Genomic DNA, 240,970 nt, shown 5'->3' with positions numbered 1-240,970 from the left:
TGCTTTTTGTTCTAAGCTGAAAAGCTTCTTCCTTTTGGAAGCTAGATAAAATGACCATGTGTTTTCTTAATCTTTATTTTATAGAGAAAAAAAAAATAGTTCTGATGCCACTCCCCATATGTCTGTATGGATTTTTCTCTGCATTAATGAGTTCACATTCTGGAATTAGGCATCCCAAATATCTGGTCAGACTTTGCAGTTTCAGTTCTGTTAGGCCCATCTAAAAATCAACTATTAGCAATTCTTCCCCCATCTTTTATTCTGTCTCCCCAGTAAGTAGCTAACAAAGATTTCTGATGTGTTTTTATAAGTAATAAAGGTCAGTTTCAAATAATAAAGATTTCTGATGTGTTTTTAAAGTAAAAAAGGCCAATTTCAGACAAATATGTTGCAAAGGTTAAAAAATGCCCTTAGAAAATAAGTAACTGCAGAATATGGATGCAATTTGCTTTAAAATAGTCTACTGGCAGCAGTTATCCTCTGCTTGGACTGAGGGGGATTCAGGGGAAGTGCTATTTTGGGTATTTATGTTGTACCATATGTTCCTTCATTGATTAATGCCTGTCTAATAATACAACTAGAATAAGATTGAATAAGTATCTTGTAGCTGCAGCTTAACTTCAGTAATTCCCAATGGAGACTTCTGATGCTGACACACACAAGCCTAGTTTATAAACATAGGAACATATTTTGAGATCATTATTCTTAGGACTTCACTACAAAACATTTGAAGGCAAACTATTTAATGTTTAATTCTTTGCTGGTGAGTTTTACAGCTGATCTTGATTGCATTAATGCTCTTGGAAGCTTAGTTATGAAACACTGAGCTCACATCTAGGTTAGATTATGTATGTTTATAAGTGGCCTAAGCACTGTCAGAGTTGGAGCACAGCCTAAGTGGTTAAATGGAGTTAGGCATTGTAAATTGGGTTTTCAGATCAATTCACTCATCCTTTTTAATCTACAGGTAACTGCTGATACCAGTTCTGAACAGTTACTTGCTCTATATGTAGAACTGCAAACTCAACTTCCATAACAAAGACTTACAAATCAATATATTAAATCAAGTAGAGTTAGATTTTTTTTTTTTTGCAGTAGTTGCACAGTATTTTAGAAATATTTTGTCAGAGATTTTCAAGGTAACATTTTTGCATTGATGTTTTAATGGAGCTGGCTCTGTTAAACTACTGCTCTTGAAAAGGCTATTAAGCACAACTGAGAGTAGCATACCCATTACAGAGGCCAGGCAGGTTTTGGGGATGACTGGCTAAAAGTTTTGTCAGTTTCTATTACCATAAAAGGTTTTGCACATCAGATACTTTAGTTTGATGTAAGGAGTGCCACATTTTCTGTAGTGAAGTGCATTCCTCTGTTTATAAGGTAAAGACTTGTATGTGTCAGCATTTTTGATAGGGAATTAATACTGTTAAGCAGCAGCTGTAAGATAATAAATCATTCTTATTCTAGTAGAATTAAAGAGGTAGTAACCAATGAAGGAATGTAAATACCCAGTAAGCACAGATTGCAAACAGATGATTTAAGGAAACAAAAGCCTGTTTAAGGGTTTAGTGAGGGAAGAATCTGTATTTTCTATATGTATAAAGGAAAATGTCAATATATGTTATCTTATTGCTTCTCCTTAGCCAAAGAATGCATGAACATGAAAAAAAATAACTCTTAGAAAGACTGGAATACTTTTGTGGAATTAATTAAGAAGAAAATACAAGTTTTTATTGCTAGGGTTTCTTTCTGTGCATAGAATATATTGTAGAATTTCCTGGATGATATTCACCTGTCTGATAAAGTAATTGTATTCAGACACACATACAATTGAAATGAACAGGTAAATGGTATTGGAGGAAGAGATACATAATGACATTTCTGAGGAAAGACATTTGGTGTATGTTTTCTCACTTCTGTTTACAAGGGCCAAATGTGGTATGCTGACCTGAAAGAGAAGATGATGTACTCCCATGTTGCTCTGGCTTTCTCAGTTATTGTTTTGAAAGGTTTTGCATCCTCTGCTCTAGAGCCACATTTCACTAAGCAGGACACTGTGAGCTGACCTAATTTGATGGAGTAGGCTGCACTTCTAACAAACTCACAAACATAAGCTGACCTAATTTAGGTCCTCATGCATTACTGTGGTTAAAAGGTCCCTACATTAAATTGATTGTCATGTTTATTTAAAAGTGAAGGGCTTTGCAAACTTTTCAGATAGACAAAACAAATGAAATTACTGTCTCACTAATTGCTGTAGCAGCAGCAACTCAGATATAATCATTTACATATATGAGTTTAACCCGTGTTTTAAACATTGAAACAGTGAATATCATCAGGAAACTCCATATCAGGTCAGTTTTCTTCCTCCTATCTGAATAGATAGCAAAGATACACATTGTCAGAGCAGTGCAGCACTGGAGGATTTTTTCATCCTCCTTGTCAAAGTCTTGTGTGGTTTTTAAACTGCAGAATCAATAGCATTAATTAGTAACTTTCCTCCTTTTTTTTTTTTTTTTGCATAGATTCTTGTCTTTGTGTAGTCAGAAAGGACAAGTATGTCTCTGCCTCTTTAGAGGGTCTGTGACTGTTAAGGATTAGAGAGGACATGAAGTTGGTCCAGTTAACCTCTTCTGTTAAAAAGGTTTTTTTAGAAGTGGTGGTGGCATTGTAGTGGGAAGCTATGATTTTTTTCCTCTTTAGTTCTGGAGAAGGGCAAGGAAGGATTAAGGAAGGCCAGGGAAGGGTTAAGGAATGGAATGGGAAGGGTTAAGGAAAGGAAGGGAAAGGCTAAGAAAGGGACAGGAAGAGAAGGGTTAAGCAAGGGAAAGGAAAGGTTAGGGAAGGGGAAGGGAGAAGGACTGTGCCTCTTGCCATTAGATTTTTCTATTATCACCTGTGAGAAGTAAAGCTTCTTCAAAAGACAGAGATTTTCTTATGCAATTAAGTAACTGCAGAGTGCTGATCTATGAGAAACATGCAGACCACAATCATTCATTCTCAACATGTACAGCCAGCAGCAGGTTGCTTGCACGCTAGTGGCTCATTAGATAAAACAGCTCTAGCACATAGACCACAGGCAAAAGTGTCACGTCGCACCCACACCTATATGAACCACTTCTGCTTCTTTAGGGTAAATAAAAAAATATGGCTAGGCAAATGTTTCTTTTCAGAAATACTTTTGTTTATTTTTACACAACAAAACAGTCTATTAGGTAAAGTGTTTAAATGAAGACATGGAACAAAACATGCTAACAAGAGTTTCTGTATCTCTTTCAGGATGGGAAACCTAGTAAGAGATTTGAGTTTAGTTAGGGTAACACTCTGGAGCTCACTGTCTAAAATAGCAGTCACAGACTGTCCTTTCAAATGTAATAAATTCTTGCAGCAGATTTGAAGGCACTAGATTTTTGTGGTTTTATAGTAGATGGAAGGCTTTCAGAGTAAATTGCATGACAAGCATCATTAGCAGAGCTGTCAAATTCATCACTGTTTGTAGCTATTGAAATTATTATTTTCAAATATTTTTTGGAAAAAAAACAACACTTAGCTCCTTTCATCTTTGCCAGGCATTCATAAACTGATTCAGAGATGTGGCAATGTACTCATGACTCATAAACCTAATTTAGGTTTTCAAAGATGAATTTTAAGTTTGCATGTATCAGTCCTACATATTTTTAGTAATTTGCATGGATAATGCAGTTGTTTGTAGCAACAAAATTAGACATAAATTTTCAAGTGGTTATATAAAAATAATATTCCTCCTAACAGTATTTGTTAATAGTAGATGAAGACAGGTAGAAAGCTCCATGGATTAGGTGCTGGAAGCTATCTTTGCCTTACTGGTGTCTATGATAAAACCCCTTGCACAGGAAGTCACCCCCTTGCTGCCATGTTCCACTACCTCTGAGCACAGGAAGCAACATTTATGTACCTGGATCAACAACAAATCAGATATCAAGTGTGGTTCTCTTTCCAAAATCTCTGTTATGTAGACTTCCAGCCCAACTAAATAATGAGTTCAAACCAGACAAATTTGTTTCACTCTCCACAGTCCTCAGTGCTGGTATGTTTTCAGTTCCAAGCTGATGTCGAACCCTCTGTTTCATCAGCTGCCTAGTCTTACCTTGGAACAGAAAAATTCAGTGCACATGAAGGGTTGGTAATTTTTATATTAGTAAAAACATTACAATAGTATTCAGGACTATAATAAACTTTTCAAGCTCTAAGTATTGGTCCCACTACATAAACAGGAAAGCATAGTTTTTAATAACTTCCTATCTGAACACCATTTTCTTGTTCGTATGTGCATATGCGTCAATTGTCAGGAAACTTCTAGATTCTGCATTTGTTTTTAAAATACCACTTCTGTGACAGCGTAAACCTCTGTTAGATACGAAAGGTGCCTGGGGCAAATAGAGTGCACCTATATAGGACCCAAAGCTGCATATTTGTGGCAGAGAAAGAATATGGCTATGTGCTGTTCTGATTCAAGGTATAATTTCCACTCTACATCGCCTGTTGCTGGGCTTGGCTGGGGAGTGAAATCCAGAGTTCTCATCATTATTTTACTTGTGTGAGTAATTTCAGAGAAAATAAAGTGAAACTGATGTAAAAGTGCAAATGAAAACTTCTCATGATCAAGAAAGCACTTTTTTTTTGGTATGGTCTTTTTGTGGTTTCAGAAAGGAGCAGAAGAAAGGATTTCTTATTGTTATTACTTTCTAAGTAATGCTGTTTGACAGCTACCATGACTTCACTGGAAATGCATATTCATTCATGTAGTGAATGTAACTAATTACTGTTAACAAGATTGTCATCATTAAGTCTCCATAGCACAGGAGTACAAAGTATTCCAAACCATGTGGTTCTGTTTAAATGTTGGTGCCTTTTCCAATCTGCTTGCCTAACCAACAATGCCCTATTCCTCTTTAAAATTTCTCATCCTTTTCAGGTACATGAATTTCATGGACAAGTAGACAAAAAAAAAAAAAAAAAAAAAAAAAAGAAAAGGTTGCTAGAAGATCAGGATGCTGTCAGGATTCACATGCAGTGTGTTTCCTCTCTGTAAAATGAATTTTGTGTTTACTTATCTCAAAAACTAAGATTTTGTGGGGTTTGTTATCAATAGCTCCAAATCACTGTGCTGTAAGTAGCTTGATTCCACTCTGTTTTTAAAATGCATGCTTGTGATGGTGTCTACATCCTCTTTGCTGTCAGGCTGAAAGTAAATGCATCAGACTGCAGAAAGAAATCAGTACTCCTTGTGCATAGTCTAAACCATGAGTGAGTCAACATAAAATCACTCCCAATTCTGGGCATTTCTCAAAAATATTTTACATACATTTTCCCTTAACTGCTGAATGATAGTCCACAGTAATCAATATAACTGCTCCCTGTGGCCCCACAGTTCGGCAACAGGGCTGTGAAATACAAAGAACATTAGTCTGTGTAAGAAACCATGAACAGTCCTTCTCAAAATAGTTCCTAAAATTCAGGAACAGAAATCCATTTCTAGTTAATCAAATACATGGTCAACTACTTAGAGGTAGTTACTAATTTGTAACAGATAAATGTAAGATGTTGATCAGCTGTGAAAATCAAGATAAAACTTTTGGTAACAAAACATTTATCATGGGAGTTTTGAAAGCTTCCAAGTGAAAGCACAAATCCCACTGAAATTGCTTTTCCCCCTCTCTTTTATTACTTTGAAAATATTTTACTTGAGCAGGAGTTAAACTGGATAATACCATTTGGAACTTTTTCCCTGTAATAATCAGAAAGCTGAGAAATGTAAATGTAACAGCTGAGAAAGTGTGAAGGTGTGATTCCAGTCCCTTTGCAACTTCCTTTTCCCTGCAAATTTCACTTCATATAAGCATTCACAAATGATGAGTGTTTTAGCATGCAAAAAACGGTATTGATGGAAGAAACAGTGGCAAGCACTAAAAATTTCCACTGGAAAGTGAAATGGAGTTTCTATAGAGAATTACAACATTGTAGACATTAACAAATGATGTATCTGTGGTGGTGGAGGACCTCACTATACACTCCTGATTCTCAGTTCTTAGAGCAGCCAGTAGTTAAAATTTCTGGTTTTTCTCAAAGTGTGGTTGAGTCCATGGGGGACAGTTTATTAAAATTTACTGGATCTGAAGCATTTAAGGAAGGAATGCAAATGCTGAAGTTGACCTCAGTTTGCTCAAGTGAAGGTCTGGTCACCCTGCACAGTTTCTTGGAAGGAGGGTTGGCATTTTTCATGATGTATGCCTGGAGGTATTTAAGAGATGTAGATGTGGCTCATAGGAATATGGTTTTGTGGTGGGCTTGGCAGTGCTGCACTAGTGGTTGCACTCAATCTTAGAGGCCTTCTCAAAACATAAGTTTTCTGGAATTCTGTAATTCTGTGGTTCTGTGACATGGGGAAATGTTTGAACACTGATACTGCTCTCTAGTTAGTGAGTTTAGTGTATTGCTACCAGAGCAGGTTGCAAGCCATGAGGCACTCTATCACCCTGCCTTCTGGTTTGCCTTGGGGCAGGTAGCAATGCAGGGTGAAAGGGCCCTTAGTCTCTGTGTCCCTGTGTCTCACCTGGCTTTTCCTACTCCTCACAGGAGCAGGAACCTGGTCTCTTCTATGCCCAGATGCAGACGGCTTCCTTCACTGCGGCAGCTTGGCTCCTCCAGCCAGCCGAGCTGTGGAGAGTTGAGACCCCAAAGCATCAACTTCTCAACCCTTTCACAGTTCTCATCACTGTGTCCTTGAGAAAAGAGGTATACACTTCATCATATCCTTTTCTACTTGATCACAGGAAGAAACAGAGGATATTAACAGTACCACTGCCCCATCCCTGAGTCAATGGTCAGGGCCAGCCTTTCCTACTGTACCTGCACTTAGTACCTCACTGATCACTTGAATCTTGGGTTCTAACAAGTGTGTATTCCAGTAGCTGCTGGCTGTTGTGGCTTGGTTTTTGTCTTTAGCTGCTCAATATTAGAAATTTTACTTCACTCCCTCAATTTTTTTCCCTTTTTTTTCCCTTTACAAGGTGAGCTGATTAGGCACAGGCTTAGTTCAGCAGAAGAACATTTTGGCCATGAACAGAGAGACACCTTAACCTCATGGCTCCCATGGCAGTCACGCTTCAGCTGCTCTGAGGCTAGGCTTGTGTTCTTCTTCAAAAGTGAAAGCAGGGGAGGTAGATGTGTTTCCATGTTCAAACAAACAAACCTCAGGCCAAGGTCACCAAAAGGTTGAGCAGGCTGCATAACCTGCAAGCAATCCATGTTTATTGCTTTTACCAACATTGCTTCCTTTTCATGAGGGAACAGGCTTATATGACTGATCAATTTCTGACTTAGTTTTGACACTTTCCTTTACTTTTAAGGCATTGAAACCACTGTAGAGTGAAAACTAAGCTAAAAACTGTGTCACGTACAAAACTCAGTGTCATTCCTGCAAGGCAGACAGCAGTATCTGATTTTAATTCATGCCATGGTAGACAGTAAGAATCAGCATATATTTTTGGTTTTTTTGTATGCATTATTGTGGAGAGAAAACAGCTTTGTGTAGTGATAGAAAATTCTGGCTAATACTGTGAGAGTACATGCTAGGATGGAAGGGGAACTGCCCGGCCCCTCTGCATGTGGCTTGCTCCTTCTGCAGCACGTGCACCTCTGCTGACTGCAAAGAGATCTTGCCAGCAAAGTTAATATTTGCATCCAGCTATTGGGCAGTCATTAGTGAGGCTTCCCAAGGCTCAGTACTGGGCCCAGTCCTATTCAGTATCTTTATCAAATGAGGGGATCAAGAACGCCCTCAGCCAGTTTGCAGATGGCACCAAGCTGGATGTGAGTGTTGATCTGCTGGAGGGCAGGGAGGCTCTGCAGAGGGATCTGCACAGGCTGGATCCATGGGCCAGGGCCAGTTGTGTGAAGTTCAGCAAGACCAAGTGCTGGGTCCTGCCCTTGGGCCACAGCAACCCCTTGCAGCTCCAGGCTGAGACAGCGTGGCTGGAAAGCTGCCCAATGGGAAAGGACCTGGGGGTGCTGGTCAACAGTGGCTGGACATGGACTGGAGTGTGCCCAGGTGGCCAAGAACATCCTGAATGTATCAGCATCCTGGCCAGCAGGACCAGGGCAGTGACTGTGCCCCTGTTCTGGGTACTGGTGAGGCCACACCTTGAACACAATGTCCAGTTGAGCCCCTCACAGCAAGGAAGACACTGAGGTGCTGGGGAAAGGTCTGGAGCACATGTCCTGTGAGGAGCAGCTGAGGGAGTTCGGGGTGTTTATCCTGGAGAAAAGGAGTCTCAGGGGAGACCTTATCACTCTCTAGAACTCCCTGAGCCCCAGGCAACTAGAGAAAATGGCCTTGAGCTGCGCTGGGAGAGGCTCAGGTTGGGTGTCAGGAAGAATTTTTTCATGCAAAGGGTGGTTAAGCATTGGAATGGGCTGTCCAGGGCGGTGGTGGAGTCAGCATCACTGGAGGTGTTCAAGAAACAAATCAACCTGGTACTTGGTGCTGTGGTTTAGTTGACATGAGGGTGGTTCAGCCAAAGATTGGGCTCAGTGATCTTGGAAGGTCTTTTCCAACCTTAATGATTCTGTGATTCTAGACTCAGTAAGGTGAACAGCAAACAAAAAGCTCCTTCTTGGCCTACATTCTACCCACAGCACGAAATAAGCCCTGTAATGCTGCAGGTAGGATCATCTCTTAATTTACAAGAAACCGTAGCTTCAGGGCTGGTATGTTCTGCACCATGCCTGTGTGCAGAGACCCAAAAACTGGTCAGGCCTTTTGTCATCCTTCTCTCTGGGACACATGCTCTGATTCCTGTGATGCTGATACTGCACAGCTCCTGACAGACCTCTCCACAAACATCATGATGGTCACTCAGAAGTTGTAAGATGGGTAGGACATCCCACAGCACTGAGCTGTTTTACACTACATTTTTAAAATCTCCTTTCAATTTTGTTCTACTCTCTCTACATAGGCAAGATATCTCTTAAACTACAGTGCTGGAATTATAATGACCCTTTCTTTGCTCATTACCCAGAGTAGTTCTGGGCAATGTGTTCCCTAATTACACAATTTTTAACTGTGGTCATGTCTGTTCAGCCCATGCTGGACACCCCAGATAGGCAGACCAAGCAGCTGGAAGGTTGATTGCAGCTTGTAGGGAAGGTATGTGAGCAAGGCAATAACAGCCCCATGAAATTAAGCAATTAGTGTCCTGAATGGACCTGACTAAAATAGGTGTGCTATGCAGCAGCCTCACATTCCCAGAAGTCAGATTTTGTAGGTCATCTGATCAATGTCTGCACTCTCTCAGCCCTTTTATTAGATAAAGCTCTGAATTCATGGGGCTATGGTTCCAAAATGAAGTTAGGAAAGGCTTTGGACACGTAATTTAGCAGGTGTTACCAGTAAATGCAGAATGAGTATACAAGCACTAGAACGTGGAGAACTGCAATGGCAACAATATCCCTCCATACAAGGATTAGTGAAACTCTTTCTGAGAGTATTGTGTCTGGCTCTGGGCACTTCAGCAAAAAGCTGAAGGAAAATCTGGTGTCAGGAGGACCTGCTTTACTGAGTGAGAAATTTAAAGCCTTACAGTTTAGTTTACGTGTTCAAAAACATGATAAAATGATAACTTGATTGTTGACTGCAATTAGCTGTGTGAGTAGGAATTTCTGACGATTTATTTTTATAAAGCAAAATAGGCAAGGTCTGCTGTCTGAAAGTTGTTTAGACAAATTTACAGGTGTGCAATAATACCTCTTTCACTTCAGATCTTGAGAAGAAGCAATGTAATAACTCAGGTATCACAATTGGAACTGATAAAGAGAGGGTGATATTCTTTGGACAACATTGTACTGCAGGGCAGACCACATCAGGGCAGTCTGTTCTACCTCAAACAGCTTCAGGTTACATTCACAGCACCCAGTGGAGCACATCTTGTCTGGATCCAAGGAATGAACAGCAGTGGTGATGCAGCTGTGCTGACACAGTGTTCTGAGTCCACCTCTCAGCACAATAAATTAGGGGCATCAGAGCTGTGTGTTAATAATGCACCAGCAATGAGCTTTCATGTGTAAAGGTGTACAGAACCTGAGGTGGTGTCTGTACCACCAATCTTCCCTGGACTAAGAATATTGCTGGGCCAGTTTACATATTGCATTGAAATCTCAGCATGTCTGGGAGGAGGTTTTTTGGTTTTACCATTCACTCAGCTCTTCCATTCAGATAATATGAAATTCTCACTGAATCAGATTATATTCTTTCTTACTTTTTCTACATTCCTGTTGTGAAATTCCTCGCATGTCTTTCAACATTTTTCTGATATACTTTACTGTGAAGCAAAGGGGAGCTGGAAAGGCTTGTTAGCCCCATATGACTACACAGTAGAGTCTCACTGTCACAGCAATCACTCTTAAAGAATTGCCATGTAAATGATAATAATAATAATAATAATGAGAATAATGTTAAGAATGATGATGATGACAATTATGATGATGACTTTATTATTATTATTAATAATAATAATGATAATAATGATGATGATGATGATAATAATAATAATAATAAAAGAAGAAGAAGAAGAAGAAGAAGAAGAAGAAGAAGAAGAAGAAGAAGAAGAAGAAGAAGAAGAAGAAGAAGAAGAAGAAGAAGAAGAAGAAGAAGAAGAAGAAGAAGAAGAAGAAGTCAAACAGTGCTCTGCTGTGCTATGTAGACCTGCTGGACCCCACAGCTGAAGATCTCTGTTGAGCAGACACTGTGCTCTAGATTTCAGTCCTAGGTCATTTTTTATTTTTTTTACATCATTAACATTGGCCAGTTTTATCCCCTAGAGAAAGAAAGACTAATCATCCTTGGTTTGGGGGTTTTGCCTGCTTTGATCCACATGGGGGAGGAGACAGTTAAAAATGAAACAAGAAATATTAAGCAATTAAGAATGTGTCCCTTGGGATTAGGGAGGTATCCAGCAGGTCTACATTTCCCCTGTGGCTAATCACTTTTTTTCAGTGGCTGAATAAAATTCTTTGTTCCCTGCCCTGGCAGAAGCAGGGCAAAGCATTGCTGGCCTTGTGTTGGTGGTTGTGACACCCTGCCTTGGGGGGCGTGAGAAGAGCAGTTTTGTCCCTGAGCTTGACTGAAGAGAAATGTGGAGCATGAGGAGCAGGGAGGGATGGGAGGAGTGGGAGTGAGCCAGCAAATGGGTATTTTGCAGCAGGAATACAGACAGCCAAAAGTAGCCAGGAGAGGCTTTAACATAGACTAAGAGAAAGAGGCTTCCCAAAGGGCAGGGATGGAAGAGTGGAGGCTGTTGCTGGGCTGAGAGCCAGCTTGGAGAATGATTCCTGTGTCATCCTGGCTAGCACTGAAATCTGATGGAGTTTGTGCATTTCCAAACATGAAACCATCTCTGTGCAGTTTTTGAATGCTCTCTGTTATGACAGGATGACAACAGATCCTCATGCCAGCTCTGCCAGATGGGGTCCTGTCACAGCCCTCTGAAATCAATGCCTTTTCTGCATATTTCTTCTTCTCCTTGCTAATCTGGCATTGTAAATGGGGAGAAAATGTGTAATTATATTTCCCTGTTATGGAGATTTCCCTATCCCCACATTCATGTTTTAAAAGGAGGATAATCCTTCAGGCAGATCACATATATTTTCCCGTGGTTTACAGACATCAATCTAACACTATCTCAAACATTACTGCTATATAATTGGTACAACATAGATGTAATTAATTTTGAACATCTAAATATCTCAGTGCATAAAACTTCGGCCAAACCAAGTCACATTAAATACATACCTTTTTATTACCTTTTATAATTGTTTGCAATCAGTTGTGATTTCATTTTCTTGTCTGATTTTCTCAGTTCCTCTACTTTTAAGTTGGTTTTATACCAGGGAAGAGATTTTTAAACATATTCAAATGTAAAAGCATTTGAATTATTGCCCTCCCCTGTGACCTTTTGTTATCTAGTGCTCATAAGGTAAATGTTTTATAAAAAAAATTCTTCAGAATATTTTAGTGACTCCAGCCTTACCAATAAGGCTACATTAAATCATGGTATATTTAACCTGTAAATTCTGTTATCCCTGTGGCTAACAGTGAGCATGGCTGTAGCTGCCTCTTCAGTGCTGCTTGCTGAGCCACTGGAAGACTGGGATGTGCTGAGATGGGCAAGGAGAAGCAAAGGGAACCTATGGAGATATTCAAGGTTGCCTTTGGTAGCATGATCCACACAAGTTGCTAACCAAGTCCATATTCACCTAAACAGCACAAACCTTGGTTTAGAAACCCATCATCCTCCTCAGCCCATCCCTGGAGAACTTGCCTCTCCCTGAGGGCTCTCTGGGAGCAGGGATGAGGACCAGGACATGCTGGGGTTGGCACCTGAGGGCTGCAGCACAAAATCCATGGAAATGGTGCAAGGGAACAAACATAGGCAGGGTCATCCTCTCATCAGGGCACCCAGCTTATAGCCATTGTCCTTCCTATCCCACATGTCCCCAGCTCCCTGGGGGCCACGGGCATCCTGCCTTTGTCACAACACCTGCACTTGACCCCAGCTGTTTTCCCTGAAAACTGCTGTTCCTGCTGTTGTTCACCTCCATAACTGCAGGAGCCACGCTCTGGGCCAGGCCAGGCAGATCCTGCACCTGCCCAGGTGGGGAAGGGGAGCAGTGAGAGTGGCAGTGCCTCCAGTGCACAATAAACATAAACATGCAAACACTATTTCAGGTTTGTCTGGCTCTTTCACACATGCCACCAGCCTCAGCTTCCTCAAGATTTTTTCTGTCCATCTGTTCTGCTTTACAGGGACACGCCTCTGTTTGCTCCTTCCCTTTTTCCTCTTTTCTGAGGTCTCCACCTGTTTTTCATCTGAAGCTTACAAAAGACTTCAGCTCTGAGTCATGTACTAGTCATATATTGGATTTGTGCCTCCTACCTTCTCTTGGCTTTTATTTCTGGAATGGAGTTTGCATTCAGGATGGCAATAGTGAGATATTAAATATACAAAAGCAGCCACAGCTGATGTGAACAGATTCTTAAAGAATGTATTCAGATGAAACCAAATCAGTTTTTAGTAATTCACATTTTGAAACTAAAGGCAATTTTAAAACCAAATTAATTAAAAGGAATGAAAATATAAAACTTTAAAAGTTGCAGGGGTCAGAATGAAGCATTTTGCAGAATTAAGATATATTCAAAAAAATGCCTCATTGTCACCAAAATGACAGGGTTTTGGCCCAACATTGTGTCTGAAAAATGTATATGAGCATGTACAGGCGGTCTCCTACCAGATATCAAAAGTGAGTAATAATATATTTTGTAGATGTTCTTTTAGACCTAAAACAAAGAGCGTGTAAGCAATTTAAGCTTTCGTGTCTTTATGTTTAACTCTGGCTATTGTAGAGTTCTGAGACTTCGAAACTAGCAAGCAAATAAAAGAAGTACAGACCTATTAATATGACTGTTCTTGTTTCTGCTGTTGCTATATCTGTTACATAAGGAGAGGAGAAAAAAGTTCACTTTTTTCAGCCTATTCTGGTTTTTTTTAGTCTGATCTCAGAAGATTTATGTGCCTGACTAAAATGCACATCAGTTCCTCCTTCTTTACACTTTAACCAGCAGTGTTTTTTCCAGCTTATCTATATTTCTCTCTCAGTATAACAGTTCTCCATGTTATTATGGTACCAATTTATGAGTCCTGAGGAAGTTCAAAGGAATTGTAAATGGCAAAACCTCAAAGACAGTTCAGAAAAAGTTTCAAAATTTTCTTCTCTTTGTCACACAAGAATCCATTCTTCAGGAACATATGGTGACAAACTGTGTATCTTCCACCCTGCATTGCTCTCACACTCTGCAGACCAAAATATTTTGGTGATAAATGAAACACGTCTTGTAGAGTAAATCCATTTAATCTCAGGGTTTTGTTTTTCACCCAAGGCTTCAATTATGCTCATTACTATGTTGCCTTAAGCAAGACTGGCTCCCACATGCTCCTGCTCTTGGGCCAGCAGAACATTTCTTAGAGCAGCCCAAGGCTAATCACAGACCTTAAGCTGAGGAATTGTTGAGAGATGTCTCCACCAGGGAGAAGATACATGAAACAAGATTTATGAAGCAGGTAAGGGCAAAAATTGTCAGGAAGCAACAACAACAAAACAGAAGATTCTAGACCTTTTTTTTTTTTTTTTTTTTTTTTTGTATAAGTCCTCCTCTTTACATCTGAAGCTGGCTGGAATATTTCTGGTTCCTGGCGTATCTGGTTAGAAAAATAAAAGTCAAAGAATGAAGTCTGTTTGAGCATTTACATAATACAAGTTCTAATGAGACTCTGTGATATAATGAAATAGTTCATTAACAGCCAAGGGAACAAAGGAGGCTCCTTGCCTTAGAGACAGCCAAGAAGCCCAACAGCTTCTGCCAACTATGACCAACTTGAGAAAAGTTCTCCCGGCACCCAGTCCCAAGCTGGACCATGGATACCCATGGTACCCAACCAGGACACACCACTGAGCTCCTCAAACACAGGGTTGTTGGTATTCTTTATCCATAAGTGTACACATGTCCTGTCTCCAATGCTGCACACTGGGATGTGTCTGGAGGATCCACTCTACTCATCTCTCAAAGAGGTTCTGGGAATTCCCTCAACTGGAGCCTTTGGAAAGTGTTGTTGATAGAAGGATGGGATTTATTCACTTCATCTTTCTAAACAGATAATCATAGTAGATTTAAATTTAGCATGTGTGCAGAAACCTTCTGCAATTTTTGGAGCCAAAGCAGAATCAAAAAATACTTTTTGTGTCCTAAGGAGGACAAAAAACCAAACATGAGCGAACAAACAGTATAAGAAGCAAAGATGGATGCTAACTTGCAGACTCACCTGGTTAGTAAGCAGCTGTAACAAAAGTGATAACCCAAGAAAGCACTAGAGGATATGAGGGGTCAGCAGAAAGTGCTGAGGAGCTGATACATGGTATGGGCAGCCCACACTTATGCACCACAAGGCGCTGAAAAACTTCCTTCTCATAGTTACAGAGGTTGTAACCCGGACTTCATTAATGGCTAAAAATGTAAGAGGGCATACAATGCCTCAGAAGCCCCAAAACAGACTGTTGAGACCCAAAGAGAGCTGGCATACCAATGAAGCACAGGTACATTTTTACTGGACCTTCAAAAGTTACCTGTTTAAACTGGAGGGGGTTTTTGTTGTGAGTTGGTTTTGTTGGAGGTAATATGTTGGGGTTTTTTGAGGAATCTTCAGTGAGGAGGCAGAAGCAGTGTAAATTTATTGCAAGTGAAAAGTAATCCATCTTTCTTTTAGCCTCTTCTGGGTACTAACCCTTGAGCTGTCCTAAGATTTAGACTCACAGATTTCATTTCCTATGTCCCAGACATTAGAGAAAAGCAACAAGGTGAGACAGATAGACTCAAATATCTTCTAGAAATGAAACAGCTTCTGAAGCAGAGCTGCAGAACTAAAACAAAATGTACTTTTGTTTCAGGGTATTCTCAATACTAGTTTTTTGTTTGTTTGGGTTGGTTTTGTTTTTGTTTTTGTTTTGTGTGTGTGGTTTTTTTTTTTTTTTTCTTTTCATTATGGTCCCTCATTTCCCCACCCAGACAAAATGCAGCCATGACAACATGGAAATCCCCTGAGCAGCACATCTCTGATAATAAGATTATTCATGTTCAACAAAAATATTATGTCTGAGAAGAATTTTTCTTTTAGTTTGCTCAAACTGAAACAGGAAAAAAGAAAAAAAAAAGATCAAATTGATAGCCCACTTAATTATAAACAAGACAAATTTAAAGTGAGAAGGTGTCATTTCTGCATAGTGACCAATTTGCACATGAGAGCCTTTCTTTAATGACATTTCTGGCAGAAAATGAGATAGAAATTACCTTGAGGGGTTTTAGAATAATATGAAGATTATTAAGAAAAGTGTTGAAATTCTCAACTAGTCTTTTCCAAAGCCAGCAAGGGCTAGGCCTTAGGTATGAGAAATCACCAGGACTCAGTCTCACTAATTCAAGTTTGGCTGCAATGTACTTTGGTCGAGCACAGAAAACTTGAGCATGAGAGATGAGTACAAGGATCTGCTGAAGTCCCCTCAGCTGGCTCTGAGAGAGGGAATTGATTGAAGGGACACCGTGCCAATTTAGCAGTAACAGAAACAGTTTTGAAAAAGAAGTCAAGCTCTTGAGTAAGGGTGAATCAGCTCATGGTGGTGCCACCTCCAGTGGCTCTGTGGCCCCTGAACCATGTCCACCTCCTGCCTTGTGTGGGTGGCCCGGTAGGTCCCTCTCCTGCTGGTGGGTGGGAGGTATTGCAGAGGTCTGCCCACCAGATATCTACCCTGCCTCACCCTGGGCTCTCTCTTAATTCAGTGGAGAGAAATAAATGCATTTAGGGGTTTATATTTCATCTTTTTAATGTCTGTGTTAGGAAGAGATGAATCATGCTCTTCCCTGGCCAGACAGAAGTGAAGCAAGGAGAGTCCTGAGACAGCAAGACACAGGGTAAATGCTGGCCAAGGAGCCCAACCCACCCTTCTGTACCTACACAGGCTCAGTGCACCTGCAGGGAATGCTTTGGTGAGGAGCCCCAGGGAGGTTCCATAAGGCAGGGCTGGATACAGATTTTGGAGATCTTTCAGTCAGCCTTGCTGAACTCTTGTGGAAAGGGAGGCATTTCTTCCTCTTAAAACTGGGCAAGGGAGTCCAGAAACTGTGCCTTGGCTACCCAGTGCCCCTTGCCTAGGGCAGCAAGAGACACTGCAGGACAGTCCTTGATATCCTGGAAAGAAGGAATCTTTTCTAGCTATGAGACCTGAGCTTTCTTCACTTTGATGAGCATTTTCAATTATTTCCTTGCAAACAAAAAAGCTGATGTGGTTTCCATGTTAAGCCTCCTTATTATAATGTCATTATTTTTTCTGTTTGTTTGGGCATTTTTACAAACTTTGCCCTCAGTTTCCTTTACACCTCCAACCTGAAGCTTTTTTTGCTGCAGCCAGGGCTCTGCCAGAGTTTGCTCTTCTGTTTCAGGCCCTCAGCTCACCTGTAGTTAGCCACATCAGTCAGACCTGTGCACGGCCCTGCTTTACACTCTAGTGTGCGTCGGTGTTTTCAGCCACAGAAAGGGTGCAAAGGAAATAGCTAACACCTCTTTATCTTTCGTTTTCCACCACTGCTTTGTCCAAAGCCTGAAAAAATGTGAGATGTGCCACTTTGCTCTCAGGAGCCAGGTTTTGCAGAATTAGCCTTTTAAAGGACAGGTTTTTCTGGGTCAACATTGCATTATGCAGGACTTCATAGAATCACAGAAGGTTTGTGATTGAAAGGGAGCTTTGAGATTCCCTTGTTCCAACCCCCCTGCCATGTACAGGTCCACCTTCCACTAGCCACCTTACTCAAAGCTGGCCTTGAACACTTCCAGTGATGGGGTAGACACAGCTTCTCTGGGCAACCTGTGCCACAGCTTCACCACCTTCACGGAGAAGAATTTCTTCTGTATGCCCAATCTAAATCTGCCCTCTTTTATTTTAAAAACATTGCCCCATGTCCTCTCACTACAGGCCTTGGTAAATAATTTCTCCCCATCCTTCTTATAAGCATCCTTCACATCCTGAAAGGCCATGATAAAATCTTCCTGAAGCCTTCTGTTCTGTGGGATGAACAACCCCAACTCTTTCAGCCTGTCTGTGCAGCAGGTATGTTCCAGCCCTCTCCTCATCTTGCTATCTTCCCCTGACCTTGATTCAACATGTCTGTGTCCTTCTTATGCTGGGGCTGAATGCAGTGTTCCAGATAGGGTCTCACAAGAGTAAAGAATCACCTGCTGGCAGTGCTGCTTTTGACCCTGGCAGTTAAAGAATAAACAAAAGCAATCACACCTAATGTTTCATACCTGGAAGATTTTTCTCCCTTGGACCTATGCACCTTTCTTGGGAGCAAAGTGGATGCCAGGACTAAACCATGCTCTTAGGGAAACCAGCAGCACAAGTCCCACCAGCCAAGTCAGGAGCACTGTCAGTGAAACATGCTCCCTTTCCCACTGGGCTTTACCATGTTTGCCCAATCGAGTCGGTGGGCCAGATTCAGAAGGTGCTCAGTCCAGAAGCAGGAAACTGTTTCACAGTAAAAGCTCAGCAGTTATCTTTACTTTGGCTTCCTGCCCACTGCCACCAGCCTGGCTGTGCGTAGGCATGTTTACATTTCCCCTGGTGAGGTACGCTGGCAGGCTGCTGGGCGCTGGGGCTGGCTATAAAGGAGCAGCGTGGGGCTTGCACACACAAACCCCCACTGCACACATGCAGTGTGCTCAGGATGACACAGCCCACTACTGTGCTGAGCATTTTCGCCATGTTCCTTCACACCACTTTTGGGGAAAGTGGTTGCACTTCAGCAGACGGTGATGGTGAGTCATTTCATCTTCATCTTTCCACTCACGTATGATCTTGAAATACCTCAATTAAGAGATCCAGAATGCAACCGTGTGATTAAATACATTCGTGTTTTAACTTCCAATCTCTCTTTAGTGCCAGTGCCTGAGGGGGAGCTGGAGGATACCTATTTAATTTAATCACCAAATCTGCTGTCCTTCAACATTCAAATCCACATGAAATAAGGGAGGCCATAGCTGTATGCACAGGGCATGCAGTGCCAGACCTGTTAAATCCTTGTTGTAGCTAGTGCTCATGTGGGGACTTAAGGCCTGGGAACAGGGATAACCTCACCCCTCTGCAGCCCATGGTCACTCTGAGCTGCTGTTAGGGAGGGGTGAGGTTCTGGCTTCTTTTGCTCTTGCCAGTCTCCTCCAAATAAAATGTTTTGATGTAAATCAAACTTGGCCCAAAATATTCCACTTCAAAAGCCAAAGTTTTACATTTTCTTTGAGCAGTTTCATCAGCTGTATCTGGGATATAGTCCCAGTTTCCCTTGTAGCATAGCTGATGCAGCAACTCAGCCAGGGAGTTCTCACAGCACATCACCAACAGCATTTATGCCCTACTCAGCAAATAATTATAAATTAAAAGCACTTTAAATTCAGCCTCATTGTAGATTTTATGATCTCATTTAGGGAAGTGAAAATTATTTAGCAGTATGAAGATGAAGAACATAAATAAGCAGAATATAAAAACAAAATAAGCAGAAATAAAACCACTGTTTCAGGCTGCTATTTGTTTTCTCAACAGGGAGATGAAAAATTTGATTTAGAGATCCAGTCCTGATCTGCTAAATTCTTATTTGTCTGATACTAAACAAACAGTAATGACAAGAGTTTGTGCACTATGCCTGAAGAACACGGGCCATCACTCAGCTATTTGTAGGTTAGAGCTCCGCTGGGGACAAAAGAGTTTTTGGTTTTAGGAAAATGGTTGTGGTTTTATGCTATCTCTCTGTTAGAGAATCTCATTTTTCCCTGGGTGTTATGTATTTTAACATACGTATCTAGACAGTTGTACATACATACATGTGTACATGGACAGGATATGCATGGTAAGTTTTTTCATTTCAAGAAAACAGGGACTGGCTCAGAACTGCATCTAACCACCCTGGGGGTTTTATTTGCCATTTATTCATATAACTGGCAGCTGTTTAGAGACAGCTTTGGAAAACAGCTGTAGTGATGAATGTTCAATGCTAGTGATTTATTATTGGTTTCACTGAAATCTTCAGGGCTTCCCAAAATCAGATATGATCAGACCTTTGCTTGTTTTGTCGCTGACATGAATAAATCATTATTTCCTTATACTTGAAGACAGATTCATAATATCCCCACTGAGCAATTAGAAGCTTTTATGACTTCTTTATTAATCTCCAGTGTTTGGCCAACAACCTAAGTAATCCAGGGTAAAATCACTCATGACAAATATTTGACTCTTTGCCTTTCTGATTTGTGCTGCCTTCTTACAAAGTGCCAGTAGCCAACTCAGGCATGAAGTTGTCCTTATGGGCAGTCTTACTGGCAGAGGAAGGAAGAGCTAATTGCAGCATTTGCCTCCATCTCCTCCTCTCTTCTGAGCCTCAGGCTGCCTCCCAGCTGTTGTCCCCCAGCCAGGAAGAAGTGGTATAGATCCTCAAAAGGCCTCAGAGAGTTACAAGCAGAGCTAAGGAGGGGCAGGCAGGGAGGGTGCAGGTGGCACAGGAGGCTTATAGGCAGGGCACCCTCAGTGATCCTCCTAAACACTTGTAGGGTTTGTCCAAGCTATCTAAATTGTTGTGACTAAAACAGGTTCTGCCTGAATCACATCAGTGCTAGAGATGTCACATTGTTCTGTCCATGCAGACAGCCAGTGCTTAGCTGTGTCTCTGGTGTCACATGTTGCTGTTAGTCCTGGCAGCTCTAGAGCATAAAGCTGAAGCATGTCCTTAGCCTCTGCTAACACCCTTCACTTCCTAAGGGCTCCTGAGATTCCTGCTGGTTTGGACTATCCTGCTGGATGCTGTCCAAACCCAAGAGAGAACCATTTCTGTGAAGGACCTGCCATGACTGTAGCTATGAGAGCAGTTTTTATCCCAGTTTAGAATTGCTCCTTCCCAAGCCTTGCCTTGATTTCAGCAGAGCCAGGTTCATGGCTCTGCCTGGTCTGCACTTTTCAAGGCAAACATTACAACAGTCTTGTAAATTTTTAATTGAGTGAAGAGTCCTTAGCAGCATGAGTCATGTCAGACTCACCAAAACCATTCACGTAGCAAACACATTTGTGCGTGGTGGTTCTGAGGTTTAGGGCAGAAGTGAGGCTGAGACTATGTGCATATTTATGTCAGACAAAAAAATTAGTCAGCCCATGGAAGAATCATAGCAAAAATAGCGTTTCAGGTTGCTTACTTAACACTGTTCCTGAGGTTTAATTATCATATATTCTGTGGTTATTATGTTATTTCCATTAATAAGGAACCACATAATCACAATGTGAATGTTCACTGTCTAAGTGGTAAAGTCAGCTTTCCTTCCAGTGAGGCACCAAAGCTTCACTGTGTTGGTTAAACCTTGAATGCCTGTTTGAGCTGCAAGATTAAACCTTTTCTTCTCTTCATTTTGCAAACAAACTGATAGAGAATTAATCTAAATTTCTGTAACTTATCAGCAAATCAGTAGAGAATAGTTGAAATTTTTTTATAAGCCATTTATTAATAAGATTATTGTCAGGTTTTTGAGTTGGTGCAGAATCTGGTGCATATAGTTTGCATATACAGAGATCACCAAGCAGTTATATAGAAAGGGAGATTAGTCATCCTAGCCTTTAAGTTTTAATATTGCCTTGAGTATAAAGCAAATCTCCTGGCAGTTGCAAGTAAAATCTTGAGAGGCTTAGAACGTGACATATCTATGCATGTCAGCTTTGGGTGTATATATCTGTATAAAATGTGGTGCGTTGTTTTCCATTTTAGACAGATTAATTTCAACTTACTTGGTATCCCCGAGATTTTGAATACATATATTTTCATGTACACACTTTTGCCCACAAATACGCAACTGTATGTGGTACATATTCCTGCACAAGCATGTCTGCCCTTATGGCACAGGGCTGCACTGGACAAACTCTCACCTCTGTGAAACTGCTGCAGAACTTGTTCCAAAGTTGGGCTGATCTCTGTGTCTCTGTCTTGAATGTGATTGTTAAATGCAGCAGCTGTATTTCTGCATCTCTCTGTGTCTGTGTCTGTGTCTGTGTCTGTGTCTGTGTCTGTGTCTGTGTCTGTGTCTGTGTCTGTGTTTCTGTCTCTGACTCTGTCTTGGTCCTACACAGGTTCTCCCCTCAAAGCAGCAACACTGGTAGAGGACACTGCATTTGTTGTCCTCCAGGGAGATCTGGGCTCCCCGAGCTGTGCTGAGAAGACCAATAATAATTTCTTAGCACCAGCTGCTCATGGTGACAAATGGCCACTAAATATTAGCTAGCTCAGGGGCGAGAGATCTCTGTGTGGGTTCTGGATTAGTGCAGCATCAGATGCTCCCATCCCATCCCAGGCACTGGTGGCAGCAGTCCCCTTCCTAGCCTTTGCCTGCACTGCTTTTGTGTGTTTCTCTACATTTCTAGAGTTCTCTTATCAAAGTCTGACTGCAGATGCAAGAGTTGACCATAATTTTCTCTGGGAGGGATTCTTCATTGGAAATTTTTCAGCAGGTATTTCCCCACTCTGTTTCTGAGTCTGAGTCACTGATACCACACAGCAGATAGCAATAGGACAAGGATGAAGAGTTTTAGACTGTCAGAAGAGAGATTTAGATTAGATGATAGAAAGAAACTCTATACATAGAGGGCAGTGAAGCTCTGGAACAAGCTGCCCCAAGAAGTTGTGGATGCCCAATCCCTGGAAGGGTTCAAAACTAGTTTGGATGGGCCCCTGAGCAATCTGATCCAGTGGGTGTCATTCCTGGCCATGGTGGCTGAAACCAAATGATCTTTAAGATCCTTTCCAACCCAAACATTTCTTCGATTCTGTGATTCTTTTTCTCACTGTATCAGGTGCCCCACATGGCAAGGATCTGTCTGGGCAGCAGAGGATGGAGCAGGGGATCAAGCATAATCCCTTGACTCAGGAAAGAGGTTTATGTATTGTGACAGCCATCCTTAACCATTGTTGAAAGAAGTCAGAAGCATTCCTGCCCCTAGGATCAATTCAAAGGGTGAAAACAATAACCCTTTGGCTATAGTGGGTGAGATTTTTATGAAATGAGGCTAAACTGGCATTTTCTGCCAGAGAGGACTTCTCTTAGAAGTGTTATTTTTTGCATCGCTGGCCTCATATATGCCAAGTGTAGGATTTTAGAATTATGCTTTTCGTCAAACCATGATTGTGTTATTAGTCATTGAAGCAAATTTGCAGAAAGCCATGCATTCTGGTAGAAAGTCTAAGATTTCCCTCCTGAGCCCAGATTTGTGACATTTCAGAAAGCCTTCCAGTACAATCAAAATGTGGCTTAGCTGCCTCCATGGCACCAAAATATTCTTGCATGTGGGTGGACTTGGCTGGCATGAAGGGAGAGCAACCTTGAGAGGTGCAAATGGCTTTTAACTTTGTTTTGGACAAGGTTTCTCTGCTTCTTACAAAACAGGTGGGTTGAGCCTGTTTCTTTCAGGCAACCACATGAAGAAACAACCTCCTATACAATGGAGCTGCAAATCAAAAACACTGACAGGTTTACTTCAGTAACATCTTGTGAATATCTCCTTAGGGACTCTTGGGGATGATGAACCAGACAATTTTGACATTGATTGCTTCAGCCAGCTGGAAATCAAGGACTCCTTTAGCAGCCTAACCTGCAATTTCACTGAGCTGTCTCCTTACAACACTAACTACACCCTGTCTCTGTGGTAAGTGCTGTCAGTCTCTCCCTTGGTTGACAACATGCAGGGAAACAGGGAAGCTAGACAAAATCCTATTTTGCCAAGTTTAAGTACTGTATTCAGCAAAGAAGAGGAGTTCATTGAAGCAGAACATAACTCCTTAATGAGAAAGAGCTGGAGGGGTCTCTAAAGGGGATTATAATGTCTCCAATAGTTCTGATCTTGCCTCTGTTGCTCTGGAATGCCTGTAATATGGATGTAGCCCAGCATGAACTGAGAGTTTTTTACTTTAATTTAAATGGTATTTAAAAAAATGTTTTTGAAGACACAAATCCTTACCACAGAAAATTCTTTAGAAGAAGGTTAATTTTCCACATCCAAGCAAATGCCTTCATCTAGGTTAAGACAAAAACTCAACTATTGTCTTTGCACACAGAGACATACAAGAAATACACTAGAACAAGCACACAAACCTCCAGCGGTTATCAAACACATCAGTCATCTCCACTTCCTATCGAGGCCTTGAAACTCTTTCCACCCTTTTTTTCACTGTTGTGCCAAGCTGAAGATCATATTTTGTTTCTTGAGCATACAGATCTGTTTTTCCCATTTTCTGTTCTTCCTGAAACTGAAAGTTGTGTGGCAGCTGAAAAAAGAAGTGGATATTTTTTGTAAATCTCTATATACTGGTCACTAATTATTTCTTTTTTTTTTACCTCATAGTTTATTAGAATTTTTCAATTTTCATGGGACTTATGGGTTTTGACTGAAGTTTTATGGCAATTCTCAAACAGAATTTCTACATAAATGGAAAAAAAAGTTCTAAAACCACCATGTGATTCCTTCAAGGAGAGGCTGACTCTTGACCCTCTACCTAAGTCAATAAGAAATTTCTCTATATCTCCAGAGAGCATCAAAACATATTGCCCTATATTTAAAAATATAAGTGGTAAGGTAATTTTTGAAGATGCAAATGTTTTAACACATGCACCTCCAATTAAATAATTGCACTTTTTTCTCAAGAGCTCCATGACGCTTTACTATTGTGCTCAAAGACCACAGGGAAAAGCACTATCAATCTCACAACCTCCTTATTTGCATTGCATTATTTCTTATTTCACATGGAGTCTCACTTCAGTGAGATAAGTGAAAGGAGCAAGCAGGATTCATCCCCTATCGTAAGTAGCTAAGTCATATTAACACTGAGAAGAAATGATTGTTGTGTCACTTTGGCCAACAGTACCAAGGAGGACAACAATTACGCCTGCTCCAACATGAAGAAACAGGAAGATGTATTCTTCTTACAGTTTATTGATATACTCTCAAACAGAGATGTTTGCATGTACTCTGAGATGAAGAGAAGGGTCTGCAGGAGTCTGGTTGTAACTGACATTGGTGAGACACTTAACATTTTGGACGTTTTTAAAGTTATAGGGCTTACTGGGGAGAAAATAGCCTAGCACAAAACCTAAGGGTCAATCTGGATGACATTAAGGCAGCATAAAATAGCATCTTAGCAGGGCATGTAGCCTGGATTGGGGTGTTATCAGAGTGTAGTGTTTCCCCTGCTTCAAAGCCAGACATTATTAACCTACATTCAAGATATGTAACTGAATTCAGGTTGATTGTGACACTGCCCAGACCTGGACATAGACTGAATCTCATCCATGGCTGAAGCAGCTGTTCCTGAGTGTGGATGAACTGCCAAGCAGGGACATTTTGTTCATCTCTGACTAGGGATTATGCAGTTTAGGGACTGGCTACCACACAGATAGCATGAGCCCAGTATCACAGGGAACACAAGGTTGCAAGATGTCACTTTACATTGTGGCGTATCCTGTAGCCTGAACAAGGTGCATCCTGCACTGGTAACTGTGAACAGACTAAGACACACCAGGGACCTGCCTGAGCCAAGAAATAGGAAACTCAAGGGGAGGAGGGGATACACAGAATTTACTGTTCTTGGTAACCAGCATCATTCAAGGGCGGCAGAGAAGCCTGTGTAGGGCAGATTCTTCTCTGCTCTTCTCTGGTGCCACATTGCTTTGTCTCCAGTTGGCAGCAGGCACTGCAACATCCCTCTCTTATGAAACATTTCTGCCACAGTACAATAGTTTTGTAATAATCTTACATTACCTCTTAGTTTTATGGGGCAACCTGGACCATCTCTGGCAGTCCCTAAAAACTGTGGAAGATCTAAGTATCTGGGGGTTGTAGAAGGAGTGAGAACAATTTATGGCTATATGTGTTTTCCTGAGAGGAGAGAGGTGTGGGCTCGTGTTGCTGTGAGAGCTGATGTACTTAACAAGGTGAATTGAGGAAGCCTCAGTGCCACAGCCACAAGTCCCTGCAGGTCTCGAGCCCATCCAGCTCAGGCTCAGCTCAGAGAGAGCCCTGAGGGCCACAGTTTGGACTTGATGTATTTGCATGGATGGTCTTTGGCACAGTCTCCTTCAGCCCAGGTCAGATGTGGGTTCATAGCAAGGGTCTGGAGCCACAGCCCCCTCTGGTCCATCTAACACTGTCAGACTTTGTAGCTCTCTCTGTCCCACTGCCCTGACAGACAGCCACAGTGGTACCTGAGCACAGGTTTGTTCCCCAGTGCCTCCTCCCAGCTGGGTTTTGCCAGGGGGCCTCCATCTCAGAGCACTGGCTAGAGGGACTGAATTTCAGGCCTCCAAGCTAACACATGGGTGGGCATGCTCAGGAATTGCTTTTCAAGACTAAATGTCATATCCCTCACAAACACCTCCCCTGCTGGTCAGACTACTTCTCTAGCAGGTCAAAACCAAGCCCTTCTCAGAATCAGGATGAGCTGGGGCTCAGCATGAGCATTGCCTAACTCAGGACAGCTCTTCCTCAAGATAGGTCACCCTGCAGGGCTGTAACCTGAAGTGGACATTTTTTTACATTTCAAACCCTTTTTATTTTCTAGTAACATTATTCTGCTCCTGGTTTGTTGTCATTTGCAGTTAAGCCTGAAGTACCATTCGCTATAAACATCACATATGAAAGGGAGGCAAATGAATATCTTATTCGTTACTGTACACCACACTCAAGGAAGAAATACTTAAAGGACAAATTAGTGCACCAAGTAGCCTATCGGCAGAAAGAAGGTTCTTGGAAGGTAAGTGGTGATATATTGGTGTGCTTACAGTAATTTCCAAAATTAAACATTATCATAATTACCTGTACTATGTAAAAATGATCAAATCTGCATTTCTGCAGATCTCCATCTGAAAATTTGGAAAGGTGCAATATTTGGCACTTGGAAATGTCATCAGTCAAAAGAGGTTTCATTCCTTTGGGCTTTGCAGTGGGAATAGAAGACATAATGTGTTGAACCATTCTGTTTGCTCTTTGCTGTGGTGGTTTTGCTGTTATTTTCTGTGCTCATCAGTCATAAGACTTCTGACCTCTTTACTTATTTCGCAAGTTTCTTCACACCTCCTTTTCCATTGAATGCCTTCCAAGGCAGCCCTGCAGCTCTCCCACCCTCGGGCTGTCTGAGGCTGCAGCTGCTGTGAACTGGGTCTGACTGGGGCTGCCCAGCTGCAGGGATCTATCTCTGTGTCCCCTGTCACCAGGGCAGCCATGCAAAAGCTAGTCACAATGTTTGAAAGCATGGACTGCACCTGGGTTTTACAGAGGGAACACAGTGTTGTCCACCAAAATCAGATTTGTTACCTGGAGTGCAACAAGGCAGTAATTAGACACTTGAGAGAGACAATGACTGTTCCAGTTGCACAAGCCTGGGTGCTCAGTGGTATTCCACAAAGCAAGCACACCAACTACGAAAACGTTTTACTATTTATACATATTAGCAAAAAAACTAATTAATGTTTCTTGGCCATAAGTTACATAGTTCTCTTTTTAATTAGTGTGCCATCTTCTATCGGCTAATGATTCTCTCACATCTCAAGCTAATTAGCCCACAGGCTCAGTCTTTGTCTTCTCTTGCGTTGGTGGCTCTCTTGTCCAGGTGGGCCATGAATCAGCAGTCATGATCTGCTCCTGCCAGAATTACCTCCTAGCCAGTTCAGAGCTGATTCAGCACAGTCACTGAGTTGTCTTTATTAGTTCATTCCTTATCTTGGAGGTTCTGCCAAATGTCCCCTATTACGGCCCAAAAATTCTGCACTCTTTGTGTCCATTACCATCACTACATCCTTCTTCCCAAGCTTTGTTAACCTCCCCCCAGGTCTCACATCATCGAAGCATGTCAAGACCCAAACCTTAACAAGGCAATTCTACCCACACAAAATTTGTTTTTCTAACACCTGGACATAATTTAGAGCTTGCTTATTAACTGCTCTCTGTTTCACAGATTAAATCTCCCTCGTTGTTGTTTAGGCTTGAAAATATATAAAGATCAAACATCAAAGAATTTAAGGGAAAAAGAAAATTGATTCAGGCAGCAAAATACATTTAAATTGAGAGCATCACAGTTGCACTGCAGGATTTCAGCTTCTTCCCTGTAACTGCCCTCTCAGACTTTGTCTTTTTATGCTGCAAAAATGTATTTTTTCTCAATCTCTCCTCTGTGCCTTTTCATGGAAGCATATATTTCCTACAGCAGTGTCAGCTGCCCCAAGGCACAATTAATACTCGCTGGGTAAAAAGCTTTTACCCAGCATTTGTCTCTCTCTTCTCAATGCTATCTGGACTATGCTCCTGTTTAACTAGGCTGATGTCCTGATAAGCACCTGTGTAATAGCTAGGCAGATGGAGTAAACAACACAGTATTTCAGGGATGCACCTGATCTCACATATTTTGCTGAACTCGAGGATAATTCTCCACTGTCTGCTGGAAAAATAATTGTATTTTTGTGTGTGTGTTTAGACAATAGAGTCACCATACCTTCAGATAAAATTGCTGGGGAAAAACCTTGAAAATGAAGCATCATATGAGGTGAAAGTACGTTCTCAGCCCAATGGAGATTATTTTAAGGGCATATGGAGTGAATGGAGCACTTCCAAGAGCTTCTGGACAGCAAGAGAGCAGCACTCCACAGAAAGCTGTAAGGCCTGAATACACTTTGGTTCTCCTGGAGGAAAGCAGAGCTGGGGGGTCTGGGCTCTCTGGCCAGCCTCAGCAGCAGCAGGGATGAGAGAATGGGGAGGGAAGAGGTCAGGGCCACAGCAGGGTCAGCCCTCATAGACACAGGCACTCCAAGGAGGTGAGTCACAGAGCAGCTGGATCGCTCTGGTCTGGGGCTGGCTTTCCATGAAGACTTAAATCTCACTCAAGGGCAATAAGGTCAAAGAGACCTGAGAGCATGAGGGTGTGGGTGCAGAGGGAGATGAAGGCTGACTCAGTGCTTGCTGCTGGCTGGCTTGCCAGGGGAAGGAAGAGCTTCAGGCATTTTGGGTAAGGTACAAAGAGCTGTGAAACACTACCCATTTTAGGACCCTGGGCTTGAGTGTGAACATGACACTTGAAACACAAATGCAACACAGGACAAAATCTCATCACTGCACATGAATAATCTTTGTGGTCCTTGGGTCTCTTCAGTCCCCCGGGGCACCTCGGCATTACAGGTGTTAGAAGTCATCTCTGTGCTGCTGTGAGGACACAGTGAGTGCTGATTTCAATGCACAGGAGGTGACAGCACACTTCAAGCTGCTTTAATCCAGTCTGTGAATTCAGCTCAAAGCTCAGCCAAGTGCTGATGCTCTGGCAGCATATCATTCACCTCCTTCACGGAGGCAGGAGAAATGAACCCAGGCCAGTGACAGAAAAGTGCAATGCTTGGTGTTAATCCCTAATTTATCATCTGAAAAGACATCACTGTTACAGTGGCTTGACAGTGAAACATTTACATGCACTGGCTGATGTTCTTTGTTTTCCTGCAGATAGCAGTGTGGTCATGGTTATATTCTCTATCCTGGGATTCATGCTGTCCATTGTTATGATTGCACTGATCGTAGTTTTTTGGGAAAACAGGTAATCTCTTTGTATCAGAAAAGGTTTTGGAACCCAATCCTGTTCTGACAGTCTTATTGCTTTCCCTGTTATACTTGTGAACTATTCTCTCTCCATCTCTGGAACTCTGTATCAAGCTGATGGCAAGCAAAGAGTAGAAATGAGCAATACCAGAGACAGTGTTAGCAGGCAGAAGATGACCTGCCACTTGGACCAGATTGCAGTCCTGAGCTCACAACACTGGGACCTTTGGCAAGCCAAAGTCACCAGAAAACACTTACAGACTCAGAGTCCCACTGGAGGCAAATTTGACTCATAAACTTCAAGCAAAATCCAGAAAAGAAAGGAACCTGCAGGTTTTAGTAAACTCCTAAGAAGTGTGGAAACAGCATGCCAGAGTGATGAGCTCTTTCCCTTTCACAGGATGAGTCAGAGGGGTGTTTGCTCTGCAGTGCTTTCAGAAGCAGTGGGGCAGAGCCCTCTGCAATAGGGACTTGATGGTGTCAGACACCAGCCTGGCCAAATCCTCTTCCAGCCAGCCATGAGGCGAGATCAGCCCAAAGTGGGACTAAGGATATTGCCCAAGCAGTCCTTGGTCTGCAGTAGGGTTTTTTCATATATCTACTACACAGCAGGAGATGGACGACTGTAGATATGTTTTTAATGACATGGCTCACTAGAGCTGACAAGCTGAAGAAAATGAACAGATATGTAGATAATGTTTATGCAACTAGAATCTGGAGGGATAAAATCCAAGTTTATCTGTAGAAGATGAAATCCTTGCAAGACAGAAAGCCCAGGACTCTTCAACAACATTCAGAGCAGTCTGGATATGACACCCATCTCAAGAGAGGTAACAGTGTGAGCTGCTTTTTGGGACAACGCTTGGGCTGTGCTAACTCCAGAGGAACACATGGGGATCACTGGCCAATGCTAGTTGGCCTCAGCCATACCAGGCCACAAAGAATTTTAATAATTAAACATTTTAGACACTGGAGCTATCTTCCCTAGTGCTACTTTATTCACAAGTGTAGACGTAGCTTGAGATTTCTCATTCTTGCATTTTACTGTTGCTGGGAACCTGCAGTTATCTAACTTTGCTACAGGTCTTGCTTACATAAAACTGCAGCAGAAACAGGTGACACTTTTTGATCCCAGATATTTCAATTTTAGAAAGAAGCGGGTTTTATACATGTGCATATATACAGCCACACAGACACATAAATAAAATTAAATATATATTCATATATATGTATAATTATAACACTGCAATGATTGAATATCAGTTGGACAACATTCTCTAGATGCATCATAGCTGACAGTATCAAGCAGAACAACATGAGAACTTTGCTAATTAAGGCAGTAAAAATGAAACTTTTGGAACAAGGCTACAGAACAAATGTGTGAAGCTCAAATTGCTGGCCAAGGAATGGGATACTATGCCTTCTTTGAATTAACTGTACATACAGAAGCAAGTATCAGCAAATTTCCACTTTAACCACAGCATCTTCTTGCACTTAGAGAAAACAGTTTCACCACACAGAACCCTGTTCACACAGCTAGATGAAAACAAGCAACAAACTCTTTGCCAGCATAATTTGCTGCATTTCCAGTACTTAGTGAAGTGTTTTCTTTTAACTGTGACAATTTGTACACTCCAAAGAACAATGACTTTTTAGTGACATTTACAATTCCTCTTCTCTTGTCTAATTTATTCTGAGACTTCTCTGTCTTTATTCTGGATAATGCCAGCCAGCCCTAAGGCTTTGTGAGAACTAGTACAAATGATGCAATATGAACCTCTGATACCTCAGCATAGCCTTCTTATGCTGCTTTTTGTCTACTGTTGCTGTTTCAGGATCAAGCCTGCTGTATGGCCAAACCTTCCTGACCATAAAAAAACACTGGAGCAACTATGCAAGAAGCCAAAAAATGTATGTTCTTCCACTGTTCTTTCCATCTGAGTATAGACTCTTGGGGACACAAGAGTCTCATGAGAGACAGTATGTGCATTTGCTGCATGAATTAGGACATCTTTCAGAAATTACTTCTACATTTCACTGAAGAGAGCCCACATTTGCTCATGCAGATATCAGCCAAGGGTATGGAAATAACACACAACTGACCTAGTGCCAGAGGTTTGACTTGTGCAAAGTAACTACAGAGGTCTTGGGAAGTTCTTGTATGAAGAAAGGCTGAAGGAATTAAGTTTATGTATAGAAGAAAAGGAAGCTTGGTGTGGGAATACTACTTACAACCTACCTAAGGTATATGTAGAGAGATGGGAAAGATGCTCTCACCACAGGGCTTTGTGGAGACAGGAAACACATGCCTCTGATAACAGATGCAACAAGCATATATTGCTTCAGGGCCAACTTATTCCAGATACAAGCAAAAAATCTTTCAAGTGAAAAGAATTAAACACTATGTAGCCTGTCCAAAGACAAGATAGGTTCCCCTCAGGTAATATGTTTAAGGGTTCGCTTGATAGGGCTCTGAATAGCCTAGTCCTGCTTCTCGCCAAAAGTTGGAGTCCACATCTCCTTTCCAACCAAGATGCTTTGTTGATTCTACGAAACTGTGATGATGGGGCTGGATGGGGACCTTTTGCAAAGATCCCTGGTGGTGTCCATGAACCCTGACATGGCCAGCAGCATTGCTCATACATCATGCAGCATAGGAACTGCTTTGCCAGTTAAAAGCCAGATGGACAAGTAAGTCATTAGTGCTATTTATTCCAGGTATTATTAGCATGTTCTTAATTTCATAGGAGGCCTAACACAGCTCCCCCAGCCCCTGTGCTCCCCAGTTCAGGGATTCCTAACGTTTTTCAGGAAGTCGTGGCAAATTTTTACTTCCCTTGCTGCTAAATTAGGAAGGTAAAACTGAAAGAATCCAGCTGGGTGGGCACACTCCTTCCTGTGAAATGGCAGGCAGGTGATAAATGTGAGTCTCAGAAAAGTCTCTAAAACACTGTATAGACCATAAAACACTCTCTAGGAATACTGCCCAGAGGAGTACACCAGACAAATGAAGTTAATAGGGAAAGGGATTTTCAGCCATGTGATAGCTTATTCTGTGCTAACCTATTGTTCAGCCTGCTCAGGGTTACATCTGAAGTTAAAGATAATAAATACCCTTCTAAAATAAATTATTAAAGTATTTTTTATCTTAAGCTACCACCCATTGTTGACTAACTGTGCTGTTCCCTTTGCCACACAGAATTTTGATATAAGCTTTAACCCAGAGAGTTTTGGTTATGTTCATATCCATAAAGTGGATGGCCTTTGGGCAAAAGCTGAACTGGAAAATTTTCTGCAGCCACCAACTGCTCCAGAGACAAGCCTTCCAGAAAAATTCAGGAGTGGATCAGACATGAAGGTGATCCCTGCAATGGCAGGGAAAACCAACCTAAACCTGCCTGTGTCTTATGAAGGAGTCTGGCCAGCTGAAGCCCTGCGCAGGTTCCTGGGCCCCAGCCAGTTTGCAGTCACCGAGGACAGCTGCGGCTCCAGCAAGTATGAGGTTTGCCATGGCAACAGGGTGCCCCTGCACAGCGCTGGTGTCAACCTTTCCTCCACGTGTCCCCTGGGTCCTTCGGGCCAGCACCATCCAGAGCCCCTGAATGACGACACCGGATCCCAGATGCTGCCTAATGGTGACATGAGATCACCAAACAATGAGGAAGCCTACGTCACAATGTCCAACTTCTACAAAATTCAGTAAATCTCACAAGAATTACAGCATGCCATTTTTTCTCTAACACACACAGGATACTGAATCTTTCTGGTTTTGTTTTCCTGTATCCTGTGAGTTCCCACCTCCCTCGTGCACTCTGCTCACGGTGCAATGCTGTACCTGCAGGGAAGGGGTTTCTTCTACACTCCAGTGAGAAGTAGACTATCTCAGCATTCAGTATGCTGCTAGCAGCCTTAACTGCAGGAGAAATTAAATTTAATTCAACCTGATTCTGATCTTCAAATCTGATTAATCCAGAGCAGTGACAATGCAGTCCCAGCTGAGGATCACAGCATGTCTTGCAGAAATTAATGAATGCTTTTATTACCCTCTTGGTTACAAACTTAAGCTCTTATTAATGCCTTAGCAAGAAATATGGCAATAAATTCCTTTTAAATAGAACCCAATCTCTTTAAGGACTGGTGGGTCAAGACTAACTCCCCCCAGTCAGCAAAAAGACAGGAAAAAGACAGAAAGACAGGAAATTAGAGTTACTATCAAGTATTAGATGCCTGGCAATTCAGGAGCTTGAGCACCACAATGAGAGTTAGCTGAGTGCCCAGCAAAAATGTTACATGGGCCCACCTGAGGGAAATGTTTTCTGAGATGGATTTAGTTTTTGGTTTGTCTTTTTTTTTTTTTTGGTAGTTTGTTGGGGGTTTTTTGAGACGCAAATTAAAACAAAGCAAACCCTGAATGCCACTCCTTTTTGCTATTGGCAAAGATCTGCCCTTAAGCCAATTACAGGATGCACAGGTACTTCTACTAATACTTTTGAGGTCTTCAACATTTCATGTACCAACTGTGAGAAGCAAAGTCCTTTCTCTTCCTAGAAGCTGCATTAGGTCTGTAAATTGCATGATGCTGTCCTTTTCTGCAGCTCTTATGCAATTATTAGTGTAGCATAAGTGCTTTCCATTCCAGAGACTGGGCTGACCATGTTGGTTTACTAGCATTATCCCCAATGGCTGTGACTGCACACAAGTACTATGAATTTGGACAGGCAATGTTCTCATGCAACATCTGACATAGGAAGATGGATGGAATCTTGTGGATCCTTGCCAGTGATCACAAAAAGTAATTTGTTTTTTTTTTTAAATATCTTATAGTTTGCTAGGAGATGTGTTTTGTTTGTTGGTATTCTTTTGTTTTTGTGGGTTTTTTTTCATTGTGACTTTTTTTCTTTATAGTATAACTTTTTTTTTTTTTTTAACATTATGGCTGAGCCACTTCACAGTCCTCCTTGGATGCTGCACATTCTGGAGCACACACTTGGAGATAAAGCTGCTACAGCCACATGGTTGCATGACAGCAAAGCAGTGTGGCCATGGGACATCCAAGCTGCTTTCTTGCACTCTGGACTTGGGGTTCACCTCACTATGCAGTCTCAGTTCCTCTAGCTCTTTGAAATTCTCTTTTACCTAGTTATATTCTAGAGTCTAAGGGTGAAAAGAGTCCTCTCTTATCCTCAGAGGATGAGATGCTCATTTGTTCTGACTCGTAATAGTCATGAAGATGTCGCAAAACCTCAGCTGCTGCCATCTGCCTCTGCCAAGACAGCTTTGTGCCAGGAGAGCAGCAGAATGAATCCAATCACTGAAAATCTCTTGTGGCCTTGTTTCAAGAATATATGGCAGAGAGTGAGGCTTGCATTAAATTCAGTTGCTTGAATTAGAATTTAATGCTGTAGGAGACAGTACAAATCAAACAGCAATTCTGGACCACATCAAGCCAAAACCAGCCTTCCCAAGACAGCACTCCACCTCCTCCACCTTCATCCAGTGCAAGGGAAACTTTCGAGTGGGGAGAGCTTAACAGCTACTGTGTGTAAAGAGGCCTCAGATTTGGCTCAAGGCATTCCAGTGACATTTTACAGAATGATTTTTATTGCTGTTTACCGCCATATGAAGCAATAATTGATGCAGAAGAAAAAGACCAAAGCCCTGGGCATTCATTTGTTTTATAGTGCTTGCATTGCCTTTCAAACAGAGCTGCTGATAATGCTTATACTGTGAGAATTTGCACGGTGTGATTGTATATACAGACAGACTATACCAGAATGATACCTTCTTCCAGTGACACAGTGACAAACAAAAAGGGGATAGAGGAAGAAGCAAGAGCACATCAGGAAAATCTTCTGCAGTATGTGCTATGCTTCCTTCAATTTTTGTAATTCTGTAGTTCTGTAACACATTTGTTGGATGTATGCAGATATAACCACTTTCAGCTTTGTTTAGGGAAAAAGAAAAAAATAAAGCCAAATATGCACCAAAGCCAGAAACACCACAAGCATTTCCTGTCTATGGCCAAGTTATATATAGTCCATATATGAGGATAGAGACATGGCTATGTCTGGACAATCTGTCAAGTAGTCTCCTTATTCTACATGACAATTTCTCCAGAGCTGTCCACAAATTCCCATCTGCCTCAGTAATCACATACGAGTTTTGCTCATCTTTCACATACTCCATGCACTTCCTTTAGCTCAGCACAACTTTCCTTCTTCCCCTTCTGCCTCCAGTGCTCTTACTCAGCTGTACACCCTGACCCAGCTTGCTGGCACTGGTTTCTCTGCTTTATGACACAGTGCCTGGAGCTGCCTGCTCCTGCCTGCTATGTGCCCGCTGGGCTCCAGCCCCTCTGCTGCAGTCGTGGTGCCACACAGATGCCCTCCCATCTTTGCTTCTCCTCTCGTCTGTGTGCAGCTCGTGCAAACACCTCCTAGCAGTATAAGCACTCCTTCCTGCACTATGCAAATGTCTCTTAGCTGTACACAAACAAACTTAGACTATTGTCAGTTATAACCATGAGTCATGGTCTAATTCTAATGATGCTGGAAAATGCTAATTACATCTCAAGGCAATAGTCATCCCTGGCTTAAAGCGTTAGCTTGTTTACCACATCTCCTCCCCCTTGTGCACATTCATTAGACGGGTTGAAAAAATACACACAAATGCTGGCAGCAGATGACCAGCTAGCTACGTGTGGGGAGGCAGGAGGAGTGCTTCTGCCAGTATGCAGGGGTGGCTAAATGCCTGTGATGTGCAGTGAAATCTGGGCTATGAAATAAATGTTGGAAGGGTGGCCTGACAAGCACTGCTGCAGGGACATGTGGCTGAGTCCAGGGCAATTTTTGGCAGGCAGAAGCTGACTATGAAACCATTTCTTCTGGCAGCAAGTGACGTGGTGATGCTGGCAAGGTATTTCTGTAGGGCAGGAATAGATCCCCTTCTCAGCTTCTTAGCAGTAGTGTTTATTGATTTGAAGGCCTGTATTTGTACAGCAATACAGCAGTGCTGCATCCTGGGGAGAGAAGCAGTTGGATTTTAGTCAATACACTTTTAAATCAAGCTAGTTATCTCTGTGATTGTAGGGTTTCTGAAGCTATCATTTAAAAACAGATAAAATGTGATATAAAGAAGACTTACTACCTCTGTGAAGAATTATTGTAGAGTCAAACACCTCCCCATTACTGTGATCATGAAGCCACCCAAATTAGCACTCCTCTGTGTCACAGAGCATCGGCAAAACAAATCTAATGTACAGACACACAAGAAAACAACTGATAATGCCAGAAAATGCAATTGCTAAATTATACCGACTGTATCATCCATTGCACACGCGACAGCTCCAAGGTTTCCCGTCAGAATGCTTTTTCCTTGGCTTCTAAGCGCCACCTGCTGAAACACGAAGCCACGTGTCAGAGCCCAGCACTTGGACACTTGCTGATGCCAGCACATCGTGCTCCAAAAAGTGGTGCTCAGATGGGACCTGCGGGAAAAATCAAGCCTACAACAAACTAAGCAGTATTTCACTTATTTGTGAAGTTTGGGCAAATAAAAGCAAAAGACAGAGTTTCTAGGATTTCTTCATCTTTAAAATGAAGTAGGCATCAATGCCCACAGAAGAACTAACTCCATAGCAGTAACTCAGAAATTTATCTTTTATAACCTAAGAATGAGAAAAACAGTGTTTACAAGTGTGCAAGGGTGATGGCTATATACTGTGGCTCAACAGACTCTATATTTTGCAAAAAACAAGCTCCTACACAGAATTTAGTTAAATTACTCTAAAGCAAATGGATTGAGATTCTTTCATTGGGAAACAGAGCTGCTGCTGTGGGCTAAAAAAAAAAAAATTAAAAAAAAAAAAGAAATTAAAAAAAAAAGCTTTTCCAGTTATTGTTAAATGTTGACGGCATAACTTACATGTCACAGCAAAATTAGATTAGACCAACATCAGGACCATCAGTGAATTAATATAAAAAGCCCAAAGGTTTGTCAAACAACAGAAAAAATGAGACACAAAGCAGAAATCATTGATGAAAATGTCTAAAGGAATAAATCTATGCCACAAAGTTGGAGCTTCTCCAACACAGTCTGACAATGGTTTTTCCAGAAAATGTACATAAACTTAAAAAAAAACCTCCAACTTTTGACAGCTAAAAAAAAAATAGGGAGAGAGAGAGAGAGAGAGAAACCTGCAGCTCTGCTTTTCCACTGAAAAGCAGACTTGATTCAGCTATCACAAAACCTTGTGGTTCCTTTCTTTCCAAGATATTCAGCAAAGGCTGGATCCTGTCCCCAGTCTCCAGCTGCAGCTCCTGTTGGGATCAGCAGCAGTGCTGTGAGCTGCAGGGGAAGCCTGGGTCCAGGTTTTGTGGAGGTGAGGCTGCTCTACCTGGGGTGGCTGCAAACCTCCAGGCATGAGCGTGGAAGCGGTGCTAGAGGCAAAACCAAGCTCGCTTTGAAACCACAGGGGTTTCAGACTCTGCTGAGGCACACCAGTATGACCAGGGGGCTGCTGCAAACAGAGAGGCATCTTTTAGTCACCTGAGGACTTGGTGTTAAGCACAGGCTACTGGGAATCCTGCTTTCTGCTTCCCCTACAAGAGAGGAAAGCTAAAGAAAGAGGGTGAGCTATAATCACAGTGATAATAGACAGTAGGCAGCTGCTGGCAGTGCCAGGTTGCTCTTGGCATTACCTCTTTTACTGGGAAGCCTCAGTGTGCTGCTGCTGCTGCTGCTCCCAGGGTGGAGGATAGGAGCTGCAAGACAAAAATCAGCAAAATCACTGGTCTTGCTCCTTCTGCCAGTGACAACTCTCTGATGGCAAAGCGGTGCTCTGCCCACACAGCTGCAGAGGTCTGAGGTAGCACTGTGTATAAGGAATTACATAAAGGCAAGTTGGCTTTTATACAGCAATGTCCACAGGTGATTTCATCTGCAAGACTTCTGCTGCTGCCATCTGCCTCTACCAAGACAGCTTTCTGTCAGAAGAGTAGCAGAATTAATCAGATCACTGAAAATCTCTTGTGGTCTAGTTTCAAGAATATATGGCAGAGAGTAGGGCTTGCATTAAACTCAGGTGAATTAGAATTTTGTTCCGCAGGAGACAGTATAAAACAAAAAACATTTCTGTATCACATCAAGCCAAAAATTTCCTCTCCTAGACAGAAACATGAAGCCACAGGGAGGCCAGAATGAAAATATAGTGAAGGAAGCTGCTGAAGTGCCACCATTCCCAGAGGAACACACCAGAGGAAAAGGCTGTCCCACACCTCTTTTTCCCTGTACTTCGTACTCTTTTGAGGTAGAGGGGTAGCATCACCAAAGTGTTCTGATGGCTCATGCAGAGGCAAGAAGTGGGAGTAGAGGTTTGGAAAAGTTATAGGGAGCCTTTTCACTCTTTCCCACAGGGCTCTACCAACATTTTTGGAGCAAACTTCAGTGCAGGTTGTTGGGGAGGGTAGACCTTATTCCTTACAAGACACTGTGCCTGGCAGCAGGCAAAAACTCCACCTCTGGGACTGCCCCCTGCCCTGCAGACTCAGATGTTCCTGTGGTTTGTGCCATCCTGTTCAGCAACTGTTGCACAATCAGAATGAAGAAATAGTGCTTTGAACATGAAGCACCGACCAAGATCTCCCATCTTGATGCTAGCACCAGATACAATGGTGTGCATTTTGTGCATATCTCACAAAATCTGCTGTGTGTGCTGTGAAGCCACAGGTGGCAGGACAGCATCACCACTGATCTCCTGCATCTAGCAGGTCTGTAACCAGCACACTGCAGCTGCAGCTGAGCAGGGGCCTTTCAGCTTCATTTTTGGGTCTCCCAGATCACAGAGAGGGAGAGGGAAGTTCTGAAGGGAGGCTCTGAGTACTTGGTGTTAGTCTTGAAAATCTCTCTTGTCTGGTTCAAATCCCTTTAACTTTCCTTTAATCCCTGAGGCTCAGCTAAGGCTCCCAGAAGCCAGTGACAAAACTTCCACTGGTTCCCAAAAAAGTACAGTTGCTTTCAGTACCAATCCTCTCTTCTGAAAATGTATATTGGTTTGGGATTTAATAAAATTGGAAGGTATTATTACCAAAGACAAACTGGCTGCAATTACTCTGATTAAAAATACTACTTCCCTTGAACAAATATCAGCCTGTCAGATCACTGCAGGGTGTGAAGATATGAGATAGCAAGCCAAAAGGAAATGTTTCTTTCATTTTGTGATTCTCACAATCCATCCACATTACTTTCTTTCTGTTTCAAAGAGAAGACAGATAGCATGACACCATTTTGTGAAATCAATTAATAAAAGAGAACTGAATGGATTCTATTCAAGCTGCCAGACCACATGCAGCCCCTATTTGATAGTAAGTCTATTTTTCATATATATTGGCATTTCAGTGGCATTGCAGTAAGTAAAGGCTCCTCTTACGATGGCTGGCAATCGTAAAGAGTTTCTCCACCAGTTTCCAGTGTCAACCAGTACACAATTTTCCAGCACTTTTTCTCACTGGTCAAGAAACTAATAGAGTTTGCACAACCTTCACCAAGGAATTGCAAGCAGCTATTGCTCATACTGAGATCATTGCTGGACAAAAGAAATATAAGGTTTGCAGAGCATCAGTGCAGCAAGCACTCAGGACTTCAGTATTATAACAGTTAGCAACCCAGGCTAAAAGCTTTGACTTCATCAGAAAGGCTGTTTTGAAGTCCATTCTATAACCCTGTACTGCTTTTAGCTGGCTGCCAGCTTGAAATGTAGCAAATGCTGCCATGCACAATGCATTTACCCTCTGCTACAGCAGCAGCTTCTCAGTCTGGGAGAGCAGCAAAATTATGAGAGAGAAGCAGAAAGTAGAAGAAAAAAAGAAAAAGGTATCAAAGCAGGAAAAATTAGACACTACACACTCGCACACTAGGTTTTTTCAGGATTTTCTTTTTTTTGCAATTTCTTTTGTGTACCATTTCCCCCTGTCTCTATGGAGAAAGGACAAAAGATGATCAGAGACAGCCTCACTGATGGGACAAGAAGGGTAGATTCCCTGTTTTTATTCTACATCAGAAATATAAGACAAGAAGATAAGAAAGTTACAAGTTCTTAATTTAACATTAATGTAAATAAGTATTAACAATTTTCAGTGTAAGTATGCACAGATAACAGCTACTAGACCAGCAAACATTCCAAGAACAGAGAGAAAAAAATACTGTAACACATGTATCCCCTTTGAAGAAAAATATAAGTAAAATGATCTTACAGTACAGAAGTAAAGGAATCAAAGTAGGAGGATGGGAATGAAATCTGTAAGAAGCTGCAGAGAAGGTTCAAACATGGTATGCACAGGAAAGTTGTCTGTATGTCTAGTTGTGAGCCAGGGAATAAAACAGGGCTTTAAAAAGCATTTTGCATTTATCCTGATCCATGCCTCCCCATCTTCGATTGCCCCTCCAGCCTCCCAGTACTGGGAACTCACATGTTCCCAGCAGCAAGTGTTGTATTGTGTTTTTATATCTCTGTAACAGTTCTGTAATGTTTTGCCCCTTTACCCCCCATTTTCTCCCAATGGTTCTACCCTGAGCTTTCCCGCCGTTCCCTCAATGCCAATCTCCCTGAAAATGCTCAGTCATTCCCTTGTCCCCTCCCTGGCACCCTGTCCATCACTCGGCTCCATCCCACTCTCCCAGAATCGTCCACCTCGGGCATCGAGTGAGTGGACAAGGGCCAGGGCTCCCTTGTCTCCCCATTGGTTTGTGTGTCTGTCTGTCCCCCTGCCTTCCACTCCCCCGAATTCCCCCATAGGGTGGTGGGCATCCCTTCCCTCTGGTTACTGCCCCGGTACTTAAGACAATTGCGAGAGCCACGAGGCCACTTTTGGCCACCGGGACAATGGCACTCAGAGCTCCCCAGAGCTTGCATTAAACCTGAGACTTTTTCCCCGGCCTTGAGTCGACTCCCTCATTACCTCCTCGGACGCCGCCTCTCCTCCTTACAAGGCAAACAGTGAAGTGGAAGCGCTCTGTCTTAGCCGCTCCCCGAATCTCCTCAAGAAACAGGGGAGTGTCCCCTGCTGCTGACCGTGCCTCGGCCAGGCAGGCGAAGCCAGGGAGCTTCAGAGCAGGCACGGCGGCAAGCAAGATCAGCAGTTGCTGTATCACACTAGTGAGACCCACAAAGCCAAGAGATACTGCTGTGCTACAGGTGATAGGTCTACATGACTTTCTTGGGACAGACTTCCCTCCATTTATAGCCTGTCTATAACAGCCTCTCCAAGACCACCACACTTTAGAATATTTTGGTTTCCATCTCTTGCATCCTCTGCAAAACAGAGCTGTATCTAACATTGCAATGGGATATTCAGGAGCCACAGCAACCTACTGCAGATGTCAGAAAAGAAAAGAGCAGCTCATTTCAGAAAAGAAAAGACATACCAGGGATGGAAAGAGAAAAAGGACAGATGTGTGGGGTGGCCAAATGCCAGATCTCTGATTATGCTCTGATCCCCTGAGGCTGAGCCTACTGAAGCATCTGGGAATTAATTCTGCAGATTGAAATTAATTGGCACAGTTACTGGAAACTGTTGTAATGGAACAGGAGGGTGTTGCTGTGCATACACTTAATCAGAGGAACCTATAAAAGGTGAAAGAAAAGTCATGCTTCTTTAATTATATGATTAGAGTTTCCAAGCATTCTTCATCATGATGATAAAGTAGACGTCTGTGTCTATTGAAGCGCTGACTCCGGCATAGTAGTTCATGAATTCTTCTGTTGTGACCTGAGACAGAGAAATTAAAAATAGGAAAATGAACCTTTGCTTTTATTTAGTGCTGTAAGTCAAAACCACACATTGAGAAGAACCTTTAATGAAACTGAACATCTGCTATTTCATACTGTAGCTAATAAAAAGGAATCCAACAGAAGGAATTAAGACATTTATAATTTCCTGAATTTCACTTTGCTAGAAACATGAGCTCTTGTCCTCCACAACACTTGGATGGAGATGAAACACGTGAAGTTTAGCTAACCTTACCAGGAACTGAAGTTAAAATCACTGCTGTCTAAGAAGACAAATATTTAACATAATTTTTTCCAGGGATGCTATAATCTGGTTCTTTCCATGATTATTAATAAAGTGGGTGAGATTTCTGATGCAATTCAGAGACAGCTTGGAACTTTATATCCCCCCCTAGAGAGAAAATACCATTGCTCTAAAGAAATCTCCCTTAATGAAGCAGATATTCTTTGAAATACCTAAGAGTTTTGAATAGCTTTCATGGGTATTTTGAGGTTTAAAAATGACCATTAAAAAAAAAAAATCAAATTAACTAAGAGAAAAATTGTGCAGGTCTCTTGTGATGCCTTAAGTCTTGAATTGTGTAGGTCATTTTTTGACTAAACAAAGAAAAATTTGAAAAAATACAACACAATACTAAAAAGACATGTAGCTATTAGAGAGTGTCCAAGAGAGGGCTGGGAAGATGGTGAAAGGTCTAAAGGAGAAGCTGTATGATTCTGTGATTCTGTGTCTTGGTCTATTCAAGCTGGAGGAGACTGAGAGGAGACCTCACTGCAGCTACAACTCCCTCATGAGGGAAAGAGGCGCAGGCACTGACCTCTGCTCTGTGGTAACAGTGACACGAACTGAGGGAACAGCCTGAAATTCTGTCAGGGGAGATGTAGGCTGGATATCAGAAAAAAGTTCTTCCCCAGAGGGTGGTTGGGTACTGGAATGGGATCTCCAGGGCAGTGGTCACAGCACCAGCATGACAGAGGTCGAGAAGTCTTTGGACAATTCTCTCAGGCTCATGGTGTGATTTCTGGGTGTGCTGTGCAGGACCAGGAGTTGGACCTGATGATCCTGATGGGTTTTTTCTAACTCAGCATATTCTGTGATTCCATTATATTTGCTCTGATTGCATTGTGTGTTTGAGAACTTAGAAAAACCTGGCAATAGGGAGAAGGAACTACTTCAGACTGTCCTACCATCACAAGATGATTACAAACCTCACTAAAACTGCCTATTTCAGAGACACACCGCGGTGAAGAGGGCCTTTCTAGCAAATACTCATCCTTGAGGCATTTCTGCTAAAAACATTTTAGGTATTCAGTATCATTAGAGTCTTCTGATTCAGGAAAGCCACAATCTGTTCTCAGAAGAAACAGTGATCAGGTGAGCTAACATCAGGATTGCTGACCAAGTGGTGGATGCTCAGAGTAACCAGGCACTGAACTCATCAAGGATCAGTTTGGGAACTCATTTAATGTGTTCATTCATGTATGACCTCAGCACAAAAAGCAGAAACATTTTGCCTGAAATTTGTTAGATATCACCACTGCTGTGGAGGTGGAAGGGGATAGTTGGCTCTGAAGTGGTATCTCTGAGGATAACACTGCAGCAGAAAGTATGAAATTCAGCTCTACTAAGTGCAAAGTCATGCCTAAAGCATATATTGCATCAGGGGAAATATAGGTTGGATATTAGGAAGAAGTTTTTCACAGAAAGGGTGATAAAATATTGGCATGGCCTGCCTGGGGAGGTGGCATCCCTGGATGTGTTCAAAAAAAGACTGGATGTGGCACTTGGTGCTATGGTTTAGTTAAGGTATTTAGGGCATGGGTTGGACTTGATGATCTTGAAGGTTTCTTCCAACCTAGTCATTCTGTAATTCTGTGATTCTGTAAAGTAGATAAAACCCATCATCTCTCTACAACAGAGCCTGAGTGGTGGAAACAAAGCAAGTGAAGGATTCAGATGGAGCATTAGACAGGTAGGAGTCACCAGTGCAATGCCACCCAGAAAACCCAGGTGCAGCCTGGAGAGTGGGAAGTGTTAAAGACATTCCACAAAACAATGATAAAAACTTAACAGCCTAGTTTGTTATTATTATTAACTGCTCAGATTGAGAATAGCACCAAGTGAACCATAAAGATACAAGAGTGTTCTGAGCAGGTCAACAGATGTAAGTTCAGACCAAAGAAGTTTGCAGACACATAACAAGGAGAAAGAGAGCATGCTTGGCTCAGAGATGGTTGAACAGCAGTTGTATAAGAAGTCCATCACAAAAGGTGCCCAGGCTTTGCACCTGAGCCAGAGAGTTGAGCCAGAGTGCAGGAAGGGCTTCCATCTCTGTCCCAGCTCATGGCTCCTCAGGGTACATGCCCATGCCAGTAGCCCCAGCCCTATTCTCCCTCCAACTCTCTGTAGATAAATCTGTCTCTATTACGGACTGATTTGCAAGTCATGTGTCTCAGTAATTACACTGGAGAAGAACTAACTGTAAGATATTTGACAAAGCAGGGAGCCTGCTTTTGAACTGGATCCTAATATTTATTCTCCTAAAAAGTGAAAAATCCCCCAATTTATGTGGATCATGAAATTCAGCAATTTTGTGGGGTAGTCTCAACATGTACTTAGTGTAATCTATGAAAATCGATTATTAAGGCTACAAGCTTTAATGCAATCTCACAACCACCCTTGTACCTTCTGCAGAGCCCCTTTGCCTCAGAATGTACAAGCTAGCTGTATCAGGAGTGCTGTGCACAGGTTATGCATCTACTTTGATTTCCATATAAATATGTTGCAAATGGATGTTTGGTACTGCAATTATTCCCCAACTTAATAACCTAAGTCAAATTCTGAGTCAGATGGTGATTTCATGGCTTGTAATCAGGTGCTTCACTTACCTTCCCATCTTTTTCATAGGGTGAATCAAAACTATCCAGAAAGGCTCTAAAAACTTGATCTTCTGTCCAGTCTCCATTTAGGTATTTGGGATGATGTTTTACATTATACATCCCACGTAAATCTTCAATTGTTATGACACCATCTCCAGTCTTGTCTAACTTCTGAAATGTCTGCATGACAATCTCTTTTCTTGCACTGGACATGGGAGGCTGTAAAGAAATATTAACAGAATAATTGTATTTTTGCCAACTACTTGTCCAGTTCCAAATTCAAGTACTTGTTATTCCTAGCAGCAAAACTTTCAAGGTAGATGGGACATTATACTGGTGATAGTCTACACTGTCCAGGAGCTAGAAAGGGCAATATATCCTCAAAAGAGCAATATGATTAAGACTATTCAGTGTCTACCCATACAATAGCAAATGGACAATAAGAGAGAAAATACTACCTAGAACACTTTTCTGATCTGGCCATTTTAAATATTTCCAACAAGAAATTGCTAATTACCCAAAGTACTAATATTTTCTATCTTAATTGTTTAGGCTTCAGCAGAGCAGAGATACTTCGGACAAAATCAATCACTGTGGTGGACTGGAGAAAGTAACCCTGAATAAGTTCATGTTATAAAGAGATGTATCACAAAATGGCCAACAAAGAAGTGAGATTGATGGGCTGAACCGCACAGGTACCCAGACTGCAGTACAGGAACTTCAGTATCTAAATCAAGGCCACAATTAATTGAAAAAAAATCACAACTGTGTATTTGCAAATATTCTATTCTACTTTGTTCTGTTCTGTTCTATTTTAATCCATTTAATGCAGTAACAGCATAAATTCCCAGACTTACTCTCAGTGTAATAAGAAATTCATCAAAATCAATTGTTCCATTGCCATCTTTATCAAATATCCGGAAAATCTCTTGTGCTTCTTCCTTATTGATCATCACAGCATAATGACGTAGTCCTCTCAGAAACTCATTGAAATCAAGGGTTCTGCTATTGTTACCATCAATAATCCTAAATACTCTGTGGAAAACATGAAATTTGAGGAAAATGCATAGGAAAACATGGAGAATGCTACAGTGGTTTAGTACAGTACTGGAGTAGAGAGTCACCTTACTTTCCTCCTTGTTCTGTATTCTGAGGGGGAAAAAAAAAGAAATAAAAAACCCCAACCAACAAACCCCCTACATTTATTGGCAGTAGAGATGACTTGTTTAGATAGGGTGCATGAATATTACACATCTGAAGTTAAATGAGGGAAAGGCTGCCATAGTACTCCTGTTCATTATAGCCCTCTGCCCCCTGCAAGTTGCACATTTAGATGAAGTTCCAAATATAGATGAAGTTCTAGTTGTTCACCATCTGAATCCAATCTGTCAAAAGGTGATCAGGTCAGTCCTGTGTCCCAAAACACATGAGCCCCTCTGTGGGTTTTGGCATTTGCACTGAAATGAGAAAACTCAAGAAAACTTGAAAATTCAAGTTCTGGTCCCTGTTTAGGGTGTAAGCCTCTTGCAGCTAAAATTATTAGGCTGAATAATGGGTTTAACGTCTTGCATACTCACCTGCCGAGTCCTTTGATGCCTGCAGATCCCCTTGCTAAGCACTGCAGGCGAAGTCTTTCTAGAGGGTTAGTGATTTTGGGCAGGCTTTTTTTTGCATTGATTGCCATCTCTTGGTCATGCCTTGCTGTGCCCATCTGAAAGACCAAAACACTGGTGTGGTGTGGATTCACATTCAGACACAGTACTGAAACCTGCCTTAAAGCATCCCAAATTCCTAACTTGCAAACTGCTGGTAGTAACTCTATCATGTCATTGTCACCCTCTAGTTCCTTTTCCTTATATCCTTCTATCAGAAAGGGAAATTGCCAATATAGGCCACCGACCATGAAAGGAAGGCTCAGCCAACCACCTTGTGATTAATCCACATGCAGACAGGAAATTGCGTATAATAAATTTCTGCCTACAATGTGAGAACACTGTGACAACTGATGGGTGCACTCAGGAGTGTGTGACTCCCTCTGTGTCCACAGCATCCTTGCTAAGCCTCTTCCACCTGGCCAGGTTTACAGCTATCATTTGAACTAAGTAAGATAAAAATTACCCTGGCTGAGGACCTTTACCTTTGATTCACTTTTGTTCCACTGAGGCCCTGATTCTGCAGAGCAGAGATTTCAGCCATTGCATATCTGAGCAACAGCAGTCACCTACACGACACCTACTGCTTTTTAAACACAACTGCAGAACAAATTAATACCTTAAAATTTCACAGTATTTAGCACCCTAGGATTTCACATGCTGACAACAAAGGCCTTCCAGCTACCCTCAGAGGAAAACAGTGGAATAAAAATATGGAAAACCAGCTTGAGACTCTGCAGTGCTGCAACAGTACCATCAAGAGCAGCATGCCCAGGCTGGCAGAGACCCACTGCCTCTGCCACAGGGATTATTTGTGCCTAGTGCTAAGAAAAGTGCGACTGCCCATGCCCATACTGATATTTTAGGGTCACAATGAATCCTGGTCACATGCTCAGTGCAAAGACTGCTGTTCCATAGCCTGGCTGATGAATCTGCAGCAGACCATGAAGACTCCCAAAATATTTTCCAGCCTTTCAAGCATCATGGGATAAGGGCACACAAGAATCACAGAAGTTACAGCAGAGCTCTAGACTCAGAGGGTGACTGGTGCTCTGCTGAGGCCATGCTGGGATGAGGAGGTGAAGTTGAGGAGCCCAGTGGGGCACTGTCAGTGCACGTGACAGTTCCAATCCCTTTGTCATTCCATGTGCAGAAGTGTGAATCGAAATGATCAGACAAAACTTCTAAGAAACATGGAGTTAAACTGTTTCATCTTAACTGTTCATCCACTCCTGTTTACAGAGCATTGGCTATGGCTGCTGGTAATGCCAAATATGCTGAATTTTCTAACCACTTCAGATTACTCCAGCTGGGCTTGGAAAAACAGAAAAATAAAATGGTTTTGTACTCCCCAAATGTTTTCAGTATTAGCTTAATGTAGAAGTCTAGAGAAGTAAAATATAGAGCATTTTGGCCTTTGCTTCAGACAGAGCAAGCAAAGTTCTTCTGGGAACTCATTAACCAGTGACCAGGAAGATCTCACAGCTGTGTGACATCAGCAGCCAAAAATGTATTTTACAAATAATGACCTGTCCTTAAGGGGAAACGTTTAGCTGGAAAGACTTTAAAATACAGCGAGGTCACATAAATACAGTGCAAACTATATTTACATTATATAATAATGTACTATTGCTTATATATAATATATAGGAACTATATATCTATATAGAGAATACATGATGCAAGTGTATCATTGTGCAGTGTGAGTCTTTCTACACTATGTTATGTCTTTTATGGAGTTCTATAAATACTGAGACCTACAAGGACATAATTAATTTCTACTGCACACTGCAAAAATCAACACAAGCACACATGCCGTGAAAAGAGCGTGGCATCTCCTTGCCTCAGGTTCAGTGGAGTAATTTGCAGAATAGTGCAATATGCATCAAATAATCATTGCAGTAATACTCATGAATTGAGGCTACGGAGGGATAATCTGATTTGCTATCTGTTATGATCTCTTGAACCTCAGTAGAGGCCGCTGAAATTGGCCAATCCTCTGTAATTTCTACAGTAAGAATAAAGTTTGCTTCTACATGTATAAGCATTTCTGCCTCAGAATTCACCATCTCTAGGCTAAGTTGTTCCAGCATTGAATAATTTTTCTTTTAATAGATGCTGTTTCTAGTCAGAATTTCTACCATATTAGATGCTGTTTTACTCTGTTTTACAAGATTAAAGAGCTACCTATTAAAAATGTGTCCAGGTGTAAGTACTTGAAGGTCCCTTTTAAACTCACTTTGGCTTAGAAATTAGGCATAGCTCAGGACTCCTAGTACAAAATGAATTTCCAGATGTCAGATAATTCTACTATTGCTCTTGAATTTTTCATTTTTTCCCAGTGTTCTTTCTGAAGTGGGTCAGAGCACTCCAATAATCTCACTAATACCATAGGCAAAGATATTCCCACTTATTTTCCCCCCAGTTATCATGGTTAAAAATACTAATAATAAATATTTCTGCTCTTTGCAAATCTGCATTCTCTATACTGTTCACTAACTAAATCACCAACAACATGTTTCTATACAAAACTCAGCAATTAAAGTCTGTTTGTAAAGTAATTGAGTTTTCACATCACACTAAAGCCTCTCAAACAGGACCTGGCTTCCTGTGCCACATGGCAGTAAGCATTTGAGAACCCTTTTTATACATCCAGAATATACAGAAAACCAGTTAAGTCTAAAACCTGCTACATGCAAGCCTGGTCCATAGTGACACTTTTATCACTGTCCTATTTCTGTTGGCTGCAGACTGAAGTTAGAGGTAAACCCTTCCTAGGCTATATTGTAAGAAAAGAGATTCCAAATCAGTGCAAGGAGGGAGGAATCACAATAATTCACATGCTCTTTCCTCCCCTTTCATTTTGCTCTTGCTCCTTTTTGGAAAATGTGAAGTCATTAGAGATGCAGTCAGGGTTTGTTGAATATAACCATTCTCTGCATAGTGTACAAATGTGTAACATCTTAATACCATTAATAAAACAAGAACAGGTCATAAAAGTAATTCCAAATGGTTTTAATTTGTGTATCTCATCCAAGACTATCAGATGTCTCCCTCAGTGAAATTAACCAGCAATGTTTATTTTAATTTTGAATGCTAGAGAGTTTTGTTTTGTTTAACAGCCTAGGCTATGAACAATTACCCCACGCTGTGAGGATTGTTTGTATCTATAGGTGATGTTGTGTTGTGCAAGCCAAACAGAAATGATTGCAATTATTCCTAACAAATACAAAACCTTAAATTTTGGGTTGGATTTTTCCAGAAGAATCTTAGGCTGTTCAGCAACCAGGTCCCTTTACATTCCTCTGTGCCTTGCACACATTTTGTTTACTTCTTATAATTTCATTGAATTACTAAAAGCACAAAAACTGCAGGAAACAACCATCTAAACACCTCCTTAAAAATTTGGCTTCTCGCTGACCCCTCTACAGCAGGCTCCCCTGTCTCTCTCCATCATGACCAGCATCATTCAGCTTCAACCTTCTGACAGGTGGACATTACTGCGATTGCTCTTTTGTATATATATATATATATATATATATATATATATATATATATATATGCAATACATACATACATACACACATACATATATACATACAAAAATATGTGTATATATATTTATATATCTAAATAAAAAATCATATTTTTAAAAAACTAGATTTAGAAAATCAGATTTAAAAATTAGATTTAATTGAAATTAATTAAACTACTCTTGGCTGATCAGAGAAACTCACTGAGAGGTTGCAAACAGGAAAAAAAAAAACCTTTACCTCTAATACTCTTCTGAACTTGGGGTTTTCACTCCAGACTGGAAAGTGTTTGGGAGGCTTGGATAGTGTTGTGCCTCCAGGCTCAGGCAACAAGTTCAGGTGATAATGGGCCGCCAGGCTCACTGCAAAGCTTACTTATCCATCTCGTTTTACCTATTTACAAACACGGCTGCCTTGGCCCCCCTTTTTTGGGAGGTTGGAGTTTACCAGCTGGTCTCCAAGGTGACACTGTAGGCTGTGGCTGGCCCAACCTGCAATTACGTTGCTTCCCTGGACAATTGCTCTGGCGTTTCGAGAGCCGTATAATTTTATTTCTCTTTAAAATAATGTATTTTCTTCTCATCTTTGCCCACATGGGCTGGAGAAGTGGGAGGGCAGAGTGGGAGACACCTTGTGCTGCCCCTTGCTGGGGGGATCCCTCAGTCCTATCCCTGAGCAATAGGACTGAGAGAAAATGGCTCTGGAAAAGTGCTGCATTGCACAGCTGTGTTTTTAAAACAAGTTTCTCTGCTTTCATAGTTGATAGGGCTGAAAAAACTCTCTGGTTCAATTGTTTACTGAAAACACAGCAGAAACATGCAAGTAAAAAAGACTGTCAGTTGTAGTTCACAAAGAAAAAAACCCTCACCAGCGTATATTTTTTTCCTGATGATTAATTGCCACTTTGAAGACCTGCTGGTGGTTAGAACCTCTGGGGAGATGCTGAGCTTGTGTTCATTTGCAGCAAGAAGAAAGCTGAAAAGGTTAAACACCCATATGATGAGGAGAAATTGCTCTCTGCCTAGACACAGCTATTACCAACTTGGCCTGCAGAAGGTCACAAACATTGTCAGTAAGATAATGTACCACTTTGGTAGGGAATCAGGATGTTGATAGATTCCTTAGGGGTAGGAAATAGTGAGTGTTCCCTAGCCCTCTGGGGCAGCAGCAAGGTGAACATGTAAGATCAAGGTCGATAGCAAAGGCAGTGTGTAGAAGTCAGTGTGAGAGCATGTGGGAAATGAAGGGAGAGCCCTGTTCTGGCCATGGATGAAACACTGAGCAAGAATGAAAACTGCATCGTTTCCTGGCAAAAGCAGAAAATTATTTTAGGCAATTGCTAGACTAATACCACTTGCATCCTGGTAGGCTGCTTATCTCTCATTGACAGGTACTTCCTGATACTAAACCAAAGTTTGTGCACGACTTACAATATTCTTTTATATCTCTCATGTGCCAGCTGATTGCACATTAATGCACAAGAAGGGAACAAGGCTTATTTAATCATTTACTGATTCAGAAATACTGCCTTTGTGAATATGTAACATCTTTCCATCCACTATCTTTGTTTTGTGAATTGATCTCCAGAGACCTCCTGGGAATGCAGAAGAGATAAAGGGCTATGAATATTATCTGGGCTGCTGCCTGTTCATGCACTCTGCAAAGAAAAAAAAAAGGCACGGAGGGCTAGAAAAATGGTTTTCACTGAACAAGTTGGTCTGTGGAATTCCGCCTTGCACCTGAATAAAGAAATTCTTCAAATGCAGAATTTGCATTGACTTTCAGAAGGTTGCAGCAGACTGAAACAACAGGGATGGGCTCTTGAAAGCAAAAAAATAATTTAATATCTGGATATTCAGCTGCATTCTGCTGTCTTTTCTCCCCTCTGCCCAGGCACACACACAGACACACATGGATGTTTACTCTACACTCCTCTGGAAACTGGACTGTGCTGTTTCTGAGATGGTTAATGAGTTACCAATTTGAAAATTATTAACGGGCCTTCAGATGTCTCAGATTACATCAGAGTGTGATGAAATTTATTTGGTTGAACCTGCTCTGTTACTGTGCACAGAGCTGTAAGGAGAGTCCAGTGAATTCAGAATTTATCAAAAAGAATATAGAGATTTCATCAGAACTCTGAAATTTTTCCTCATCATTTTCTAACTAGCATTGAATACATGCATACCTACTTGATTGTTAGTTTTTTTCTCAAGAGCCTGGACTGTCTGCTCAGTTTATAATTCAGCACTGGACTGATTTAACTAAGAAAAGTATACTATGAGGCTTAACGATCTATAAACTCATGACAGAGTCAATTTAAGTCAATTGAAGTTTCTAAAAATTCAGATTTTGTGTTGAATTTAGGCAAGGGGGAAGGTATAAGAAATGCCTTAAAAACTTTATAAGAAGTATCTCCTGGTTGTTTTGTAGTTTAGTTTACAAGTTCTAGCACTGTTTCTTAATGTGCCACCTTTGACCATTGTTGTGGAGAAGCTCTTCAGCTATGAGAAGAACAGATATGAGCATATCTGCTTGTCCTTGGTAGAGAAATCATCAGGGTTGTTTGTGTGGAATACAGATTTTAAAAAATAGCATGTAGCAAAGAAGATTAATTTTACAGGATAAACCTTTGTGGTTTTTTTCCTGCCATTAAAATTAAGAAAGTTTCACATACACTAAAAAAGAAAACCTTGTGGTAAGTACATTGTCAAGGGAAAAGTATTCTGATTTTAAAACAAGATGTAATCCAGTTAAATTACAGAATCACAGAATGGTTTGTGTTGGAAGGGACCTTATAGATCATCTAGTTCCAAACACAACTGAACTCTGACTCTAAATAAAATGCTTTTATATCCAAAAATGATGTCTCCCTGTGTGGTTTGTAGTTATCCAGCTGAAATTGTCTGCTCTCCAGAGCAGACACCAGCTGGCATAAGAAGATTGTGCTCATGCTACTGAGCCAATTCCTAAGAGAGTGGTCACCACCAACCTGCCTGCTGGGTGCCAGCCCCAGACCTGCTTTGTAACAGAGCCCCAGCCCAGTCCCCACGTAGGTCTGACCCCACACCAGTGACCCTCATCTCGTCCCTCTGCACTAAGGAGCATTTCCAGCCCGAAGGGTGCACACTGCCAGCAGCGCCTGTGTGATGGATTGCTCTGCCTGGCTACACAACTACAGCATATCTAACCTTTACCTTTACTTGCCTTTTTCCCTTGCTCTTGGGAAGCACAGATTTTGTTTTTCTAATGCTATGTCAGCTGCTAAATGCACTTGACAAGTTTTTTTGAAGGTGATTTGAGACCAGGAGCATTCCAGAAAAAGTGGCAAGTATCTTTAAAATTTTTCTTTTCTTGAAAATCTACCACAAATCTGTTTTCAGTTGGAGAATGGAAAATGAAAACACTAGATATTTCAGTTTTTAAGAAGTTAAGCAACTAATGTTTACTAGAAATTGATTATTTTTATCTTGTGCCTTGAAATAATGGCAATTTAAATTCTTGAATATTTTAGGCCAAATAGAAAAAACAATGCTGTGGGGTGTTAGGGGCTTTTTTATTCTACTGCATTTCTCAAAAATATTGGCAATTTTCTGTCAACCACAGTGAAACAATGTGATGGAGGTCTGACATGCATGAGAAACTTCTGTGCATAACCCTCTCTCTTTTGTCCACAGAAGAAAACAGTTAAATTGGCCCAGCATTTATTAGGCTTAAATACCTTTTGATGCTGAAAAGCTGTCTTTAATCATTGCAAAGTGGGGGAAGTAGCGAAGAATAGAAAAGAACAGTCTGCAGCTTGCTTCAATAACAACCAAAACAATCTGTCCTCACTGAAGGAGGCAAAGAGGAGGGAGCCAAAACCAGAGAGGAGAAGGTTTCAGCAAGCTGTTCCTCAGAGAGGCCTCCCTAAAGATGGTCACCAAGTGCTGGAATGTCCTGGGGAAAGAAGAGTGCTTGTGAAGTCTGCTCTTGGCAAAGGCATATGTCAACAGGGGAGTCTTGATCATTTTTTTACAACCCTGCCAGTCCTCTGAAATGTGGATTTTTACAGTTATCTGGGATCATGCAAGCACCATTAGGCAGAAGAGGAAAAGGTGGCGGGAAATGATGTCAGTAGTTATATAGGAGAGGGCAGAGACAGGCCAGATACTACTGCTGCAGGAGTATCTGGAGGGGACGGTGAGGTGGGGAGCTGTATTGGCTGCCAGGGCAGGGACTCTACACTTGCCAGTCCATGGAGCCAAAGTGACTTCAGATATGACTTCAGCCTGTGTGGTGTCATTTCTTAAACAACCAAAATGGGATGTATTCTTTTCTTGTTATTCACTGGAGCTTCCTCTCCAAATTATCAGGAACTGTTTTGGTTCCTGACTCCAGAAATATACTGGTGGTATGTGAGCTGAATGCTTTTCCCAACCAGGAACAAGGGCACGCTTGACATGGCAGCACAATTCAGCACACAGCATGCTGGGGATACTCATCAGCATGGCTGGTGATACACAATCACTCTAGAAGGCTTTGTGATGTCCCAGAGCCCCTTCTCTCCATGGCCTCTGAATTTCAGAACTGATTTCTGTCATCCAGAGCATGAGCTATTGCCAGGCTCCTCTGCACAGCAGGCCTGTACCAGGCTGCCACCTTGGCACAGGAGCTGCTGTTGCCTCAGTGAAGTCTCTTTGCTTTGTCTGTGAATAAGAGACTCAGGGATGAGTCAGCAGACAGAATAGACAGGCAGGTCTCAAAAGAGATGAATGCATCCTTACTCATAAATAAGGGCTGGAAGGAAAGAGGTGATGCAGTTCTGAAAATCCCACAAGAGTGTCTCTGCCAACAGGCTTGCCAACTTTGTGATGGGAGCTTTAATGCAGATTTGCTGGGACACATGACCAAAGCCTGAGAAGGAGGAGAGGTATGGGGGGGACCTAATATTTTCCACCACTGGAAACAGCACTGCTGGCAACCAGGTCAAGTGCCTGCATAGCACAGATGCACATGCACAAGAAGAATAAGAGACAAAAGTCTAAGCATGTGACAGAATCACACAATCATCCAGGTTGGAGGAGGCCTTCAAGATCATTAAGTCCAGCTGTCAACCCAGCAACACAATAATCATCTCTCAAACGTATTCCCAAATGCCACATCCAGATGCCTCCTGAACACTTCCAGACAAGATGACTCCACCACCTCTCTGGGCAATTTATTCCAATGCCTGACCACTCTTTCAGAGAAAAATATTTTTACTAATGTTTAGTATGAACCTTCCCTGGCATAACTTAACACTATTTCTTCTCATCCTTTGGCTTGAGACGTGGCAGAAGAGACTGACTCCCACCTGGCTACATCATTCTTTAAGGGAATTCCAGAGAGTGATATGGTCTGCCTTGACCCTCCTTTTCTGTAAGCTAAACACACCCAGATCCCTCTTCTGTTCCCCATCAGATTTGTGCTCCAGACCCTTCTCAAGTTCTGTTTCCCTTCCCGAACTCTCTCCAGCACCTCAATGTCCTTTTTGAAATGAGTGTCCCAGAACTGAAGCCAGGATTCAAAGTATGGTGCCCAGCACAGAAGAACAGTCACTACCCTGATCTTGCTGGCCACACTATTGCTGATCCAGGCCAGGATGCCATTGGCTTTCTTGGCCACCTAGGCACACACTGGCAAACTCCTCGTTTCTTCCCATTTGCGCTGGTAGAGAAGTCAGATTTAAAGATTTGTAATTCCAGGCTAGGTCATTAGGCTTTCTGAGCATGCTAATTTTAGCCTTGGTGGAATTAAAATTTCTTAGCACCCCTTCCAGTTTCATAAGTCTCTAAAATTTAGATCTCTGGGTAAGTGTCTCTCTTAAAATAAGTGTATCCGGTCCCTACCTGAACAGTGGACATGTGTAGGTGTCTTTGGCACATTCCAGCCAAGCCCAAGGGAGTTTGGGGTCAACCTCCCCCAAAGCTTCCAAGGGAGCAAATGTCTCCCACAGGCATTCACAAAGCCCAGCAGAGGGGTGGGGGACCTGTCATCATAGCATGGGGTACTGACGTGAGCCCACTGTTCTCATGGGGCATGCATATGGGATAAAGATGAAGACAGGCCCCTTCTCCACTATCTCTGGCTCTGTATAGTTTTGCTTGTGGATTGTTTTTTCCAGTTTCAACCTCCAGTATCCAGTCTGGGCATGCTCTTCATAGATGAAGCAGACCACTGAGCCAGGAGACTCCAGCTAGAACTCGTGAACTGTGGCTTTGTCAGTGCTGACTAGGAGAAATGGCCAAATCCCCACACTGCAGTTTTGGAAATCCAATTAGAGATGTCTTTCTGTACTGTTCTGTCTCTTTCTACTACAATGACTTTAAAGGCTCCAGCAAAACAGATCTCACTATAAAAGTCTTTTTTTAAAAAGAATTCACATGAATGGGTGAATGTAAACTAGTTCCATCTGCTTACTACCCCCTGTGTATTGCAAACCACTGAAATGAAAAAAAAAATCCAAGTGCTGAGGGAATTATCTGACAAGTAAGATTTTCTCATGTTTTTGACATAAACTTTTGATTCCAGTTAGGTAGCACAGTATTAGTGGTAGGAAAGATCCTGAAATGTGTGTTTGTGCACTAAAGGCTTAATTTGGAAATTAAAAATTAAAAAGAACAGTTCCTTGCTCTACTGTTTCATTCACACCTATTGATCTCTAAAACTTCCAAAATTTGGATAATCTTTTTCATCAGTGAACATTCAACTACATATAGACATATGGACCGTGACTGGATGTACTATTTCTACTACTTAAAAATTTAAAGACTTTCTCCACATGACAGCTTGCCCAGTTTGCTGATAGGGCGGGCAAAAAGTGCAGCAGGGTAGTCCTGCACTAGCACTGCCATTGATAGAAACAAGCACCATGCTTCTGCAGAGCTTCAGGACAAGGGCCTGCAGGCTTGCTCTGCCTGAGCTTTTCTTGATCTGCCCACAGATTTGTTTTACTTTCTGTGACAGCAATTTCTCTAAGTGATGAGTGGTAATTATTTTAATTTTAGCATTTTTTTGTATGGTCCAGATTTATATAGGTAGAAATAACAATTAGTACTTCTATGAGTAATGGAGATATTTACACCTAATACAATACCATGATGGAGACACAGTATGAAGCTTAGAGCAGTACAGGGCATGAAATGATGAAATCTGGGGCACAGGTTTGGCAGTGGAATCCTTGCAGCTCCTCAGCAGTGGTCAGTGCAGAGAAATACGGACTTGGAGCTGGAGAAAGGTGGGTTTAGGAGTAACAAAGAGAACAAAAAAGAGGCTTTAGTGTATGTGGAGTAAACCATATACAGTAAATTCAGCTGTAAAATGTAGCTGCAGACCTGTGGGGGAAAAAAGGGTGTAATGTAATTGCATCTTAGGAAACACTGACAAATTACCTCGATCAGATCCTAGAGCATCAATGTGATAGTTTTTCAAGAAAGAACATCAGAAGCTGAAGATTCACAGTTTTAAGTCTGCAGGCTGAAGATTCTGACTTCATGCATTCTTTAATGCATTCTTTGTCTATGTCTTCAGCATGCATGATGGACCAAAGGGTCTCATGGCTTCATGAGGGGAAAGTCCTCCTTGTGGAACCTCTTTTCCTTCTACAACAAGGTAGCCCACCTAGCTTATCAAGGGAAGCCAATTTATATAACCTTTTCAGATTTCAGCAAAGCTTTTAATACTGTCTCTCACAGGATCTGTCTGGACAAAATGTCCAGCCCACAATTGGATAAACACATCCTGTGAGGTGTGAGCAGCTGGCCATGGGTGGGGCACAAAGAGTTACGGGGTGACTGATGTGACTGGGGTGACATCAGGCTGGTGACTTGTCACTAGTGGGGTTCCACAGGGCTCCATCCTCTGCCATGTGTTCTTCAACATCTTTACAAATTATTTGGAAAAAGGACTGGAATGGATGCTAAGCAAGTTCACAGATGATGCAAAACTGGGAGGAGCTGTTGGCTCCCTTGAGGGCAGGGAGGCCCTGGACAAATGAGACGACTGGGCAATCACCAACTGCATGAAGCTCAACAAGGGGAAGTGCTGGACCCTGCAGCTGAGCCAGGACAACTCTGGATGAAAATACAGACTGGGGAAGGAAATGCTGGGAAAGCAGTGCCATGGAAAGGGACCTAGGGCTCCTGGTCAATGGTGAGTTGAACATGAGTCAGCAGTGCCCTGGCAGCCAGGAGGGCCAACCCTGTCCTGGGGGCATCAGGCACAGCATCAACAGCCAGGCAAGGGAGGGGATTGTCCTGCTCTGCTCTGCACTGGGGCGACCTCATCTCGAATGCTGGGATTCGAGAGTTTTGGATGCCACAGTGTAAGAAAGACATTGAGTGTCCAAAGGAGGGTAATGAGGATGGTGAAGGGTCTGGAGGGGAAGCCATGCGAGGAGTGGCTGAGGTCTTTTGGGCTGTTCAGCCTGGAGGAGACTGAGGGGAGACTGAGAGGAGACCTCACTGCAGTTACAACTCCCTCATGAGGGGAAGAGGAGGGGCAGGCACTGATCTCTGCTCTGTGGTGACAGTGACAGGAACTGAGGGAACAGCCTGAATTTCTGTCAGGGGAGGTTTAGGCTGGATATCAGGAAAAAATGTTTTTACCCAGAGGGTGGCTGGGCACTGGAACGGCTCCCCAGGACAGTGCTTACAGCACCAGCCTGACAGAGGTCAAGAAGTCTTTGGACAATTCTCTCAGGCCCATGGTGTGACTCTTGGGATGTCCTGTACAGGACTAGGAGCTGGACTTGATGATCCTGATAGGTCCCTTCCAACTCATTGTGTTCTGTTCTATGCTTGTATGACTTTAAGACATAGAAGAGCAATGGAAAGATAAGCATAATCCTAAAAAAAAGGACAAAAGTAAGCATATTGTAATTGTATTATTAATATGACTATTGACACTTTTAACCATATTGCAGTTTTAACTGCCTTGTTATTCTTTATTTTTCTCTATCAGATTTGGATTAGAGATAACATACTCTGCAGATCTCAATTAACAATAAAATCTTGGCTTTACTTGTATGTAGGGTGTTCTCTCGTTTTGCCCATAAACAAGACCTTGAACATAACACAACAGAGGAGAGAGGAATATGAGGGCCTCTTCAAACTCAGCTCCTAGCAGGGGGCCAAAAGGCATTCTGTAGCATTTCTCCTGCTCTTTCTGAGGTAGGTGACACATTTTGCCAACTGTTAACTGCTTTAATGGGAAGTTAGACTGTTATGTTGTGTGTCATTATTTTCACACCCGCAGAGCTGAGGTCTGTCTCAGCAGTGAGATTGCTTTGCCCCTCCCTGTTACCGTTTCCCTTGAAATGGGATGGTGGTTTTCTTCTTAGCTGGGAAGTTAGGCAGGTGATATCTCTCTCTCTATGGGCTGCAGGGTAATGATGTCTTTATGTAGGCCACTTACTTGACCCTGTATAGCAGATAAACAAGAATGACTTTAAATAGAGATGATAATATGTCCTGGTGATACCCAGAAGATTTTGACATTGGTTATTTGGATCATCCACCGCAGACCCTCCTGTCCAGCCTGTGAGGGAACATGCCCTATCTGTGACTTACTCTTTCTTGCACACCAGCCAGAAAGCTTCTGTCTGATCTGTAGTTTAGCAAGTGCTAGGAACAACAAAACATATGTTAAATTCCCCAAAAGCACCCAAGGCTTTCTTTTATAAACCAGGTGCTCTTGTCTAGCAACAGGTTGGGTGGGAGCCACCAGGAGCAGGAAAGCATTGTTCCCAGGCCATCATTCATGGCCCCATCTCGTACAGTGCAGTAGAATTCTGTGTGGCTTGTGTGGGAAGGGACCAAGGAGAATTCAGCAGTGGCACAGTGGCACATTCTATAGGGACATGCTGCAGAGGGCATCAAACAGGGAAATGCAGAGAAGTAGGCACACTCCATGCTGCAGAAATAGTAGCAGGATTCCTCAAATATTTCAAACTCCATTTGTACAATTACAACATATTACAGACCCTGCTGTAGTTCAAGATCTTTTCCACTACTCAAATCATAACTTTACTCCGTAGCAAAGTTCCTGGTGATTTTAGAAGTAGCATCTAACCTGTATGTTTAGGCCTGAGTCAACAGAAATGAAGTGCCTGATATCTGTATTGCTCCCTAAAGTTAGTCACCCAGTCCCTAGCGCTTCTTGCTCTGTGTCTTGTTGTGCATCTCCATTACAGACACTGATGTTGATGGGGATCCTGCCACAGCACAAACCACTATCAGCTACCAGGACACAATTATTGTAGGATACTGCTAAAAGTTAAGTGTTTGCAAACTACTTTCTCTGTCTGAAGGCTTATCCTTTTTAAAAACAAATGAGTTCATATTGTCTCAAATGGATTCATGCTAGTGAAAAATTTAGTTCAGACATGTGAACAAGAAACCAGACTACAACTACTGCCATGTTTCTGATACACCATTCCTGCATTTGAAGCCAGATAATGCTATCAAGAACTTGCTAACATTATCTACCCAGAAACTGCATAATCTAGTACATTTGTTATCTGCAGGGGCAAGTCACTATCTTCTGATGGATGAAACCTCACAATTTTCTGTACAAACAGTCATACCACCCGGATGCCACCAGAGATGGCTGTTTCGATGATGCCAAGAAGAAAAAAAACTAACTAAAAAACCCACCCAAAACCAAAAAAACAGCTCACAAAAAGTAGCAAAACATTTCTTAGAATAGAATATTACAAGACAAATGTTCATTCTAATTATACTATAAATATTATGTAAGCTCTAAGAGTGGCACATTCAGTCCACCACCAGTTGTCTCTGCCAAGGACAGAGGCTGCAGTGTTGTGCTGCAGTCCATGACATGCAGCTTCCTGGAGTGCAAGAGGTATCTCCGAGCAGAAACTCCAGTGTGGGAGTCCAGCTTTTCTGCTGACATGGCTCCCTGCCTACACTGACATGTCACAGCCCTGTCCTGCCATCATCAAAAAGGCATTCAGCATCAAGAAAGAAGGTGGCTTTGGCTACTCTCAGCAGTGCTTTGGCACAAATGTCAAGTAAATACTCCTAACTGCACTGTCACACTAGTCCCTCATTGCCTATAAGAAACCAGACCTTGTCTAAAGAAAAACAGAGGGCTCTGGATGTTTGGAAAATTTGGAGCTCCAACCATATCTTGGCAGATTTGTCATTACATGATATAAAACTGTGCTTGTTTCTTAGTTAGGGACAAAGGGTGAAGTGGGAGGAGGAGGACCCAGCGGCTTGCCCCCAGGCAGGGGGTCTTTCTGAGAGGTTTGGTGCCCGATCTCTTCTCCTACAGACATTGTCCTAAATGTGATTCAAATCACAACAAACTGTGGACTATTTGCTTCCTTTTACCCCAAAGTGGTGGGAAAGCATGTGTTATCTATTCCTTGCTTGTGAAGAAAAGATTCATTTTAGCTTCTGAAAAATCCACAGGAAAAAGAAACGAAGGCTGAGTTAAAGGCAGTATACGAAAATGTCTCCCACTTGAAAATACTGGAATTATCATGTGTAGGCCGCCCTGGCATCCAGTCCAGCAGGGTGGCCCACAGCTGGCTAATCCGCAGGTGCCCAGATAGTTATGGATAGTTCCACCAGAGAAACAGGAGGACGCTCAGGCTGCTGTGTTCCAAGAGGGTTTTATTGTAGGAGAGGCAGAGGGCGAGGGAGGTGGGAGAGGTACAGGAAGGCAACCATTCCGAAGGGAAGCAGATTCTGAGAGCCCCAAGGAAAGGCAGGGCTAGGGTATATAATAGCGGAGGGGTAGGCGTGGTTGGGGTACAAACGAGCCAATAGGGAAAAGGCTAAGGGGAGGAACAAGGATGGGGTGACATGCACAGAACCAATGGAGAAAGGGGAAAGGAGTGGCTTTACAGAAAGAACCAATAGGGGTAACAAGAACAATGAACTTTCTGGAACAGGGGAGTAGAACAGCTGTTGATTGACATGGACTGGGGAGGGTACAGCATCTGATGGACAAGTCCCCTTATACTTGTGTAGCTTCCCATGGCAGCTCAGGGGCCCCTCCCACAATCATGTCTGGCATTCACATTCTCTGGACAGAGAGACATAATACACTGAGAAGGAAAAACAATGTATCTCTGCTCCTTTGTTTTCTCCATGTGGAATTCGGTATGGAGATTGTTTACCTGAAGTGATTGCTTGTTGGATTCTGGTGAAGGTTGTTTGGGTTCAATGACCAATTGGATCCAGCTGTGTCTCAGACTCTCGGCAGGCAGTCACAAGTTAGTTTTTAGATAGGTAAGTAAGAAGTAAGTATATAGAATAGGATAGGCTCTCTTTAAATAGTATATTAATGTAATATACTACAGTTTTAATAAATCTATCCTTCAGCCTTCTGACCTGGAGCCAGACATGATCATTTATTTCCTGAGTTGGGGTCGCCTTTTTTACAATAATCATGGGAGTTGAAATGGGAGTAGTTGAGTCCCTGGCAAGGTACCAACTACTCTGATGGCCAGCACTGTGCTGCTGTATATAAAAAAGGGTTTGCCAGCAGCACTGACAGGTTTGCGGAGGGCAGGTATACTGTCTTTGTCATTACTGTGTCCAGTTCTTTCTTGGGTTATCTGCAAAGCCTATCTCCATTCCTCACAGTTCCAGACAGTGGCTTTTTAAATAACAGGCTTCAAATAATGAAGTAAGGCTGCACAAGTCATTAAATGGAAGTTATCTCTTCCTTCCTCATGCATGTCTAGTTCTTTACCATGTTATTCCTAGTCAAAGCTAATGCAGCCAGATAAAACAGATTTTAGATAAACACATTCAGGGGGTTAAGACACGCAGTTTCAAGTCCAGATATATCCCTGGTGGATCTTGTACTTTGAATAAAATACAAAACATTTCTAGGTGTGAAATCCAGGTTAGTGTAGTTTTTTATCTATCATCAACATTTCAGTTTACACCTGCTACCCAAACTGAGGCATGTGGAAAGAAAAGGAAGCACAAAAAGCAATACATCTCTTCCTTAGGTAGTGTAACATTTTCTCTCAAGGTTTTGGATTTTTGCTTGGCATATCCCTCGTCATCAGGGTGAGAAATCTTCTGTAGGTTGAATGGATAAGGCATCAGTCCCCTGCCTTAATGTTTTAACTCAGAAGCCAGGGAACACACTGGAGGGAACCCTTGGAGGGTACAAGATTGCTTTTGCAAAGTTTACAAAGCACTTAATTCATGGAATGTCTAGCCTAGGGACTTTCATAGAAGTTTCCTGGAAAGGGATAATGTGTTAAGGGCTCCTGACATGGTAATTGTGAAATGTCACAGCTCAAATCCAAACCCACTGAACTCCTTCTCCCCATGCCAAGAGTTCAGCTCTTCACTGTTGCAAGGGCGGGGAGGGAGGTCCTCTTGAACAATTCTGCTCTAGACGGCTCCCATTCTTGTGGAGACTGTTCTGAAAAGGGGTTCTTAAATCGATCAGGAAGATGAAAGGATCGCTACACTGAGCTCAGGGGTTTAGTGAGTCTTTTAGAATATTCAACAAGTTTCTCATTGAGCACCTGGTGTCGACAGCTAGCTAGCTGTACACATAGACAGAGATTTAAATAGATCTTAATCATCGGCACAATCTGTTGTGTAGAGTTTTTGAAGGCTGTCCATGGTTTTCTGGAAGGCAGAACTTTGCCTCATGTGAATACCAAGGTTATTTCAAATACAGTGATATTTACCTTGACTGAGGTCTGTTGGAAAGCAGCCCACAGTTTCCTGTTGCAAGGAAAGCAGGAAGCAGTCCAGAAGAGTGTGTGGTGGTGTGGGATGGGAAGTGGCAGTATTTGGGTGGGACAATCACACATGCAGCTGACAAAGAGGCTGCTGATACAAGGTATGTGTTCCTGCTCTAAGCAGACATGCTCTGAAAGAAATTTAATCTTACAAGTATGCAATGAAGTGGTAACAGGAATAAAGGATATTTTCTATTCTTCAAGAATATTTTTTATTCTTTTCAAAAGGATTAATTGAGGAGTTAGCTAACTTCACTAACTTCTAAACTATCAAAATTTAAAGAATTCACAATTTATTGATTTGACAAGGAAGTAGCAATTAAAATGTACAAAAGCAATAAAACCCAAGAGTCTTGCTTTTTTTTCCATTACAGAAGTTCAGCACTTACCTGAGTTTTATCAATCAACTGGCATACCACTATTATGCACAAAGACCTCAGTTCCTTGAAGGAGAATTTTGGCATAACATGGGTGATGTTTTTAAATTCTTCCTGCTCTGCTGTAGAAAATTAAGGTGTGTGCTGTTGCAGAGTGCCCTACTGCAAGCAAACCACAAGCTGGGATGTACACTCCTGTGTCTCTGTAGTTCATCCCTACTTAGCTGGGGAGTTCTCAAGCCATGTGAAGAAAAGTTTTTTGCATCTTTCTAGGATAATTTTCTGTCACCAGAAAGTCAGGAACACAGCAAATTTGAAAATGTTGCCAAAGAAAGAAAAATCAAATCCAACAGAAACTTGACTCGGCATAGGTTAAGAGTTGCTATGGTGCTCTTCCTGATTTTGTGGCAGAAGCCGAGGTGGAAGATAGCAGAGAGTGTTGGATTTCTTGATTTTAAAGTAACATAGAAATGAAAAGTATCTTGAGTGTAAGCATCCAAGGAAACAACTTTTGAATCTAATACTATACTGTTGGAACCCAAGAATAATTTTGCAGACTGCGATATTTTATTGTTCTCTGCAAGTGTCAGAAGATTTCTGAGCAAAAAACAAAAGCTCAGATTTCTTCATTGTGACATTGGGACAATTATTCTCAGTCTTGTTCCTGAGCATACTTCTCTGGAGGGATACTGGTTTAGTATTTATCAGCATATCTACTCCAAAGTAAATGAAGTGTCATCTTGCCCTGTGGTGGATAAACTCAAATTGCCACACTGAACATTACAGCTTGGATCCCTTTGAAGGATCAACAAGCTATGGGCTCCAATGGATAGAATCTATAGCTAATCTAATGACTGGTTTAATAAATGTTCTTTGTTCAAATATACTAATGAGCTCAGTCAAGCCCATTAAGTGTTCCCAGGGAAATAACCACCTAAGACATAGTTTGCTACTGCTGCTGACAAAGGCCTTCATTTCAATGAGAGTAGAATCAAGCTTGTTAATCCTTATAGCTCATTAGTAATTATGGCTCCTGGCAATTCCTAGAGCTCATTAAGTGTTATTGTTCCCAGTAAATTGTGATTGAATATCTGATTATATTTCAACAGCCTTTCAACAGGAAACAAGTTCATCCCATTTTCTGGAAGTGTTTTAAAGGTTTTTATTTATTTCTAGCTCTAAATTAATTCCAAATCATTCAGAACCAACAAAAGGGGTACACTCACCATAACTAATGCTGTCATCCCCTCTAGCAGAGGGCTTCCACCTCTGTGGGTACCTGGGAGAGACCCTGCCCAGCCATTTGCTGCCCTGAACCTGCAAATCCCAGTCCTTCTACAAGCTGTTCTACACTTGCTTGGCTACTGCTTTACACTCCATGACTGTTCTTTCTTTAACTACAGTCTCTGCAATGTTTATTGCACAGAGAAAACAAGTTTCTGGTGATCTGTAAAGCCCTTCTAAGCATTAAGTCAGAAGGCATGACTCCCAGTGTCTATGTCTTCCCAACCCACCAATGAATTGTCTGAGAGGCAAACCCACAAGTATTTTATTCTGGTGCAATTGCACGATTGCTCACACTCTCTCCCAAATCACCTCGTCAATTTCCCTGTGTCAGGAAATCCCTAACTTCAAGCCATGAACTGTGCTTTGATTTAATACCAGAAATGTAAGGCAAAAGCTACAAGGTGGTGGCACAGTACTAAGCCCAACACAGGCTTTTGTCACTCCTCTGCAGACAAAGCTACATATTCTTAGGCCTTAGGGGCCAGCCATCAGCACGTTGCTATCAGATTTCCTATAGAAAATAAATGGTGAGGCTGGGAGCAGCAAAAGGTGATAAACTCACCCCAGGAGCCAGCAGAACTCAACCTCCCTTCCCACCACTGCTCAAACACTCCAGACATTTCACTTTGCCTCTCAACTTCCTTTGAGTGCTTCAAAGGAAGCAAGCACTCTTTGCTTCCTTTGTTCTCTCTCTGCCTAGGTTGGCTTAGCCTCATTCCTTTCCACACACAAGCTGTTTCTGAAGGGAGTGAAGCTATGCCACACTGGCTGCCACAGGCCTCATAGTTATTTGTGGAACCTGGGCTTGAAAGCTGTTGCTTGCTCACTGAAATGTGTTGGGAGTCATACACCACTTTCATGTTATCTTCATGATTCCCACAGATTTTTGTGATGGTGCACCCCCCACCATTCCTTTCCAGGTTGCAGTGTGATATGAGAAATGCTTCTTAGGCCTTTCCTTGGAAACGACCACCTGGCTCAGCTCTTTCTGAGCTTATTGGAAACACTGTCTGTTCCCAGGAACTCCTAACAAGTGTTATGTGTAATAGGTATAATTCACACCTATAAAGTAATATATGAGTACGAGTTTTCTTTTAATATGATTAAAATATAGACACGAAGCAAGCGGACCAGGGCAAGGGGGGCTGCCTCATGTATGTCTAAACCATTGTAGACAAGGCTTCATTTACAAGTTAATGCATGTGGCTCGCTTGGAGATGGGCCATTTCTTGAGATAATCTAAGAACGCACAAGCGATGATCCTCCCGACAACCACCCTGAGATTGGGATCGCTGGAACCTCCAGAGGATGCATCTCAATGCCGGGTTCCCGGGTTCCCGTAACTCCATCATCGATGTACATTGCTTCCCGGACCTCGGATTGTTCAACCCGGGGGAGAGAAAAGAGACTTTATGAATATGTGGGACTTTGAATAGGAAGAAAAGGCTTATCACTGAAATCCTGGCCTCGAGCAAAATAAACTGTATAAAAACTGCTCGCCCAGGACTGGTGGCGTGAAGCATAGGAGAGACCCTCTGCCAGAGTGGTCAGACCTGTGTCTTACCCAGCGCTGATCCCGGGCTCGGCTCTGTCCTTTTCTTTCTGGCTGGCTCAGATAGATTTTGATCTTTATAATAAAAATTATTTTTTCCTTTTTAATTTGGCTGGGTCAATTTTTACCCATAACACAAGCTTGTTTTTCTCATGACCAGCCTTGGAAAATATCTCTCTGGCCTGAATAGCATAACATTCCTATTCCCACACTTTCAAAGAAAGTGCTGACCCAACTGTGGCCAGGATGAAACATTGTTATGACTAAGGCCTTCTCTTTTGCAACCCTATAAACAGCAGTCTGAGATGAGTCCATTGAGCTCTCCTGGACCGCAGCAAGCCTGCGATCAGCAATGTCCCTTTGAGGGGGACACCTCCCAGAGCCAGCAAACCCTAATGTTTGCTATACCTGGAGGATCACTGAACCATGACATGTCCTGGGGTGATACCCTCACTCCTCGAGGCCCAATCTTTCGCCCATCAGGAGATGCAAAAGCAAGTATTTTCACTGAGCTCTGAGGGACATTTTTCCTCAGCTACCTTCTCTTGCACTGACTGTGTCTGCCTCCATACCCCTCTGCGCATATGCTATAGCAAATATGGAAGTTAGGTTAAGTTACAATTATAATTTAGGCTAAATGCTCTTAAGTGATATCTGTTAGATTGTTAAGCTATAAATTAAGGTGTAAATTAAGCTAAAGCACTGTTGAGTTTGTGTTGTTCAACTTTAGGCCACATTAGTTTTCATCCTTGTTTACATTGTCTTTACATACACACATGTACACACATCCCCCTCGGTAGTTTTCAATTCATTTCTGTTTTGATTGCCTGGATTTTATTTGGTTTTGTTGTTGCTTGCTTTCCCTTGTTGTGCCTCAGTTGTCCTTTTTAAGTAGAGTGAATCTTACCAATGCTTTCTAAAAAGCATTCATTGTGCTTTTTAGTTTATATTAAATCTGACTTTTGCTCATACCCTTGTTGGTGAGTTTTTGGACAATCTCAAGCACGTTCTTTCAGGACAGATTTGAAACCAGCAAAATCTTCCAAAATAAAAAGTATAAGTACAAATGCTTATGGAAGGAGCAGCCTCTGGGGGAAAAGATGACCAGAGAATACACAAGGAAAATTCCCACCAGCATCCGGTCTTTATGAAGTTTACTTAGAATAGATGACCTTTCCTAAACTCCGAAAATTATTTTTTTGACTGCGGATTATTTAACTATAAGCATTCACTTGGTTTTCAAAGGCTTAACAGGCTTCCACAGACATGTCTAGGCACTGGCTCAGTTACAGCACAACATCTTGCTGAGCAACTCAAAACACACACTTTTAACTACACATTTCTACAGGAGGATCCTGAGAGCTTTTCTTGTGTTTCTGTGCAGCCCACATGTCGCCTTTTTTGTCCCCACCCGGCTTCCATTCTTCCCAGGCGCCAGCCAGAGGTTCACCGTCGCGGGGGGGTGGGGGGATGGGAGTTGCTAGGCAACACACGCCGCTGCTCCTGGGTCTCTGCCGAGATTCCAGGCAGCAGTTGGTTCGTGCGATACGGGCTGCACTGTTCTAAGGACGCTACTAGGACCGAGACAAAGAGACCAGAGAGGACACCTGTGTGCAGTTCGAAGAAAGTTGTATTGCTCGAACGCCGCAGGGACAAGTGACCCTGGGCAGGGGTTGGGTTACAGCTTTTATAGGGAGTATAGGTGATAAGGTAAAACCAATAGAAACAGTGTCCAGTCTGAATACATTACAGGTCAAGTCCAATGGGAATAGCTCCAGGGGGAGGGATGAATATACAGAAAAATACAGAAACGAAACTCTAACTTCAGATTCACAAAGCTTTTTGCCCTTTTGTGTAGCTACGCACCACCACACCCACATTCATAAATCACTCCAATACCTGACCTCTGTTCATGAGCTGAATCTCTCTTTGCAGTCCAGGTCACGCTGCCCGTGAAGTGAAATTGTCTTCTCTCTCAGCTGGGCCCTGACTAACTTTAGCTTTTTGATAAAGCTCTCTAAAAATCCCAAAGGCAATGGCATGTAATGAACCAATGCAGAACAAGATGCGAAAGACGGGATGTTTATGGAGAGAAAGGGTAAAGATATTTATCACAGCACGCAGAGCAGAGACTAGGATGAACAAGCACCACGGCCCTCTGCAGGTGCAGCTGCAGAGGGAAGACTACAGTTAATTCAGAAGCCTGGTACTTTCACAGTCAGGCAGATGGTATTTCAGAAGATGTAAAATCCACTGAACACTCAGTGTAGTTTCATTAGCAACTGCTAACAACTAAACACCAGAATTTATATTGTTCTCTGAGCAAATAAACATCTGACAAGAAATAACTGAAAGTTAGTATTGAATAAGGACAATTCCCATCAACTGAATTGCATAGACAGTAGATTGGTAGACTTAAGAGTAGTAACTTATCACATTAAATCTGGAGGAAGAGTGTGGCTGCTTAACTATCTGGAGAATGATTCACTTCCCTATTCAAACCACCTCTAATACACAGATCACTCACAGAATCACAGAATAGTTTGGGTTGGAAGAATGTAAAAGTCCTCTAGTTCCAACCTCACTGCAAAGAATGTGAACACCTTCAGCTAGATCAAGGTGCTCAGAGCACCCTCCAGCCTGATCTTGGAAGTTACAAGAGATGGGACATACACCACCTCTCAGGGCAACTTGTGTCAATGTCTCACCACTCTCATGTAAAATACTTCCTTATATTTTATTTCAATCCACCCTCTTTTAGTTTAAAACCATTATCCCTTGTGGGTCCCATCTTAGTTGTAAACCCTCCAGAAGTATTGAAAGCTGCAGTGAGATCTCCCAGAAGCCTCCTCCTCCTCCAGGCTGAACAAACTCAACACAGCCTTTTTTTACAGGGGAGGTGCTCCAGATCCCTTGACCATCTTTGCATCTCTCCTCTGGACTTGCTCCAAGAGATCCACAGCCTTCTTACACTGGGGACCACAGAGCTGGATGCAGCAGCAGTGGGTCTCACCAGAGCAGAACAGAAGGGCAGAATCACCTCCCTCAACTTACAGAGAAAGTAAAATATTTAAATAAAAAAAAAAATCTTCTTCTTTTACTTTTTTTTTTCTATAGGGAAGATAAAAGCAATAAACATGTAAGCATTAGACAGATGAGATGGAGTCAATATCTTTACCTCAAAGCTGCAGTGAATCAGTCTCTTGCCTTTATTCTCACCAGTGGCCTGGATGAACTAGAAGGAATTATGTCCTAGTTTGAGTTCTCACAGAAAAGAAGAAGAGAAGTAGGGATCCTACCTTTCATCCCACCTTATGCCCCACAGAAATACTCAGTGCCAAGTCAGTCCCCGGAGTACACAGGGTTCTCACATGTTTCCCTGACAACATCAGGTATGCAATATTCTTCTCTATTTCCCTTCTTAATCTGCCTTCAAGAAGATTCAAAATGATAATCAAAACAAGATTGGATTATCTTCTAAAGTATGAATATACTTTTAATAAAAATATAACTTCCACCTGGAAAAAAGAAATAGGTCAAGTTTCTCTAAAAGACTACTTTCAAAAACACCTCAGAGAAGTATGAATATCTAAAATACACCAAGGAAAATGTATTGCAGAAATTATTTATTTCATGCCAATTTAAGTATTTGACTATATATATTGTAACACACATTTCAAAAATATAATCCAGTACAACAGTAATTCAGAACACTACAGAGAAAAATGTTTAACTCTGTGAATTTCAAAACAAGGTATTTATGCATACATACTTGTATCATAAGGCAAAAGAAGATAGTCTATCCATAAGCAGCACTCCTACAGCCTATCTTGATATACACTGGAGAATGGAGGTCTACTACTAAAACCATACTTACAAATGAATTCCCTTATCTTCCAGATAGCTCTACAGAAGTACAATGTATTTCTATAGAAAATAATTAATTTCTACAGTGACAGCTAAGGTATCACTCTGAAACTACTAATTCACAGGAATATGTCAAATATAACAACATTATCCTGAGGAAATAACGGAAGCTGCATACTTAAAACAACACACATGCACACAAAAGCATGCTGAGGACTTTGTTCCAATGCATTCTAAGAGAAACAAAGAATAAAGCTGATTTGGCTTACCATATGACCCAGAGGGTACCAAATATAATGTAATAAAATTAACAACAGCAATTAATGTATTTTAAAGGGATCTAGTTCAACGTGCCTTTTTTTCTTTTTTGCTAGGAATGCTGAATTTCTGTTAACATAATCAAATGGTGTAGGAGTGTCTCAGCTTCAGATTAGACTACTTAATTTGAGGCACAGCTAGTATTAGGTGAAGCAGTACATATTCCTGCAGAGCCCATCAGGGAAAAGGAATGTAAAAGTTTCAGAAAGTTTACAAGATTCACAACCAAGTTGCTCTGAAAAAAGTAACAATTGTTTGAATTTCAAAGAAAAATTAAAAAGCTAAGACATGATATATCCCCTTAGTAGTGTTATTGTTAATAATGAAGATGCACCTATATATCTGTAATGAACCAGTCAGATCTTTTTAAGAAGCTTCATAAAAAGTTTTCCTTCATAAAGTGTTCTCTATTTGGTATTATGAATGCCCCTCAGATTTCAAGTAATTAAAGCAATAATAAAAACTGAAAGTAAATGTAGTATTTTTCACACAATATTTACAGTATTCCAAGAGAAATTTAATAAAATACAAATTACCATAATTATAGAAAATAATAGTAATCATTTTTTAATACTTCCTATGTAAAAAATCATTGTTCATGTTATATTTTAAAATAGCATGAATAAATATTGAAAAGACAGCAGCTTTCCACTATTCCTGTTAATACTGTTAATGACTACTGTCATTACAAGTGCTTGATTGCAAAATAAAGTCAGATTGCATACCATGATTTTTCCAGTAGATTAATTTATAGAAGCATAAAGTTTTTTTTTTTCTTAACACTTTGCTGTAGTTAAATAAGAAGCTATGTCATCGTTTGCCCAAAGCAGACTATCACTACGAGCACAGATTAGAAGTTATATATCTTTTACCTTCCCTCATAAAAACACTGCCTCACTTCACAGCTGAGAGATGCACCACTCCTTAGGTAAGTAGGCCACATATTTCCCAGTATACATATCAAAATATGTATTAAGGAAAAGAGAACTACAAATCTAGTAGGAGTAATATGTCTGAGTACAGCTTTTTGCCTATCCACACTTTTTAAGAACTCCAACACTGATTAGGCACTGTTTTCACACTGCTTTTTGGAGCTCATTGTGACTTGCTCACATTATTTTTCACTTATTTAAATCTTTGACAGGAAGACATTCAAACATTTGTACTTAACTTGGGTGGGATTTTTGGCTTTTTTTGGTGTTCACGGATGGAGAGAAAACTGCAGAAATGATGGCAAGATGTGTACACTAACTGCTCACTAATTCAGGAAGTGAAATAATAAAGAAATATGTAATTGACATTCTTTAGCAGCAAATAAGTATGACTCTATATATACACTGACAGAAAAATACATTAACACTCAGTTCCCAAAAGCATAGTTTGCAAGGGAATTGTATTTAAAATCACCTAATCTGGAGGATCAGAAGTGATGCAGGAACATTTGTTAGTCTAGAGTACAGTCACTGCTTAAACATATCAAAGCTAGTTTTAACTTCATTTAGCTGTAGGGCTGCTGGGACTGGAGCTGTAGCAGGAAAGAACCCATCAAGAGTTGTCACAATCTGGCTGAGAAGCACCATGGAGTCCCAGAATGGTTTGGGTTGGAAGGGATCTGTAAAGGCCACCTAGTCCAACCCTCCTGCAACCAGCCAGTACATCTTCAACTAGATCTGGGTGCTCAGAGCAATGTCCAGTCTGGGCTTGAACATTTCCAGGGATAGGGCATCCACAGCTCTCTGGAGTGGGCTAAATCCTTAGGCACACAGCCCCCAGCCAACTTCTGCATTATTTGTACTAGCAGTAACCAAACTTCTTTGAAACTAGCTCAAGTGAACAGCAAATATTATTCTTCTATAGTTATACACCATATTTCTTTATTGAAAGTATTCCAGATTCAGTCATATGAACCCATAACGAGTTTTCCAAACATGCTTGAAATTAGCCAATAAATTACATGTAATTAGAGCCCGGATAACTCCTGGTCAGAAATACACACTACAGAGGAAACCTGCCTTCACTTACCAACTCCTTGTTTAATCAAACAGTATCCAGGGAGGATGTGACACCAGGCACTGCCAAGCATGATACAGAGAATTCTTTAAAGCTTTTCAGAGCTCCAAAAGCAGCTATTGGTTCTCCCTTACTTCACTGCAACAACAAAAATGTTCAGCTCAGAATGTCTATGTTAGAATCTGAAATCCCACTGCCATTAATTTATACAGTCAACTCTTCAAATTACTGTATTCCAATAAAATCTGCACTAGGGACTAGTAACCTGTTATACATAAAATCCTGACCATCTTTCCCCTGAAAATTCTGTTTGCAGCGATTTCACTGAGAAGGGAAAAAACAAGCCCCAAGAAGGCTCAATCCCATTGTCTGGTCACCAGGGACTAGGTTAGGGTTATATCACAGATTTTCAGAAAACAGACGCTCCTTCTAATAGCTTTTCTACTGGCCCTGAATTAGATCCCTTTGAAGTGACATCTCAAGAGTTAAACAAAGAGTTTGAATTTTATTTCTGCCAAAGATTTTTATAAATAAACCACTGATACAAATTTTTAAAACAAAAATATAGAGTCTATGAACATTCATGTGGATAGATGCCCAAGAACATATACACCTCTCATATAAGGATGAATTCAGGATAGCACTACTAAGTAGTTCAAAAATAAATTAAATAGGTGCTACCATAGAATTCCTAAAGAAATATCTGAATAAAGAGAAACTCATTTTCTCAACTTGCAGTCCCTGGTAAGATTCAAGCCTAAGACATGGAACAAGCTTTTACAAACATAAAGTACTCAAACTAAAAAGTGACCTCATATGAGTAGTCTGGAAATTGCATGAGCTTGAATGCCTGTGGGCATGGCTGACCTTCACTGTATTCACCTAAGAACAAAACTGACAATTATTGTATGTCTGCCAATTTATTAATATAATTATTTCTATACAAATAAAGATTTTTTTTCTCCTTCACAGTAACAATTCAGTGTTTCAAAACAGGCAGATCAATGTATTACAAATACCACTACTGTTACAACACATGTACTAAAATCACAGGAGGTAGAGTTAGATCCCCATTAACAATTACTTGAGAAAACACAGACTATTTTAAAAATTACTAGAATATGTCATTCATGAAAATTTACTTTTTAGAATAACTCATTCCTAGCTGATTTAAGCATGATAAAGAATGTATGATAAAAACATGTTCTCTTTTAGTTTTCAACATAACTTTGCAATAAGAACATAAGAAAGCTCCCAAGTGGTAAAGATTTCAGACAAACTGGAAAAAAGCAACATTTTAAATTATTCAAATTATCAAAGTTATATTGAATTTGACCACATCTTTTACCTTATGATTATATTTGAAAATTCATACAACTACCTATGGTTTAAAAATATGCCTACACTAATGAAATTAATGTGAAGCTTTTTTACACTGTTAATAATTGGCATTTTTGAATGGCAAAGTATTATTCTTTTTGCAACAACCTACTGCAAAATACAGGCACCTTAAAAACTGATACATAATGCAACCAGAGTATTTAGGATATTAAAAGTGTTTACCATTACCTAGTCATGCTATGTATTTCCCTTCTTTTAAAGAAATACTCTACAGTTTGAAGCCGTGCCTGAGGTGCGTGCAAATTATCATGTTTCAGTCTATAACTCCATCTTCATACTATGTTTCTTTTACAGTTACAAAAACACTAGAGTGCCATGATTTTGAATCATTAAATCTGTAAAGATCTTAAGCAGACATTGTATCTTCAATAATGTATTCTTGCTATTGCACATATGCTCATATGACAGTGACACTCAGGTTCATATTAAATTTCAAGAATTTACACATGCTAAAATCATGTATCTGCATTTAATGTTGGAAAAAAAAAATACAGCCTTTTTTGACCAACACACATCACTCCAAAATTTATATAAAAAAAATTTCATGGAATCAGAGTACCAGGATGGAAGGAACCTCAAGGGCTATCTGTTGATACCAAGCTGGTGCTGGTTGATATTGGAGGGAAGGGAAGCCATCCAGAAGAACCTGGACAGGCTTGAGAGGTGGGTGTGTGCAAAGCAAGGGTAAGGTCTTATACCTGGGTCACTGCAATCCCAGGCACACCTTACACACTACAGGTTGGGCAGAGAACAAATTGAGAGCAGCCCTGCCCAGAAGGGCTTGTGGGTGCTGGTGGGTGAGAGGCTGCACATGCCCTGGCCACGGCACTCAGAGCCCAGAGAGCCAAATGTGTCCTGGGCTGCATCCAGAGCCCCGTGGACAGCAGGGGAGGGAGGGGATTCTGCCCCTCTGCTCTGCTGAGACTCACCTGGAGCACTGCATCCAGCTCTAGGCTCCCACCACAGGGAGAGAACAGGGGCTTGCTGGAGTGAGTCCAGAGAAGGCCACCAGGTTGGTGAGAGGACTGCAGCACCTCCCTCAGTGAAGACCAGTTGAAAAAGTTGGGGCTGTTCAGCCTTGTGAAGAGAAGGCTGTATGGAGATCTCAAAGGAACCTTCCAGTGTCTGAAGGTGCCTAAAGGGAAGCTGCAGAGGGACTCTATATCAGGAGATGTAGTGATAGGACAAGGGGAAATGGGTGAAAATTGGAAGAGGAGAGATTTAGATTAGATATGGTAAGAAATTCTTTACTGTATTGGGTGGTGAGGTTGCCACACAAAACTTGTGGATGCCCCATCCCTGGGTGTGTTCAAGATCAGGCTGGATGGAGGGCTGAGCAACACTAGAAGGTGTCCCTGCCCATGGCAGAGTGGCTTGAAATTAGTCGATCTTTAAGGTTCCTTCCAACCCAAACCATTCTGTGACTATGATTTTACAGTCCAACCATTCTCGGCAAAAGCATAGTGTAGACAAGATGACCCAGCACCTTGTCCAGCCAAATTTTGAAAGTGTTCAATGTCAGGGAAATCTACAACTTCTTTGGAGACATTATTCCAATGGCTGATTTTTCTAATTGTATAAAAATTTCCAATTGTATCCAACTGGAACCTAACCAGGAGGAACTTGTGCCCACGACATCTTGTATTTTCCATGTGACTCCTTGTAAAAAAGGATAAACCATCTCTTTTATACCCCTCTAAATACTGGAACTTGTATATTCTGATTTTATGATGAAAAAGCCTGCTGTTCAGGCTTTCTCCTTATATGGGGTCTGATTCAAATACCACTGAAGCCAGAAGAAGCCTTATTTCTCTTCATCAGGTTTTGGACTAGGCATGACGTCCAAATAGAAAAATTACAGAAAAGTGTTTATTATAGTTGATGCCTCACGTTTCAGTTTTTATATTTTTCAGATTCTGTACTGCTTTAGTGTGTAGTTCCAACCTTCATATTAAATGTTAGTAAGCTCTCTTCACAAAGTAGTCAAAACAATTCCTTCTCTAGCTGGGGACCAAGGACAATGATCCAAATTTCAGGCCCAAAAGCATAAACAACATGGACTGAAGAGAGAAAAACAAAAAGGATGGGACTTCATAACCTAAAGCCATAATTGGACAATTAACTCCAATATGCAAATGGACCAGAACTTTTAAAAGAGAGAGACCTCGTGACCGGTTGTGCATTTTGTGACCATTTTGGGTTCATCTTGGGTTCAGCCCTGGCTGGGCTCTTGTGCTGCCCAAGGTGTAACCATTGAGACCTTCTAATAAATACCTACTTTGTTCTTTAGTTCTGTCTAGTCTCTGTTCAAGGTCAGCCTTCACAAGGCATCATAGTAATTGATATAACTGCACTTTGGATGCATCAATATACTCTCACAGCATTGGTTAAAATACAAAATAAAAAATTCCAAAAAATCTCTTCCCCAAACTTAGACTGTTACAGTTCAAGTTGAGCCCCAGGTGTATTTATGAGTTTACTTTAAATTAATAAATTTACCTTAATAACTTTAATTTTTTTTCTTTTTTGGTCATGACACAAAAGCCCACACTGATGCACAACAGTATCTACAACAGCAGAAGCATATTCTTATCACAAGTGGTGAAGTTATACATGTGCATGTCCAAAAGAGTTGTTCCTTCATGGTTTTTTTAAGAGTCTTTGATGGTTCAGTGATATATCGCAAATACAATTTTCCAAGCAATGAGTAGGAGCTAGATTTCCACTGAATCTTCTTTAGCTTTGATGAGCTTAGACATCATCAAATATTTTGCTTCGAGACATTGACAGGTATCTCCCACCAGGCTGGTACCTGCAGAATCAATTTTAAAAGTGAAAAAGTGTCACAGGAAATAGAAAAATGAAGACCCATTAAATCATCTAACTCTCATTGCAATCTTATTGCTTAACTCTGATGAATGATGAACTTGATGTTCTACTGAATTAATTTCCATGAGAATTTGAAAGACAGTCATTAAATTAAACCTCATGTCACCAAGAGAAACAGTTATATGTCTTAAAAGAACTACGTTTCCTAAAACAAAGAAGTTGGATGTTTTGGTTGAACAGGACCTTTTTTAAAAAGGTCCCAACCACACCAACAACTAAACAAACAAACAAACACACACCTGAAACACAATAAACCCAAACAATGGCACCCATAAAGTAGCTGCGGGTCCTTAACAATATATTTCATGGACTATTCTTAGAAGAAATACAGTATCAAAGATAATGACTGCATCAAACAAATGCCTGCATACTTATTGGTAAAAGAGAAACTTCACAAAATGTTGATCCAATATAATTTAGAAATACTTTAAAAGCACAAATAAGGTCCAACAGAGGCACAATGAAGCTCCTTGCTGTAGTATTTAGCAAAATCTGAATGAACACAAAGCCAGAACCTGGTGTCCTAACTGCCCTCATGGTCCAAAAATGTTCTATTTACTGTAGGAGCTCTGGTTTTGAAAACCAATGTTACATAAGCTACTTCTAAATTAACAGAAATTCCATATGTAATTACTCTTTTTTATTACCTCCGTGAAATGAAGGTTACTATGTGAAGCTCAACTAAGCTTTGAAGGTCCTGATTTTCTTTTTAAAGAAGTTTAGAATGTTCCACTTAGCAAAGCATGTACAGATTCCTGGAGACATCTGACACACTGTGCTTGAAAAGTATTTGCTCCAGAATAATTACATTTGCGTACTCCTGTTTTTAGTAGACAATCCCTTTGATACTGCATGGAAGCCAACTGCTGACAGAAATTCTAGGGTAGTTCCTCTTTAAACTCTTGTGTTTAAAAACCCCCAAGTGTTCAAATGTGGTGACATGAGACTAAACTAGTTGTCTGGCAATACCATTTCACAGCATTCTTTGCATGTTTCTGTGCTGGCATTTGTTTATTGACATTACAGAGAGAAGTCCACTGAAACAATGACTATCTGTGACTCTTTTTGATGGGGTAAAATAGTTATAGCTGAAAAACAGCAAATTATACGTTTTTATATGTGAATTTTAAATTATTTGTCATTTCTACAATATAACCACCCCCCCAAAAAATAGCACCCATACAATGTATTGCTTGTTTCTTAAATATAAGCAGAGCTTAGCAGTTACATAAGGTACTCTGACTAAGGAAATTTGGTGTTCTAGTCACAACCACAGAATCACAAAATTCTCTACTACAGACAGAGCTACACAGTGCAGTCTGGTACTCTCTGTTCAGGAAGGTCAGATTTTAATTTACTTTTGTAGTTCCAAGATCTGATATCCAGCTGTATTCCTGCAGCAGATCCTGTAACATTCAGTTTTCTTTCCTGCAGCCTTTTCATCATGGATTTTATACTGGGAAATCAAGTGAGCTTTCTCCAGCTGAGCTTTGTAGGAAATCAGGGTAAACCTTACACTGTACACTTACACTGTCTATAGAGGCATACATCTAGACCTGGTAGCTGAGTATGCAGCTTCAGGTTATGCCCTGATGTCAGGAAATGGGAGCCCCCAGCAAGGTGCCATGAACAACTAACAAAGCGCCCAGGGACCTTTGGCCGAGCCAGTGGACTGGACACTCTGAGACCGTGCAGGAGCAAACATCTCAGCTGGAAGAGCCTGGATTACAGTGCACATGGGCTGTGAGGGTGTAAAAGCTCAGGGATTCTTTTGTTTGGGGTTCCTCCCTAGAGGCACCAATTTGAGCTGTTATGCTGTCACTGCACCATGATTAAAGGAACCAGATATCTGGGACTCTGCTATAGGAAACCTGCAGTCAAGCTGGAAAGGGAAAATTTTCTGACTGTCAGAGTGGTGTGAGTAGGGAGGGAAAGGGGGACTTGGTCCCTCTGGTCCGTGGGTCACTGGAGCTACCTGTGGTGAAGGGGCTTCAGTCCCAGCAGTGGAAGTCTGGGGTGGCACAATTGTGACCCCCAGACTGCACCATGAATGGTTACACTGGGATGTTTCCTAAACATGCATGTCATTTGCTAATTTCATATGCAGTGTTTTTCAAATTATTCCATATATAATGTTATATCCAGCTCAAATCTTACTCTGACATTTCTAAAAAATCTAGAACACCTTCAGGTTTTAAAAAGTTATAAAATTACAAAACTCTTATTATGAAACATTTGATACAGCTGTCATAGGTCAGAAACAGAAGACAGTAGAAACTTTTAACTGGAAATTACAGACAATATTCCTCACCTTCCTGAGTCCGATTCCAGGGGGTCATCATTAACAGAGTCTGCATTAAAATCCAAAGGTTCTGCATCCTGGAGGAGTTCTACTCTATCTCTTTCAGTCCTACCATTTGAACGGGTATACTTTGATAGTGCTGAATAAGTAAAAGGAGTGAAAGACACTTATTTGCTTTGTGAACAGCCTGGAGGGTATGGAGACATGAAATTTAAAAAACCATAAAGAATAACAAACCAATCTCATCCAAAGCAAAAGTGCAATGATTTAGAGTAGATTTAATATTAAACCAAACTTGCAGTATTTTGATTTTGTATCTCCACAGAAATTAAACTACAACTTTCACCCCTCCAACAGATTGAGATCTACCTTGCAAAGAATCAAGGAAAATAAGAAAATACTGGTGAGCATTACTTTTAAATCATCCATTCATCCTCACAGCTGCATGCTTTACCTAAGCTCTTCAGACCTTTTTTTGCTTGCTTTTGTTTATTTTTTAAAAAATCAATGTCACGAATTGTTTTGCAGTTCACTCTGTGACCTTCACTAGGTCAGTACCTGTATCTTATTTTAGAGCTGAAATGCTACATAATCACATGATGAACATTAGAATGCAATTTCAATTGGTCTGTCACTAAAAATCTGGGTTTACAACTTTGTAGAGAGGAGAGGGAAATCTACCAGTGTTTTCTTAAAAGCATATTCAAAGCTTCCCTCCTCCTCCCCTTTTTCCTCCTTTTTCTTCAGTTTCATTTTACTTGTTGTTAGCTTACAAGAGCATAAAAAATACAGAAAAAAACATTCACATTCTGACAAACTTTTTGGAAGTTTAAAGCATCCACAAAAATAGGACTTTGCTAATAGACATTATTAAATTAAGGTATATATACTTTTGTGATGTTACGTTTGTTGGTCATCTGATTGCTCCATTATTCCAGTCTGAGATAGCTCACTTGCAAGCAGAAGAGGTAAATTTTAAGATTTACAACACCCAACTTCAAGATGTGTCATGAAGTTTCATTGTTGACAACTGCTACTCTAATGGCAATTATATATCCCATAAGACCAAGTAATTGGTCTGAAGAATAGTAAGAATCTCCAATGCCAACTAGTTGGAGATGGAAAGAAATACAGTACTCTTTGAGTGCCTTAAATGGCAAGGCAACACCGAGCCACAGAAGGGAACACTATCAGCATAGTGTCTAAGGCAAAAAGAATATTTGAAACTACTTTCACAGCCAGTGTTATGAAGAAAATGTACTGAAACAAAACAAAATTAACTTCCCCTCCAACCCACAAAGCTTACGTCTATTGGTGTTGGTCTCTGAGAAGCTGGATTCTTTCTGGTCTGTGTGGACAGCTCTGCTTCTGGTGGAATCATCTCTATTTCCATATCGCTCCTTCCATTCCTGGAAAAAGGAACACCATGAAAAATGTAAATTGGGAGGAAAAAGCAACACAGTAACTGTTCAGTATCTAAATACAGGAAGAATTTTTGTTTCATTTAAAACTCAAAATGTGTTCCTTCACTAAACCAGTTATCATAATTGTTTTTAAGAAAAATACTTTTGTAAAAGAAATTGCATCTCAAATCTGCTCTCAAAGTTCAGCCAACTGCTCTAAGTTATGGTAGGAACTGCTGCTTTTATTGATCCCTACTTCCACCTAGTGGCAAAATGGAAAAATAACAAGACGCATATAGCACAGAAAAATTTGTAACTTAATGTCAGGTCATTTCACTGTATATTAAATGTATCACACATTTGCTATTTTGCTTCCCAACAAGTCCAAGTTTTAAAACTACAAGATGGAGGGAAAAGATCAAAAGAAACGTCTATGAAGTACTGGCTGTCATCTAGGATTAAATTATACCTGATCTTGGAAAACCAAGAGGTTTTAGTCCCAGTACTGTCTTGCACGCATCCTTTCTCTCATCTATCTTTTATTGTGACTTTCTATACTAGATTTTGTTATAAACTGGTGATAAACAAATCTTTCAATGCAATATACGCAGAAAGTATGACTTGAATCAAACATTCTGTTTGTTATTTAGTGGAAATTATTAATTCTGTCTTAAATGTAATTTCCTCCTCTGGCAAAAAATAAAATAGAACCTGTGCCTATGACTTTCCAGTGAGCATACAAAACAAAAAATTTGGGAGGCGTCCACATTTCAGTATGACTCTGAAACTGCAGTTATTTCAAGCAGAGCAGTATCAGTATAAGAGACTGGTAATATGCCATTTTAGATTATTCTGTATCCTAGTAATCAGGACCCTTTTTAATGCTTGTACCTATTGGCATACACCACACCACACCACACTAACAACAGTGTCCAAGCAGTGTTATTAAAATTGTCCTCCAACCTTCTATAAATAACCCCCAGTGAAGACTATTCAGCAAGATTAAACTCATTCCATCAATTACTTGGGACTCTTTTTTTTATGAAATAGATAATTCTGAATTAAATATCTATGATAAATCCTATCAGATATTGCAGTATAATGTTATAATTAGCCAAACAAATCTCATACCCTTCTTCTGTTTTCACCTTCTTCCTGCCTTTGTCGTTTTCTTTTTTCTGAAAATAAAAAAAAATTTTGTCTGAGCTCTACATATGGAAAATCATTAACATTTTTAAAAATGAACAATGAAAATCTACAGTTAACTAACAAAGATTTTTATTGAAATACATGACTTTAAAAATGAAACAAAGACAAAACAAAAAGCTGCTTGTCTATCATTATGGAGTTTCCCATCAAAATTATTTGGATACCAGCTGGCAAAAAAAAACAAAAACCAAAAAAACAAACAAACAAACAAAAAACCCCCCAAAACAAACAAACAAACAAAAACACCAAACAACTAAAATCAAACAAACCCTTAGAAATAACTGGGAAAGTATAATATTCAGAAAAAGAAATTAAGAAAAAACTTCAGCATTTTTGAATCAAGATCTTCATGAAGTTCTGTGAGGCCCAACCTGTGACCCAATTACTTTGTGTCCTATCTGTTATAAGCTGAAAGTATAACATTACAGTATCAATGTCATCATAACCTCTTATTTAGGGGAATGAAACTTTGATCTTCCTCAAAAAAAAAAAAAAAAAAAAAAAAAAAGAAAAAGAAAAAGAAATACTACTACTCTAAGTAAACCCAGGTTTTGTTTTTCATCAACTATAGGAATAAAAGTATTCCATAATATAACACTGTATCCAGAAATTTTAATTTCTAAATATTAACTCAAAAATTACAATGGTTTTTCACAACTTTTAAGAAATACTTTCAGTAAAAATTAATGTAAAATAAAAAGCTCTCCATACCAGCAAATAATTCCAGTTCTACATAAAAAACATGCTTTCTCTAATTAAACACTGCTAGTTGACTGAATTTGTGCAGCTCAATCAACACACAAAAAAAGCTTAGTTTGTTGATGTTAAAGACAATGTAAATGTTAACCATCTTTTATGACCAATCACACAAGCACCTGCTAAGGTATTATTTGTTCAGTAATACACTGTAAAATATTTAGAAATATCTAAAATTCAGATACTGGATGGTGTCTGAATGATACTTCATTTAAGGTGTCAATGATGTCCATCAGTGGACTTTACATAGGGACCACAGCGCTCTAAGTTTATTGCAGTTTGTGCTGTGGCATTCCCCAGTACAGCTTTCAAAATACTGACAGACAGTATGCTTTTTTTTTCTGCAACATTTCAGACAAATGCAATCCAAAAACATACTATATGATGAGAAAAAGATTGAGGTACTTAATGCATGTTTTGCTTCAGTCTTTAAGACTGAGACCAGTTGTTGTCTGAGTACCAGGTTCCCTGAGCTGGAAGGCAGGGATGGGGAACAGAATAAAGTCCCTAAAATCCAAGGGAATATGATCAGTGATCTGCCTCACTCCATGGACAGACACATGTCTGTGGGGCCAGATGGGATTGACCCAAAAGGACAAAGGGAGCTGGTTGAAATGCTCACCAAACCACTATCCTTTAAATTTTCAACTGGGTCACAACAACTCTGCACAATGCTAAAGGCTTGGAGCAGAGCAGTTGGAAAGCAGCCTGTTGGAAAAAGACTTGGGAATGAGTGCTGGCTGACACTGGCTGAGCATAACCCAGGGTGTGCCCAAGTGGCCAAGAAAGCCAATGGCACCTGGCTTGTATCAGCAATAGTGTGGCCAGCAGGACCCGGGCAGTGATCGGCCCTCTGTGCTGGGTACTGGAGAGGCCACATCTCAAATCCTGTGTCTAGTTCTGGGCCCCTCAATTCAGGAAAGATACTGAGGTTGCTGGAGTGAGTCCAGAGAAGGGGAATGGAGCTGGGGAAGGGTCTGGAGCACAGGTCTGATGAGGAACAGCTGAAGGATGTGGGGGTGTTTAGCCTGGAAAAGAGCAGGTTCAGGGGAGACCTTATCACTTAACAACTCCCTGACAAGAGGGCGTAGTGAGGTAGGGGTTGGTCTCCCAAGTAACAAACAGCAAGACAATAGGAAATGGCCTGAAGTTGTGCTAGGGAAGTTTGGATATTAGGAAAAAATACTTCACTGAAAGGGTTGTCAGACATTGAAATAAGCTGCTCAGGGAAGTCTGATATATCACCATCCCTGGAGATATTTAAAAGATGCGCAGGTGTGGCATTTGTGGACATGGTTCAGTGGTGAACTTGTCACTACTGGATTAAGGCTTGTACTCTATATCAGAGGTCTTTCCAGCCTTGATGATTCTATGGCAGTATGATTTTACAGGGAGACTATGACAGAAGACCTAATTTACCTCTTCTAATTAGCTCTTTTCCTTCATCAATCAAATCAGAGGTCATTTCGCTATCACCCATGAACTGCTGGAATCCCAAAAGATTCAAACAACGAGTTCCTAAACTGGTAAAAGAAGAAGCAATTTCCTTTGTTAATTTACAATTAGTAGTTTAGACATGTTACAGAACAAAACTGTTCAGAACTGTATGAACAATCCAAGTAAAAAGAAAAAACAAAGAAGAGAAGATGGACTATTACACCTGAGAAAACAGAAAATTCAGAACTCAGAACAATAACTGGTGACCCAAAGCAGTAGGGTGACCAAGGTGACCCAAAACAGTAACACAATAAATACAATTGGAAGTGACAGAATAACCCTATTCAAACAGAGATTAAAATGCATATAGTCTGACAGTAGTGCAAATGACACTTGGTTTAAATGCGTCTAACATTGCTTTAAATGTTCTCAGATGTAACAGAATTTGTACCTATGTCATCAACTCTTCTTTGCCAGAAGACAATTACTATAAAAACTCTCCTTATTCTATTTTCTCTGTTTTTGAAACAGTAATAACATGGGAAATCCACTTTCACTTCAGGGTTTAACTCAGGAGAATGTGTACTGCATACTTTTAAGCTGTAAGGATGCTGGCTGCCCTTTTGGATAGCCACTGGCAGCAGTCAGATAGCAAGCTTGCTCCACCTTTTTTAAGCCAGTCCTGGAACTACATAGCATAACTTCACACCAGAAAACACAACTGCTGTTTCTGTACTGCTTTCCTTCCTCCAAACTGGAGTATTGATATATTTTTCCTTACAGTACCTTAAAACTCCTGGATTAAGCACAGGATTAAGACTGCTGGATTAAGCACAGCTTTCCTCAACAGATTTTAATTCAACCCTTGTTCTTGCACGTATCTTTATTAGCAGAGGTCATTAAAGCAACCCTCTCTCCTTTAATTTCTATTCTTCCTTTTCACTTTGGCATTCAAGGCCCAGCATGATCATCATGGACAAGAGGTTAAACTTCTCTTGTCATTTGCTTTCCTGTTGTTTGTTTTGCTTTGTTTGATCTGTTTTGTGTGATTTTTAAGCTCCACCACCACTTTTGTCACTTAACTTTAAGGTAAGCAGGGAGAACTCACAACTAGATACTTGTTACTTACTATCTATAGATACGCATACAATATTAATGGATATCCAAGGCATTTCACTACATTGTACTTGACTAAAAACACAGAAATTGCTTCTGACTGAATGGTAATGCAAAATTGAAGATACTAACATAAATGTATTTCAGCAAAATCTAAAAGTATCTCATCCCTTACAGTGTTCAAAAGCAGACATTTCAAAATTATAAAGCAAGAATGTAACAATGTTTTCTGCAATTACCCTTGCAGCCTCCAGCAAACTGTGGCTTAGGAAAACAAGATTAAATTACTTAAACCAGTATGCATTACCAGAAGTCGCGTAACACATCAGAAACTTGGTATGAGTCTGTTAGAAAGTTCAATACCTAAACTTGCTGCTAGTGGTCCTTAATTTATTAGAAAACTTTACTGAAAACAGCTTTCTCATGATAATTTTAATCTCAAAAGCACAATCTACATGCCCCTAGGCTCCAAAGTTTGAACAAATCATCCCTTAAAATCTAGGAATGAAGTTTAAATTAACTCAGTTATGAGTGAATACAATCTGTATTTTTAAAATGTACACATTTCACCTATATAAATAGCAATCTATGGATTTAGGTTTTGCATTTTTATTAGAATGACACAACTCAACTCGTGGAAAAGGAGTACTGAATCTCTTCCTGAATTGGATGAAACTAGTTTTATTAATGTAAAGAAGCAAGGAGGAGCTATCTTGCAAATCACTCACCTGAAGTACGTAGCAATACAAAGAATGACAACAAGCATTGGGTAGTATATATAGAATCCATCTGCAATGAAGGACAGCACTCTCATGGATCCCATTATCTAGGAAAAGAAAATCCACAAGAAAAAGCTCTAATTAGCCATATTCTACATAAACCCATGAAGATCGTGCCTTCTCACATAAATACACAATCCTTTACAGCAACTGACACAAAGACAATATTATCAGAGACCTGTGAAAATAAGCAGATGTAAAGGTCACCTCCAGCACTCTTGAGATTTCTTAAATGCTAAATTTTGTAGTCTCAGCCACTCTAGAACAAGGGCAAATCTGGTGGATCTTTTTCATCTGCTGTGAAAAGAGTCTCTAGACAACACAAAGAATCTATTTACTAACAACAAAGACATGACATATAACTTGCCACAGAAACCAGGTCTTCAATAAAACCAAACTCACTAGTTTTCAGTAGGAAGTTAGGATTGCTCCCAATATATAAGGAGCATCATCTATAGGGATGCCCTACATGCTAAAGCCACTGAAAGCTAAAACTAACAGGAATTGATATTAGGAAATGAAAAACACGCTGAACTCTAAAGTATAATACTTTACTTTCTTAAGATAAAGAGGGGAAAAAAAAAGCTATTGATGACTTCTAGAAATCATTACCAAACTCCTTGCCTATAACCAAATATTTTTTACCCTGTTGGAAAGATTGAAAAGATTTTAATATCTGAATCTTACTATAAGATGTATTTAAAAATACTCTGTCTATTCTCCAAGCCATATTGAAAGCTCAAACCCATATTTTCTTACTTACAGATGTATAAGCAGTTGGCTGAGTATTTTTGTGAGAGATTGTTGCATCCATATGGGTCAAGCCCAGAAAGTTCAAGCACAATGGTGGAGTAAGACGGCAAAATAACCTGCACAAATGCAAGAGGCAACAGCATTTAGAAGAGTTTCTTACATAACCTATAAAGTCGTAACTGGATCTATCACAGAACAACAATGTAGAGCTCATTAGAAATTACACAAATTAAAGAATGCAAATGGAAGTTTCATGGACATTTTCAATTCAGTTTTTGATAGAACACCTGTAAAACGTATACCAAATACTCACATGCCACTGAAAAGGAGACTGTATGCATCTGTCTGATGATGTGAAGCTAAGTAATAATAGTTAAATACACGGATCCTGAAGACAGTAGAGTAAACACAGATACTTAAGAAAAAGATGGTAAGAAAACAGGCCATCTAGGGGGAAAAAAAAAGTGTTGTTAGGTTGCTTAAATGTACAACTCTATTAAAGGTTTTAATGTGTTCAGCAGATAGCCTGTCACATTGTTATGGTTTGACACTGGCGCAATGCTAGCGCCCCCATGAAAATACATTTTCTTAAATAAATGCTGTGAGATGTTATCAGGAACAGAGCAGAGCAGGTTTAAGCTTAATAACAAAGGGAAAAAACTTTATTAAACTACTACCACAACTAAAAGACACACACACTAAATCTAGGATGAAGACCCTCTAAAAAACCCTTCCTCTTCTCAATTTCTAAAACAACTACCATGAAACATCACCTGGGATTTCTGATCAAATTACCACTCTTCAGATAATCAATACTTAGTCTATCAAGGGAGAGAGAAGTCTCTCTTGCACCACAGACTTTCCAGGAAACACAGTTGCCACCTCCTGTGTTTCCATGTCACACATGGCAACTGCCTGGAGAAAATCTGCCAGTGTGACACTCTCCATTCCATGTCACAGTGCTCTCACCACCATGCATGGACAGACTGCTCATAGGGCTCTTTTAAGGATGCTTTGCCACGGACCCAAAGATACAACAGTTCAGCTTCTCATCTTGGGACTACAGTCCCCCCCCATTTTCTCCTGGGGCCAAGGGTCTAGGAACAGAGATTATCTTCTTCTTGAAGACAGAGGGTATCACCATTCCCTTCTCAGCTTTGTTCTGTTCTTGCTATTCCTGTGCTGATGGTTGTTGAAGCAGGTCTCCTTGGGTCACTACTGCATCCTCCTAAAATGCATCTCTATTGCAGGAGAATTTGGTTCAGTTTATAGTTAACAAGAAAAGTCCAGCTAAAAGCTACTCCATCATCTCCTCCTACTTAAAAATTTCTTCTTCTAACATCTCAGGTCCCGGACTGTCTCTCTTCCACTATAAATCGAGGAGGAGTAATATTTTACAAAGCCCTCATTTCTTAAGAAAGGATTAAAAGTTCAGACTCCCTGGACAGCTGAAATCTCTGCCCAGCATTCTCGACTCCCACACTGGGCATCATCCCCCCACTTTCTCCTTCTCCTCTGCCGGCAAATTTCTAGGTGCCGTCAGCCTCTCTGTCTCTTTCTTTCTGAGGGGGGGAATGAAGGCATCTCCGCTTCTTTCCACCCTTCCGTCTGCAGGAGCTGGCTCAGTTTTAGGCCTTCAACCCCCTCAGCCTACTTAGACAAAGCTGCATGGCTTCACCTCCCCACCCAGCCTGAGGCTGGGCAAGGGAGAGTCTGCACTCTCTGATGACCAGAACCAAACAGACAGTTCCTCTAAGAGTTCTTGCTTTTAACCCCCTGTGTTCTCAGAAGCGTGACCATACTTTCAGTGGTCACTCTAAGTGCCAATATCCAAACTTAACTACTAATTAGTTTGACCCAACTTCCTGAAAAAAAATTCACTTCCATGTCAAACCACGACACTCATGCCTTTATTTTTCATTTTGAGAACACCACCAGCTCTGAGAAGAGTTTTGGGAGTTTTTCAGAACAATTTAAACTGGAAATTATAGTTATAATATTCTGCATATAAGCTAACACAGTTGACCCTAGAAACATTCTACTACTTCTTGTCAATACAAATAAAATTGCTGTAATTGCCTCAATAATTACCATGACTGATCTGGCATTTATTTCCACAAAAAAGAGGCATAAGCCCAAGCATTTTCAAATCAACCTTTGCTAAGTATACTGGAGTTTTTCAGCTCAGTATCTTTACTGATAAATTTGTGCACACATATGCTAGCCACACCTTTGACTGGATTTCTGGTCATTCGCAAATTCCTGTTTAGAAACTGAGGTCACACACATGGCTGTTTAGACAGAAAGTCTGATTAACACCTATGTTTCAACCTAGTGTTTCAGAAATTACTCTATACATGATATTCAGGCCAGCTGGGTCATGCCTTCACCTGTATTTGAGAGTTTTAACAAGTGGCAAAAGGCAGACTTCCTCCACATAAACGAAGTTTGGTACCGTATATTTAGAGACCTTCTGAAAGTTGACAGATTATTTAGAGATTTATTTCAAAATCTATTTTATCTACTGCTGTTATCATAATCATTGATCTGAAAGTATTTTTTCAAGTGATTATCTCCAACTTACCTCTATATATATATAATTATATGTATTTTCTGCCAGCTGTATGAAAACCGCAAATAGTGACAGAACTGGTTTTGTGCTGAAGAATGTGCACTCTGACCACACAACAATTACAGAGAACGTGGCCAGCACAACTGCAAGCACTCTGTAAAACCATGGTCGGAGAAGGCACTCCCAGTACCACTCTGGAAAAAACAAACACACAGACATATCCAGAACAGGTTAATAAAAATTACATAACCAGAAACAGAACTCCCTCACAAAAGGCTTCAAAGTTTGCTATTGCTTTATTGCAACACATAACTGCTACCAAATTTGTAAATAAAATTGAGGCTTATGGCCAAGAGCATAAATTAGTATCTGATAGCTCTTCCATTACATAAATACATTAATAATGTATTTATTGCTTCCCTCTGCTGCAGCTGAACTTTTTACATAAAACAATTGGTTCTTATTACAGAATGGTATGAATTATGCCTTAACATTCCTAAAACCTGCATCACCGCACTTACCAACCGTTGGTGTGTAGAAATACTGAATAATTTTATTTTCTGGTTCCTGGGAATGAAAGGTATGAACAAACTGTCGAGTTGCACTGCTTTCATTTTTTGCCACATCTTCCAGATAAAATGCTTTCTCTAAAAGAATTTGCCACTGGACCTGTGTACGACGATGTCTCTGCACTGAATAGATTACCTACAATAAATTGCAAGAAATTAGGGTAAAAAGGTACTTGTTTCAAAAAAATGGTGGAAAATCCTTGCAAAATCCCTTGAAAATGTATGCATTGCAGAACTGCAAAGACTGCATCTTCAAAAAAGCAGGTACCTAATTTTCTAAAATACATAAATCATGGAAATACTACATACACAATTACTGACTTTTGCAGCTCTTTCATCACAAACCATCTGTAGCAGTTAAATCCTACTTTTCCCAATCTACCACTTTATTTTTGCATCTCAGTAAATATCAAGCTTTTAGTAAAAGTTCTTTTTCAGAATGCACTGTCAGTCAACCATTACAAGGCTCACTCACAGACAGCCATAATACCATCAAGATACAACACAAGAGGAACACTTTTTACATATCCAAAACTTTGATCACTTGGGATATTAAATGTTTGTGCTTTTTCTCACCAAGAAAAGTTTCTGTTAAGTAGCTTAAACCCACTGTACTCAACAGTCCAGATGAAGTGCATGGAAAATCTTTGACCAGCATTTACTCTCACCACAATAGCATAAGTAAGGCATTCTCCCATCTATTAATATACCTGCTTATGAAGTTTGGCCAGACTTTTTTCACTGGGATAACTGTTCTGTCTTTCATCAAAATCTTCATAATCATCCATGTTCCTACCCATTCTTTCCTGGTACTCAGTAGGGCACTGGAAGGAAAAGGGAAAATTAACTGGGAGACAAAAGAGTAGCAAGCAACTTTTGCTAATTATTTGTAAAAGTTTGGGGCATTTCAGGCAACTGAAAGCTCACTCTAAGCATACATTTTTCTCTCCTTCTACAAAGGACATTTTGACTTTTTATATGTCAAAATACATCTGATAATTAGGTATGTCATAAGAAAGTATTGCACAAAGAATTTCAACTCTGTCTCAACAGAAACTCAGAAGATGTCAACTAGAGATTTTATATTAATAGCAAAAAAAAGTAATGTGCAAGTATTCTGTATGTGCAGGAAGCACCTCCTTCCAACTGAATAACTATGGTTGAAGATGAGCAATTGGTTACCTTTTTCAGTATTGTATCAACACATTTCCGCAAGGGGTGGTTATATTTGATACTCTCACTTACTTTGCGGACTTCCTGTTGAGAGAAAAATAACAGAGTAGTTTAACTATGCTATATTAAAAACATCAATTTAAAAAAAATTTCATTAACTGTAAATTTTTACTGGTCAATTAGAGTTGCAGCCCTCCCAAAAGACAGTCATCAAAGCTTAAAAAACATATAGCTTCCTAAAAGCCATAGTTTTGCTAAGTATCTCATAAAAAGTAAGCGAAGTATTTGTAAAGAACACTTACGAATTTTTTTTTAAAAACAACAGCAGTGTACATTTATCTACAACTACATAAATGCATGGAGGATCGGTTTCTATACATGAAGGCTGAAGTTTAAGTTGCAGATAAAAAGGAGATAAGATTAAGTCCCACTGACTGACTGAGGGCACTGACCACCACTTTAGGAAGCCTGTTCCAGTGTGAGACCATCCACCACCCTTGTGGTAAGGAACTGCTTCCTGATGTCCAGTCTGGACCTCTCTGGACACAGCTCCAAACCACCCCCATTCATCCTGTCACTGGCTAACAGGGAAAAGAGATCAGCATCTCCCTCTCCAGGCATCTGAACAATGCCCTTAAGTAATTTGCTTCAACTTTTGGTCAGCTCTGAAGTGTTCAGACAGCTGCATCAGATGACTGTTGTGGGTCCCCTCCAGTGGAAATACTCTATCTAAGTGCTATCCCGGTACAAAAGGGTAGTCCTTGCTCATTTTCTAGTAAGTTTTGTAGTTATGTCCCACTTAGATATTTTTAACTGTTCTAGCAGTTTCTTCAAAATGCTGTTAAGGATGAATGAAGATTCTATTACTGTTATGTGATTGAGAGTCTATTTGTGTTATGTGTCAGTACAAATGGCACATAACACAAATTTCCACCCTATGCTACAACACTTGACCCATATTATTATTTCAAGCCACGGTATCCCAACAGAAGAACCAGGAATAGTTATTCAAAGGGCTAGATTTCCATTCTGTTCTTGACTACATTAGAGCCTATTGCTCACTGATATTTAACAATAGAGTCTCAAAAGAAACAATTATCTATATATTCTTTTCTCAAAAAGCATGTAATTATGGCCCCAGAATTTGGAGACTCTTCTCAAGATTCCAGATACACACTGTGAGCAGAGCATAAAAGTACACAATTTTAACACTAGTGAAACATCTGTACACTGACTGTTCAAGCTCACTCTAAAATGTTTTTTGTTAGTGACCAGTACTACTCCAAAAGTGTCAATAAAAGAACAGACTCATCAAATAATGGTTATCAAGTTGCTATGATTTTTAAATTCATCACAGAAAGGACTATTTCTGTTTTGACTTTTGTATAGGATTGAGTGTTATCAAGTGGCACACTATGATGATTTACTTAGTTTACAGATATTTTACAGTAAGCTCATGATGCAAGTGTCCAACACCAGTGAATTCAGACACAACTAACAGCAGCCTTCACTTTTTTCCACAGGGAAAGCTAGTTACTAACCTCCATAATATCCTCTAAATTCTCCTCTGCATCTGCTTTTTCAGTCATCAGTTTGGCAGCTTTGAAGTAAGTCTTCATGAGTAGATAACCCCTCTTGGCTCCATTCCAGTGAGAACGAGGGATTTCAACCAAACCGTAACCCAAAAGCAAAACAAGAAGGAACAGACCCCATGTGTTTGCAGCAGCTATTCCAATAGTCTGAAGCTGGTTCCTAAGGTAACAAAACAGTATAAAAAAACCCAAACAAACAACATCCTCCTATCCTGCCTGCAAGAAATCAGCCTTGAAGTATCAATATGTACCAATATGGCTTTCAAGTTTACAGGAACAGACTCTGGTATCACCTAGCTTTTTGCCTGGAGCCAGTCTCCTGCTTGGCCATATTTAAAGCTGCCACAATTTTCCCGTACGTCCTGTTCTGCCCACTATAGGTGGCAGGTAAGAATTTGTTTGTTTGTTCACAAAGAAACTGTTCTCCTCAAGGAATATGTTCCCTTAGGAAACAACAAGAACTTATTAAACCTACTGACAGTGAGGTCAAAATAGCATAATGACTATCACAGCCTCAAAACCCAGCATTTGTATTCAGAATATTGTGTTCAGACATTTGTATTCAGATTTCTATTCCATCTGGTATGGAAGACTATAAGCAATTCATAGATGTCAATTATTTTAACTTTCCTTTTCACCTTTAAAGTCTATGGTATTTAGATGCACAACACAGGAAATACTGATTTTTTGAAATATGTTTTTCTGAAAACATTGGAAGTTTCTGCACTAACTTTGCAAATATGTTTGTATGGAGAAAAAAGCACCATTGTAAATACAAGAGGATTCTTCTGCTGTACATACCAAAATCAGAAAAACAATCCCCCAAATTTCTATAAATATTCAAAAAAGCCTCTTTCATATAAAACATTAACATAATTTTCTAACCGACTAGCAAAATATTTTAACTGAAACTATTTTTTTCAGAGAGTCCTATTTCATCCCCAGAAGAAATTATCCATGACAATTGTGTAAGAACTCATGGAAATGTTTACAACATTCTTACCATTGTAAATTGAAGTTTGGGTTTACAGCCACATATATTAGAAATGCTCCAAAAATCAGCAAGTAAGTGCCATAATAGATGGCATTCTCAATCAAAGCAGTTTTAATCTTTCCAGTGATGGAGAACCCTCCTGATCTAGCATATGACTGCATGAAAGGTAGCAGAATCCTAGGAGAAAAGGAAATAAAACCACATCAGCCAATTAAAAAAAAAAACAAAAAGGCCAAAAAAACCAGAAAAACAAACAAACAAACAAACAAAAAAAACAAAAAAAAAACCAACCCCACCAACCCTCACCAAAAAAATCTCCCAAACACCCAAACCACCAACCTCCCCCAAAAAAAAATAAAAAAGAACTTTAGCAGTGTCAGGTTACTGAGGCAGGGGTGTTAAAGTTTAAGACTCCCAAGCTTCTAAGAAATTAGCTACTTAGATATTTTTATTCTAGATGTACCTGTCTGATGGCAAACCTTACACAAGCTGCAGATAAAAACAATACAGTTAGCTTCGCTATGAAAAATCTGTGATAAATAAGAATGAACTACCAACCCTGATATCCTTGAAGCTACAAAAATAATTATTTGATAACAGGTTGATCAGAAACCACACAAAGCACAGACAACCCAAAACCCTACAGAAAATCTTTTTTCTGTAGCTATATCTAAAGCTTTATGCAATATATCTGATAAAACAAACTAATTTACGATATTACTCAAAAATCACCCAAATTATTCATGGAATTATTTTGGTATGTGCTTGCCTAAAATCCATTTTTTCAGACAATCTAGCCATAAACTCCTACACGAGTAAATTGCTTAGTTTCAACTACAAAAGTGAACCAAGGATAAATGGCTGCCACCTGAAACTTGCTTCCAAAGAAGCAAGGAAAAAAAGAATATGCCTAAATCAGTAATTATGGCAGAAATTTCACTACTAGCAAATAATACACAATTTAAAAGTTCTTTGCCATATTGATATACATTTTTAAAGAATGCTATGACTGTTAAGACAGTCCACTTAAAAAACGATATAATAGTCTTTGCCATATTCTTTTGCCTTACTTACCATGTTAAAAACTGAGACGTCCAATATACAACACGCCAGAAAATTGGCATAATTCCATCAGGAATATAACTCCAGGGTTTGAAACATTTTTGCTTGCTGCTGCAATGTAAAGAAGACTATTGTTAGTTGCAGAGCCCCAAGTACAAAAAGCAACTTTTATAAATTCCTATCTAGAAAGGTCTTTGTACATAGAAGTAGTACAATGCTATTCAAGTACATACTCAACAACCGTCTCCCAAATAAATAAACTGAATAATCACTAGAAATATTTATCATTTTCCTAACCACAAATAATATATTTGGACAGGACATCTTTCTTAGAGAAAAAAACTCAGAAGCTCCAAGACTGAAGAGGACTATTCAATAAAGCATTTTAAGGATACAGTTTTTGGTTTTCAGTAGTAATTATTTCATGCACAGAAAGAACCTTTGTTTAAACAGAGAAGCATTAAATTTTAGTCGGTGTAGGTTTTTAAAAAATACCTAGGCACATCATCATCTACAGCACTTATACAAAGTATTAGTTGTTTCTTCTGCCACCCAGCTGGATTAAGTCAGTCATATATAAATTTTGATTCAATAAACCAATACTCTTCTGACAGGTAGTGTTCACTACAGAAAAGTCATATGAGCCCTTTTAAGAAAAAGAAAAGAAAAAGAACAAAGGAAAAGGTTTCCATCTAAACTAAGGCAGTTTGTTTTTTTCCCACACACCTGTCTGGATAAAGAAGCAAGGGTGAGTCAAGGGGTAATAAAGTCAACTTAGATGAGATTACCTAATGAGAAATAATTGATGTTTTCCAGGGTCAAACTAGTTAAGCCTGAGTTGTAAGTTTTTATGCGGACAGCCTAAATACTTTCAAAACTATCAGCTTAAGATAAAATGACAGGTAGTATGACTAAAGCACCTATGAGAGCTGCTGAAATCTTTATGACTGGCTGAGAGAAGCAGGGGTTGTTCAGCCTGGAGAAGTGAAGGTGCCAAGAGACCTTATAGCCCCTTCCAGTACCTAAAGGGGGTTTTTAAAAAGGAAGGAAATGGACTTTTTATATGGGCAAAGTGACAGGACAAGGGGCAATGATTTTCAACTGACAGAGGGCAGGTTTAAATTAGAGATTAGAAAGAAATTCTTTACTTTGATGGTGGTGAGGCACTGGCACAGGATGCCAGAGAAGCTATGGATGCCCCATCCCTGACAGCGTTAAAGACCAGGTTGGACGGAGCAACCGGGCCTAGTGGAAGATGTGCCTGCCCCTGGAAGAGATGATCTTTAAGGTCCCTTCCAACCTAAACCATTCTGTGATTCTAAGGAAAAAAGTTTGTCTGAAGCTATAGATAAATTGAAAGGTTATTGAATAGTTTTCAAATTGTGTATATAATTAAATAGGTTTAATTAACATCCACTGGGTGGTCTTAAGTATAAGGTGCAATATTGTGTGACTCATTTCACCATTCTTCCAGGCCCCTCTTTGGGGCAGGAAGACTGGCAAGACTGCACAGACATCAGCTGATATCTTAAAGGCTCTGATCATCTTACAGATAACTACACTGCACACATCAGTAACACAGGGAAACAGCCAGCGTAGGCTAACGGATGAGAGCCACGGAACGAGCTCATGTTAGTCTACTTCTCCATGGTTAGGGATTACATTCTTCCTGCCAGGACACACCTAGCAGGCTACCATTACTTTGGTGGAATACAGCACATTTCAGATAACTGCAATTACCATATATATGTAATTATAAGAAGCAATTAGATATGCCCCTGACATATAAGACAAGCAGCTGATTTCATTCATATGGAATAAATTAAGGGTATAAAATTAGATTTTCAGGTTGAAAGTCTTTAAGATTGTAAAGGATAAGCATTCATCAAAGTCTCTCCTCATAATCAGGATTGCTCAAAAAGCTTAGTCCTATTGCTTTAACAAAAAAAAAGGAAATCTAGTGACATAAAAAAAGAATAGTTGGGTAATCAGCTAGAACTACTATATAATTACTATGTAATTACTCCCAGCAGATAAAGAGTCACCTTTCATTACCATTTCCCTCGCTGTCCTGTATATTTAGAAACTTCAAATTTTGCATCACACAGATAACACTTATTCATCCGTCTTAAAAACATAATATGCTATCAATTAGAAAAAGAAAATCATCAAATACAGTCTAAAGGAAAAAAACATGTAGTTCATACCTTGGAGCAAGCGTAACGTAAGAGCCATTACTTTCTGCAGGACTGGAGTTAACCGCAAGTTTGCATCGATTATAAATAGTCTAAAAGACAATTTTAAAATGTTTAAAATAGATTTTTTGTCTGATGAGACCAACAAAAAGTAAAATTAATTATGAACACAAGGCATTGTCATGTTTAATTTATTAAGATACTACATGGAAGATGTCTTTGGTGTTTCTAAGAGATGGTCTCCTGCAATCACTAGTTTAGAGAAATACTATAAACATTTGATGCAATTAAGCAGGAAGTCCTGCACGTTTCTTACCGTACTGACATCCAGAGGCAGTATGAATACAATCAGGAAGCAGAGATACCAAGCCAATAATGTTGCTATAATCACCAGCCTATGCTGTTTCTTGAAGTCTCCATAACGGTGAAGTAGGAATAACGCCAGGAAAAAGACAAACACTATCTCGAAGCCCAGCGCTGCACCACTCATTGTTAAATATTGGCCCCAGCCATACCACACTCACTTGGGAAAGCAGATCAGAACTGCAAGACAAATAGATACATTAAAATCTCTGGAAGATATTTACAAAGAAGACTTGTTCAATGGACACTTCAAAACATATTAACAAACTTTTCATACTTCACATGACCAGGATTCTTATCAAAACCAAAGATTTTCAGCAAGGTGCCCTGAAGTTCTCTGAAGACATCAAAACATGTTATTCTAATGCTGTCATTTCCAGCAACGTATTAGGACAACTCCTGTTCAGCATCTTGATATACAATAGATCCAGGAGGCAAATCTCTGTCCTTAAATAAACTACTAGCCCAACTTTAGGTCCAGGACAAATCGCAAGATGAAATTCTATTCTGCTCCTTCTTCTCCTTTTAGAAGCAATCAACTAATTTTTACAAAGGGAAAAATGTTTAAATTAAATGTTTCTGGATAGATAATGAACAACTTTTTAAATTGAGTGTACCTTAAATACATATTTAAAGTCTGTACATAAGAGTTAATAGAGCATAAAAACACAGAAAAGAATGTGCTGGTCTACTTGTAATGTACCTCTTTTAGGTTTGAAATTTCAAGAATTTCAATTCACCTTCCTACTTCTGTCTTTATTCAGAGAAACAAGGGTCTCAATTCATTTGGTACAATTTGCCATGATGTATTTTTGCTTTGCTTGTCCTTCCGTGTTTAATTACTCTGTTACCGTCAGGACTACTGTAAGGAAGTTCATACAGACAAGCTATTACGCAAAGGGACAGTGAGCTGCACAAATCCATTACAAAAAATTTCACTGACTTGTTACATATTTATTTAAATTGCTCCAGACCTTTGTAATAAGCATCATTTTATCACAGCCACTTTATGCATTATTTAAAAAAAAAAAAAGTTGATTACTGTGGCCAGTCTGACTTGTCTCTCCAACAAGATTAACATTTCATTGATTTGATTTAAGTGAAATAGTTTTTGCTATGGCTTTGCTGTTAAGACTTCCAGTACTTTCACTTTTCTGGAGATTTAAAAGAAATGCTATTATTGAAATTTCTCTCTACTTACTTTTAAATCTCTTTAGAACTTTGTAAAGTGAACCATCTCTTTTACTACTTTCTCAGTAAATTGCTTAAGCAGATCTACTATGCTTGAGAACAGATCTACTATGCAGTGAAAACTCTCTTATTTACACTAAAAAAAACTCTAAAGTTTGTGATGCCATCACTACCTTGAGGACACAGAGGAACAATTATTCTGTGACTCTTTTTTCTCCCCAACAAGTTACCTTCCTGTTTCTAGTCAAAGATTCACACACTTTTACTTTTCTGCCTTTCATCAAACATGTTTATAAAACTATCAACACTTCCATTAGGAGAAATCATCCCCCTTACTATCTGTCTGTACTCTAGCTAGATCATTTGTACACTAAAAACTCAAGATATCTCATCCATTTCTCAATCACTTATTCAAAGCAAGTCCTTGACTGTTCTATTGTACCATTATTGTTTCCTCAGAGAAGTCTTTTCCATTTACAGTATAGCAGCCAATTCCACAGAAGCAAAAATGACAAATCAATTACAGCTTATAAAAGTATCAGCTTCATTAAGGCACTGCTATCTGGCATGCAGCTTTTCATGCCCATTACAGTCACACCTTTTGCTACGTAAACAAAAATATTATACAGCATACAGTTCATTATACAGTTCATTAGTCAAAGTTTTATTACAGTCACACCTAAAAAGCTTCTACCAAAACAAAAGGTAAAAGGTTTTTGTGCAAGATGCTGCACTCAGCTACTATCATGAGGGTACTTCCAGAAGTATGATAAAAATGTACTGAATATTCTAAAATAAAGAGGGAATTGATTCCTACCACAGCTTAACTCACTTTCAAAGACAAAAGTGATTTTGCAGTTATCAGTAAACTACATCTTTATGTTCTTCTCTAGTTCCTATTTTAATCTCAAAACACAAAAAGAAAGGCCTATTTTTTCAAAAGACTGAGACTAATAACAGAGTTGTTTTGAATTAATGTATACACATTTTCAAAGTAACAGTTTAAAAGTTTTAGATAGAAACCATTTAAAACCAGCTCTCCACATAGAAAGATTAAACAGAAGAAAATCCACAAAGTGAGAAATGCAATGCTTGAGAGGAGCTCTTCTGGTGAACTAAATCCAACCCAAGAGTGCAGATATATCTAGGACCGGTGCTACTAGAATCAGGCCTTAAAATACATTACTGCAGGTGATAAAGCCATGCTTTCCTGTGGAAAGCAGCATTTGCCACTGAACCTGGCTGTTAGGTCAAAGAAAGGTAAGCCTCTTATCTATCATCCTGTTTTATCATTTTATTTAGACAGCCATCTCACTACTGGCATACAGCTACCTAGTATCCACTCACTGGAATTCCAAAATCGCTAAAATAACCACTGAAATAAGAGCTGTCCTGAAATAACCACTTCAGAAGAGCTCTCTTGTACTGTAGAACCTTCAATGGCTTAGAAGATGCTCCTATTAAAGCAATGACAAAGTAACAAGAGCCCTCACCATGAATTGAGAAGTACTTATCAGCATACTCAGTTTCTGAACCACCAGGCAACTACAAATTAATACAAATAAGATTAAAAGCTGAAACACTGGCACGGGAAGTGCAACTTAACCAATAAAACATAAGGATGTGCTCTCGTGTTAACTTAGGATTTTCCTGCTTCTTTGCAGACACAGACAAAATCAGTTAAGTTTTTAATTTTACCCAGCTACTAACACTGCATGCATCAAAAAGGGCTCAGTTCAGGCTTAATTCCCTTTATATGACAGACTCCCTACTATCAACATTATTAAATTACCTTGCCAACCTAACAGCAACTGCACTCACGACATCTACATTACAAATGAACTAACTACACTGGTATAGAAATCTCAAGTTACCAAATAAAACAGCAGAGAATGAAAAAACCCCACACTTTTGAGCTTTAATACAGCACCAAATTTAACAAACACACTCCAGTATTATATTCTTAAAGAAGGGCTAGAAAGAGTAAAGCATATCTGTGAAGGATTCCCCCAGTCACCCAGCAAATGCCTGAGGAGGCCTGAACAGACATTAAACACTACTTCATATGCCTTACCAAAAATTATAAATAGGAATAGCATGTTTCCTTCACAAATTCAACTTTCTTAAGGCTTCCAAATTCTTCCCCTCCAGGAAACACAACACTACTTCTCTATCCTGTATTTCTGTGGTTGATTGCTCCTGCTTAACACAGGAACAAAACTCTACTCAGCTGTACCTGTTTCCCCCTTGCAAGTTTCCAAATCTTTAAGGTATTTTGATTTACACTACCACTTTCAGAAAGACCTCAAATCTCTCATAGTTTTGTGCCTTCTGTAGTTTTAATCACCATACTATTTCATTAGAGAAACTCTGAAAACCATTAAAAGTATTTGACAAGGGAATGGCCTCCTTAGCCACAACAGTGGCTCCTCCCAGCTTTCTTTACCAAGAAAAAACATCCTAAGGAATAGAATCAAAGTCCTACTAAGCAATACAAAAGATTGTAAACTGATCCTCTTGTATACAGTATGTCTATCAGTCATTACTTAAATAGATTAGATTACTCACCTATTATTTTCTATGCGCTTACAAATAGCTTTAGCACCAGCATTTTTTTTCATGTATTCAAGAAGAAGAGGAATCTGCCAATCTGTAACTCCACCTGTCCTTCAAACATTACTATGCTTCTGGTTTTCCTATCTGGTACCTCAGACATTTCTAGAATACTAAAGACTTTATTGTTCTTCAAGCATTCTCAGGTAGAGATCAAACAAATTTGAAAAAGCAGCATTTCTAGACATTTTGGATATTTCAGCTGAAACACCTGAAAAACCAAACAGCCTTACTTTGTATTTTTAAAGATCACAACTACATCTGAAGAAAACCTGTCGCCAAAAAAGCTGCCAAACTATGAAAGGGATTACTACAGCCAGCCAGCCACAGAATTGAGAGCCTTAACATACAAAAAAAAAAAAAAAAAAAAAAAAAAAAAAAAAAAAAAAAAAAAAAAAAAAAAAAAATCTGGGCAACAGCATCAAGTTGAGTTCACAACTCACCTGCAAGTACAAAAGTGGCCATCTCCAGCAATATACCAATGGCCAGCTCAATGATGACCTTCTGCCTTTCTGTCACAGAATAATCTGCTAGTTCTTACTGAGGTTCTACCAGCCATTTCACTCGGCAAAAAAATCCCGTGTTTGGTTTCTGAAGCCTGCCCTGCTCAGCAAAATTATGCTGCTAAGAACCATAAAGAAAGACTTCAATCTACAGACAGGTAGTAGTAGACTACAGACTTTAGTACTGATAGAACTTCCCCAGAATAAGAGTCCTTGACACTTCCATCTTAAAACAGCAAAATGGGCTAACTTACATTTCAGAACTCATAAACAGAGAAGAACAAGAGGCAAAGAAACAACACAAATAGTCCCTTCAGCTATTTTAGTATTCAAGTCTGCATAGTCTGCTGTGGGGATTTCTTTTAGGTTGGTTTCAGGTTTAGGGAAGGGATGGCATTGTGGGTTTTGTTTGGTTGGTTTGGGTTTTTCTGTTTACTTTATTATTACACACTGGCCCTTACAGCTTGGGGGAAATACTAATTATTTATAAACAGACAACAAAGAGCTGCTTTATCTCTGTACAGTGAGAAAGCTATCTAAAAAAAGAAAATAGCCACAAACTACCCAAGAAAACCAACCAGAGAAATTATCTGATTGCACTACTTGAGAGAAACAACCCCTGAGATTAGTGAAGAAAGCAATTTGCATGGCTTTGTTCTTCTAAGACACACTAGTCAGTCTATGTACTGACTGATACTTTATTAGTACCTGTCAGTTCAACCATTTTGTAATAAATAAAAATGTTAAATTGACTAAACTTTCAATTGATAATAGATCAATGTTTAGAGAAACAAGTTTTGTATCTTCTAATTAAAAAAAAAAAGCCACATTTTTAACACCACCCAAAACAGCAGTACTCTCTGATTTTGCAGGAGACTAGGCAGCACTAAATGCAAGACAAATGCAAGACAAGAAGACCAAGGGACATTAAGATTTTTGTGTTTAGATGCAAGCGGGGATCATCAGTACAAAACCGTGGCAAGCTCATTTGCCTTGTCCTCTACTAGTGCTGCCTTGTCCTCTCCTAAAGGATCATAGAACCTTTAAGGTTGCAAAAGATCTCCAAGATCATCAAGTCCAATTTTTGATATATTAAGTACCACAGAGGCTGAAGCTTTCAAACAGTTTAGGGAAGTATGCTGAAAATAACACAGAGAAGAAAATAATTCACTTATTGGAGGAACTGAAATAGAATCAAATACAAGCAGTGTACAGTTGCATGCAGAATCTAAAAAAAGAACAGAAATCACTATATGGGTTACCAGACTAATGCAGTCACACAAAGAAGGTGTCAGTAATGCAGTCACATGACTACTGCCCCAACATTGCTTTCAGGCAAACAGACTATTTCTTAATTTCCAGATTGTAAAAAACACTCGGATTTTCTGCAAAACCCTCTTTCAATTTCCCATACATTGATAAAGAAGATTGACATGACTCACAAAGAAAGAAGGGACTGCAGAAAAAGTGAAATAAACTCAGCTTTTTTTTTAAACCAAAACTCCACCTTTTTTCATCTGATTATCTGCTTAAACAATCTTTGAACAACTGTTCCGTGACTTAAGTTAAAACGGGAAACGGTGAAAAAAATACTTTTTGAAAGATTATATGGATGTTAATTTGAGTTGCATCATTCTCTGTATGTGACTGAAAGCTGTGTACTCTTTGCTACGGGTTCCATTACCACCCTCAATTTTATAGGCACGTCTCTCCATCGTTATGTAGTAAACAAAGGACAGCATTTGCAAGCAAGTGGTTGACTGAGAGTGGGGCTGTAGGTGTGTTCAGAATTAGTACTCCATCCCCACCAATTTCAAAACAAGCGATTTAGGATTAAAAAAAAAATCAAAAACGCAGGAAGAGCTGCATTGCAGGAAGTCCCGCGGGCTGTGAAACACGGTGTGAAAAGACTGCGGGGTTTGAACAAGCATGGTGAGGGTCAGGACCAGCCACACTCGGGCACTTTCAGGTGTTCCCAGAGAAAACCTTCCACGGTGGAACGTGCCAGCGCTCCCCGGCGCCCCCCGCCCGCCCGTGTGCGCACAGGCCTGTGCGGCACAGCACCGAGCTCCAGGGACACGGAACCAGCACGGCCCCGCGCTGCGTGCTCGGGGTCCCAGACGGGAGGGCAATACTCGGCATAAGAGCCTGGAAACGAACGCGCCGACCGCCCTCGCCCAGCACTGCCCCGTGACCATCCTTCCCTCCGCATCCTTGTCACAGGAAATGTGCCCGGGGGCTACCGCTTCCCCCCGGCTCCTGTCCCCGCTCAAGAGAACGGCCCGGCCGTGACTCGGCACTGCGGCCCCGCTCCGCCCAGCCCCACGTCCCGCCAGCTGCGTCTCACCACGGCCGAGCCGCCGCTCAGCGTCGCGTCCCCCGCGGGGCTCCGCCGCCCGCCATCCCGGCCGGCACCAGCTCAGAGCGTGGCGCAAGGAGCGGCGGCCGCTCCCAGCTTCTTCCGCGTCGGAGCCGCCGCCATTCGCCGCCCGCCGCCGCCCACCCGGCACGGCCCCGCCTCCGGGCGGGCATAGGACTGCGAACTACAGCTCCCGGCAGCCTCTGCGCTCCCCCCCGCTGCGGCTTCCGGCCGGCGCCGGGATGGAGCGGTGCTGAAAGGCGCGGGGCGGCGCGCGTGGGCCTCCCAGCGCCATGTACAGGTACGGGAGCACCGGGACGCGGGAACACCGGGACGCGGGGATGCGCCGGGACACGGGCATACGAGTACCGCTGCTGGGCTGTGTGGGAGCCCTCGCGGATCCCCTTGGGCGGTCTGGGTGCGCGGCGGTGGCTGAGAGGCTGTGCGTGGGAGCCCCGGGAGCGGGTGTGGGACCCGGGAAGCGGGAAGGAGCTCCTGGGCATGGGAGCGGTGCCGGGATCACACGTGCGTGTGCAGCCCCGCGGGTGGTCCTGGGCCAGTGGGGGGTTCTGCCCTTGGGGTGTCGGGGGTGCGGCGTGCGCGGGATCCCCGGGCCGCCGTTCTCCCGGCCGCAGCGGGCGGCAGCCGCGGGGAGAGCTTCCCCCACCTGCCCGGGCATCCCATCCCGCTGCCCGCGCTGCCGCCCCGCCGTGCGAGGGTCCTGCCCGGCACTGCCGCGGCTGTGTGCGGGTTTGGTGGCGTTGGGAGGCTGCCATGTCCCGCCGCCTCCATTGGCTCCGCTCCCCGATGCCTCACCCGCCCCATCCGGGCGCGGGGCGCGCTCAATCCCTGGCGGGCTCTTCCCCAAAGTCTGCCAGACCGAGCACACGCCTGCGCTCTGGCTGCTGCTTTTGCTTCCAGCGCCCGCATATCCCGCACTTAATCGCCCTGCGCATGGATGTGGAGTACGTGTCACTGAAATGCTTCAAGGATCCCCATCCTGTGTTTAGTGTCAGTCTGGCAGTACCCTCAGAGCCTCTGGGTTTTGCTGTGTCTGCAGAAAGCACCTCCAGGAGATCCCATCCTCCAGCACTAATGTTTCCACCAGTTTGGAATGGGACCCCGGCAAGACCTCGGAGCTTCTCTCGGGTATGGGAGTGTCAGCCCTTAAGAAAGACAAGCTGGGCAATGAAAACACACCACAGGACCTGCTGGTGTCATCGCCCTGTCTTCCTCCAAAAAGGCAGAAGGTGAAGGACAACGAAAAGGACTTTGTTATCGTGCGCCGGCCATGGCTGCTCCGAGAGGCAGAGTCAGGTACTGTCACCCTGGTCCAGGTTCTGCTCACCATTTGGCAGAGATGGAGAGTGGGCATCACAAGTCTGCCCTGCTCTATTGTTTAGTTCTTTTGCTCTTACCCAGCAGAATGTCACTTTCAGATATAGTGGCTTTCATGCTTGGGGTGATAAATCCTCTTTTATGTGTGCTTTTAAGCAGCGGTGGTGTGTCTGGCTCCAGAATTGTGGCCCATGAAAAGCATGGTTCTCTGCTGCCTAACCCCGTAAGCATCTGTGTGTTTTTGCTGGGGGGTTGTGCTGCATGTCCCTGTGCCTGTTTGCTCTTGTGTATGGGACATAGGTGGCACTTTGGCACAGGAGGGCTGTTTGTGAATCAGTGTTTTAAGGTCACTCAAAGAATCAGTAGCAAAAGTAGGCTTAATATAAAAGCAGAAATGTGACTAAGTTTGTTGGCAACATTCACTCTAGTTACCAGGTGGTTAAAGCACACAGAGAAAAAGCAAGCTAAAATCAATCAGTCTAAAACCAAAGTCAGTCCAAAAAATACCTGTTTGGAGGCAGGAGGAGAAGGGTAAGTAAGAGTGCAGGCTGAGGTGTGCCAGTGGGGCTGTGTCCCAGCTCCTGATGGAAACAAGCAACATGAGGGACCATACCAGAGAGCTACTGGGAAAGCACATCAAAGGGTGGCAGCCTGCTAGGCTGGAAAGAGAAAGAGCAGGGCTCTTGGACTCTTGAAAGGGATGTTAGAGAATACTAAGTTCCTTTGCTTGGTGTCAAAGTGTGGTTTTAGTCTGGATGAGTACAGAATGCAAAATAAATAAGCAGCTCTCTCCAGACATTATGCTGTCATACAGAAGGTGGAAATGCCTCAGACAATCCTGTTTTTATATAAGACACAGTGCTGGGTCAAAGGCGGCTGTTACTGAGCTTCACCATCCAGAAATCTCCCATGTGAATCATGACACCTTCTGGAGTCCTGAGAGAAGCTGTGATTTGTACCACATTGTTTCACATAATTCTTGGAGTGGTGATAGCATGTATGTTTTAGGAAGCAGATTGTAGTACCTGATTTTTCCTGTGTATCACACAGAAGCATAGCTTACCTTGAGCTCCCTTCTGGGACCCTTGCATGCATAGGAAGAGTGGGCATTTCAGCAGAGGGGAAAAAAAACCCCAGAGAATCAAACAAGCATTAGATTACAAAAACAGTAACTAAGATGCTCTTGTTCCCCAAATGAGTTATGTGAGTAATGTCCATGGCTTTACTATGTATACAAAGTGAATATTACAGGAACCTTTACATTCCTTACCAGTCGTGCCTAGGCAAAGACAGTAAAAATGTCATTCTATAATGATGAGCTGCAAGGGAGATGAATGGTGGGGCTGATGTCTGATGTAGGCTGATGTATGGCCTACAGAGAAACTGTAGAAGGGCTTTTAACAACCAAACCAAACAAGGCATCTGACCAGCAGGAAAAAATGAACTAGCTTGATATAGAATATGTTTTGCTCTTTCCCTAAAGGTTTTTCTTTGGATGCCCTTCCAGATGAATTGCTTCTGGCAATCTTTGCCTATTTGCCCCTAAAGGATTTACTGAAAGTTTCTATGATTTGCAAGAGATGGCATCAACTTTCGTAAGTATTATTTCTCTTCATTTAGTACTAAGGAAAATCTTTGTTTCCATAGACCATTAAATGGTCTGGTTCTCATCTCATTTATACATATATAATTCAATTTAGGTCGTATGTGGGTATGTATAACCAAAAGATGCCTCACATGTTTTAACATTATTGTAGTCTATTAAATAGCTTTCTCTTCTCTGTCTGTTTTCAACACCAAAAACTTTCTGTGGTTGTACTCATAGCTTTGACCCATTACCCATTTGAACTCACTAACAAGTAAAATTCTATGCCCCAGATTTGATGAATCTCTGTGGCAGACTCTTGATTTGACTGGTGGGAATCTGCTACCAGGAGTGCTTGGACAGTTGTTGCCTGCAGGTGTTACTGTGTTCCGCTGCCCGAGATCTTGCATTGGGGATCCGTTGTTTAAAACAAGCAAGTAAGGCTTTTTCTGCATGTTCTGGATCCTGAAACTGTCTCAAGTACTTGGTCTGTGTAGTTTTGGTTTTAAGGTAATAGCAGCAGTGTTTGTGCTATGTCTGGAGAGTGGAAGAGCTGATCAGTGGTTAGGCATGTGTTGAAACAGGAGGGTCTGCACCCACCTGTCAGTTATTTAAAATCAAGTTGATGTGATTTTTATTTTTTTTTTAATATCAAGTACCATAATGCCCTTGCAGTTTGTATCTTGTAGAGCCCTGAATTATCATCATCTCTAGCATTTTTACATGGTACACTCAAAAAAATCTAATTTAACTCCAGCAGGATAGACTTTCAGGTGTTATGTGGAATCAGTAGAAATATTTTCTGCAAGTTGTGCATGCTTTTAGTGTATGGGATATATTTGTGATGTGGGGAATTTATGAAGCAGGTTTTAATACAATTGTAGTAAATTTTTTTTTTTTTTTTTTTTTTTTTTTTTTTTTTTTTTTGTTAGTCTTCTTAAAATTCAGCACCTGGATTTGTCAAACTGCACAGTGTCTGCTGCAGATATCCACAGTATTCTTTGTCTGTGTGAAAAGCTGCAGAACCTCAGCTTGGAGGGTCTAGTGCTTTCTGACAACATCATCAAGTGAGTGACCTGTTGGGGAATATTCAGTGAAACCTTCTGTTTGGTGCCATCATTTTGTGCAGACTAATGAAAGAATGCAGTGGAATGTTGTTCATTGTGGGTGTATTTTGAAATGGCCAGTTTTAAGTGGCCATTTAGTTTGGCTTTTTTTCTTCTCAATTCCCCAGAGTAGCATGAGGTTGGAGAAACTGCTCACCTCTCTATGGTTTATGTATCCATAAGTTAAGTTTTACAGCAGAGCTACTTTTATTTTTGCATTTTTTTGCTCCCAAGAGAACTTCATGTTTGGTGTGCAGGTTTTTTTCTATTCCAAGGGCTCTCAGTAGCTCTCCCACTAGGTGCCCATTGTGCTTCTGCACTGTTGCTCACTTTTTATGAAGTCCTGGGAGATTACAGATTCTGTCAAGCAGATTAAAAGTTTTTTGGTTCAGCTGCAAAGACACTAATGGGTGTGTAGTCAACGTCCTGTTCCGTCACACCAGGGGATTGTGGAGGTGCCATGGACCATAGGTCAGATGACCAAGACCCTGGCTTTCTGATGCCTTCCTCACTCCATAGAGGGGGAACTGGAAGACAAATAGACCAGTATAATTTGGCTTTTTATACTATCAGTTGTAACAGTTAAAACTATCAGAAAATTGGGTACTAATCAGGCAGTAATGATGGAATTCTATTGCCTTCTGAACAAATGTGCATACTGAGTGTTCCAGGTTTTGCTAACTGCATGCATACTCTAGTCTTGCAAACAAATGCATTCAGGGATGCTATTTGGATATGGATTTTGTCCTGGAATAACCTCCATCTTGCAGAGGGGTGACATCAGAAATGGGATGGTTGCTTTGTCTTTTGTAGAGCTGTAGTCATCTCTGATAAGCTGTGATGTATGTTTATTGTCATACAACAGGAAAATGTGAAAAGAAACCATTTCCTTGTAAACTTAGTTGTTTATAAATATGCAAACTTGTCAGCATTGTCAAGTAAATAGACAGGTATCCCTTTTAATGTTGTGCCTTGATGCAGCAAGTACAGAGTTGAGACCTGCAGTGACTCAGGTTAGTCAGCTGATTAAAGATTCAGTACTTCATGTTTAATGAACAATTCCCTGCCCAGGAAGTTAGGTCTTAAAAATAGTCACATCCTAGCAAAGCAAGCAATATTCCAACATTTATATTTTAGCAGATTTCTGGTTTTTTCTTCTCTCTACAGGAGCATTGCTAGAAATGCCAATTTGATACGACTAAATCTTTGTGGGTGCTCAGGGTTTTCTGCAGAAGCCTTGGAGCTGATGTTGAGCAGCTGTTCTATGTAAGACAAAACCAGGTTTTGCTATTCCTGAAACAAATGATTTCTTTTTTTCCTTGGACATCCCAGTTATTCTTGTATCTAATATTTTTTTTTAATGTGCCTGGTTTTGCTCCTAAATGCCTAACACTTGATTATTAGCTGAATAGTCAGGTAATTTCTTTCCATCAAGCTATTTTCTTCTTTAATAGCAAAGATGTACTTCGGTAGTTTTTCATGGGTTTTCTGAATCATCTTCTTGGGTGGGTTCCTTTGATATCATGTAAATTTGATTTTCTTTATGAAAATAGTATGTGATTCTCACAGAGATGAAGAGTGTGTTTTGGAACTGCAAAGTGGAGTTCCAGAGCTCCATTTGCAATCAGAGTACGGCATGAGTAGCAGAGAATACTGTGCCTTTCCATGGTAGAATAATCCTTCAGTAACCTTCTAGTTTATGAAGGGCTGTGTTCAGATTGACAGCTCCAGTGATTAAACCATCTGCTGGCAGAACATTACTGAACTGGGCCCCAGTGAACTCGGGATTTATATCCCAATCTTTCTGCTGACCTCCTGTGATCTGCCGGACAACGTGCGTAATCATTCCTTCTGCAAAAGCATGTTTTTTAATCAAATTGCGAGTTAGTGGGCAGCCATAGCCTTAATCTTTCTGTTGCTTGGTCTGATTATTCAGATCATGAGCTCTTTAGGGGATGGCAGTCTGTGCAGTGCACGGTGAATACCAGATGGCAAATCTGATCCCAGGAATGCTAGTGGCAATTTAACTGTTTTTTCATTTTATGTAAAGAGTGCCAGCTAAATGCTCTAGTTGTGCATTCACTGTGTCTTTGTCCCTTAGTTATGGCTACAACACCTGCATGCAGAACAATACTTTGTCCCAGCCCCATGGTGACAGGCTATAGGTAATCAAGCATGTAAAGAGAGTTGAGCTCACAGTGTTTATATAAAGCTATGAATTATTTTATGCTAATTAGGATTAATTGGTCATCTGACCAGTGCTAATAATGGATGGTGGTTTTTCCTCTCAATGTGACCATCTGTTCAGTTGTAACAGATTCAGGTCACAAACCCAGTGAAAAGACAGTGTCTCCTTGTGGCAGTTCCTGGAGAGAGCCTTCAGTTCCTAAGCCATTACCAAATTATTCCAGTTGAAAGTGGTTTAACCCCTTTCCTAGAGCAGGGTCTAAAATTAGCACTGTCCATGTGGATGAGGATGTTCTCTGGTTGGATCTTGAAAATCTCCAAAAATAGATTTGTCTGGGTAACCTGCTCCATTCATTAGTGCTTAATTACTAGAATTTCTAGGCATGAATACAGTAAGTTGGGAATAGGCATGGTGCAAGTATTTGCTTTAAAAATATCAACTCTAATGGAAAATGCCAGAACTTGAACTGTGTTTCAGCCATTCTTGTTAACAACTCTGTTTGTTTGTGTGTAGGCTGGAGGAGCTGAACTTGTCCTGGTGTGAATTCACAGCCACTCATGTCAAAGCAGCAGTCAATCACATTACTTCAAAGATCACCCAGTTAAATTTAAGTGGATACAGAGAAAATCTACAAATAGCAGGTAAACAGCAGAGAGACAAACCTTTATCCCACTATAGGATGAAGCAGTAGACTTTACATTTTCTTCTGCTTGGCATTCACTCTTTGTATAGAAGAGTCATGTACTAACGGAACTTTTGTGCTCTGTATTGAAGTTCTTGCTGTCAGAGACTCTTACTCATAGTTCTAGCTCAGGCATGAAGGATGAGATTATTTTTCTTCTGAATTTAGGAACAGTCAAGTAAAAACTAATTTCTTCTTCAGCTGAAAAGGAACAGCCTTTACTTGTGAAGTAAGTCCTGGAAGCAGGGCTTTTGTGTGCTATGAATTAGCTCCAGGAACAGTATCTGGAGGCTTTTGTAAGGCTTTTGCTGTTGTGTCTGCTGAAAACATCTTCTAAAAGAGAACTTATAGTACGTCCTTGAGTTTCAGACTGACATCCAGATACAAGTTAATTTGGAAGGCAATCTTAGCAAGGAACATTCAACCATTTACTTGCTACTAGTTCTAGGAAGAAAAGTTTTATTAAATTGGAGGGTTGGAGAAAATGCAGGTAAGTCAAGATTTGGGGGAGGGTACATCAAAATAAACAAGAGCATAACTAAAGAGTGAAAGTCCTTTTGTGGTAAAGAGAATTTAATTTTTGCAATGACTGAATATGACAGTAGGGCATTGGATGATATGCAGGGGGTGACCTCTCATTTCTCTTTAAATATCACACAGACCCCTTCATGCATTCCCTTTATGAGGAAATAGGCAAATCTTCTTATCTCAGCCCCAAACTCGTAAACAAATATGCTACATAATCTTCTCCACATCAGGAATTTGAACCTTGGGCCCTATAATTGAACCATTAGAGACCATGTGATGACCTCTTCTGTTTGTAAGACACTTTCTCTGAGTGACTTTACTCTGTTTCAGTGCACTTTAACAGGCATAAGACTTGAATAGTATATTAATCATCATAATTAAGGTATTGTTTTGTTTAGCTTCTGCACATGAATTCTGAAATATCAAAATTCTATTGCATGTTGTTGAGCCCCTTGCAATGGCTTTTAGGTGATATCTGAACCACAGGTGATTCAGTGCTACTTGCAGACAATGAAAAGAAAGTCAAAAATTTACAGCTGAAATCAGAAAAAATGTAACTTTTTGTCATAAGAACTTTTTGTGGGTAAAAATGGAGATGCCTAAAGGATTTGGTGCTCTGAAAGGTTATTTGATGCATGGAAAGTTTTCATTACTTTTCCACTCTATGTAAGTATTTCAAACAGCTCACCATTACTATGTCTCCAGTAGATTTCACAAAAATACAATTTGAATTACTGTCTTCCTAAGTTGATGGTTGATGCAACTGACTTCAAGGGATAATTTGCTAAACTAAATGTATTTGTTTTGCCGAGGTTTAAAAGAAGTCCATGTAAGGTATCTTCATAGGCAGACTGTATGCTGTCTTAAGCATGTATCTTTTAATTTAAAAATTGTTCTTCAGTTGTGGAGTTCCAGTAGAAAACATAAAGGAACATGTGTGGACATGAGTAGGCTGTGTATAGCACATCCGTCTTGTTCCTGAAGGAGGGACTGACTGTGTGACTCTTTTCAGATGTGAAAACGCTGGTGGAGAGATGTCCTTTGCTTGTCCATTTAGATCTTAGGTAAGAAGACCTGTGCAGCCAGTCCTTAAATTCTTGTGGTTCAGGGGATTAGCATTGAGGCAAGGTTGTGTAGGTAGCACTGCACATCCAGAAAATACTATTCAAGCTAAACCTACAAAAGATTTGCTATCTGGCATGACCTAATCTGGAGCAGGTAAGTAACTGAAGAAGTCTTGTTACCCCAGCATAAATGTCAGGTACCTACAGGATTTGTTAACTAACAAGAGATGGTAATTAATAGGTAGAATGGAAAGAAGTACTTAGATGCCTACAGTTCATTAGCCTAGCATCCTAGAGAGGGTTTAAGTAATCTCTAATACTAACTTGTTACTTGGCTGTATAACTGTAAAAAAAAAGGTATATTTTGGTTTTAACCTAGTCACAGTATTTTGAAACCTCTGGAGAACGTGCCTATTCATGGCATAAATTCTGCGGCAGAGTATATGTGTGAAGAGAAACTTCTGCTTCACTTGCCCCTTTGTATGCACAGCACATAACACAAGAGATGGGTTGCTTCCATATTCAGTGAAAACATACTTTGGTGGTAGAAAAAGTAGATATTCAATTAATTCCTCTGGCTAAATTTTCAAAATTTACTGTTGCTGTATACTTAAAACTTTATTTCTCTGTACAGTGACAGCATGATGTTAAAGCCTGAGTGCTTCCAGTATTTTAAACAACTTGCGTTCCTACAACACCTGTGCCTTAGCCGATGTTACCAGATATCACCTGCTGCCTTATTGTAAGTAACCTCTAATCAGCTTTGGTTTGCTGTTCATGCAGAGGGTAAGTTAATTTAAGTTTGCTTTATTTTAGGATTAGAATTGCAAATACTGTTTAAAAAAACCTTAATGGTATGAGGAATCGGGAATAAAACTAAGATAACATAACCCAGGTGTTATAACCTGTACCCTCTGAGAATCCAGACTGGAACCGAAGCTGAGATAATCTTGCAGTGGTGTCAGTCTGTACTCATGGAACTGGCTGCTCCACGCATGCCTCGTGTCTTCTGTTAATGGCATTATACCAGTGGTACACTGCTGGCATGGGAGGCTGCAGTCCTGCCAGTGACCAGTATTGATGTCAGTACCAGACTTCTGAGTCTGCAGGAAGGTTTGGAATAGCTGGCAGAGTTGACAGTACTGGCTGGACTAGTAAACCGTGTATATTTGCTTTTGTGTGCACCTTTATCAGTTATTGATTGTGATTCAAACATGGCTTAGAGTGACTTTTTCATGAGGTCCCTCTGCCTATTATTAGTATAAGAAGATTTCAATCCCAATACTTTCAGGAAAGATGTCAACACAAAGGAAATTGCCAGCAACAAGAAAAAAGTTTGAGAGGAACAGGGCTATTGAAGATAAGGCTCTGAAGAACCTTTGCTGTGGCAGCACGTGCTTCAGCCTTTTGATTTTGTCTAGTACTTGCTTGTAAGATATAAAGTTCAGATGATGACTGGGAAAGCAATCAAGAAGCTGGGTCTGGCTACTCACCAAAATATTGCTACAAACTATACATTGAGATTGACTGATGGTATTCAGGGGCTTGTATCCTCTGAGCCTGGAACTTCAGGATCCTTGTATCCTGGATCTTCATCTGGTCAATTTACTTCACTTTTTCTAAATGTTTAAGTCCAAGGATATGAAAGGGGAAGGATCAGTTTGTTTTCAGTCTGTGAGAGACTAGCAAAAATGTAATTTATTCAGCCAGTTTCCTGAAGTATCAGTGCTGAATACTAGTTTCAATTAAATATGTGCTTAAGTAGTTTACCCTCTTCTAAAAAATTAGTGAAAATGGAGTTATGTGGCTTGGGTGCAGGCTGAAAAACCCCAAAAAATGTTTTCAGTTTCATGGTTAATTTCCTATCTCTCTCTTTCTAGAGAGCTTGGTGAAATTCGAACACTGAAGACTCTTCAGGTATTTGGAATAGTGACTGATAGCTCCCTGCAGCTCCTCGAGGAAGCACTACCCAACATGAAGATCAATGGTTCACACTTTACCAGCATTGCAAGGCCAACTGTTAGCAATAAAAAGAGCCATGAGATTTGGGGCATCAAATGCAGATTGACACTGAGAAATCCTAGTTTCTTGTGATCATGTACAATGCACTTGATGCCATGGACACACTATGCGTTGAAGCTCCTTAGAAAAAAAAAGTCCTGGAGCACCTTTTATCATAGTACTGTTACTGTTTAACTTGGTCTTACACCCTAATGTTGTTTCATAATATTTTGTATCAGATTTTGTACTTAAAGCCTTCAGAAGTTTGATCATCTGTGAGCAAATACAGAATATTTCTTTCAGCCTTTCTTTTTTACAGGGGATCTTTGAAAAAAATATTATGAAACAAATCACCGTCAAGTGATTTGATAAGTACAGATCAATTACTTACATTGATAAGTAATGTTAGCCTCTAGCAACTGTCTGCAGCTTCTGGAACAGCTTGCAGAAGTGCCAGATATCTTTGTAAGGTCTATTAAGGAGTTTGCAGAATTCAAAATGACTATGTCTATATTAAATCTATTCAACTATGTAACTGAAGAAAAGATACCACAGGATGAATGAATCAAGCTTGAAAGCTGTAAATTGGGGATATCTACACAGAAGCAGCTAAGAGCTCAATGCCTTACAAGTTAAGCAGCATAAAGGAGCTACAGTGAAGTTTCTATTTAAGAGGCCACAAAGGAAACTTTTATCTTTAGTAGCCTTCATTTTTAGCCAAATATAGTCTGAAAAGCCTGTTCAGAATTAGCATCTGTAAAAATAGATGCTGGTTATCCATTATTTCATTTTGTGGTCCTAGGTTTTCTGATTACATATTACAGAAACTTAATGTAGCTTCTCTGAGCCTGATCATAGAAAAACTTTCTCCAAGATCTTTCAGCTGCAACTGATAAATTGGTATAAGTTTTGCAGGAGGAGGGTTCAAGGAGTTCTAGATATGACCAAAAAACAGAACCTGGGAATACTGTGTAAGAATGCTAAAAGGGAAAGATGCTGTGGTGCTATCAAAAGACATAAATTTCTTTTTTTATATTAGTTTGTTTGTAGTAGCACTTCACTTCTTGTATTTGTATCACTAACCACTATTGTCTAGTGTTGATTCTTTAAGTCATAGGAGAAGCTGAGTAACTTCCAAAAAGGAAAAAAAAAACAAATAAAAGGATAGGGACAGGTAATGACTTTAAATGAGCCTTTCATTTGCATCTGTTATCAGGGTCCTTCCTCATGCATAAGCCTAGAATGTTCCAGCAGGTGTTTTAGCTGGTAATTCCTAGGGCAAAACTTGGACCCTCTGTAGGATATAAACATGCTGCTGTTTTTCCCATGAATGCAGTAAGCAAGCAGCTGAATTTATTCATGGATGTTTTTAAGAATAGCCAACATATTACTGTAGGCCTTTGCAGCTTTTCCCACTGCAGTCTTGAGAAAAAGCATTCAGGAATGAGTACCTGGTAGTGCAGAACAGATTACTTACTGTGGAAAGATTGTATGAGTACTAGAATTTGATATTTAACTTGACTTTCTAGAATATAGTAAATAAAGCATTATCTTTTTGATGTAAGTTGCTTTGTTTTTTATTAAATTTAACCATGTAAGTAACAGGTGTTAATAATGGGCTTGTATCCCTTACAAAGGAGTTTATGGGCAACACACCTTGTGGAAGTTGGAGGATACAGAATATTCTACTGCCTCAGTTTGCTGCCTTAGAATTATATCTTAAATTGCTTCAAGAAGAAAAAGTAAACCTTTGCAGCACAGCATTACTGTAAATTCTTCTCCTTATGCACAATGTCAACTCCATGCAACTTCTCTTGCATTTAATAAAGATCTAAGAAATTGCTATATTGTACAGAATGACTGATGGATGGGAGAGTGCTTTCCCTGGTTTGCCACCAACTTTGTGTCATGTGTCAAAAAGAAATTTCTCCAATCAGTGGTGGTTTAAAGGACAAAGTGTTATTGAAAATACTTTTAGCATTTATTAGACTATGATTTAAAACCCTGTGCAGAATTGGAACAGTAGTAGGCCTTTAACTAGAAGGAACAATTTTACATACCAGGTTCAGTGTTGGAACATCACTGTTGGAAATAGTAAGCACTCCATAACAAAACCTGCTACATTGATTAGTCTCTGTACTACACGTAAATACATGAAGGCTCACAAACCATTAAAACAACCTGAAACAAGTAAGTGAGAAGAAACTGAGCACATGAAACACTTTTGAATGTTGCAATCAGGCACAGGACAGCTTCATTTATTAATTAACCCTTTAATTTTTATTACATAATGTATAAACACCAAGCAAAAAAGTGAAGAATAACAGGTCTAGTTCAGCAGAACACAGTGTAGACTAGCACTAAATGAAAATACCATGGACTTGACTCAGCAGGTAAAGGGGTGCAAAAATCACTGCCAGTCCATACAGATTAAATCAGTGTTAAGCCAAGACTCAGTCCTGTCCTGGAATATTGTCTACCAAGTAAGTTGTCTGTACTGCAATCCTTCATCATAAAGGATCCTTGAAAAGGGTCCTACAGTTGTTTAATTTAAAAAAAAAAAAAAGGTAGCTGCTTACTATTACAGATTTCTGAATCATCCTAGTCAATTTTAAGCATTCACCAGTAAATGCTTCAACAGAACTGCAATTAAATACAGACAAAACCAGTAGAGGCCACTCATGAGTAGGTCAGGCTTCCATTTTGCGAAGTTAGGAATTTGACTGAGAATTTACTAAGTCCTAATCTACATCATACTTTGGGGCTGTAGGGCCTGAAAACATTACCTTTTAGTCTTGATGTTCATAATAAGGAATGACAGGCATGTTTAAGAGGTGTGCTTACAGATCTGACTAACCAGTCTCCATTAAACCTTTACAGCACACAAATGTCTAAATAAGCAGTTGTTGGGATTTCACCTAAATCTAATCTTAGAGTGGTAAGAGTCCTAGGAAGGAATAAATTAGTGTTAATGGCATTGGTGAGCTTGAGGATTTTTTGAATCCTAACAGCATAGTGTACGTTGACAGAGGCACATAATAAACAATCCCTAACTGATTACAGATGGATTGAGAATAACTCAAACATCCCAGTCTGTGTGCACACAACTTTTAGAAAGATTAATCTTTTGTGTCTTTACCTTTAGACAAGCTTTGCACATTATTTTAGACAGTAAGTTATTCCAATAGTTCCTGAACTTACCAACTTTTGAAAGCTTATTTGGCTACTTTGCTTTTCCGCTCTGGGTCTACAGTCACAACAACGAGACAGTGTAAATAACTCTGCAGCACATTTAGAAGATGAAATGTGCACAGTGATAGCTTATTCAGACATCTCCATTAATTTCACATTTTCCTAGAAATGAATGGTCTGATCAAATCAATACCCTCTGAATTATGTTTTATGTTCTATTCACTCTAAGTCTAGAAGGAAAAAACCCTTTCTCCATTTCATCCACCAATAAAGAGTAGTTTCGCAAAGGGGCAATAAATACACTGATTGATTGGCCACACTGGAGAACACTTCCATTAGACCTGAGAACATCTGTTACAGAAGTCTCTTCATTCAAAAGTCGTTTGAAAGAAAACTCACTGTTGGAAACCAAGCTGTAGTAGATAAAACATACTATTTTCAAGTCATGTAGCAGAAGAGTTCCTGCTGTAAGAATATTTGTTTTCCCAAATTCTGCCTCACCTATGCAATTATAAGCACAGATTTCAAAAGGCAGTCACAGTTCACAGTTTCTCTAAAATATTTAAAAGGCCACTTGCTCTTCTTTAATAAGAGCTTTTTTTTTTTTTTCTTTCGCCTAACAGGAGCAGAGACATGTGAAATTAATTTGTTGTCATTTACGTATCACTAGCATTCAGCATAGGATTGGAAATTTAAATTTTGTGGAGAAGGTAAAAAAATGCTAGGAAAACTGGAAGACATAAGTATTAGCTTGTGCTCCAACTCCTAGTACCAAGCATATCTCATTCTTCTTTAAATATAAGGAATTCACAACCTGAAATTCTGAACATTCAACTTAATAAGGCGAAATATAAGTCTTACTGATAACCACTTACATACACTAGTGTTCTGATCATCTGCTTGCCAGTTAATCCATTCAGTGAAGGAATATATCCTACAAAAACATGATTTCTACAATTTGTATGCTCTTGATGAAGGGCTCAAGAAAACCTTTGGGTTTCAAATCCCTATCTAGCCAAACAGAAAAACTAAAAGCCACCTCATTCAAGATGTATTAAACCAGACTTATACTCTTGATGTAAGTTTACGAAGTAGAAAAAATACTGGAAGAACAAAAAAAAAATTGCCACAAGTTGTATGAAACTACAAAGTTGTACAATTTTTGAAAAGCATACAAAATATTTGTATTTTCATTTCTTTTACATCAACATCATGGTTTACCAAAATCTATATATCCTTGCATCAAATTGCTAATTTGACAGTCAACTTTTCTACAAAAGTGTATGTATGAAGTATTTAGTTTTATCAGTCCCAGACTGTTACTAAAAAACTGTACATCTGATATGTAATGCTACTGACTTAATACTTGAATCCATTTACCTGTGTTTACAAAGCTTTCATGTTTGCCTTACAGTTAAAATGTCAATTTTCATTGAAGTTAGAGGTAAGACTTCAGACATTTACATTAGAAGCAAAAAAAGCTTAAATACCAGGATAATGATTCCCCAACCTAAAGGAATGAAAAGCATTTCAAGCTTCCTCCAAATGCTCTTGCATCCGAAAAGGCCAACTTCCAATATAATGCAGCATAGTGATATCCCCATGGTTTCCCTCTATGGATCCATAAATGTTTCAGCAAAAGACATCAGGGTCCTTCATTCTTCCAGCAGAACAGTGCACAGTGAATCCTCTGTGTCAATCAATATTGAAGCTATTGCCCCATCATTGAACTCAAAAGATGTTCCTCCATCTACAACCATACAAGCATCCCAACAACGGGAACGGACACAGACTCTGCAAAAACCCAAGGAAGTTATCACAAAACAGCTTAAAAAATTAAGTATTTCACACAAGCACTTAACTGGTTCTGGGACATTCTTTTGCTTAGGTCAGTAAATGCTTAACCTCCACTTAGCATGGTACTAAGCACTAGAACCCCCCCAAGTTATCAGTGCTTTGTATGGACTTGGCAAAGACTCCAGAGAGGACTGAAGGACTTGGTCAATGCTCCCAGAGTCTGAGCACAACCTGTAATGTAACACTTGGTGTGGAAAGCTGAAGCTTAGCTGTAATTTTCAAAGAAAGCTATTGATGATCTCATTTACTTAAGCTTCACAGAAAACTTCACAATTAATTTAAGATTCTAATATGTGGTCTTCACGTTATGTGAAATATATATTTTCAAGTAACAATGCTTGAGGTTCAAATAATTTGACATTAATGTAATCTTTTGTTATATTAATCATTCAGAGAGAAGAAAAGTAATTACAAACACAAAGCTGAAGGTCAGGATGCTTGCCAGGCAACTTCAAGAACTGCAGCATATTATTGTCAAAACATTATTATTAGAGTCTGACATACTTAAGTTAGTAAGTTTAAATCTAATCTTTGAAAATTTAAGGCATCTCTTTTAGACCTGGACACGACAGAATAAAGAATTTGGCTCAGAACTCCTTTAGACATTTGTTTTGATATAACAGGTTGAATTGACAGTTAATTACAATTGAAATACTGTATTGCTTTCAATAGTTTATATGTTTGTATGTTCAGTTATTCTGATCATGTAACTAATGGCTGTATGTGTTTATATTTAATAGTGGCAAGCTCCACATATCGTAAAATCATTTAGATTGGGAAAGACAAGTAAGATCATTGAGCTCAACCATTAAACAAGCACTACCAAGCCCACCACTATGTCCCTAAGTGCCATGCCTACATGTCTTTTAAGTACCTTCGGGGATGATGATTCCACCATTTCCATGGGCAGCCTGTTCCACTGCTTTAAAACCCTTTCCATGATGATAATTTTCCTAATATTCAATCTAATCCTCCACTGGCACAGTTGCCCTAAGTTAAAATGATGAATTAGCAAATAATTCAGGTCGGAAATCCATTTAGTCCCACCTTTTGCTCAAAGCAGGCCTTACTTTAAAGATGGGTTAGGTTGCTTAAGGCCTTGTCCATGATCTTGGAGTATCTCCAAGAACAGTGATAAGAAAATCTATAGACAACCTGGTCAACTGCCTGACTATTCTCACTGAATTTTTTTTTTTTTTTAAATCAGAATCTTACATCCCATAAAATCATGGCTGTTGCATTATACTCTGCTCTGAAAAGAGTTTAAATCAAGCCTCCTCTGTAACCATCCTTTGGTAGCTGAAGACAGCAACTGGATTCCCCCTTAGTCTTGTCTCCGCCAGGCTAAAGGAAAGCAGTGTTTGAGTCTTTCCTTTATAAACCACTAGTTCCAGCCCCCTTATCCTCCCAGTGGCCCTTTCCTGAATTCACTTCAGTCTGTCACTGTCTGTGTCTCATACCAAGGGAAATGGCACATATCCAAAACTGGGCACAGTGAGATTCTTTTATTCTGTAAGATTGTGCAGGGATCAAACATTAAAAAGCCATAACACAACTAGGAAACATTTTCATCCTGCTGTTACAAGAACAATACTCAAGTCATTCAAAGGACAAACTGGATGTTGAAACGCTTCAAGGGAAAGTCCAGGATTGCTCATACTTTGAAGATACACTGAACTAAGTAAGTCTTTGCTATTGCAGCCAACACTTACTTTGAAGAGAAGCCACGCTGACGGCTACTTGAGAAAACTCTGTTTACAATAGGCTCTCGAACACTGAAAAACATCTTTGGTTCCTCTGGACTGTAGAGCAGAGACTCATTGTAATCATTTGTTACTGTAAGCAGAGGAGTCAGCCATTAGTTTTTCCAGAGAAAATGAGTTGCTCTCAGAAACACACATTCCTCCAGGGATCATCAAGTCTTGACAGATGTTTAATAGTCTTTACATGCAAAAAAAATTACTTTTAGGGAAGATTCCTTTCAGTTCTGATGCATGATGAACACTCAGTAGCTCTCTTCTGGTGATTAAATATTAACTGTTTCAAATTTTAGGAGAACTGAAATTCTCCTGAAGAGGATAATTTAGACATAAGTCTAAATAATTGCTTTAATTTCAAGTAAGACATTGTTTGCCAGCTGTGACTAATTAATGTCTGTAAGAAAGACTACTGCTAAAACACTGAAAGGTGCGTAGTACAGAATACAAATAAAATGAACTGGCCAAAGATACTAAAAAAAAATCTTGCCTTTTTCACTAACCTTTCTGTACCAGTTCTGTGTTCAATGGCATATTCAAACTCCCATGCTTTTTCGCTGTTGAGTGAGAGAAAGAGCCCCAGTTAGATAGATGTATCTATATAGAACTTGGCTAGTAATGCCACATTGTCCACTCACCAATCTTAAGGATCTCTTCAATAGCTTGATGTGCAACCTTGTTAATATTATAGGACCTAGACAGAGAAGAAGACTTATTTGCTAAGCAGTAAACTTAGGAAAAAAATGAGTAAAACCAAAAAACCTTTCACACTAACGAAAATCTAAATTCAACATTTGGGGAGGAAAAAGAATGCTATTAAGTGTGAGCTGATAATAGTTAATTAAAAAAAAAAAAAAAGTCTTAAATCAACTCTTGGTTTGGCATCTACCTTGTAAACCTTAAAAATTCATTAAGTGAAGTCTTTAGGAAAGAAGAGCATGGGATGTAGCCTCCTTGTCAATAATCCCCCTGCCTTAAAACCCCAATAACTGCTGCGTTAAGTCTGCATTAAAAAACTGAAGCTCTAGAGATTGTGTTCTTACCCTGTCTATCCAACCCTTGTTAATTGATTTATTCTCTTAGTTCTCATTTATGAACCCAACACTTCTTCACCTCTTTATTTATAGCCTATGGTGTGGTCTTGAATCTCATAAGAACTGGTGTATATAGAAAAGATACAGTCAGATCAGACACTTCTGCATTTGATGCATTTGGATGAGCAATTCAACATAGCCTCAACCCGAACCAAGGCAAAACTCCAAAAAAAGTCTCCCTCCTCTGCCCAGACTCAAAAGGGAGTAGGTGCTAACCACAGCCACTGTACAGCAGTACTGTGAAGATCTCACATGCTCAGGTCTCAATACAGCTTAAAATCCTCAGTCCAGCACTACTGCATTGGCAGTAAAACACTTCAGACTGCAATACACATCCACTACACCCCTATATGACCCCAGAGTTGCTGAGGGTGTTCCCAAGGCTCGCTCTCTCTTACACTTACTGCCTACCTGCAGGCTGGAGCAGATGGCTATCAAGATATCCTTTCACACAAGTTTTGGCAGCTACAGAAAACACCTGGACATTTAAATGTCTCTCAGTCACAGGAAGTCTGAAATTCCAGGAAAGGCCCTAGACGAACAGGCTAAGGGAGATCACTCCACTGAGGCTTGGCCTCACTTTAGAGAAGTCCAGCAACACATACTGATTACAGCAATAGAGAGGGGCAGTCCTGGAGCTTGGTCCCTGGTTCTGGGTTTGCTCAGCCCAGAGAGTATAAGCAAAAGAAATGCGTAAGAACAGCATTGAATTAAGACCGTACTTTCCCAAGGTATTGAACACTAGGAAAGTTTCCCTACCAGTCTGCCAATTTCATCCTTGGCAGACTCCAGAACTAAGCTGTGCTGCATGAATACAAAATTCTGAATTACAATGAAGAGTAAAACCCCATAACCATGGTTACAGCATGAATACTTGTTTTTGAATTTCATTAAAAACTTCTGTTTTAGTTCATCTTAGCCTACCCCATGAATCCAATGCCTATTGTACAACTCTAAATTATGAGCACAAACACATCTCTCACATCTCAAAATTAAATTGATTAGACTTACATGCAGTACTGCAGCACATTTAAACTGAAGTTTAAATAATTTATCCCTCTGAGGAAGCTAGCACAGTTCTATGTAGATATGGCCATCTTTTTTTAAGGGGAATATTTTGGCAAATTGTCCCCTGTCAATTAAATATGAAAGAAACCAGAGGCTTGAAAGGAGAATGGACAGTAGAACACTTAACACTGCTTCCAAATACATGTTTTCCCATTCTTCTTAGAGCTTAGATTTTTATAAGTTTAGTGGGCTACATCATCTAAGCATTTTAATTTCAGACAACAAGAGTAGTTCATAAATCACTTCTGTATGCTCTCTGCAAGTCACAGCAGAATCTCTTTCCCTCACCACTCCCAACCACTCATCTTGACCTGTGGCATGCCACATTTTTCACTGAAATTACACCTAAGGCAAACTTCTGTCTCAGTGCCACAGCTCCTCATCCTTCCAAGGCTTCCCTCCATACCCACAGGTAATGAGTGCCCTGCTCGTCTCATACACCTGGAACAGCTCTGAGCCATACTGACCGTGGCAATATTAGACTGACTTACCCATAGCCCAACAGAGTCTCAGAGTCTCATTTTCTCAAGGAGAAAATGCAGAGGCGAAATAGATTCATCTAGCTTATCTGAAATTGTATTTTCTGTCAAATCAGCAACATGTACTCACCATGCTTTTGATCCTGTTCCAGTACACACATTAAGCCCTGAACTCTTCTGTTTCTCCCAAGGACCATCATCAACTGATATTTCATAATAGGAGGCCCTATGAAGCGAGAATTTAAAACTGGGTTTGCAGGACTTAAAGTTCTCCCTGAATAAGACAGAACACACAGCCTTATCAGGCACATAACAATTTAGAGGGGCTACTTTCAAATCTGGATCACAATTTCACAGGCTTTGTACAATGTTTCCCATTTGACAGCTACTTCTGATTCACTATTTTATACCAGTTTTTATAATGGACTAAAATTATTTGTAGCATGAACTTTATGAACTTTTAGGCACTTTTTCTGCAGTCACTTCTCATGTTAAATTCATGCACAAAACAACTTCTGTGGTTCACCTGCAGGGTTTTCTGGACTTAAAAATAAAACTATAAATAATTACCTTCCTTGCATAACTGTCTCATTAAATTATGTCAAGGAACACCAAACATTTCAACATCAGTAAGTAATAGCATGATTGAACCTGAATTCTTGATCACTTCAGTAATTGAAATTCCAGTGATTCTTCATTAATAGCTTTACACAAGCATAGGCTTACATTTAATTCCAGGGCAAATTATTCCTAAAACTCAAAAGTACTAGGTCTTGATGTACAATCATCTTTTGCATGTTACTATTCATCTTTCAGGGGATTCCTAGTGTTAGGCCTAGAGACCAAAGTTCCTCTCTACAAGCTTCACAATATCCAAGAGTATATTTATGAACTTAACTTGTTGATATTCATAGGGCCTAATTCAAACTGTGATACAGGCTTCAGATTATTAGATATCCTCTCAGAAATACCACATTTGCTGTTTTATACATGACTGAGTTTCACATTTCTTAGTACACAGAACTTACTAAGCGTTCAGAAACACAGCTCTCAGTAACTAAGGGCATGTTTTGTAATCACTCTTGAAAAGATGGGGAGATTAAAGAACTGAAAGTAAATTAAGAACACAGGTGCACTGCTTGATGCAGTTTAATGTAATTTTTGCAAGCTAGGTATGACAGGTATTCTGGTTTTTTTTCCCTTCAATTTACTTGTTTTCATCACTGACATGCAGAATAAGACCTGAAAAGAAGGTGCTAAAGTTATTTTGTCTAAATAAATAGCAGACCTGCATATTTGAAACTAACAGAAGATTTGTCTTTATGACATTTAAGTCTTCAAGTGTAAGGTCCCAGTAACACCATACTTATTTCTAGAGGTTCGTTTCTAGCGGTATTGTGTTCCTCAGTAGTTCTCAAATACACTGGAACCAAGAGAAAAATGTGACATTCCTAGCACTGGAAAACAGCTTTGTGTTCCTCTATCACTGCACATTAAAGAAACTTCTTAGAATCTTGATAAAATTAGGTTTGATTTAATAGAAAGCAGGATTTGTATCTCTCTGAGATTAATTACTTCTGCCAGTCTCAGGCTGAAGTCCAAACAAAAAATAAAGCGCTCACAGAATATTTATACTGTTTGCACCAGCAATTAGTGTCCCAGGCACTGCAGAAACACAAGCTGTTAAACTCTAAAGTGGCTTTTCTGTTGTTGTTTTTGTTTGGTTTTTTTTTTTTAAGACAAACAATGAAGTGAAACACATAAAATACAAGTAAAAGTTTGATCAAATCCTGACTAAGGATCATGTCTTTTACCACAGCCCCAGTCATATTCCCCATGTCCTTCTTACTGTTTGGCTGCCAAAAATGCATTGACCTTCAGGACAGAAAGGACAGTAAAATGTATCCTGGATAAGGCAGTACCATGATTTGATACAAACACAATTCTTAAATAAAGGAAATAACTATATTCTGTCAATAACAAAGTTTCTGCCAAAAGCAGGCTGATACCTTTGCATCTAATGACAGGAAGACAGAAAAGGGAGTCATGATAGAAGCTATTTCTGCTTGGTCATGCTAAGAGCTTATGAAAAGATATTTAAGAAGATATGCAGGAGAAGAGGCAGTTCAAGAACTGATATTTAAGTCATCAATAAAAGGGAAAGAAAAAAGTCAGGAAAAATGAAAGAATAACCAGAAAGGAGGCAGAAAACCAGAAATTAACATTACTGCCCTTACATCTTTGAAAACACACTTTGTAATCAGCAATAATACAATCAGTGTGAAATATTTATAGAACAGAAGTGAAATTTGACAGTAAAATCTCATCACTGATTGTCCATTGCAATGGCATAAAAAGAAATTAAGTCAATTGTGCCTTGCTGTAACAACAATGAAACATACCTGGATGAAAGAGATTCCCCAATGAAGACTTCATTGAGTGCTCTCACTGGTAAAAGATGTGGGCCAGAAATATCAGACCCTGCAGATATCAGATACAAGAGTTTTGAATCATGGATTTAAAACACAAGTTTTCAAAAACCATTCACAATTCACTGGAAGTCAGATTCTACTGTCTGGGTTTGTTTTCTAGACCAAATGCCCCATGTTCTTCAGACTCATTTTTTTCACTGATTTACTCTGTGGCCAGTCACTGTCCTTCACTGAAGACAATGAATGTTTAAACCAAGGTCAGCAATGACACTTAAGCTCAGACACTTTTCCCTCATAGTCACAGGCAACTAGGCAGAATGAAATCTTCCGTCAGTCACTCTTCCAGCCAAGTTAAATTCACTGGCAGTGACATTTCTGATGAAGTTCAGAGAATTAGACTTCATGCCACAGGGTAATTAAAGAGGATTAACAAATTGTTCATGTTGATAAGGACTTCTTAGTGAGCAAATGCAGTACTGGTCACAGGTTAGGCACAGAACCATGCATCTTTCAACCCATCATAAAGAAAAGACCTGAAGGTGTTTAAGAATTATCTACAGACAGACTCTCACATCTAATATCTTATTCGCTTGCCAATAGTCCGAGACCAGCCTCAATTAACCTAACTTAAAAGTCAGCACGTGTACACAAACACACATTCTCAAGTAGTTAAAGTAACTCTAAGAGACAGCATTTTAAAGAAGATAATGTATTTTGATAGCAGGTATTTCAAATACTAAAACTTCTACATATCCATATCTTCTATTCCAAGTTATCATAGCAAAGTGATTATATTATTGTCCGATTTTAACCTACTTTGATCCTGGAATCTTTCATTTATGTGAGCCCTGCTGTGCTGCTCTTGGCTTAGCTGCTGTTCATGTAAATCCACTGGGGTTGTGTTAATCCCAGTTCCTTCAAGATACAGTCGGATTCTTTGCCGCCACTGCCACCTAAGAGAAGCAAAAGAAGTTGGTATGAAATATTCATTTACAAAATTAGACAGGATCTGACAGTCTCCACTCTCAAAGCAGAACATCTTTCGATTAGGAGCAAAATATATTCAAGTTTTCTAGCTTCCACTATAACTGCTAAATTTAAGAAGTTAATAATACTTAATTATAAATCTCTACATTTACCAATTTGCTACCTAACTATTTTTTGCATTTGTAAAATAACCGGACATTGGCCAAAATTAGCCTACAAAAATTGTATGTAACAAACTCTCCTCTTGAGGTGATTTTAATACGTGAATGAATGACTGATACAATGCTTTTAAGAATAAAGAGGTCTCAAGAATTTCTACAGAAACACATGCTGTATTTTTGACATCTTTTGTTTGTATTTGACACGTCCAGAAAAGAAGCTCTAAGCATCCCTTTATAAATAAGGCCCCAAGTATCCTCTCATTTTAACCCCTCCTGGCCTAGGAATTTAGGGTGCTTAAGAGGAATTCATTTGAAGCAAGTGAAGGATATAAAAGCCATGTTACAACATTCTGATTTTTAAATTTTTCCTAGAGATATCAATTCCTTTTCCTCTTACAACCTAAGATATTTCATAAAACAAAATAGCAATAGTTTTGACTAAGAAAGCAAATCACAAGAGAGTGTTATGAGGACATCTTTTTCCTGTTCATACTGTTGATATCCAGGTAACAGTAACCAGTTTTTCCTAAAATTACAAGAGACTTATGCTTTATATGACTACATTGCTAGTTTTTCCTCTAGTCATCTTTACAGAGCCTCATTTACACATGCTATCTGCCCTTAAATTCCAAGTATGATTTTAGGTAGTCATGCAGAAAGCATGCAGTGAGTATCACTAGACTAGCCTCCTTACAATGCTCATGGCTAGAACACATCACATCCCCCACAAAATTAGAAAATGGGACTGTACCCCTATTAATACACCTATTCTGAGAACCTGCTACAGCACTGACCACCAAGATAAAAAACGTGGCTAGTCTGATATAGTTTGTCCTTTATAAATCAATAATATTGGTTGTCTCATGGATTACAAGGTCCACATTAACACAGATTGTTGCACTGACTGATATGTCAGGGATAAGGGAAAAAAGCCTATTGCCCTTTTTCAGTTTCTGGCAACTTACCATCCACTACAACTCCAAAATACCAGAAGTCCTTCCGGACAAGGATGCAGTTACCCAAGGACTCAGTTATTCCAAAGTTTGCTTAGGGCCAAACAAATCTAAGAACTCTCAAATGAAACACCTGCTCATGTCCTTGCTTAAGAATAAAGTTCCTATTATTCCAGAAAAACAATTAAAGAAATCCTTTCTGTTTTGCTCTGGTGAGGTTTCAGCTCCATAATGAGCAGCAACAGGAGTGTCAGCAACAAAAACAAAGCTTTGTTTCCAACAAAACATCAGATTCGCCAAATGTCAAGGAAGGTTATCTGAATAACCACAATGAGTTTTACTTTAGCAAATTAGAATGACGGAGACTAAAAAGCTTCTGTTTTCTAAATCTTAGAATATTGTGAGTAGAAAGTACCTATTCCTTTAGCAATACATATTGAAACTCCTTCAGTTATTGATCCTGGCAACTGTATTAATTTAATTTCAGAACTATTCTATGGCACAAATACAGTTACACTTCAAGTTACAAATTTAACATGCTAGAAGTATAAACAAAAATCAATTGCTATATATTTTCACATGAGTGACCGATTTCTGTTTGATAGTTTGTCATCACAAAAATATTCTGTAAATTTATTATACTACAGAGCAGTGAATCTTAAGTAGTTATCAAAAACTCTTCCCTAATCTGTCCTTTAAAATTCAGCTTGTTTCTTTTAAAATCAAGTGAGATTATTCTATTTAAGAATATCTAGTACTGAAAACATCAAGCTATATTCAGCATGAAGAAATGTTTGCCTTACACTAATTTGTCAGCAAAATTTAAGCCACTTTACTTCAACCACCAAAACCCCAGATGCAACACAATGACCATTTCCTAACTGTATGTGTTTCATTAGCTTCTGTTCTTACGGGCATCATTGTAGAACAGTGTCGAGTCCTTGTCCTAGCGTGAATTCATGATGCTTCTTGTATCCCCAGTTTTCTGCTCTGTTTATGCTGGATATTAAGTTCTGCGCCTCTAAGACAGATTCCAAAAGCAAAGAGGAGAGAAGAAGTGTGCAGTTTGTCTGCAGAAACTGCACTCGCTCCCCTGCATTCCTGCTCATGGACTGCACTGTCTGCAGCATGGACAGATAGTGGGACAGAGCTCTCCTTTGCTTTTAGTTCCTTTTTAGCTGTCTGAGGCAGAGAGGTTCCCCAGACTGTGACTCTTCTTTTTCTTGGAACTGATCAGCCCTGCTCCGGACTGAAAACCCAGAAGAGCACTGTGAGCTCACGCCTGTGGCCCACTGGAGCTGGGATGTGGCATTCCAGCGCAGGAGGGACAGAAAAGAGACTGAGCGAGCCCAGCTACAGCCCACGACAAGGACTCTCTCTGAATTTGCCATCTCTTCAGAACAGTAAGAGGTTCCATTGTTTAATATTGCTCACTTTTCAGCGTTTGTGAGTACTTCGCTTGTTAAATAAACTGTTTTTTTCCACTTTTCTTGAAAGAGATTTTTTCGTCCCGAACCGGTCAGGGGAGGGGCAGCTTGAGTTTGCTTTCTAGAGTGCTTTCACTTCAAAAGTTCCCTCCAAAATTTGCTCTAAAATATGACAGTCCTAAAATACATAAAACAATATACCCCTTATAAGAATGCAACTCCTCATTTATGAATTTGCTAAGTCAGAAGTGAAAATCAATTACTGCAGGTCATCCCAGAAGTCTTTTTTCTGGAACCAGCAGTCAGTTTTATCCTTTGCATTCCAGTCTCACTCTTGACCAAAAACCTCATTTTTCAACATTATAAACATCTACACAGAATTCAAAATCTGAGCCATTAAGATTTTACTAAGCTTCAGCTGCTGCTTAGGAATTGCACATGATTAGGTGTTTCCCAATCCCTCTCTGTTTTTGAAAACCAAAGAACAATGAATCCTACCTGAACTCACCACGATAAAGCTTCTGTAGTGCTTCAGGAAATGAGTGCGTGTATCTCACAGGCAAGCACAGGTGACCTTCTGATCTGGTAGCAAAAAATGACCATGAAAATTACAGTATTACTGTTCAGATTTGGTACCTTTGGAAAACAAAACAAAGCAAATCTCCCTACATGTTACACCTAGCAAAGCTACACTTCTTAGACCTTTAGGAATATCTACTATTCTTGCACAGTACCACATCAGTAACAACACACTGCTCCCAGCTCCTGGAGTCTGCGTGTCTGAGACAGGTTATTTCTCCCACATTTCCCCTAAAAACTGTCTGTTCAGCTAATAATCCTGCAGGAGTATGTAAACACTAATATAGCTCCTGTCACCATTCTAGGCAAGCAATTTAAGCTTAATAAACCTGGCAGGTGAGGGAAAAAAACTTTCTCCACTTACACACAAGTTAGCAACATGAACAGCTAAGCAACATGCCTAAGATCAAAAGAATCTCATGTCAAAACTAGAAGACTAAACACTGCTCCCTTCCATGAGTAATAGGTGAGAATTCGAAGGCACTTGTTGTTTGAACCCTACTAGTCAGGCTTGACAATGCAGAATAGCTACTCAGGGCATTTGAAAAGTTTTAGAAGGGCAGGTATGAAAGGAATTAAACTTTTTGACCACTACTTTATATACTAAGAATAAATTAACTGTCAATATGAAAAAAAGCAGAAATACCACAAGCAGAAATCTAAATCTGGACTTCTCAGCAGGCAGAGCCTTGGTGAATTTCGAGTTTCCCTTACCATCCATTTGAATGTTACACCAACCAAGCAATACTAACACACTGCATCTACCGAGCTGTAAGACTGATGTGGGCAGGTGGGTGCAGCTTGTGCAGAATTTATAATAGGACAGCTAAGTGCCAACAATTGGCTCAGGAGTTTTCTGAGGTATCTCATGGTTTACATTAAGAAACAATAGCAAACTTCTTCATCTGAGGCTCAACTGAATCCACCTTCTTCATAAAAAATTTAAGGTTTAGTATGTTCAGGCACCACACTTAGCTGCTTTCTTCCTAAGTTCTGTACTGCCATCTCTAGCCTCAAACTTCTGGTTAGTAATACATGTTAACTAGCTGCAAGTGCTGTTACACTGGTGTGTGAGAACATCTGAGTTAACACAGGCATGATTGTCCAATACTACTTAATGTCCTCTCATAAGAGACAGGGTAACTCCTGTGCAAACTCCTTTAAAAAAACAAGAGATTCCCTTAGTATCTACAATCCACTAAAACAGACATTTATGCTGCCAAATGCTACAGGTATGCCTCATGTACCATGAAAACAGATGGACAGTGTGCCTAATATTAAATAAAGCATTGCTTTCCCAAATATGTTTTTACCTTTCAGGATCAGTATTTATTCCGATGACTGGTTTAAATTTATCAAAGACCTTACCGGCTGCCAACAACATTGTACCATCACCTACAAAGGAAACAGATCAAAAGTCAGTTTCACTTCACATTCTATTACCCCAAACAGAAAGTACTCCAGCATTAGCATTATGTGCATTTGTATCAACAACAAATCAGGCAAGCTGGACAAAAATACAGTGGGACAAAACTACTGACACCTTATCCAGTAAGAGTAGTGACAACTGAATTTGAGATGGCAAACATGACTGGAAAAAGTACAACTTATCTGACAGCTATACATGCCCAGGCAATTGAACGTGGCAGAAGCAAGCTTTAGAAGAGATTTAGGGGAATTTCTGTACATTTATCAGCAGGTAAGAGAAAATTTTTAGCAAAAGTAAATTTAGAAAGCATTGCTAAACAAAGCCACAAGAGACATGAAACAAAACCAAATGTTACTGTGAGTCACATAAAAACAATCACTTTAGCTTCACCCCAGTTGTCTTCCTAAAAGGTAATTTAAAGGTCTTATTTGGCCCCAAATAGGCACACTTGAAAAAGAAGTCTTGGGTAAGTAGAAATCTCAAAAGTAGAAATCTTTAAATGTACTCGTTTCTCCAGATATTGGTATTTTTTCCTGTCTGTTAAACAGAAAAAAACCTATAACCTCATTCAGTCTTTGCAAGAAGACATAAGCGCTGAACAGCACAAAAACATAAAGCTCTGAAAACCTCAGATGATGTATTACTTCCCAGCTGCTTTCCTCAACCATGAAAAATTTTGCCAAAGACAAACTGTCACTTTCTGGAAGTTCTTTGAAATCCGTAAGAGTGTGACAGGATGCTCCAGGAATAAACCTTTCTACCCATTCTTCATGGTGATCAATGGTGATCTTCATGGTGATTGCCTAAGGGCAAATTGGACTAGTGGGAAGAGAGAAAGCTGTGGTCAAGCCTATTTGCCACAGATGAGTGAACACTATGTCAGAGCCCAGCAACACAATGCTGTATTTGCAGCATATCCCAAAAAATAACACTGAAATAACTGCTGCAATCCAATACTAAAGATAAACAATCAGGTTAATTGCTCTGTTGGTTCATCTGGAAAACACTGATCAGTGGCACAAGATGCTCAGAAGCTGCAGACTTTTTACCTGTACCATCCAACTTGATACGCCAGTCACTGGATTAAGTGTGAAAGCAAGAAAGACAGTTTGAGCAAGGGGACCATGAGGTAGTATGTTAGTCTACACCTCACATCCCAAAAAAACAACGAGTAAGTTTTAGGGCTACATAAAATTACATGACATCAAGAATTTTATCCTCTTTAGTTGAAAACTATAGTAAATTCCACAGTTTATATTGTTTCACACATGAAAAACTTTTTGAGTGGCCATGCACTGGGGTTCACTTCCATGGGCTACAATTTTAGATACTAGAGGTAGACAAGATGTTTATAACCACTGTTTTTTGTCAGATTTTCTGACAATTAGATTAGCAATTTGTTTTCAGAATGTGCATTATTTCCAGTTGCTTCAAATACTGCCAAGTGTTTTTGGGAAACAGACCTATGAAAACATACTGAAACAAATACTTCCCTTCCATAAAGTCATACCTCCTGCTGATATAACAGCATCTGCCCACCGAACTGTCTCTTCATTATACTCTCGACGCTTAACAAGGCGAACTTCTATCCTTTCGTTCCTGTAAAGTTCAGAAAAAGTCTGAATATCATTCTGTATTGTTCCTTGTCACAGCTTTACGAAAAGTTGTCATGCAACTAAGGAGTAATTACAGTCATATTTGGCTTAAAAACACTTGACACACAAATCCTGTACCACTGTCTTGTTTGTTTTCAAGATGACAACAGAACATGCTAGTCAACTAAACTGAGCCCATTCGCATGACAGCTCTTTCAGGAATGACTATTCATCTGCACCCCTCTCTTTTCAGTACTCCCATTTTATCAGCATTTGTAACATGAGGCTTCCTTTTGTTTAACACAATCCACGGATATTTGCACTGTGTCTGAAATCCTCAACAACCATACATTCTTACCGTAAGCTGTCCACAACATGCTCCACATTTTTTGTATGAATGCGATGCCGTTCCAGCAGACCAGCATAGTTAGATCCCTTCAAGGCAAGCTGTAAGACACAAATGGTATTTGTAGAAGTTAAGTACAGTAAGTGCTCTTGAGCAATGCAAATAGAAGCTACAAAAAAGCATGTTATTTTCTCAGCCAAAATACATTCTTATAAGCCTTCCATTAATTACATTTCTATATACACAGCAGTCAGGTTATATTGACTAGTTCATTAAGTTCATTAAGTGAATCACATGGCCACAGCAGTCAAGAATCATGGACTACACAAATATGCAACCAAGCATACTACATTGACTTCCATGCAACCTCAGACACTTTGCTCCTCCTGAATCTGCCAACTGATTTAAAGTCTGCATGAATCCATACAGTTACATTAACTATACTTCTGCCATGTGCTGAAACACCCAGTTAGCTCAAAATTGTGCTGTAGAGAAGACAGACAACAAAAAAAGCAACAGGAATGACAATTAAGGAAACAGAGCCTGAAACACCTCCAGCATTACCCTGCAAATTGTATTTGAGCTAAAATGGAAGACTGCCAAGTGCTGACAAAGGTGACAGTTTCTCTGCACCAAAAAAAGCTTAAGGACAATCTAACTAATACCTTTGATACTGTTCCCTGGATTTTACACCACATTTGTCAAACAAGTTGATAACAATAACAAGACAAACTGTGTAGGTGCATTCTAGTCTCATCCTCCCTGGAAACTGGAGAATTTGAATACTTAATTAATTTCAACATACTCTTCAGACCATAGAAACATTTTGCAGTTTTATATAGATAGAGTCAGAGGCAGGCAGGTGAGATTACTGACTTGTTGCAGATTAGTTTTGCAACAAGTTTTTGTGCAAGTAATTCAGTCACCATTCGTTCTTTATCTTATTCAGCAAGGGGGGCCTCATCTAGGGCTGATACGGCCAAATATGCGTGTGCATGATAAAGAAAGTGAAAGAAAAAGGGTGCAAAGGATGTTAAGCAAAAGGAGTCTATAAATACATTCATGGCGAAAATGATCCTGCTTTGAGCAGTAAACTCCTGATCCTCCTTCTAGCCTGAATTAATCTACAACTATACTGTCATTGCTTCCTTTTCCCTGAACAGTTGAAACCAATTTATCAGCAGAGAAACAGAACTTCTCCTAGAGTTTGTCCAGAGGAATTAATCTGTGCCAGAAGCTCTAAACAGGCACTTCCAGCAATTTATTCAAGTGCCTTTATTCAAAGTTTTATACCATTCCAAGAGAAAGTGGTGCCAGACAGCCTTGTCTAATCCCATTTTCATAGACTTCTCAACTCCAGAGAGAAGGGGAGAGGACTGTCAGGATACGGCAACTGAAGTCAACCACAATCCAACACCCAGGACATGAAATCTTTATTCCTCTGAAACCCATTCATGTCAAGAAATCCAAACATGAGCTAAGCATGTAAGACAGACTCAGCACCAAAACAGTTGCAGACAAGAATGTAATTGGCTGCTCTGGAACTGCATTACTGTTCCACTCAGTGTATTTACAATTAACAATTAACTTGCAGGAACAAAATCTTCAGGTGGTCTTAGAGCTGGGATCAGGAAACCACTTCCAGCAGAGACTCACTGGCTGCCTGGATGAATCAACAGCACTAAAGGAAGACAGTGGGAGTAGATGCCTGCCAGCTATGCATGATCACACGCAGACACAGGTATGTGGATGATCAGAAAACATTCAGATAAATATTGCAGGTTTTTTCAAAGCTTGCTTAAATTGGTTGACTAGGGTGTTATGTCCCATTAATTGCCTTACACACTTAAATGCTTTGTTTCTACTCCTGAGCTACAATGCCTGTGCACCCCAGACACCTCTTGGTCTTGCAGAGCCCATGGTGTTGCACTGGGAACTTGAACGATGCCCCTGTGGGCTCTGGGGAGTGAAAAATTACACAGGGCTATGCTAGTTACAGCACAGCTCATTGCCAGCTCTGCTGTCAGCCTCCCATCATCCACCTGGAGAGGAAAGAAAAAGATAGAAAGGAAAAAAGGAGGTATTTGCCTTCCATAGATATCTGCTGCTGAGTAGCATAGGTCTAATTTGCTAGAAGAATTTTCAATTGCATGTTTGAAGCACAAATTCATCTTGCCTTACCACAAGAACAAATCCACAATCAAACAATTTCCAAAAAACACCATTGCTAAAATCAGGGTTCCTCTAGAAGTATCTGCAGCAAATGAAACAAGCACCTGACAAGCAGACTGCTGTGGCAGCACACTTTTTTCAGGCTGCTGTTAGTTCCACACACAATAGAAACCACAAACTCCATCTTGCAATTTTATGTACCTCGTTTATTTGGCTAATTTGTCAGCATGCTGTCTTTCAACTTGATGAAAGAGAGCTTTTACCTCGAACAATAATGATTGTAATAACTCTTTGTGTGATCGTTTGCAGGTTTTTGAGCCATCATCATCAGTGGTAAGCCAACAGCTAGCATTTCCCTGGTACCACCAGGAAGGAGAGATATGTTCCACTGCTACGGAACAGAGTCTGTTCTGTATCTTACATTTGTCATAGCTGAGTTAAATTATTTCATCAACAGCTTCAGAAAACAGAAGAGGTTGCTCAGCAAATAAACTATCAGTATTCTGACAACTGGATGAACCATTTCAGCAGCACTGTAGAACAGGCATTGAATATGTACATCTCTTCTTTGAATTTAGCTCTAGACCACGTAAGCACACATTACTAAGCAAGAAAAATAAAAGTTAGGGCCTTTAGTTTAAATGGCTGTGCTACATTTATGGAGTTAATTGTCCTGATTTGTAAAAAGGCTTCAGAGATTACAACAGTCTGTTCATCTCCAGCCTCATCTCTCTGTGTTCAGAGATAACTTGCAAGTTCATTCATCTAAGAACTTACAAAGGGAAAGCCCAACTGAGCCTGACCACAGTCAAGTATATCCAACAAGAACACTAATCATCAGCTGCTCTCATTCGACTACTCTGAAGAACCAGAGAAGTGCCTACAGTCCTTATGGTCAGAAGCACAGTGTCACACAGGGGCTGAGCTAGATGGGACCTCTGGTCCAACCCCAAGCTCAAGCAGGGCCACCTGAATCCACCTGTCCAGATCCAGGTGGCTTTAGAAGATCTTCACAGATGGAGCCTCTACGACATGTCTGGGCAAACTGTGCTAGTGTCCAGTCACCCTCGTAGTGAAAAGGTGTTTCCCAATGTGCAGACAGATGTACCTGTATTTCACTGCCTCTGCTCTTGCCTCATATCCAGCACCTGAATGCCACACTAAAACTATGACAAATGCTGCTGCTGGAAAGAGGTTTGCACTTAGGGATAAGTATAAGATCAAACTGAGACCAGCGCTTGCTTTTTACTTCAAAAGAGATGGAGACAAAGATCAGACAGTCCAGTTGCTGTGTTCATGATCACCTCCCTAAAGGGTCTTGAAGCCACTTGGGATGTACAGACAGCACAAGCACAAGGACAGCCTTGCTCCCAAGCCCAGTCATCAGATAGGCCCCAAAACCTATGCCAGGCTTGGGTTTTGTCAACCAACTCCTCAAAAAGGCACAGAGGTATTAGATTCTGCATGAAGACAACTTTCAAGCTCTTCTTCCTTTAGAGGAAGCGCTGATTTACAATTAGTCCTGTTAATCTGACCTCAATACTATACAAAATAAAATGTATGAATATATACACAAGAGCTATTCTAGCAAAAAAAGTGTATTAGCATATGAAAACAAAGACAAATTGGACAAAAATACATTGAGGCACAACTTCAGTAGTAGTCTTAAACCTCACAGCAGAAATGCAATGCAAAATAGGTTTCCAGAAGAGCTTGTAGCAGAAAATAATCAGGGAAACAGAACATTTCCTATGAATGGAGCTATTTTTCCTTAGACTGAAGGAGAAAAGGTCTAAATCAAATACCTAAGAATAGCTCTTCTTGAATATCCTGGCCTGATCCTTCTTTAAGGAAAGGATGTTTTTTCACAAAGTTCCTCTAATAGTCACTTATTCAAGAGACTTCTGCTTGACTGCCTTCCTTCTGTAGTTTCAGCCTGCACCTCTGGCAAGTCCCAACTAATTTGGTTTAAACTGCGAGTCTGCTGTCCTTTAGTAATGTTTGCCCTGCAGGAACAATGCTGCACAACAAGGACGTGGCTTCTAGACACAAATACAGAAGCCAACACAAAGCCAAGTAACATCAGAATACCCATTGCTGTCTACATATGTGGATTATGACTCTTGATCTAAAAAACGGGAAAAGCCATAGCTGAGTCCTACTGGCATTGCTCATTAAGCATTAGGATAAAAGAGTATGTTCTCTCAATACAGTAACACGGATATTGTCTGGAGTGAATTTGTCAACTGAGCACCTTCTGCATCTAATCCTAGCAGAATCACAGAGTGATTTGGGTTGGAAGCTCTTAAAGAGCTGGGTAGCTCCAGCCACCCTGTTCTAGACAGGGACACCTTTCACTAGACCAGGTTCCTTAGAGCTCCATCCAATCTTAACTTGGACACTTTGAGGGATGGCGCATTCACAAGTTCTCTGGGCAATCTGTGCCTGAGCCTCACCACCTTCACAGTACAGAAGGTCTTCCAAACAGCTAAGCTGTATCTTCCCTCTTTCAGCTTAAAGCCATTTCCTTTATCCTATCAACACACTCACTGACAAAAGGTCCCTCTTCAGCTTTCCTGTGAGTCCCTTCATGTATTAAAAGGTGCTATAAGCTCTCCTCGGAGCTTTCTCTTCTGAAGGCTGAACAGCTCAAACTGTCTTGTCCTCACAGGAGAGGTGCTCCAGCCCCATGATCATCTTTGTGGCCCTCCCCTGCACTTGTCTACTAAGATTAAATGGAACTTTTCAGATGCACTTTGGCCTTATATGAACGCATATATATTCTCATTACTAGGCTTATGCTTCATTTACAGCACTAACCTTCATGTAGTCTTAAACTGCACCAGGGTGGAGTTAATACCAATCACTTGTTTTACAACTGTTGATCATTGAGGCGTTAAACTAAATGTCTGACTAGAAAGAAGAAAAAAAATGGAAAAAAAAAAAAAACTAACAGCAACCACAAAAAAACATAGATCTAGAAACAATTACTCTCTCAAATTTCCACAATTAACTTGCCCACACATGCACCCCCAGCTGGAAAACAAGAACAGATCACTGCTTTACAATCTACCTAATTTCTACAGAAAGAACCACTAAACAATACAAACAGATTTAGAGATCAACAGCTGAATAGAAAAAATTTGAATTTTAAACTCAAGACAAAAATACGATGAGCACTAACATAACAATCTGTTTCTAAGCAGAGTATGGCATTTTTAAGTCCTGTATTTTCAGAAATTGTCTCTTGAGATTTAACCACATGGCCCAAGTATAACCAAAGTTAGTGTTCAGTTTTGTTCTTCTTAAAAGAAACAAGATGTTGACAGACTTATAGAAAAAATATTTTTCTCAATACCTTAAGGTTAGAACTAGAACAGCTCTGAATATAGGATGTGTTTCAAGTCATACACTTCTCTTAGCATTCCTGACTAAACGTGACTTTCATTCAAAACTTCCTTAATTATCAAAGACTGTCGATCTACAGGCAAGTAATTATCCTATGTTCTAGTGTTAGTGTTAACTAGTTAAGATAAAGCTTGATTTGTCACGCTAAAAACAAATGCAGTTTTCCTTACAGGTCAGGCACACACTAAACTTCTGGATTTCTTAGGAGCTCTAATGAAATATTAAGCTTCTCTATTTCAAAATGTAAAAATAATCCACCTACAAGTACATGGGATTAAAGCATGGTTCCGCTTCCAAATCTTAGATAATAAAAGGCCAACAATAAAATAGATAAACAAACTGAGCAGCAAGCTTTAGCAGAACTTGCCCAACAGGAATTTGTACCTTGGAGACACATTTCAAGTGTCTCACAGAAATGGGTCTCCTAGGGCAGGAACAGCAAGCTTGAAGCACAGTGTTTTTACCAGCCATCAACTGGAACTGATGAGGGAGCTGAATTTGGTGGCTGTACACCAACAGATACCCAGGCTTGGACATAACACTAACTTTCACTGTAAGCACAGGACTGCACACCTACCCTCCATTTATAGCAGAAAACAAGTACTATTGTGAACTTCATCTGCTGGGTTCATACCCTTGACAGCATGTTTGCTGACAACACCAAGACATGGTGCAGCTGATACACTGGAGGGTGGAGGTGGCATACATGGGACCCTGACAAGTTTGAAGAGTGGGTCTGTACAAACCTCATAAAATTCAACAAGGCCAAATGCAATTGCATTTGGGGCAATTGCAATTGGGCAATACCAATACTGGCTGTGGGATGAAGGAATTGAGACCAGCCATAGAGAAGGACTAGAAGGTGTTGGTGAATGAACAGCTGGACATGGCTCAGCAATGTGAGCTCACAGCCCAGAAAGACACCCCAGGCTGCATCCAGAGCCCTGTGGGCAGCAGGGCAGGGAGGGGATTCTGTCCCTCTGCTCTGCTCCACCTGGAGCACTGCATCCAGCATAGGAAGGGCGTGGATTTCTTGGAGTAAGTACAGAGGAGAGACACAAAGATGATCAGAGGGCTGGAGAACCTCTCCTGTGAAGACAGGCTGAGAGAGATTTTTAATATTCCTCTTTTCACAGAAGTTGCTTGACTTCTTAAAAGGGGAAATGTGGTCTAATTGTTCTTGCACTAGAAATAGTAAACACATGATCACATCTCATATGGCTTGGCTATACCTAAAGACTCAAGACAGTAAGGCCACCATATTTAGAAAAAAAAACTAGTCAAATTTAAGTATTTATTGAAAAAATCCAGACTTAGTGAATTTGATAAGTCACTGACTTAATGTGGCATGTGACCCTGACTGGCTGGATATCAGATGCGCACCAAAGCTGCTCTTATCACACCCCTTCACAATGAGATAGGAAAGATAAAATATAAGGAAAGGCTCACAAGCTGAGATAAAGACAGGGAGAGATTACTCACCAGTTAACATAACAGACTAAACAGACTCAGCTTTTGGAAATGAACTGAATTTATTATGAATCAAAATCAGGTCAGGATAATGAGAAGTAAAAGAAATCTTAAAAACATCTTCCCTCCATCCCTCCATTTATCCCAGCTCTCCCTCCTTCCCCCTCAGTGGAACAGGGACATGAGCATGGGGGATACAGTCAAGTTCATCTCAAGTTGTTTTGGACACTGTTCAACTAGAGGGGCTCTTTCCCCTGCTCCAGCCTGGGGGCTCTCTCGTGGGAAATAATTTTTCAAAAACTTCTCCATAAGTCTTTTCCATGGGCTGCAGTTCTCCACAAACTGCTCAAGTTTGGGTTCCCTCCACAGAGTGCAGTCCCTCAGGCACAGGCTGCTCCACTGTGGGCCCCTTGTGGGGTCATAGGTCCTGACAAGGAACACTGCTCCAGTGTGGGCAGCTCTCTCCACAGGTCCTGCCAGGAGCCTGCTCTAGCACAGGCTTCCCATGGGGTCACAGCCTCCTTCAGGCACATCCACCTGATCTGGTGTGGGTTCCTCCAGGGACTGCAGGTGGATCTCTGCCCCCTCCGGACCTCCAGGGGCTGCAGGGGAATCTCTGCTCTGGCAGCTGGAGCAGCTTCTTCCGCTCCTTCTTCACTGACCCTGTGTCTCTCACACACTCTCACTCCTTTCCTCTCTGAGAGCAATTACATTTGCAGTCATTTTTTTTTCCTCTCTTAAATATGTTACCAATTGAAATGACACTTCCACCTCTAAATGGCTTGAACTCTGCCAGTGACTTTCCATCTTGGATCCAGCTGGCATCAGCTGTCAGACACAGAGGAAGCTTCTGGCAGCTTCTTACAGAAGCCACAGCTGTAATCATCCCCACTACCAAAACCTGGCCACACAAACCCAATACACTCAACATTTTGCTATCAACAGAGCCAGTTTCAGTAGAATTCTGTTTGCAGTACAGTTTCCTATTATGGTGTACAGTAATACAGTGGATTAACCCATTTTGGGACACCCAGCTCCTTTAAAGGCCTGCAGTCCAGATCATTCAGACTTGCACAAGTGCTCTGAAACCCCTCTCTAAAGTGAGCCTTACAACCAGTTTCAGTCAGCAGCTGCAGGTTCTGAGTGAACATCAAATGCACTGGCTTCTGATAATTTATTAGCTAAAAAATCCAATCCATAAAGGCATTATTTCCAGGAAGGCTTTAATAATGAGTATTTACTTTAACTAAAGCATCAGAGGTCCTGAAACAAACTCCTACTGTGGATCAGAAGCACCAAGGCTCAGGTTTAAGTCTCCCATAAGGCCTTGAACATGAATCAAGTTTTCCAATAAAACTATTGTTGAGCTACAAGTCATAGCATTAAATTCAATTCCTCCTCCTTCCCAGTCTGGATTATTACATATTATACAGGCTCTAGCCACTTCTTTTAAAAAAATGTGTCAAGTTAACCAATGCAGTAAGTCACTACTTACCACATAAGAAAGGCAAAAAGGTTGGTGTTATCTCACCAGCATACTGACTGATTTACTAACTTGCTTAATTGACAGCTCAGTATTTTTCCCAATATTGTTCCCAGCTACTTATTACCTTTCTACCAGTTTGCTGCATCACCCTCATATTGCAGAAGTCCAGAGGACTACTGTAGCTAGGAATATTTTATCCTTATCTTTTCCTCACTTTCTTCTTCAGTAATTTAGACCCCTCACTTTCATTACACCATCAGGGCAAGCCTTCAAATGCTGCTGTAGACTACTGTATCTACTGTAGAATAATGACTATGAAGTATAGCTACTGTAGCATTTTGTATACCATTACTTCTGTTATAGCTGACTTAACTGCAACATTATGTTCCTGAAGTTTTACAGAAATGCTGCTTCAGGACAAGAGTTTGGATGCATACATGAAAAAAAGTTAAAATGCCATGAACTGCTTTCTAATTGCTCATCCACCACATTAAAGCATTATTGTCATTTTAACCACATCTGAAGAATACACACAGTGGTTTGCAATTCAAAGGCTAAGGCAGAGCAAATTGTGTTAACTATAAACAGTGGTAACTGCTTTCTTCAGTAATAGATTTCTAGGAAACCTGTGCCATCCAGGGAATTCAATCACTCTCATTAATTCAGCATAACACCTACATGATGCTGTAAATTACAATTAATGAAGTACTTAAAACCACTATTAAAGTCACTTCCAAGAAGCAGCCTTCTTCAGATGTATAAAGCATAGTATGATTGGTGATATAGTTCCAGAAGTTTAATTTAGGTGAATTACACTGGAATGCCCTACTTTTATATCTATTTGCTCTATGTGACTGAGTATACTTGAATGGTGTACTGGAAAAACAAATCTTATGGAAAAAATAATTACTGTATCACATTTGTTTCCGGCATTTTCCAGACCCCTCTTAGAATAACAACATAGGAGAAAAAAATATAATAAAGCAGATGCCAGTACAGTGACTTAACACTGATGCAAATATATCAAATTTCAAAGGTAAATATAAACAAATGCACACCATGTTTGTGTTACTTGAAAAGCATTTACACCCATCTCAGTTTCCAGCGGATTAGTTCAAAAATTTTATTTCTGAAAAAAAAGTGTCTTTAGCTTTATATAATCCTAGTGGAATATAACCTGTGTCTTGAATTCTGTATTCTTTAATTCACTAAATTGAGTTAGTACTTCTCCCTCTTTTCAGGATAAGGTAGGCAATAATAGATTCTCAACAGCTTTAAAACACTTTTAAGTGTTCTGTAAAAGAACATCCACTGAAAAAAATTCACATTACAAGGTCAGAAGAGATGGGCAGTCTGAATTCAACAGAACAATGAAAAACTTCAGAGTATCACCTCATTCATTGAGGAAGTTTCTATTTAAAGATACTACCTTCAAATATACCCTGTACATCTGGATCCACACGAGAACACAGAGTTAAATGCCCTCATACTTACTGATTTTCAGAAAAGCAACTTTTTTTTTTAGTTGTCTGCTAAATTAACATTTTAAAATTAGAATTCAGTTGAACTTTGAAGTTTGCATATTGTTTTTTCATTCTACTGCCTCCTTCGCATTTGCAAAAATCTCAGTATTCTGAAAATATCTGAGTAGCACTTCCTAAATAAGTGTTTGAGAGGATCACAGGCATCAGTATTGAAGCGCAGTCTTCTAAACCAGAAATTTAAGAACAAAATACCTGGGTATTTTCCAAAACTATATCTTCAGGTGGTGGTATGAGAGTTACAAGCCTGTAACACTAGTACCTAGGAAAAGTAATTCAGAAGTGATACTAAAAGGGTATCTTTCACTACTTAATGTAAAAAATAGCAAAGAATGTTTCTGTAAAACCAAAAACCCTTCACCTATCAAGTTAAAGGTAAAACAGTACATTTACCACAAGAAGGAATTTTCTAAGAGACATGAAAACTTTACTGCACAGGCTAGCAACAACTGGTGCTATACACATCCAAATTAGGAGCAGGCGGGTGGGAGGATAGTGTTCTGCTACATACAGCCCCCACACCCCACCCACAGTTCTGCAGGGCTTTCAGCACACAATATAGGAGCCCCAGCTGAATCTCACCTACCTGCTGGGCAACACTCCTTCCTTCCTTCCTGGCCAGCCCTCCTCAGGATGTTGCTGCTGCCCTATGCATCACCTGTGCAAGTTCACATTGGCCTCATTCAGGGGAGGCAATATCCTGACAACAGGTTACCTCTTCCCTACCCAGACACTAGTTTTCTATAAAGCTGTATGAACTTCACATCACTGAGATCACCACCCCTAGCAATTAGTTGCAGTGGCCCAAAAGAGCCAAAACTTGTTCCAAACCTCCAACTTGCTCTCCCTCCCTGCCCCAAATAAAGACACATAAACCAGCCACAACAGAATATCAACTCTAGTCCACACTGAACAACTTCCTTCCAATTAAGACCAAGACAAACATAACTTTTCGTATGACAGGACATTTTCAGAGATAATTAGAACTCTGTATGAAATGTATTTGGACAGGTAAATTGTTCCTCTTCCCTAAATATCTTACAGCTGTGAGAAGTCAGCAACTTATCACATCTGCATTATCAAACAAAACAAAAACCAGAAGTCAGGAATCAAGCTCTATCTATTACTGGGGCATTATTTTCTCTTAGTTTACATAAGGATAACAGCAGTGGTTCCTCTGCATGGATTTACTGAGAGTGAAATAAACAGAACATGAAATAGCCTTCAGTATTAGTTGACTGGATCATCCATTTTTGTAACTAGTCGTATTTAGATGCTAATCCCAGTAAACTAAGTCACAAGAAATGCAAATTGCTATTACTTCTGGTAAGCAAACTGTTTGTAGGGACTTGGGAGAAAGATTAGTATAACTTTAAGCTGGTAATTGCAAGTCTTAGAAATCCAACAGCCCCTTAAATTTCATAAAGCAAAGACAGTGTTTAGTAGATCTGTGAAAGTAGCCCTTGCTCTCCATTAGTTTTGCCCTTCTGCTGTCTGGACTGCTTCTTTATCTCTCCTATCTCTGTCTGCACAAAGGAAGAATTCTGAAATTGTGACCCTGCAGCTTTGACTTTGCAACATTTCATAGTGTTTGTATAATACAACTCACTTGGTGTCCAAAAGTAAGGCCACTGAAGGGTTTAAGCTACAGGTGCCCAGGGCCTTTATGGCTTATTAAAAATGTCAGCCAATCGCCTCCATTACTGGTATTCTACTTCTTGAAGGATACTGTGATTTATACTGTGTATATCATCGATAATAACATATACTATGATCCGTATCATATTTTAGAACATATTGGTGTATGCCGATGACTCATCCTCAGCCTCCTTAAACATGGAACAAATCTCATCTCATTAGGATGTATGCCCAAAGGCACCACTATTTCTGCATTAAGTTACTTACTGCATATTCAGCCTTAACACAAACACACCAGTTGAAACAGCTACGTTCAGGACTGCTCTCCTGTTTTGGTGATCAGGCAGAACTGATTAAGCCCACAATTTTCATTAATTGTGCTATACTGATATCTGAAGTTTCTGAGTACAGAGATCAGTTATCCTCTAGAAACTTGCAAATATCTCTTTTGCTCACAACAGGCAGGCAACAAAGCCCTAGTATGGTTAATCAAATCTAAACCTCCAACACTGCCTCGAAACTGAATTTCTGCATTTCAGATAGCCAGCATCTGGCCATCTGAAGGTCCATGACAGAGGATGACAGCACCATTCTCTTCCTTTGGTGCTGGCTTCCTTACACCACAAGCCTCCTCCAGGATCACTTTAGCCTGAGCCCTTACAATGCAACCCCGACCACCAACACGTCTGGGTCAGGCAGCAGCTCCAAGCATCCAAGGAGCCAAACCTCTCCTATGCTCTTTTGTTTTCACTCTTTGCCTGCATCCCAACTTGAGGCAGGCCTTCACATGAACTCAACTCCCACCCTGCCTTCTGTGTGGCCCTTTAACACAACTGAGCTGCAAACCCAAAGACAGTGTGCCTGGGCTCATTTCTGAGATCAGCTGCCTTGCAGCAGCTTCCAAAGTCTCCCCAGGAGAAACAGAGACACAGGGAGCATGGACTGCAGCTAACACCAGGGAGCAAAATGCATCGTGCTCCCAAGCTGCCCACAATGGCACTGTGGGGGAAGGACATTTCACAGCAATCACTCTGCTACAAAGTGAGGAAGAGAGTCTTCTGAATCTTCACATAATATATTCAGTGAGGCTGCCATTAACTCAGGCTGAGGAAAAAAAAAATCTGAGACCAGAGTCACAGCAGAATGCAAATACTGAAACTTTTACAGATTAGCTAAAAAATTTAAGAAATGGGCAGCAATGATAATTCCTTTGCTCTCTTATTTTTTGTTTCAAAAAAAATAAAATTCTGCAATACCTTTTCAATATGTTCTTGCACAAATCTTTGTATTCCCACCCATACAGCAAGAGCTTAACTCAATATTGCTACACACATAGTTAGGCAAGTTGGGCTTTGTCTACCTGGCGACACTAAGCTTTATGGCTGCAATTCCTCACAAGGCAATATTTTAAGGGGAAAGGTAGATACTAAAAAAGCACCAGTCCTAGAAAAGTTACAGAATTGTCATCAATACCAAGAATTATTGTGTACCTGTAAGTTTCTCCAAAAGGACAAACTCTAAGGTGTTTCTGCAACTATTATAATCACCCACTAAGTTCACAGTTATTTATCTAAAAATGCATAGTCACAGGTTACCAATCATGCAAAATATGTATTCCCATGAGAAAAGAAACTGCAGCTAACACTACATTCAGTCATGAGCACCTTAAGGGATGTGCAATGCTGCTCACTGATTCAGTGTTCCAGTCCTGCTTGTACAGAAGCAGCTAAGGAAAAGTAACCTAACAAATCCAGGCTGCTACACACTGAGGACAACCTCTATACTCAACAAGAAAAAATAATTTCTCACACAAAGGTAAATGAAAAGAAAAGGTCTTACAGTTGAGCTGTGAGAGACCTTTTTTCCCCCTAACCACTGTATGAAAGGAAGTACTGGGCACCCCAGCAACAGGAAGCTACATTAGAATCAAAACAGACTGACATTCAACTTGTTGAACTATGACTACACAACTATACAAAACATGTAAAAAATATCTGGAGAGGAATTCCATAGGAGGTAGATGACCAACTGAAGCACACAGACATTGTTGTAGATACTGTACATTTTATCCCAATTCTTTACAAAGCAAGCCTATGCAGCCATTTGTCCTTGCTAGATAAGTTAAGCACATCTACCAGTTTAGTCCAAACATTGCAACTAACAGAGATCTAAAACATTACGTTTTAAGAGACAAAAGACTTGCCAGACACAAACGAATGTGTGGACAAATTAATAATATGAGCTCATGATGTGGACTTCAGACTGCTGGCAGCCAAAATAACTCCTGCAGGTACCATCTTTCAGCCCACCGGTGGCAGATGAACTTTGGAAGACAACCACCGGGTAAAGGGAGTACTGGGTGAGGTCACTGAGCATGATGGGGATGAAGACAAGACACTGGGTGCACGTATCAACTCTCAGAGACACTTGCTTTCTTTAGTATATCTTCAGTAATGGACCTTTTACATTAAAGATTGCTTAGAGACTAAAGAAAAAGGCTTTTCTAAAAACTGTAACAAGAAGGGTGGATCTGAGAGAGATCTGGTTGTGTGAATGGAGGAAAATACATAAGGATGGAGTAAGGATGTGAGGCAAGAAAACGGAGGAAATGCGAATCAGTCCACGCTAAGACACAGAGGGGTTTTTTTGCAACATTGCGCTTTCCTCAGCATGCACTTCTCTAATCTTTATACTATATACAGTAAGAAAAAGACCGCAGTTTGCTGAGGGCTGCTGGAATCCCTCCAAGGGTAAAATCCGAACACGCTTACTACACAAGGCTCTCGGCAAGCGATGAATGCCCAGCGGCGCGACTCGTGCCCCTCTCCAGGCCGCGCCGCTCGGCGGCTCCATCGGGATCAGGGGCCCGGGGAAGAGAGGCGGCGTGAGGGCAGAGCCGCCGGCAGCAAGGGCAGAGCGCGGAGGCAGCGGCCGCGACCCCGCTCACCTCCACGGCCGCCGGCTCCGCCCCACCAAGGCCCAGGGAAGCACCAGGGACACTCGGACACAGCGGCCCGGCGGCGCCCTCGAAGCCGGGTATCACCCCGGAAACGGCTCCGAAGTCGGGCATCACGCCAGTCATCCCTCGCCGGAGCCGGGCATGAACCTGGGTACCCCCCACCCTAGGTACTCCTCACCCCTGCTGCAGCCCCGCGGCAACGCCCTCGGTGGCCGGGACCGCCGGCCTCTCCCGCCGCTCACCAGCTGCTTCAGGTCCTCCTCGGAGAGCCCGGCGTAGCGGTACCGCTGCTGCTCGAACTCGTACCGCGTCGTCTTCACCACCACCGCCACCCGCGACGGCCGGAACCCGCCCCCCGCCGCCCGCGACCCGCACGGCGCGGCCCCCGCCGCCCCCCGCCCGACCGCCGCGGAGGGGATCAGCCCGCCGAGCGCGAGTAGGCGCCGGTGGGCGCCGCCAAGCAGCGGCAGCCACGGCGGGGAGGAGGAAGCCGCCGTCCGCTGGCAGAGCACGGCGGAGCGGCGAGCTGCCGCCCGGCCGGCGAGGCGGAGGCGGACGCAGGGGAAGCCCCAAGAGGAGAACATCTCCCGGGCTCTGCCTCGCTCCTCCCTGCGGGCGCGGCGCTACCGGCGGCGGCTACGGCCGCTCTGCGGCGGCGCCCGGCACACATGGCCCGGCCGCGCCCGCCGCCCCGCCCTCCCCGCGCGCAGCCGCCGGCCCGGCCAATAGCGAGCTGCGCCGCCGGGCACCCGTCCCTTCTGGGGCGGGGCCTGGGGAACTATACCCGGCGCGTGCGCTCTCCCCGGCCAACCGGGGCACAGCGCGCGGCGCGCCCCACCGAGAGCCGCCTGCGCATGCGCTGAGGAAGACACCCCCCCCCCCCCTCCCACCCCCCCCGGGCCCCGCTCGCCCCTTGCTTGGCCCCGCCCCGCTCCCGGGCGGCGCGCGGGACGGGGCGTGAGGCACGTAGGCGGCGTGGGGCGGATGTCCTCGTGCGCAGCGCCCCGGGCGCCGTGAGGGATGGGGAACCGACCCCCGCCGTGAGGGGACATAACACAACTAATGACAGTGTCCCCAGTACTCCCCCGTGTCCCGGGGCACAGCAGCAGTACCCCAGGTGTTTCCCGTGCCCCGGTGTGTTCACGGCACCCGCCCGCCCCAGTGTTCCCGTGTGTCCCACGGGACAGCGACAATGCCACCAGTGCCCCACTAGTATTCTTCAGTGTCCCGAGAGGCAGCGATAGTGTTAAAGAGATAAAGAAGGAGAAATTACTTGGTCTTAGATCGCGTGTGTGGAAATCTCACGTGTTGCTGCTCCTGTCCTCGGTCTTTGTGATAGCTTTGCAGCACCGCAGAAAGGCGAATACGAACTGATAATAGTCATTACCGAAACTTCAGATAGCTTTGGGGAATAGACAGGAATTCTGAGACTAAGCAGTGTTCCGAGACTAAACAGTGTTCCTAAACAGTGCCCCCCACACCCCGCGGGACAGCGAGCTCTCATTACTTGTGACACGACGCCCGGTTGGAGCAGCGGGGTGTGGTGTCGGCACCATGCAGGAAATGCAAGGCAGTCAGGTGGGACTGCCCCGCTGGGGGGCTGGCCTGCTTCCCTGGCGGGGGAGGGAAAAAAAAATTCGGACAATAATTCAGAAAGGTGGGGAAACACAGCACATGCTGTTTTAGAAGGGCTCGATACTGCATCTCGCGCAGAGAACTGGTGAGATACATGTGGCTTAAAAGCTCTTTTTGTTATCCATGCTTGTTCTGGTCTTTGTGACATTTGCCAGTGTCAGGAAGGCCGCGGCGTTACCAGACAGTGTCTGGCGAGTCCAGGTAAAAAAAAAAAAAAAAAAAAAAAAAAAAAAAAAAAAAAAAAAAAATTATCGATCCTGAGTTACTTTTTAATATTATAAGCAAGCTGTCCAGAAATTCTGTGTGGGGTTGCATGATTATCAATAACTGCATGCGCAGGCATTGTCTGCCACAGAACGTCCTTCTGCACTGAAGGCTTCACTTAGACACGCATTCTCATTACTCACCTTGTTCCTCATCTTCCCTGAGGGAAGGGAGTGAAGCAGCAACTCTTGCCTGTCAATGCAGCACTTCTCTACAGGGCTTTGCCAAGAGTCTTAGGAAATAAGCATAGCTGCAGCCATTCTGCTCTTCCCACAAAACAAAGGCTCTGTCCAGTCTTTGCTGCTGGTGGGTAGGAGGATTTTTTTGTCTACTGATTAGCTTAGCCTTGAAGGAAAATATCACAAAACAGATTACCAGGAAACCAATTAAACATAACTAATTCCCTTGCTAACCGAAAATGCCTCATTCTGTATAACGATTAACTTTTAAGGTTGTACAAAGCAGTAGGTAATACAACAACCTGGAGACCTAAAAGATATGAGATTTCGAAAATTTATGACTCTGTTTTGAATGGTATCTATTTTATAACTTAATTGACCATTTAGTTGCTCCTCTAAGATTTTGTGCTTTGTGTGTTGTCTATTTATATTGAATTGTTTTGATTTTTGAAAATCAGATCAGCTTCAACCATTAAGTTTGAATATGGAACAGTATTTTATTTTGAAGTCATACAATTATTATGTTATGGTCTTTTGAATTAATTCCCACAGCAAGCTTATAAGCATAAAATATGAAATATGTATTTTAAAATGTAAATTCAAATCAGTAGATGATTAAAGTTCTGGAAACAATGCTGAAGCATGGGCTGTGAAGTGATTTATCCATACCTCCCAGAGTGAAGTCTCTGATAGGCTAGCTCTTTGTCAGAGTACAAAGATTGTCTGATACCCCATTGTCTTTGTGGAAAAGGATTTAAACCTTCTATAATATATAAAATACAGTTTGTTTAATATTACTTACAGTTTGCATGTTACTTTATAAATGGACCTACTTACAAAATGTTCATTAAACACTAACCCCTCCCTCACTACAATTCTTGATTTGAACATACACCTGATATACAGCAAGAAGAGACATATATCTGTCAAATTACCCTTTACCTATTTAGAGATATATGTCAGTTTGTGACATATGACATGTCTTCATGCCCCATTTTCAATGACTTTAAAACAATATACCCAGTAGATTAAGGGACAGATTCATTCATACAAAATTAAACAAATAAATATAGGCATTTAAACCTGGTATCCTTGTAAGACACAAATATGGACTAGGAGTGAATTCCCCCTGTAATAACTTTTTGAACAACTGGCTGACCAAAACCAGCTTTGGTTTGGGCATAAAACACTTAAAAATTCTTCATGGAAACAGATGCCTGATACTGCCTGAAGTTAGAAAAATGCTTCAGAGAAATGCCCATTTTAGACACCAAGGAGTTATAATACATAATGTAAATTTCAAGACACACATCCATGGAAAACCAGGCATCCTTAGCTCTATATGCTTCAAGTTATATTGTGAACTTTAAAAAAATATCTATGTAATACACAAAATATTCTGTGAACAAAGTAACTGGAAAAATTTCTACATAAACAATAAATTATTCCCTAAATTATTTCACTAGTTGCAAAATTGACAATGCACAACTGTGCCAACTGTGTTATATAAGATAATCTCCTTATGTAGCTTATTTCCACCCAAAAGAAAGTATATGTTGCTTGTAGTGCAGTTACAGTCTGGGACAACTATTAATTTCTGCTCCTTCTTGAAGTCTCTGAATAATGCCTTTTTGTGACAGTTTAATTAATAACCAGTATATCATTAACTTATCCAATTATTTGCATTGTCTAGACTTATTCTATGTGACCCTCAGTGCTACTGGTAATGGAAAATTATTACGGTTTGTTTGTGTTTAAAATGGTGATGCTATCAGTGTTAGGTGCTTTCACAGGGGAGGAGGTAAACACACCATTCACTGTAACATTTCATAAGTCCAAGTCTTGGGATTTTGAGACCAGCTGACTGCAGTTGTTAATTCTGATAATCCAGAAGAAAACTCCAGACTAATGCTTAGAGACTGTCACTCATGCAACACATCAGAGTCTTAAAAGGCATGTAGATGAACATATTCGCAAGTGTGGTCTGGTAGAATTTCTGATCCCAGATCCTGTCCATGTGCTTGCATTGTGCTTGCAACATATATACCCTCATCATTGATTGCATAGTTGAGTCATGTAATTTAGTCAGGTAATTTGTTTCAGAAATTCCAAATTACAAAATCAAGGAAGAAGCTTAAGGAAAAATATAGTAAGTGGCAGGTATTCTTATCAATGCAAATTACTGATTTTTTTTTTTTACACAAATCCAATGAGAGGAGCAAGCTTTCTTGTATACACTTCCATTAGAATGCATTTTAATTATCAGAGATTTACTTTTTTACTTGTCCTCCCACTCTTTGCTTATGCAAAGCAAACTACACCATCCCTCAAGTGGTCTAACACAATTGACTTCAACATTTCAGAAGCAATTTGAATATGCTCAAAAATCTGCAGACATATTATTTTGTACTAATAACTTCAGTGTTTGTGAAACACAAACTGTTCTGATTTGAAGTCCACTTTTTAGACAGAGAACTGCTGTAGAATGGGCTGTGCATGTTTTTTTTAAGTTTTCCTGCCAGCATGGCCCTGTGGTAAGGCCTCTAAAACCCATCTAAGGGAAATGAGGATGCTCTTTCCCTCCCTGTCCATGTCATACTGGCTGTCACTAGCAGTGAAAGCAAATGTGCTAGAAGTTTTTCCTGTATTTATTTATTCAGTAGAGATATTACCTAACTCTTAACTTTATACAGTCTGCCAAAACTGTTTCAGAGGTCACTAAAGAGCATGACATAAAAACCTGAGGGACAAGATTCATGAAGAGATAAAAATGCCTCCAGAATGTAAAGTAGGACATTCAAGTCTGTCCCATCTAAGTAGATTCTGCTAGAAGTTTCTAATCTTAGTAGAATATATTATTATTATTAGGAACTGTTAGTTTTCCCTCCTTGGGAAAATTACTACTGTATGAATATATAAGATCTTCCAGCTCTGCATCCCTTATGTATATGAAATCTTCACTGGGGTTTCTCATAAATAGATAGAAATTTATCTGGAAAAAAAAAAATTGTGTCTAGTTTCATATGGGTTTAGGTCATGTCTCTACACCTCTCTTCAGGCTAAAGGGACCCATCCTTCTGTACTCTGTTTCTCCTCCCTCCCAGAAAGTGCTGCAGCTTGTACAGAAGCACAAAAGCACCACTCAGGCCCACTAGCATCACAGAAAATACCAAGCTTATATTGAAACTTTTTCCTCAAAGGATGCCTTTGTCTGATTTCTGTCACACAGCAACTGCCAATTTTCATGAAGAATGTAAATAGTCTTAGAGAAATCTAGCTCCTGTGCAATTATTTGAAACAGAACAGTGGACTCAGTGTGGGTCTGACAGATAGGTGGATGGCGTGCACAACCACTTACATATTGTTTCCTTAGAAAAGCAGGCTTGAGTTTCTGCAGCATGGAACTCTAACTCATGGAAGCTCTAACTGGGACACAAAATATGACTCCTAGTTACACAGAAATTTAAGTGGTAAAAAAATTGTTTATTGTTGAGGCACGGAAATTGGTCTCCAGGTGTCATAAATGACAAACTACATTTTTAAAACCAAGTTAATACATTACATAGTGGTGTACTTTCAGGCTTGAGGAACAGTGAATTTTAGTGCAGTGAGACTACAAAGAGAACACATAATTAGGTTCTTAAGAGCAAAAATTTTTTCCTCTATTACCAAAGTATCCAATGTCTTTAAAATAAACATCTCTTTTCCTCCTCAGCTTTTAGGAGATGAAGCTTCATGTTGGAGTGTGTGTACACATGAGTGTGTGTGTTTATATGTATACTTGTGTATACATGTAAGGATCTTGGGAAGAGGCAGATCAAAAGAGCTTTTATTTATAAACTTTGTCCTGTATGCTGTGGGAGCAAATGAAAAAGTTTAAGTCCTGTCTCTGAAAAAGTTCTGTTGTCTCTGCCCTGTAAACCTCCCTCATTTACCAAGGATTTTACAGCTGTAGTAGAATTTAGAGGGGTGTCATGTCACTAAGGTGCTTAAATCCTGTTTCACAGAAAGCTTTGATTATCAGGACAGACTTTGAAATCAGACTCTGCATTCAGTGCATAGCCAGCTGAACTCCAGGGCAAACGTATCACCATGACCTGTTGCTAAATACATAGGGCTGCTGTGTTTTACAACTGCCTAAGTTTTTATAACATGGAGCTTTGTCCCTGAGGATGAGTTGCAGCAATGAAATATGAAGGGCAGTGATGTAAATATTGTTGTGGTCAGGAGTGAGGCTGTTAACAAAGGACACACAGCTTGTTATGGAAACAGTATTTTTGTTATTGGCAGACTGGAGTAAAAGAGAATCCCCATGCTTCACTGTTTGACACAGGTGCTGTGTTGGGAAGCATTCACTTTTTCCTGAAGGCAAAAATCAAGTTCCACTTAAATTTACTGTCATCCAGATGCTAAATCACTGCCAGAGAAGTGCTAATTTTGGTAGGCCATTACATTCAGTGTAAACCAGAGAACATTTCAACTTCATCTGGATACTAATCTTGGCAGTGCACTGAGAATACAGGAAGAAATTAGTATTGTTCCAACTTCATACTATGTTCAGATGGGAAAACTAAATTGTAACTTGACTGATCAGGTGTGTTTCAGCTTTTTAGATTGAGAAATCATTACGATTACCTTAATTAAAAGGACTTGAGATATTTCAGAACATTGTTTCAGCTCTGAGGATGACAAATATGCAGGATATCAGGGAAGTGGCAGTGGAGACATTGCAGACAAATTCTATTTTTGACAGAATGAAAACATGGAACATAAGTGATGTGTGTTACTGTGCATGGGCTTGCATGAATTACCCTGCATCTCTTGAATCACAGGTGAATAGGAGTTTTCTTCTCACAAAAATGTTTAGGTAGACGGCAATAGTTTGTGGAATGACAGAGCAGCTGTATCTTGGCCACTGTTGGGATTATTGTGCACATGAGAATTTGTAACATACTCAAATGAATGATGCTGTTAGGGATAGCAACACCTAAGGCAGAAGTCATCTCAGATAATCTCACACATTTAAGGGATTTTTAAAAATGTAGATATCCTGTTGTACTGTGCATGCATATATTTGTGTATATTAAATGGACAATTAATATACACAAGTGCAGGTGTTTGTTTTCTTCATTTAGAAAGGTGTTCATGAGCAAGCAGATACACTTTAAATTTTAAAGCTCGTATAGCCCTTAGAATGGGCTTTTATTCCTTCATGGTGAATTCTTTTGGTGCGTACAGCTGAAAGATGCAGATCATGGTTCTTTTCCCTTAAACAAAATTCTGCAGCGAGTATACCACTCCAGATATTTTCAAAATAAACATTAAATAAAACCCGTTGTATGAAAGCTCGTTTCCATAGGCCTTGGTCATGCTAAACTGCCACCCCAGGTTTTGCTTGTATGTGCTTACAAGCAGGATGCTGAATGTTACCACAAAATTTTAAATAAATTTTTTCAGTGAAGCAAAATTTAAAGCTTTCCAAATGTATCTTTAAAATAATAGATTAAAAGTAACAAATATTTGTTCACATATATTATTAGTTCATGCTTATGTGGTATTATCCATCAATATGATGAACAAGTACTTATTCCCTATAAAATTCCATACTCTAATAATGTATCTAAATATATTTAATTCTGAAATTGGAAGTCTTTGTAACAGTTCTTGACTACTGGAAGTCATGGTGTTATTCACAGCTCAGTGCAAAGCAGGCTGCCTGGAATCCTCAATAGTGAATCTGAAGTTCTTTCTCAATGAATTAAACTTAAGCTGTCTCTAAAATTAATCTCTACTTAAAAGTAATAAAGTAATATTCATCTGATTTCCTGCTTCCAGGGGTTGAGTCAGCTTAGACATTTTGGGAAGACGAGCTCCCAGCTGAGCTGTTGTAACCTCTGGCAGATATCATGAGCAGACAACAGACCGCCTGCGGTTCCATCTAGAATGATCTGAAAAAGAATTTATTGAAAAAATCTTGCTTATTTGAGCATATTCATGTTTTAAACAATCCAGCATTTCATAATACCAAAGCAGTAGGTTAAAGTTTGGATATGATCAGTTCCTGGTTTAGGTAAATAGATAACCAGATAACAGAGGATTATTCACAAATATTTGAGCATGTGAATTGTGAATTAAGCCAATGACCCTCCAAGTCAATAAAGACAAGCACAAAAAACACTAAGGAATCTGATGTCTAGGTAGGGCAGTGTACCCAGGATGCAAAGTATCTCACTCTATGGAGGGTACCCTGCTTTAAGATTTCATTGCAGATGCTCAGAAAACTGTGAGAAATCCAACATGCCTTCAAACAGCTCATTGGTTATGAGAAAGTGGTTTTGGTACGTAATCTCTGTGACTGACTCATCTGCAGAAAGTAGGTAGAACTGACTAATAATATCAGACACATAATACCACTACCACAGTATCTGATTAAAAATTGCTGCTACCATCTGGCCATCCCTAAATATTTAGCAAGAGTTTAAAATCTTTTACAAGTGAAATGAAAGCTTTTGTTTGTCAGAATATTAAATCTGATCTTCCCCCTTCTATTTCCTGATATGGGAGCATTTAAAACCAATCATAGAGTGTCTTTTTTCTCTGCTTTAGGTATTACTGGTGCCTGCTGAAAAGAATACAGAAACTCCAACAAAGAAGTTAATTCTTAACTTTTCCTTCTTCCTCAGTTTTAATCACTATCAGATATGTGTGTGTTAGCTTTATAGTTTGGAATCCTTAACAATTGATAAGAATTTAAAGTAAGTTGACAAGAAATGCCAAACAAAGCAGTTTTTTAGGAGTTACTGTGGTGTTGCTAAAGAGTAGCTCCTTCAAGAACTTTAAAAGATCTTTACAAAATAGAAAGAAGCTCTTGTAACATTTTAAATCCTGGTAAACTCCAGCATAAGAGAGAGTCCTAATGAAACTGAGATGGAAAGTACATGTATAGTGGACCAGAAAATGTCCCTAAAGAAAAACATTCTTCAGTTCTGCAAATGCATGTGCTTTTGCATTTCTATATTATGATAATGTCTGGTTCTCGGACCAACACACTTCTGGTGTTTGGAGACTACTGGCTCGCAATACGGGTAGTCTTGAAAATCCACACAATTCTTTGTGGATCCATATGGGATACACTCTTACATCTTTGCACACTGTGATTTTTCTCGTAAGGTCTGTGGCTGGCTATGGGGAGACTCTTGGGACTTACCTAGTCCTGATAGCAGAATCTTTGAATTCATTCTAATAGCTTCTAAGATAAAATTACAGAAAGGACACCTCAATCAAAAGAGATGATCCCTCAATCAGGATGAAGTTAGGAGAAGATTTCAGATTGGTGAGGTGGAGTATAAGGAGTAATGCATAAAACTTTACTTTGCCTAGTGACAGTGCCATCCTTGTACATCCCAGGTACTTTACTTGTTTGACTTTGATCAGCCAAGAAGTTTACTCTTTAGTCTAAATTCACTTCCTCAGCCACTTTATAGTCAGAGGGAAAAGCTAAATACTTTCCAAAGTCTTATTGATCCCATCCCATCTCAAAATCTATTTAAAGATTAATTGTTCTTTTTCTCTCCACTTAGATTTACAGAGCATTTTGTTGGTAAAAATATTCAGGCTGTAACTGGTGAAATATGATCTGATAAAAATATCATGCACAGCAAATTTCTCTTTATGGACTTTATGAAATTAATATCTCTACTTGAAAGTAAAGCAATTCAACTAGGAATTTTAAAAATATTGGAATAAATGTCTATACTAACTCATAAAATCATACAAAAATCTCTACTATCTTATACATTGTCCGTATATAGCATTAACATACTGTAGATTAAGAATTTTCTGTAAAGAATGCCTACAACAAAGTCTTGTAAATATACAGAATCACTTAAACGTCCATAATTCACTTACTATGTATATCATATTTGCTTTCTTCTTCAGTCTCAAGCACTAAAGACAATTATTGTAAAGATACTATAAAGATAATAAAGATCTAATTTTTTATGTCTTTTACAATGTCATGAAATACATCACCTAGGCAACTGTGTGAGTTCATTTTAACAAGAAGGGAATTGCTATATTAAGAAAAGAAAACCACTGCAGGGGAGGATGAGAAAAAAATAAATAGAATGGAATGACATTAAATGGAGGCATTTTTTGTAAATTCTTGTAAAGAAACAGTCTATAAGGACTTAGGCTTCTTAACATTTATATATTCTTAAGGAGCGGTAATCTCTGAAACTGAGTTATATCAATAAAAATAAGATTACTTATTCACATACACCTTTCAATGAAAATGAAAGAATGAAAATTAAAAAATTAGAACTAATGCTTTTAAAAAGCCAGGCTCTGTTTTCGTGTATCTAAATGGACGTTTCTATGCTGATATTTAAAATTGACCTCTTCCTGTTCAAAACCCATAAGGCCTATTATTCTTCCATTTTGGTAAAAGGGAGCTCCAGGGACAGTCATGAGTGAGATTGGATGTCTGAAGGAGAGTGACTTGGATACCAGTAATTGAAATGCAGGCACATTAAAACCCTGTGGCTCTGAGAAGAGATTAAGATAAGCAGAAGAGCTAGAAGCCATTAAAAAAGTGCTTGAAAGGGATTGTTAAAACTCTTGTTACAAACTGGAATAAATGAGGCACAGATGGTTAAACTGAAAGGACAAGGAAAAACAACACCTCGCACATTTCAGAGTCTGTTTGCTGGCTGCCATCTGAATATTTGTATCAGAAGTCTCTGCAAATCAAAATAAATATCTAACTTATACATCTGTGTTCCTATACTGCTTTGAAAATCCTTTTCCCCTCTTTTTTTTTTTTTCTTTTATTTTCTTTTCCTGAAAGAATAAAGAGTTCTTATTAGGAATTTTGGGAAGGAATCAAGCTCCATCCAAAATTTCCAAGTTATCAGAAACTGTGTGCAGTTTTGGGTCACCTCAGTATAAGAAGGATGTAAAGATATCGCAGGCCTGGATCTGTGTCAGGGGAGGTTTAGGTTGGGTATCAGGAAAAGGGTCTTCCCCAGAGGACAGTTGGGCACTGGAACTGCTCCCCAGGACAGTGGTCAGAGCACCAGCCTGGTAGAGCTCAGGAAGCATTTGGAAAATGCTGTCAGGGACAGGGTGCGACTCTTGGTGTGTGCTGTGCAGGGCCAGGAGTTGGACTCGATGATCCTTAAGAGTACCTTCCAATTCTAAGATTCTATGATAAAGGGGAAAAAAATTGTTTCCTTAGGGAAACAGTACTTACAGCTGTTACTGTTAATTTCTTTATTCTTGATGAATAGTTGTTGAAAGGAATGTTTATAATATAAGGACAGTATGTTACCTAGTTGCAGAGGGAAACTAATCCTGTGAGCAACAACTCAAAGTTGCCTGGTGTAGTCCATCTGTTGAAAAATCACACCTAATTGGAAGCTCCTGTATCCACTGTAGCAGTTTGACACAAGCAGTGAATCTGCTCCAGAAATAGGACTTCTCTTTTGATAGGATAGAAGAGCTTTTAAGTCTAATAGCTCTTTCTGCCTTGCTGTCTGCAAATGTGACTGCAGCCCTGTTTGCATTAAAAGAAGCGTTAAGGCATTAATGTCTTATTTTAGTGGCATTTTTCTCTCTGAGAAACCCACATTTTTGTTATGAAGAAAGCTGGCAGAACTGGTGTGTAAATGTTGTCCTGCAGATTTCCTAGTCAAGTAGTTGTTACAGCTGATCAAGGAACATGTTTTAAATGAAGTTAACCATGACACTATAAATATCTTAGTAAACACATTGTGCTCCAGGCTTTTAGCAACAAGCTGGTCACTGATGTGAATGGACTCATTCTTCATTTACTCAAGGTAACATCAGTATCTCAACATCTGTAGTCATTTCTACTGAAATATACTGATAAAGCGTTTAGATAATGCTTGATAATATAAGCATTTGTCAAGAGTTTTCCATGGCTAGAAATATTTGTAGATACTTGAGCTGGCAAAATCTTACATTTTAACAGTAATAACTCAAAATACTAAAAGGAATTACCCTATTTCTACCCGAAAAAGGGGTATCTTTATCAGATAAAAGTTATAGTCAGCATTAAAAAAAAAAGTCCAATTTTCATTACTTATTATCCATTAGCAGATACCCTGAAAGGATTACACATTTCCAGTAAAACCTCTGCTTACCAGATCCAGTGCTGCTCACTTGAGTTAGTTCTTCATCATCACTATCACAGTTTAATGGCTGAAAAGCTGTTTCTGACTCTGTATCTACTTGATGAGCATCTGGCTCTTGCTCAGCAAAGCTTCGCAAGGCCACAAGGCGATGATGTATTGCTGCATACAGGTGTTCAATGTCTTTTGATCTTGCCTGCAGAACATAAAATGTATACAGTCCAAAACAACTGATAAAAATCTCTATTTTAAAAAATTCATTTTAAAAAATAATGAAAGAGTTGTATTTTGTCCTTTCTAATCAAAACAGTCAACTTGAGATTCACACTTCAATAATTAACATCCAAATACTAATGCCAATACAAATAATATGAAGTTTATTTATGTGGTTTGAGCTTTACTTGCAGCTTTTGATTATTTTCTGTATAGTTACAAGAAACATGAGCTATAGAATTACTTTCCCTGAAGAACAGCCCAGTTTTTATGGAGTATTTGATATTTCAGATGATTCCTGAGCTTGATTCTAGAAGTAGGAAAGCCCTGACATGTTAATATATACAGTCGCCAGGTGGGAATGGTTACCACCCTCTTCAGTGACTGTAGAAGCAGCTTCCTGCAACCCTTGCCACACCCATACAGCTATCATATATTGTGATTTCCTCATACATACCTATTTTTACTGCTCAGTAGTGCCAAGACAAATTTACAGAATGCAAATTACATGCTCTATGAAAACAGTGCAGCACACCTGGAAATCAGGACATTTATAATTCTCACATGCAGCCCTGCAGTCCAGCACATCCATAGTTAAGTCATTCCCTGTTTGGAAGTGACAGATTTACAGTACTTGCATATACAGTGCATGGTGCTTTGCTTGTGTATGATATGTGACACTTCCTGGAAATATTTGTCTTTCCCAGCAAGCTGAATCCTTCCTAGAAAGATCTACTAGGGAAACTGTAAACATCCTTATACTCATCTGGATATTCTCACTTTCCAGCTTGGGACATATGTGCTTTTTATTTGCAAATAAATCCAGCACATTTCCATCTCCAATTTAGCCCTTGTTGGAGAAAATCAGGGTTCCCAAGACTATTGTCTTACACAGGGGGATATTGAAACTCTGTATTCTTCTCAACTGAGAAATGGAGGTCCTACACTGGATGGATTTATTGCAAGTGCTGTGTTGAGAACCATGGCAGAAAGCTGCCTTTTACCAGAGTAACTTACAAAATTTTAACTGTGAAGAAATTGTCAGTGTATTCCTTCCACTTAAAAACAACCATTTCTGCATGTTACTGAAATGATACCCATTCCATTGGTGGTATGTGAACCAGAGTCTGGAAACGTCTGTCTTAAGGCCAGATCATATCATCACACCTGGTTTTTTAAAATATCATTCTAACACATTCCATAATAAAAGCCATGTAACAGCTAAGCTGAGCGTAGTCTGATAGAGCATGAAGGCCATTTGCTAAAACCAACCTTCAGCAACCGTTCAGAATTCTAGATGAAGTGGGGTTTTGGGTGGAGCTGTTGTCTCCTACTCACCTGAGTTAGAAATACTTGAATAGAATTGTCCTCTTGATCTGTTGCAGTGAAGCACAGGCTCTTTCTGTTTGCTCTTTTTATAACCATTTGCTCCCAGAGTTGGGTGTTGAGAATCAGTCTCAAGCTACCTTGATTTCGCATAACTAAAATAAGAAGGTTAATAGGATAAGATATGCTGCAGCTGTTTTCTCCTAAAAACTAATATTTTAATCAATTACTCTTTTTAATTTGGTATAAAACCCTGATATGGGTTTTTACCCTGAGTGAGGGGTGTTTTTTTTATATCCAAATATATTTGTTTCTTCCAATATGTCTGGCACACAAAGGAAATAATCTGCTGAAACTGTGCAATACAGTACAAAAAAGTGACAGCACAGTAAGAACAACATTCCAAAAGAGTCTTGAAACAGTGCTGCTGAAAAAGCAGAACCAGCAAAGAGCAAACTGTTAGACTGGTGACTGAGCTGAAGACAGAGTGCAGCAGAGAAGTACACAGAACCTAACAATATATGTGAGCCTAGTTCCTCAGTCTGTCACACAGAGAACTTTATCAGGTAAAAAGATTCCCAGCAATCTGACTTAAATATCACAATCTTCTCAGATTTAAATGTTCTGAAATAAACTCTGGCCAACAATAATACAAGTTATTTGGTGTTTTCTATATGGGATATCTCATTATTTAACTCATACTTAGCCTTGACTGCAACATTCCATGCTTATTGCTGGCAGTGTCATTAAGCCTCAGGGATCCTCTGCCTCTTTCAGTCCAGCTTAAAGAAAGCTTATTAAATACAAAGAGCTTGCAGTTAATCTGAAAGAGAAATACACATTGAAAACTGCCAGCTAATGCTAGTTTTATTGGCTCTAAAATAACAACTTTACTTTTACAACTTTATGGTTGTAAAAGTTTTGATATGGCTTTTAATACATCCATGTATTACATGGCATGTGCACAAAGGTACATAGATATTATCTATACATAGGTATATAGATATATCACCTTTATTACTTAAAATGAAAGGGCTCTTAGATCCATGAACTCTTTTCTCATCATAGAAAACATTGAGCATGAGTCCCAGTTTAATTTTTCAATTATTTCATCTTCATTAACAGTTTGTCTGTTGAGGAAGTTGCTGAGGCACTTCAGTTTTGCTGCTACTGTGTTTTTAAGTGTAGCAGCAGTCTGTGATATCCACCAGCATATCTAAATTTGTTGCAAAAGTTGTACAACCTTATTTCCTCACTCATTACAAATTTTATGCAGCGGGATACCAATATTGCTACTAGAAGAGTACTGCTCTAAAGACAATAAAACTTTTGTAACTTTTGTGTTCTGCCAAGACAGAAGAATTAATCAAAAATAAAATAATGGTAAGATTTTTTTAAATCACAATTGCTATTTTCTGAGAAAATAATATTTTGAAGACAAAGAATAAAAAGATACACCCTGCAAGGTTGGAAAGATAATTGCTATTTTAGCTGAACTATAAAACAACACATTGCTTTTTCCCCAAAAATTTTTTTTCACAAACCCTATCTTTACTCAAGTCACTTCCAGTTCCAAGGTTGTGGTTACAGCTAGTATACTATGCAGATGCTTATAAAATACCACTGAAATAGTCACTTATTAAAAGGGACTACAAAATGAACAAATATAATATGGAAAAGAATGTACCAACTTACAGAAAAATGGGTTAGCTGACACATAGTTTAAAAAAAAAGCAAAAATTTAAAATATAAATTGAAGTTATTTTCAGATTGCTACATCTTCAATAGATCTAGATGTTCTTTTTAACAACTAAACTACTCACCATCAAGGTTTTATGAAATACACACCTGCAATACATTTTGTTCTGCTTCTTCTCCAGTTATAACTTCAACTTTATCTAACAGGATTTTATCCACTGGCTTGGAAACACAAGCAGCTGCTGATACAATTAGCGTTGCATTCCTCAACAAAGGTGTTTCTGTAGGGAAAAAAAAAGATATTCCATCTATACAGGGAATATTTTGGGAATATTTTTAGGATAACAAAACTAGTACAGGTCACATAGGATGTGACCTCAGTAATACCTGTGGTATCTGACATTGTTTAGTGTTATTAATAAGTTTTTGGCCAAAGGAACAAACATTAGAGGAAAAGGCAGGAATACAAAATACCTCACTAAAAAGGCTCATACAGAATTGAACAGGACTGTTTATAGTTGCAGAAGTTTGTCCCAAGGGACAAACAGAAACAATCAGAAACAAGGCCTAAATGTTTAGAAACTGATTTTGAAATTAACTCATCTGATATATTGTTATGCCAAGTATCCCTATATTCAGAATAATAATACATATACAATGAATATTTAACAGGAAAACAGAAGGACAAGTTTGAAAGGAACAATATTGTTACAAAGCTCTGTATCTTTGCATAATCTGTACACGTGTTCTGAAGGCTTTATATTTAGAATATTTTACTTGTAAGAATGCTTACACAAATCATAGGATCTAATACATCTTTTAGTAAAGAGGAGTGCAGAATTTGTCAAGAAGGATCACAACAGGGGCTGTTGGGGACTCCCTCACAGCCTAGGTTTACTTGGCTTGCTTAGTAGAAAATCTCACACCAGAGTCACAAACAAGCCCTGAAACATGTCTGTATAGAACTTACAGTCCCACAATTATGATCCAAAATAACAAAGTAATTGATATGAGAATTTAAAAAATGCAAGCAACAGACAGCCTAAAATTTTAATTCAACAATGTGGCCCATAAGGCATTTATAAAGGTTGCTGCATTTTTTTTTCAAACAATAAATAATCACAGAATTACAAGGTTGAAAGAGACCTTCAAGATCATTGAGTCCAACCGCTTCCCTAACACCACAACTAAACCATGGCACTGAGTGCCACATCCAGTCGTTTTTTAAACACATCCAGGGATGGTGACTCCACCACCTCCCCGGGCAGACCATTCCAGTATTTTATCACTCTTTCAGTGAAAAAGTTTTTTCTAATATGCAACCATTTCCCTTGGCGCAGCTTGAGATTGTGTCCTCTGGTTCTGTCAGTTGCTGCCTGGAGAAAGAAACCAACCCCCACCTGACTACAGCTACCCTTCAGGAAGTTGTAGCATCACCCCTGAGACTCCTTTTCTCCAGTCTCCTTTTCTCCAGGCTTTTTCCCCAGCTCCCTCAGCCGTTCCTCACAGGGCTTGTGTTCCAAGCCCCTCACCACCCTTACTGCCCTCCTCTGGACATGCTCAAGCGTCTCAACATCCTTCCCAAACTGAGGGGCCAGAACTGGACACAGCACTCAAGGTGTGGCCTCACCAGTGCCGAGTACAGGGGAAGGATGACCTCCCTGCTCCTGCTGGCCACACTGTTCGTGATATAAGCCAGAATGCCATTGGCCTTCTTGGTCGCCAGGGCACACTGACTGCTGGCCCATGTTCAATCGGCTGTTGACCAGTACCCCCAGGTCCCTTTCTGCCTGGGCACTGTCCAGCCACACCGTCCCCAGCCTATAGCATTGCAGGAAATTATTGTGACAAAAATGCAGGACTCAGCACTTGGACTTATTAAACTTCATCCTATTGGACTCTGCCCATCCATCCAACCATTCCGGGTCTCTCTGCAGAGCCATCCCACTTTCCAACAGATTGACACACGCTCTCAGCTTAGTGTCATCCACAAATTTACTAATGGAAGATTCAATACCCTCATCCATGTCATCAATAAAAATAATGAACAGAACTGGCGCCAGCACAGATCCCTGAGGGACACCCCTGGTGACTGTCCCCAGCTGGATGCAGCACCATTCACCACCACTCTCTGGGCCCAGCCATCCAGCCAGTTCCAAACCCAGTAAAGAGTGCTCCTGTCCAAGCCATGGGCTGCCAGCTTTTCCAGGAGTGTGTTGTGGGAGACAGTGTCAAAGGCCTTGCTGAAGTCCAGATAGACAACAATCACAGCCTTTCCTGCATCCACCAGGCGGGTCACTTGGTCATAAAAGGAGAGTAGGTTGGTGAAACATGACCTACTCCTCCTAAACCCCTGCTGGCTGGGTCTGATACCCTGGCCATCCTGTAGATGCTGCATGATGACACTCAGTATAAATTGCTCCATTATCTTGCCAGGTACTGAGGTCAGGCTGACTGTTTATAATTACCAGGATCCTCCTTCCCACCCTTTTTATGAATGGGTGTCACATTGGCCAGCTTCCAGTCATCTGTAACCTTGCCAGTGAGCCAGGACTGTTGGTAAATGATGGAGACTGGCTTCACAAACTCATCTGCCAGCTCCCTCATCACCCTGGGATGGATCCCATCTGATTTATGAATATCCAAGCATCTCAGAAGCTCTCTGACTGCCTCCTCTTGGATAATGGGGGGACCGTTCTGTTCCCTGGCACCATCAACCAACCTAAGAGAACAGTTGTCCTAGGGACAAGCTGTCTTCCCACTAAACAGTGAGGCAAAGAAGGCGTTAACCATATTAATAATAATCTGTACTAAATAATAATATTTTGTAATATTTTCTTGAGTAATTCAGATCATGCTTTCTGAAGTTAGTTCAGGTCACATGTCATAAAACAAACTCTACCTGCTTTCTGAATATAGATTTTGGCACATACTCTAAGCATATTCATGACTGGCTATCTTGAGAATAGATAAAAATTATTGACCACCGCTCATTTGACATCCTCTAAAATACAGTGAAATATAATAATAAAGCTAACTGTGCTTGTTTGCTGAGCATGCTTACTTGTTTGTGCCCTGACATGAGAAGATCCTATGGACATGGATGTTATTTCTCCTTTGTGTAAATCAGCTTCATTACACAGCTTGGGATGCCTCTCAGGACTCTAGAAAAACACCAGGGAAATAAGAATTCCTATTTTAAAAAATGTCTATGTTACTTTATATCAAACAGAACATTCAATCATTTAATGCATGCTAGGCTGAAGATTAGCAATTTTAATAGCTTCAGAGTAAAACTAGCCCAGATGATACAATTTCAGTCTCTAGAGGAAGTGATATTCTTATAATAGAATCAGTACATCTTTTTTTCTCTGAGAAGAATGACCTCTTTGTGTGGATCCTGGACTAGTATTTAAATCCACCGAAGAATTCAGATGTCAGGTACTGGTTTATTTCCAGTTCTAGCCCATAGTTCACAGAAAAGTAGTTTAAAACTCTCAGACACCACAAACTTAACCTCAGAGGACTTAAAAATTTCTATCACCTTCAGTTTTGCAGATAAATTTTCTTAGGCATGTCTGAATAAATGCTTGCGACTTCTGACAATGCTCAGTGCCTCAACTCATACCTTATAAATAAATCTTGGCCAGAAGGTGTAGCCCAAACCTATGGTTGCCAAGCTTTTTACCTGGCAGATAAGCATACAGTTTTCATCCTACTTCAATTTAAACCTGAATTTCAATTCTGTTTTCAATGATGCAGTCCTCAGCTCAGGAACCACTTTTTTGTCCTAGAGTCCTTCAGGACTTAAGCTGCCTTACAAGCATGCACAATATGCTTTAACATGGACACTCTCTAGAGTGTCCAATTTTTCCCTTGTACTTATTTATCACAGAATCACAGGATGGTTTGGGTTGAAAGAGACCTTAAAAATTATCTGGTTCCAACTTCTCTGCCATGGGAAGGGACACCTTTAATTAGACCAGGCTTATCAGAGCCCCATCCAGCTTGGCCTTGGATGGCCACCCTGTATGACCTCCAGGGATGGGCTTCCACAGCATTTCCAGGCAAATGTTTTACAGTGGTCTCACCACCCTCAAAGAGAAGAATTTCTTCCTAATATCGAACCTAAACCTACTGTCCTTCAGTTTGAAGTCATTTCCCGTTGTCCTGCCACTCTGTGCTCCTGTAAACAGTCTCTCTTGTAGGCTTCTATTTAGGTAGTTGACCTTTTTACATTTACAATGGAAGTTAATTAGAGCAGTAGGAACCATATTCTTTTATCTTATATTGTGGGTGTTCCACTTTACATGGAATAGATAGAAAAGCGTCTTTTTCAAATCAAAAACCAGAAGTGCATATTGGTAAGCATTAGTAATTAAAGAACCTATCTAGGGTGGTGAAGGTAAGAATGCCTATGCCTCCAGCAGCACATCCTTAGGTATTTTCTCCTCAAGAGACATTGGAACCATATTTACTCAAATCTTTAAAAGGAGGAGGACCTAAAAAGAACCAATATCTGAAAAAGTAATTGTACTCTTAAGTACACTGACCTTGATAAAAAGTCTCCCACCATGTGCAGATCCAACCAAAACTCTTTCAACCATGTTTTCCCCAAACACAAAATCAGAATTGCTGCTGTTTTGTACACTTCTTTCTTTGAGCAACTGACTTCTGTGGGAACAAAATAACATAAGAATGTGATTTAGAACTATTTAAAGCACTTTAAAGATTCACCACACCTAACATTAAAGAAAACAAAAAAAGTAATCACATAAGTAGTCAGACAAATTCTTTAAGAGAATCTGAGAATATTCTCTATGGAACATTTCACAAAAGGAACAGAGTATCACACTGCATTTCATTAAGATTATTGAGGATATTCCTTAGACCAAAGAACAAGCAGCAAAATAGCATGCCATTTCTCCTCAGAGAAGTGTCTTATTCCAGAAATGTTAATGAGTTACTTTTGTTTCCTGTTTCCTTTTGCTTCTCCAAAGGACTACCAACAATTAACAGCTATCCTTTCAAGTTCTCCAGTACTCTGCTGAATGATGTACACCCTGGTGCCTTACAGGCATTCCTTCATCATCCTCCTTACATCTTGGAAGTGCAGGAAAGCAATGTATTCACATACACACACAAATACTGAAAAAATTGTATACATATGATAGCAAATGGCTTAAGATGAGTTATAAGTAAAATAGGAGAGAAAAGTGTATCCATTTTTCAATTACCTGTTCTATAGATATACTTAAAATGAGAAGAGAACTCAATACTTGCAATCCTTTGGTACTGGCCAACTAGATTTTAGAGATTACATTGAAGAATATTCTATACAAGTAGAATTGTGATTTGACCTGCTAATTACATAGCCACTTTAAATTAACAGGTTTAATATTTTGTAAAAGTCACTAGAAAAGTCCTTGTAAAGTCCTTTATGTGGAAGTTGTTCCTGCTGCTGGTTTGGTGTTTTTTTTTTTTTATTTGTTTGTTTGTTTTACAAAGGGGTTACAGGTTATTTATGCTTTCTGTAGAGCTTAATCCTGCATGTCTTGCTGGCATAGGCAAAACAGTGCAAGTTCTTTTTACTTTCTGTTCCAGAAGGATGACTTGGCAGGAAGGCAGCCTGATACTGTGTCATAAACTGCATTCTTCAGCACCACTTACTTCCATTTCACAGTATTTATCACTCTTGGGAGGGCTTAACATATGTCATGTACAGGATATTCCTGTTAATTAGCTGGGTTTGTTGGCAGAACTTCAATGATTTCCTCTAAAATAGTTTCTCTGTTCACAACTACAGTGTGCTTCAAATCTCTTCAAGGATAAAGGGCTTACTGAGTACTACCTCTCTCAATCTTTTTTAATGAGAAAAATATTCCTTAGCATTCTCATGCTTGATGTGTTGCTAAGACTAGAAGCAAAACAGAGAAATCAGAAAATACTTGTCTTTTTAGCCTTTAAAGCTTCTATGCATGTTTTGGGCCATGAACAGGAAATCTGAAATGTGTTAATGAGTTTTTAATCCTTAAACACACTCCTCACTAAAATTCACTGGAATATGACCAGTTTCCATACTGAAATTTCAACTGCTACTTCTAGGCTGGTCCCTTAGCAGCTTAAGGACAGCACCCCAAAAGAGCTAAAAAAACCAAGAATTAGAGACTTATTTCTAAGAAAAAATGCAGGAAATTGTTTTGATTATATTCAGAATTTTTTTTTATTATATTCAGAAATTAAGAAAAATTAATCCATGCAATCAGTTCTCTTTTTAAGAGAAAGTTAATTGGAAATGCCAACATTAAAACGTTATTAAAACCTAACTAGCCTTATGTTGTTGTATGGAAAGAACAAAGTGTTCTTGCCAGGGATGCATTGTCAGGGATGCAAAGTGTTCTTGCCCCAGGGATGGCATTGTCATGGAGATACAAAATATAGTCACTGATATCAGGGAATGATCACTAACAAGGAACAATGGGAGGAGAAATACTGATAAAATATTCGAGTGTGATTATGAGAGGGGAATAGATTCTCAGAGTGTCTTCTCAGAGTGTCCAAAAAAGTCTGAGTAGCCTCCAGTTCCAGTACTGGCCTCAAACCCTTTCAGTTTTCTATGCAAATCCTTGTGCAAAGTTGAGTTGATGTGACTGCAAGCCTTTGTTTTCCCACTGTTGTATTTCTACCACTTATGACACAAGCTTTCCAAGCTTTTAATCAGAATCAACAAACTGGAAGTTTTTCCTTTTCAGTTCATTATTATAGTCAGCCCAGGAAATGAAAATCAGTGGTTTCATGGAACATGAACAGCTGCAGCAACTGGAGAGGGATAACAAGGTATTTTCACTCACCTCTCCACAGAATCATATAATGGATAGATGAAGATGTGGAAGAGGAGCAAAAGTGAGAGAGATGTCTGCAGGCAAAGCAATCTCTTATTTTATTTTATAAATAAATGTCAACAGTTATGCCTGGATTGGAAATTAAAAGTGAACCTAAAAAGTTGTTTTCTTAGCAATGAGGAGGTCTGGCTGCAATGTTCACTTACTGTTCAGCACGTATGCAGAGTTTAATAAAGTAATTTGTTTATTATTGATGAGAAAACAGCTATGCCAGAAAGATTTTACCAAAGTATTTTACAGCATCAGTCACTTAATATGGATCAGAAGAATGGCACTTATATCCTTCTGCAATCTCAGAAGAGCAGTTGGCACCTGGTAGTATTTACATTAGTTGTCAACCATCAAAGGAACCAACATTTACCATGATTATGATAGAACTAATATTGTGATATACAGAATTCATGAGGCACAAACACCCCAAGCAGGGTGTTTGTGGAAAAAAAAACAAAGGAAAGAAATACCATAAGTACCATTAAGTAACTTGTTGGCACTGAATCACTATGTTGCATTTCTCTACTTCACAGGAGAAAGTCACTCACCAATCTTTTCCTAGATATTGTGCAGCTGACAGAAGCTAAATAAATTTAAAGTACCAACAGCAGCTGATTTAGCTTTTCTAATGCATGCATTACCATCAGATTCTCCTAAAACCCCAGTGTGCTCTGTGGCTACATGTTGTCCTCAGAGGGCATCACAGCAGCATTAAATGAAATAGAAAAGGTTGGTACTTCCAAAATCACAGCAAGCATCTGCCCTGTAATGATGTTCTTTTTTGTTGATAAGGATTAAGAATCTTAAGTTTTTTGTGCATCTAAAAATCCCTTTCCTCCTCAGAACCCTGGCACTGTGCATCATAACCTTTATCTGTGGTCCATCTAACCCTGTAGAAGACCGGCACAGACTCCTTTGCAATTTACATATTCTATGCCCTCCTTGGGTAGGAGGGGAATTAGGTAATATTAGAAATCTATTATCTGTGGCCCTAGCAATTTTGAAAAATCATTCTCTTATCAAAAGTGATACCAGGTATACACCTGGAATCCTGATGTTCATAACTTCCAGGTAAATAAACCTCATCAACATCAGCTATCAGTATTAATACCACAAGACAACCACAGATCTAGAGTTCTCATGAGTCAGTCCCCAGAGAGAGGTAATAGCCTGCTTTTGCACCAGTATGACTTCTTCTCAGTGCTGGCCTTAAACCCTTTCTGTTTCCCAAGGAAAACCTTGTGTGAAGTTGAACACGACCAGAAGCCAGTGTTTTTCCAGCATTGTATTTCTGTCACTTTATGACACAAGTTTTCCAAGCTTTTAGTTAGAATCTGATTAATCTCCAAGAACAGGGCTCTTTCCATCACATACAATGTCAAGAGGATGGGTAAACTTCCTAGTCCAAGGATGTCAGCTTCCTCAGAGAAATTCGGAAGTTTGTGCTGCACAAAAAATGCTAGCATATCACAGTCACCACAGATAGTTTCTTGTGCCAGAAATTCTGTTTTGTGAATGAAAGTAGAGCATCAATTGCAGCATTCACCTGGTCTTACAAATCAATCCTGTATTTTTTTTCTTTATGCTTCTTGTGTCCAATATGCTGAAATATATTGGTAATTCCTCAAAAGAATGAAATTTCCTGAGTTTCTTGCACATTTTTTAAGAGCTGCAGCAGACATGGAGTCAAAAAAGAGATGGCAAACCCAAATAGTTTCTGGCTTGGTTGCTAGTGAGAAACCACCTGTCCCACAGAGATTACTTGCAGTTAGGAGTCCATTTTTTATGGCTTATGAAGCTCATGTCAGTAGACAAAAATCTTGGCACCACACACTAACAGCACTGAGCCCTGTGTGGGTGCAGATAGTATGGGCTTAGTACCATGTTAGACATAGCTGATGAAAGGGCATGCTATCAGCCAAGTGACAAGATGCTGTAGAAATATAATAAACAAAGTCTTACTGTGTTTTTTGAGAGGTGGAAAGACTCATGGTAACAGATGACCCCACTGCTGTTTTGGAATTTACTGAATTCTCAGTGGATGAATAAGAGCTGTCTTCAGATAGCTAGGAATAATAAAATCAAATGGATTAATTAATTAGATTAATTAATTAATCTGCTATTAACTGATCTGCTAGAATCCAGAGTCACTAAGGTATAAAGATACACAGATAGAGATATGGATAATAGATGTAGTAGTTGGCAGAACTTCTTCCAGCTGTCTATTGAACCAGTGTTCTCAATTAAAATAGTAAAATCTCACTTTCTAAATAAACAAAATCCAAAACACCCAAAGCTGATTTTCCCACAGAACCCTGATACCAGAGAGGTAAGACAGCCTGCAGAGAAGAGATAATTTTTCAAACACAGTCAGCATGAATTTAACATTTCACATCATGTCAGTGATGCAGCAATTCCACTGAAACTTACATAGGAACTTTCTGGAAAAGAATGCATTTTAATGCATGAGTAATTAATTGCTTAATTAATTAATTAATTAATTGCTTTAAAACAGCACTGGTTTGTTTGGTGTTTCGTTTTGATTGCTTTGGGTGGTTTTGTTTGGTTGTTTTTTTCCTTAATTTGAGCCCCAGTAAAATTATTTTTCATTTTACCTGAACACATGCTTCTTTCTTAGTCATTAGAGATACTACAGGAATTTCAGGACAGGTCAGAGCTTGTGGGGGCTGTAAAGTGGCAGGTCTAATGACATTCCACAACTGACTTGGTGACAAGGATCCTTGAAAAATACAAAGACAAAATATTTAAACATATACTTTTTCTTCACATCTAATTCATACCTGTATGTCTTGCCTCTTAACTGAAACTTTCAAAACATTTTAAAATAATATTTACTGTTGTTGCTTGCTTCATATTCTGAAAAAATTGTAATGGTTTCCAGAATACATGACTCTGAAGTGAAACCAATGTGTTATTTATCCTATCAGGATAAAAAAGTAATGTGTTACATACATAAACATTCTATTTGTACTTACAAAATATATTTGTATTTCTATATTTAATTATATCTTTATACTTAGATTTATCACTTTGTTTTAGATATGTCTTCTGGCATTTCAGATTTAATTCTGCATCCTCAGATCCCAAGAGTTTTCTTCATTGCCTTCTCCAGGAGCAGAGTATTCAGTTAGAAATGTGAAATTTCACTATGGAAGGTTATATTCAGTTCATTCAGGAAATAAGTAGTCAGACAGATGGTCAGACCAGAGTTCATAGGACATTTACACTGTCAAACAAATAAGTTATGAACTGCAAAAAGATACTGAGCCTGTCATTCAGTACGCAGAAGAGCTGTTCTTTTTTTGTCTTCCTTGTCTCTAAAGGATGTCTTTGTGGTGCTACGGTGAATAAATATTACAATGACATTTACCTTCTCTTGTACTTTTGATGATGTCAGGATTTCTTTGAAGAAGAGCTGAGGTCATGAATATGTTATTCTTCTTTACTACAGAAAAGGAATTTAAAATTAAATAATAAGTAAACCCAAATTTTAACCATTAATTAGTATTCCTGTATCCCCTCCCTCTTTTGGTAGTACCTGAGCAATATTCCAACATATCCTCTGAAAAAGATCTTCAAGATAACTATTACTGTCTCAGTTTTTACAGGTGGGCAGACTTTGGCACAAGAGAGCACCAGAGGTTTTCTGGCTATGTCACAGTCTTTTGGGTATTAATGAATGTTTTTAATGCAAAATCTTTCTTCATCTTTTAAAACTAGGTGTTCCTGTTTTGTAGAAACATTGAATGCTACCTGGTCAAGTTTTAAATCATTTTTAAGACGATTAAGTGAGGCCCAAATACATAGGAATAAATAAATTTACCCTGTCCTGCTCTGCTGAAAAGGCCTTCATAACTTGATGGCAGTGCTCTATTGATGCTTTCACCGTTTTAATAAAGATACCAAACGCCAGTGAGAAGATGATGGCAACCATGCTGTAGAAGCCTAGGAGGTAAGGGGGATAATTTGTATGCCACTGATATCCAAATAGCTGTGGAGCCAACCAAGGACTTGTGGTAGTTTCTCACTGTGAAAAAGTGCAGGGTGTGGCTGCAGAAGGGGCCATACAGAGGTAGGGCAGTGCTTTTCCAGGACAACCATAAGCACAACACTGCACAGCACAGAACAGCAGGAATAAGGCCAAAAAGTGGGCATGGACTGTAGGGGCATCAAGACCACCCAAGACTCCCAAGGGCTCTGACCCATTTCCAGAAAGAACGAACTGCACATGAGAACTGATTTGCATTAAAAGAGAGAAACTCATCTCTAGGGTGGGGAAGCCCTTCTATATAAAGGTACCCCATGAAGCCCAGATGTGTGCCCCAGGATCCTAGACCTGCCTTCAGCCGGACTGATGCTGATGCTGGAACCATCACCATGGTGATCTCTTTTTCTCTCTTTCTTGCTTTCCCTCTTCTCCTCTTTAATCCTCTTTAATTCTCTCTCTTCCCTTTCACCTTAACCCTTCATCCAAAACCCACCTCCATGTGCTTATAATAGGAGATCAGGACTTATACCAGTTTTCATGTCAAGTGTGTAATCTACCAGTAAAACTTTTTAAGCTTTTGCAGAACCTCTGACTTATGTCATTCCTTTCCACCATGACCACCCAAGATTTGTAAATCTTGGGTGCTGCCTTCCTCTTGAGGGTGTGATGCCACATGTGTACCATGTCCTGTAGAATGGCACAACTGATACACTACATACATTCACCACTTTTTCATTGCAAGAGTGTGTTTCGCTGCTATTAAAATGCTTAACATTGTTTAGAAATCCTCTGCACCAGTGTCTGCCAAGAACCTGTCTCTGGTAAGAGACGTAGGCTAGGACTTGAGACCACTCCATCCTTCCTGTTAGTGCTAAGAGTAAGGATATTCCCTGGATCCCTGGTTAGGTGGAAAACATGCTCCTCAGACAGAAAATTATATTCCTGTAGGACAATCACCTATTTGCAAGCAAACTATTCATGTAATTACTGTAATTTCATTTTGGTTTTTTAAGTATAATTTGTATCACACTCTGTAAATGCATGATTTTAAATTACTCAAAGATTCCACCCCTGCCCCAGAGGATTCCCGAAGTATAAAAAAAAACTTATCTTCAATTGAAATGCCAGTCCTCCTTATAAAACAATCCTTTCTCCCATCTAAATACCAGACTAGTCCAACACACTTCAGCTTTGTCTTGCAGGAAAAGAATTTCTGCACACATCTTTATTTTAGCTAATACTTGCTTTTCTGCGTAAATATTCATTTTCATTTACCTGTCTGGGAGGAAGGGAAAGTAGGAAGGATGTTAAATGAAGATGATCTCCCTCTTTGCTGTGTGAGAGCTGTATCTAAAAGAATAAGAGATTAAATTATTACTTGTTTGGAGAATAAAAAAGACCAGTTTTAGGGTTAGCCAGGCTGATGTCATACTTTCACTGACAGAACAAGTTATTATCTGCTACCCACCATCTTTCTGAAGCAGACTGTTAGGTTATGCCTGTGCTGCTGGCAGGATGTCTCTGATGCCAGGCAGTACAGCTTGGCTCAGGCATAGCTAACCCTCTCTGTATCAGCTCTGTCCTGGAGACTGCCAGGTAGAAAGGTTCAAAATACAGCCAGACAGTGACCTATCACTTAAACAGTGTGGGCAATCAAGAGGGAAAACACTCCAGCTTCCTTCTGCACTCTGGTTTATTTTTTGGTATAGGCATACCCTAAAATTTCTCATATATCTATCCCAGTTTAACTTTCAGAGTAAACCAAACTTAGCTGAAGTCCTCTTAGGTACATTCAGATGTGATAAAAAAAAAAAAAATAATACACCATACATATATTAATGCCTGAATTCACAAGTACCTTTCTGGTACCATCCATATATTAAATGAAGATTTTAAAAAACAGATCAGTCCTTCTGCACAGGAGCCTCAGTGATTCGTGTTCATTTCCATGGAAACAATACACAGTCCTTAATGAGGCTTCCCAGTCAGCTCATGGCAGGACGGCAGGAGGGGCCCTTCTGGGAACTGCTTTACATTTTAAAGGATTGCCCAGGGAACACTGATCTCTTCCAGAAGCCAGGGATATAATTCCTTTCCTGACTTCATCATCCCTTGACTGTGTGAGCAATTCAGGAACATTATATGAAATTTATAGATTTTTCATTACTTTATTTAGTATTATGTAAGTGTTGAAAAAATAATATATTTTTAATTAAAAACAGGTTTATTGGAAACTACTAGCAAGTATCAATGTTTAAGTTTTCATGACTTGCAGCATGCCTACAATGTAGAAACATTTCTTAGATGGGGGAATTCATTCTTTTCTTTGCAAGATAAGAATACAGAACTCCTATCAAAACATGACTGGAAGTAAAATGTCATACCAGTGTTAGACTGAGAGTCAGACTTCTGGAAAGTCAAAGATGATGATCTTGCACGTTTTCTGGAACAGCTAATGAAATCTAGAGACAAGAAAATACAATGTAATTAGCAGGAGACATCATCACCATGTTATGATACTGAATTAAAACCTGAACAAAATAAATTCCAGGAGGGACTTACAGAACAGCTTTAAGGCAGTATCTAAGAGCAAGAGGGCTTTGGAATCTAAGTCAACATCTGTAACAAAGCCCTGGGGAGTCTTTTTCTACTGAGTTCAGGGAACCTAAAGCAAGTATTTAGAATCATTTCATAGCCCGTGGGCTCAGAAAACATTAGGAATGAGAAACTACATTATAACATCACCCAAGCAAATAGAAGAAGGCAGTTAGTTCATACAGCTGATGAATACATTTGGTCAATTTTCAGGGCTTCTGGAGCTTGTCTTTCTGGTAAATATGAGAATAAGATGGAATAACTCTTGAGGGAAGACAGGGACATATATATTAGGACAGAGTAGGTGGCTCTACAGCCCACAAAATCTCAGTCTGGTAACTGGGATTTACCCCTGCTCATAGAAAAAGTGCAAACACTGTTTTCACAGGAAACAGGCAGACCTATGAATAAGCCAGTTATATTATACTGTTTCAGTGAGGTGGTCATTACCATTTTCAGCTTTGCAAACTGGGTCTTCTGCAGGCCGCTGGGAAAAAAAAAGCATGGAAAGGTCAAGGAAATAGACCAATAATTTTCTAGACAGAGACGCAAAGTATAACAGTCCAGCATATATGCATTAAGTCTTCCTTGTTCCTATGCTTCCTTGTTCTATTTTCAGACCATTTATTACAAGTGCTAACCAGGGCTAAAATTTTATACTACTGCTAGGATAATTCTCTATAGAATCTCTATTTCTCAACAGTTTTTATCAATAATGAAAATGGGGGAAAAAACGCTTTTTACCTTCAAAGAATGGTCCTTCTTTTCAAAAACAAATGTTGGCTGGGTAAGCACTGATTTCTCTGAAAAAAAAGATCATTTTTAATAACAATTTCATAATAGTATTTATAAATCAGAGCTTTGAAAATGCTGTGCAATAACAAACAGGAGTTTATCCTTTTGTTACAAAGTAAGAAATTAAAGAGATGTAGTGATATACAGTACAGTACAGTACATTAGGAAAAAAAATCTATAATCCCCAAATCTGAGTGTGAGTTTTGCCTAACTAGATGCCATGGGATTTGGCCTCATGTTTTTAATATTTCTCTTTAAAAAAAAAAAAAAAAAGAAGTGCTTTAACCTTTACAAGAAACATCTGCCATCCTTTAAGAACAAGGGTGAACTGCATCTTTGTGTAGTAGAAAAGAGCAAGGATATGAAATGTAAAATATCCCTAAAGGAAGGAAAACAAGAGAATGTGTTACACTTGGCCTTTCAGCTACATTCATACATTCTGCTTTTTAATCTTCAGGTAGGTGGATGTCTAGGGTCAGTTTTAATATGTGTGTATGGTAAATATGGAGCTCTATGGAGCAAATTCTAGTCTCAGCATACCTCTGCATCTCTTAGGCATAACTAGAAGTATCTTGGATCTACACTCTTTTTTTTCTATGAAATATTTTTCTGCATACATTTGCCTCACATCAGATTTTATGTTGATTTAGGGTTCACTACTTCTACATCTCATACAACTTGTTCAGGCTGTTTACTTTGTTAGGCTTGTGACCTTCACAGGTGGTGCAATTCTAATGGACTAAATTTGGTTGTCAGTGTAAAAGAAAAAGCTGTTTTCACCAGCACTACTGATTAATGACACATTTATTATATGAATTAAGGGCACAATTAATGGGCAAAAAAGAAGACACAAACTGATCTTTTTTTAAAGACCACCACATACAGGATTACACATCTGTCCTGTGCAGTAAATAGAAACAATCAGCTTCTGACTATGAACATATTTTAGCTGTGTACTTTAGATGACAAATGGAAAGCTAAATGCATGTATTTCTCTCCATGGCTGATAAGTGCAGAGTTCAGACTAGGGTGACTGCTGAGCTATTTGACTGGTCTCTGGCCAGAGAAATCTCACACTTGGTGCCTTGTTAACTGACATTTGACAGAATATTTATCACATACACACCATTTTTGTAACTCTCTTTTACTCTGTTACCTCTTCAACAAAAACATCCAAGTGAAAATATGTGGATAGATTTTTTATCTAGAACTGCACACCTATCTGTGAGCAAACAACTCGAGCTCCGGTATCAATTACTCAAAGGTTTAATAAAGCAAACATCAACCTATCATGGAGGAGTTAAGATTACTGCATCAAAAATGTATTCAACTATCAAGGAAAAAGTAAACACTGTTAAAATAAATGCTTAATGTATGTCAACAGGGGCAAGGAGCATGAAACTTTACTCAAACCCAGTGATATACAGAGAGAGGAGTAATAACTAGCACAGTTTTGCTGTTGTTAAAGTTAATTTTATATTTACTTGGGCATTGTATGTGTGCAAAGGACAGGATTTAACAAATTTAGCATGCTTTGCAATGAAAGCCTATTTCTTCCTTAATAGTAAAAGCAGAAAAAAATTCACATTGTTCCACTGAGAGAAAGATAACTCTCCATTATTGAAAGTTGAAGAAAAATTCCATAATCTAGTTGCAGCTAGGGAGTCAATGGCATGGCATGACATGAAGCAATTCCACTTCTATTCACTAGAGGGGAGTGGCACACATGAACAATAGTATTTCACTTAAATATGATTTTTTGAAGAGAACAGGCTTTTTTGCTGTCACCTTAAAAACAAACAAGCAAAACTGGCATTCTTATTGAATGAAGGAAAAATACAAAAAGTAAAGAGTAACTGTAGAAATCTTCATATTCTTCTCAGTAATCCTCAAGCTCAGAAGCTTGCACTATTTTTAAATGTACATTTTCTATTCCAAAGAATGGAATTAGCAAAGAGTGAACTGCTGTGAAGAAGGAATTGACTTTCTCTCACAGAGAGAAACTTTTCCTGAATCTGCAAGGCTGTAGAGCATTTGAAGGAATTAAGAAAGCCCACTACATTTGAAACAACAAGAAGATTCCAATAATATTTTAAAACCCAAAAGTTCCTGAAGAAAAAAAAAAAAAAGAGTAACTGCTTAATTACCAACATAAACTTGTGAAGCTACAGCATAATGGTACCCTTCAAAGATAAATATCCATATTTTAATATTGCAGTAAATATACTGCAAATATACTGCTTTTGAGCCAAAGAGCTGCCTGTAGATTAAGTCAGAGGTTGCTGAGGCTGCCACAGTTATTCATAGTTTTTACAGTTCTATAATGCTTCTACTCCAATCGAGAAAACCTTTTTGTAATTCCTGAAGCATACTCCACAAAACTCATCAGTAAGATCTTCACTCTTCAATCAGGCTGTTCATAACAGGGTTTTAAAAATATATTTGTATTAACTATATATGTATCCTAAGCATTAATTTCCATTTACATTTTCAACTTCTCAGATATTCAGGCACAACATATCTGCAGCTGATCTCCACAGAAAAAGACACACAGAACTTCTTGTGGATGTAGCACATGGCCATTGAGTTACCACAGTCATGTTGATGTGATAATTTTAACACTGATCAGTACCTCTGCATTTCTCCCCTTCATTCCCTGCACTAAGTCTGCCTCTGGCAGGGTGGCTGTACTGAAAGAGAAGTGCATCCAGCCACACAGTGCCAGACTCTGTCCCAGGAATAGGCAGCAGTAGCCGCCAAAGCCAGGCACAGGCAAATGCAGAGGAGCAGGAACAGCTGGGCTGGAGCCATTCTCCCTGATCATCACCACCAGGACACAGACAGACATGGGCTGGCTACTGCCTGGTTCAGACCGGGCCACTCCAGTCCTCGGCAGCTTGGCACTTGTGGATAAAAGAGGCTGTTGGAAAAGTTACCAGAAAATAATGCTAAATGAGCTGCCTCTGGCTGCAAGGACTGGAATAATCCACCAGCCTCAGCCAAGAGTCCAGACACAGAACCTGTCTGTCTGTGCATGAATAATCACCACAGATTGGGCTCTCTTTTCCTTGCTACAGTTCCCCTGAAGCTGTTGAAACAGAAATTTAATGTTTGCTGTATTCAAAGACCAAAATAGGCCCTTGCCTGGAAGATGCATTAGAAACATTTCTTTGTCTGAGATCTCACCTGGATGTTGTCCTGGCTCCAGCCTCCTGTCCTGCTCAGAAGCACTATCAAATATGTTCACACCTGAGCTACCTGACATGGAAAGCACCCAGGTTACAGGATAGAGACTGCATTCCATTTGAAAGAGCATTTTGGGCAAAAGTAAATGCTGTCTGATGCCTTAGGAGCACTAGCCAGAATAACATACAAGAAATAATGTAAAATTGCTTCTACTAGATTTGCTTGTATCCTAAAAGCCAGCATTGTCCATGAGATATAAGAGTCCCTCTGTCTTTGCTGTGACATTCCACTCTTCACTTCCACTGCTATTACCTTTTCTAAAGCTATTGAGACTTCACAAAATACATACATTAAAAAACAAGTGGGACCCTGATGATTTTGAAAATTTTAGAGTTGTTATTACTATTGTTCCATCCTACCCTAAACACAGATGAATGATCCTTAGCCTTTGAGGGCTAAGGACACAGTGGAGAGAATATAAGCACATATCTAATTTTCAGGCAGTCCTATGCCTGAAATAATGCCAAAAGTGGTGACAGTACTGTTTCTCTATTCCTCTCAAAGAGATGCAAAAAAACACCCTCAAATCTTTCAGAAGTAAGATAGGACTTGTGATCTCAATAGAAGTTTTTTATTTCTGATGTTGAAACAGTCAGTTAATTTTTACATTTTCAAGTATAAAAAATTAAATCTGTTGCATCTTCATCATTAACAAACTGGCCAGAAGACTGAAAATGCTTTAATTCATATCCATAGCAAAAACCATTTTTTAAAGTAAAGATGGAGCAGTTGCTTGGCAACTTGGCTGAGCCCAGAAGTGGCAGCACCTCTGGGATAATGAATTTAAGAAGGGCAAAAAAGTATAGCACAAGGACAATTACAGCTGTGAGAGGAGAGAGAATGTGAGAGAGGAACAGCTCTGCAGACGCCAAGGTCAGTGAAGGAGGAGAGAGAGAACATGAATGGTGAGGCAGCTGTGCTCCTGCAGCACAGGGAGGTGCAGGGGCGAGCAGAGATCCACCTGCAGCCCCTGGAGGAGTCCACACCAGAGCAGGTGGATGTGCCTGAAGGAGGCTGTGACCCTATGGGAAGCCCGTGCTGGAGCAGGCTCCTGGCAGGGCCTGTGGCCTATGGAGAGATCAGCCCACACTGGAGCAGTGTTCCTTGGCAGGACCTGTGACCCCACTGGGACCCACATTGGATGAATTCATGGAGAACAACAGCCTGTGGAAGGAACTCAAGTCACAGAAGTTCATGGACTGTCTCCTGTGGGAATGACCCTGTGCTGGAGCAGGGGAAGAGAGTGAGGAGTCCTTCCCGTGAGGAGTAAGAAGTGGCAGAGGCAACATGTGATGGAGCTGACCATAGCCCCCATTCCCCATGCACCTGCCCTGTGAGAGGAGGTAGAGAAAGGACGGAGTGAAGTTAAGGCTGTGAAGGGTGGGAAGACTCATTTTTTAAGAATTGTGTTTAGTGCTCACTACCGTATTCTAATTCTAATTTGACTGGTATTAAACTAACTGATTTCCCCTCTTTTTCCTGTGATAATAATTGCTGAGTGTTCATTCCCTGTCCCTATCTCAACCCATGAGCCTTCCATAATTTTCCCTCCACAGCTGAGGAGGGAAGTGAAAGAGTGGTTTTGGTAGACACCTCGCATCCAGCCAGGGTCAACATACCACAACATTAAATAAATAAAACAAACAAAAAGGAAAAAAGTGGCACAAACCAAAACCAAATAGAAACTGCCTTCTTAATCAGGAAAAAAAAAATCTCAAATAGAATATGATATTTGAAAATTGTATAATGGCCAGATAATGTCACTAACTTACAAAACCTTTAACTGCATCCAACTTTACCACATCCTAGTAAGCACTGCACAATACACAAAGGCTACATGAAAATTTATAATCAGCTTATAATTTTATCCTATCAAATGATAAGGCTATGACATTGAATTATCAAGTTTATGTGCTCTGATATGCTATAGCATATTTTGGAAGCTTTGCATGTTATTGCTATAATTCGCAAAAGCAGAAGCAGAGACACTGTTTTGATGTTACAGCTTAGATTGCTGGTTCCTACAGAACTCTAACCAAACAAAGTTAATCAATAATAACAAATTCTTGCACATAAGACTGCCATTTTGATTGTGTCACATCTAAACTAGCTCAATGAAAACATATAAATTGGGAAGATGTTGAGAAGAAAAGTAGATTTAATGTCATTTCAGTTGCTACATCCCCAGAAGTAGTTTTATATCACTAAAATAGTAAGAAAAAAAACCCACACTGAAAAACTTTGACTCTGTCACTAATGAATATGTGCTATGTACAGCTATTACTTGAGAAAACACTAAGACAAAATTTTGTGGCAATATACATGAAGGAAAAGAAAGCAACAATGGGCTAGCATTTAAGTGGGAGATATGGATTGAGAAATTTACATTGATAAAATTAATAAAAGAAATTAATAAAAGAAATTATTTTCATTATGCTAGCTGATGGTCTGTACATTAGTGACTTCAAGGAGCATCAGAGTTAACCTATATAATAATATGACCAATTTTTATTCAATATACTGCAAAAACGTAGAAAACTATTAATACTTTAGACAGCAAAACTGCAACAGGCAGAAGAAAAATACTGTGAAAACAAGAAACAAGATAAAACAACAAAATATTTTGCTCTCTAACCTTGGGCTCATGCCTAAATATTTTTTCTGGCTTTTGATACAAAAGACATCTGTCAGTATTTCCAGTGATGGACCATTTTCATCTAAAATTAGGTGGAAGTTAACAAAAACCCTTTTGGCTTCTGTCAAGGAGAAATCAAGAACAGGATTTGCCAAACCTGCAACAGAACCATGGTTTCTGGTTTAAAAATACTCATGGAAGTTCACAACATTAAACAGAGCCAGTTCACAGCCAAGAGAAAGCGCCACAATGTTGCCAGCCAACATCTTGAGTCCCTCCGTGGCCTCCCTACATAAGCCAGGCTTTCCTCTGCCAGAATTTAAGACAGATGACATGAGGCAAAATGGGGGTGTCCTAGAACTGTACTTCATGCAACCAACTTAATAAAACAGATCAACGTAAAAGAAGTATGGGAAAGGGCTTATGAAATTTCCCATTGCTGGCCCTGAGTAACAGGTATGTTCCCAGAAGCGCTGGGCAGGTGAGCATTCTGATGGAATTCACACACATACCTGCTTAGCACCCTTGAAAAAACAGGTCACTGAGTAAAGCTCTAAATGTGGATCTGGAAACCTACTTTCAGATTCTCATCTATTCATCTTCATACTTTTGATTCTGCTTATGAAGCATATTTAATACTTTCTAAGACAACTGTCTTAAAAAATAAGATCAGTTTTAATACCGTGACTGGGGATTTTCCAAGCAAACTTACATATTTTTTTATTGCTAGAGACATTTTAATACAAGATTGATTACTTCAATTTGCATCTATATCTATTATATGTAGATAATGGGTTTTATTTAATCCATAAACATTCCAAACAAAATGAGAAAATAAAAGAAGATCATAAATCATATGAAATTCTAATCAGAAGAGTTTCCCATACACAAAGGTATCAGCAATCCATGTTGCTGTATAGTAGCAGCTTCAGTATCTTAGTCATAGGTCCAGACCTGAATGCTATTGGAATTTTTTATTTTATAATACTCTTGTGAATGTCAGTGAATCAATAAATTTGCAACAATTCATCATGAATCCTGATTTTCCAGATATGTTCAATAGAAATCATTCTAAATACTGAAAAAATATTTTGAGTATTGTTAAAATAAAATACTTCAAAACTACTGACATGAAATCCTTGACAAAGTTTTTTATTTTTTTGAAAAAAAAAAAAGGAACCACCCATTGTTGTGAATTTTATTTCTAGAGAACTTAAATATATATCACTGATATTTGGCCACTGGCTGCACTTGCTGCAGGAGCAACTGTACTTCAGTGGCCCATGAAGAGACTGCTGGACACAGCACTGTGCTCTGTTCAAACACCCTGTACTAAATGTGAAGTGCACATTGCTTATCTTGGGTTCACAGCATCCTGTAAGTACAGTTTGGGGAACCAATAAATAACTTCACACCTCCCTATTTGGATTAGCAGAGACTGCATCATCAAAGAAGAGAGTTTCTGTTTCATTGCACTCAGAAAGAATAAAGTTTATCTAATTGACAATTTGCGAAATAAAACTTCTGAAGGAATTTTTCCTAGGACAGCTTTACTACATTTTTGGGACTCCAATATTGCACACTCTTTATTATGCAAATATGTTCATAACCCACATAAATAATTTCCCTGTCATCAGTGGCACCAGTTATGAGAGCAAGGATTCTTCATGAGGGCACAGTCCTGCATAATCAGACTCTTAATATTTTAAGAAATGTTCATCCTCTCCTAAGTCGCTCTTCTCAATGTTACAGATTCTAAGCACAGATAGGGATTAAGGTGGAAAGGGTTCTTCTATCAAAAAAATTCCATCTAATACTCCTAGCTCCCACTGTGGTTTATTGCATGCCATGTGAGAGATGAGATTTAAAATTTAAAATACTTCTCTTCATCCATGGAAACTCAGGTGACAGCCAGTGGAAGTGTTTATAGATACAGCATATGTTACACCCACTCACCTCTGTAGAGCACATTTCTCGTCTTTATATGGGTATAACATAAACAGGCATTAAAATAGCAGTAAAAATTACTCTATCTCAGCAACACTGTAACATAATTTCTGAGAGAAATATAACCCAGTTGGCTTTATTTCAAAAGTAAGAGTGAAGAAAGTATTTTTGAGAGTCTCATCACTGGAGTGTAATTTTAGCAGTGCTTCTAGACTAGAAGTAACTGTGTCAGTGGACCAGCAGCACTGTACCAAAAGGCGTAACCAAGAATTATTTTAGAAACACTGAAACATCCCACTGCTCAGAATTTTTAATCTATTGTAAAAGCCAATGAAATACCCAGTGCAAGGGTAATCAGGTGTTACCCTCTTCAGGGCATTGTACTAAATTTAAATTTCATAAATCCCTATGAGATAACACAGAAGTAACCCTCAGGGAGTTTGTGCAAAAAAATTGAACTGTACAGGTAATAAGGTCATGATCCAACAACACTCACACATCCTTAAATTTCAGTGAGTAGACTGGACTGTGTGCTCAATATTAAGCACAAAAAGGCTGGTCAACTGATAAATTAGCCCAACCTCTCTAAAATGTATCAGTCATAACATCAGGCTTAGCCCTTGAAAATCCTCTTGGTAATTTAGGTTCATTCATCAACCCCTGTAGTAAAAAATGGTTTGGTGGCATCATCTGCAAAAAGTCCTTAATATTAGCCCTTGTTTTCGTTATGCATCCTCATCAGTTTTTAATGATATTGATAAATCACTCACAATTCATGGCTCTCCTCACTAACTAAATAAGGAATTTTACTCTCCACCTCTATAGTCAGGCATCAGTCTGAGAAGCTAGAGCAGGACAGTTTTGCTCTCAAGGTGCAGGGCACATCAGGGCATGGATATCCAGGAAAACGACTGTTGCTTCCAGGTAGGGCCAGGAATGCAAGTGCTATTCCCACCCATCGTCAGGCCCAGCATTTAGGAAAGCTGCAGAAAGCTCAAATGGCGGGGGAGTTAACACTGTAAGAAACATAGAGAGGCCACATACACTCATCTGGTAGTGTCCTTTCCTCGAGTAAAATACGAATTGGAGATTTCTGACAGATTACCAGTAAAAACAATGTAATAAAAAAGCACAGCCAGCCAAGCTCTTATTCTGCATTACACACAGCACTGTTACCAACCAGGTACATCCTTTGTGTTTATCCCTTTCCCACAAAAAACCCGGGAGAACACAAGAGACATGCCAAAGACAATTGCTAACAAAACCCACCTGTAAAGCATTCCTCCTTGGGATCTAACGTGCTGCCGCGGGAGCCTTGGCAGGGCCTGGGCATGGTCTGTTCTTGCAGGTGAGTGGCTTGGTGCAGAGCCTAGGGACCACCGGGCCAGCCTCTTCTTTTGGGGAGGTCGGGCGCCTTCGCACTCTGCCGGGGTCTGTCACAGCCAGCACAGGAGCATCGTGTGCCTGCACATAAAGCATTCCCTTTGCAAGCAGGAATTGGCTCGTTTCTCGTTATGAGGTCAGCATAAGTACCCTTTTATATACATCTCTCTCTATACATACGTAATCGTATGTGTTATATACGCCGGAGCTGGCTCTGGAAACCTGCCACCCTTCGAGCCGGTCAGCGGGGCCTCGGGACTCGCGGTCGGGGGGGGTGGAGCTTCCCGGAGCGAGGCAAGGATGAAGCGGCGCCGGCGGCCGGCGGGGACAGCTCGGGGAAGGGGCCCGGAGCCAGCTCCTCGCCTGCGGGGCGGGCCATGGGAGGGGACTCGGAAAGCCGGGCACGGGAACGTCGGGAGGGAGAGAGGGCGGGCTGGGGAGCTGCGCGAGTGGCGCTTCTCGGGAGCTGCGGTGGGTGTGGGGGCTCGGTCACGGGTGAGCTCCCGCGAGTACTGTGCCTGCTGTGGGGCTTTTTTGGGGTTTTTTTTGGTTTTTTTTTGTTGTTTTTTTTTTTGTTGTTGTTTTGTTTTGGTTTGGTGTTTTGTTTTTTTTTTGTTTGTTTGTTTTTTTGTTTTGTTTTTTCTTTTTTTTTTGTTTGTTTTGTTTTGTTTTGTTTTGTTTTGTTTTGTTTTCAAAAAGAAGATGAAATAGCAAGCAAGGTAGCCGGACACCGCGATTGTTCCCAGGCTGACGTGAACCAAGTGCAGCGTCAGCACAAATAGGTGCTGCGGTCCCTTCATCCAGACGCGCTGTGCTGCAAGTTCTGAAGCCTTGCCCGTGCGTCCTGCTGCTCTCTTAAATAGCAACAGCCCCAAATTCTTGAAGTGGGAGCGATTTCAAGCCATTATGTCTTGCAGGCCTGGTGTCAAACTGCCTGTAATCATAACAGTTCAAGACAAAAAGGCAGGAATTCAGTGCAAGTTAATCAGAATCATGTCTAGTCTAATCTAGTGTCTTTGCACAGCCAATAACAGATGTTCTACAGAAAAAAAAAGATGCAAATTCAAGAGCAAGTCCAAGATGCTCTGTGATTTTCCCTCATTAGAGACTCAGTGTGTGTTGGCATAACTTCTAAAGTGTGCCATTTAACCCTTCTGCGGTAGAATCAGAGAAACTTTTAGACTGGAAAAAATCTCTAAGATAAAAGTCCAGCCTTAACCCAGCATTGCCAAGTACCTCATTAAACCATGTCCCCAAGTACCACATCTACACATTTTTTTAATACCTTCAGGGATGATGACTCTACCACTTCCTTTTGCAGCCTGTTCCAGTAGCTGACAACCCTTTTGGTGAAGGAAATTTTCCTAATACATGATCTAAATCTCTCCTGGAGCAACTTGAGGCCATTTCCTCTTGTCCCATTGCTTGTTGTCTGGAAGAAAAGGCTGAGCTCCACCTGGCTACAATCTCTTTCTCTGGACATGCTCCAGCACCTCACTGTCCTGTAGTGAGAGTCCCAAAACTGAACATAGCACTTGGGGTGCAGAAACCTGAGCCTTAACTGTTAGAACTTGGTATTTTTGTGACCTCCAGTTGTATGTGCAACTTCTGTATAAACCTTAGTAAGTCCTTGATTTGTGGTGTGCACTTCATTGTCACATTCCACAGCAGTCACAGTTTGTAATTTTTGTTTTGCAAGTTTTCAGTTTAAGTTGAATACTGCCTAGTTACTATTATGTCCAACAGTCCTATTCTAGCTTCTGAATAACATTTCATTGTTTTATACTTTTGTCATGTATTCTAGTTATCTTCTGAGATACACTGTTCAAAATTTTTCAGTCATTATTTCTTTTGAATTCACAAACACCCTGCTCCAGACACACAGACACTGCCCATAGGCAGTTGCAGAAAAGGTAATGGCACAGAGCTATGTCTAGTTTGTCCAGTGAAACCAGCTTCACTGTCTGACAACAGATATAGATATTTGAAATTAACGCCTTTAACTCCCTGTAACAGACTTTATAGAGTTATGTGGGATCAACAGATATCCATAAGGACAACTGCTGGAGAAGGAGAAAGTATTCTGTGGAAACATCACATTATCTTGTCCTGTTGTCAGCCTCAGCATCCATTGCTAGCCACTGCTCAAGAAAGGATTCTGTGGTGCCACTCAGCATCACCATTCTTATATTCTTTCTTAATACTATATTCATTTTTCTTGTCAAACTCCTGTAAATAATAAAATCTTTAATACACTGTGACAGCCAAGTCGGTACAGTGTGAGTCATCTGAAATTGGCAACTAAAAGTAAAAGGAAAGGTGAAATAATTCAGAAATCATAAAGCACACATATTTATTTTTTGACATTTCAACTACGAATATGGAAATTAACCATAGGTTAACCAAAGGTTAGCTTCTCCGTAAGTAGTTTTTAATCACATCATTATGAAATTAACTTTGTATTAAGAGAAAGAAAAGTAAAAAGCAGAGTAGTTATCTGGGTCTACTCTTGGCTAGGCCACAATATAAATTCCTTATTAGTTCAAGCTCAAAATGGTGCAATGTTCTTTAACAGACAAACTATGAATCCCAGATCAAAGTAATTATAATTTAATTATTAGTCCAACACTTTTGTGAACACTCAATTGAAATAAATAAAACCAAGTGTTTGCAACTAGTGTTCAGACAAAATCATGAAGATGCCTGCATATGTCCTGCTGTCATTTACATCTCTGGCACTCTTCTCTGCAGTCCTGTTTCTATCAACAGAACTTCCAAGGACAACACAGGTTCTGGGAATGCCAACATGATGCACTCACATTACTCCTACTTATCCAAAGGTAACATTTGAGAATTCCTTATTTAACATGAATAAACTAAGCACAATACATTCATTTTAATTTACAGATACATTAATCACTCAACCACTTATTCTCTACTTATTAAAATTTTAGGGAGTGTACTTCATACCAAACATGGTAACAGAGCTATTGAGGTTTAACCCCAGCAAGCAGTCAAGCCCCAAGCAGCCACTCGCTCTGTCCCCCATTTCCCAGGATCAGGGAGAGAATTGGAAGGGTAGAAGCTGGAAAACTCGTGGGTTCAGATAAACAGAATATAAGAGGGGAAGCAAAAGCAAAGGAAAACAAGGAATTAAGTCACCGTTTCCCATGGTTCCGTCATCTCCAGAGGAGCAGGGTCCTATCAAATGTCAAATGACTTGGGAAGACAAACGCCATCAATTCACATGTTCCTCTCTCCTTCTTCTTCCCTCCACTTTATATCCTGAGCATGATGTCACATGGCCTGGAATATCCCTTTGGTCAGTTTGGGTCACCTGTTCTGGCTTTGCCTCCTCCTGACTTCCCTACCCTCCCAGCTTCCCTGCCAGCATCGCAGTTCAAAAGCAGAAAAGACCTTGGCTCTGTGTAAGCTCTGCTCAGCAATAACAAAAACATCTCTGTAGTATCAGCCCCTTGTTCAGAAGAAATCCAAAATATAGCCCTGTATTAGCCACTGTGAAGAAAATTAGCTGTACCCCAGCTGAAACCAGCACAAGTGCATTCACCTCCTGCATCTAGAACATTGACAAGTACATTGAGCAGAGCTGACTCTAGACTGGATCTCTGAGGAACACACTCCTAAATGGTCACGAGTCAGTGTAGTCCCATTTGAGCCCTGCCATCCAACCTGTTCTTCACCCAGCACATCATGAGTCTGCTCATCCCACTGCTGAACAACTTTCCCAGGAGGATGCTATGAAGGACAAAAATCAAAAGCCTTACTAAAACCCAGGAAAATGTCCACTCCTTTCCCTTCACCCACTACACCAGTGACCTTCTTGTAGAAAGATACCAGATCAGGTGAACATAAATTTCTCTCAGTGAACTCATCTTGCCTGTGTCTGATTGTTATATTGTTCTTTAAATGCCTTTCTTCACACTCTTTACCCCTTTTTTTTGATGGCATGTCCATCTAAGCAGACACAACCTGTATTCACCCCCAGCACAACCTCTGAATGTGCAGGGCAGGAGAGCAGGGCTACTGTAACACCACACGAATGCACACGTAGTCCTCCCAGAGTCGGGCTGTTCCCAATGGATTTCTCCACTCTCAGCAGAACCAAACAGTCCAACTGCTAGTTTTTTAACATTGTGTTTTCCCTTATTAAAGCATTTATTCTTCAAATAAGCCTGAATCACAAAGCCAGCTAGACAACCCACTCCTAAATCATTATGCCATCCATAGACTGTTGATGTAAGTGTAGAACAGCTGCAGGTTTCCAATCTTTAGAAAACCGACGCATATTCACTGGTAATTTCCCCAAAGACAGCTACTTTTTGAGCAACACCAGCCAATTTTTTGACTCATTCTACATGAGCTCTATATTGTAGAATATACAAATTTTTCATCAGGACTTGATGCAGTACTAAATCAAAAGACTAGCAAAACTTTATCTGAAAATAAGGGCAGTTTCATTAATCCAAACACACATGCATGGAACAACTTTTACTCCAGAGCCTAATTTTATGATTAAATTTGGACCATTATTTTAAACCACTCATAGTAGTTAGCAAGACAATAATACTTCATTTATCCAACACTTTGGAGTACATCATGCATGAGTATTCAACAAGTCATTCAACACAGTAAAAACCAAGCAAAATACTTCTGACATTTCTCGATTTCAGACAGGAATCAAGAAAAGAATTGTCAACAAATGCTGTAAGAGATGTTAAGGCCTCCAGGAAAACACATTCCTGTTTTTTGTATCTAAATCCCTGTTTTCTTAAATTGCACCTTTCTAATTTCAGGCTCTCAAGTAATGCATCTAGATTAAGAGCCTCATTGCTCTGCTTCTACACTGTACCTCAGAGAGGGCAGTTGCTGAGATCTGCCCCTGAGGCAGAGCAATCAGGTTCCCTGTTAACAGATCCTTTTTTTAAAAGGATTAAAGCAAAACAATGCTAAATAACTTATATAACAATGAACAACTCCATTGAAACCGTAACTGGAAAAAAATGAAAAGGGGTATATAGCTGTTCTGGAGGATGTAATCACCTTAAGAGAGGAAAATTGGGAAGAGGAAAATGGAAAAAGAGAGATAAGAGGTAGAAAGATATCACTACCCATGGTTCCAGTCATGTGTGGGTGATTGTGGTCTGTGGTTGTGATATGGAGCCCTGGTCTGTTGCAGGTGGAGACCCGCATATGCATCAGGAATTGGAGTTTTATAACCCTGGTTCTCCCCATAAATGCTCCAGAACCTCCACCAGAAGTTCTGGCCATGGACAGTCTGATTTCTGGAAGATCCTGGAAGTGTGGTGGCATCAAGGGGAGGCGGTGAGATTGTGAGTGTCTGTGTATCTGTCTGTGCCAGGACAAAGTCCCTGAGTAAACTTCCAGAGTTGTTTGTTGGCACAGTGGTGGATCACGGTGTGAGAAAGACACCAGCGGAGAAAAAACCTCTACCCTACCTCTGCAGGATCTATTGCTTAATGATAGGTTGTCTCTTAATTCAAAACCAGCTTTTTTAAGGCAAAACTCACTTGCAAGGTGCAACTGTTTTGCTACAGTGATTTATTGCAGTGATCTGAGCTGCCTTTGGACAGACACTGTCCCTTTAGTGACTGCAGAAGGAGCATGGACTCCCAAGGATTCCCTTCAGACAACTTCCAAGTGAGAGAGATTAATAATTTCTTGTATAGTCCACACTGAGGCAGCTGTCCTTCTGAACTCTGTGGAATACTTTATGATAGCTTGTGCATAAAAACAAACACTTTAAAAACCAAAATATTTATGTATTTGTAGAATCATACCTGCTTTTTGTATGCATTAAAATGTTTACAGACACTTATTATAAAACACAATAGACAGGCCTTCTTCATAGGCTTTTTTTTTTTTAATTGTAGTAATTTGGAATATCTTTATGTTCAAATATAAGGTATAAAGAATATTTTCTTGTTACTCTTTGTCTACCTTTCTCATCCATCTGACATATTTCACAAGGTGTTATCAGCAACATGGCATTGCAAAATGTAATATCTGATACAATGCTGCACTGTTGCTATGAAAATACTGCATGTTCTGCTGTAAGTGACTCAGTAAATTAACTCCATGCAACATCTTGACAATTTTCCAGTGATTCTGTAATAGATATGCCAGGATATCATTGGCATCACTTAATGCCATGTACAAAAGGCTTGGTTTTAATTAACCTGCCTCCAGTAATTATTGAAAGAAAATTGCAGGAGGACTAGGACATAAAAGTCCTGCTGTGCTCAGCCTGACAGGATCAGAGCTTGCACTGTCTTGTTTGCTCTTCAAGAGGAGAGCACTGGAAAAGGTTCTCTTCTACTCTGTCAGCTGACCTCAAGTCATGTCAAAGACTTCTTTAAGAGCTAGTCCAGAGATGGAACTGAAAGAATGAGAAGGAATGAAGAGACATCTAGAAAAGCAAGATAATATTGATTAAAACAAAAGCTAAATGAATATGCCATTAGGTCTAGTGGTGCACACACACCTTGAAAGTTGTAGTGAAAATCTGCTTTTCCTATCTGCTATTTTAGGAATAACTGGAGATTTTGCCTTGCTGTTAACAAGGACTGTATTATCTTTTGGTGCTTGAGTTTTAATACAACCTTTTTTCACTGAGTTTCCATTCTTTTCTCTGTTGGCATTGAACTGTCATTCCTCCTGGGATAGGAAATGGACTCATTACCATCAGATCTGTATTCAAATACAGAAGCTAAATGAGCTACAAGACTTACATATAAATCTCATTTTTATGCTGTAATTTATATATGTATAATATTTCAAATATCTATAAAGCTTTGATTGTACTGCAGAGCTGCATTTGAGTGGCAGGAAATTCACTGACTAATAGACTGCTTAATAATGCACATGATAAAGAATGTGTCTTAAATTGAAACCATTACACTCTTTGCAGTGGGTTCGTATCTTCTTTAGCAGTGGTTTTGTTTTCCCTTCATCTACCAGCACTGTTTAACATCTTTGTTAGCTGCATGAACAGTGGTGTTGAGGGCACATTCAGAAAGTTTTCTGAGGACCTCAAGCTGTGTGTAGCTGTCCTAGGGTACAGTAGCATTTGAGTAAATGCTAAATGGCAAGAAAATTTAGTTTAGCATCACAAAAAAATAATGCTGGTTAATAATAGATAAAGTTATGCTATTAACATAATTATGCCTTGAAAGTGCATATATTTTAAGGACATGAATGTAGAGAAAAGAATTGCTATTGCTTCAGTCATCTGTTAGGACAAGAGCAAATGGATGAATATGATTGAAAAATTGTTTTCTATTTCACTATTTTGTAGTGCCAGAGGAGTGATTTCCCAAAAGATTCCCACCCATCAGATGGGAGACAATTATACTGTTCATATGTGTTGAATAAAAAATAGTCTCAAGCCCTTTATGCTCCTGGAAGGGTTTCCGTTTGGCGACTCAATTACCAAGACCCATCAGCAGATTATTGTGCAGTAGAACAGACACTTTTGATGATTACTTCATGTAGCAGAATTTCTGAGAGAGAGAGGACACAATTTATATTTAGAGTGAAGGTTGAGCTACCCCAGCCTAGGCCTCAGATACGGGCCTTGGTGAGGCATTGAAGCCTATGACACAGTTAGAAATTACGTTAAGGTGTAAGCACAGTGTAATGGGCTTTCTGGGTGTGAATTAGTATAGGTCTGCAGTGTGAAACTTTAACCACCTTAAGACAAAGACAAACAATGTTTGCTTTCCAATGAGAGTGTGCTCACAATTGTAAACTATATTGAAATGTATATAAACTGCCATCTTGTAAACAATAAAAGGAGAACCACAGTGGTTTGGATCTGTGTTTGTCCTGTCCAACTTTCCCGATTTTATATGAAGTCCCTTGCTTCAACTTCAGACTTCACACAGAACTAGATTTTATTATCCATTGGGTTATCTTTCAACCATTTGCAAATTAGATGACTGAATTGTAAGAATCAATTCAGTTCCTTGTGGTCCCACAGTACTACATTTTTATGTGTCATCTTTTGGTTCTTTGCAAGGACACAGTAACTTCCTGGAACACGGGGCAAGAATAAATGAAATTCTTTGCTGCACTAAGGTCATGACAGGAGGTCATGAAATGTTCAGAATAACCCCTTTTAGCAATAATCTTTATTAATCTGTAGATCAATGAGTAGCAAAAGCTGCTTCAGCTGTTAGAACTCATTAGTATTTTAGCACTTGCAGAACAATCCTTCTCACTTCTTTTGCTTCTGGAGACATGCAGAAGAAATTCCTTAATCATTTTCTGAGGGCAAAAGTTGTATAACTATAACTATTCAGATGGCTAAAAGTCGGGTGGTTTTTTTTCCCTGGTGGGGAAAGAAATCACATTCTTCAACTAAATTCTCATTTACCTAAGAATTGGGAGATGAATAAAACCATTAAGTCCCTTTCTACTGCTGTGATTAATTCAAACTTGGATATGACCAAACCAAAAATATATAGTGCCCCTGGCCAAATCTGATGTTATATTACAAAACCTGGGTAAAATAACAAAGCCTTAATTATCCAATATAACTAAATGAAACAGTATTTCTCTAAGAGTGTTGGCAAAACATATCCCCACTTCAAAGGTGATTAATCAGTAATTTTTTAAAGCACAAGAATTGTCTGTCAGAAACACAGTACATGAAATCATTTAGATAGCCATGGTCAACATGTTTCACTGAATTTTTTACTAGAACCTGAGGCATCTAAAGGCCAGAACCACGTGAAATTTATGGAAGTCTGGGAAATACTTTTGATTTCAACAAGAGACTGTTCAAACCCTTAATAAATCCTATTAAATTTACAAAGCTCTAATTCCTTTAAGCAGGCAACCAGACAGATTTGTGATATGAAACATGAAATATTATTTATGTCACTCTTTCACCTTGCTTAAATAGTGATTAATTGTCTAGTCCTTTTTGTATAAAACACACACACACACAATGCTGTCACTAGTTTTTTATTATTTCCTGTGTCATTAAACTACCTAGGCTTATCCTGTGGACTAGATTTCCTTATATAAAATTCATATTTTAATGGTTTTGGATTCTGAATCCATTGGAGTTCATTTGAAGCTGATACTTAAAGCAAACCTTGGGTTGTTAAAACCTACATTAAGTGAAATTGTAAAAAAAGCCTGAACAAGCCCTGTGGAATGCAAGTGTCATATTTCACACATCTCTGATAAACACTGAAATCTCCCTCATTTGCCTCCTGTTTAGGCTCAGTTTCAGGAGTTTGGTGTTGTAGTTTGTACAGTGAGCAAATGGACAGATCTCAGTGGAAGAAAATGGAATTTCAGCCACTGCCATACCACGCTGGCAGGCACCAGGTACAAGAAGACTTCCTTCCTTGGCAGAATCTAACATGCAGCCTCCAGGGGTACTGCAGGACTGCCAGGTTTTAGGCCCAGCTCCTCTACCTGTTTGTGAATGATTTCTCAGTGTTTGGCACAAAGGAGAGAAAGGAGGTCAGTTCCCACATCCTAAAGTGGCTATTGGACGTTGCTGACACAGACAATGCAAGGCTGCACTTTGCTGCCCTGAATTTCCTCTTAATAAACTAACTTACTGGGCAGAGAAACTTCTTCAAGCCTCCTGAAGGCTACTGTGCTGATATAATCTCCCTATAAGTTAATAATTTGTTTCAGTTTTGTTTTCAGTGTCAATATCCTTATATTACTTTACCTTTGTGTGTGCATGTACATTGTTGATCAAGTGACTAACTACTCACAGCTGCCAGATCATGGTATTTTAGAGTAAACAAGGACTAAAGGAATAATTTCTGCATGAATAGGTTTTTATGTGATAGCTGTGATACAGTATATTAAAATTACTATAATTAATATTGCTACTGTGGAAACCATTATCATAGTATCAGTTGAGTTTTTCATCATTAGACAAACACAAACAAGAACAAAGCTACACATGCTGTATTTTTGTTATCCTTTACTCCAATAAAATCAGAACAGCAAGCAGGCTAATACACAAAGTTAGCTGCAATAAAAAGCTATTGCTCAACCTTAGAGTCAAAAGCCTGATTTGAGTCACTGGGACTATGGCAAATGTGGGGATTGACAGATTGGGCTTTTGTGTAAGAGATCAGCAAGTGAAAAGAAAATCAAGGAGAAAGAGAAATCCTTATGCTCTTTTAAGAGAAAAATAGACAGAGAAAATCAGGAGGTAAACTCAAGTAGTTTTATCTCTCCTAATCACAGATGCTTTTTCAGTTTCCTCTTCAATTATGTGGAGATTATCATAACAAGAATAGTGGATAATGACAGATTTCACTATAATCCAGAAAAGCTTTCATTTTTTAATAGTGTTCACAGAGCTCCTTGGTATGACTGGATATAAATTGCCAGGGAAAAGAAAATTATAAAACTCACAGCTACTGAGGTTAAGTAAAAAAATGTTAAAATGCAACATTGAAAAATACATTATTGTGGGTTTTTCCTGAGGAAATATGATGACAGATATCTCCCTTTGTGTCTTTCCTATAAAATAAAATGTTTCCGTACTCTTAAAATATAACTACTTACCTTTGTTTCTCCATAACTATACTTAACTTCATTGAAAGTGAAGTTTGAGACACTTTACATGTGTAAAACTAGTGAGAAATGAGAGCTAGCCAGTGTTATACAACTCTATTAAACCATTCAACAAACCAATTTACTGCTCAACACATGTCCTGAGAATAACTACATCTGTGTATAATAGCTGAGTGTTCCTGCACCAAGCCCCAGATCAGATAACAGCTGCTTATCCTGAAACTGCCCAATAAAAACCCTAAAACTGATCAAAAACATTATTAACACAATGGACAAAGACAACTTGGAACACTGCTACAAGACAAACTTCCAGTAAGACAGGAGTAAGTGTGTAAAAATACTATGTATAGGATTAACAATGATGTAGTCATAAATGAGTAAGGGATGAATTCTTATGATCCAAGGCATAAATCACCAACGCATTTGCAAGAGGTAGGAAGAAATACCAACTGAGGTATTATGGAATTGCACATTCCTCTGAAGTTCACTCAAGCTACTTTCATGGACAGAATGACAAACCATTTATCTCATATGTAGACTATGTAGACTAAAACTAACAGTCTTAAAGCGGGATCTGATTTTTTATAAGTCCTGCATTTAGATTTGTGTGAAACCTTTTGGGAAGTGTTAGACTTCTTTTGATTTGGAAAGCTGTGTCACTTCCCTACATGATAAGAAATGTAATATATTAGTCACACAATGTCTTTCTACAAAGAAACTGTTTCTGCTTCATATTGAAACATAAGTTTTCTGATTCTGTGATTTTATTAATACATATTTTGTGACTTCATTTATCAGGTTACTTTTGCTAAAGACCTGAGCATATTCGGATAATAGTTAGGTAAAAGAATAAAGTAACAAGGTAAATTGGGAAGAGATGGAGGAAGCCAAACAATGGAGGAAATCATCTGCACGAACATTCCTCCTCAAACTGATTTGCACATAAGGGTATGGGAAAAGGAAGAAGATGCTGAAATAAATAAAAGATTTGGAGGAAGAGGAGAACCAACAATTCAAGACATAACAAGATAGTGAAAACTGGAGGCTTACAAGGGAAAGAATCTAGGTCAAGGACAGGGATAGAAATCCTGTTACTAGGGTCCACTTCTACTTTGCTACACTGTAAAACAGTGCCCCATATGTAAAAGCCCTGAATTAGTACTCTGCCAATCGGCAAGGCTTCCACAGGAATAAAAGAGACTTTTGATTTCCAAAAGTTTATCTGGCAGTCTAGCCCTTTGAAAAGAGTACACAGAGAGCCCTAATAAGGACCCAGACAGGTTCTTTTTTCTCCTCCATAGTTCAAATAAATCATATTCTTTTACTATTTCTCTTTAGGTGTGTATCTTCTTCCTCTTTTGAAGCTACAACTCTGATTCCTCTCTGGGACTAGGATATTAACTTGTTCTTGCCTGTGTCCTTCTCTGACACTTTTCTTCTCTCCTCTGAGGCAGAAGTAGACCTGTACTCAGTAGACCTGTAGTCAGAACTCAAAGACTTACTGCTTCAAAGACAGTTATCTTGAACATCAATGTCACATCTGGACACAAGATTGCAAACTCAAGTTATATAAAGAGCTGGATCTATAGTGTTGCACCTGCTCTAAGTATCTGTTCATAGATATGTTATGGAAAAGCCACAGCTGTCAATCTGGAAGACTGTTCAGATCTGATGCCACACACACTCTGCAGCAGTCAGGTGTGCAAGGGTGAGTCCATGAAAATATTCATCTGCAGCAGACTAAAGTTAGCAGTGTAATGAATTCCAAGAAAAACAGTGACTTGGTGTGTTCCTGTCTGTAATGGTATTAGTCAAAAGCTGGCCAATCCCTGAAGGCAATCCAAGGGAATGCTGACCAAAGACAACTTGTGCAAAGTCACAGGTATTGAGGCACAGCCAGCTCTGTGATGTAAAGTACAGTGGCTCATAGTACTTACAGGTATGGAATCCTTCCAGCCACTTTCTTTAGGATATTAAGAACACTAATTATATTTACATTCCAGTTAGCTGTAAGGCACTTGTGTTCCAGAAGTGTCTTTTTCACTATTCTTTATACACCATTATTGACTAATTTTTTAACATCAGAATTTGTGTTTAGGATTTCTGGAATAGGAAAAAAAAGGTAACTACTATTACTCTTTCAGGAATCTTCATTACCTTGTGACATCAGTGCAAAATTCAACATCTTGGCTTTGTGAAGCTTTTGTGAGAGTCTCTACATGGAATGTTGGAGTGTATTGCCAATACATTTCAGTGAGATGGCAACAACAGCAAAGATCTATGATATAGCTGAAGTGGTTTTATTACACAAATGTGCTGGCTTAGATTTTGCTGTGGTGCATCTATGGAACCTATATCTATAGCTATGTTTCTTTCTCATCACTGTTAATGTAAAAACCTTGCCATAGCTAGAGAAGCATTTGAAATTATTCAAACGCACTTTCATTCAAAATTGCCTCCTTCTTTCGTGCTATAATCTCATCAACCACTGTCTTCTTTCCATTGAAAATTAATTGCCATAAATAGATGTTTTGTCCTAACACAAATAACTGAACATAAGAAAATGTAAAAAGAAATGACAGCTTCACAGACAATTAAGTAGCATAGCCCATTTTTTTTTTTTTCTGAGTCATGTGAGGCAGGGAATTGAAATTCTCAGTATTGTCAAATCTCACTGCCAAAAACAAAAGGATTTTTCAAATACTCAGTTTTTTTAAAGTGCATTCAGGATCTTTCCTCTTTTAGCTTTTTCCTAGTCTCAGTTTTAAAGAAATTTGCATGCCTGTGTAGATCAAAAGGGTAAGAGTGAATCTGGAAAGGTAGTCTTGATTTATGGTGTGATGGGAGTGGATTGTAGCCTTCCAGAAGGCTTCTGTCCTTGTTTCTGAAAGGTCAGGAAAGATCTATTTTCATTTTGTGTAGTATTGTGTGTTTTGTTTTATTTGTTTATTGAATTAAAATTTTCAAACTGTATTCACATGGATGTTTTTAATGGTATCCAGGAGAGCTCCTTTTTGTCTGCAAAGAATTTCTTAGTTCCTCAGTAAAATATTAAAAGAATCAGAATTCAGTATTCTTGCAGTTTTAGCAAAAAAACTTACCATTGGTGACTAATTAATATTTCATGTTTGTAAATCTGCCTGGAACAAGACTTTTCTTATTTCTATTGCATCAAGAAGACCTACTATTTCTCCTCTCTCTGCAGAAGTCTTTAAGGGATTTAAACCCCTTTGACATCCATTAGGTGATGAGTACTTAACTTGGTTAGGCTCCTTTGAAATCCTAACCTTCCATTCTGAAGGGCTGACTGAAACTGCTCTTTGCAGAAATAATTAACCATCTACAGCCCAGCCTTGGAATTTACAGTGAGCTGATACACAAAAGCCGAAGGAGACCCAAGATGAAAACATATTTATTGGTCATTAAACCCCTAAGCTTAGTAAGTTTTATTCTTCTCAGGAGTTCCCTGGTGTTAAATGCAGACACTCTTACTTGATTCAGAATAACTTGGCTTGTATTTCACTTTTAGGATTTGGAAATGAGATTGTGCTTGTGCCAGTGAAGGATAATACAAGTACAAGACATCTTTCCTCTCAAGTTTGTTAAGCAATTCATAGTGTGTGTTTCTTCTGTTCACTTTAATGCAAATAAAATCTCATTAAATAAAATCTAGAAAATTATTTCCTGAAGCTTTGGTCCTAATTCAAAATTTATTAGTTGATCAAAGGACATGATCTTCTGGTGAAAGTCCAGCAGATTTGTTTTGGGAGTTTACCTCAGAGAAGACAAAAGAAAAATTAAAACTGGGAAGAAACTTCATCAATTTGCAAAGGATTTGTTTTCCTAGACAACAGACTGTGAACACAGTTAAAATAAAACAAAACAGATCAAAACAACAACAACAAAAACCCAAACAAAGAAACCCAACAAAAACAACACAAAAAAAAATTAAAAAAAGAAACAAACAAAAAAAAAAAACAAACCAACCCAAACAAACAAAAAAACCCCAAGAATATGAGGCTAAATATGTAGAAATACACTTCTTAAAAGTCTCAGAGATTCTGAGCTGAATGTGTTTTATATCTCTATTAGATTTGTATTAGATCACTTCCAAGGATTGATCCAGATATTAGAATCTATTCAGATGATTATTTATATAAATATATAAACATGAAATATTTCTCTATATACATAAAGAACCATGAAATATAAAAATCTATACACATTCAGAGTGAAGCAGGATTTATATTAATGAAATTTATAATTTTGCATTATAATATATGGCAATTATTTGTATTTGGTAGACCAACCATATTTATACCTACATTAGATAGAATGAAGGAATATTATTAGAAACAGCAGCTAAAAAGATAACGAAAAAGTAAGAGAAGCAAACATAAAGGGAATAAAAGTAATAAAGATATGGGATAAGAAGCAGGCTGTGAGCAAGAGTGTAAAATCTCTTACATGTTTATTCAAATGCTTTTAGGTGAAAGTATCCCCTATCCTCCAGGCTGACCTGGGAATAGCCATGTTCATTGTGGCAGTGGAGCTAGAGGAGGGATAATAAACTTGGGCAGGAGATGTTCTGTGAGAGCCCTTTGATGGTGATGTTCATGTGGCAAGCCAGGTCACTGCTCCTCTTTGGGGGCTTTTAGAGGTAACACTTCACCTTGCAGTCAGTGGTTTCACAGTCTGTGAGTTTACCTCATGACAGATGCCTCCCTCCACAGGTACTTACAAGATGGAGCAAAGCTCCATGACAAGACTTTCTTACCCATCTATTTTCTTCTATTCATAAGCAGTCACTTCAGCCCACACATTCATGGACTCTGTTACTCTGTCTTCCCCGAGGCACTCTTGCCTGTGCCTTACTGTCCTGCATCTTCCCAAAGCACAACACAAAAGGATTGAGAATGACATGTTCTGGGAGACATTGGTGGTCCTATGAGGAACTTGGGTGCTGTGTCTCTCCTAACCAAGTCAGTTGAAATATGAAGACTTGGGAAAGACTGAAATGAATGACCAAAAACTTCTTTGTAGACCAAATTTGATGGTCCCATGGACCATGAGTTCTGGGCAAGGGAGAAAGTCTAGTGAAATCCCCCATCCAGTAGGATTTGGTTTTAGGTAAGTAATTTTTCTTCTAGAGATTGGTTACTGTTTTCCCTAAACTGGACTGCTTTCAGACAGCCTTTTATCTTCTCTGGACCCCAGCTTCAAGCAAGAGCATTGGGAATATTCATCTTTGGTCCCTCTTTTAATGGTTTGGGAGTCTGTTCTGCTCTCAGTTTAGGCACTGTTAGAAGGAAAACAAAGATCTTTTGTCATTTGTAACAGTAAGGCTTTTTGGGTCTCATTAATAAAGAGTGTGGTCTTACATAATAGAGATGTTTTCTCCTGAGGTTGTGCCCTACCTTATGTCAGCTGTCATGACAGACAGTATTGAGATGGGACAGAATGTAGAAATCTGATTTCTCAGAGAAGCCAGTCCTTCTGCTTTTTGCTGCACAGGTCTCGTGAATGGAGTTGAACAGCATCCTTTATATATGATAAAGTAGATCACGGTTCAAGCGAAGGTGATCTGACATATGAAGTCAAGATGGTTATTTAAGGGCCTTGATGAGATAACAAAATGACTCTTGGATGAAATTTATCACCCAAGAACATTCAAGGCCACTGTGTTGTATGGATAACACTTAAGTAAATGGCAGAGCCTTATGCCTTTGGGACAGTCCTTGGAAGTGATCTAATACATTAGATTCAATGTAGACAAAGACATCCCTATCATTTTGCAATACAGTACAACAGCTTTAACCCTTGCTGGTTGATTTCTTGCCAGCATTTGACTTTTAAATGACAACAAAAAACTCCAGAATCTTACTTTGAGTCATCCATGCTGCTTTGCTTGCCTGAAGTTAGTTAATATCTTCTGCTCCTCAACCAAGTGCTACTTCAAACCTACTGTAGCCAGAATGGTGCATTATTGCTATAGAATCCCAGCAGGGGATATTGTGTATCTCTCAAACACCCTTGGCTGTGGAGCCAACCAAAGTTATGTGGTAACAGACAAGAATTGTTGGTAAAAACAAAGAATTGCTGGTAAGAGCATGCTGTGAGAAAGAATAGGATGTGGCTGCAGAAGGAAACACACATGGCAAGGACAGTACTTTTGGGGACAAATGTGCTTGTTCTGGCTCCGTGAAGCAAGCACAGCACAGCAGGAATGAGGCCAAGAAGTGGGCATGGGCTGTAGGGGGGATCAAGACCACCCAAGACCCCAAAACCTCCAACTCATTTCCTGAAAGGTCTGAAAGAATGAACAGCACCTGAGAACTGATTTGCATAGAAAGAGGCATCTCCAGGGCAGGGAAAGTTTTCTATGTAAAGGTACCCCCATGAAGCCCAGGTGTGTGCCCCAGGATCCTGGACATCCCAGTAGCTTGCCTGATGCTGGAACCAGGACTGGTGATCTCTCTTTCTCCCTCTTTCTTTCTTTCTACTCTGCTGTAGGAAAGACCCAAGCAGAGTAGTATACTGCACCTGCTTGAATCCATGAAGTACAGGTGAAAATAGCAGTTTAGTTGATCCTCTGGATGGACCAAGCCCCCAGGCAGTGCCTCTGTCCCCTCATGTGTGCCTCTTCCTGAGTGCTGCATCAGGGATACCCTGGCTGGTGAGGTAACAAAATTAAATTCTCTCTTCACATTTCACCTGTGGTTTTGTGGCTGTTCCTGAGTCTTGCCTGTGCCAGCTCACACACTCAGGTTATAAATGTTACCTGTCCATTTAGGTTCTTCAGTAGCACCTATCACAGATATACCCAATCACCTTTGGATACATTCTCTTTCTCTCTCATGCTTCCTTTCTAAGGGGAGTCAATGTTACCTGTCAGTATTGCTCAAGTTTATCTAAAAGACTGAATATAAATTATTATTCTCAATCATAAATTCATCAAGAATATTGCACTTTTTTGATTAAACAGATTTCAGTTCTGGAGTGCTTAATAATTGTGAATAATAAATATATATATCTTAATCCTATAAGTGATTCCAGTGTCTTTGTATCTCCAGAGAATGTCAGTCATAAAGAAGGCCAAGTTGTCCAATGTTTTCCTGTTTTATTCTGGGATACTGCTCATTTTTCAGACATAAATGCTTGAGTGACAGAGAGAAACTGATGCCAGATTTACTTTCTTCTACTTCTTGCAAGTAGAATTGTTTGAATTCAGGATGATCCACTGTTTCACAATAAGATTTCTGCATAACTTTAGGTATATGATCTCCCCATGTATTAAGTCAAAAAGCATATATTTTAATAATGTTTTTTCCCTACTGTTCTATTGCAAATAATTGGGACTTGGCAGCCTCAGATCTCTTTTGAGCTTCTACTGGTTTAATGTATTGATTTGTGTCCTTCCACTGCCCAAAGTCCTGGGTATTTGTAACGCCAGGTTTTCCTTTAATAAATCATGTTCTCAAAGAAGCAAAGAAATAAGACACTCTTGATACACCTATATTGTGACACAATATACATTACTAGGAAAAATTGATTATTTGTGCTGCCTCAGATACTGAAGAATCTAGATTTCTGTGATAAAAAAAGAAGGCACACATAAATTACATTCAGTGCTGACTCATTCAAAGTAAAAATTTCTCTGACAGTTGTTATTGTTTAAAAACAAAAACAAATCTAATCTGTTAACAAAAACTTCAAAATAAATACTGGTTAGTAATAGATCATGTGATTGTCTTACAGACAGTCTCTACTTCGAAGTATGCAGGAAAACCTGACTGAGAATTGCTAAGCAGATCAAAGAAACAGTATGAAATTTACATTAGTGGATAGTGGATTGCCTGTTTTCCTGACTATGGAGGTCAGAAGGAGCCAAGTATTACCTTATTCAAGCTTGTTGGTGAAGTCAGCGTATATATATATATCTATATCTCCATATATATATATATCTCCATATATATATATATCTCCATATATATATATATATATATATACATATATATAAACCTAGTAGCTGGCAGATGTTACTACAGCAACTTAATGAATTTGCAGTTGCAAATCAGAATTTGATCTAGGTAACATTACACCTAAATCAATTATTAAAATTTCGCTAACTCCACCTATTTTATCTGACCTGACCTATTTCATGCCTTTGTAATATAATTACGGTTGTGTCACCTGCATGCTGTGCTGAAGACATCATAGTAGATTGTGTGGGTTTGGCAGTCCCATGGAAAATATTACCATCATGAAACTATTCAATGTCGTGCTCTCTATGGACTTCTTGTCATTTGGTTTCATTTAAAAAATTATATATGCTTCAGCACATCTTTCACAGAAGTCTTCATCTCTCTCCAGACTAAGAGGCAGCACTGAGTAAAAATAGAGTTTTATAATGCTATTTACAGTTACAAACAATGTTTCCATGGAATTTACTGCAAAGGAGAAATAAACTGAGAGGGAATGTATGATGCAAAGGCAAAATAAATCACAAGATACATTTGTGAAATACCAATATGTGACTTAAAGTACCATCTTTGCTGATGTATCTCCTTCACATAATTTTACAGTGAAACTGCCATTTTAAGAAAGGGTAGAAAGTCTTTGTTAGCTTCCTGGAATCAAAATGCTTACAGTGTTATTAGAATAATATAGCCAGCCATGCTGTATAATGGCCATAAAAATTATTCTGGCACTTGACAATTTCTGCACCAAAATTTAAACATTTTCTTAAACTACGAAAGAGGCATAGAAATGTGTCCAGTTCAGACTAAAAGTTAAAAGTATTTTTTTTAATCTATGATTAATTCTGTAACAATTTTATTATGTATACATGCTTCTCATGTGTAATGGTTCTTTTATTGTTCAATGTGCCTTAGACATGCTTTCCATACCAACAGTGTTTATTAGTGAATAACAGGGCTTCCAGGGGACATACATCGTTCAAATGCATGCCATTCTATTGTGTACTGCTAAACTGAGAAAACATTTCTAAAGCTTCTCTTTTTTCTGTATGACTTCTGTATGGCTTTTTTTTTTTTTTTTTTTTTTTTTTAATGTGAGACCACTTTGTGGGTTGTGCCTGAGAAACATGTGAAACTTTTGCTTGCTAGAAAATGGCAGGCTTATCTGATAGATTGTAGGAAATACTGCACAACATGTAGCAGAAGAAAGCGAAAGGTGTCAAGCTTCTCTTGTGCTCACCTGATTACACTATGTCATTAACTGATTAAATGGTCCTAACTATCCATAAGGCTGTGTTGACTGGGAGGCTGGGAAACTGGGAAGGAAATATTATATGATAAACCACTTACAAATGGTTTTTGTAAACCTTATCAGCAACAAGTCAGACATACTGATAGTTCTCTTTTCTTACTTCTTTTTTCTCCATAATGCACCTGTGTAACATGTAATGGGGACAGGTTCATCTGGAAAGCTCAGTGCCAACTTAATGACTTTGATTTTCCAATGGCTTTATCCTAACTACTCATGTGTACGCAAAACTTGAAATGCCACCAGGGGAAATCCAGCAGTTCTTTAGATCTTGCATCACTTCCAGCATTGCAATCAGGTCCACAGATTTGTGCAGCTAAAAGAGGCCATATCTTGGAAAGGTTAATCACAGACACAATCACAATGTCTGTCTTTTTGAGGGGGATTAAAAGAGTGAGATCATCTTCTCATTTTAACTCATCTACCTTGGGTACAAAATCAATGAAAAAAGATGGTTTACCTCCATCTTCACTTTGGCCCATTCCTCATACAGTGCTGGCTGAGCTGTTCATAGAACAGCTGTTTCAGGAACAGCCTGGCTTGATGTACAGTGCTCTACAACCAATTAAAATCAGTGATTGGTTTACTTCAGGTGTGCTGCAGACAGCAGCAGAGGGATTTGCCAGCTATGCTTAACACCCCCTTCTAGCAACCCGGTTCTTGTGCAGGAAGCCCCCAGCTGGTATTTGAACATGGCAACTATGGTCTAGAGATCTCATATTAATGCAGAACTGAGTCAGTGATAGCTGGTTTTAATGCAGTGTCCCATGGACTGGGGCAGCTAAGAAACAAATAAAACAGTTTCATTCAGCAACAAACAAAATTCCTGCTACTGAGAAGGTGACTTCTGGTGGTCCAGCAGAATGCTAGACTTGTAATTCCAAGCACTTGATCTGAATTTGGCTATGACTGTTGTCAGAACCCTTGGGTTACTCTGTCTGTGTTGGTACTACCATGCTGTGTAGGAGTTATCCTCCTAGAAACTACCCCTTGAGTTTTTGTCACCATAAAAATCACCCACCACAACTCTGCCTAGAGAGCCATGGAGGATGCCTGGTGTCTTTACTGATGAAGGCTTAGCAGTGCTCAACTGAAGGAGTAACTCTTCCTCAGAAAAGCTGTGTTAGCTGCTGGTGAGTTGTGCTGGTTTGAGCCATATACTGGTTCACTCCAGAGCAAACAGCCAGTCTGAGCTGAAAGAAGAGCTGGGGCTTCTGAGTGAGTAGATTTAAAACAGAAAAAACACTCACATTATGAGTCAAATAAACTCTGTTATAAAAATAAACTGAGTGAGGCAAAATCCCAAAACATATTGGGATTCAATACTGGAAGGAATGGAGACCTTAACATGAAAGAATTTCTGTCCAGGATCCCCTTTTGTTTGCTGTTACCTTTATTTTAGTAGAACATAGAGACTAACAGACCATCAGCAGGGGGAAAGTAAATACTTGGGAACAGGGACCTATATGGCATATTGATCATTCAAGCGTTTAGGCTACATTGTCACAGTAATGCACCTCAGATATCAGCCATGCCCTGAGCTTATACTGTGATGTTTGTCCAAAAATCTTTTCTTTCTGTCTCAGCTATTTCAGAGGGCCCAAATGCTCCATCAGAATAACATCATCATTCCCCTGCTTGCACCAAACTTAAGAAACCTTATTTGTTGAGGGTTACAGTGTAGTTGTGCTGTAGCGATGTGTTTTTAATGAGAAAAACAGTCTCATCTCTAATCTATTTAATGTATTTCTGATCCTTCTCCACACTTGAGCCCTGTAATTGGGGGTTGGAATACCTGGAAAGCTGGTCCTGGTTACAGGCACACATAGTGACAAGTAAATTATTACATTTTTTCTATCCCCACCTCTGAGCTGGGGATTTTCCACTACAGTGTCTTTGCTAAGGGAAAGGTAGCAGAGTCTCAAGCTGTCTGATTTTAGTGCTGATAGAATGGTACTTGATTTGCTTGACTAAGGAAGCTGCTGGCAAAAAATGTTAAAATTGGCAATTTACTTGCCTCCATGCATATTTTGCCTCCATATCAAGTTTCTAAGTGTTTTCCAGACAAGTGCAGAATAATCAGCACATCTGCCATGCAGGCAAAAGTAAAGTTGATAAAAATATTTTATTTATAGAAGCTAATGCAAAAATGTAGTTTGATGTGTTACAAATGTCAATTCTAATGCTAATTAGAGCTATAATCTCATTGGGGAATTAAAAGATTTTTCTCATTTACTGAGAGTGTATTCTCTTTCTTAAAATTCAAGTTTAGAGCTTACAGCATCAGAAACCTTTCTCACACCTATAATACTAATAGGACTGTAATACTATAGGACATCCTATAGGTGTAAATATTTGAGACTTATTCCCCCCTTCACAGTCAAATATATGTTTACATAAAATGCCTTCTGAATGCATATCACAAAATGAAAGATGGAAGCAGTCTGCATTACTAAATTACTGAAGATGATTTGCCATATATTTACACTTTTACAAGCATTCCTTTTTTTTTTTTTTCTGATGGACAATATATATTGTTACTCTGCATGCAACAGGTTTATACTACATGCCATTTGTCATAGGCTATACAGGGTTGTTTGTTTTTTTTTTTTTTTTTGAAAGTCAGTCATACAATTAATTTGGATGAATATACAGCAATCTTAAATAATACCAAAGTACTTCTAGTCTAGCCTGACTTTTAATTTTTCATCTTAAGTACATAAAATAAATAACACTGGTAAGATATTATTCAGTGCAATAAAGATATCAGATTGTAACTGCAAGCAGACTGCCCATCCTAAAAATAATTTTTAAAATTCAAGTCAGAAAAAAGTGTAATTTGAATGAAGACTAGGAAAACATAGGAAAAGAATGCCGATTTAGTTCTGGTTTAACAAATCACTCCTATGTAACAAAGCTTTTCAGTGCATATATATCTATATACATAGCATGAGCTCAGGCTTAAATCCCATTTATTTCAACAGGACCTAAGCATATGCTCAAGTTATTTGCTGAATTACAGCTCCAGTATAGCTGATGTGTAAAGCCAAAATATAGTATTATATACAGTAACTGACCTTATGATTTCAGTATTCCTCATCAATTTAACTTCCAAAGTTCATCCTTAAAAGGGTTGAGGAGTCACTTAATTTTCTGCTGATACTTGTGACTAAGTTGTAACAGGGTTGTTGTTAACAGCAATTTAAAGGATAATGATTTATGGAGAGGAGGTTAGTATTTCTAACTAATTAAGAAGCATAAAATGACAAACCATGAGATCACTCCTCCTGAGTGAGTGGTTAAAAATCTAATTTCTTTCTGTCAAATCCCCAGTATTAGTTGAGAATTTTCAATCTAAGTTTCTTTGGAATACTTCTTATATTCTGCCACAGTTACCAAGATACACAGTAATAGTTTGCAAGCTTTTTTGAGCCAGCTTTATTTTTTAGTTTTCATACCTCACACATTCTGCATATTGATAGGAGAATTCTTCCACAAATTACTGAGGTCACATCCATTTAACCATATAAAAACTGAGCTTCTCATTTATTATAATAGCCAGCTAAATTCCCATGTATCGAAAGTTCAAAAGTCATATGCATACTTATTCTCAATATATTCTTTATGTGTAACTGTTAAGTGAATTTTTTCCACTTTGATTCTTCAGAATTATGATTTTACTTCAAAACCTTTTAAAGGCTTTTTATTCCATTGCTTCAATTTACATAAATTCTTTCAGGGGGGATATGAAAGTAAAAGGTACAAAGAAACAAGAACACAGTATTACATACCCTTAAACAGGGAAGAATGTAAAATTGAGGAAAATTTACATTTAACATAGAACTTAATGTAGAAAATTTAATTTAAAAAATTTAAAAATTCTACTTGCTAAAAATATAATGCTACAATGTGGTCAACTTGATTCTTTTGATCTTCAACAACCTGTTGTATTTGACATTTAAAATTCAGAAGCGGTATTTATTAGCTTGGATATTTCCTTTCTGGTCTTTAATTAGATCCATTTTAAATGAAATTTTAAAACACTTCACATGAATATTCTGGCTGCCACTGTGAAGTACTCACTCTTGAAGACAGTGTTTGCTGTGCAGGAGCATGCTGCCTGTGGTTCAGTCCTGTTTCGCTGCACCATTCCTTAAGATCACAAGTAATGGGTCAAAACCTGCCTGAGAATCTCAGGCCCTAGTGGATTCCAGTCTTAAGGGCTTTCTTCCATACTAGATGATGTTTCTGGATCAACATGACTCCTGGTTCCTGTCCCTTATATGCATAATGGAGCCAATTGTACACATGTACACATGTAATGCTTCTACAAGGCTTCAAATACATTAATTGCAGAATCTACAACAGTTTTGAGAGATTAATTTTAATTCTTTGCTGTGTTTCATGCACATTTTTATCATCTTGATTTAGTATTCTTGACTCAGGTTAAAATAATGTTATGGCTAATTGTTCAAGACCAAAATGTACAAATCAGAACATAAAGGAAAATCTATTATCAAAAACACATTTCCAGTAATCAATTTTAGCCCATATTAAAAAACCTAACTGCCCAGACTTTGATTGTTAGTGATTGTTTCCTTTATAAGCTCATTATCTTCAATCTTGCAATTGAAAGTTTGAATTGAAAATAGGTTTGTCCACTTCCAATACACTGTTAGAACTTTCAACTTCAGCTATGCCTGCTGTCAGAAATATGGACATTAGGTTTTCTTTTTGTACAGTGTGTTCTTTCCCCAAATTTCAAAACACCCTAATGGCTCCAGCGATAGCTGTGGAGTAATTTTGTCTACACAATTTAAAACAGCAGCTCTATAGCCAGTTGTTTTTGAAGATTTGACTAAAGGTCCCCCTCTGACTGAAAGAACATTTAATCAGTTTGTTCTCTGCCTAGATTAAAGTCAGCTTCTTCATTCCCAGACCTGTGGGAGGAATACACAACTTAGCTGCTTGGAGAGATAACAGTTGTACTTATTCTACATACACAAATGAGCAGAAGGTCAGCTTTCAGTCTGAAACGCAGCTTATTTCAGCTAAAGTTATATGGAAAACAAACTGTGCACCAACACCAGGAAAAGTGAAGAAAAGGGACTTAACACTCTAAATGGGGGGAAGAGTTGTTTTAGTAGACTGAAAGTGTGGAAAGGAGTAAAACAAATGTACAGGAAAGCCTCAGTCACTAAGGAGCAGGCAAGAGAGTAGCAGTAGGGGCAACAAAAAATTTCAAGATGCAATTGTGGGTCCTAGAACTCCTGAACTATGGATGGAAGGAGTGAGAAGATACAACTGTGAACACACCCATGAGGAAATTATCCCAGAAGCAAGAAGAACCTGGCAAACATCAATTACACATTTATTGAGATGGGGACATCCTTCCAGAGTGATAAACAGAGAAGTCTCAAAACAGTTTTGTATAAAAAACAATCCTTTGGTGCCTTTTTCCTTTAAAGCTCAGAAAGGAGAAAAGCAGGTAACATGTGGCCAATATTCACAACACAAATTTTGCTTGTATCTAGTTTTAATAGGCATGTTGAGAAGGACCTTTTAAAATTCCTGTGCAAAAAGGAAGTTTTACTTTACTGAATGTCATCATATCTATTTATAAATCATATTTATATATCTGCCACTTTTGCAGTTTTTTTGCCTAAGACTTTCAGTCTTTCAGTATAAACATACCAATATGATGCCATGAATTCTATACAATTTTAATCTATCCATTTAAATACAGTGGCATCTCACCCTTAAGAGGAAGGGTAGCATCAGTGCTGGTGGTAGAAAGGAAGAGAAGTCAGAGGTTCTGCAAAAGCTTGCAAAGCTTTATTAGTAAATTACACACTGGGCATGGGCATTGGTATAAATCAGTCCCTGATCTTGTCCAAGCACACAGAGGTGGGTTTTGAACAAAAGGGTCAGGTGAAAGGGAAGAGAGAGAAGGAAAAATGGATTAAAGAGGGGAAGAGAGACAGATGGGTTAAAGAGAAGGCAGAATGGGAGAAGGAGAGAAATTGCCAATCCTGGCTCCAGAGCTGATCCAGCTGATGGGGTGTCCTGTGACCCAGATTGGTGGAGGTACCTTTTTACAGAGTTTTTCCCACCGTGGAGATAAATTTCTCTCTTTCTATGCAAATCAGTTCTCATGTGCTGTTCATTCTTTCAGACCTTTCTGGAAATGGATCAGAGGCTTTGAGGAACTTGGGTGGTCTTGATACCCCCTACGGTCCATATCCACTTCCTGCTGTCCTGTGTTGTGATGCATATCTCCAGGAGCCAGGACAAGGACTTTTGTCCCAAAAAATGCTGCCCTTGGTGTGTATGGCCCCTTGTGCAGCCACATCCTGTTCTTACAGCTGCTTTTCAGTACTCAGAGGGGGCCTATAGGAAAGATGGAGAGGGACTTTTACAGGGGCAGGTAGTAATAGGAGAAGGGGGAATGGCCTTAAACTGAAATAGAACAAGTTTAGCTTTGATATTAGGAAAAAGTTCTTGAGTGTGAGGGTGGTGAGGCTCTGAACAGGATGCTCAGGGAAGTTGGGGATGCTTCCTCCCTGGTAGTGTTCAAGGTCAGGTGGATGGGGCTTTGAGCAACCTGGTGTACTGGAAGGTGTCCCTGCCCATGGCAGGAGATTGGAAAAGGATAATCTTTAAAGTACCCTCCAAACCAAGCCATTCCATGATTCTATGACTATGCTCTCACTGAAACAAATTTTGTCTGTAACACCAGCTGGAGCTGGCAGAGTAGGTATTCTAGATTGCTTCGACACCTGTCATTATGAAGGTGATAATGATTATATTCTAGCATTTTGAACCACCCAGCTCTTTTAAGGCTCTGGTTTGTGGAGCCCTAAGAAGCCTGTCTCAATAAAATGCGTTTTAGTATGTGTAGAAAGAAGCTGTATACAGTATGTGCCTCCACATTTCCACTTTATTTCATTTCTATCAGATGTAAATTTGTGTTTGAGAATGTAAGAAAGCACATGACAGAGAGCCCTGTACTGCTCTCTGAACTGACAAAAAGCTTAAATTAATTTTGTTTGTGAGATTGCTGAATTTAGTGATCTTACAATGCTCCACACTCACTGCAATGAATGAAACTCTCTGGACTGAAATCAGAAGAGATAGTTCAATTCTACCTCTTCACCAGTTTAAAGCTGTTGTACTGAGTTAGAGGAAGCTGGTATTCCTTTCTCTATCCCTTTTCAAAGTCAGATGAATGTACTTCTCGAGTGATTTAATGCTATGAATTTTTTTTCCTACAGATCAAGCTAAGAGCTGATATGAGATGGAAGAATCTCCATAATTGTATTACAAGGGTGATCAGGGAATCCCAGTTTTCAGAGGAAATTACAACAATATTTTCAGAGCTGTGATTTTTTCTATATTAATACAATTCAGTAGGATTCATCTGTTTTCCATACAACTTGAATTTTGGCCTTATGTCTGTGACAGGGAAAATGCAACTCTAAGCTTTCCAATAAACCTGGACCTAAGTATGAATAACTTTTATGCCATAATTGGATTTTTAGTGACAATCATCATAATTATTTGCTTCTAGGTTTTTATCAAAACCATGATACTATTAGGTGAGTTTCCTCTTACATTTTTGTTTGAATTCTCAGTGTATGCAAACCTTATTCAAACTACAGCCAGACCAAAGTCAGAACCCTTGCCATCAAAAACTGCTGAGTTTCACACAGCTTTAAATATTTTACAAGGTCTGAAGCTTTGTTTGCTGTCGTTTGAAAGAACTGTTAAGATACTGCTCACAGTTTGCCTGACCTCAGCCAGTAATTTGGAAGGTTTACTCTCAGGCATACCTGTAACTTTCCACTTCACACTCAGTCTCAATTACTTGGGAAGAACTGAGTGGGCAATATGTGAAAGGAGAGTCTCAGCCTACATCAAAATGACATTGCTTTTTCACAAGCCACTGGGAAGTTAGAAATAAAGCTCTTGAAAGCTCACAAATCAATGTCTTAAAAGATAAAAAAAGCAACATACTGTGTGGGGCTGGGTACCTATCACACTAGAGAGCATGAGATGACACTGTAAGAACCAGGTCACCATGTGCAGGCTAGAAAGCTGTGTTATCACAAGTCACTCCATCTGAGAAACAAACAAATAATGGCACAAAATCTAAATGCAGGTAATGGACTATACCCACTCATAGTGTGAACAGATTTCTAAGTACCACTAATGGAATAGTACCAACAGTAAATATCAATTAAAGATTTGTACCTTCAAAGACCACTGCACCACTTAAGTGGCAAGGAACTCTAATTTGAGCAGATTATGAAGTCAAACAGAAGAAAACTGAAGTTACAAATACACATATCTATCAGCTTTTTGAAAATCTAATTTTATGTTGCCAAAAATCAGCAAATCAGCTGCCTGGAACAAAAGTGTGAATGGTAATAGAAAGCATTTTAAGGATAGCATGGAAATTTTGGGAAAAAACTGCTATTTATAAATAGCAGTTAAATGTGGCAGCAGCAATGATCTGTACATCTGTATTTATATACAAAAAATATACTCAAATGGAAGGAGAAGGAAACTGTCAGCAAGAAAAATAAACTAAAATCTGGAAACTTTTGATAATTGATAAAGTAATCAACATTCCAACAAAGAAATCTATGGTCTGTAGGGATAGGTATAATGAGATTTTTCATACATTAGGAACAATGAATAGATTCTTAATATTATATAAAGGCCATAGCTACACAGATATAGTAAAATGTTATTAAAAGGTAGCATTTGTTATTATTTCTGAACTGTATCTGCATAAGAAAAAAACACAGATTATTAATTTATTACAGAAAGATAATGGCACAATTTCCATGCAAAAACTAAGAAAGGATATCATACAAAAGAAGCAGGGGAGAAGTCTGCAGGTCAATGTAATTTGCATTTAAAGTTTTAACAAGCTTTAGAAAGCTCAGCGTTATGTGAACCTTAACTGTTGATTTTCAATAACAGTTGGAGCACTGGAAAAGTTCCAGAATGCTTCACATGCATTTAAAAGGCAGGTGATTCAGATAATTGCTAATTTATCCACTTGAAACTGATTCTTATAAAATCTATCATAATCTGTGTTAATTAGTACAGAACTTTTAGATGGTACTGAAAGTGTTTGTCAATATAAACATAATGAAAATAAAGCCTGACAACACAAAATTACTTTTTTTGACAGTGATGCCAAGATCAGAGTGCCCTTTCTCTCCCTTGTGTATGGCAACTGACTCTGTACTCAGAGTTATCTCAGCCAGTTACCTGGAAAAAAGGTAAAATTACCATTGCTAAAGCCTGCAGATGACACAATTTGGAAGACTGGTAAGCAATGGGAGCAAGATTTGAGATTTAAATATGCAATCAATTCCTTGTGTCTTAAAGTTGTTCCTGACATGGGAAAATAGGAAAATCCCTTCATTAGGAAAAAAAAAATATGAAAGAAGAATTGTAAGAAATTGTGGGCAAGAAAGTTTAATCTGATGACATGGCAGGTGCAAAGCTTGCCCACATGGGAAGACCATGGTCAAATAAAGGGACTGGAACATGGCTTTCCATGTCAACATCTTTAAGTGATCCTCAAGCAAATGATGTTGCAGTAGGTAATGAGGCTTGATATCAAGATACACAACTAAGAATGTTAAGAAAAATGGGTTCTAAACAAGTAGAAGTAGCAATAAACAGCTTAAATATATGAGACAAGGCAGGAGAAATATAAATCTCCCAGTTTGCACAAAGATGAAAAAGCTGAAGTAAAGAAGACTTACAAAGGTCACCTAAAACTGAGATCACATTTCAAGAAAAAACGGATCTTTTCAACTAAAAAGCACTGAATTCATAACACTGGGCAGAGATACAATACTATCACAAGTGTTCAGATAAAATGAAGATGTCAGAGGAGTGGACAGCTTGCAAATCTTTGTTAAGTTTTCAAACTTCAGATCTGAACAAAATTAATCCAGCTATCTAAGACTGCCAGGAAAAAGGGCTCATGTTTGGGAGCATTAAGGCCCTGTATGACCATCCTTGCCACTTTCTCCTTCCTCCCATACTGTTTTGTGTTTGTGCAGCACAGTGGAGAAAGGCAGCAAAAGAATCACAGTCAGAAATAACAGTCAAAACCATGATATGAAAGCCTTTCAGGATGGTGTGGAGGTGTGTGTAGCTTGTCCAGGAATTGTCATAGAAGAATGGGGAAAAAACACAAAGAAAGGTGAAGGAATCTTGGAAAATGTTATCATGCCTCCATTGTATCTTGAAAACAAGCAGTCTTTCCTTTTCCCTTGTCTCATATGCCCAAGCCATATATCATTTTTTCTTCATGCTTAGCTCCAAGATGTTGTTTTTCTTACCATTCTCATTTCTAGATCTTTTGTTCTCTTATTTCTCAAAATTTTGCCTTAGAAAACATTTTCCTGGAAATGCTTCCTACCCTTTTACTGGTTATTTCTCCTTGCCACTTCTCTGCCCATCTCCTACATTCTTTTAATTCTATCTGCTTAAATACTAATCCTTTTAGGGTAAGAACATGACCTTATTGAGTGGTTCACAAATGCAAATTTAGGCTTATGGGCATATATTTTGGGTGGCAATACTGAGTTGTACAGGTTAAAAACCTCAACCCATCAAACAGCAGAGGAGATGTCTTCTCCTGCTAAAGCATCCTGCTAATCAGTATGCTCAGGATAAAAATGATTTGCTGTGAATAAAACAAAGAATTTGTTAGATATTAACAACTATGTACTATTAAAACAAAAATGCTGATATTTGACAAACACATAACTACCAATTTCGTCTACAAATAGGCTGACCTATATGAAATTATTCCAATTTAAAACAAATATCTATGATTTTGGTAACGTGTCTGCTCATCATTCAAATTATTACATCCTCATATTTCTCACTAGAACTGTATAAACGCATTTTTTTTAATTGAACAAGAAAGATTAGATTAGGTTAGGTTAGAAAAAAGGCAGATTGGTTATCTTTAGTGAAGTAAAGGTTATACATTTCAACTACCATAAAGAATTGCAAAACTTCAATGTGAGTAGGGTTAAAGGGTGGAAATGTGCTGTAACTTGTAGTGGAAATTTCCACTGCGTGCTTTATTGGCAGCGGTATGAGCCTTACCCATGGTAAGGGGGGCTGGGAGTGTGGTCTCTTCATAAACACTTTGGAATGCTGTGTCACGGTATTTTCCCGTCCAGTCTTCACACCAGTTTTTGTTTTGGTCTTCCTGAGTGTTTTGGGGTCACAATGCACACTGGTCCACTAAAATCTGTGGGACATTTTCCTGAAGAAAAACTGCAGGGTTATATCAGCTTCCTCTACTGTTTTCTCATACTGACACACTGCACACTCTGTAGTATTCTCCAATCTTTGTCACCCATTCACTCAGTCACCATTTCTGTTTTTGAATGTAACACTTTGTTTTCTAAAATTCTGTAAAGACAAGACATAATTATAGGTATGGGGGAAAGTGTAATGACAAAACCTGTTCTTCTGTCTGTAAAAGAGCAGTTCCTGTGCTTCTAAACTAGTAGTTAGTTGAGGATACAAAAAGGAAGTTAGGAATACTTGGAGAGAAGTTACCTAGAAAGTCAAAGGAAGCTCATTACTGGAACCCAAGGTGTTCAATTTATTGGTCAATGAATTGGAAAAGGCCTTGTATAGTGAAGCAGCAGATTGTGGGGCATTGCTATTTTTAATGGTCAAGATTAAAGCTGGCTGCAAAGGAACTGCAAAAATACTCAGTGTTTGTGCATTGAAAGGACAAACACAAGATAGGAAAGGGTTAGCAGAATTTAAAAAGTCACTACATAAATGTACAAATATGGACTTAATTAAGTTTTTGGCATAAGTAATAAAATTTCAGTCAGGGTGAATAGTTATCTGTAAGTGGGAATCAAAACATAACACAACCGTGTGAATTGTGATGAAAGGAAAAAAGAAAAATAGATGGTTACGTTTCCTTATAAATCCATCTTGCTGATGAATCCTTACTTCTGATCACAGTTCCTTTCTCAGTGCCAATTTGAATATTCTGGAAACTAAAAGAAATAACTAAAGAAATTAATGACAAAGAGATGAAAAGAACCTGAGCAAAGAAGGACTTTTCATCTTAAAAAAAAGAAATATATCAGAGATGACTCAAAATCATTATTTGACTGAGAGTAAATAGAAAACAAAATCACAGAATCATAGAATGGTTTGTGTTGGAAGGGACCTTAGTGGATACCCTGGAAATGTTCAATGCCAGATTGGATGGAGTTTTGAGCAATCTGAACTGGGGAAATATGTCCCTGCCCATGTCAAGGTAGCTGGATCTAGATGATCTTCAAAGATCCCTTCCAGCCTAAACCATTCTATAATTCTGTGATCTTATGACTAGATGAAAATTTAGATCTCATGAGGAACCCCCATCACTTGGAACAAATATTTAAACATATACCTAAAAAAAAACCAAACAACTACCTCCCAATAAATAATTAAAATATTTTGTCTATAGCAAATGACAAGTGATCAGAAATATAGATTTCTTTGGATCTGATCTGAAAATCTTGAAGAGTCTGGGTGTGTTTATGCCCAGCTAATGACTTGGTGGACAATGGGGAGGGGTTTTCTGTAGGTCATACCTAGCTAATATATTACCTAATGAGCACAGACATCTTCAATTAGATCAGAGCCCTGTCCAACTTGGCTTTGAATGTTTCCAAGGATGGGGCATTCACCATGTTTTCAGGAAACCTATTCCAGTGTCTCCCCCCCCTCACCTTACATCTAGTTTCAATCTTCCCTATTTTAGTCTAAAGCCCTCTGTCCTATTGCAACAAACACTGCTAAGAGATCTGTCCCAATCTTTCTTGTAGGCCCATTTAAAAAAATGAAAGTCCTGGTGTGCCTGTATCTAGGGTGTGCCTGTAGCCTTCTCCTATTAGGCTGATCAACCCCAACTATTTTGGCCTTTTCTCATAGGAGAAGTGCTCTGATAATCTTGTCTCTCTGCTCTGGGCTCACTCCAGCAGGTCCCTGTCCCTCCTGTGCTGGGAGCCCAGAGCTGGATGCAGTGCTCCAGGTGGGTCTCAGCAGAGCAGAGCAGAGGGGCAGAATGCCCTCCCTGCCCTGCTGCCCATGGGGCTCTGGATGCAGCCCAGGACACGTTTGGCTCTCTGGGCTGTGAGTGCCATGGCCGGGCCATGTGCTGCCTCTCACCCACAGCACCCCCAAGCCCTCCTGGGCAGGGCTGCTCTGGGTCTGTTCATTCCACAGCCTGTGCTGGTACCAGGGCCTGTCCCAGCCCAGGTGCAGCACCAGCACTTGGCCTTGTTAAACCTCGTGAGATTCCCGTAGGCCACTTCCTCCAGCTTGTCCAGGTATCTCTGGATGGCATCCTGTCTTCAGGTGTGTCAAACCACCTCAGCTTGGCATCATCTGCAAACTTGTAGAGGATGCACTCAATACTTCATCTATGCCATTAAGGTAAATGTTAAATAACTCTGGCCCTAATACAGACCCCTGAGGGACACCACTTGGCACAGATATCCTTCAGGACTCTGAGCCATTCACCACTAACCTCTGGATATGGCCATCCAACGAATTCCTTGTCCACTGAACAGTCCACCTGTCAAACCCACATCTCTCCAATTTAGAGAGAAGGATGTTGTGGGGGATCATGTAAAGGCTTTACAGAAGTCCAGATAAAACACATCTGTAATCCTTCCCTTGTCCACTGATGTGGTCATTCCATCACGAAGGTCACTCGGCTGGTCAGGCAGGACTTATCCTTGGTGAAGCTCTGCTGGTTGTCTGAAATCATCTCCTTGTCCTCCAAGTGCCTCAGCACAGTCTCCAGGAGAGTCTGTTCCATGATTTTCCCAGGCACAAAGGTGAGGCTAGGTAATTTCCAGGGGCCCTTCTGTGGCGAGCGCTGGTCCAGGACGGTCAGGACAGATGGACACGAGAGATCTCTAGAGCCCGATCTTAGGATATATGGTTTATTGTGGGGGCCCTGCTCGGAGCTGCCAGGCGCAGCCTGAAGCAGGCCCCAAGGGGTGGGGGCAGGGCGAGGTAGCGAAAGGGTCCAAGAGGGAGGCAAAAGAACAAGAAGATAAACAAATAGAAGAAGAAGAAAAACAAAAAGAAGATGGCCCTGGCTTCTCGGGTGCACCTTATCAAGGGGGTTTGAAGGTGGATGCGGAAAAGGACTTTGGACCAATGGGATTACAGATACTTCAGGGGAGGGTTACAAGTGCAAGATAAACTCTACATTTTTGAGGAATGAGACAGAACACTTTATCTGACCCTCTGCTTTGTCTGTGGGTCAAAAAAGGGAGATATCTGCCACCAGCTACACCACTGCCCACTAGCTACTTAGCAACCAAGGTCTGTCATCTCAAAGCTCTTTTTCATCGCAATCTGGCTCGCATTCTCTGCACTTTCCCAATCCCCTGCTAGGCAATCGTACCTATAAGGCCTTCTTGTTTCATCTTCCCCAACACCTCCTTTCTTCCCTTTTTAAAGATGGGTACAATGTTTCCTCTTTCCCAGTCACCTGGGACTTTACCTGACTGCCATGACTTTTTAAAAATGGTGGAAAACACCATGGGAACTACATCAGTCAATACACTCAGGACTCTGGGATGCAGGTCATGTCCTGTAGACTCACATGTGTTCAGATTCTTTAGGAGCCTTGAACCTGATCTTCTCTTACAGTGGGAGGGATTTTGCTCTCCCAGTTCCTGGATGGAGCTCCATCCAGTTGAGAGGTGTGGGAAGAGATATTGCCAGTGAAGACTTAGGAAGAATGTTGTTGAGTACCTCAGCCTTCTCCTTATCCGCTGTTACCAACTTCCAGTTGTTTTCATCAAGTGGGTACATCTTCTTTTACTTTTCCTTTGATTCTTTGTGTCCTTTGCGAAGTTCAGGTACAGTCAATTCTTGTCCATCCTGAGCCCATTCCTACACAACTGGGTAGTGTCCCCATACTCTTCCCAGGATACCCACCCCTATTTCCACTGCCTGTGCATTTCCTTCTTGCCCTTTAGTTTAAATACCCAATCAGCCTTTTCCTGATTTCTTACTCATGGGGAACAAGAGCTCTGGTGCTCCATGGAACACATCCTCAAAGATCTGCCAGCTCTGTTCCACCCCCCTTGTCTCTAAAGGCAATTTCTCAGGGGGCATCACTGTCAAAGTCCTTGAACAGGTTGAAGTTTGCTTTCTTAAAATTCAGTGTCCTCACTTCAATCTTCTCCTGACTCTTGTCCTCCAGGACTGTGAACTTCACCAGTGCATGATCACTGCAGCCCACACTGCCTCTGATCATGTCACTGATTAACTCCCAGGGGTTCGTGACTGGCAGGTCCAGTAAGACACCCTCTCTGGCAGGGCTGTCTGTATTACCTATTTCAAGAAAATGCTTATTAAATATTTATCTCACTTTGAACACTAGAGGGCATCAATGAAATTACCCATCAGAAGAACTGATAATCTTTAGGTAAAATAGTTTTTTAAACATAACACGGGCATGTCTTGCCATAAAGTGTTGTGGTAGTCAGTATTTTAAGGGATTCAAGAGAAAAGAGACAAAATGCAGTTAATCCCATGTGCAGTGATGAAGCTTTGCAGCCGCTCACTCAGGAAATACTTAGGCAAAGGATGCCCAAGCAGAGTGTTAGCTTTCTGTCACTGAGTCCCCCACAAGTACTTGAAGTAGAACCATAGTAGAAGGAAAACTCTGAGATGAGACAAAACTTAGGGATGTCCTAGCATGACAAATATGTGTTTCTGTTGTTAAACACACAACACCATATTTAACAATATGTAAAATTTGTGAAACCAAGAAATTTGTAACGAAAGTGAATGGACAGCAGGGCTCCAAGTGCTGTACTGAATGGGGCTACATTTGGCTGGTGACTGTTCACCCTGCAGAGAGGGTATAGGGCTGGCTGGTGCTGGGCTCAGGGTGAATCAGCAGTGCTGGGGCAGCCCCGAGGACAAACCCCATCCCAACAAACCCCATCCTAGAGCACCGAGCACGGCACAGCCAGCCCAGAGAGGGGATGGTCCCACTGGGCTCAGCCTCGGGGCGGCCTCACCTGGGGCCCTGTGTGAATTGTTGATGTGAAAGTCCTTGAATACATCCTGAGGAGGGCAACAAAGCTGGAGAGAAAGCCTGAAAGGAATGTCCTGTGAGGAGCAGGTGAGGACTTTGGCTTGCCAGGTTGAAGAAAAGGAGGCTGAGGAGTGATCTCATTGCTCTCTGCAGCTTCCTGAGGGAAGGGACAGGGACATGCTGAACTCTTCTCCTTATTATCCAGTGACAGAATGCTTGGGAATGATTCAAAGCTGTACCAGGGGTGGGTCAGACAGGACTGTATTCCACACAGCAAATAATTAAATTATGAAACTTTCACAGGGTTCTCTGAATAGAAATACCATAAATGTAAAATAAAAATCAATTAGGCAAAATAATACAACAAAATACCTGCAAGTAAAAGCTTCTAAACAAAACCCCCACATTTATAAATTCCATTCACAAGTCACATATTGACTCAGGCTAGAAAGGGCAGATCGAGGAAAACACCCATATATTCCTGCATTGCAAACTCCTCCCCTGAGCAGCTGTTTCTGGCCATTGGCAAGGACAGGATTCTGGGCTAGATGGACATTTAGACTGACCTAGGATAATATGAAGATAATCATTTCAGTATGCTTTATTATGCATTGTGTGAATTATTCTTTCCTTTTTATTCTGATCAAGCATTTTTAGGTGAAGATACAAAGAAAAATGTAAAGTTTCATTATTGTTTCAGCCACTTCCTGCCTTGATTTTTTTGCTGTTTTGTGACATTTTCATCTTTATGGAATGTAATGGTCATCCTTCTGAAGCCACACAGAGCTCAGAAACTGTTTCATAGGAACACTTGAATCTAGCCCAAATGTATTGTAACTAATTTTACATCTACCTTTAAAAACATTAATTAGGCAAAAATGTTCCAAATAGACATTTTCAAAATCAAAATTCACCCTGTATCCTTACACACAGATGAAATAAGCTGTCAAACATTAATTTTTCCAATTGACAGAAGTCAGGATAAGAATACCAGATCTTCCAGACTCCTTTCTAATGGAAAAAGTAACTGCAGGTATAACTACGCTTTACAACAGCTGGTAGACTTAGAATATTGAATTGAGAGAGGATTCATAGGTTTCAAACCTACTTTGCCACAGAGCTTTCATCTTCCAGCACAATCCTTCCACCTGGGCGGAAGTGAGGTGGAGAACACAGGCCCAACCATCACTACTGTTGCAAACTAGAGAGAATCCATTATTCTGCAAAAATGCAGAGAAGCCAAGTCTAGAGCTACATAGTATCCTCTTGACAAAAATCCAGTTTGGTCACAGAAGATCGCATGGGCTGTGATAACTAAAGCAATAATTCAGGATGTCAAGTAATACTGAGTGGATAATACGCCAAGCATGTGTTTGGGGGGGTGATGTCATTCCTATGTGGAATATACTTGTAGGCAGTAATGATTCCCTGTGTTGCACAAAGGTGCCTAACATGTTAAAAGGAGCTATACATTTCATTTGGAATCAAATCTAGTGGAATGGTAAGAAATGTTTTAAACTAGATTTGTGTCAGTAGCAACAACTTACAAAGTTTTCGTCGACACAACAGAATTACAAGCCCAGCTAAGCAGAAATACACAGTCTAGTGTTAAAAGACCTGGCTGCTTGGATCAAGGCAAGCCTAGAGTGGATTGAAAGAGTATTCAAAGTATTATGAACAGATTTTAAGCAAATAGCAGCAAAAGAAGACACAAACTTTTGATAGATACCTTATACCCTGTATCTAACAAAAGGTCCATGGGTATGAATTTAAACAACTTTTACTAAGTTCAATCCAAAAGACTTTCAGTTTCCTTGAAGTGGACATATTGAAGCCACTGATGGCTACGGAAAACAATATTAAAAATTACAAATAAACTATTCATTGAGGATGAAAGCCTGACCCTTATCTATTGTTAATACTGTTAAATCAGGGACAACATTAAGGAAATCTGGTTTGCCACCTTACAGTTTAAAAGAAGGCTAAAAAATAGAAAACTTACTACAATTGAAATGGGGTTTAAAACAAAAAGTATACAAAATTCCAACACAATATGGAATCATGAAGCTGCCATGAACAAAGGATCATACTCCTGGGGTTGAAATCAAAATGGTCACAAGCCATGCAGTCATATTTCTTATGTGGGATCATGTGTCCCTGATGTGACTTGTATTTCCAGATGACTCCCATCCGTATGTGAAGAAGAGAATTTAAGACACAAGATGCCTGTGATTTAGCCTGTGAGAAGTTGAAAATATGCAACAATCACACCCAAGACACACAGTCAAACATATGGATAAAAACATATGGATAAAGACAATGATCTCTCTGCTGCAAGCGAATTTCCAAGGAAATTAGCTAGAATATCTAAATTGGAAAGGATTCAATCTGCTTGGTCTGATTTCTTTTAATGGGATAAAATAGGTGATCATATTTCTCTGACAGAATTAGTAGCAATCTTAGTTAGCCATATGGCAAGGACTAAATTGTCACAGTGAAGAAATACAGCAGAAGTTAAAGGGAAGCTCCCAAGTGCTGCTACTCTATGACTCATGCAAGTGGATCTCCTTGGAAGTGCTGCACCCTTAACATGTTAAGCCTTCGGCTTCTACTGAGATTTCAACCTCTCTTCTTGTCACTTAAGTATTAGATCAAGAAAATTATGGAAGAGGTGCAGCAAAAAATAAGAAATATGTTTTAATGGTGAATGCTACTAGTAAATTGTAAAAACTTTTCTGAACTGATGACAGGTCAGAAGACAACATTAGATTCACATATTTCTGATGTCAGAAGAAAAGACATGAAATTATTTTGAAAAGCAACATTGTTGATATCAATTTCATTTAGCTAAAATGACATTTCAGGTTTCTGGGAATTGAGACAAGTACAAAGAATTTGTTATGACTTGCTGGTGTCTGGAAATTTCAGACACATTGCTCTTTTCACCTTGATTGTGAGGCATTAAATTCTTTACAGTGTCTTCTTCCAAACTGAGGCTTTTTAAAACCATCTCCTACTATAACAAATACAACTAAGATCATGGAAAATACTTGTAAGAAAATATGCAGTTAACAATCAGAAAAAAAATAAGCGCCTCTCAGAAGCAAAATTTTGAATTAATTTTAAAAATGCAACTCTTAATAGATGTGTGGTTAAAGATTCTAGTTCATGCTCACCTGTTTATCAAAAGGTGAGAAGCAACAGAATACCTGAAGCTAGGGCATATTAGAAACACTAAACTACTTGTGATGATGAGAAAGACTAATACCAGTGGATATATTTGAAGATAACAAATACAACTACTTTGGATTAGATTTTAGATTACTTTAAATTACTAGATTACTTTTACATATTTTAGAGAATTAATATCAGTTATTACAAAAATGCCTTTAAAGCTTACACTTCAGACTCACCAGTTTTTAAAAGGATGCAAGTACTCATCTGATTTACCAGAAACAATTACAAAAGGTGCTTAAATCCCTTAGAATCTGACTGTGTCTTCACCATGGTGACTATTCAAGGTTTGTTTCAGTAGCACTGATGTTCTCAATTTCTGATATGATCACTTATCCTCAAATTACGTGTTTTACACCTTTCTAGAAATGAATGGCAGTCAAGCAGTATAGTCTTTTAGTCAAATCAATGTATGCTGTGATTATGACCGTCCCTCATATGTTTGCATATTTTGCATGTTTCCCTGTTCACTAAACAGCTGGATGGCTTGGTAACAGCAAGAAAGTAGTGGATGGTGTTTTTTTCAATTTCAGTATTGCTTTTGACACAGCCTCTTGAGACATCCTTATAGATAAACTGATGAAGTATAGACCAGGTAAGTGGACAGAGAGGTGGACGGAAAGCTGGCTGGACTTCAGCCTCAAAATAATGTCTTAAGTGGCACAAATCCAGCTGGAAGCCAGTCACTTGATCTCAGGGCTCAGTATTGGCATCAATACTGGAGTGAGTCCACTGAAAGGCCATGAAGACAATTGGATTGGATTGCCTGAATACAAGGAGGAGCTGAAAGAGCTGTGACTGTCCAGCCTGGAGTGGAGAAAACTCAGGGTGTTGTTATCCATGTGTATAAATATCAGGGGCATGGGGCTGGCAGACTAAAGAAGATGGAGGCAGGCTCTGCTCAGTGATGCCCAGTGACAGGACAAGAGGCAATGGGAAGAAACCAAAATAGAGGAAACACTATCTAAACAGCAGATTTTTTTTCTAAATGCATAAGTGATTGAACACAAAACCAGGTTGCCCAGGAGAAGTTATAGGGTCTCCATTCTTGGCAATATTCAATACATGGAAGGACCCAGTCCTGGCTGCCTGCCCTTGCTGACCCTGCTCTGAGCAGGCAGGTTGAACTGGGCATTCTCTGGAGGTTGTTTCCAACTGCCACTCTTCAACAATTCTACCACTGAATTCACCCCACAAATTTCTCTAAACTGGAACCCTCCTATCTTGTATGTTAATAAAGCATAACATGACAATCTACAGAGAATTCCAGTGACTGATTCAATTACACTCGGAATTGATCTAGAGGCTTCCTCCCATGTTTTCCTAGTGGGACACTTGGAAAAGGAGGGTTTTCTACTTTTTCTGATATGTTGGTTTTCAAAGTCTGAAGAATTGTTACCACCTGCAAAATATCAACAGAATAAACAACACCAAATAATTTAAAACATGTGCTTTTTGTGAGCAAGTTTAAAAAAACAAACTAAAGGCTTTGTAATAAAAATGCTGTCTAACAATATAATCTTGAAGCAGTCAGACATGTTGCTGATTTCTTTCATGGCTGGTGCCTTTAAAAAATATTCCCTGTTGTGCAGTTCTTTGCTGAAGTTCCTGAAGTCTGTTTTGTCTTGCCAGTGTTTCTCTCCTTGCTCATAGTTCAAAGACACACCATGCAAAGCACAACACTTTTATAACATTAGTGATTAATATTGTTTATTATTTTATCTTGCCCTGAGTGAGCCAGATGTTTCTCAGGAAGTGTATCCCAGAAACACATGGGCCTGCCTTTATTGCACTGATAGTCCTCATGTCTAATATGGCCCATTTCCTTTTTGCTCTGTTGGGGATTTGGCAGCACAGAAAGAGCATTAAAACACTTCTCTTATCATCTAGAAAACTCAGGATCAGGGCAGCTTTCTGCCATAAGAAATTTCCATCTGCACACAGAGCTACAGAGGGAGCAATATAACCAACAGTCATTTTCCCCCTCTCCTGGGATGGAACAACAAAAGGGGTTGAAAAGCCCATTCATTCCTTCTCCTCTAACCCCTGGATGGTGGCAAGTTTAGAGCACCAGAATTATTATGTAACCTGGGCATTGCCCTGAAGTCATGCTTTGTCCAAGGTTTCACAGAGGCTGTGCTTGATTGCCATTGGTATTTTTTTTTTTCTGAGATGGCGAGATCACTTTTCAATTGCACAGGAAAACTCTCTAAGCTTTATTTTCATATTTCTATTAGGGCTTTTCTGCCTTTGACAGATGGTATGTTCTTCTGCTCACATGTATGAAGAGGAAAACATTTTCCAACTTGTTATTTTGTTCCTTGTACAATCCTCCAGGCAGTTTTTCACTGACACTACATTCTTATAATCTCAAAAGTAAAAGCCACTGTCCTCTTTCCCCATTTCAAAGACTTTTGGGCCCACAGCCCACATACTATTTCTCATTTTTATTGAGATACCAAATAGTTGGTTGGTTCCCATCAACTACCTTCTCCTGAAATATCCTGATTGCTTATAAACAGCACGCTAAATGACTCTTCAGTAGACTGCCAATAAGAGTATGATAACTGAGTTTGTGGTTTGCTTATCATATAGACCAATGGTATCTTAGCATCCCCTTGGGCTTAGCTGATAATATCTAATGTCACTTGTTTTCTACTATTAGATTACTGACCTAAAAAAATCATTCTGTGAACTTCTGGCCCATGAATAAGATTTATTGGCATTAAAGTATTATTATTCTATGAGGTAACGTAACTAACAATAGTAACGATAATTATTGGCTAAGCATATTAATTATGAAGATTATTATTAAAATAGCAATACATTTATTTAAATCAATACATTTATTGTTATCTTGCTATAGTGCAAAAACTGGCAATATTGTTGAGCAATAAAAGTTCATATACATCCTTTCACTAATAAACAAATGGGATCTGCTCTACTCCTATAAACCCTTGGGAAATACTGGCTTTCCCCAGAAGGTGGTGCTTATGTGCCACTAAATGAAAAACACGACACAGTCCTGCAATTTCTGGCAAGTTTCTCACATGATAGAACATAAAATAAACAATCGTTCATTTTTCATTTTCATTTTGAAAAGACTGACTGAATTGTCAAGATAACAAACCGGTATTTTTCTTCCACAGAAATGACTTTTCCAAGTTTTCTAAAACAAGCTCTCATTTTACATGCACAGACAGTAACATCAGTTTTTGCTGGTGGTGCGTATTATTCCATGCCCAAAACAATGAGAAATAATTTTAATTTTTTTGTTACAAGACAAAAACATGTGAGTTGTTTTAAGTATGGATTATTTAATTCTGTACTAACATACCTGGCAAGAAGCTGCAGTTTTGATAGTTTTTGCAGATTTTTACTATCTTGCTGCAGTTTTAGTGATTGATTTTTACTACTCCAAATTAAGAAAATGTTTTTTAAAGCCATAAAGTGAAGATAAAAATCTGTTCACAAAAATAAGCTCGAAAGGGTTTCTTTGGAAATAAAATCTGAAGTATCTGGATGTCAAAACAATCCATAAATCCTCTAATTTATTTTTAAAAAATAATATTTTCACTTATGCTCTATTTTTCATGCAACAGGAACATAGAAACTATTTTAGAGCCTTCGGTATATAATATCTAGAATTTCATAAGTTCTATTTAAAAAGTTAATTTGGAGAGATGAGGATCATATCCTCTACTTCTGTTATCACCTGTTTGTAGGTACTTGAAACTTATCTTTCCAGTCTGAAACTCAGCTTAGACTACAGAGATGGCCTCATTCTCTGTTTTCTAACGGGGACTGAAGGCACAGGAGACTGCTCTCTCCAGATGTTATGTCTGTGTCTCCATAGATTCAGTGCTAACCCAGAGCACAGCATCTCCCCAGAAACACAAACTATTCTGATATCTAAAATACTGAAGTGCTACAGTCACCACAGTTTTTCCACTGGTTGTATGACCTGGTTCTTGCTTATAAACATGCAGCCATCATTGCAGGCCTGTGTCTTGCCGAGGTTCTCTACTGGATAAAGCCATTTAGATGAGTTTATAGGTTGACTGGTAACTGTATGGAATCAGGCAGACACCTAACTGGAGAATCTTGGCAGGGCTGTTTCTGCCTATGTTTTTAGCTCCATGGTATGACAGTTCTTCTGTGAACATGAATTAATCTAATGGTTAAAAACAACAAAATACAACAAAACAAAACACCCAAAAACACAAAAACCAAACCAAAACAAAACAAAAACAAAAACCAGATCAGAATTGCAATCAAAGGGAAATGGCTGATGTATGTACGTATTCAGTATGCAAATTTGGATGTTCATTACACGATCTGCTTTCTTGACAGAGCCTGCCAACTTCATACCACTATGTGTTCACACTACTGAGTTAAAAAGTTAGCTAAAGTTTAGGGCCCTGACAGGTTATCTCCATTGGAATCAGGAATGGGGTATCTGAGTCAGACATCTCTAGACTTACTTCCAAAAAACACCAGACTGAATTTCTCTTTTCTTGAAGATACTTTAACCAGCTATAGGTAAATTATTCATTTAAAAACTGCCCAATCCATTACCCTGCCAAGTATTGTCTTCAGAAGCCTCTAGCCCTCTTCTCAGATTCACATATCTAATTATTTTGCCTCCCATTTAAGTACATTCTGACTTTCTGGAAGTGTTACCATTGGAGGCTACTTTGACTTGCTGCTGAAGGTGACAGGCAGACAGAAACACTAAACTGGCCAAGGAAAAGCAGATGTCACCTCCATTTGGTCCTTTACCAGAAAAAATAAGAGAAGGAAAATGTCCTCAAACAACTCAAATGTCGTCTCATAATCTGTGTCAGGAAAGCAGACAACAACAGCCAGCACTGTTCTGCTTCTTACCCCCACTGCTTGGTGACCAGCTGATAGGCATTTATCCCTGCTTCTTGTACACGTATGAGCAATTAAAGAAGTTGTTTTCAAACCTGGCTTAATAGGAAGTTGAAGAACACAAGGAATATGCTGCTGAGGAAGGAAAATTGCATTTACCAGAGCTATCCTAATTTTTGTTTGTTTCTTGTAACTATCTTTTTTGGTAGAGTTTAAATGACTTAAAGCCCGAATTACATCTACATGGACCTTACTCCTTCCTTTTTAGAAGGTTCTTTTCCCTTTCTTTCACCTCTTCCCTGTGGAGCTCAGAAACATGGTGTCTTGCACAGCTGAAACTGCGCAGTGTTTTGCCCTCCTCAGAAGAATAAGATGAGGCTCCCTATAGAAGGACCCAGCCTACTGCTGCTCCAAGCCTTTTTGCTCGATTTCATGAGGAAACAAGGCTCTGATGAGATATCTTTTTACAAGTTTCTGTGACCCAAGGGCTCTCTTCTTATTTGGTTCTCTAGAACCTCACATAATATGAATTTCAGTTGAGCTGTGTCCCACAGAACAGACTTTCCTGGTATTTTTCTCTCGTTTTTCAGAGCTGTGATAAGGGCTGGGCTGAAATCACCACCTCAGCATGTTTTGGTTAAACAGTTTTACTCAACCAGTGCATACAGAAAACCAGGCTTCACTTAGCCCAGCACTTACTGAACCACTTCCTATTCCAAGGAGTCAGTGCAGTATCTCTGATGGGGATGTAACTCTGCCTCTCCTCCCACTCTTCCCCCTGGTACCTGAAAATCCTTCAATAACCCAACTGTAGGTATTTCTTTCCCAGTTTCCCCTGAAGTGTGGCCTGCATGGTTACTGCCCTCACAGCTGCTTGATCTATCAACAATAAGATTGAAGCATTTGTTCCTCCTTTAAAACTTGAGCTGGCAGAAACACAGTTTTTATACCAAGTTTCCAAGAGGAACTTCTGCTGAGCACACCTCAGCCAGCAGAGCCAAAACCTCTGTCCTGAAGGTTGGTGTAAGACACTGCAGGAGAGTTTCTGCAGAACTGTTCCACACAAGAAGAGCACAGGCATGTCTACACTGGATGTAGAGTTACTCAGCCCACACAGAGCTGAGGCTTGCTGCCTCATATGAGGCACACTGGGGTCTTTTCTAAAGAAAGGTCTGAACCACAGATCATGGTTTTCACAAGAGTACACACAGGCTGCTCACCAAACCCAAAATGATAACCTTTCCCTTAAATAAAATGCAGCATTTTACAAAGTAAGGACTTTTCCATCCTAATGTACCCTCATCAGAAAAATTAGATTAAAACACTTTTTTTTTTAACCTGTAAGGTTTTTTTCAAGATTTCATCAATAGTTACAAGAGGTTTGATAGTGCTATACATCCACGCAGTGGTAGCATGACATTTACAGGACTATCCTATGTTGGACAATCCCAGTTTATCAACATCCACTTTGTATGTTTCCATGGTGTTTTACATATTTTTGACTGACTTCTAATATCTAGTAATATTATTTTTGCCCAGTACTATTAAATTTCCTTTTCATCTTTAGGCATTCTGCATACATTAACATAGCTCTCTTGATTAATCACTTCACTACTTATTATTGTTATAGAACATGTTGAAGAGTTGCTGCTAAAATGCTAAGTTCATACCTTAAAGAAATCAGCACCAACTCCCCTGACATGCATGTCAAATGCTTGATTCCATTGCAGCTTTTTTTCTGCATGCAAGCTAATAAAAGAGTTTTTGAGGAAAGGTTGTCATTTCAAAGGGACTAGAGGATTTAGGAAATGAATCTCTAAGAAAAAGACTAAGACTTATGCAACTCTGGTGACATATGTCATGTGTATTCAAAGGATTATTTTAAAAGATCACTGTTGTATGTGCATCCTCTTGTACAAAATACTTAGTATTTAAAAGCACTGCATATTGAAGAAATAGGTTAATTCTCTCACCTAATACATATGGTGTTTTCTTCAGAGAAAAGAAAGATGAATGGGGAATTAAAAGAGAGGAAGGACTGGTTAACCAGGATAGATACAATCAAAGTTTTTTTCTGAAATTATAACCTGAGCTCAGAAAAAATGGATTAACTTAAAAAAAAAAAAAATGGCTTGATGCAGGGGACTTCTTTGAGGAGGAAAGGATTTTCAGAGAATTCACATGCTTGAGAAGAAAATGAAACAAAGCTAATTCAAAGAAAAGTTTGAAAGCTGAGAAAAAAACCCTGCCTATTCTCATAACATTAAGTGCTCAGTGGGAATGTCAATTTTCTTTTGGTTATAAAACTTGGATTAGACTGGAAAATGAAGTGCTTGAATTTTAAGGACTTAGTCAATCTTTGAATACTCTCTGCAATTATGGTCTCTCTGTAATTCTTTCTTGAACTTTATCCTGAGTAATCTTCACATGCATGCTTTGCATTCTAAATCATTAAGGGTTTTTTTCTATGTTGTTTTGCATGGACCACAGACCTGCTCCAATAGAGCAACTCCTGCACTCTAAATCAGTAGTTTTCAAACTATTGTTTGCAGTCATCCACGGAGAGCTGGCTTGTCACACGGTGCCGGCTGTAACCTTGTAAACAGAAATAAAAGACACTACAAAGATGTATTAAAAACTTTCCCACTCCATGGTCTCAGCAGATCGAACTGAAGGGACTGTGTAGAGCTGTAAGAGCATGGGAAGGGTTCTTGGATAAATCTTTGATTCTGAATGTGATTTTTGTGTACTTCTAAAGCTTCAGAACCCTTCCACTGCTTCCTTGGAGTATCAGGACTACTACCACAGAGAAATCTGTTATGACAATAGCAGTGAAGAGTGGTGAAACCAAGGAGAGGAAAGCAAAATGAAACCAATAAACTTCAGGAAGGTAGATTCCAGTAAACTCAGGGAGACATTAGTTAAGAATTTATGGCAGGCAAGTTCATGGGGGAAAGGATTTAAAGAGACCTGGCAATTCCTCAAAGAAATGGTATTGAGGCACAAGTACAAACTGGCCCAATGCAGAGGAAGGATGGAAAGCTTAGAAAGAGACCGTCCTGGCTAAGTCATGAGCTTGTTATTAGCCCCAAACACAGGAAGAGAGCACAGAGAAACTGGAAATTAGGTTAGACTGCTGGGGACAAGTATTTTTCAGAAGACACAAAACTCAGGCCAAGGCACAAAGAGCTGTAATTAGCAAGGAAGACAAAGAGGAAAAAGAAAGACATACATAAGTAATAATTACATTACTAACAATAAGCAAAGCAAGAATAATACAACAAGAATAATACAACAAGAATAATAGGAAAGAGGCAAAGCTACAGGGCTTCAGAAATCACTAAAGAGATCACTTGAGAACACTAAGCTAACACACTTCATTGAGTGGTAAAATATACAGTTTGAATTTAGAAAGGAAGAACAAGCTAGGCATTTTTAAAATATGTTATATATGAAAACTATTCAAAGTAACTTTCATATTAGTTTGACCCCCCATCAAAATTTTCTTAGCATAATGCCTGATACAACCTCAGGGCATAAGCAGTCCTCTGAGTACTTGTGAAAGAAAACAGACGTAAGAAGCCTCTACAGAGGGAAAATACAACGCATAACTTTATTTGGAGAGATGGAAAGAAGGAGGAAGTGTTCAATGACTGAGAAAATCCCACTAACAATGACCCTTATGGATCCACTCCAACTCAAGACATTCTATGATTCAGTGAAATCATGTCAAGGTTTCTCTATAAAGTAATAGGACTTGCAGCTGAGGATGCAGCAGGTAATTCAATGTTTTCAGACACAACAGAGGCTTTTCACAATTGTCCCATAAAACATCCTCATCAACAGCTTACGGAAGCTTTTTTTGACTCTCTTAACATAGAAAGGGTATATAAATTGTTGGAAATCCATACCCATAGTGGCCTTATTTATAATTAGCTGTCAAAAAGGAGGGCAGTACTGAGTGATGCCATGACCTGAATGAAGCTCAGCAGGCATGCATGAAAGTAGGGGTAATCTACCAACTGTACAAATACCATAGACAGAAGAGCTGGCTAAGGAGGAACTGGGGGTAAATCACGCACTGAATGTGAGCCAAGACAGGCTTGCCCTTACAAAAGAAGCAAAGACTCAGACTAGGTTATATAAACAGAATGTATACCTCAGAACAAGTGACGTAATCTGTCTAGTCGGATCAGCACTGATAAAACCACAGGGTGTGCAGGATAAGGCAACCAGTGTGAGGCACTGCCCTTAAAGGAAGACTTAGATCCACTCTAATGGAAAGTCTAATGGAACCATAGGATTTTCAGACATCTTGAAAACATAACCTAGATAGACTATTAATAAAAAAAAATCCTGAAAATAAACGTGATACTAGTCAAGAGCATAAAAAGAAAGAGATTAGTTTTTTCTGCATGTGACTGCTATCTGCTGAAAGAATGATTTTTCTATGTGCCTATTCACTAAAATTCCCGTGGCACATTCCTGTGGTTCTAATCAGTTATTTTAGAAAAACATTGTAGAAGGCAAATTGTGTTTAAACTTTCATTACTGTAATGAATATATCATACTATATACCACTCATACCTTCGTAATCAACTCCAACTCAGAACTGTCACATTCTTCAGCACAAGAAAAATGCAGTATACATATACAAGCAGTGTTCCCACATTGTCTATAATTAATGCTTCTTCAGTTTCCTTCTAAGGAAGCACATGACCCAAACCAAAAAAAGTTCTTCTTTCTAGCTTCCTTTCCTTTATATTCCTCTCTCCTGTGCAATAATGACCAAAAATTCCAGCTAGCTAGCTTAAATAACCTGTCTCACACAAAAAGCACTCCTGAAATATCCCTGAAAAAATAAGAGTGCTGCTTTCCTGATGACTGTCCAAGACCTTATTTCACAATTAAGCCTGAGCAACTAAAACAGAAGTGAAAAATGGGGAAAGTTCACAGTATTAAAATAAACTCAACAAAACAGCTAGTCAAGTAGATCACCTGTGCAAAGCAGAACACATCTTAAGGTTGAAAGCCCTATTGTATCTCAGAGTGCAAGTCACACTGCATTTCTTTTTAGGAATAATTATTAGTGTTAGCTACTGTTTTTTCCATAAGAGAGTGAGAGAGGAATCTTTATCATGAGAGCTGAATTACTTTGAACTGCTGGACTGACAGTAACACAGGCATCAACTGATACATTACACATGGGATACATGGAAAGAATTAGTGAAAAGAAACAGATTAATTACTGCTTTGAAATACTATTGTCAGAACTGGTTCATATTTCATAAAGTCAGCAAGGAAATTAGTACAGAATTTAAACTGGATTTTGCCCACTCAGACTAAATTCTTTCCTCCTTAAAATACCAATCCTGGAAACTGAGATGGATTTGCAAACTGTTTTGATGAAATTTTCATTATTTTTTAAACTGTTACTTGTTTATTCTCCCGATAAGAAACCAAGGTTCCCTGATCTCCTTTGCTACCACATTTTGAAAGTTGGTTAACAGACATCCAACCAGAATTTGAGACTTCAAATGCTATATGAACTCCTACTCTTTCTGCTGTCACCAGCAGATAGTAAAAATTTACCCTCTCACATAATGAAAGTGCAAAAGCACATATAAGGGCAGGTACATGAGTGCAATTCTGCAGGTACAAGACCAAGAAAGAGCCCTGTTTATTACTTGAGAATATATTCTGTATTCTTGAGGACAAGAGGCTTTAAGTACTTAGAGAAAATACCTAAACAACAAAATAACTGGTCAGATAGTTTTGTATTTAGGAAACAGCTATAAAAACTTCACTGATGTTGCAAAATTCAAGCACTGAAAAATTAGGAAATCCCCTCTGCAACCTTGACTTTCACAAATTCAGAGTATTTTCACACTGAATATCCTGCTCCAACAGGCATGTTCCTGATCCAAAAAGTTTTTGAGTTTTTGTAGTGCAATGTGAGGAAAAGAAAGCTGCTTCTAGTGTCATTTTAGCAACAGCCAAGCTGATACTCCTACAAAAAAATTCCAGCCCAAGACAATTAGAGTGGTGAAAAAGTCTAACCATTGAAAAATAGGATTTCATAAAGTTTTAATAGAAATGGGAGGTAAGTTTATTAATAACAAATATGTAACATACACACAGCTGCAGGCACAGATGTATATACAAAACTGGTCAAGATTGGCAAAAAAAGTATAGGAAGTTTGTGCCACTCTAGCAGTTACAACACTATGAAAATATGCAAAGGTATAATTTGCAATATAAAAAAAAAATTTGTGAAGCATCCATAACATAAACTGTAGGTAACATCCAGACAATTTGATTTTAGTGGTGACACTTAAATTCTTTTGGATAGGGTATAATGCTTTTTTTTTTTTTTTTTTTTTAATTTAGACCAGTGAGACTTTTATCATGCACCAATCTGCACAATGCAGTGTTCACATTTTTTTGTGAGGGACTGTCCTGTCTTTTCTTCTTCATTTCAAAGTGCTTCCTTTCTCAGGGTAGTGCTCTCTCTTTCATGGCAAGTCACTCGGAAGTACTCTAGCAATGCTGCATCTTGTAAATAGCTGAAGTCTTATGCTTTCTCCTTTATTTTGGTGGTCTCTAATTTGGGTGGTCTCTAATTTGCATTTGGTTTAAATGTGAAAGCAGTTCCTGTATGCTCAGATATTTTTTAAGGATACATTTAGTGATTACCTAAGAAAGGGTAAAATCAAATATCTGCTATCAAGCAAGTTCTGATAAAAAAGACCATGTTCTCCTTCAGACATGAGAACAAGCAGTAGTTATCTCTAGTCAACAGTAGTTAAAGAGAATAGCAGAGCTCACTTGAAGTTTAATTCAGGAGGATCACAGTAGCAGCACTAGTTCCAGTGTGCTGGTCATGTTTCTGTCCTCAGAGTGACCCTGCAGGGCTCCTGTTCCCCTTCTCAGCATAAATGCAGGCAGTCCCTGGAGGATGGATACTCCCTAACCCACCTTCAGGAGGTTGGAAGGATTAAATAATAGATGTAAGATTTATTTACAGGTAACTGGGATGTTGCAGTGTTACATTTCTGTGCCACATGGTTCAAAAGGTCTTGCAAAACAGCAGATGATAAAGCTGGCAATGAAAGGAGGCAGTTAATGCAATTTATCTACAAAGGAAGGAAATAGCTTTTTTGAGGATGAATCACAGTTCCTGTGAAATCAATTGATTCAGTGAGACCAGCTATTCACTCTGGTAAGGTAACTGTAGTTGTTTGTAAAGGTAGCTCTAGTGTACATTGACCGATTGAATAAATATAATTGAAGTTCGTATTTTATTATTTAGAATTTTTTCCCTCTTTTGGTGAATGAACACACATGACATCCCTTTAGACCATAGGTCTTACTTTACACACTGGACACATTTCTCAGGAAAAACCCCACTTTGTTTATCAATAGAATGCATCAAGTCTGAGGTGAAAAGAACTGAATGACAGAACAGGTAACCTTTGCCTGCTCTTTACATTCTTCTGGCTTTCATTTATGGCCACTACTACAGGAAAGAGTTTGACAGACACTTTTGGTGTGGCGTAGACTGGCACAAGGAAAGAGAGAAAGAGAGGGGTGAATTAGTGAGAGAGAGAAAAAGGAAGAGCAAAAAAGAGATCACAGTCCTAGTTCCAGCATCAATCCACCTGATGGGGTGTCCAGTGTCCACATGCACCCAGATTGGTGGGTATACCTTTTTACAGGTAAGTTTACCCCACTTTGGAGATAAATTTCTCTCTTTCTATGCAAATCAGTTCTCAGGTGCTGTTCATTCTTTCAGACCTTTCTGGAAATGAGTTGGAGGCTTTGGGGGTCTTGGGTGGTCTTATTCCCTCTCCCTCCCTACAGCCCATGCCCACTTCTTGGCCTCATTCCTGCTGTACTATGCTGTGCTTATTCCCAGGAGCCAGAACAAAGACATTTGTTCCGAAGAGTGCTGTCCTCACTGTGTATATCCCCTGCTGCAGCCACATCCTGTTCTTTCTCACAGCCTGTTCTTACCAACAATCCTTGCTTGGAATTACCAACAAACCTTAGCTGACTCCACAGCTATGTGGCTATCGGTGTTCGATACCCGCCCCCCCCTTAACTTCTTTTAACTTCTTCTGTAAACTTCTCAGTTTACAAACTGAGCATAAAATAGAGGAACACCTATAATTAAAGATAAATTTTTAAGTTAATCCTAAATAAAAAGGTCTGAATAGTCCCCAAACTCATGGCTTACATTCTGACATTTTTCTGCAGAAACTTCTGAAATACTTGCTCTCTTCATCTACATAGTCATTGGAATAAAGTTGAGATGATAACGCACTACACAGCATCCAAATCAGAGGTGTTTAATAAAAGTAAATTAAAGAGCATAGTGGTTGGAAACAGATTATGGGAAGTTTTAGAAAGGTAAGTACTGTAAAAAAGAATATAGTCACAAGGCCTGGTAGGTTCAGAAAAATATTTTCCATTGCAAGGGGATTATAGTGTTCCATGTCCTGATTAGCATCCCTAAAATTTCCAGGCCACAACCAATAAGAGGAAATATCTGAAGGATCCTACAGCAGCACAGACCCTCAATCTTTGTCTTGCATCACTTAGTGTGAGACTTCTACCATTTGTTTGAATGATGTATTTGAATTGCTTCTACTGCAAACATTTGCTGCAAAGACTCCATAGCTCAGTTCCCGTGGCTCTGTGTACTTTGAAAGATGTCTCATATCTACAGTATCACGTTTCTGTGGCTGCTATGGTAATGAAAGTACTTTTCTTTAACAACATTGCAAAGTGAAAAACAGGCATA

General features: G+C 39.7%; 6 protein-coding genes and 1 long non-coding RNA gene across 10 annotated transcripts; 3 read left to right on the top strand and 4 right to left on the bottom strand.

Annotated features, from left to right (window-relative positions):
• Positions 1-18,346: 18,346 nt before the first annotated feature.
• On the top strand, positions 18,347-33,591 carry IL7R (interleukin 7 receptor). Its single transcript, XM_053931802.1, has 8 exons — positions 18,347-18,452; positions 23,220-23,358; positions 24,572-24,726; positions 26,304-26,458; positions 28,175-28,352; positions 29,188-29,278; positions 31,116-31,191; positions 32,480-33,591. Exons 1-8 carry the CDS (start codon positions 18,362-18,364, stop codon positions 32,981-32,983), a joined length of 1,389 nt encoding a protein of 462 aa, XP_053787777.1. The 5' UTR covers positions 18,347-18,361; the 3' UTR covers positions 32,984-33,591.
• Positions 33,592-41,404: 7,813 nt separating this feature from the next.
• CAPSL (calcyphosine like) lies at positions 41,405-50,441 on the bottom strand. Its single transcript, XM_053932065.1, has 5 exons — positions 50,370-50,441; positions 46,522-46,655; positions 45,802-45,979; positions 44,954-45,163; positions 41,405-42,044 (listed from the first exon to the last, which is right to left on the bottom strand). The coding sequence occupies exons 2-5, from the start codon at positions 46,653-46,655 to the stop codon at positions 41,943-41,945; spliced, it is 624 nt and encodes a 207-aa protein (XP_053788040.1). The 5' UTR covers positions 50,370-50,441; the 3' UTR covers positions 41,405-41,942.
• Positions 50,442-68,603: 18,162 nt separating this feature from the next.
• On the top strand, positions 68,604-70,268 carry LOC128781964 (uncharacterized). The gene is made up of 2 exons (XR_008428590.1): positions 68,604-68,823; positions 70,008-70,268. It is a non-coding gene; the product is annotated as an uncharacterized LOC128781964 (long non-coding RNA).
• Positions 70,269-70,722: 454 nt separating this feature from the next.
• Positions 70,723-104,676, bottom strand: LMBRD2 (LMBR1 domain containing 2). 3 transcript variants are annotated; one of them, XM_053932853.1, is made up of 18 exons: positions 104,528-104,676; positions 97,827-98,053; positions 97,523-97,602; positions 95,328-95,426; positions 94,263-94,430; positions 93,209-93,419; positions 91,677-91,751; positions 91,205-91,318; positions 90,447-90,630; positions 89,938-90,119; positions 87,667-87,800; positions 87,364-87,469; positions 86,550-86,647; positions 84,688-84,791; positions 82,435-82,481; positions 81,207-81,309; positions 79,910-80,039; positions 70,723-77,521 (listed from the first exon to the last, which is right to left on the bottom strand). In XM_053932853.1, exons 2-18 carry the CDS (start codon positions 97,998-98,000, stop codon positions 77,461-77,463), a joined length of 2,070 nt encoding a protein of 689 aa, XP_053788828.1. In that variant the 5' UTR covers positions 98,001-98,053; positions 104,528-104,676; the 3' UTR covers positions 70,723-77,460. The 3 variants fall into 3 exon arrangements, with proteins under 3 accessions (XP_053788828.1, XP_053788830.1, XP_053788829.1); XM_053932855.1 differs by having other exon boundaries at positions 91,740-91,751; XM_053932854.1 differs by having other exon boundaries at positions 95,328-95,423.
• Positions 104,677-104,761: 85 nt separating this feature from the next.
• On the top strand, positions 104,762-116,590 carry SKP2 (S-phase kinase associated protein 2). 2 transcript variants are annotated; one of them, XM_053932858.1, is made up of 10 exons: positions 104,762-104,840; positions 105,600-105,856; positions 107,385-107,472; positions 107,756-107,899; positions 108,395-108,529; positions 109,736-109,834; positions 111,270-111,397; positions 112,979-113,030; positions 113,665-113,772; positions 114,911-116,590. In XM_053932858.1, exons 1-10 carry the CDS (start codon positions 104,833-104,835, stop codon positions 115,122-115,124), a joined length of 1,233 nt encoding a protein of 410 aa, XP_053788833.1. In that variant the 5' UTR covers positions 104,762-104,832; the 3' UTR covers positions 115,125-116,590. The 2 variants fall into 2 exon arrangements, with proteins under 2 accessions (XP_053788833.1, XP_053788832.1); XM_053932857.1 differs by having other exon boundaries at positions 107,361-107,472.
• A 338-nt stretch (positions 116,591-116,928) lies between these two features.
• Positions 116,929-149,664, bottom strand: NADK2 (NAD kinase 2, mitochondrial). Its single transcript, XM_053932856.1, has 12 exons — positions 149,304-149,664; positions 134,400-134,488; positions 133,957-134,045; positions 132,331-132,412; positions 130,937-131,020; positions 127,727-127,863; positions 126,881-126,959; positions 124,609-124,752; positions 122,476-122,531; positions 122,341-122,394; positions 121,793-121,916; positions 116,929-120,017 (listed from the first exon to the last, which is right to left on the bottom strand). The coding sequence occupies exons 1-12, from the start codon at positions 149,643-149,645 to the stop codon at positions 119,879-119,881; spliced, it is 1,419 nt and encodes a 472-aa protein (XP_053788831.1). The 5' UTR covers positions 149,646-149,664; the 3' UTR covers positions 116,929-119,878.
• A 4,937-nt stretch (positions 149,665-154,601) lies between these two features.
• Positions 154,602-187,983, bottom strand: RANBP3L (RAN binding protein 3 like). Its single transcript, XM_053932516.1, has 17 exons — positions 187,920-187,983; positions 184,704-184,860; positions 183,159-183,232; positions 178,772-178,830; positions 178,478-178,514; positions 177,817-177,894; positions 176,708-176,782; positions 174,815-174,889; positions 174,039-174,163; positions 173,386-173,489; positions 169,120-169,204; positions 167,595-167,694; positions 164,681-164,811; positions 163,535-163,655; positions 162,845-162,987; positions 161,306-161,489; positions 154,602-157,087 (listed from the first exon to the last, which is right to left on the bottom strand). Exons 1-17 carry the CDS (start codon positions 187,981-187,983, stop codon positions 157,044-157,046), a joined length of 1,656 nt encoding a protein of 551 aa, XP_053788491.1. The 3' UTR covers positions 154,602-157,043.
• Between the last annotated feature and the right edge of the window lie 52,987 nt (positions 187,984-240,970).

This window comes from Vidua chalybeata, chromosome Z, assembly GCF_026979565.1.
Source record: "Vidua chalybeata isolate OUT-0048 chromosome Z, bVidCha1 merged haplotype, whole genome shotgun sequence".
NCBI classification, from domain to species: domain Eukaryota; kingdom Metazoa; phylum Chordata; class Aves; order Passeriformes; family Viduidae; genus Vidua; species Vidua chalybeata.
The sequence above is the reverse complement of the archived record's forward strand: the minus strand, read 5'-3'. Positions and strand labels throughout refer to the sequence as shown.

Excerpts from the sequence above, each read along its gene's own strand:
- IL7R (XM_053931802.1), top strand. The coding sequence starts at position 18,362 with ATGACACAGCCCACTACTGTGCTGAGCATTTTCGCCATGTTCCTTCAC. Across the intron at positions 23,359-24,571 it reads AACTACACCCTGTCTCTGTG|TACCAAGGAGGACAACAATT; the intron begins GTAAGTGCTGTC and ends TTTGGCCAACAG. Across the intron at positions 28,353-29,187 it reads GCAGCACTCCACAGAAAGCT|ATAGCAGTGTGGTCATGGTT; the intron begins GTAAGGCCTGAA and ends GTTTTCCTGCAG.
- CAPSL (XM_053932065.1), bottom strand. The coding sequence starts at position 46,655 with ATGGGCACAGCAAGGCATGACCAAGAGATGGCAATCAATGCAAAAAAA. Across the intron at positions 45,980-46,521 it reads GGCATCAAAGGACTCGGCAG|AGTATTTAGGATTATTGATG; the intron begins GTGAGTATGCAA and ends TGTTTTCCACAG. Across the intron at positions 42,045-44,953 it reads CCTATGAAAAAGATGGGAAG|GTCACAACAGAAGAATTCAT; the intron begins GTAAGTGAAGCA and ends TCTCTGTCTCAG.
- LMBRD2 (XM_053932853.1), bottom strand. The coding sequence starts at position 98,000 with ATGAGTGGTGCAGCGCTGGGCTTCGAGATAGTGTTTGTCTTTTTCCTG. Across the intron at positions 87,470-87,666 it reads AGTCTCCTTTTCAGTGGCAT|GTTATTTTGCCGTCTTACTC; the intron begins GTGAGTATTTGG and ends GCATTTGTGCAG. Across the intron at positions 82,482-84,687 it reads AAAAGAGCTAATTAGAAGAG|AAAAAAGAAAACGACAAAGG; the intron begins GTAAATTAGGTC and ends TTTTATTTTCAG.
- SKP2 (XM_053932857.1), top strand. Across the intron at positions 105,857-107,360 it reads GCTCCGAGAGGCAGAGTCAG|GTTTTTCTTTGGATGCCCTT; the intron begins GTACTGTCACCC and ends CTTTCCCTAAAG. Across the intron at positions 109,835-111,269 it reads ATGTTGAGCAGCTGTTCTAT|GCTGGAGGAGCTGAACTTGT; the intron begins GTAAGACAAAAC and ends GTTTGTGTGTAG.
- NADK2 (XM_053932856.1), bottom strand. The coding sequence starts at position 149,645 with ATGTTCTCCTCTTGGGGCTTCCCCTGCGTCCGCCTCCGCCTCGCCGGC. Across the intron at positions 134,489-149,303 it reads AGGAGGACCTGAAGCAGCTG|CTTGCCTTGAAGGGATCTAA; the intron begins GTGAGCGGCGGG and ends TGTGTCTTACAG. Across the intron at positions 132,413-133,956 it reads TGCTGTTATATCAGCAGGAG|GTGATGGTACAATGTTGTTG; the intron begins GTATGACTTTAT and ends TTTCCTTTGTAG.
- RANBP3L (XM_053932516.1), bottom strand. The coding sequence starts at position 187,983 with ATGCCCAGGCCCTGCCAAGGCTCCCGCGGCAGCACGTTAGATCCCAAG. Across the intron at positions 178,831-183,158 it reads TGCCAAGGAACACTGCTCCA|AGAAATCAGTGCTTACCCAG; the intron begins GTGTGGGCTGAT and ends CTTTTTTTTCAG. Across the intron at positions 161,490-162,844 it reads TTCAAGTATTTCTAACTCAG|GCAAGATCAAAAGACATTGA; the intron begins GTGAGTAGGAGA and ends TATGTTCTGCAG.